Source organism: Parasteatoda tepidariorum, chromosome 9 (genome assembly GCF_982258835.1).
Source record: "Parasteatoda tepidariorum strain Cologne lab strain chromosome 9, Ptep-v5.0, whole genome shotgun sequence".
Lineage (NCBI taxonomy): Eukaryota > Metazoa > Arthropoda > Arachnida > Araneae > Theridiidae > Parasteatoda > Parasteatoda tepidariorum.
Window position 1 is genome coordinate 35,051,947 of NC_141763.1, and position 288,358 is coordinate 35,340,304.

General features: G+C 30.5%; 7 protein-coding genes across 14 annotated transcripts; 3 read left to right on the forward strand and 4 right to left on the reverse strand.

Annotated features, from left to right (window-relative positions):
* Positions 1-5,317: 5,317 nt before the first annotated feature.
* Positions 5,318-36,154, reverse strand: Ubr1 (Ubr1 ubiquitin ligase). Of its 3 annotated transcripts, none has more exons than XM_016069703.5 (12): positions 35,772-36,154; positions 35,372-35,471; positions 30,207-30,643; positions 27,195-27,315; positions 25,851-26,075; positions 24,414-24,678; positions 18,726-21,261; positions 17,154-17,380; positions 13,150-13,349; positions 9,664-10,478; positions 7,068-7,432; positions 5,318-5,963 (listed from the first exon to the last, which is right to left on the reverse strand). In XM_016069703.5, exons 3-12 carry the CDS (start codon positions 30,614-30,616, stop codon positions 5,770-5,772), a joined length of 5,358 nt encoding a protein of 1,785 aa, XP_015925189.1. In that variant the 5' UTR covers positions 30,617-30,643; positions 35,372-35,471; positions 35,772-36,154; the 3' UTR covers positions 5,318-5,769. The 3 variants fall into 3 exon arrangements, with proteins under 3 accessions (XP_015925189.1, XP_015925190.1, XP_071042505.1); XM_016069704.5 differs by having other exon boundaries at positions 35,372-35,439; positions 35,772-36,025; XM_071186404.2 differs by having other exon boundaries at positions 35,579-36,013.
* Positions 36,155-43,756: 7,602 nt separating this feature from the next.
* LOC107453044 (uncharacterized) lies at positions 43,757-72,334 on the reverse strand. Of its 6 annotated transcripts, none has more exons than XM_016069708.3 (18): positions 72,212-72,334; positions 70,897-71,088; positions 68,777-69,202; positions 66,879-67,056; positions 65,537-65,652; positions 63,805-63,861; positions 62,162-62,332; positions 61,075-61,271; positions 60,232-60,526; positions 57,790-58,659; positions 55,395-55,462; positions 54,487-54,615; positions 52,770-52,936; positions 51,863-51,982; positions 50,928-51,096; positions 49,171-49,309; positions 46,042-46,244; positions 43,757-44,420 (listed from the first exon to the last, which is right to left on the reverse strand). In XM_016069708.3, the coding sequence occupies exons 2-18, from the start codon at positions 71,084-71,086 to the stop codon at positions 44,274-44,276; spliced, it is 3,642 nt and encodes a 1,213-aa protein (XP_015925194.1). In that variant the 5' UTR covers positions 71,087-71,088; positions 72,212-72,334; the 3' UTR covers positions 43,757-44,273. The 6 variants fall into 6 exon arrangements, with proteins under 6 accessions (XP_015925194.1, XP_015925195.1, XP_087007666.1 ...); XM_016069709.4 differs by having other exon boundaries at positions 72,184-72,304; XM_087151540.1 differs by having other exon boundaries at positions 72,166-72,220.
* A 13,482-nt stretch (positions 72,335-85,816) lies between these two features.
* Positions 85,817-191,281, forward strand: LOC107453034 (protein O-mannosyl-transferase Tmtc3). Its single transcript, XM_016069693.3, has 21 exons — positions 85,817-86,065; positions 102,700-102,879; positions 104,512-104,648; positions 105,867-105,948; positions 108,691-108,790; positions 110,819-110,934; positions 113,338-113,486; positions 119,659-119,911; positions 134,031-134,173; positions 135,280-135,363; positions 141,001-141,138; positions 142,490-142,583; positions 143,374-143,508; positions 156,914-156,996; positions 157,076-157,148; positions 158,251-158,337; positions 159,755-159,828; positions 162,437-162,557; positions 179,348-179,449; positions 187,873-187,956; positions 190,388-191,281. The coding sequence occupies exons 1-21, from the start codon at positions 85,949-85,951 to the stop codon at positions 190,655-190,657; spliced, it is 2,622 nt and encodes an 873-aa protein (XP_015925179.1). The 5' UTR covers positions 85,817-85,948; the 3' UTR covers positions 190,658-191,281.
* A 24,162-nt stretch (positions 191,282-215,443) lies between these two features.
* Positions 215,444-216,430, reverse strand: LOC122270737 (ATP-dependent DNA helicase PIF1-like). Its single transcript, XM_043049243.2, has one exon. The coding sequence runs from the start codon at positions 216,428-216,430 to the stop codon at positions 215,444-215,446; it is 987 nt and encodes a 328-aa protein (XP_042905177.2).
* A 969-nt stretch (positions 216,431-217,399) lies between these two features.
* On the reverse strand, positions 217,400-219,402 carry LOC139426870 (uncharacterized). The gene is made up of 4 exons (XM_071186985.1): positions 219,217-219,402; positions 218,830-219,106; positions 218,629-218,752; positions 217,400-217,922 (listed from the first exon to the last, which is right to left on the reverse strand). The coding sequence occupies exons 1-4, from the start codon at positions 219,400-219,402 to the stop codon at positions 217,400-217,402; spliced, it is 1,110 nt and encodes a 369-aa protein (XP_071043086.1).
* Positions 219,403-244,680: 25,278 nt separating this feature from the next.
* LOC122270738 (ATP-dependent DNA helicase PIF1) lies at positions 244,681-245,130 on the forward strand. Its single transcript, XM_043049244.2, has one exon. The coding sequence runs from the start codon at positions 244,681-244,683 to the stop codon at positions 245,128-245,130; it is 450 nt and encodes a 149-aa protein (XP_042905178.2).
* Positions 245,131-277,106: 31,976 nt separating this feature from the next.
* On the forward strand, positions 277,107-277,997 carry LOC107453038 (speckle-type POZ protein B). Its single transcript, XM_016069698.4, has one exon. It carries the CDS (start codon positions 277,107-277,109, stop codon positions 277,995-277,997), a length of 891 nt encoding a protein of 296 aa, XP_015925184.2.
* The last annotated feature ends 10,361 nt before the right edge of the window (positions 277,998-288,358 follow it).

The following is a 288,358-nucleotide window of genomic DNA, read 5'->3' on the forward strand; positions in this document are numbered from 1 at the left end:
ACTATTTTTATACCAGTCTTGTGCCAATCCAAATGAATTTCTTATGTTACCTTTGTTATTTTTTTTATTAGTCTCATGTATTTTTTTTTCTATTATTACAGTGTTCAACAATATATGATGTCTTATGGTGAGCAAAATAATTTATGATTGTAATATCCCCCCCTTTTTTTTCTTGATTTCTATTTTAAATTTATTGTATTAGCTTTGTCGCCTGAACAGGATTTTCCTCATGGCGACGAATAAATATTCTTTGTATTTATGTGTTTGTTTTTGTTCCCAATAAAGTTTGTTTTCGATTTAAAAAAAAAGAAAAGTATATTTTGATTTTCATATCAATATTTATTGATATAAAATCATAAGTTTGTCGCATTTAGAGCATATATTACCTCGCGGTTAAACTGTATTTTAAATATCTAAAATGGCAATTTTTAACCTTTATTTCACTAAAGGTATGCAAAGTAATTTGCTGGCAAAAAAACATACTTCAATTATACCCATTAATTAAATGCAGTGCTTTTAAAACTTATTAAATTTGTAGTTTGTGTACTATCAAAACTTGTTCTACCCAGAATAACTTAAAATATTTTTTATTTATGTTTTCAGATCTAAATTAATTTACTCTTCATTAGATATCTAATTGACAGTCTCCCTATCTTTAACATTCACTAGCAAGTTGAGCTTAAAAAATATACTAATATAAAAATATATAAATAACTGGAAATTATTTTCAGAGTTGAAACTTTAATTATTTTATAACAGAGTTGAAACTTTAAGCATTAAAATATCAGATTTTAAGAAACCATTTAATGAATGATGGGAAACTTTCATATCGTTTGGGATGAATTTAAATAATAACTAGTAAATGAGCTGTTCATTTTAAAGTGGTATCCATATTTTTAAATCTTTTCCTTTTTTGTTAATTTTTATGTATCAAGTTTAGTCATGTCTTTTATTATAAAAATGTAGCAACTCCAATAATTTAATTCAAGTCCCGTAGAAAGTAGCGCTGTCTGAATACTTATAAATAAATTTATTTATATATATATAAATTTATATATTCTAGGTATAAATTTTCAAAAAACTCGATTCAAAATTTAGACAAAGAGTATTTCCTTGTTAATACAGCATTGTATAATTTTTATATCCCTGTATACTTTCGTAATAAAGGACAAAAGAATTCAGATTTCTATATAACACAGGAATTATAAAAGTAATGGCTTCTTTTGTAACATTTCTTTCATTAAAAAACGTGTAACAATGTTAAGCGGAAATTTCTCAAACAAATCTGTTGCTTAGCAACCACGTTATCTCTCTATTCTAAAAAAAAGTTTTTGCAGTTAATTTTGTCCCCTGAAAAACTTTTTAACTACGTGATGAAAATCTAAGATTAAGGAATCAATTCATTCAGAATCTTTCAGGGAAGACATTTAGGGCATTCAAATCTTTTACATAATTTTAAATTTTTATTTATTTTAGTTTTAAAGCACGATTTTGCAGTTAATAATGAAGAATAACCGCCGTTCACAACAGCCAATCACATGTCTGAAAACGGCAAGCTTAAAAAAGCGATTTACAAGTCTGAATTTTCTTTTTCAGAGATGCAACCAATCACAAAATAGTTAGAATTTCATTCTTCAGTTTTACAACATCTCAACTTATTTCGTATTGATATATTGATTAATCTGATTATTTGTTTTCTAAAACGTTAATTCGTAAGTTTAATCTGGTTTTAAATCTTAATTCGATTTGTTTATTTACAAGTAATGCCTAAAAAGAAAAGACCTAACATTACTAAAAAGTACATTAAAATATTTATTAAAGATGATCCTGTCATTAACAATATTGTATATAGAGAAATATTCTAACATATATATATAATGTCAAATTTATAAATGTATTTAGCGTAAAGAAAATGCTATTGGTGCATTGTTTATTTTAATTCCGCAAAATTAATGTTTTCATTTATAGTTATTTTGCTGAATATTATTAAAATATTTTTTTAAAAATTACCCTGTTCTTAACAATATTGCTTATTGAAAAATATTATAGTGTTTGCATATATATATATATATATATATATATATATATATATATTGAATTAAATGTGTTAAAAATATATTCATTTCTTTGGGACAAAGTCTGTATTATTGTGATTATAATTTTTTTTAAACAAGTTTCATATTAAGATTATATCTGCACATTGATGTTAATTTCTGACAATTTTGGCTCATTTAGAGAACAAATAGGACATAGAAGGAACGGTAGTCAACGAAAAAAAGTGACATTGATATTGACACACTGCTTATTCTGCATTTAAGAAAATTAATTCTTTTCGATGATAACAGTTAATATTCAGTTTAATATTGAAATATATGAAATCAAAGCATTCTTGGTTTTGCGAAGCAAACCAAGCAAGAATTGCGAAGCAATTCTCCGGGGGTTGGCGAGCGTCAGCGAGCAGGGGGCGGAGCCCTCTAGTTACTGAAAATATAATAACAAGTGAAATCAAAGAATTTCATCAAACTCTTTGCAGTTGTTGATCAATGGAGAAAAAATATTAAAGTAGACCTGGACAGTGAATTTCTTTGAAAAAAAGAAGTCTCTTTGCACATTGCAGGAAGTTCACTTGTTAATGGAGGAGTCTATTCAGTAATTATTTAATGAGTAAGGGAAGATAACTTTTTTTTAAAATGTGTTTACAAACTGAGAAAAAATACCTTTATGCCTGGTTAAATAAATAAATGAAACTGACCCTGATGTTTTAAATGCAAATATTTAGTACAATTTTAAAGTGTTACCTTGTAGGTTGTTCCTTGTTATGTGTGTCATCACCATGTGCATTTTTATAGTAACTGAGAAAAACTTGTTTTAACCCTCTAAGAGTTAGTCCTGGCTTCTTCGGAACTTACAGATGCAGGGTTTCCTGCATCCAAAAACTGGTTTCGCCATATTATTGAATGGGAAAATAATGCATAGCAGGAACATTTCTATACAATTTTACCCAGGGGCTCAAAGTTGGGAGTTAAATTCTACAAGCTTTATATTATATATGTTATGACTTAACCTTATTACAGTATACTTGTTTAACTCATAGATGGACATGATTGGTAATAAATATATCTTCAGGTGACATATTTTATTTATGACTTAAACGTAGTGTTTAAAAAAAATGATTTTGAAAATTTAAATTGTCAACAGTAATAAACAGTTCTGAAACCTTTAAACCCAAAAAGTGATTTCATGTTAACTTTCAGAGGAGTTAAGTTTTCAAGTTTTTTTTTACCATTCTTATTATACATATTAAGTAAAGATAATTAGTGGTCACCACTCATAGCTATAGAAATTGTATACTCTTTAACAAATTTATATTTAAACGTAAAATAATAAGTCCAAAAACTAGTGTTTCATTATAAAATATTAAGCTTATTTTGTCTCTAAATTAACATTTTTATTTTTAACTTCTGACTCATAACCATAGCCAAGGGCATAACTAAATGTCCTAAAAAAAGGAAAGTTGTTAGGTTTTTCAATTTTCGACAATTGCACTAAAAAGAAATCCTTAAAAACATCCATACTTTTAGATCATTATTTAATAAGTTAACTATTTCTAATTTAAAACATATTTTACTGTCCAGACTTCTGTATTTTCATAAATCTTTCCCAAAGGTAAAAGAAACAAAAAGTTTGATTTAATTATATGCTTCGTGCAGTTAGCTTTCAAAATGGGAGGAAAAACCAGGTCCTAACATATTATAATATATACAGTCGAACCCCGCTATAGTGAACCTGGGATATAGTGAACACTCGGATGTAGTGAACTTTTTTAGCGGTCCCGTCCGTATTCCTATTTAAATAATGTTATTTTTAACGCTTATAGTGAACAGCTTAGAACTTAGAAACTCGGTTATAGTGGACTCAAATTTCATTTCTTTAAATATCTTTTTCAGTCCCCCATCTTTAAACTTGTAGGTGTTGGGACTGAAAATGAATGCATTCCTATAAAGTGTGTCATATTACTCTCCTTTATGCTTATCACTTTTAACTATACTGTAATAAATGTCAAACAGATCACTTATCTTATACTCCCCCCTCCCTGACAAGCCTCGCTTTCTCTCTTTTCCCCAAGCTTGCTCTACAACTAGTTAAATTGGCCACCTGCTGAATTTTTGGAATTTTCTTATCTGTTCAAACCATATTCTTTACAAATCACCCCTTGACAATCAAAAAGGGGATCAATTTAACTCATTCTACAGCTGCTCTCTTCATATTCTTACATTATCTATTTGAGACAAGATTTTTATTTCAAAAGCAGTGAAAATGGCAAATTCTCTAAAGAGAAAAGCGTTTTCGATAGACGACAAAGTTAAAATTGTAAAGCGTATTAATGATGGAACCAATCAATCAACACTGTGTAAGGAATTTTCCTTGTCAAAATCTACAGTTTCAAACATTTAGAAAAATCGAAGTGCAATTCTTGCGGCATACGACAAAAACATGGTTTCATCGAAAAAACTGCGTGGAGCTGAAAGAGAAAACGTAGAAGATGCTTTGTTAATATGGTTCGAAATCTTGTTCAAAATGTAAAAATCTTGCATTCTTTGCACATTGTAGGTAAGAAAATTGATGAACTCAATTTAAAATCAAATTGTGTTCAATCAAAAATCACAAATTTTTTTCATAAAAAGTGAAAATAAAACTAATATTTAGCGACGTAATTACTTTTTCCATCAATTTTTGCTTTATTATCTGTTAATTAGTTAATAATTTTTTAAATAACTTATGCAAAATTGCAAAGCCAATTTTCAATCATTCAACTGTCTTATGCAAAAAATATTCAAAAAATTTGGATATAGTGAACCATCGGTTATAGTGGACACATTACTGAGTCCACAGACGGTTCACTATAGCGGGGTTCGACTGTATATATTTTCTAATTAATTTTTGATGAAAACTAAAGCAGAGAAACACTTGCTTAAACTCATGCTTGTTATATCACAGGATCACAAACTAGAAAAAAACCTTACTTTTTTTAAATATTAAAAGTAGTTTAGAAAATAATTTATGAATAATTTCTAGATTTATTATTACTTGTAAACTTACGTATTTATAAGTATTCAAAATAAACAGCAAAATTATACTAAAGTTCAAAGGAAGATCAAAAATTTCAAAATCGTAATAGAAGATATAACAAACTGTTATAAACTTCCTAGAGATGTTCCAAAAATCTATTAATAGCCAAAATGAAAAATATTCCTGGAAATATATTCATTCTTTATTTAGATATTTTTGATTTACAACAAATAAATTTCCACCATAATTGAGCCTTTGATTGCATTTTATTAAGATCTAAATACATCAACAAAATAATGCAAAAAAAGGTGCTGTAGTAGATTCTGTACATCAGAGTAATAAAAACATTTTCAGTCCATTAAAACACTCAGGTTGCAAACTCAAAAAGCAACTAGGTCATTACTGCTTCATTTAGAAGAGCTAAATAAATATATTTTTATCTAGATATTTTGCTTTTTTTTAAGTAACAGTTTTAATAAATATATTAAATTTCTATAGCCTAAATTATGAAAAGATCGAACAGGAGATAAAAAAAAAAGGAAATAAAACAGTGTAAAATATATATTTAAAAAAATCATAATTAAGGAAATAATTTTTCCAAATAAAAATGAACAAATGAAGGGTGTATCTTTTCACAAGGCAGAAAATAATAATAAATAAATGTTTATATATATATATATATTTTTAATTAGAATCATGTCACAGTAATTGCCAGTTAGGTAAAGTTGTTGATTGTTCCATACTGTGAGATACTCTTTCTGGAATATTATGGCTTAGCCACAGTTCATGAAGCTCTTCATAGCGTTCTTGACATAAATGAAGAGGATTTCCTCTTAAAAGACCTTGATCTGTTTCTCCATATTCATCCACATAAGGTGGTGGAGCAAAACAACCTGAAATAAAATTCAGTGTTTATGTATGAATAAAAACATTCTAAAAGAATTAAAATTCATTAGGGGGCTATCCACAAATTATGCTATACTTAGAAAGGTTCTTGAGATTGTGATAGGGGGAGGATGAGTAACAAGAAAAGTAAGAACACACATTTTGGTTAAAACAAAAACAGAAAATGAGCAGACTAAAAAAAATTTTTTTTTCAGGTGTCGTTTATTTATTAATTTTTTTTAAATTCTTTTTTCTTCTGATGATTTTGTTTTGTATTCTCATTGGTATTATTATGCATTGAAAAACATTGGTGTTGATAAAGGTTTAAATTAACAGTTAAGGAAATCTTCTTGGACATTTACTCTTTTCAAAAATGATAATATGAATCATTTTTACAAAATTTGTTATTGTTGTATAACCTTATATCATTAAAAATATAAACCACTAATGGGCTGTGCCCCCTGCTCGCTAACGCTCGCCAACCCCCGAAAATTGCTACGCAATCTTATATGGTTTGCTTCGCTCGCTACTAACCTAGGTACATTGCAAATGCACAAAATTCTAAGAATTCAAAACAATCATTCAAATCCATATAACAACTTTTTTTTTTACAAAAAAATTGCATCTTTTTAGTAAATACTAAGTCATTAAAATAAATTTGAATTCAAATAAATGACATGTAATTCTTTAAGCCTATTAGAAATGTGCTATAGTATAAAATAATCATAATTAGGATCTGTACAGTAATAATTTTTTTTCTCCCTATCGTTTAAAGTTCTTTATTTTATATTCATAAAGTCAATAAAATTCGAAAACACTTTTAAAAACTTTACATAATCATGATAAAAACAACTAGCTTCTGATAAATATTGCAGAAAAAATTGTAAAAACCATGCATTTTTTAAAAATTTATGACGACAATCGACATGGCAAAGAAAAAATCTCTTTTTGAAAGGTAGAAAATTAAGCACTTTTTACAAACCCCGAATAAAAAAAGCACCTTTAAAGGCTTTTAAAAACAGTAAATCAAAAATAAGCACCTTTAAGCACTTTTTAAAAATGCTATGCACCATGCGTTCGAAATATTATAACCAAAAATCAAAATAACTCACCTTTATTCTTATCAGACAGCAGAAGAATCTTGCAATCTCTTATTCTGAGAAAAATACCAACACCAGATCCACAGATAAAAGCATGATCAGTGCAAGAACCAACGAGAGCCCCATTTAGCTCTACTTGGCAGCAGTAACTTTGAGAGCATAAAACTTTTCCACATACGAGGCACATTGTGGGATTTCTACTGTCATCACCTTCGGAGCTCGGACATGTAAAGTGAGATACACTATTGATAAGATCACTATAATCAGGCGGGAGAGGAATCAATCGGTTGATTGATAGTGGATGGCGCACTAAACTGTGCGTTTCTGATTGCTCTGTATTCATCAGCAGATGTAATGTTCTTGGATGCCTAGCCCAACTAAAATGATGTTGATGAAATAATTATTAAAATTAAATAAAACACGTTTATAAAATTACAGAAAGTATACATTAAAAGGGAATTAAAATAAAAAAAAATGAACCATAATAGATTAGCAGAAAGCTTTTTGCTGATATCTGGTGATCCTATAATCGTACTAATACATAATTTAAAAATGTTCATGTCTATTAAATTACAGTTACAGTGAATTAACAGAGTAGGACCCATAATAGATCAGCAGAAAGCTTTTTCCAGATATTTAGATTCTCATGATAATTGTAAGAGAAAATCTAAAAAGAGCAAAACATTTTTTGACGATATTTCCCAAGAATAAAAGAACTCTTTGAAGGCTTCTTATCACAAAATATAAAATAAAAAAATTTATATGTAATCTATATTTTAAAATTTGTTTGTTAATCATCACTTTTTGCCGAAAATTTATCCCATGTGTTCATAATATTTATTACTCAGAAAAGCTGTATTATCTCTAAATATTAAAGTTATTTTAAGCAGGTTCAAAATTTCAGATTACTTTTGAACCTGCTGTTGTTGAACTGAATTTGTTTATTAAAGGTTTCACTCAAGTTCAATTTAATTTCATATTACTCTTTTTCTTTTTAAATTTAAAATCAATATTTTAAAGTAATCTAATTTATATAAATTCATAATTATGATTACAATTATTTCTGATTAATTTTCTAACCAATTAATTATATATTTGTTAATAAACATAAATTTAATGTAAAATTATTCAAAACTCAAAATTTAAATTTTATTAGGTAAAAAGATTATATACAATACTTAAATTTTATATAAACCTACTTGGATAGGTCAGGTAAATTTTCCTTCATTTTAAAAATAAAACTTGTAGTGTTGACCAAATTTTAAGAAATCCTTTACATTAACAATATCAATACTTTTTTCAATAGTTTAGGATTTTCAGTTTTTTAAAAAGAACTGATAAAAATTTTGCCACTGGCTTGTAAAATTTTCCAATTTTTGCTTCCATCTAGACCAGGGGTTTCATACTTACATGAGGCCAGGGGCCACAATTAACAACACAAATCAAATGGCGGGCCGCAATTTAATCAAAATTTTATGTAGGACTCTTTCATATTTGAAGGAACATTAAATATTACTGTCAGATTTTTACCAAGTTGTACAAAACAAAAGTATTGAATTACAAATTAAAATAAGGAGTGGATTTTTAAAAAGACTTAATTGCTACTAATAATATTTTGAAAAATATTAAATAATAAACATTTGGGCTACAATAACTTTAATGTGCACCTATGTATTAACAATTAATGTGCAACAGATATCTAATTGTTAAGATATAAAACTTTAAAAAGGTTGGTATTAAAACTTACATAGTACCACACAAAATGTTCAATGAGAAAATTGAGGTTTGTCTGCTGCAACCACCAGAGAATATATATTTACATTTAAAATTTACAAATGTGTGTGTAAATATTTTTGTCCAAAATGAGTGGTTTCAAAAAGTTAAATCGGAGAATTTCTTCAAGAAAATTTCTGATGCACACACGCTGAATTATATTCACAAAATACAAAAAAATGAAATAAAAAAGAGCAACATACACGATTATTTTTGTATCTGAATAAATATTTTCTTGGATGCAAAACCCTAGAAATAAATTTTTTTGCAACATTGATATGTTAAATTTAACAGAAAGGAAGAAATTGGTTTAGATTAACGAGAAAAGTATTTTAAAACCATATAGATTTTTTACGAAAATTGTCCGCAAAAAAATGACAACAAATATATTTTAGTTCACGGGCCACAAAAAATGGCTTCGCGGGCCGCCAGTTGGAAACCCCTGATCAACAATGATTTAACAATAATTAAATGAAAATATATTTGTATTGTGTTACTCAAAAACAGAAATCCAATCTTTTAAAGGAAAGTTAATGAATCTAAAATCCATATCAACTTTGAACTGTTAGTCTCTACAATATTTTCCTACATTAAATATTTAAAATAGCTTCAAAAGAAATAAAAAATGATATGTTTGTGTAATATGAATATCTTTAGAAGATAAATTTATACAAAATTCTTATTAGTATTAGACTATCAGCCTTAAAATAATTTTTTAAAATTTGTGAGGAACAGACAAAAAATAGCAAAATAATATCAGCATAAGAATAATTAACAAAGTCGAAGGAAAAATGGAAAAATTCAAAAATAAATATTTGCAAAGAATTTATCATACCTTAATGCTAAATGCTTCAATGAAGTTGATGCTAAAAGTTCATCTAGAGTGGGTGGCAAACCTAAATAAGTGCATATGTTTTCAAATTCCTTGTCGTTCACTTCTTGAAGAGACATAGGAGGGGGAGTATCCGTCAGAACGTGAAAGAATATTGCCGCACATCTCAGAAATGGAAGAGAGCCCGTCTTTAAGCAGTGAACTATTGTGTGACCAGATGGTGCAGGAATCCACTGGTCAAAGCCAGCAGCTGTCCTCACTTCCTCATAGAAAAGCAGAGCGGTAACATTCTCTCCATGAAGCCTTGGTATTCTATCAGGTCCACAATCAGTTTCCATCTTTTCTTCTTCGTGAAAAGGGTACGTTAAAAGCACTTGCACAAAGTGAAAAATTAATAACAAATGCAACAAGTACTTATCAAGAGTGGTACCAAGGGGATGAAGAACTGTTCTTTTGTCAGCATTGTCTTTTTCGAAAAGTATTGGCATAGAATGAACGAGGAATAGCAGAACTGAAAATGCATCCAAGTCTAAAGAACACTGCGGACTTGAGAGATAATGTTCGCCTAAGACTAGATATCGCAGGATTCTTATGCAGTTTGATCGAATAACATTGTGATCAAATATTCGCAAACTAGCGCCACAAAATCGAATTATTCCATCCAAACAGAGGGCATTTCTTGAAGAGTGTGCCCCAAAGAGTGCTTTCTTCTTATCGCGCAAGAGCCATTCCATGGCATGAATGGTGTAAGCACATGATGCCCATGACATAGTAGGTATTCTGACATCAGCAGTATTAATATTCACATTTAAACCAACCTGAAACAGAGAAAAATAAAATCTAGAAGTCACACTATTTTATTAGCATATTTATAACTGAAAAATTTCTCAAGAATTTTTAAAAATGACAACCTTACATATCATAACAATCTTAAAAGTAAGGTATCCTAATTCTTACAAAAAATAAAAAAAATCTTTATATATTTTTAACAATATATTATTTTAAAGATTGGACATTATAAAGTTGCCATTTAAATCAATGCATTTTTGAAGATGTGTGACAGTTTATGTATACCCAAGTCATACCAGTTTGCAATGAACCTTATTTTTTTTTTCTTCTTTAGTCAGAGTTGAACCCCCTTCAGCAAAATATTCATTTAACCTTTGAAAAGATGGTAATAACTAAGTCCTAAAGATGGATCATGCATAGGTGTGTGATGATATGCCATTAAAACAATTGCAGAAAATAATGGCTAATTTGATTGATGAATTAAAAAATATTCTATGTTATCACAAAAACAGGGGGGGGGGGACTAATACATTATTAACATACAAAAACTGACAAAACATGTACAAAAATACATTGACTGAAGAGCCAATTATGTAAAAAATGAAATTACTTAAATGTCTAACCTTTAAAAGGATATGGTATAGAAAATAAAAAGATTTTAATTTCAGATTTAAAAAATAAATAAAATAGCAGACCTTACTTTTGAGATTGCTCTAACACAAATGGCTTAGTTCAAATCATTCATTACTAAATACTAGACAACAAAATTTGTAGATAAAAATCAACAATAGATGCATCAGTATAACCCTCTACTAAACACAAGCTTCGTAAATAGACAACAACAAAAAGAATCAGGACATTTTTTGGAATAGTGTACACATTTACCATACTACTTTTAAAAATGGAAACAACTAAATTGCTCTACTTTAGAGTATTAAAAGCAAATTTCACCGCAAAAGAATAGTGAAATATAATTTTTTTAAAAATTTCATAATTCCTTTGTTTAAAACAGAAGTCTTAAGAGTTTCAAGAAAAATTATATCTTATATCTATTACTTTTTGGAAATCTGTATTTGGTACTCTTAGAAAATGGAAAATTTTCTAACAAACACAAAAATCAGCAACAAAGAGCTAAAATCAGGGCAAATAAAGACAAAATATTTTTTTATCAGGAATGTCAGAGCAATTGACATATAAATCCAACAAACTTAAAGCTAATTTTCAAAACATGAAAGTCTTTAATGCTTTAAAAATTTGCTAAAGTAAACTTCATACATGAGATTCCTTAAAAAATACAATTTGATAATTTGAAATATTGAATACTTTATAAATACTAATTTCTTCAGAGCTTTCAAGTGACTACAAGACTAAAATTAGCTTTCCTTAATTTCAATTTTTTCTTCTTTTTTTAATAATTATTAATTAAATGTAAAAGAAATCAAAAAGGATTTCTTGACCTTTAAAGTAAAAATTAATACAGAATTCAGTTTTAAAATCTTATTTTATAATATGGTTTTTAATATAATTTCAAGAATTAGGAAAAAGACGAGATTTATAGAATAGAAAAATAGAAGAAAGGATAATAATAACTCTTGGTAGTGGTGAATATTGAATGCTTATCTACTGAATAAAGTTAAAGTATATTAAAACACTCTTGCAACAGTGAGTTAACAGATATGGGGTCATGAAGTTTGAGGCTTCATAATTCTGAAACCAACAGTATGGATTTAAAGTGCTCCCTCCCATGCCAGATCATGGAAAAGCTAGTACCAATCAACCTGAAACTACATGGGTTTCAAGCAGGACCAGCAACAGATTTCCAGTTTTAAACAATATCACAGTGCCTTAACCAGTGTACCAGCATGGCTATGTACAGTAAAGGTATAATGTTTTGACATTTCAAAAAAATAATAATAAATAACTATGAACTATGCATTGTGATTCATAAAATTTTTTTTTTATTCATAATATTTGTAAACAACAAAAATTTATGTTTAGGCAGCAACTAAGGCTACTGACTATGATAAGATCAATCTGAAGTAATTCAGATTTTTTTGTGAACAAATCAAACAACTGATGTACAATAGTTAAATCACACATTACATTTATGTGCAATTATTTCAAAACAGTTTGCTTAATAACATATAAAAATGAATCCTTGCAGCACGAAGTTCAAAATATTACTTTAAAAAAAACTATGATAGAATCATGCTGAAATCATAGGTATCTAAAATTTTAGGGACAGAGAAATAATCAAAAGATAAATTAATGATTTAATGTTCACAATGGAAAATAGCACAAAAAACTCAAGCAAAAAAAAAAAAACATTTTATACAATAAATTTGTATTGCATTGAGCAATTCAACAAATTTAGCATTGCATTGAGCAATTCAACTCAACTTTCTAACAGTCAAAACATAAAATAAAATATGAAGTAAGATATTTAAACATAACCTTCCGCCATTTATTGCATTTGGGAAAATTCTTGATTTTTTTTTAATAAGTCTTCTAGTGGAACAATTCCTAATTTCAGCACATATATTTTATAAATGCAAAGAAAAAAGTTCAGCTGATGTTAGATCCCCTATCTTGTACCCTGAGGGTAAGGAATTGGACATTTTTTTTAAATACTATAATAACAATGAATATTAAAATATCTTATTTAAATTATATGTTGAAATATAATTTTTTTATACTTACAGTATAAATAGCTTCAGAAAACAATTTCATCATGTCAACTAAATTTTGAGAAAATGATGGGGCTAAGTCATTTGCCGGGTTTACTTGAAACAAGGAAAACAAAACCTTGAATTTCTCATGATTAGGTTCACCAACTCCTTTCAAAGCATTATCAACTGTAGAGGCTTTGTAAGAAAATGATGAATGCATTGCTGAATCTTCTAAAAAATACATAACAGACATTAACATGTTTTACTTATCTTTTCAATAACAAATCACAAATACAAAAAAAAAAAACAAAAAAAAAAAAACAATATTCTATGGCAATGGGCATTCAGAGGTAGATAGGTTCAAACTTAACATTTAAAAAAATACTAGTTGAAATTGTAAACTCATTAGGAGTTTCAATTAATATTTGAATGAGGGCCGGGATAGCCTGGTCGGTAGGGCGCTGGGCCCATATCCAAGAGGTCGTGGGTTCGATCCTCGCCGGCCGAAGACTCCCCGTGTAGTAAATGGTGGCTGATGCATGTTAAATCTGTCGAGTCTCAAAGTCCTCCATGTTCCCACAACAAATCAATACCTCTGGGGGTACTGATCCAGGAGTTTCCATGTCTTCTGGATTGGTTCAAAATTACAAGGCTACGGTTGATTGAATGTAGAGTTTAATGGCACAAAATCCAAATGTGGACATGCTGCGCCAAACAATATGTTTATACATGTCAAAAATGAAGTGCATACTTATTTTCCTAAATATAATTAAAAATTGATAAAATCATATACAAACAATCAACGGTAGTATTGGAATAAAATCACGTCAAAGTTAAAACACAGTAAAATAGTATAAAGGTAAGAATATCCTTCTAAAAATGAATAAATTCATGAACAGAATAAACTTATATACAATTTAAAATGCCAATAGCACGTAAAAATGCAAAAATGTTCGGATGATGAGAGTCACCTAACAAATCTCCCATAGATAAAATAGAACTGCCAAAAAAGGCAAGACGATGTCTGTTAAAATACGGGCATGTGATTAAAATATGGTGAATCGAAAGTAAAACATCACAAGTGTTGCATTGAGGAGGTGGTTCACCAAACAACAAATGTAGATGGGTCAGTCTGGTGTGTCCGATTCGCAGACGGGTAAGCTTAACATCTGCACTACGTAGTCGCAACACAGGGAAGGGTTCCAAATTTGACTTATGAGCGTGCAACTTATTATTCACTTGGTTATCCCACTGCTGCTGCCATAAAGATTTTATATACTTTTTAATATGTATTTTTACATCTGAGAATGGTATAGATAAATTTAAAGTAGTAGTAGCAGATCGCGCTGCTGTATCGGCTAAATCATTGCCAGGGATTCCAACGTGACTTGGAACCCAGCAAAATAAAATATCGAAACCATTTTTATGAAGATTAAATAGCAAATGCTGTATAAAACACAAAATGGGATGAGTTTCATTGTCAAAATGGTTGAGTTGGCGCAACACGCTCATACTATCTGAGTAAACGCAGTATTTTCGATTCAAACTAGCTGAAATAAGCCTTAATGCCAACAGAATTGCAACTGCCTCAGCGGTGAATACGGAACACATAGTTGGTATTTTATAACTGTAGGTGTCGTCAGCAATAACAATACCACAGCCTACATAGCCAGGACATTTTGAGCCATCTGTGAAAACCGGAACATGTTGACGATATTGATGACGATGAGCTTTGTATAGTTGCTGAAAAATGATAGGCGCAACATGAGATTTACTATGTACATCGAATGGAGAATGAAAATGATATTGTGAAACGTTCCAAGGTGGAATAAGCGAGTGATCGACACATTGTGTTGTTGAGTCACAGATATTGAATGATTGGTTGAGCGAGCACATGCGAGCATTAAAAGGGCGAACATGTGAGGGTCGAGCATCATAAATCCGCTCTAAACTTACTGGAAGTGTTTCACGTTTAAGAGGGTGTGATGTGGATGAGACTACGTGAAAATAATATGTTAGACTGAGCTGCATGCGTCTCAAATCTAGAGGCAATTGGTGACACACAGCATACAGGCTTTCAACTGGAGAAGTACGAAATGCGCCGCTACATATACGCAAGGCAGTATGATGCACTGTATCCAACCTTTTAAGGTGAGAAGCTGAGGCAGTGCCATATACTGCACAAGCATAATCAATACGCGCTAGAATAAGTGCCTGATATATGCGTAGTAATGCGATACGATCTGCACCCCAATGCGTATTTGAAATGACGCGTAACATGTTCATAGTCTTCTCACAACGTTTTCGCAACTGTTTAATATGAGGGCCAAATGTCAACTTCTTGTCGAAAATCACTCCCAAAAATTTTGTTTCCTCAACAATGGGTATAGCTGCATTATTAATGTAAATGGTAGGATTGTTATGTAGTCTGCGTAGCCGACAGAAATGCATGCATGAACTTTTGGAGGGGGAAATTGTATGCCCGTTCTCATCACACCATTTGATGGTTTTATTCACGGCAAGATACAAGGCTACGGAGTTGAACGTTAGTAGTCGTAAACCCTTGAAATTGGGTCGGCTGTTCAACGACGGTTATAAATTAAAAATATTCGAATGAGGAAGAAAAAAAAATTTGATCAAACTCTGAGGAATCAATAGTAATGAGGGTAGGTGAAAAAAAAAGTTTGATTGAACAAAATTTGGATATCTAATAATCATCTTTAAACACCATAAACATCAATAGTCAAAGCAATTTCAATATATGACTCTGAATAATGGTACTTTAAAAAATCAGGCATCAAAATTAGTGGTTTATTAAAATAACTGTCTTAATTTTTTTTAAAAATATTTTGGCCTGTTGAAATAAGAGATGAAACAATATTAGAAGAAGTAAATCTAACTACAATAGAAGATGAAATAAATATGAGAAGGTAGAAATAGATAGGACATATACTAAGAATGCGAAGTGTGCATGATTCTTTTTCTTTGGGCCATGATGGCAAGAGAAAAAGGGGAAGAACTTAAATTACATAGCAGAAACAAATGAAGGTGGATTTTGAAAGAACAAAATTAAAAGGATTAGAGGAATGCAGATCCCAAGCCAAAATACCCCAAAAAGATATACTTCTTATTAACTTCATTTGTTTCGTAATTAAAGTAGAAAAAAAAGGCAAGATTTTTCGAAAACTTGAGCACAAGAGTTCATTTTCAAGGTAACAGCACGAAAAACAGGTTAAGAGAAATAAGAAAAGACATTTGCTAGCCTAAAAGAGGAAAGGAAATTAATGGAGAAACAAAACAAGAAAATCATTGTAGACAAGAATATAGCAGTGGTTGAAGGAGGCGAATCAGAGCGGGACATTTAATTTGTCTCGCTGGTTTTCCTAATTTCGTTCTCTGTTAATCTTCTTAAATTCATGGACAATTGTGCTTTTTCCTGTTTTTAACCGGTTTTCTGAAGTTTTCATTAAAAAGACAAAAACAGATAAACTTTTATTAACCCTTTGACGCAGATGACACACTGGTGTCCCCTTTATAAATTTTTTAAATACTCTAATTACGAGTAAAAATATATTTTCTCTTTTTTTTTTAATGAGAAAAACATTTTAATAGTTACTACTTAAAAGAAATCTATTAGATTATCAGAATTATATTTGTATTAAAATATAAAATCCTGAAAAGTAGTAATTTGAATAAAAAAAAAAGTTCATTTATATTCAAAATTTTTTTAAGTTGATCTTGTAAATTAAAAAATTTCAAAGATGAATAACTGTATCCATTAAATCTAAGTAAATGCAAATTTTAAAAAATATTGTTTAGAAGCTATTGTGTTAGGAAGATCTTATCTTTAATGTAGAGAAAGACCAGTGTTTCATGTTGTATTTCATAACCATAAACTATTAAAATACTCAATATAACATTTGTCATTTATTTTTACTTAAATTAATACAAAACAATAAAGAAAGCATGAAAAATATGTCAAGCAAATATTCTACGTTAAAGGGTTAACAAGCACTACTTAATATTAAAAATTACCATCACTAGGCATATCTTCTTCCTTATCAAGCTGAAAGCTTTCAGCAGCTTTTTTAACAGCACTCAGCCACTCATCCATGGATATATCAATATTTTCAGTTGTTATTGTTGAAGGGATCAATGTAGACAAAGGTGGAATGAGAGGTATAACAGTATTGCTCAAACGTTCACATAAAGGACACAAGAACTCTTTCTTTTCAACATCAAAACTAGTATGCCGCCCAAATCTGAAAGACACAATTAAAGTCCATAAAAATTCTTAAATAAATGACTGCTGACATTTTCATCATTTAAAATTTATTCAATCAGCTGTCCTACAGTTAACTGATTGTTAGAAACGGTTCCTGTTGAATCACCAAAGTCAAGCATTGCTAACAGAGTTCAGTGAGAGGGTGGATGACCACCTTGCTAAGGAACCAAAGGTGTGTATCAGTTCTTATTGAACTGTTCTACTGCAAAATGTTCAATTTTGCTTGCAGGCTGTCCGCTACCAAAGTGGGAGAACCATCTCTTTTGCATTAAATCAAAATTATGATGTCATATTTTCAGAGACGCTTTTCAGACCATCGCCAATAGCTCATTGCACAGCCCCAGTGTGACACAAATAACGTGTTTAACTTTTCATTCTCAAATTTATCCTTATGTAATGTAAATTACATTTTATATATCAGTATAATCATATTTAGTCTGTTTCATAAAAACTAAAATGAATATAACTAATTTATTTTGAAATAATTCTTTTTAAAAAAAAATAAACTAAAATAAGATGATAAAAGCCATAAAACCTAGTAACCTACTGTGCAGTGAAATTAACTTATCTTACAACAGCTAATGAAGTTCCTCAAGTATATCATCTAGCAGATGAGAATGATGTGGTTTTCAGATGCAAATGATAAAAGACCACTACACTGAACTGTCTTAAAGTATCCTTTTAGCTAAATAATAAAATATATTTGATAGTGCTCAGTTATGTACATTTTCTTAAATAGACTAACCATTGACTTTTTTAAAAACTAACTTGATCAAGAAAATTTAACCTTTAATCATAGTTTGAGCTAACATTAGGTTACTTTTCCAAACAATTGGGTTTTGTTTCTTTTCTCAATAATTCAAGAAAAGCATAACAGAAACCCTGAATTGTGTAAGGAAAATTTCACACATTCGTCCATTTAACTCAACAGTTAAATGATAAAGATAATCATAAAAAATGATGCACCTTACAATCTAAAGAATAGGCTTTATAAGTGATAACAGTTACCAAAAATACAATAACATCTATTAATAAATAAAAGGACTTTCAACATTTAACAACTAACTTTAAAATATGATTATTACATTTTTTCTCCAATAACAAAAAAGTTTTAAACTTAATTAAAAGAATTAAAAAAAACTATCAAAATAGAAAACAGCATCAATCAAATAAATTATCAGTACATACATAATTTACTGTAAAAAAATAAATATTAACTTTAAATTAATTATGAACACAGAAAATTAGCTTTATACTTATTTTCACAATACATCATTAACAAATTCAAAACAGAATTAGAAAAAGTAATAAATCATTATTACCGAGCAGGACGCCTCTGTTCTTTTTGGACCACAGAATCAAAGAACTTTTGCCAGCAATCACTGTGCATCACATGACCACAAGTACTTGAGTGCACTGACCAGAATAAATCAGCAGGCAGAAGCAGAGGATCATAATTTCTAGGATCTCTCATTTTATGTTTGCGATTCTTGGACAAAATTGAAGATTTCTGAACAAATGCAGATAATACTAAAGACCTTCCAGCACAAGTGAGTTCTTGATCCTCTCTACATAAAATACAAGTATATACACCTGAAGCAGAAGATCTCCACCTGGAATCTTTGTAAAAGCATACAGGATCTTCTGATAGCTCATTATAAATATCCATTTCAGACTTTGATAAATTAGAGTCCTCGAGTAAAGTTTCTTTGAACATATCAGCATGTTCTTTTATGAAGTTTTTCTGCATAGCAGACATTTGAGCCATAATACGAGTTCTCCTAGCAGCAGCCATTTCAGTCTTGCGTTTCCTATCACGAGCAGTATTTTTACTAGTACTGGCAGATGCTTCAGCCATTTCAAGCTCATTTGCTTTATCGTTGTTTTGAATATGAAGGCTTTCAACATACTTAAATTTGGTGATAACCCACGCCAAGAGATCTTTTAAAGATTCTCCACATATATCTATTCGAGGACATTTGGAACACTCTTCTAGTAGGCTTACGAAACTTCGTTTGTTAGCCTTGGAAGTGAAACAAAAGAAAGAATTCTCAGAATCTAACTTTGTCACACGTTCTTCTTCGTGAAGAGCAACCCCAATGAGATGAAGTACTTTTTCTAACTGTGTTTCAGAAAATGCAGCAGAATGTAAGTTCAAAGTCCTTTTCAACACTAATTCCATCATGTGCAACATAACATCACATTGAAGTATATTGGATATTATAGCAAAACGTGGGTGAAATTCAGGTGGAACAGGTGGTGGACAGCATATTTCTTCACACAGCTGCTTTTTCCTTTTCACCTGAACTTCTTCAGCCTTAGATTGTTCTTCTCTGGTGTAATGATAGTAGAAGGGGTTGAAACATTTAAAGTAATCAGGTTTCAGCTCATATTTTCCCACTCCAGACCCTTGTGGCATTTTAAAAGTGGCAACTTCATTAATGACAGTTTCGAAGCTAACATCGTGAGTGGGGTCTCTAGGGAGCAATTTGTACAGCTGACTGTGAGGCATAGGTTCTATACAAAGAAGTTGTATTATTTCCTTCTTTATTTTTTCGGATTCCGATATTTTGCCGAGATTGGGAGTAAAGCGTTCGGAAACAATAATCAGAACCAGACTTAAGAACTCTTCTGCAACTGTCAAAACTTGTCGAATATTATCTTCCTCAGGTTTGCGACTTGTGCCATCATACATTTCGGATGCCCAGTTCAGCAATCCATATTTATAAACTAGATGTATAAGAAATTCATTGCTTTCAATCATGGATGCCACAATTTGAAGCATGAGCACATCTCGATCATACATTTCTTCCCTCAATCTCACATTATGATAAAAATATACTTGATTTAAAAGGGAATATCCATTTCTCCTCCACATCCCAGCACGGAACTGAGCAAGCATAACTAAAGTCCTTAGAGGAAGTTCCATTAATTGCTCTGGACTACAACGCTCCACTCCTTCCATCAGAAACTGCGGCCCTTCATAGGAGAGGTTATATTGATCCAAATGCAACAGAAGTCCAGCTAAATATCGAACTAAAGGTAAATGGATAGAAACAGCATTAGAAGAAACATCATATTCAATGCAGGAAGCAGAATGGTTTGCTAATTCTACTCCAATGAAAACAGGTTTGGGTTGTGACGTTTCAAAGTGTTTAATATTAGCTCTAATTGTTTTTACAAACACAGAGTAATCTGAGGTGCACCATCTTAACAATGCTGTAACAATAGAGGCAATTTTAAGTTGAAGATTAATTCCAGTTTCCCACTCTGCCTCAAACTCAACATGTTGTCCAACTTGGCGGACAACAGCGTCCATGTCTTGCATCATTTCCAATAGTTTGAAAAAAGCATGCATTCCGTTTATGAAGTTCTTACGTAACTGGTCATTCCATTGAGGTGGTGGTACAGACACTAAATATCCAAGATCATGGAGCATATATTGAGCTCTCCTGAAATTGCTGTTGTTGAGGTTTCGTTGGAAATGAAGTTTACCCTGTCCATTGACATGTCTCTTCTCGCACTCTAACAGAAATGCTTTTAGAACAACAGATATAGCATTTTCTTCTTGAATTAAAGAATGAGCTAATGTGGGTACTGTAAATATTTGAACTGATAAGGAAGACACTGATATAGAGTGATCATGATCATCAGAAATAAACTCTTGTAAAATTGTTGGATACACGGAAACAAAACTTTTTGCAAAAGCTTTCTTGCAGGTTAAGTCCATCAACATTCCTGTTATAAATAGCTGATGCCACTGATTTCTAGCATTTTTCCACAACTGAGTATCAACAAGCATTATATTTTCCAATAATCCATCTTCCATTATTCCATTAGTAAATACATGGGAAAAACCTGAAATATATATAAAAAAGAAATGTAGAAATATGAGATCAATGAATAAGAAAAAAAAAAGAGTACCAAATAAAATAATTTTCATAAATTCTTTACCTATGCAAAAAAACTAACAGAAGCAATTGGCAACTCATTAAGTTAACTAAATTTGCTAAAGTTTTTGTAATGAATTTCAGATGACAGTTAAAACCGTACAGGACTGCGATTACATACATGTGATCACAACATTCTCCCATCATACCTGACAGTATCATATATGAATCGAGCCTTTCTGACATTAGCAATCCAAGCTCACACAGACACGATTTTAATTCACTACTATCACAGTAAACCTCGTATTAATACACAAAGTTCTTTTTAGTAAGTATTAACTCTGACAATGCAGACACGGGAAAGCAATCTCCTTCCGCTAGTTCTGAAGAGGTTAAGATGCGATCAAAAAATTTAAAAGCTTCCTATAATTATATCAAAAGATTTCGACATTTCTTAAAACACATATTTAAGTCAAATTGATATTACCATATAATGTAAATCAGAATCGAAAAATAGTCATTACGTATATCGTAACTAAAATCATATTTACGAGAACATAATCAACAAACTAATAACTAAAAAATGGTGAGTTCACTCGTCCCATCAACTTCATTGAGTTTTAGGTCCATTTTTAAATGTAGGATCCAAATAAGGCATTAGAGGAATTCAGTTAAACTTTAGAAATAAATTTTAAAAAGCATTAATTTAAAAAAAAAAGATATAAAAAAATAAGATTGAAAGTAAAACACAAGAAATAATTAGATTTCGGTAAATAATAATTCAGAAGGTCAATAATTATTGCATGAAAGCTATCTTCTTATTACTTTTAGATTACTTGGAGTAAAGAAAAGAAAAATAAAGTAGAAAAATTTTCTATTGCAGTTATCACATAATGTCATTCAATAAATTTCGAACAAGTTGCAACAAGAGAAAGAAAAAAAAAAGATTGACTAACAGCTTTTGCAGAATGAACCCATACTTCCTTCTGCATTTTGATACTTTTATGTAACATTGATTTTGCTTTTTTTTATGTTATTTATGCTTATTCATATACAACACAAAGTCAACCCCTTCTTCACTTGGACCCAACTTATCATTTTATTCATCTTCTAACTTAACAGAATGTTATAGGCTAAATTTAATACAGGTTCGAAGAATGTAGTGGATTTATTAAATATTTCCCTTCCATTGGGGTTGGTGTTGTATCCTCTATTGAATCATATTTCATGGTGTGCTTGAATAGTTTTTGTTATTTCTATGGCATCCCTTCCGTATTGCCTTTCTATTTGAACAGCAAAATTAATTTTTTCCCTTCGACTATTATTTATAGGTAAGTATTGTTTATAGTACTAACAAAAGATAATTTATTTTGTAACTATACTTATATTCTTTGAATTTTTAAAAAAAACATATACTGCTTACAGTTTCCGGAAAATAACAATTGGTTAAAAATTAATTTAAAAAATTTCAAATATTTCAGTTTGATAAATGTTAGCATTACACAATTCAAACTTAGTGCAAGAACAATCTTGTTTATAGCTTCAAACTATTAGAAACCATACTGTACTTTTTTTTCAAAATTAATAAATGAAAAAGTACAATACATAAGTAACTTTAAATATTCTTTTACAACATTCCTGTTCTAAGGTATTTGACGAGGATAAAATACACAATGTTTTACAGAATAATATTGCGACAGTCTTTATTTTTTTTGTAGTTCCATTTATATTAGTCATAGAATATATTGTCTGCATAAACAATAAGAAACAGTATCTGATACCATACTGCTTTCTGATTCATTTAACAATTCGATTAAATATAAAATTTTGAATTAGTTCTGCTTTCTTCCGGAACCATTTACACACACACACACACATATATATATATATATATCACATAGGATTAAGTGCATTATTGCGTGCATTGGCAATATGAAAATATAATCACAGTAAATATAGGTTTACAAATATACAGGAAAATACAATTATGGAAAGTACATGATTTTAATAATCATAATTCTTGTGGTACTGGAGTTTAACTATTTCTGGATAAACAGGAGAGAATTAAATAGGGTATTTCAAATATTTGAAAAATGCTAAGTATAAAAATAATGAAAATCAGTTAGGCTTCAGTTTATGTGTTACATGTATTTATTTCAAAAACTCAAGTATGTTTCTGGGGAAAGTTTAAAAAATTGGAAAAATCCTATAATTTTCTGAGTAAGAAACAGTTTAGATTCCAACATCTTCTACCTAATGTCTAAAATACAGCCCAAAACGATGTTAAGATCTTAGCGATATCTACATGTTGTTGATTTTTAAATTAGATTTATTGACAATTATAATAGAAACCAATTAAATCAGTTTTTTAAAGTCATAAAATTAAAGCATAAGCAGGACACTGCCACAAAAGTCTACTGTGGGTCAAAGAGATAAGTTAAAGTTCTACAGTTTTGTGACAAATGGCATGTTGTGGTCAGCATTGCATCCAAATCATCTTTTATTTTCCAGAAAAGCTAGTACTTATTGATCTGAAAGGCTCAAGCCACCCCTGAGGGTTTAACATCCAACTTTGATCAAGGAGGCAACATGACTTGAAGTCATAAAATTATTATATCACAATTCAGTGTTTTACACAACTGCAGTTAATTAAGCATTTGTGGGGAAAACTATATAATTACAGAAAAAATAAAAGTTTAACCACTAAAACTACTATTTTTAAAAACTTTTTGTGTAAGATGATATCAGTTTTTCTTTTATGTGACAGAAAATAGTATTAGAAAATACTATTACAGAAATATATATTAAAATTCTAAAAAATTTAAAGGATATTCAATAACAAAACTTACACATTTAAGAAAAATTGAATGAACTGAAAAAATCGTTTAATGAGTATAAAATTCACTAATTATGCAGTAGAAATTGTTAAAGCAGCAAAGAAATGTTTTAAAAATATCTTAAAAATATTGTATGTTATAAAAAAAAAAAGATACAGATTAACTATATATAGAGCGAAAATATTTTGTGAACACATGAAAAATGATCAAACAATAAAAATAAAAGTAAAATAATTAAAATTTCAACAAAAACAAAGATAATGACAAACATTCTAAAAAATACCTCTGTTCAAGGACAATATTTTCTGCAGCCATGTCAGCAACTTTATAGCAAATGCTTGATGTGCAATAACTTCAGTGTGGATAACTAATACTTTGAGTTTACTACCAGTTCTTGAAGTGACTCTCTCAATAAAATGCCTGACTGAATTACAATTAGTAAATGATGAACATCTAACAATACTTCGACCTTCACGATCAATGGTGGTTGCATAGTCTATTGCTTCTTTTTTAGTGCAACTGATTGCCTTTACTAAGGTCTCAATAACCTACATAATACAAAGAAAAACAATTAAAATTCACATTTAACAAACAAACTTTTTCAACTTCACAGATATGCCCTTCCATATCACAGACCATGCTTTACAAACATTTGAGGGACTTTTACTTGAAAATTTAATGAAATATATAGATTCACACTTACATTTGTAGGAAATTGCTTGAAAAATTTTTTTTAAATAAAATTTAAAAGAACTCATATTTTTACATTTTTCTCAATTTTTAAACAGTGTTTGACAGATTTTCCTCAAATTTTGGACTTAATTATTTAAAATTGAATACATTAAATTACAGACTTGTACATTTATTAGATTGCTAATAAATTAAATAATGAAAAATTATAAAAGAATAATTTTTTGATGATAATTTTTTATTATGATTATTATTTTTTATTATGAAAACTAAACTCAGAGGCGCAACAGCCCATAGAGGGCAAAGGCCTACTGTGCCCATCTCAGTTTTCTTGACCTTGGGGTGCCGGAGCAGATGTTCTGGTTAGGTGGTCAGCCGAACGCGAAACCCCCAGTGTTTAGTTCCCATGCTTGCTTGGTACTCATTTATTGACCCACTGAAGGGATGAAAGGATGAGTCAACCTTGCCCGGCCTGAGGATCGAACCCAGGCACAGGAGAGCAAAGCGCTACCACTCAGCCACCGGGTGTCATTTTTTAAATTTTTATTATGATTAACTTATTATCTTTAAAATTTTACAATTGCATGCATAACATTTTTGATTAGTTTTTAAGGTATAGTGAAATATGCAGAATGTTAATACGGGGCTCAAACTTTCGACCATTTTTTTGTCTAAACTATTGGAAAAATATTTTCCAGATGTGAGCTACCCTCCATGTTTTGAGAGTTAAGAATCAAAATTAATCAGCCCCATTATACAAAAATCTGATCATTAGATCTAACAAAAATTATTCAGGATGCTTTTTTCTTTCACATATCAAATATAATCAATTTTCGTAAACTAAAATGAATTCCATTCTAAACATGGTAATTTAAACTATAACCAACCTGTATACGAAAAAGATTCATTCAAGCATCTCAGAAAATAAATCAGAAACATAAAATATAAAAAACTACAACAAACAAATCGGAAAAAAAATACTATTTACTACAACAGGAATAAAAATACAAATATTAAAATCTATTATTACCTGTTCATATGTGTGTGTTTCATCATTAAAAAGAACAGTGCAATATGTATCTGGCACTTCAGAGTCTTGTGCTTGGTGACTAGGATCCTGGAGATCTACAGGTAAATTAATAGCATGCTCCCATGTTAGCATAGTATGGCAATAGTTTAGGACAACACTTAAAACAAATCTTAATCTTTCAACTAAATCAGCAGGCAACTTATCCAGTGGACTGGCACCTTCGGGCTAGGAGAAATAAAATTAATTAATAAAAATAGTCATAATTTAAATGTATTATTTTTCATAATTCTTTTGCCTTCTAGAAAATAATCTAGAAAGCTGGAAATAGCTCTTCAGTAAGAACCATTTATAAAGTGGTCCTCTTAATATAATGACTCCTACCCTTCATAAATAATTTTATTTGCTATTTCATTGAAGTTTTGACACCCATTAGGACATCAGAATTCAAACATACATTTCAATACTACATAGTCTAAAATTAAATTTTCATTTCCAAAAAATTTAATTTGAAATAAAAAAATTTAATTATTTTTTAAATTAAAAAAAAAGGTTTATATGAAAAAGAATCACATGACAGCAAAAAGTTCTGAAAACATAGAAAAAATATAAAAACAAAAATCCTTCTGCAAATAAAACAATTTCACACCTCCATTATATAATATTAATCTATTGTTAAAATAAAATAAAATTCATGTTATATACAAGGATGAATTTTTTGGCCAATTATTAAGATATATTTTCAACATAATTACAACTATTATAAATATCAAATAAACTGATTATATGATGATTTCATATGCTTTATGGTAAAACCACAGTTAAAAAAATTATGCTTCCCTGTTACAAGCCATTAACAACTTATAATTTATCCACAACCATGCTTGAAAATGTGAACTCTAGTTAATTCATAAGTTTATTAAATTTCAAATTTGTAACTGTGATATTTTACATATATTAATAATTACAGTTAAAATTTCATAATTTTATGATTTAGCAATTAATGTAATTGTGTTTTTCAATGTTGAAAATTTTAGCTAGTAATCAACATTAGTTATTATAACGTTTATTTCTTTTCCTACTAAAATTTCAGTGTGCTTCATATCGAGAAATTTGGATACACAACTTATAGTTTTTGGTTTGCCTAGAGTCTCTAAAACCTTAGCATGACCCTGAATTAATCAGAAAATATTGAATAGATTGGAATTACATCCAACTTAAAATTTAAATTATATTCAAATAATCTTCATCAACGATAATTACTATGGTAAGATCATTTGCAAAAAATAATATGAAATCATACTAGATCACAATCTCAAATAACTGGCATAAAAGAAATTAATTAACCTGAGATTTTGCATGGTGGAAATTACAGTAACTATAATATTTCCAGGCTTCTTCATCTCCACAGTCACAAAGACCACCACCTCCACTGGTGCTCATTTTATACCGATGATTTCTATGTTCACTAAAAAGCAAAATCACAATAAATATTTTCCATAGCACTTTTAACAATATTTACAAAATAATTTATGTTACTGTTACGCAAGTTAAAATATGTTTGCAAGATTTAAACCAATTTTCTACCATCAGTCCAATGAGAGCTAATGTCTACTTTTTGTTTTAATCTTTAAAAATTTTATTAAATTTTTTAATATGAAACTTAAAATAGTTAATTAAGCGGCAGTTCTCACATTTCGATAATTTATTTCTCACAAATATTTGTAGAAACTACTGATTTTTATTGAGAAAAATTTTAAATAAAAAATAAGAGTTGCTAAAATTAATAGAAAAAATTATAACTAAAGTAGATAATACAAGTATAATGTACTAAAAAATAAATAAATAAAAATGTTTGATAACAAGGTTACCTAATATTTTAATCATATGCTTAACTTTTAAATGGTAACATACATTTTAAAATCACTGACAGTTTTTCTAAACATATTTCCCACATATCCACCTTATTATTAAATAAAATTTGAATAAGAATTGAATAAAAAATTAAAATAAATTTTTTGGTGTTACATCTTACACAAGATACAAATGAGAAAGAAAAAGTTTATTCACCTCAAGAAGAAAGAAGAATTCACCTCATGTTTTACAATGATACAAATTTTAAGATAAAACAATGGTATTTAAGATAAATAAATTTCTTAGAATGTCATATTATAATAGAACTAACAAAAATTTCTGAAAATTACTGCAGAATAATAGGCACAGGATAGATACTATGTGCTGCTTTCTTTAATCACTAATTTTTTAGCAATAAAAATTGGTTATAAGAAAGAAAAATGGGCTTAAAAATATTAGGGCTATTTCACCATTTACGAATAACACATTTACAGACTTTAAAAGCACATAACTCAGAAAGAAAAACTTGATAAATTTTAATAAAATAACTCTTGGTGTCATTTATACCTGCACCAATTACTGGTAACTTTCATTAGTCTTAAAAAAATTTTAAAAATTAAAAACATCTATAACAGTTTAATTTTTAACTCAAAATTTAAGTTTCAGAAATTAAATAAAATTTGGATAAAAGTAAATTTGACCAAGAGTGATTTTAGTAAAAATTATTAGAACTGATGATTTCTTATAAACTGAGAACATGCTTTTGAAGTCTGCAAACATGACATTGGTAAATGTCATGTTTGCTCTATAGTGGTTTTCAATCATTTAATTCAATACATTTCTTTAACTTAAAATTTCTTAACTAAGCTTAAAAACGGTTAAAAAATTAAACACAAATATACATATACAGGGCATCTGCTACATTTCAGATTTTCAAATTCATGATTTTCCATGACTAATTCCAAGAATTTTTAATGACTTAACAAAGTTACTATTTTCTTAGACAAAAACACAACGATAAATTAAAAAAAGCATTAAAACATTCATTGAAATGATAGGTATAACCAAAACTGTTATACTCTGCATCTTCATATTTATAGATTTTAAATTTAAAAAACAGAGTAAAGAAAGATTTGAAGCAATAAAATAGCTATAAAAAAAATACAAAACCCAAAAAAAAAATTTCTCTGCAGAATTACATTCTAAAGATACTTTTTCTCGTTCATCGGAAAGAAAAGAAATACTCCTGATGTTTCTGTTCTCATTTTGGAATAAATAAATACGCCAATGACTGGCTTGCTTCAGGTAGAATTTTAAATTGATAAAATAAAAATAATAAAAAAATTCTGAAATCAAAAAGATATTCACTCTAGAAATAATGTTTTTTCGTTCATTTTTTTTTAAAGAACACCATAATTTTTAAAGAACACAATAAAAACATTTTATACTTTAATCAAATATAACTGTGAGTGGGGATTTTGCTACAAATTCAGATATTCAGAACACCATGAAATTGGGAGATTCCACTTTAAAAAGTAGATTTTTCAGCTACCTAAATCCATGACTTTTCATAATTTTTTTTTAAAAAAATAGTTTAAATCGTGATATTTCATGACAAATTTTGTTCAATACCGAAATCCATGACTTTCCAGGTATGCATATACCCTGTATATATGCACACAGTCTGTTCAGACATTTTGTGAAAGGTCCTGATTTTGTAAAATTGTGAAAAAATTACTCGTAATTTGTGAATATAAAATAAACGTTAAGTCACATTCTTTCAACCAGGTTCCTGCTTTTGTGAATTTGTGTAAATAGGGACCGATTATGGAAAAAAAACTTTTTCAAGGAGTTTTAAAATCGTAAATAGATACAAGATTATGCTCAACACCGTACAATTACAGTAATAATAAATTAAATCTTAAATAAACAGCAATTGCTGCTACTAAATTAGAGATGCAACATACAAATATATGGTATTTAGCCTATACAGCTGAAGGCAGAATATTCATTTCAGATCAATAATGGAAACAAAATCACTCACATTTTTAATAACTTTAATTGATATTTTTTAAATAACACAACTTAGTTATGTATCACTTCTAATGTGTTACACATTAAGTAAACTTAAACAATTCTTAAATTTATAATATTTTTTTTTTTAAAAATTGACATAATTTTTATTTACATAATATTTTATCGGTTAATTTTATGTTATCAATTAATTATCATTTATTTATTTACAAAAAAAAATTATCATTGAATATCAATAAGAATGTACACACGATGTTTGTCCGATTAAAAGATAAATTATTTTGTGAAGGGTTCGTTTTTAAGTTAAAATATTTTGAAAAGGGTCCATTTTTACGAAAAGATATTTTGTGAAGGGTCCGGACCCAGATTTCATCTAGACAGACCCCTGATATAATTAAACACAAATAGACATATATGTACATCATTGTCAAAAATATTTTTTAAGAATAATACCATTAGAAATAAATGTACCTATTTTTAAAGCACACTATGCATAGAACACAGGTGGGGTCCAATCCACACTCTCTGCATGAATAAGTTGGCTCCCCAGACTTAAAAACTTTACCGCACAGAGATGGAGTGTCATTCAACAGTTTCAGCTGTTCAAAAACTGAAGAAACATTTTCATCACCACAAATGAATTGTTCAAGAGGTCCAAAGAGTTCTTCTTCCTCAAGGGCTGATTTTCTTAAAACTTCTTGAGAATCAACTATTTCTTCATCTGGAGAGTGGCTATAGATAATGGGCACTTTTTTGGCCCAGTGCTGTTTAAAGTCTAAGCTACATAATGTTTTAGATTCAAACTTTTTGCTCCACTCGTATATCAGGTCATTACCGAATGATCGAGCTCGTGGAATCACAGTAGTGTCCAAGTCAGTCATTTTTTCTTTATTATAAAAAATAGACACCTAAAGTCAAAAGTCAAACATTTCAATACATATACAACAATCATACGGGAAGATTTTGCAGTACATGAAAAAATTTTGTAAAATCAAAATAAATAAATTAATTAATTGAATTGTAGTTTTCTTAAGAGGAAAACTCTTGTACAGGATGTGTAAAAGTTGACAGCTATATAAAAAATTTATAATCACTTATTCATTACTTGGAAATTTTGAACAACTAAATTGCACAAACATGAGAATAGAGCACAAATTTAAAAGGTAAGTAAAAAAAAAAAGTATGGTTGTCACAGCATCTTGATCTCTTCACTGCTATTTATACAAAATTTTCTGCATATGAAATTGAATTTTAAAAAAAATGGTAATAATCCATCATCAATATTAATTAATCTAAATAACTTTTGTTCTGAATTTTGCTAAGGTGCTTCACTTCCTTCTGATGCAAATCATATACATTTTACCTATTAGAGGATGAAACATTCATTCAACCAAAGCTTGACACCAAATTTTCCATCTAAATGGAACTAAACTAAACTCATTAGTGTGACAGCCCATGAAGGGCTAAGACCTACCGTGCCCATCCCAGTTTTCTTGACCTGAAGCTCTGAGGTGCAGAAGCAGAAGTTCCAGTTGGATGGTCCCCTGCATTCAGTCCCCTAAACCCTCAGTGTTTAGTCCCCAAGCATGCATGGCAGGGTTCGTGATTTTTTTGATTTTTTTAAAAAAAATCAAAAAAATCGGATTATTTTGATTTAAATCGGATTTTTTTGATTTAAATCAGATTTTTTTGATTTTTATTCAAATACACTATAAGAGCTTTAATTTATGATTAAAAAAACTTTATAAATGTTTAATCAAAATTAAATTAATATTAAAACTATATTATAACAATATTTTAGAAGCTCTAACTTACTAAAATAATTTTTCATTATAATGCATAGCGACCATTTTGATACCAAGGCATGATTGAAATTAAAAAACAAGATAAAATAGATAATTTAAAGAATACTACTTTAACTAGTAACACAAAGTTTCAATTAGCACTTTAATTAGCAATTTTAATTTAAAATTGTGATCTCTTTTTTTTTCTCATGATTTATAAAATGGCAAAATAACTAAACTAGTAACTTCGTTTACTAAAATAGACTTTGAAAGGGAAGAATGACACTATATCAGGAAAAAATATCTGAACTCAGCTTTTTTTTTCTTTCTATTTTTGGCATATTAAGGTAATTTCTTTTTAATATAACCTCAAGCTTTAGAAATATAGAAATTTCCATCAATAAACTATAATGTAGATTTGAATTCCATGCTTTTTTAATCAAAAGGTAGAATTTTAAGTAACATTTGCTTTTTTTCTTTTGAAAAAAAATCATTTTTATTTACTTTCTACAGCTATGCAAGTCTATATTAAGACAGCATTAAATATTTACTTTAATCTGTATTTTCAACGTTAAGAATCAAAAAATTTTGAAACATGTAATTTTAAATGTGTTTAACACACACCAAGAAAGAAAGTAATTTCGTTTACTAAAATTAATTAATGCAGCAATTTATTTAAAATAAATTTTAAAACTAAGAAAAGAAAATAATAAAAAAATCAATAATTTAAAGCACTGTTTTTTAACTTTTAAAATAAATATAATATATATATATAAAAATCAGTTGATTTAAATCAATGATTTTTTTAAAAAAATCATTTGATTTTAATCATGATTTAAATCAAGCTGATTTAAATCAACGAACCCTGATGCATGGTACTCATTTTATTAACCCAATGCAGGAATGAAACCCCAGACTTGTGATAAAGTATGCAAAGCATTACCACCCAGCTACCAGGCCTTATTTAAATGAAAGATAACAAAATAGAATCAGAAACACGTATGTTATAAAGAAAAATCACATTTTTGTTAGAAATCTTTTTTTAGAATAATATAAAAGCAAAGATTTTCAGTACGTGTACCTTTCCAAATATAACTTATTTTGCAGGAAAATATTATAAATGTATGTTTAATATGATTTAGAAGAAAAAAAAATTATAATTTTTTTAAATATATAAAAATTTAGTTTTTATAGCATTCATTTATTTTTCTGAAATTTGAGATAACCTAACAATATTTTTTTAAACCGAGCAATTATATAAAATTTACATTCAACAAATCAAGAGAATCTAGCATTTTTAAGCGAGAAGGTCAGTTGTTAAAGATTGCAAATATTGGTAACGTTTAAACTACATAAGGAACAACAACTCTGTTGGCGTTCTGTATTAAAATCATGGTGAAATACACTGAAGTTACAACCACAGCACTTAAGGATCTATTGCTATATTGCTATTTCTGATTTGCCAATGCTCATCAGTGCGAAGCAAGGTTTTTTGCAATGGCAGCAACTAAATTGAAACAACGGAATAAACTGGATATAAGCAACACACTTCAGGTGCCATTGTCTCCTATTACTTCCAGAAAGAACTGTCTGATTTCAAAGAAATAAGCTCAATTTAGCGTTCTAGTGAGTTGAAATAATAAATCACTTTAAATTCATTTTGGATGTAAATGTATTTTATTTTGAAATCATATTTCAATACAATTAAACTAAAATTATTAAATCAAAAATATAAAGAATTAACACGCTTCTCCTCGGAGAGGCGTGGTAAATCATCAAACATTCACAGGTCCATTGAAAAGGTTGGGGAGCACTGCCTTTGACCATTGCGACCTTAATAAATTCCTATTTTTTTAAATAAAAAAAAATTATAGTACAGTGAAACCTCTCGGGAGTGACCAATCTCTGTTCCACAAGAAAATGGTCGTTAAGGAGGTTGATCAGTCTTAGAGGTTACCTACATTGATTTCAAAATGAAAGGTGAAAAATTTTCTCAAAAGATCACTGGTCACTGGAAAAGGATTTGATAGTCTCTCTTAAGTGTTTTATTCAACTCAAAGTCTATGGAAAAAATTCATGTGCCACCCAAAAGTGGTCGTAAATAGAGGAGGTCGCTACGTAGAAGTGGTCTTTAGGTTTCACTGTATTTCATAATTGTTTCCCGTGTTAAATCAGAGAAAAAGAGGAAATATTACTGTTTAAAAAGTACCAAACAAAAGGCCAGTGGCGTACGCAGAATTTTTTCAAGGTGGGTGTTCATAATTTTCTGAAGCTACTAAAAGAAATTCGAGTACGTAATAAAGCACTATTATTTCCCTAATTTAGACAGCTAGACAGTTTTGACTTTTTATTTCGACAACATTGTTTAGTTAAATTTTGATTTGATTTTTTAGAACATAATGTAATATCTTCTCGCATGTAATATCTTCTGAAAAAAGTCCAATGTCATATGGGTGGGAAGTAACACTTTGAGGGCCACTTTCACATTCATCAGATTTTGTTATGCTAGAAACGTTTTCTTCAACAGAAGTATCACATTTCTGTACAACAGTAAAACTTGCATTGTACTCCGTTCCCCCTTTTATATAATTTTTCACCGCATCTCCATAATTCTCGAATTGTCTCAAAGACGACAGAACGTCTAAGATTCCAGAATCATCGCGTAAAGACCTCGCAAATGACAGCCAGTCTCGAAAACTATCGCGACTGGCAGAACAGAAAGGAACCAGTCCATAACAGTATCACGTGAATTTGGTTTCAAAAGTACAACTCTATTATAGTAAATGTTTTTTTCAGTATTCTGAGAAATACCGTGAGAAAAAAAGGTAGGCATAAGGCAAATAAAAATATATAGTCTGAAATAATACCCGCATAATTTCTACTAAAGTTTTATTTTTGCCATTTTGTCTGAGCTCAAGGGGGGTGTTCAAACCCCTAAACCCCTCCCTTTCGTACGCCACTGCAAAAGGCTATATTTTTACTTGTTAAACCAAGAATCTTACTTAATACTCGATCGTTAAATGTAGGTTCTACTATTGGAGTATAAGCTAACTATACTAGATGTTCTTATATCGAGAATTTGAAGAATTTTTTGACAAATCAAGAAAAAAAAGTCTGAAAAGTTTGCAGTAATACATAAGGTCAACAATGTGACAAGAATTACTTTTCAAAAGTATAAAGTTATTCCAACACTAGATGTAAGTACCTACACTTATCAAATACAAGTTTAATTACTGAAAAATAATAAATCAAAGATTCTTATAATTTAGGCCAAGTATCAAAAAATTATAAAAACAAATATTGATTTAACTCTCAAATCAGGACATAAATCGACCATTAAAGAGCATGAATTTTAAAAACACTAAAATACATGCTATTAATAAAAATTTTTAGGTTTATAGCTAAATTCAAAATGTTTCATAAAAATAATTGAAGTATTAAAACTTGATCTTTTAATAAAATAAAACTGATTGTTAGATAAAGGTTGTAATATGAATAAGAGATGTAAATATCAGAAACTATAACATAAAGTGCTAATATTAATAAAATATAAGAGATTGTTTTAAAATTCAATGAAGAAAGAAAAAAATGTAGCAGTACTTTGGGATAACAAAAGTAAATGTATGAGCTAATTCAAGTATATAAATGAGTCAATGATGTTATTACATAATTATTATTTTTTCTCAAAGTTTTACAACTGATTCATTGAATTTCAGCCATATTTTGATTAATGATAGTTTTGTTTAAAGCTAAATAAATTACTTATTTAAAAAAGCCAACAATATAGTAGTACTCCTTTTAATAAGAATATTATATAATGTCATAAAAAATAATGAATTAGTGTATACTCACCCATTAGCTTAAATTTTTGTCCAATAGCTTACGTTCAGAACCCACTTGAACTTTGCGGATATTATTCACTAATTAGCAGAATAATAATGTATCAACAAATCTAGCAAAAAAGAATTTTTACAATACTTAGAAACCATAAATTATTACAATCACAAAATTTTAAACAGCAAGACCGATTGCAAATATTTAATAACTAATTATAGGTACCTATAAAATATTTAAATAATCTTGAATTATTTCCTTAATAGGTAGAATTAAGTAAAAATACAAACTTATTCGCCAAACTATTAATGATAAGGGAAACTAAATACATTTAATGTACAACAATTAATGTTTCACATAGCCTATTAAAACATCAACATATGATTTGAAGCAGAAATACAGTAAGCGAACTAGATACCTGAAAGTAGGATTTAAAAGGATCGCAATACTGAGACGTATCTACTATTTTTCAATCGTGGGAAAACTTAAAGACAACACATGTTGAAATTTTATAAAATTAACAAAAGCTTTTCATTATATCACAATAACGCAGTAAATAGTCATTTTGTTATGTCTAAATATAACTTCTTTCTTTTCGATTGTGAAGAAAAAGCATCAGAGGAACAGTAGACATGTAGTGACGTCAGTTCATTTCAACGCAATGAGAGCATTGACTGACTTAAAAAAAATAATAGTATTACGCAATTAAAAACCTTTTTTTTGACTAAAATATCATCAAATATTGTATTAAATTTAGAACAAAGCAGAGTCAAGAAAACTTAGAAAACTTTTCAAATTATCAAAGTAAGCAAAATTATAATAAAAAATCCGGAAAATATGCAGGAATTTATTCTTTATTTAAAGTGGTAAAAAATGAAAGATAGGTTTTAATAGTTGATCATTGACTTAATTCTTTTATTTATTTGTGTTTTTTTTTACTTCAACTTGCCAGTGATAACCTTGGAATAATTTTCAGAATGATACGATGTTGACGCACATGCGCAACCAACCCATCACTGCAAATTAGCGAATCATGATTTTTTTGCACATCTCAGACGAAAACAAACATGCAGATTTTTGAATGAATTGAGAAAAATAATTTACTGTTTTATCTAACAGTAAACTATTTTTCTGTAGCTGAATATGCTCTTTTTTAAGATCAAAAAGTTTCTTGATAAACTCCTCCCTCGATCCCCTCACACACTCAGAAGAAGATCATCATTTCATCAGTTTCGACACCCAGTGTGAAAATTGTAATAGAGTTTAAATTTTAGTTTAAAAAGCCCAAGCTTTTTTCTAGAATCTTAAACGTTAAAATATAATTTAGGGCGAAAAGTTCGCATCTTATTCAAAATCCCCAAGAGATTCCGCCAATGATGATCGCACGCCCATTCCAGATGCTCGACACTGAGCTACAGTACCTTATTTGTACCTTTGCTAATTTTGAAAAACTTGACAATTTCAAATAACCTTGATAAAAGAAATCTTGATAAAAGAAATGTATCAAAATTAGCTTATATATTTTGTACAATTTTTAAATTTCTTTTCTGCTAATGACACCAAATTAAGGAAATTGGCTCATTAATAGGAAAGATAAAAATATTATTTACATTTGAGCCACTATCTGTAGTTACACCATTTTGCTAAATTGACTTAAATTTCAAATTTGCCCCTATAATCATAGTTTTGGTACAAGTTTGATAAAATTATTTTAGTCCCATCTCAACAAGAACTTTTTTCATAACTTTAACTCAACAAGCACTTTTTTCATAACTTTAACTCAACAAGTACTTTTTTTCCCAACAAAAGAGCAATTCCACTTTAAAAATTCTTGTCGTGCATTTGAGAAGAATGCCCCTTTTATTGACCACATATCTATCATACCCCTTATTTCCTTAAATTACAACCTACTATTAAAATTAACATTCACTGTTATTAATGACGTCAAAAGGCATTGTATTTTAATTTATTTTCTTCTCACAAAAACTACTACGATTCGGGAATTTGTTGTTCAAACATTTTTGTTCTAGAAATCTTTGTCTTTCATAAAGTACAGGGTTACGAAATTTTGTCTAAAATCAGAAGACGAAAACAATCTATTCTATATAAATATTTTAAATCAAAATTGCTATCCATTATTAACAGTGGCGTACATGTACTTAGGTGCCTGTAAAATTTCTAAATGTCCTATTAGCACAAATATTTTAAAATTACAATATGAGAAAAGAACACAATGAAGAGACATTCAGGCATTTATAATAATTCATTTTGCTTTAATTTATATTATTTTATAATGAATTAATAAAAAATTAATAATTGCGATGGAATGGCGGAATTTGGAATTAGAAAGTGTGGGATAAACTGACTTTAATTCAATTATAAATGCTTAAGTTTTAATCAACCATCCTTTTATTGTGGACTCCGACATCTGAGGGGCCCATAAAAGGAAGAAATGTGTATGTACATCGTATATACTTACCTAGTTGAGAGGAAATTTGTCTTGATAATACTTGGTGGCTCCGGGAAAGAGTGTTCGCCTTCCAATCAGGTGAACCGGGTTCGAATCCTAGTGATGGATGGTCGATACAAATTCCGCACGTGGCTCGCACCTACCACAGTGCTGTATATCTTCAGTAGTAGACGCATCGTGGATTAGAGTCTTTTTGCCGGCAGGTTAATAATGAGAGATTTCTGTGGTTTTCCACACCATGTAACGCAAATGCGGGTGAATTTAATCAAAAAGTCCTCAATGAAGGCAAAATTTCCCCCGCTACTTCATCCAGGAGTTCCCTTGTCTTCTGGATTGGGTTAAAACTTACAAGGCTACGAAGTTGAACGTCAGTAGTCGTAAACCCAAAATTGGGTGAGCTGTTCAACGACTGTTATAAAATAAAATAACCTCCGAAAACAAAGCTAAAAAAGTCACTTGAATTAACTATGAAATGGACTCAAATATGGAACATCAAAAGCGATTACTATAATTCGAAATTTAAACATAATAATTATTACGTATTAAAAATATTGGGATTTTTGAAACTCTGAAAATTCGCGGCGATAACCACACAAAAAAAAGCGATCGAAAAACTACATTGATTAGCACCACATTATCTTAAATGAGCAAATTAAATTTCCGATTTTTTCTATTTATCTCCCCCCTAAAACGTTATAATAGTTCTTTTTATGTTCAGGTGCAAACACGGCCGCACATCAATTGCTGGAGGACTGCAAGTTGTCCACTCCTATCATATAGTGAATTATTTTTGGATCATGCCTTCCCCCCCCCAGCGGGTATGGAACTTTTAATGATTTTTTTGGCGGAAATTAGAGAAAAAATGAATAAATTTTATAAGCAATTGTAAGTATAGTATTATCAAAGAACGACTATTAATTATTTAAAAAAATATTTAATGGTTGAAATTTTATTAAGTATTTTAAAAACAATATTTAATTGGTGTATGAAGCATGAAATGTATTCATCGTGTCAGTGGCCCCCATCCCCCCCAAGCTCTTGGGCGCATCCATCCCCCCCTAAAAAAATTTGTTAACTTCCCCCTTCCATGTTAGCTTGTTCGAAATAGTGCTACTTTGCTTGCGTTGCCAGTTGCTTCTTTTATTTATGTACTTAAAAAAAATTTTCTCTTCTAAATTCCCCCCCCCCCCCAAACTATTTGTTTTATTTAGTGTAAAAATGCCCCCCCCCCCAAGCTTTAAGTGGGCGCATCGTGCGCCCACCCTTCCCCCTGATGGGTTCCCCTGCATCGTATCGTTTTATCAATACTCCTCCTAAACTTGGGTTTCATGTCAGAAAAAAAAAAATTACAGGTCTGGTCTGGAGTGGTATCTGCTCTAGTTCATAGTTTGGAAATGAATAAGCTGATTTCCATAAACTGGAAATATGTTTTCCAGTTCTTTAGGGAACTCCATTTTAGTATTGAATGAAACTAGTTTTTGTGGAGGATTTTTTGATGGAACTCGTTTTTGCGTTACATGGATAGGAAAACCACGAAAGCCTACTATGGTTAGCCTGACGGCAAGATGATTCTAACCCACTTTCCGTTTACAACTCAAGATATTACACGTCAGCACTGTAGTCAGTGCGAGCCGTATCAACCAGCCACTGCTGGGATTAGAGTCTTGGTCACCTCATTATGAGCCGCCGGCATTAACAGTAGTTATTAACTACAAAAAAAAAAAAATTAGTTTTTCCTACTACTGGTTTGAGTTAATATTAGTAAAGCGAACATGAAACTGAATTTCGCTCACACAACCACTTGTTCATTAGAGGGATTTGGATTTAAATGCATGGGGAGTTTCTTTATCTCCGCTATCTCAAATTGAAGAATTTTTCTTTGAATGGTGATGCCATGTTGTTAAAAACTCAGAGTTGTTAACACAACTGTTGTTCTTTTTGCGATGCAAATTTTTGTATATCTAATTTAATCTCCCTCTTAAAATCTGAAATTAATGCTCTCCATTTTTATTACTTGTTAACCGAAATTAGGTAGACACACAAAATTTTATAACACAAAACTTACTCGCAGCACTAAATATTCGATCGCCAATGGTGTACAAGCGAGTGGAAATTTTGAACCCTAATCAAGAAACAGAACAAGAAAACTATTTCTTTTGAACCAAACAATAGTTATGGGTGTTTTTGCACAGTTCTAGCGACAACAACCATTAATATTCTTTTAAAATTGCTTTATATATATTAAAAAAAAATATATATACACAAGTCTTACCTTAGTTATTTCCATTTTCTTCTTTTCGATCTGTAATTCAGATATATTGAACTAATTTCTCTTTTTGAATAGCTTGATAAATTTCATAACTCATATATTTTTGAATTATGAAAAATTCACCAAATTAATATTATTCTTTTAAAATCTAATAATATTTCATTTTGATGTGAGGAATTATTAAATTAGGTATTTGGTGAAAATAACTAAAATTAAAAACCAGTTCCTACGGAAGAAAAAGGTCCTCTTCAATCAAAAATGAATTATTATAAACAATCTCTGGTTATAGCTAGAGCTAGTTTGGTTAAAAATAAAAAAAATTAGGTAAAAGGTTAACTTTGACAAGTCACCAAACACAAATTTTATTACTTAACGGAGCAAGGAAATTCAACTATTTATTTATTTGAAAAATCTATAAAATAGAAAACTTTTTAAAAAAAAGTTGGTGGAGTTCTAATGATTTCTCGCTTGTGCCCGGCTAATTTCAAATTTAAATTGCGGATTTGATTAATATGCCGTATGAAAGCATAAGATATAAAAAAGGTTCTTTTGCAATTAAATTTATATATCATGTAACATTCAGTGTTGTCAGATACAGATAATTAAGTATGGTTAATTAAGATAAAAAAAGGTAGGAAGTTAATTTTACTTTCCCCTCCAGAATGAAAAAAAAAAAAACTCTTGTTTTTATTTGAACTTCCTAATTTATGTTGAGATTTAGGTTTATAAGATACATACAAGCATTAAAAGAGAGAGAAGAACTCATAGGAAAAAAGAATTAAAAGATGTTTTTATATGCAGCAAATTTTTAAATGTTTTAAATGCAGCAATGTTTTTGCTTAAATGCTGCTTAACTAGGTCAAAAGTGCCAAATTTAATATTGTAGGGGAAAAAAATTACAGAATATTTTATACTTTTAATAAGAGGACTGACTCGTTACTAACAGTAAGGATTTGAAAAAATGTTCAATTATCTTTCAATAATGGAAGCTTAGTAACAAAGTTACATCTTACTCAAGTTATATAAATATGAAAGACTTCAATAGCAAAATTTATCATATAAAGTCCAGTTTAACTGATTTGTAATTAGTGAATGACCCCTAATAAGAGACCAATAAAATCAGAATCACAAGCATCTGACTATAATCTTAGTTAATATACGGATTAATAAAGATTTAAATCGGTTGGTTTTGATTACATTTTCTAAAGTGCAATAGAAATTTTTTTTTTATCAGAGTAGTAATATTTCAACATTCCCAGAAATAGGAAAAATGATTAAAAAAAAAGGGAGCTGCAGTTCTAAGGAATAATAAGTATCTTAAATTGCATTGTTAAAAAAAGATGCAATGACATTGTATAAAATAATCAAGGTTGTTTTAAAGAAAATCAAACACATTTAAACAAATAACAAAATTAATTTATTCAATATCTTCGTAAATAAAACTATGAAAAAGTATACAAAACTAAAAAAAAATTTTTAGAATAAATAACAAAAACTGTAAAACGCTACATAGAAGAGAAAAATTATTTGATTAACACAACAAGACAATAAGTTAGACAGAAACATGTCAAATTTATAATGTAATGTTCAATATTTATTTACAAAATGAAATGAGATCCACAACAACTCACTAATAATCCACTAAATTGTTGGAAAAATAACAAAGTTCTTTTAACATACAAAAAATAGTTATTAAGCTCTGATAACTTATTTTTAATTAGAAATGATAAAGATACAAATCTTATATTCAGCAGAAAAAGAAGAAACATTATTAAAAACTCAGTTCTATCTATAATGTCTAATTATTTAATTCATAATGTCAGTATAAAAATAATATTACTCAAATGTAACAAATTTATTAAGGCACATATAGAAGTATTTACTTCACAATTAAAACATAAATACTTTCTTACCCCTCTGATTTCAAAATCAGTAATTCTTAAAATTTAAATAGTGACATAGCATGTTTTAATCTGCCACAAGATAACTTTCTGCCAAATTGTCAGATAATACAAATGAAATGCAACCGACTTAATATTGTCACATTTTCAAAAGAAAAAAAAAACTTTTATATAGTGTAGCATTTTTTAAAATTACTTCTATAAGAAACAATTATTTTTAAATATACAGGGTGCAAAAAAATTATAGAATAGGTGTAATATTTGAGTAAAATATAACATAAAAGAATAAAGGCTTCTAAGTTTATTTCTATTCCATAATGTGGAATAGAAATTAACTTAGCTGGCTATTAGAAATTTTTATTTTGCAGACGCTAATTAGAACTGTAACGGGTGGTAGGGAAATTTATAGCAACCTATGACTGCCATTATATGATTACAGGGGTGCCTTCCAATTAAGGATTTGCATATTGTAAAATAAGGAATTATATAGCAAGCCATGAAAGGAAATATCCCATACGGCACAAGACACTTTCCCATAATGGACTGGCAGCAGTTTGTGAGCACTTTAACTAATAGTTTTACTAACTTGAATAATATTAATGTGTTAATTTTATGCTTCCAAATTGTAATTTTTAAAAAATGTATTTACCTAAGCAAAAGAAATGCCTGCAGTTTAATTAATTACTTAACCAACTTGAAAAGCTCAGCAAGTGCCCTACTTTGGCATGTGATGTCCCCAAGTTGTAACCAACACATTTACAATATGAAAACATATAAACATATATATAAAAGTATATATATATATATATATAAGTATATATTATACACAGGGTGATTATAAAATAATTTTGCCGACATATAACCTCCTGGAGAGCATACCATTAGAGTGAATGAAATAAAAATTTGCAAACATGCACTATGATCTATGCAATCAAGAGTGGTAAAAAATTGCGTAGCTTTTACGGTAATAGTTACAAAATTTTGAAGTTTTCAAATGGCAACACACATTTTTTTATTGAAACAACCATTCATTTTTTTTATAGTAATTCTGGTATTAAAAACCTAAACTGGAGTTAAAACAATATTTTGAGCACAAGAAATTGTAACACTATGCTTTTTCCAAGACAAATTTTTTATCACACTCTCTTCTCGTTAGTGGTCACAAAAATGGCGACACTGGGCAAAAGCCTTGTGTCACAATTTTTTGTGCTAAAAGTATCCTTTCAACTTTTTTACTACAAGGATTATATTTCAATAAAAAAAATGTGTGATGCCTTATGAAAATTTCTAAATTATATCACTGTAACTGGAACTGTGTTAGACAATAATTTAATATCATTCTTGAGTGCATCGATCATAATACTTAGGCACAAAATTTTATTCCTTTCACTCAAACAGTATGCTCTTTAGAGGGTCACATGAAGGCAACATTATTTTATAATCACTCCGTATATGTATATACCTACACAGGATATAACAACCCTCCTTAATATATATATATTTCGGATCACAAACTAATATTTGTGTGAGTAAAAACACTTTTAAAGTTTGACAAATCATTATTAAGATCAGGTGAAGAGTGAGTTAGGGATAAAAAAAGAACCAGTTTATCATGAGACTATAACACATTCGCCTTTTGCTAGAAATTACCTATAAGTATTATTTTAAAAGAAGCTGCCCTTAAATTATTTTAATTCTTCCTTTACTTTTATTAAATATAAGTATGATTAATCATAGTTGGAAAATGTTTTTTTTTATTACAAAACTTTTTTGAAGGATTCTAAAAATATCTATGACAGATGATCATAACAGAACATACTGCATGAGTGTGTCAGCTATTTTTTAAAAAAAGAACAATTACATTTTGCAGTGACAGCAGTCACGAGAAAAAATTGAATAATCAAAGAATACATAAATTTGCATATTACTTATAATAGCATACTTAAAATATTTTACTACTCATATTGCTTATAACACAAATACTAAAATATTTTGAGCAATAATTAAGTTTAATGTATGATTAATTATCAATTATAGAATAATATATTGACCTGAAAAAGCTAATTAATACAATTTATAAAGTAAACATTAAAATAGAACTGAATATTTAGGTAGGTGGTCAGCATAGTCAAAATATTTAAAAATTATTGTGTCTAGAATACTGATAATGTGGACAGTTACAGTAGTAGTCACACCAGGATTTCAATTTTTAACTGATAATACAAAATTGGGTTTTCAGTCATATATGAATCTTGAATACTGTATTAAATCCACTGAACATTATGTACACACTTCTGTTTCAATCTCACCCAAGAAAATAGCTGCTTCATTACTAGTGTTATTAACAGATGCTAAGACATCAAGGTAATCAGGCAACTCCTTCTTTGTGTAAGAAAATTTTTTCCCATTCTCTGAAACAAGTGTTACCTGAAATAAAATTTATTTTTGTTTGTTCCAATTAATAGTTGAATTAAAACAACAAACTAGAAAGAATATATATAGGTGGAAAATTTTTATTATAAATTAAATGAGAACTGAAAAATTGGTTACAAAGCAGAAATAAATAAATAAAATAAAATAAAAAACATTTCAGGGGAAAAGAAAACATTCTTTACGTCTCTGTAAATTCATTCGCGTAACTCGATTAAAATCTTTAGAAAATAATCTAAGCAAATAGCTCTGTTTTAAATATTATAAAGCATGAAATGTTCAAAAATATAAAAGAACATTTGAAAGACTTGAGGAAATATAATAACTCATCTTTTCAAATTGTTCAAGAGAACAATTTTTGCAAAAAATACCACTCTATCTATAGAGGCTTTTGTATGTAGTGCTGTTATTAAGAGGAAATTGAAATTCAAGAAACTTGCAAAGCACTTACCCAGAAAAAATTCTAAAGTAAAATTTAATGAATACATGTTACTTTTGGAAAAAGGGTGGCTTATCATTTAATAGTCTTCAGTGGTATATTTATCCTAAAATAAATTATTGAAAACTAATAATGAAAAATTTGAGTGAAAAGTTGAATGACATCTAAAATCTTGAAATATAATCATAATTAATTTAATAAAAAATATATTAGAGACTCAGTCATTGAAATATTATGGTATTCTACTTGATTTTATAAACTAAAGTATTTGATTAAACAGAACACTGCCTTTTCAATTATACAAACCAAAACTCAATACTTTCAAAAAGTTATTTATGACAGCAATAAATAACAAGCGGGGCCAAAATGGCCTAAGCCAATTTTCTAGTGATAAAATGTAATTTAATTATAAGTAAATTTAAGCCAATTAGCAGTAATTTACAAACTTGTTTAATCTCAGCATTTTTCTTCTCCATAATATTAATTCCATAATTAAAAAATCATGCATGAGTTATAAATGTAGCTATAAAGAATCAAGTTTTTTTCCTAATTCACAAGGTTTTTACAAATTTAAAGCATACAAACAAAATAGTTTTTTTTTACATTTAAGTGATGTTTAAGACAACACAATTAAATATTAATCATAAGTTCTAGTTTATAAGCCATACAGAAATTTTTTTTTTGGGAAATTTTAAATTTAAACGGAGTAAAAAAAAGTTAATGGCATTAAATATTCAGATGCACTGATTTTTCAACATTCAAGAACTTTTTAATTGTTAAGTTAATTGCATTAAAAATAGTAAATAGAGCAATTAGTCTTTAAGAATAAAATTAGGGCTTTTTGAAGATTTTGAAAGAAAAACAAGTCCTTTATTGCAGTGGAAACCAAGTCACTGGCACCTGAAAAAGAGTGGTGCTTTGGGATTAAAAACAAATTATGGTTAAATATTGATACAAACTATTTTTTTTTTGAGCAAGCCATTAAATAATACATGTTTTTAATAATAAAACTTTTTTTTAAACAACTTCTGGCTGTTTAAAATTTTTTTTAAGCTGATGATCACAAATGTGTACCACATAAAAACATTTTCCAATAAATTATTAAACTGTGGCATTTATCCAGAAATGCTAAAACAATGAGTGAACTAAAGCTCTCTACGGCAACAAAATGATACTTACTAGTTTACTAGGATCTTTATCTACGGATAAAAGAGAAATAGCGTCAGAAGACAAAAGATCTGATGTTTCAAATCCATTAATTACTAGCTGTTGTTCTGCTGGAATGTTGCTGTCATCCACATTATTTAGTACAACAGAATCGGTTCTCAATTTGACTTCAGAGGATCCCATTTTTAAAGTGCCAATTTCAGACTGTTCAGGTTCTAAAAAAATAAATCAAAGTTAATAAGTTTGATTACTTTTGGTCATGGAATCATCAAACATGCAACATTTCATTTGACCACTTTTGACGATCAGCCAATGTTACTAGTTTTATGATTCGTTTAAATTTCGTTTTTTTTTTTTTTGTTTGTTCACACCTGTTTTGGTAAATGTGCAGTCTGCCAAAAGGAAGTGGAACAATCGAATGCTGTATCATATCACTTCTTTTTACGTCATAGTTTGCAAATACTTTTACATCGGATGTAATCACAATAGTTTACTTTTCGTCAAATTATAAGTTTAAAAAAAGTTGTCATTCATTCTTCAATACTATTGCTTACTGCTTGCTCCTAACTGTTGATTTCTGTTATCATCTTCCACCCTCCATCGTGTTTATTTTATGTGTTACCCTCTGATGCTCGCTATGTTACTTATGCCCGCTATGGCCTTTATCATTAAAGTAATGCTTGCTTCATTGTAAGAGTGTTTGAGTTTTAAATAATATATAGTTAAGTCAGCTTTCTGTAATGGAACTATGCATACTCCCGGCAGTTAGTGCATTGCCCTGGTCATACTTTATTTTCCTGCTTTTGGATAAAGCATATGGCGAGCTATAAACTCAATCAAGTACAGGCATCACAAACATGTGCACAAATTCTATCAGTTTATAAAAAACATACTAGCAAGTTTTAATTTGTTAGATTGATTTTTGAATATTTTCCTAGAAATCCCTTTGTCTCCTAAAATGCCACCATTCCTTATTTACAAGTAAATTGCGTAGTTATAATTACTTGTGTTTCATGAATTAAATTCTAAAGATTTTTCTTTCAGCAATCAGTGATTTAAAATCACACGAGCTTTTAGAAACAGAGAATAAACAGAGTTTCCAACACTTGAACAACAGTAACATTTCAACTCTTAAGCAGAGCACTTTTTAAAATTAAGTAAAATAAAAATCATTTACTAATAAAAATTAAATATTTTCACTACATTTAGTTAAAAAAAATTTACAGCAGAAGCACATTTGAACAGAACTGATAAATTTAGAAAAAGGAAGAATTATAGTCAGAAAACCAAGGTTATTATATTTAAAATATTAAATAAGAATCAAGTTGTAAGCAGTGGATAACATTTTCTCTTATATCCAGAAATTAAGATTAGTATTTTATTAAGTACATAAACATTTTTTTACTATTTTTTTTGCCAGTGTGGTTTTTTTTAGTTTAAACTTCGTAAAAAGTAGCATTCATAACATTGAAATACAATGGAATAGCTCAACTATAAAAAAAAAAACTATACGTTTTTTAAATATTTGACTTTTATGGCCTGAATAGAATATAAATGAATCTAAAAATATAGCAATATATATATTTTTTCATATATGACAAATGCAATTTTTAAGTTTTGTTAAAATAAGAACTAAAAGATCATTATTTTTATTAATTGTCACTATAATTGTTATCAATTCTTTACAAAAAAAAAACATGAAAAAAATTACAAAAGATTTTCATATTTTAAATTTTTTTTTTCTAAGAAAGCTTTCTAAAAAACAGAACTCAAATAATTTGTCAACTGTTTATTATTTAATGTAATTTAAGATGGAACAAAATATTAGATAAAAAGAAAACAAGTTTTTAATTATCACATGAAAAGACAAAAATAAATTTTTTGAACTCCAAATAATGAAAAAGAAAAGGAAAGGAGGTTCTTTTCTGAAAGCCCATGTACAGAACATGTCCAAGATGCACATGTTCTGTGCATCTTTCTCCGTTTTAGCACTTCAAGTTTAGAAGGGAAAAAGAAATGACAGTTTTCAAAAATTTTTTTTCAAACATTAAAATTATTATTTTGAAAAAACATATTGAAATTTGCAGAGCAAACAACTTGTTCAGCCAATTGGGCAGTTTCAAAATTTTGCATAGAAGCTCTGCTCAACCAATGATAGTTATTCATAGTTAAAATGCATACTTTAAAATCATGTTTTCAACATGTAAACACAAAATAAGATTGCTGCAAGAATTTAAATTCAGATATCATGAAATTTTCTCTTCTGAGTTGTTCATTAAATTTTGATTAAAAAAGAAATTGTTTGCTTAAAAATGAACGACAAAAATATTGCATTTTTTTGTGGTTCATTTTTAAACAAACAATTTCTGACATTCTGTTAAAAACAATAATCACACAATGAAAAGAGAAAAATTACAAATATAAATTTAAAAAAATTAATAAAGATTAAAAATCGCTTGGATAATAATATCAGAAAAAGGCAATAAATAATTCATAGAAGGATGCTGCAATCAATATTTGGTTATCGATACTATTCACTATTCCCATAAGAATGCTTAGACACCAATCAAAAATCAGGTAAAGGAGTTAAAACTAAATCAAAAATGTGTATTATAATTGAGAACAAAACTGTTGTCAAATTTTTGACAGTTGATTTGAGAAAGCATATGGGGTAATTATTTTCATTAGATGTGAGATAAAAAAGTATTTGAGTTCGAAGCATGAAGACATTTTCCCTAACCTAAGAAAAAATATATAACACTGTATCCTGAATTCTCTCTGATTTTGACCACTATTGATGGAGAGTGTCGGAACAATTTTGAACATAATTATGAATTCATATTTTTATTTTAAGTGTTTACACAGTTAAAAGGTAATAAATGGATGGTAAAATTAAAAATTATCTTTAAGTAAAAATATAAATAATATTTATACATTTTTAAATTCTGAAAATTTTAATTAGATATTTCTTTGCCTTTCCACAGAAATTCAACCGAATGACAAAATTTTTAGTATGATGTTTTTTAACAATTTATCATAAATTGCTGCTATACTTATAAAAACAAATTTTAAGTTTCTGATAACTATCTAAATTAATAAGAAGAATAAATATACTTCACTACATGTACATGAGTAACTAACCTTCCAATATGTTTAGTGGAATGTTTTCTAATAAAGTTACATAAGCATGCTTTTGAGCATCTGTTGAAATAACAACTTCTTTTGTGGCGAGTTCTTGATCAACATTACATATTTGGCACGAACCATTACTTTTATGGGTCTGAAAATAAAATTCAAAAAATTAGTAATGACTGACAAGGAATACTTGTAGCAAGGACAAAGGAATTTTAAACTAGGTAAGGAATATAAAAATTATGTAATTTATTAAACTACTATAAAAAAATAATAACAAATAAAAAAATTTTTAGGCTTTTAAGTTACTTATATGTACAACTTTTTGAAGTCTTAATCCTTCCTTCTAAATATTATAGAAATAAATTATTGAAAATTTAGAGAACTGTTTAAAATGTTTATCTTCAAATTTTAAAAATTCAATAAAAATGGAAAATTTTCTATTTGATTTAGACCCTGTAATTAAACAACAAACATACACACTTAAGGAAATTTAAAATGCGTTAATAGGGTTTGAATTTCAATTTTTATTTCAATGGATTAGACATTAACAATGAAAATCTCCATTAATAAACCAAGTTTATAAAATTTTTTATATCAGTTCTGCAAAAAATGGTAAAAGTTTTAATGAAATTTTTTTTAGTACTTCATATTGATTCTATTTCACGATTTTTCAGTTTACCATGATACATATTTTAGTTATAAGTGCAGAATTCATTAATTATTTAAATGATGATACTTTTAGGATTCTGGCTAAAACTATATCAAAGAGAGAGAGAGAACAATACTATGACATATGATACTGCAATAACTGATTGTCAAAAAATAATATGAATAAGTAATTATTTCAGAGTTATTTTTTAAAAGTCTATAAGGGAATAGCCCTTGCAATAAACAAAAAGAACTCCAAAAACTGATACAATGGCTTAAACTCTAGATTTTGGAATGAAAACAAATTGTAAATTGTTAACAGGACACTTTTTTTTCTTCTTTCTAATGCCACTTGAAAGTAAAATAAAGATTAAAGGTTAATGGCAATATATTTGAAAAAAAAAAAAAAATTAAGAATGCCATACCTTGGGAGAAAATTTTCATCACAAATTCTGTTTTACCTCCATAATTGATTTAAAATTTAAAGAATGGAAAAAGTGAGTTCAGGCAAACTAAGAGAAAGCCATAAAGCTTCAATAGCTGAAAACCAAAATTTTAAAAAATCAAACTGCAAACAAATTATTGGGAGAGGATTTCCTCTTTGCATAATCCAAAGTTACATTCTCATAATTTATTTTCATTTAAAAAATTTCTTTTTAGTATTTAAAACTTCATGGCTTACCTTAGATTTGCCTGAACTCAATTTTTCTATACTATAAATTTTTAATTACTTATCACGGTGAAAAAGAATTTGAGATAAAAAAATTCTTCCTTGGTAGAGCATCATCTTAAAAGTAGCAATTACAAGGATTTGGAAATTTGGCAAGGACCATTGCTCCAATTATTTTTCCAAATTTGATTGGAGAAGGAGAAACAGTAGACAAGTAACAAATTTATACCAACAGCTACATAATTCTGAATAATTTGGCATAAATTACTTTTTTGAAAACAATTAACCGTAAAATTGATTTGAAAACTGTTGAACATTTTTGATCTAATGTATAATGATTTTGCTTTTCATTGGCTTTCTAACTTTCTTACTTTTTGAGAACCAGTTTTAAACAAAAAAGAAATTTATTGCACCGTGTATGATAAATTGAAAACCAGATACATACTTCGAGAATTTCTTTACTACTGAACACTAAACCACAGTTGGGACAAGCATGATCTGAGCTAGAAGAGCTTAAGCCAGTGTGCCTCCTCTCAATGTGCTTTCGTATGTCAGTGAACGTGTAGCCGTAGAAATCACAAATGCCACATTTATAATCTCTTTGCTTGTAGTGCCTGGTGAAATGAAACAAAGAATACAAAATCAATACTAAAACATTTCCAAAGTAAAAAGATCATTTTTTAAGGATTTGTAAAATATTTAAAAATCTTTTTTGTTTTTTTATGGATAGAGATAATAAAAGGATTTCCAAATGAGAGATGCATTTAAATTTTAAACTTAAATATAATGTTATAATGAGATTTTAATGTATGAAAATCTCAATACATAATGACACATGTTCAATTTGCTGAAACATGTTATTGTCTATTCAGAATATACCCTGATAAGATAATTTAGAGTGTTTTTTTTTTTTTTTTTTCCTTTTTGTTTGGAATAGTATTGAAAGAAGTCTCAGAAAATCTCCTTTGCTTTAAAATCATAGAAGAAATCTTACGACTTAATTTTTCTGATCAAAATGGAAGCAGGACAAAATCTAAAACCAAATTTTTATTTAAACCTAAACTAAAGTCAATTTTTGTATTATACATGTCAAAATGTATTATGCATGCCAGTCAAAGATATTGGTAATTTCTTATGAAGGTATTAAAATCAACCTGGCTCATACCTTATCTTATCCCCAGAGAGTGTACTTTAAGTGAAATTATAAATCAATATGAGTAACTAATCATTGAAAATCATTAAAAACATTTGGTTAGGGTTTATTTGAACAAGAGCAAACAATGTCTATGTTGTAACAGTCAAGAAATACAAATTTTCGTTATCTTTCTTTAAAGTAGTAAATATTATCTTTAATTTTCAAAAGGTAGAATAAAATATTACCTTTTTAAATGCAATTCAATGTTTTTTGTATGACGAAAAATTTTTCCACACAAATGACATTTGTGTTTTGGAGTTTCATGAACTAAAAGATGCTTTGTAATATCAGATCTTTCACATCCTCTAGAAACAAAATATATAAATACATTTATGAAGAATAAAACAATAAAAGTCTGCAAAAGTTTAATAGTAGAACAGGCACTATTTGTAATAAACTAATATATCATAATTAATTATATCAAAAAACACCTATGGTATTATCAAAATTTTTATATTCAGTAAAAGCTTAATTATCAAAAGTATGTAGGACTAGACGACCTACAACAGTAAATAAAAATATTAAAATTAAAGAGGATACTTAATTTTTAATAAGAACACAACATAACAATATCCAATTTAATTTTTAATAAGAACACAACATAACAATAACTATTGGAAATAGATTTTTTTTTATTATGATCTACAATGCTTTAAGATACTTGTCATTATCAATTTACAGCCTAAAATATAAAATTAACTCACAAAATTTTCTCATAACATAATATATTATTTAAATTCCTACTATCAAAACGATATTAATATTTAGCACTCAAATAATTTACTCATAATCATTTACATTTAACTTAAAAATATTCATAAATTCCTAGCCTTTACATAAGAGCTGTTTAAATATTTTAAAACCATACATACAGTTTCTTTTTAAAATTTTAATTGACTTAGATTCATTGAGTCAAGTGTATTTCTAATCTGTAACTATTTTCTGTTAAATTGTTGTAAATTTTTTTTTTTAATTTCAAAAACTGTGTAAGAGTAAAACTAATGTTTCTAGTTTTAAAAAGTTTTTGAAAGTTATTAAGATTTACATTCAATAAAATAAATGAATAATAAAAAATACTATTATAATAAATACCTATATTCACAAAAGGAGCATTTGTAGGGTCTATCAGGTTCATGAATTCTAAGATGTCTTTTAAGATGAGCTTTCCGTGTGAATTTTTTGTTACAAATCTCGCAGGTATACATCGTTTCTGCTGGTAAGTGCACCATTTTAATATGCATTTTTAAAATGTAATGGTCCTAAAAAAAGAAAGGAATAAAATTCTTTAATGTAATGAATTTAATGTTAGATAAGTTATTAATAAAACCAAAACATTAAATTATGAACTTTTCAATGCTGAAAAGAAGCATATCAATTGAAATAAATGGGGCAAATAGTTGGGAAAAAATATCAAAATATTAACAAAGAAATATAAGTAAAACATATTCTAGTCAAATATTAGTCTTTCAATCTAAACTCTTTATAACTATCAAAGTTAGTAGAAAAAAATAAAACAAAATAAATCCTCACATATATTTAAAAAATTAAACTAGTAACAAAAATAGGGTTTAATACTAAACTGATCAAAATAACTTGAAAATACTAAATTGCTTGTTGGCTTATTCTCTTTACACCCTTATTTATTATCTGCCCCGTTAATTTACAAATTAAAATATTTTTTCTCTAAGAAAGATATTTTTACAAGCTCTACCGAAAGTTTTTTCAAACCTATTTTGTTTAAATGAACACAGACTAGACAACAAAATGGATACAAAGATCAAAATATAAGAGATTGACAAAAGATAACTAACAAAAATCAAACAACAAAACTATGCATGTATAAAAATAAATATTTTTTATTCATAAACGATGAATTTTATTTGTTGAAAGCTAATTTAAATTAATGTGTCTTTTATGTTCTTAGAAAGTACAACAACACCAGGTGTTTGGGATGTTATCGATAGAATATGGCAAGGGCAACCATACATTTGTACTGATATAAGAGTGATACAGACTCTAGCTTAATAGCACTTGTGCAAAAATTCCCCAATAAATCACAATGTTGCTCAGGGAAAGAAAGAAAGGTTAATGTTAATGTGAGAAAAACTATGCAAAACCTCTTTATTTTAATAACGATATTTTTATACTACTGTGTCTACAATAGAAAACATTTTAATAATATATAATTTCATATGTCCATTCTTCAATAGTCAATTCTCAGTAAGGGACACTATTTAAAAATGAAATTATTAAAATCAACATTTCAAATGCATGTTTTTTTTTTTAAATCAGTGATTTAAAGTAACTTAAATGCGATTCCGAAAATTTTCGTTTTAAGAGAGTATTTCAATGGTGAGAGCATAAGTAAAGAAACATGATAAGAATAATAATATAAGTTTTTTTTAAAAAAATGTACATTATTTAAACTGATAACTAACCCATCTAAAAAAAGGCAATTTCTTTAAGTAATACAAATATAACAAAAAGCAGATAATATACATATCTTTTTCTGTATCTTGATTTTGTATTTACATTGCAAAATAAGAATAATTACTAATTAAAAAAATCAATTAAAAGCACTTTTATTATATTTTGAATATTTTTATTTATTTGAACATGTATTGTAACTAACTATTTCTTATGTAAGCTTTTAATAAAAAATAAAGTATGCTTTGGGGTGTACATTTAAGTCCGTATAGTTCAAAATACCACTCTCTGTCTCTTATACATGGGTTTCTATTAGGGGAAAGAAGGTACTAGAATTCAAACAATTTAGAATTGCTAATGTATTTTAATTTAAAAAAATTACCTTGTAACGCTTTCCACATAATTTGCATACACAGCCAGCATTCATATGCCTTAAAGCATGCCTTTTTACAACATAACTATGTTCAGCCATATAGTTGCATTCATTGCAGATACATTTAGGATGATCAGACTAGAAAAAATTAACCAATTTATGTTATCTAAACACACACAAAAAGTTTTACATATATTTTTCAAACCCCTCTATTGCTTAGAATCAATGATTGTAACACAGCAGGATGTGCCACAACACAAAAGACTATAACACAAAAATATAATATATTAATTAATATAAGTAATAATCAGTAATTCAGTGTTATGTCCCTAAGCTAGAAAGAAAAAGAAAAAAAACAATCTTGCCACAGATGACATAAGTTTGATGTGATGCAAAAAAGAGAGTTTTGAGAATAACTTTGACAAGTGTGGTGGTGACTGATTCTGCTATTACTCTTTTTTTAGTTTTTTTATCTGAAAAATTTTGAAGTAGAAATCAAATGATGTAGAATGGTTTTTGTTTATTTTTCTTGTATATTACATACAATTGCAACCCTCCCAACAACTCTAAAATGCATTTGCAACCCCATGTTCTAATGCTATTTTTCATTTATTTATTAGTTTTGAATGTCTATATTCTTTCATTTTCATTATTCTTGTCTTGGATTCTGTGGTCTGCGGAGATCAAGATTCAGACAAAAAGTAAGAGTTTATTGACATTAAACAGAGAAATTTTAAAAAAAACGCCATCTGGTGGTATTAAAAAGAAAAAGACTTCATAGCTATCCTTCCCTGGAAATGACAACAGATTCAAAGGCTCAGTAAAAAAACTTTTCTATTGCTGCAAAAATAAATTAAATGAAAAATCCTGAGCATTTGCTAATTTTTCAGAAACAATCTAAAATTGATATTACATACTTTAAAGTGTGAAATGAGTTCGTCCTCAGTGCTGAAAATCTTGCGACATATCTTGCACTTTTTGTGAACTGCAATTGAAACAATTTTTTTAAAAATTTAAACAAAATTTAAGAATAAGTTCTTTTAGACAGCACAATTTTTAATTATTATAATGTTATTTTATTAATGAATTCATAAGTAAAGAAATTTTACAAAGATTTAGCAAAAATGTTTTTATAAGAATTTTATACTTACATTTAAATATAAAAAACTTATCTAATACAAAATTAATAATTTAATATAAGCAAAAATGAATAGATTCATATTACAGTGCAAAAAAGGACCACCCTGAATAACTTTTGATCTAATGATCAGATCTTCATGTTCTAGGACTCAATCATAATTGTTCAAGAGGGTAATCTCAAATATGCTAATTAAGAGCAGATGATATTTTAAGTTACAAAAGACACAATTACAAACTTTTTTTGAATGAACATGCCTTTTTTAAAAGATAGATTCAGATCTCTGATCCCCAAAATATAGGGGGGTAGCCGTAATCTGGAAAAATAGTTTGATCTAGAGATGACCCAAAGTTTTGACCCCTTTATGTTAATTTCATTTTCTGCGTTTTGTCATATCTCGAGAAATGTAAAAATTTTTGCACACTATTATAAAATTTGTTAAGCAAAAAATAATATTCAGAAAAATTTATTTTTATTAGTTTATTTAATAACGGCCAGAAAATGGTTGGATTGCTCTCCTAACAAAACTATGGGGACCATATTCCCCAGATTGTGGCTATTCCCTATATTTTGGGGGTAAGAAATTCGAATCTGTCAAAAAACAGTATGTTTATTCGGAGATAATACATTTTTGTGTTTGATTCATTAACATAAAATATTATCTCCACTAATCAATTTGCATATTTGAGGTCACCTCTTTGAACTATTGAGTACTAGAATATAAAGACCCGATCATTAGATCAAAAGTATTTCTTAGTGGTCCGTTTATTTCTTTGCACACTGTACTTAAGTATATTTATCAGTAGTGGAGCAAAGAATCTAACACTAACAAAGATTCAAACACTCCTTCTTTTGCTTGAGCATTAACAAAGGAACTAGTATATGTAAAAAACCAAAATGATCCTCTGTTATATGAAACTTTTTACTTGTAATTACTGTTTTGTTTTACTCCCAATACAAAGGTAACTCTACCTATTTGGATACAGATTTATTTAATATGAAGCAATACTTCCAGGTTATAGCAACATTGATTTTAATAACTTAAAGATGGAAACTGAAATAGTCAAGATATAATTATTTTAAAGTAGAAAAAAAATCACAATTATATCAATGTCTCAATGAAAGTAAAAATGAATTATGTAAATAATGTTAATAACTGTAATACGCAACTGCTTTTCCCCCCCACATATTTTTGTTTTATAAACATTCCATGTGCAAAAATGCTTAATTTAATGTTTTAAAATGAAATTGATTTTTTAGATTTTGTATGAGTACTTATAGTTTTGCCTCCTTTTTTATAATTACATAAATATTGAATAATTCATAATGTAGTAATTGAAAACACTCTCATTTTATTAGTTTTATAATGTAGCTTTGTGGTACACTCTTAAATATTCTTTAGAACACCTAGACAAATTAGAGATAATTATGATTTCATTTTCTTTCATATTGTATACAAAAATAAAAATATTTTATTAACATTTAATTTATGTAATTTCATATAAACTACATTAATATAGGCTAATTACTATTTCCAGTTTATTTTTAAATAGTTTTTCTAAGTGATATACACTTAAATGCTATAAAAACAAATGTGCCATAAATAAAACATCTATTTCCTTAAAACTTATTTGAATCACTTAAGTTGAATGCAACAATCTTTTTTTTTTCCTAAAAAAGAATAATTTATTTGTGTAAAATAAAATTTTATATAACTTTCATATACATTTCTATCATAAAATACATTGATTTTCAAAGTCAATTCTCCGTGTAATTAATTTTCTGTATTTTAAATAAATTAAAATTATTTAGTTATAGTTGAAAGTGCTCATTTTATAGTTTTGTGTCAGACACACGAAGAACAAAAGATTCGACGACTGTTCATTAAAGACACTGATTTTCAGTGTTAATTCTCTGAATTTAAAATAAATTAAAAATTTTTAGTTTAAATAGAAAGTGCTTATATTATGATTTTGTGTCTGACATTCACAGAACAGAACCAGAGACTTGTTTCAAAATTTTGCTGGCATAATAATAATATTTCAAACACAACAAAGCAACACAATTTTCCAAAAGTATACTTTTTTAAGTAACTGAAGATAATTAAATAAGTCTTAATGTTAAAAAAAAAAAAAAGGAAAGCAAACAGTTAAAGAATACTAAATAAGTATTACCTTCATCTTGAGTAATTGAAATTATTTCCTGATCTTTTTCTTCCTCTGTTACAGGAATAACAGTGGCGGTAGAGGATTGCGTAACCAATGTCGAAGCAGATTTTTCAGTTATTGTAGATACTTTAAAAATTGTTGATAAATCATCTAATGGTAGGATTTGTTCCAAATGTTGCATTTTAGAATCAACACTACTTCTGGTTAAAGTAAGCTCAGTAGCACTAGAAGTTAAGTTTTCAGAAATTGGCGGGGTTTTTGTTTGAAAGAGAAAGTCATGGTCATGTTCAATACTACTAATTATAGCATGTTTACGAGATATCTCATCACTGTGTATGTTGTGGTGAAAGTTAGATTCTGCAGTATCATGATTTGAATAATCATGCCCTTGAACACTTACAATTAAGTTCGTATCTGTGTCAGGTAGTTTTGTTATGTTTGACACAGTAAAAGGGGTATCTTTTTTTTCTGTAACAGAATGAGATGAAATTGAGACAAAAGGTTGCGTTGAGTCAAGACATATATCTTCTTGATCTGGAATTGAATTAACAGCTTGAGTTTTAAAATTAGGCACTGTATCTTCAGATGTTTCAACATTTTGTAAAAGAAATTGTAAGTTTACTTTGTCTTTTAAAAAATCTCCATCTAAAAGAAAGTCTTTGGTAAAATGTTCAGGTGTAAGATTGCTAACAAGATCTTGTTCTGGCTTTTGATTGACACATAATTCAGGAAGACTAGTAAGAATGGAAGAGTTATTTGTCAACGATAAAGTTGTGGGAATGTTAGTAGAGAAGGTATTATCAGAGCGACCAGCATCAATATTTGGAAAGTGTTTCTTAAGTAGGTTTTCAGGTATGAAACTATCTGACTTGTTATCTGAAATTACAAAACAAGAATATTTGTTGACAATACAGGCATTACAATGAAACTGATGGGTAAAAATTATTTTACAAAACTATATCAAATTCAAACTGAAAATACATTTATAAAAAATGTTAATTATAAATGCACATTGACATGTTATGAATAAAAATAAACTTATTGTAATGAATTGATTTCTTGAAACTCTAAAAATTCTAGTGAAATTTTAAAATTAAAATATTAGTTGACAATACATTATTGAGTGTAACTGAATGAATTTACAGTAATTACGTTTTTAAAACTTGTATAATTTTCGATGAGAATATATGTTACTTAAATATTCACCATGAACACATTAACACAAGATTAGAAATTGAATTAAGTACAGTAAAGCGCCGATTATCCGAACTGCTCGGGACCGAACGTGGCTTGGATAATTGGAAAGTTTTTAAAATTTAGTTTAAATTATTATTATTTATGAACTAACTTACCTACACACATTTTCCAGTCTTAGGACTGGCAGTACTATCTGAAATAGCTCAAGCGTGTTTAAAGTTATTTTTTCAATTTTTAAAAATTTTTTATCTATTATTTTTTTTACTTTTTTTTCATTTCGAATTTTTTTTAATTATATTTCAGCTCTTTATAAATATTTTGTCAATTACTGATTTTACCACAGTTTTCTCCATTTTCCATTGCAAAAGAAATCCAGCAAAGACTTTTGTTTCAAAGAAGATGCTCTTTTTTGAGCAGCCATATCCTTTATTCTTTTTAAATAAATCAACTGAACTGGATCAACATTTTAACGTTCTAGCCACATCATTGCAATATCTAATGAATTGCATGCTTCTATATGAGAAGGTCCACTATCTTGAACTTGATCACCTACTTCTTCCTCTTCATTTGTGGAGTTCTGATTTGCATTCAAAATTTCAGCAACAATTTCATCATCATTTAAAATCCTGGGTTGTTTTCAGTGTCTTGACGTCAGTCTTCTTTATCTTCTGATCTATACCCTGGCATCTTTTCATCCGGAAGATCTACTGGTTCAGAAAGTTCAGTTTCATTTTTTTTTCTGTTAAGAATTTTATTTCAAGATTTTCTAAGCGTCGATGTTTCTACTAAATTCCAGGCATCCGCAATCATCACGCAGCATTCTTTTAAATCAATAGCTTTGATTGAGTCTCGAAAATCCCCCTCATTTTGTTCATCCGATAATAACATTTTCCTTAAAAGTTGCTTTCTATAACGTTTTAAGGTTCAAATGATTTTCTTAAGGTTGTAAATTAAATATGGTCTTCAGATGTAGTGGATAATATTTATTTTTCTAAGTTTAGAAAAATCGTCGATAAGATAAAAAGTATTTTCAACTTTAAAAAAAAAAATTAAAAAAAAAACGAATTCGGACATAGTTTGGATAGTTGGACGTTCGGATAATAAGGGTTCGGATAACTGTACTGTACTGTAGTTTATTCATCGGCTCTACTGTAGTTTATTCATAAAATAATTCTACTTCCAATCATTATTAAATATATGAAGAAAATTATCATTAAAACAGGATAGCATAAAACAATAAGTTAAAATTACCATTTATGGCATCTTGACTTATGATTCGCGAATGATCCGAAGAACATACGATCGTTTCCTCGATCTGAGACATGACATTTGAGCAGGAGTTGTGCTCCTGTTCACTACTGAGCCTTTCTTCAATTGACTGATCAGCAGATGAAAAATTTGTAGTACTTCCAACTGAATGATCTTGAACAACTGGTTCAGGTGTATTTTCAGAAGTGGATATACCTTCTCCATTCAAAAGAAGGTTTGAGTTACCACTTTTAGAGTTTGCTGACTCATTTAGAGTTGCCATTAAGTTGTTATTGGCCTGAAAGTTAAAAATTTTCAAGAACAAATAAATAAATAAAATAGGTTGTTGTAAACATACTTGTTAACACGGGGGAAAAAATCCAGTTGATTTTTTGAAATATTTCACATTTTCTGCAAACTAATAAGTGAAATATAAATATTTTTAGACACAGGGGTCAATAAAATAGAAAAACAATATAACGCCAGTAACTAAAAATTTAAATTGGCTATAAAATGTTTTAATAATATTTTTGAATTGATAATTATGAACAGAAATAGATATTTAATACATTTTAGATTGCACAAACTAATTAAAATAAGAGGCTTACAGAATTATTTATCAAAAGTACTTTATATAATCACTCATACAAGCAGTGATTTGAGTGAAAAAAATTTAGTTTGATAAGGATTTTAGCCAGAAACTTATCCAATTTCAGAACTTTTTAAAATATACAAAAACTAGGGGAATTTTCCATTAAGCTAGAAGAAACTGACAAAATACAATAATCTTTTTGAATAAGGAAATCCAAAAATAAATTATTTAAATTCATAAAACAATTAGTTTACCATACTGAGTCCTGTGTTCAATCTGTTGGCAATGCTTTGAGCCACATCTTGTAAGCTAACACCAGCAGGAATACTAGACAAAGGAACTTGCATCATTAAGGTCTGACCATCTGCAGTTTGAACTAAAAAGGCTTGAGTCGGTTCCTTTTCCAAAATCTGTTTTCTAGGTCTCCCCCTAGGACGTTTATTGAGTGAAGCTAAGCAAAAAAACCAATTAAGAATCATAAGCCTGGTGAATAGTTAAAAAGTTAAAATATGATTGTTATAAGCACAGTAATAATATGCAATGAAAAATTAAATAGTAAGAATGAAGGTTAGTGTAACTGACAAGATTGCTTTAATGCATAATAAGTCTTAAGAGAAAAGAATTTGAAATTTTTAATAGCTATCCTTTAATACACTCAAATAGGTTGAGTTTATTAAAAATAAGCTAAAACTATAAAGTTATGATTATCAGAAATGAAATAAAAAATATAATGAATATTTATTATTATTTCAAAATGTTTTATCAATTTCATTTTTTGTTATTTCAATTTACATCTTAGAATTTATGAAACTCAAATTTCATCAAGTTTATAATTAATCCAATTTTTATTGAGTTTAAAATATTTCTTTTTATTAATGTAATATGGAAGTAAATAATTTTTTAGATATGAGTACTTTTGGTCAAGTTTAAAGGTAGAAAGAACTCCGGTGGAAGCACTTATGTACTAGATAAGATGACTGTACATACTATATTTGTAATAGTTAAGGAAAGAAAGTAAAATTTTACAGAAAGGGAAACAAAAATGATCAAAATTTTGGCAAAATACTTCTTTCAAAATTTGCATTTACAAAAAGGGCAGTTAGAATGATATGAATAACTTTAAAATTCCAAAAGATTATACAACTATAAAGCCACCATTTAAAGCCTGCAAATTGCTTTTATTTTACTACATTACATGCTAATTGGCAGTTACTTTTAATTTATTACACAAATATACCTAAATAAATACTTTAAAATTATTCATAAAACATATGATAGATAAAGAAGGAAAATATGAGATAAAAATAATCATATGCTTCAGTTATATATATATTTACTCACTTTCTCTCATATCGTTAAAAATAGTAGATGAAGTGTGCTGGGGGGTAAGTTTTCGTGGCCTCCCTGGACCTTTAGGTCTTCTTCGGCGAAATTGTAATTGAGTATCATCATACAAATTAGAATCTTCAACATCACTACCTAGCTCTTGTTTAAGATTACCAGTTTCATAATCTATGAATAGTTAAAATAAGTATGCAAACGTAAAAAAATTACATATGCCAGGCTGAATGATTTGTATGCATCTTGATAATTTTAAAAATACTGTTATAAAAATATGCAATTTATAAAGCCTGTTGAACTTTAAATTTATAAACATTTCATTCACTATGTATACTTTACGATTTACATATGCAAAATATTAAACTGTAGTGTTTAAGGCATAACATGTTCTTTATTCTTACATAAACTTGTAACAATTTATTGAAACAAAAACTTGCAAAATAAATAAAAGCCAAATAAAAATTTTAAAAAAGTATTGTTGACTGATCTTCAGTGATCAAATGTATCTCCCTTAAATGCTAATTATGAAGCATCATTAAATTTACAATAAAAGTTTAAACTGTTATTGAACCTGCACAATAATATAAAATATAGATATAAAATATATAACAGTTTGTTTATCGACTTGAACTCTTCACTTTCAACAATTCATTTCTGACTAACTTTTAGGGCATGGTTCCAGTGTTTTGTTGTCCATGCGAGAAAAAAAATTTCATTCAGTAATTTGTAAACATGTAGGTACATTAAATGCTTATCTTTATGATTGCAGCTTCGCTTGATATTTAAGTTCTTTGTTGCCAACATGGAAAAAAAAATCATAGTTTTTTTCCTCCTCTTTTTTTTTTTTTTTAAAATTTGTGCATAAGTGTTTTATGCAATAAGATGTTAAAGTGCAAGGGAAGAAGAAAACTATTCATAAATTTTATTTTTCTGAAAAAATAATTGACTATCACTGTTTTTCTTGATACTTCAAAAAATAAAAAATTTATAAATAAAAAAAAACTTTAAATTTCAATTTGAAAATAAAAAGACTACATTATTAATAAGTGACAGATGATTCTGTTACTTTTTAATAATGTAGTCACTGATAAAATTTAAAAACAAATGAAAAATACATGGAAGAAAAATCTTATTTTATAGCCATACCTAAATAGAAACAATAGGCGTAAATGGTTAAAAAAAAAATAAAGTAGAAAAACAAGATGCAATGAATGGAAACTAATTAATTAGATTTTTTCAAAGATTAAAATAATGTGACATTCTTTAGACTAAAATTATTGCTAAATTACAAGATTCAACAGAATTATAGATGATATTTTTTATTTATTTTTTAATTAAGTAAAAGGAAAGGTATGTTTTAGTGACTTTCAATTTCACAAAACACAAATCCTAGTTTGAACAGTTAAATTATAATTATCTCAATTAAACAATGAATTGAAAAATTAAAGCCCATCAACGGCTATGGAGGTTAAAGCTATACAATTTCAAGATGTAAGATGGTGAAAATATGGTCGATATTGGCTGCTTTTCAATCAATAAATATATGCTACTACAAATATATACTTCTAAAAATATATACTATTTATTGCATAAATATAACAGCTATTAAAAGTTGCTTAAATTTGGAAGAATTTAGAAATTACCTCTCAAAACTCTAGCTTTCTTTCTTTTTCTTGAACTTCTACGTACCAATGAACCATCTATAAAAATTTCCTCTTTTAAAATAAACATTAAAAGATGCAATAAAATAGAGCTTTCCTAACAAGACTTCTCATCAGATTCCTTTCTCACTTCTTTCAAAAAGAATTTTAAAAAATGTTAAGTAAATGTCATGAAAGATGTTAAAATACATTTATATTATGATTGTAAAATTGTAACTTAGAAAAAATGTAGTACTTTATCTTAAAATAGTGAAATTAAGTAAAATATATCTTTAGGGAGGATCAAATTTTAAAATAAAAAAACAAATTCATACATAAACGGCTAACCCTGCAAATCTAGATAGGTTAAAAAAATCTGTTTATTTTCCTAGTTCTGCAAATAGGACAAGTAACTATTTTAAAATTATGTCTAGGATTACAAATGTTGCAAGAAAAGTTGTACTGAAATCAATAAATCATTATGTAAATATTCAGTCCAACTGCAAAATTAATACTAATCCCCATTAACCCAGTTATAATGTTTGTTTTTGACACTTTAAATGGCGAAAGTATATATTTATAGTTACATGGATTTTTTTTAAACTTACAAACACAAGTGTAGAATTAAAAGTGAAATTTCAAAAAGTGAAATTTTAAAAAAATACCTAATATTTTTTAGAGTTATTAAGAAGAATCTAAAAATTATTTATGAATTAAAAAATACAAACAAATTTATGATAAATTTTTTTTTCATAACAATATTTGATCAATTTTCAGTTAAGAGTACACTATACCAGGGGAGAAACTCTTCATCCTGTTCTTTTTTCCTTTTTCAAAATATCAGAAAATGCAAAATAATTGCATTTTTCTGAAATTCCAAAAAAAAAAAAAAAAAAAAAAAAAAACTGATTGAAGTAGGATTATAATACAGTGGAGAAGTAATCTTACCATAATTTGTATTCTGAAAAAAAAGAAGAAAAAAAAAACATTTAGCTTTTAAAGCTTTGTGGTTTAAGATTGGTTTATTTGAATTCACTTTTTTCTTAATTTATATTTTTAAATTACCAATAGAAATAAAGTAAAATTTGACTTGAATGGTTTCATCTGCCATATAACATCTTTTAATTGCTAACTGAGAATCTCCCAAGTAAATATATATTTTATAATATTCTTAAAACTTTTCCCACAACATAAAATACATATAATGCAACATTAGATAATCATAGCTTTTCATTAATAGAATAGAGTTAAATTTTCAGAGCAACAAATCTATGAACAACTTATTAAAAATAGTCAAAACCTATAAAGACTCACAGCACTAAGCATTATATTTTTATACAAATTAAAAATCCACAAAAGCAAATCATATATAGTACATCACATAAAGGCTATGTGGATTTTTAATCCACATAAAAATATTTTTCTCAACCTAGGACTTTTGCAAGTAATTAGATATATTCGAAATTTAAACATACTGATTCCTTCCTTTAAAGGCCTATTTTCAGAATTACATTTTTATTGTGGATTAAAAATCCATTTAGAAACATATTTAGTGACTGATTTACAGCAACATAAATACAGATTTGATTTAAAATTTACATTGGTACAGTTAATGTCAAATTTATTAACTTACATGATTTTTTAAAAGTTATGTGCTATTTTAATAATTATTACACAATCAAAATAATTTAAATAATTATTTTGTAAACAAAAATACAATTATGAATGTACTAACCATCATTTACTACTTCCAGAAGACCTTTTTCTTGTTCTTCATCAGAAGCTTCTGCAGCAGGTACACATTCACTACTCAAACTAGCATTTTTATCGTTTTGGTCAGTTGATATTTTTCTGTAATAAAGCACAGAAATGACTAATAAATGAAACATGAATTGAATATTTTGATTTATACTATACTTCCCAGAATGATACATGATATTAGGTCTGAATGTAGTATGATATTTGGTTAAATACAACTAAATTTATTATATCGCAGGAAATATTGCTAGAATTTTCTGATGATACTTATATCTCCTTCCGTAAGAATTTTAAGCAATTTTTGCTTTCAACTTTTTGCAATTACATAAGAGCTAAAGAATAAAATTCCTTTCAATATATTAATATCATCAGTCATTGAAGTTGCTTTTATAACATATAAAAAAATAAATAAAATAAATAATTCAATACCCTTTTTAACTCCTTATCCTATCCTATAAAATTATGAACTAAGTCCTATGATACAATAGTTTAAAAACTTGTGCTGTACTTTAAAATAGGTTTGTGGTTTGCCACATGCTTGCTAACTGTGAAGAGAATGGGCTGGAGGCTGGCATAATTTTGAGTAAATCAAACACTCACAATGTTTCAAACATGATTTGAAAGATATATACAACACAGTGCATAAAACCATGACAGACATCAAAAGGTAACACATAAACGTAACATGATGATACGTGAAAAATAAGAAAATTCACTTGGGAAACAAACAAATATTAGCACATAAGTACAGGTGACAATCTATTTAAACTAAACATAATTTACATAAAGTTGATGCCAACAGATCTTGGCAAAAAGTAAACTATTATGACTATATCTGATTTGAAAATACATTCAAATCTCTAACCCCATTCCCTAGTGGCAACTGAGCCTTCACCCAAACAGGTGTAAATAAAAACCTAAAATGTTAACAAAACGTAAGAACTCTGACTTGTAATGTCCATAAATTAGAGAAATTGAGGTCAATCAACAAAAATTTACATATTGGTGAAATAAATAAATAAAAAGTTACCAGTTGGCTAAGAGAAATTCAATACCAAAGTAAGCAAAAATCTTACAGGCTGAAATAAAATCGACTAGAGTTGCGGAATGAAACAAATAAATTTATTCATTTAATTAAGCCATTATTTAAAAAGTCACTAATGAGAATAAAGTAATGAGATAAATATATTTCTTACAGTAAAATAGATAGAATCAATATTTTAACATTAATGGACAATAGTTTCAAATTTCTAAACACAAGAGAAAAATTCAGTTTTCCCCAGTCCATAGTAAAAAAGCAAGTTTCTAAAAAGCACTACCTTTTTGGTCTTCCACGTTTGCGATGAGATTTATCTGGGTCTTTAACTGGATAGGCTATGACTTGCCCAGTCTCAGGGTCTTGTTGAAGCACACACTTTTGACCATTCACTTTAATCAAAGAATTCTGAGATAGTTGAATAGGTTTAGAGACATCTATAACAACAACATCTCCAGCACCTATATGTTTTTCAAAAACATTAATATAAAAGCTAATTCTAGAAAAAAGAGAAAAATAAATATGTACCTACTTATCTAATCATATTTTATACGGCATTAAAATGATACAGATTTAATATGAAGAAAATTATCTGGTAAAGAGATAAATTAAGTCTGAAAATTTTTACAAAAATGAATTTACTATTACTTCTATTTTTATGTCAATTGCAGTAGAAAAAAATATTAAAATGCTTCAGTAACTAAGATTTAATTGATTAATTACCAAACTCAATGTAAATTACATAATTACATTTTAGGATGATGCAATAAATACATTAACTGCAGCATTGCATCATTGTCGCAAGTTATATCACCATCATTAAACAGTCCATCTATACAGAATAGCATGATGCATTTGCAGGAACATCAAAGTTTACTTTTGAACCCTTGTAATTTTGAATTCAACTCAGAAGACTAATGAACACCTTGATCAAGTAGGACAAGCTAGCATTGGAAAAACTTGAATCATAGGATATTTGCAAAATTCAAAAAACATTTTATAACAATGCTTTTAAATTACAATATATAGATTTTTATAAGGTTGAATAAACCACAATTGTTTTTCCCCTTTTATCCTTTGATAGTTACGTGTCATTTATTTATTTTCTATTTATTCTGCATTTATTTCCCTCTGACAGTTGCAGGTTACTTATTTATTTTTTATTGATTCAGCATCTAATATATCCATGTTACCAGCATAGTTTAAAATGTGCCATTTTACAGCATTTTACAGAATGTTGGAAACTAGCCAACAAAGTATGAAATTATTAGGTATTTTACAATGTCAAATGACAAACTGGAGCCATGACTCAGGGGGTAGAGCGTTCGCCTTCCAATGAGGTGAACTGGGTTCGAATCCCAGCGATGGCTGGTCGATACAAATTCCGCATCCGGCTTGTCCCAACCACAGTGTTGATGCAAAATATCCTCAGTGATAGACGGATCATGGGTTAGAGACCCCTAGCTGCCAGGCTAACAGTGGGAGGTTTTGGTGGTTTTCCTATCCAAGTAACGCAAATGAGGGTCAGTTCCTTCAAAGAGTCCTCCACAAAGGCAAATTTCTTCCAATACTTGATCATTGTCTTCTGAATTGGGATAAAATTACAAATCTACAGAGTTGAACATTAGTGGTCGTAAACCCAAAAAATTGGGTCGGATGTGCAATGATGATTATAAAATCTCAAAGTGGCGCAGCATAAAATAAAACAAGCAATCTATTAAAATAAAGATGATTCTTACATTGCCAGTAACAAACATAATATATTTATTAAAGCTGCCTTCATTAATCAGCAGTTAATTAACGTAAATATGGATCTGTTTGGCTAATGGAAGAGTATCAGAGTGTACCAGGAAAAAAAAAAGAAAACAGAATACTGTAAATATACCCTTCAATAGATTTTAGTTCTTAACAGCAAAACTATAAAAATATAATGGGAAAAAACCAAGAAATATTTTAAAGATTCCTCTTTTACGCATAAAATAAAATATTGATAACTAAAATTAATAAATATTAAAAATGAAAAAATTAATGAAAAATAAGCAATAATTATTAATAAATAAAAAAATAGCCATACTATGTATACTATATCTACTTCATACTATATATAACATATCTATAACATAAAAAAAAAAAAAATTACAATAAAGATATTTGCCTCAATCACAAAATTTAAAAGCATACCTTCTGTTGGTTTTGGATTATGCGACTTAGCTTGCTCAGTTTCTAAACCAGCATTGATCAGATGAGAAGGATTGTTTTGCATAATTCCTAAAGAGTTAGGTTCTACAATGTCAATCATTGACTGCAGCTCTTTTACTTGAGCATCATTTAAATCTTTGGAAGTAGACACAGGTTCTTCAGTATCATTTAAAAAACTCAGATCAATGTCAGACATATTTCCTTCAGAACAAATACCTTCTTGAGTTCCACATTGATTGGAATTAACTAATAGGTTAGGTAAAGAGGAATTTTGCTCATCTAAGAGTGCAGCTGAGAAAGAGGATAAACTGGAAACAGCTGTTGAACTAGTAGAAGTGACCATAGTAGTATTTATTGTTGGGGGAACAGTGAGTAGCGGTGCCTCAGACAGTATTTGCAAAACAGTCCCTGTAACAAAAATATAATATGTAGAAATTGTGCTTAACATTTGATAACACATGTATATTTAATTACTATATGTTTTAATGTACAAAATTTGTAATTTTATTTTAATAGTATGATTAAAATAGTGGAACTAAAGAATTCTTTTAAATTATTTCATTAATTTTAAAATATTATCGCTTTTGCTCTTACTATTCCACAAATGCTTAAAAATGTAAGAAGTGGTAGAAAGTTATTATATTTGAATTTATTTAGTCTATTTAATTATTCATTTGTAACTATGATCATATCATACATTGAAAATTATAAATATTTAACGAAAAAATATTCATTGCATTCACTTTTAAGAATAAACTAAAAGAAACATACTAGAAAAAGTTGCTTAATCTTCTCTAACAGATTCTTGCTTTTTATAAGTCACCATTTTTTATAGTTTTAGGCACTCATGGGATACCTTCTGCTTGAAATTTTGTAGAATAAAAAATATAAGATAAATAATATTTAATAAGATTATGATTTTAAAAAAAATCTTAGGTTTTTTTTTTGCTTTATTAAATTAAACTAATGATCTAAAAAAGTAAAAGAAAAAAGAGATTAAAATCATTGAAACTATGATAAGAACAAAATATAATTTCAGACAAATACTTTTTATAAAAATAAATTTTAAATTTAAACCGTAAATAAAGAATATAAAAATACCTATAGAAATTCAGTGATGTAAACAAAGAATGAAAGGCTAGGAATTAATAAGAAGAAAAGAAAGTGCTAACTGCTTACTGGGAAAGACAAGTTTTAAAATTCGTATAAAATAATTTAATTCATATCTCATTAGTTTCATTTATATTTTTAATACAAAATAAATAAATTAAATGTTAGTTAAGAGCTCAAAAATTCAAAATCAACAAACTACTTCTACAACTGTCTCCATTAAATATGAACTTATGAATTCAAAAAATAATATGCTCTTATTATTAAAACAGTGATGAAACATTAAAGATAGAAAAAAATATGGAAAAACTGTCTACATGCACTAAACATAACTTTATCAAATAGTATTTTTTAAATAAAGGAGTAAAACTAATTTTTTTGCTTTAACTTTTTTTTTTTTTTTGAAGAAAGAAAAATATGAGAGAAGAGATAGGGAGAAAGAGGTACTCTGGACAAACTACCCTTATACAGTAGGGAACCGATTATCCGGAACGGTTGGGACCATCATTATTCCGGATAACTGATTTTTCCGGTTTTCTGAATCGCTACAAAAAGCCGTTTTCTTTCTTATTGTTGAACTCTACTAAAAAAATAAATAATAATATTTGGAAATAATCTTAAACAGAAGAAAAAACGATGAAGTAATACAATAATGATTATTTCCAAATTGATGGCAAGGTAAACATCTTTCAAAAAGGAATGAAAAATCCTACAATCTTATTAGGAAAAAAATTTTTTTTTTTTAAAAATGGCTGAAAATTTATCGAATTTTGTTCCGGTTTTTTGGTTTTCCGGTCTTTTGATTTCCGGATAATGGGTTCTGTACTGTATTATGTAACCTAAAATTATGTAAAAGTACATAAAATGAAAATAAATTAAAAAGAAAAATCCAGCAGGTAAATGACGCTGACTATTACAACATCATAGAGAAATGTCTTATCTAAATAATTAATGAATTACAAATTATGTATTTAACATTTGAATTAAGATACCTTCAGGATAATTGTTAGCTATCTCAGCAGGTAAAGCTGCGTATAAGCATGGAGCTCCAATTGCCATGTTTGTTCCAATGAACAAAGTATTGTCTAGTTGAGACACAGCTGTCAAGGTATCAGATGTCAGAGTTTCACTGATATTGAGATAGTTAGAGTTGAGCAAATCACTTTTTTCATTTTCAGTCATGGCTGCAAGAAAAATAATTAAAAATATAAAAAATACAGTAGTTCAAGTTATGGATTCAGAGTTTCACTAATATTGAGGCAATTAGACTTGAGTGAATCCCTCTTTTTTTAAAAAAAAATTACATTCATGGTCGTAAGAAAGCAATAAAAAATAATTCAGACAATTTTAAAACATAAGATCACCAAGAAAGTAAATTAGGAGAAAAGGAGATAGCAGAAAATGAGGAGAGATAATAAAAGAAATTTTTTTAAGTGAAATTTAAGAAATAAATTTATTTGAATATATATTCTTGAATACCAACACAAAACACAATAATGAGTTATGCTAACTCGTGATTTTTTTTTTACGCCCACATCTTATTTTATCTTATTTTTCGCTGTATTATAAGTTTATTTTTACGAACTTTTTTAATTAACGTAAAATTATTATGAAGTAAAAGTATGCTTTTAATAAAGGATGCAAACAACAATAGCATTGTTTATTGTTACTTAAAAAAATCTGGAAAAAAAACCCTGTTGTGCAAGATGAGAAAGCGTTTAATTTATAAACACACTTTATAAATAAATAATAAGTCGTAACAGCTATCAAAATATAAGCAATAACTTAACTTTGATATTTCAGTTTAAAAATTTGTACTAAAAAACAGCTAAGTTTGAGTTATTTTTTAAGGTTTATCATAATTAATAAGCAATATTAAAACTTACATAGTAGACACAATTGTAAATTAAAAACATGAGAACTGGCATGAATTTATAACAATTTTATACAACATTATAAGAAAAGTTTAAAATTATTAGAAGCTTAAATCCAAATATTTCAATTTAATAATGATACACAATCTTTTTAATCGTAAAATCTCACTTTTTTACCCTGTACAGTTAAATTAATTAAATAGTTCTACGGAAAACACCATAAGCGCTTTACTGAATTTCAAAACTCATGTGTTTGTTTATGTTTACTTTCGAATGATGGCTGCCATGATATAGCAGCTCCGCGCAACATGTATTTAATTTTTAAAGTTAATGTTTGGAAGCAATTCGACTTTTAAAAGATCTTAAATAATTTTATTAATTATTTACTTATTTAAATAAATTTACTTTTTCGCTAAATGATCAAATTACACACCATATACAGGAAAATTAAACTTTTATAGTTTCTTCGGGATAATTCTGATAAAGAACAGGCCGGAAGTTTAGTACTGCCCTCTGCTTAACAAGCGGATATCGAAAATAAGTATAATAGCTGCGCAGTGGAAGCCAGCTGATCTGCTTTCACGAAAGAGCCATTCACACTGCAGTGTCTCAACATAAAATAAGACGTTAGTTCTATGAATTTATTTCAAACTAATAAACAAACATCAGAAATAACAAAACATCATAGATCGTGCTGAACTGGATCAGAATCTCAAGCAGAACCACAAAGTTCGAGACAATTTTTTAATAGATCTGCTCTGAACTCTGCTTTGCTAAACTATGATTGCTGCGTTAAGTGCTGATGACACTAGGCAACCAAGTGGAGGCAACTAGTTAAGAAACCGGTTTTTGGTTTCTCGTTTGTGATCACACGTTACAACCTTCGCTTGTTCAACCAAGTCCAATACCAGAACGGCACTGGTATTGGATTATTATAGTATATAACAGTCTAATACCAGAACTTTTATTTTTCAATAAAGTTTATTGCTAAAAGCTCTTTTAATTATCATAGAAGCGATTATTGGCGATGTACTTGAAGTAGGTGTTGATCTGATAGTTGAGGTTCTGAAAGAAGAACTAGAACAGAAAAAAGGTGATTGAAAAGCAAAATAATTTCTTTCGTTTGCTTTCAAAATTTCATTAGTACTCGGAAATATCTGTCAAAGAAATATCTATCAAAATCTGTCAAAATTAGTTTAAAAAGCTTAGCGTTCAAGCTATATAATTTTAAATTTTCAAATATTTAAACATTTGTAATTAATAATATGCTAGTTTTTTTTTCATTCACTTTCAAAATTCAATAATAATTTGTAACTTTTAATATCTCCACAGAGGAAATTAGTTTATAGGGAATTAGTTTATTCGCATAATCTTTGCTATTTATGTCCCAAAGAAAGAGCTATTATGTTTTTGAAAAATTTCAAAAAAAAAAAAAAAAAAAAAAAAAAGAACTAGAATTCCATTTAAAATAGTCATAGTTAGAAGATTAAGCGAAGTTTAAATTTAAAAGATAAAAATTCAGGATGCGTCAGAATCAGCAAATGTATTTTGTTTACTAAATGGTTGCTAGTTAAGGTTGAAAGTATTCGGAAACTACTATATGACACGTTTCAACTAATCTGGTTGCTCCACTAAAGTTGAAAGGTTTGAACTTCAGTTGCTAGTTGAAAGCAGGATGAAAGCAACCGGGCAACCATCACGTTTCAACTTCACCGAAACCGTTAGTTGCTTTCAACTAGGTTGCCTCGTGTCATATAGCCTTTACACACTAATTCTTTCCTTCCAGAGATTTTTCTTTACAGATAAATTCTGCCAGAAACTTTAAAACAACTAAAAACACATAAACATAAACTTTGGCTGTTAAAATCTAAATAGACTTAAATATAGCTTTTCCTTATAGGTATAAGGTAAAATTCAAACAAGAAATAAAACTAACGTAAAATATCTAAGAACAATATATCTAAATAAAATGGCTCAAACTATCAGCATTGTGATGCTTAGCTCTTGGTTTATCAACAAACATCAAAGTTCAAATGCTGTAACTATAAGGGTCATCGCAAGAGACAGGGATTTATTGCATTTTGTTTAAGCCATACCAAAGGACTATGATCAATTTAGAATGTAAATTTGTGAGGTCCATTAATGTAACATTTTAACTTCGTGACAACAAATGTTATTGCCCAGCATTCCTTTTCTACCGTACTTGAATTTTTTACTTAAATAGAGGAAGGGGTAATTTTCGTCTTTATCACTAATTTGTGACAAAACTACACCCATTCCAAGGTTTGAACCATCACACAGTACTATAAGAGGTTTATCGAGAAATAAGGACTGTACACAGGGTCGTACTAGGCATACTAGGCATGTGCCTAGGGCCTACGAAATTCAGGGATCTACGAAAAACTTGGGAGAAAAAAATTTGTTGACAAAAATAATTTAGCTTTAAAAACAACAAGTGTATTTTGCACAAAATTATGAAGATACAAATAAAAATATAATATTTTACGGTAATAAATTATTTTGCAGAATCTTATGATCTAATATATTACTTTTTTGCGATTTTTGGATTCAACGAAATCTTGTATTATGCTGTAGAATTCCAAACTACGCAAAATGTCGGATTCAATAGACTTAAGTGCGAGCGATGCCAAACGATCTTGATTCATTGTTGAAAGCAAATAATTTTTTATCAATTTTAATCTGGAGAAAGATCTTTCTCCTTCTGCATTTGATCCAAGAATCAACAAATATATTCTTAATGCAATGTGAACGTTAGGAAAAGTATTCACAAGTTTATCTTTAATTTGAGCCTTCGATATTTCTTGTGCAGATTTATGTTCATACAAATTTGAAAATAGTAAAAATTCATCTACAAGGTTTTCCTCTAAATTGGATGAGTAAATTTTCACCAAATTTTGCGCTTTTAGTTTAATCTCAGATTCTGACAAATTTTTGTGAACAAGAAAACCGAAATTATCGTACAAATCACTGTAAGCTTTACGCCTTTTAGTCATTTCAGAAATTAATACATCTAAAATGGCGTAATACGTTTCCATACGAAGAAAATTTCAGCTTATATTTTGAAAAGAAGGGAGGAGTGGGGGAAGGAGGGGAGGGCCCATAAACGGCTGTGCCTAGGGCCTACGAAAGGTATAATCCGGTTCTGACTGTACAATATTGGATTCCCAGATAATTTAAGATTTAAGAATATGAAAGTCCTTTGACACTCGTTACTCCAAACAATAGATTCTTTCTCAGATCTTCCAGTAAATAAATCTGTAATCAGGTTTGAGATTTAAGAAAAATTCTGGAATGCATTTAATGGTAATATCCCGCAAGTCCCAAAAAAGCTTTTATTTCACTCTTAGTTTTTGGTACCGAAAAGTCTTTAACAGCTTTCACCTTGAGTTCTCATGGGCTTCTTTGACCTCCGCAAATCTGATGTTCTAAGTATATAAAATTTTACGTAGAATTGCGCGAATTTACACTTGGATGAACTTTAAATTGGCATTATGATTTTTTCTTCAGCACGGCTTTGAGGTGAGTAAAATGATCATCCCAAGTGTTTGAGAAAATAGCGATATCATCTAGGTAAGGAAGGCCCGCACAGCCTTTGCATATTTCTGCCATTTGTTTGCAAAAATAGGGTGCGTTCTTTACTCCAAAAGCCATTCTTAGAGGTCTAAACGAACCAAAACTTACAAACAAATGCGATATATCTTTGAGCTCTTTTACTCAAGAGTATTTGCCAATAACTTCTAGCTATATCAATTAAGCTTACATGCTTAGCTTTGAACACTTTGTTCAACTCTTTCTTCACTGTTTGGCAATGGGATGTATTGGCTTCGGGTAATTTTATTCAAACGTCGATAATCATCTATACATGGCCTAGGATCTTTTCTCGGAGCTTCAACTAATATTAATGGTGAAGCAAAATCTGATTCACCTTCTCCGATTATTTCAGCATTCAGCATTTTTTTCTACTTCCTTTTTTTAATATTTTAGTTGGGCGATATGGTCTAGTATATATAGGTTTTTCGCATTCTAATTTTCTCAAATTCAACTGAATGAGTACAGCCAGGTTCATTTGAAAAGGAATCGATGTGTTTTTCAAGCAAAAGATTTCAATTTGTCTTTTTAGCGATCGTTCAGCCGAGCTTCATCTTCACTCTCCTGAAGTAATTTTTTAACTTTTTCTTGATTTTCCAATGTTAGTGAGTTTAACTTATATGCATCCAGCTTGTTTTTTTTTCTGGTGATCATTCCAGTTGGGGTTTTCGGCTAATTTAGAATAGGAATTCAACTCCTTCCTCGACAAAATGATCTCTAACATCATTTGGTACATGGCCTTTCATTTACTCAGTGACCATTAAATTTTTAAAACCTTCAAATGTGCTAATTTTTAGTTAAGTCAATTCGCTAAAATAAAAATGTAATTCTTGAGCAAAATTTCCCCAAGACTTTTCAGGGGACTTAAAATACAAATAAAAATTTGTTTAAGTTTGCAGTTCTTGTACAAAATCATAATTATTGGCATCTTCTCCCCAGCAGATCATAAAAAAGTCGTAAATTTAAATTTCTCAGGAACTATCCAACCAATTTCGTTCAAATTTTGTATTTACCATGTGAAATTAGACACTTTAAAATGATGCGAAAAATTGTATTTCTTACATTTCAATTTTTTTGTTTAATATACCAAATAAAATAATAAGAAATTATAAATATTTTTTGAAGTTTATTTTTTGCATCGAATTATCTTAGGATAAACGAATATTATAATTGTGCACAAATTTTTTTTTCCAATTCGCTTAAAAAGTTCTCGAGATATGGCGAATTACGTAAAAAGTAAAAATAGCATTAAGGAGTTTAAAGTTTTGACTGCTCTCCTGACCGAAGTATTAGGAATATATTTCCCAGATTGCGGCTACATCCTATATTTTGGGGGTCAGAAATCCAAATCAGTCGAAAAAAAGTATTCAGAGAAAGTACTTTTTTGTGTCTGATTTCGTAATTTAAAATAGCGTATGCACTAATTAATTAGCATATTCGAGATCATCTCTCGAACGATTAAGATTGAATCCTAGAACGTGAAGATCATTAGTTTAAAAGTTATTCAGGTCTGTCCATTTTTTTTGACGCATTGTACATCCAGTACAAAGAGAAATTTACGGACTCACCACTTTGCAACTGCTTAAAATTTTACTTTGGACCAGTGACATTTAAAAACACCCTCTAACTAGTTCTCCCTCATCCATAAAAAAAATTAAAAAAAAAATTAAATAATAAATAAATAAATTATGTGGTTGCCTGCGAGATCAAATATTTCATACTTGGTGAACAAGGAAAAAATCGAAACAAAGACGATCGCTGCTGAATGGAGATGACACTAGTCAACCCAGTTGAATCAAATGTTTTGATTAAAGTTGGAAGAATCAGTATTTGAGAATGCCAGTTAGAATGGGGAATAATTTCAATATAATAGAAAAAAAACTTTTTATGATTATTACCATTACATTTTCCCAAAAACATGAAGAAAGAAGTAAAAAAAATAAAATTGTAGGTGCAAGGAAAGAAAAAAGAAACTAAATGCAGAAAATTTAAGTTTTCATAATACAAAATTAGTTTTATTTACACAAAAAAATAAGTCAGATTAAAAAACTACTTCCTAATTTTTTTATTCAAAATTTGTCACAAGCAGTAGTTACATTTAAAAACTAGTAATACTAAAAACTTTGTTTCACTAAAATCATAGCATTTAGTTGCAATGATTGATCGATATGAATGTAATTTTTAAAAAGAGTATAGCTAGAATCGGCTATTAACTTCAATAAAAATTAGACAACGTAACTTTGAAATATAATCGATATTTTCTTGAAATATCAATACTTCCTTAAAGTTTCTAACAGTCTTCGAAAAAGTATAGATTTTAAAGTACTATTGATTCATCGTTTGGTACCGATACTTTCTTATGAAAGTATTCAAATTTCTCAAAATATTACATTGTAAGTAAATTTAACCGTGTCTACATTAGCTTTACATTTATTAGTTCTTTACAACATTTGAAATAGGAGGGGCTGGATGAGATTACCCATTAATTTTGGCTTTCGAAGACTAATAAAAATTATTTAAAAAATTTATTTTACATATAACTTCAAATTTCTCTTATCCTAAGGAAATTTTAAAATTTAAAAAAAATCCAAAATTTATATTTAAGGTTTTTAAGGTTTAAAGCAAAATATAAATATCTGAAAATATAATGTAATAAAATATGTTAAGCCATATAAATTTATTTATTAAAAGATGTATTATTGTAAAAACATTCTTAAAAAGTTATAAGCCACGTGCATAATAAATATTTATTGCATCATTTTCAAATCTTAGTTTTAAGCTAATTTAGCTTCATTACCAACTAGCATAGCTTTATTATCATAGCTTTTATTATCAACTTTTGTTATTCTTTCTAGTAAAAGCAAAGCAAAATTACAAGTATAACAAGAATTGTACTCGGACAAGAAATGCACTCGGCAATACAATCATGCAATTCTGTATACCGGTCAACCATACAATTCTATATACCGGTCAACCATACAATTCTGTAAGACGCTGCATCAACAGTTTATACATAGTATTTTTCTAAATTAAAAAAGAAATGTTATCTAACAATATATGTCCAGTGTATTTTGTAATCCCAGTTCCAATGCAAGCTTTTAGAATTCTAGTCATAAAAGAAAACAAAAAAAAAAAAATTTTATATGAGAGAACGCTAAATTAATATTTAAGTGATTAAAACTAAAAATTTGTCAAGAAATCTGACGATTCCTTAACATTTTCCGGCTCTGTGTTGCTAGTCTAGTAACACTAATTCAAAAAATATTATTGTACAAATAACTAAAAATGTAAAACTATTTTCTTATGAACGTCCAGTGTTTTCGGTAAACACTTTTTTTTTTTAAACAGGAGGTAGCTCAAGTATGTTTCTTTACTCAGAATTCACATTCTATTATCACAGTTGTTAATATGCTGCCTGTTTAAAATTTTCAATCGAAATTTTCTGCTCCTAAAAGGATTAACTATGAAAGCGATATTAAAAATTTCAAAACCCGTTTGATTTCTGAAGGAAACCGAGAGGAAGTGAAAAGTGACTATTAGAAACATCACTTTCAAGTTTCATTCAGTAATCAAACTATTTTTGTTGTTCTTAATGTTCGCCTATTACTATGATTTTTCATATTTTGATAAGTATTTTTATTTTTACTCTCTCTTACATATTAATTTTGAAATCCTAAATGTGTAATTTTTTTTACCTTTATATTGACAAAAACTCTCATAATATATATTAAGGGTGTTGAATCGGGTCACCACATATATTGTGATATTTTACCAGAGAGTTTAACCCTACATACCTAAACATTCGTTTAATAGACAAGCATTCGTCTCAATTGATTCCAAAAATAAACGATGATGAAACGAGACAAACTCTAGCTTATAACTCACAAGCAATTAAATAATAAATAAATGAAATGCATGTACCTACTTTTAAAACCTCCATCAATATTTAGTTCAGCATTATAATAAATTGAAGCATTCATTATTTTTCCATATATCTCATTACTTAACTTCGAAAAAGTTCTCATACAAATTACCTTTTCCAGGCATCAACATTCTGACGGCTAACATTGGCTCATTTGGAACTATTATCATTTTCCCCACAGCTTGTACTGAGATTATGAACATTGGCTTTTCTTTGTTAACGTGAACGATTTCTGTTGTTGCGAATCTGGGGAAATTTTTTTTCATGCTTTTATTCCTTAAAGTTTACTCATTTTTTATAGATTAATGGTTTACTTATTTTACAATGATTCAAATTTTGTTCTTTATTACAAAAACATTGAATTTTTTTAATAATTGTTTACATCAAGTGATAGAAAAATTGTTTGCTCTATCTGAATTGCATAAAAAAGTGTCACTCTACGTCCGATAAGACTGCAGAGGAATATGACAAGCAAGTAATTACTGTGAACAAGTGACTAACTTAATGTTGATATGCAAGCAAAACGGGACATTTTCTCAATCGAGAAAGTATAATTTTGCTTCACGACACACTCAGAAGTTACCGCAAAAGTCAAAAATAGAATACTCCATTTCACACAACTTAATCAATTTAAATTTTATATACATGATGACCAAAAAGCTCTCATGCAACTTTTGAAGCACGTTAAAGAATTATATAAGCGTTACTGTTCTTTTCTGACAATTTAATGTAAGGTTTTAACATATAAGGTTTCAACATTTGTTTTAACATATAAGCTATTGCTAGCTTATATGTTAAACAACTTATAATTTTTCTTTAGCTTGGTTGAATTAATAAATTTAGAGAAATTGTGATAAATCTATTCATCAAAGGAGAGCAGAGCCGAGGAAAATTTTCAGAGGCTTAAAATAAGTGGAAAGAGATTTCATTTACAGAAATAATAGATGGTATAATGAGATGTTCTCAGTCGATGACAGAAGATCTAACAGATTGCGGTTTGTTCTGTGAGACTGTGAGAGGGGTTGGGGAAAGGATGCGACAAAATAGACGAAGATCTTCTAGAAAGCTTACCCGTGAGCTTAAAATATCGAGGGAACCATTGTTAAACATTCTAAGAAAGGACCTTAGGGGCAAAGCTTATAGGAAGAGCAATATTCACGGATTTCCAGAGTCTGTTGAAATGAAAAGAAATCAAAAGGTGGAAGAAACTCTTGCATGGCATGCTTTCGATGAGTTTGCCTAATTAACCAGAAACTATTTGTTTTACTGCAAAATCTAAACCCCCGAAATGATAGAATAGGGTCAATTTTTATTGATGACATCCCTGAGAACCAGCATTATGTCTCACGTTATCCAAATGCTTTGTCTGTGATGGTTTGGGGGGGGGATTTCAAAAAGCGGCAAATAACCGTCAGTTTCCATTGAAAAGGGAGCAAAAATCAATGCCCAATATTATAAAACTGATGTTTTGGGGGGAAGTTTACTCCCAAGTGCCCTGAGTATGTATGGGGTAGAATATATCTGCTTTCAACAAGATGGTTCTCCTTCACAAACTGCATATGTGGCTAGCGAGTGGTGCATCAAACATTTAGCTGACTTTTGTCGAAGGATGAATGGCCTTTCGTCTTCCCTGATTTGGTACCACTTGATTATTTTGTTTGGTCATATATGCTCGCTCAACTTAATGATTATAAAATCATCAATCTGAGCAAATTCAAAAATGTAGTTTAGAGATATGGCAGGAAATGTCGATAGAAGTCGCACGTGATGGATTTGAAAAGAGACTTGAGTTTGCTAAGTAAAATACCATATTATACCAACGCATTTATTGTAAAGATACTTAATGATTTTTTCTTTAATTTAATGAAAAAAGTTTTTGCATAATTCATTTTGTATTATTGTAATTAAAATTTGAAAGTATATGAAAACTTATTTATTATCGTGTATATATTCTATTCGAAAATTTTTTAATTAAGTTCAAGACATCCCGTTAATATTTTTTAAAGAAAACCACACTGAATTTATTTTGTGTATTCTATATTCTGGTTTTTTTTTTTGAATCACTACAATAGATCATAATGATACCGAATTACTTGTTATATATATATCTGTTACGGTGAATGACCGAAATCGGTGGTTGTTGACTTTCACCGGTGAATGTTGACAATCATATAGTCGCTTTGGTGAATGTCCGAAATATTTATTATATTCGATTTGATATGAATTTATTCGTGAATATAATTACATTTATTCGATATTTTAATACTTACTGACGATAGATCAGAAGAAACATAAGTGTTTGGAGTATCGGGCCATACATTTACATTTGACCGGTATACATTTGCTCTGTATACCCTTCACTGATGTTTTTTTTAAGGTTAAGCGCTACTGCCCTGTATACATTTGCCCGGTATACCCTACACTGATGTTTTTTTAGAGGGAAGTGCCACTGCCCGGTATACCCTACACTGATGTTTTTTTAAGGTTAAGTGCCACTGTCCTGTATACATTTGCCCGATATTCCAAACACTGATGTTTCTTCTAATCTATCGTCAGTAAGTATTAAAATATAGAATAAATATAAATATATCAAATAAATACAATAATATCAACGAATAAATAAATATAAAATTGGATATAACAAATATTTCGGACATTCACCGTAACATATATATATATATATATATATATATATATATATATATATATATATATATATATATATATATATATATATATATATATATATATATATATATATATATATATATATATATATATATATATATATATATATATATATATATAATAAACAGGTGTTGAGACACATTGACAGCTCGAAGGTGCAACTTAATTCTTTCAAAATATAATTCAATTATTCACTAAAATAAATAATATAATTTCCAAAATATCAATTAAAAATGAAACATTCGTGTCTGAGAAAATAGACTTTAAGCAACGAATAATCATTTCGTTAAAATGTTCTGTGACAATATGAAAAATCGATTCGTAATTAGTTATAACTTTTTAAAGTATCCCCATTACTATTTCTGGACCAATTCATCCATCATTCAGAAAATCGTTTGCTGCAGAAACAGCTCGCTCGTTTTCATGTCGTTTGCGTCTTCACTTGCACCACTCACATATCGTTCTCTCAATAATATTAATGCCATCTGTAACAGCACATCATGAGTTTTGAGAGACACTCAATATTGAAGCCGGCATAATTCTTCTGTTAAATGATGGCTTTCGAATAGAATTTCTAACCATTTAACACCTCAACTCTAGATGGAACTTTGAACGAGGTATCGTTTGTCAAAACGTCGATATAATTATGTACGTGCAACAAATGATTAAGGTGAATTGGAAAACCATTGCTTTGGAAGCTTCAAATTGTTCCGCTTTGGCTAGTAAATCGTCAGGAGGTTGGAGAAGAGTTTTCAAAATAGTTCTTTTGTTCGAATAATGATATTATTCGAGAATAATTTCAGTTCGTTAATAATTTGGTCTGGTAAAATGATTGGTGCCTTGTTCCCCTAGAGAGAACGAAAGTAAGGGGTGATAATAGGACTCTTGATATAAATGCATTAGTAATGGTTGCTTTCTATTTTAATGGAACGATATTTTACTATGTTCTTTTATTTTTGGTCGAGCGAAAATTACTAATATTGTATAAGTTGACTGTATCCCATATGTTCTGGCGAAAAGTATGCGCTCGGGTGACGACATTTAAAATTTAAGTAAGGTATTGTATTTTCATTAAAAATGAGGGTAATTATTTTAAAGAAAACATTTTCGCCAGATTTTGAATAAAAATATATCAAATTTAAGTCTCGAAAAACTGGTCGTTTTTTTCCCTTCCGGCAAATTAAATGGAAAATTTGATAATATTTTAATATGACATTTTTTATTCTATTCAGAGAACTAAGACCTCCAGTGTATCATTACAGTCCCTCATTTTCGTCTCACTGATATTGAATCGCTCTGTGAATTAATATAATGTTTTAAATTAGTTAAGTGGTTCTTTCATAGTTCGAAAACTTTTGTCTCACAAGAAGTTGTCGAATCGTAAAATGTGCCTTAGAAATAAATTAGAATGGTTTTGCATTTAAAAATGAACGAAAGTAAATGGGAAATTGGGCATCATACTTATTACAGAGTTAGATTAAGTAAAATGATTCATAGAATCTCAAAAAACTGCTTGTTTCTGTAGCGTAGATATGCTAGCTTTAAGCTTATAAAAACAAAATTGAAAATTGTTTAGTACTAGTTTTAACATTAGGAATAAAAAAAAATCAGTCTGTCAGTTATAAACATGATGAAATACAATTTTTCATTTTAATGCTACTTATCATCCTTATCATCGGTACAACAGTACGGAGTTTGTTTTAGCTATCTCCAGAACGTTTCTCCAAGCAGTTCTCTTTTTTGTCAATTCTTACCGTGTTTCTATAAAACTAAATATAGCAATATCAACGGTAGTAAAATTTTAAAAAAAGTTAATTATATGCTTATTGTCAACTAATCGGAATGATTGTTATAAATTTGACTATACAGACTTTGACAGATTGTTAACATACTGTTTTAATAGGTTTGTCATATTCTTTCTATGATTAAATTTGGCGATTTTTTAAAATTGAAAATAACTCATGTTCAATATACAGTTAAACTTCTATTTAACGAACTTCCATTTTGCGAATTTCTCTATTTTGTAATTTTTTTCGAGGAACCAAGAACATTTTGGAAATTCCTTCGCAAAATAACTTCCAAATAGCGAAGTGAATTTTCTATTTAACGAACTTTCCTTTGAGGTCCACTTTCCTTATTTCCCCAAATATTTCAGAACATTTCAAGTTTGTAAACGCATTTTATGGAAGAAATGACCTTAAATTGATTTTCGACCTTAAATCGAATTTAGAGAAGGCAGTAAAAATCCTTTCCCTTTTTGTTTTCATTTTAAACGAAAAACTCAAACAAAATTAACGGATTTTATCAGTAGCAATTAAACTTAATAACGCATGAGGTAATGTATGTTTAAAATTACTTTTATAATAAATGTAGCCATAATTTTATACATAAATTAAGCTTTTTATGCTTGAAAATATGCGTAGCATGATAGTGTAACACTGTATAATGTTTTGCTCTATTCTTGCTTTCCATGCAGATTTCTTTTATAGTTAAGATTTAATTAATAAATAGTAGATAGTCCACTAGACGAATTTGTATCAATTGCTATTTTAATTTATGTCTAGTGTCTATGAATTTAAAAACCTGTTTTATGTTATTTAAGTATTTCATAAGGTGATTTTTTTATCTAACGAATTTTCCATATAACGAACTCATTATAGGGATTTAGCGACTTCGTTAAATAGAGGTCATACTGTACTTAATTAAAATATAACATATTTTCTAAATAATTGTCAAATATAAATCAATACTCACAAGCTACACTTTTTATAGGTTTTTCAGATACGTGTACAACAGTTACCAGAGAACTTAAACTACAATTACTATCCGTATCATAACCAAATGGACTATAAAAGTAATAAGAAGGTAGCAAAATGAGACAGTAGCTTTTAGTTTTGGAAAGTACTAATAGTGAAATAAGCAAAAAAATAGTTCGTAATAAAGTTTTAAATCATAAGAAAAAAGCTTTTCCTCAAGAACGTACTAAGAAATCGTGTTAACAATGCACATAAAACTAAAATAAAAAAATCAATATTCGTTTATCATGCGTTATAAGAAATTAGTAGAAGGGAAAAAAAAAGATGAAAATTTTTAAATCCGCAAAATTAATTATCGAATATTTATGAATGAGGAATCAAATTGTGATGACGTTTACCGTAGTTTTCAAATGCTGTAACAAGTAATAATTTCACAAAAAGTAATAATTTCACATAAAGTAATTATTTCACAAACAGTAATAATTTCACAATAACAGCAAATAAAAATAGTTTTTACTTTTAGTATTTTTAGAGTTAATTTCACGTCGATTAACATTACTGTACATAATAACATAAAAAAAATGTGACTTTTAGAAACAGGATGAAGAAATTATTTTCAATCAAATTCAATGTTAATATAATTACGTTAACATTAATTAATTTCAGAATAAAGCTAATAAAGGTATTTTTTACTTTCAGCATTCTTAGAATGAGATATATTAATATTTATAACATCGTAAATTGATATTTAAAACATCATTAATAATATTATCATTAATAACATTAAAAAAATTGACTTTTGGAAACAGGATGAAAAAATTATTTTCTATCAAATTCAATGCAGATTAAAGTAAAATTACTTTAACAGGTATAAATTTCATAATAACAGCAAATAAACGTAGTTTTTACTTTTAAGAACGTTTCATTTCATTAAAAAATATTTGATTCATGTTTAAAGTTAGGAAATGTTGGACTTTTACATTTAATTATTAAAATTTACTTTTCGATTGGCTAGATGGCGCAGTATTCGCTATTGTATTGATAAGCTCACCACGTGCTCGGCAGAAAAACAAACTTCTCATAAGTGAGCGAGACTCCTCTTGGATTACACAGACTGAGTTGTGCTCTAGGATTTTCTTATATTCGAATTGTTAGCAGTCTTTTTTAATTATTTAAAATAAAATCAGATAATAAAATGCACTATTTGACAACAAGTATTTATAACATGGCCGAGAGTTTTAAGCAATTTACATCGAATACAAGGAATTATAGAAACAATAAGGAGAAATCGTGTATAGAAAAACAGAAAAAGGTAATTTCTAATTTTTTTAACCTATCAATAAAAATTGCTTTAAATAACAATTTTTATGGTAATGGTTGCTTTTTACAAATATGCGTCAATATTCAATCAATTTTATTTAAAAATTATTAAATTTTAATAATTTGTCACGAAGTGATGCAGATCAACGAAATCTTTTTTCAACCCATATTATTCCAACATTTGTTATGAATAATAGCAATTGACTCCCAAACAAAATATAAGGTTGAAAATTTGCTCCACACTTTAACCTCTACTTATCTAATTAATTTTTAATAAAACATCCTGTTTATGTAATTAATTTTTGAAAAGTGTTTTTTTTATTTTTGACGATTTTATTGATCGACGGCTATTTTTTGAATTTAATCTAAAAAAGTAACATTAAGTCTATAAAAACTAAAAATCTTCTTTTCAAATTTAAATAATTTCATTCTGTTAGATGTCGAAATCTTTTTTTTTCTTTCAGGAAAACGTCAATAGCAGAATACTTTTACTACAAATGTAATATATTTGGGTAAGTTTAGGTACAGTTGGCTTAATAAAGCCTTGGGTATGTTTAGGTACAGTTGGCTTAATAAAGCCTTGGGTATGTTTAGGTACAGTTGGCTTAATAAAGCCTTGGGTACGTTTAGGAACAAGTTTTAGTTCAGAAGAAGTTTTAGAGAGCAGAAATGATTAAACTTTCTCTAACACTATCACGTCTGAATCTTGTTAGAGGAACTAGGTTATTATCTTACAATGTAGCTTCAAGCCTGAATGCATAATGCAATACATGTCAACTTTTACTTTTCGACAATGATTTTTTCTAGAGGAAGTAATATTAAAATTGAATTAGTCATATGCAGAAATATATTTCTTTAGTTTGGAAAGGTTTAAACACACATACAATGATGCTCATACATTCATTTATATATATATAGAACTTTTTAATATGTAGTGGTGGACCAAATTATTTAAAATTAAATTTATAAATCCAAGAAATCGCCCAATTTAAGGGCTGAAAACGTAAAAGGGGGAAAAACTGGTATTAAAACCATTTCATTAAAGCTAGTTTTAGTGAGGAGAAATAAAAGCTATTATTATAATACCCAGTAACGTGGCCCGGGTTGAAATCCCAGAGATAGATCGTTGATACGAATTCCGCACCCGGCTCGCACCAACCACAGTGCGGAAGTTAAATATCATCGGTGATAGACGGATCAAGTGTTAGAGGGCCTTTGTCGTCAGGATAACTGTGGGAGGTTTTCATGGTTTTCCTCTCCATCTAACGCAAATGCGGGTTAGTCCTCCATGAAACCGAATTTCTCTCAATACTTGATCACGGAGTTCCCTTGTTTTCTGCGTTAGGTTCACAATTACCAGGTTATGGAGTTGAACATAAGTAGTAGTAAACTCAAAAATTGGGTCGGCTGTTCAATTGTGGTAATAGATAATAAAATAAAATATTACTACAATAAATTAAACTATTTATCACTATTTATCCTTTCTTAGATTGATTTGAAAAGAATTTACTCAAAGTGAGATTATCCGAATTGGCGAAATTTTACTTCATCTCGGTAAAATGTATTATTACCTGTATTATTACCTTCTATCCACCACTCCCTACGTACCAGATAAGTGGGGATACTTAGGGAGGGAAAATTGTTCCTTGTGCTATTCTCTTTCACAGACTTACTTGGTTACTATTAAAAAAACCTCGATTATTAATAATAACAGATTAATTACATTGTCCGTATTATCTAAATATTATTATTTCTTCTTTTCACTGAAACAGTTAAGGGATTTGGTCAAATCACTTACTTTAGGCTTATCCCCCCTTAGAGTTGTTATTTTAACATCTTCTGTGAATTGATCATCTACCTTAAGAATTTGTTCGAATCTATCATATTTTGCATAGAGCTCAAATGTTAGAGGGTATACATATGTACCATGTATAAACTATTGGGGCAATATTTCCAAAATGGTGGTGACCCATATATCGTGAATCCGATGAAATCCGAATACATCGAAAAAAGTGCATGTTTAGTAAAAGTGCGACTTTGGGTTTGATTTGGTAGAACTTCAAATATCGCCTGCTCTGATTAACAAATTTCATTATGAAATGCACACATTTTAAATTTTCAACTCAAACTTTATGTTATTAACCAGTTAAGCGTGGAATTTAATTTTAGAAATCCTCCCAGGGTGTTATTTATTTATTTATACAACATACATTTGCAGGCTTGTGTGTTCAATTAAACCTTATAAACTTTTGCCATGAAGAAGGACAGATAGCCTAATACTGAAAAGGATAGCACGAAGATACACCCAGGGTAACAGCGGGATTCAAACCCGCTACGTCCATGCTACACACAGCGTTTGACGGACGATACCGCTCAGCCCTATCCACAGGGTGCTGAATTAAAATTTAGCTATGGCGTGTATGCACGTCGAATGCAGCACAAACTATCGTATTATAAATTTTGCGAAAACTTAATAAGATATTTTAACAGTTATAACGTAAGTATGGGGCTATTTTTTTACCCAAGGCAAAGTAAATAGTTGAGAGTAGTTTATAGTTGCAGTTCATTTACGTCGCACTAGAGCTGCACAATGGGCTATTGGCGACTATCTGGGAAACATCCCTGAGGATGATCCATAGACCTGCCAACACAATTTTGATCCTCTGCAGAGGGGATGGCAGTACCGCTTCAGTAGCACGACGACCTGCGCGCGAAGTCGAGCACTTTACGGTATAACAGTTTAGAGAGGACCAATAACGGATACCGCACACTCTTGGACACGTCGCAGACTGCTCCAAATGATCATCCAGGCCGGGATAGGCTGGTTGGTAGGGCACTGGAACCATGTCCAAGAGTTTGTGGGTTCGATCCCCGCCGGCCGAAGACTCCCCGTGTAGTAAATGGTGACTGATGCACGTTAAATCTATCGAGTCGCAAAATCCTCCATGTTCCCATAACAAATCAAAGCCTCTGGGGGAACTGATCCAGGAGTTTCCTTGTCTTCTGGATTTGTTCAAAATTACAAGGATACGGAGTTGAACATTAGTAACCATAAACCCTAAAATTGGGTCGGCTGTTCAACGACGGTTATAAATTAAAATTGAAAAACATGGTCACACACCCACTCACTGACCGCAGCTAGTGATGCTTGACTTCGGTGATCTGCTGGAAACCGTGTCTTAACGATCAGTCCACTGCGGGACGAGAGTAGTTTATAATTTAAATTATATTAAACTTCTTTGACTTTTCACAAAAGCCGGTTATTAATGATATGGTTTTGTTATTAATTTTTCTCCTTTTCCCTGATATTCAGTTTTACTTTGGATGCTTAAAAAGCGTGAGATTTTGCATAAAATGCTTTTGATTTTTTGTACTCAATTCAAGAATGTCTAGGACGTGCTGATTTGTCCTTGCTAATTGTGTACGCGATTTCAACGCAACTATTTGCGTTAATCAACTCTCGTATACCAAATAATATTGTCATTCTTTTTTATTTAAACTTCAAGTTTTAAAAGTCAATCTCACTATTTTGTTTTACATGACGGGTATACAAGTCAAACTAACTTAACAAGTTAAGAAGATTCCGGAATAGATAAAAGCTTAAATGTATACTTCAAGTTACCTAAATATTACATTGCATTTAAAACAGAATTTTTTCTATTGTTTCTTCAACTTCGGAACTTTACATTATTGAATTTGGGAGTTAAATTCGTATTATATATAGGGGAGAGTGGGGTCAATTGTAACATTTTTTGCTTAACTATTTTTAACTAACAAAAAATCCAATATATTATTAGTATTAATTGACAGACGAGTAAAGAAGACTATCCTCTACTAGAAAAAAAAATAAATACCTTATTTTAAATGTTATTATATTAGTGATTAAAAATTTTTGACAATCGCGCACTTGTTACAATTGTCCCCACTTACGGGGTCAATTGTAACAGTTCATAAATTCAACTAAAACATAGTTAATTATACATATTATCATAGTTGTGATATATTTTTTTATTGATCAAAATAGTAGTGATATTTTAGGAGTAAAAATAATAATGAGCAGAAACCTAAAGGGTTAAACTTTTAACTTTAAGGGGTTAAAAATTTTAATTTATGCTGTGAAAGGTGACAAATGAAATAATGCACATGCAACATAATATAAATGATATAGGAAACTATTGGTGGTTCTTAAAGAGTTAAGTAATGGTTTGTAAACATAAGATTATTTATTTTCAGATGTTACAGTCGTCCCTTTACTTATTGTTACAATCGTCCCCAAGTCGCCATTTCAGCTTCATTTGTTAAAAACAATGCTTTTTAATTAACAAAACTAGTCTTTTTTTTCTTAAAATGTTAATTAAGGTGTCCACTTACATATTCGGTTAATAATTTTTATTTGTTTAAACAAAATTACTATGTTACAATATAATATTCTAACACCAAAAAAAGCACTTACGTAGCGTGAAAATATCTTTTGTGGTATAACTCTTTCAAAAGTACATAAAAATGGTTGCCAGCAGGTGTGTACATGTAGATTTATTAAATACACCTTGTGCGCCACGTAGGAACCGAATCTAGAACTCGACACTCGAAATATTTGCTCTGTTACAATCGTACCCTGTTACAATTGACCCCACTCTCCCCTATGCTTTAAAAAATATAGAGTTTACGCTTTCAACCCAAAAAATTTAAATTTACGCTCAGTCTGAAAGAAGTAGATAATTTTCAGTTAGTTTAGACACTTTTTTGTTAAGTATGTGAATACGACGTCAAATTTTTAATAAAATTGAATTTCGTAAGCATTTTCCTTATTCATACTACCAAGCAGATGCTATTTAAAATACTATCCTACGTATAAAAAAAAGAATTAGAAAAATTTTAATATATTCTATTACTATATTCTATTAATTATTCTATTAATATATTCTATCCTTTACTACTATATTCTATTTTAATATATTCTATTAATATATTCTATCACTGATTAAATTAAAGAATCCACGATTGGGGCCTCCCTTGCCTGAGAGGTCTCGCCATTCCGTCAAACGCTGTGTAGATTGGAGGTAGCGGATTCGTATCCCACCATAACTCTGAATGTAGGTTTGTGATGTTCTTCTCAAACCTATTTTTTTAAACTTGTCAAAGCCATAACATGTTATGAGTACATAGCTTTGTGATGGGACAAAGAAAAAAATAAGAATCTCTTCTAAGAACCTTTTCTTAGAACAACACACATTTGCCTGAGCTGACTATTTTTAAAAAGGATAAAAGGACAATTATTTTAAATTTCAGAATCACACACGTTTGCCATAAAAATTAGCGCAATTAGAAAGCGTTGTCAGGATATAACGAAAAGTGATTAAAAAATCAAAGTAAAACGATCATTTATTGCAAGAAAAAAAAAAGAATGGAGGTTTTAGAACCCTCTGAAACCACCTCTGAATGCAAGATACGATATGCACAGTTGCTGTGACGCATAGTTGTTTTATGAATATCTCCGAATCGACTGAACTCGTAGAATGTCTAACGTACCGCCCCAAGTGGTCCCAGATGTGCACGCTCGGTGTCAAATTTGGGGATCCAGCAGGCCAGGGAAAGGTGGTAATGAGGCGGACGCATTCCTGTGACACCCATGATGTGCGTGGTCAATTACTGTCTTACTAAAAACAGGCTCTTGGGGTAGCTTGCCATGAGAGGCAACACATGCGGCTGAAGGATTTAAGATTATATAGCTGAGCTCTCATGACGCCGAGAATCATTATTAGGCATGACCGTGTGTCAGATGTGAGGGAATCCCGTACCATCTCACCAGCTATAAAAGCGGTGTGATTCTGTACAGAGTAGGCTGGATTAATTTCCGCCCACCCGCTGTAGTGGTGTCGTTCTTGACGAGATTGGATTGCAACCGAATGGAACCAAGTCGTTTTCAGTGAAAATTCCAGATTTAATTTGGGCAGTGATGACCATCGTGTATGAGTATAATATCCCCGTAGTGAATGCCGCGATCATGACTACACTGTATAACAGCACACTGTAGGTTTTGATGGTATGGGTTGTCATAGCATATGACACTTGATCACCCCTAATATTGATCCATGGCAACATGACAGACCAGTGGAAAGTTCGTGACATTCTTCAACTACATTTTTGCTACTTCTGGCGAACTTCCGGGAGCCATTTTTCAACAAACAATGCGCGATCACACACATCAAGGGTGTCGCAGGAATGCCTTCTCAGCATTACCACCTTTTTCTGGTCTGCTGGCCCTGAATTGACTCTAAACGTGCATATCTGGGACCACTTGGGACGGCAAGTTGGGCAGTCTTCAAATTTAGTCGATCCAGCGGTATTTTCACAGCACATGTGGAACGATATGCTGCAGAACATAAGAACAATGATCATAAATAAAGTTCAGATCAAAGTCCAGATACTCATAAAATTTGTTTAGATATAACTAAAGCAGTGTTTAGACATGGTCAATTGTATGTTATTCTATCGAGGGTGAAATCTTTCAATTCTATCAGTGTTGTTTCATTAAATGCCCAAATCAACAGTTGTGTTTTCAAAAAAATTTTATTTGAATTTTAAAATGGCCATTTTTAATGCTGCTTAAGTTGAAGTTCATGGCTCATTAACTAAAAGTATTGTTTCAATTGCACAACACTACTTAAATTTTCACCTACTTTATTACTATGCTACATTCGAGGACTTGAAGCTGTTGTTCGAAAATTTCAGGATGTGTACATAGAAAAATTAAAATTTAGAGGGTAATAAATCCTGCAAAAAAATTTGAATTGTTAACATGGAATTCAACGCAAAGTTTTATTCGAACTACCAAATACTAGTTTAGTTTTAACTTTTTTTATGACCATACTAATTTCTCTTACTCTTTTTTTTTTGGTTTTCTTACATTTTACAACTTAATGGTAAATTAAAAGACCTATAGCTGTTGTGCTCATGAACACTGAAATTTAGATTTGTGTGCTTAAAAATATGTAAACTGTTTGAAGTTTCAAATTAGTACTAAAATGTATATGTTTAAAATTTTGTATAGAGAAACCATCTGTAAATTTAGAGTTTTCTGCCGATAAACGTTTTATAAACTATTCATTCTAAACTGTAGTCTTTAAAATAGTATATAATGCTAGCCGGAAGTAACGTACCTAATCTAAAGGGAACTGCGAAAGCAGTTCCGGGAATTGGAGAGCATAGACGTTCTAGGGGGAGTTTCCTAATAAATAAATTTAAAAAAAAACGCAATCACTTTCTTAAGCAAATAATTTATTCATGTTATGTTATTTTTCGGCTAAAATTCTTGAAAAGCAGACCAATTTGAATACAAATACGTACATTAAAAAAGAATCAATATCTGAAAAGAACACCTGCATCAGTAAAAAATAGTCCTTTAAAATAAAAGTCTAAACAACTAACCGAAACAAACAAATCACATTTGGGTTGGAATCAAATGCTTCGGAAACTCAATGAAGTGAAATAAAATCGAAGAACGGGAAAAAGCTCCACTATTCTATTCCTATCCATCAATCCACTTAAGTTGCATACGAAAAACCTTTTCATGCTTCAGATAAGAAAATAAAAAATATGTTTTCTCTGCCAAGACCCGCATTGACCATTTTGAAAAAAAACCCCTCCCTTTTTTTCTATTCCAACTGACAGAAAGAAAATGCAAATGGAGTAGATACTTGACGGATTCCTTAACTCTATATTTATGTCCATCTCCCTGGATCCGGGGCCTGGGAACGGGAAAAAGGCGGAGAAACGATCCGGAAAATTGGAATGCCTTCCGTTTACAGTCAGTGAGAAGCAAATAATAGAAAATCCTTCTGGAACGGTCAGAAAGAAGAAATTAAAGGTGGAAAAAAAAAGTTTTGGAAGATTTCTTTTCCTCTTTCTTTATTTTATTCATAATACTGGATTTAAGGAATTTGTCCAAAACGTAACACCTCTTAAACATAGACACCATTTATCACATAGTTATCATTACCGTAATTGTTAACATTATACAGAGTTATTCATAATTCCCTCCACCTGTAAACGCCATTTTTCTTTACTACAACTGGCTTCAGTGGTACATGTTACTGCCATCTACCGGCAACTGCTTAAATTAAAACTTGAATACTTTCGGAATAATTTCATATGTTCTTTTTTGCCATTTTCGTCTTCATTTTTTTACTATAAAGCTTCGAAACCCCGAAGGGAATTATGAATAACCCTGTATAATCCTCCTTATCGTAAAATAAGAAATAATTAAATTAATAAAATAGTAAAATAATAAAAATAGCAAAATAATAAAAATAATAAATAAGAATTCAGTAAATATTTTTGTGTATGAGGGGGCAACATCATGGAAACTGAATTCCTTATAGTAAGCTGGTTTGTCCAACGAAATAATTAACCTAACTCGTAATGATAAAAAAAAAAAAAATGCCTTTTAATAAAATGGTAATAGAGTACATTGATTTACGTTAACACCTCATTCCAATTAAATAGGAAAAGCAAATTTTGATTTAGATTTTCGGAAACAAACAGTCATCAGAGTAATGGGAAGTACTAAATGATTCGAGCTGTTTACAAGGGTTTGAAACAATTTCAGATATGGAAGTTAACGATTCGCAAAGTATGATAAACGGATTGTTCAATTTTTTGAGAGGATTAGGGGCTTCTAATTCAAATAATTTAGAAAGTGTTGAAAAATTTGAAACGATACATACGGACACATCGTTTTCATACCTCTAAACATTCGAGGTTTTTACGAAATAGTTTTTTCAATGGCAGTAGACTAAAGCAGAAATTTTAAAAACCTATTGAGTTTTTATTACTTTCATCAGAACTTAATATCACTACTTTATGTCAGCCATATCTTTTATGTTTATACATACAAAAATATATTTATATGACGATAAAATATACAAAAATATATAAATAATTTATATGAAGTGATGGACAAAATTCCTTTAATTTATTAAAGTATCAATACATTACTTTTGAGACATCTGATACTGCCGAAATTCTTAAACAGTTAAAGGGTATTAGTATTAAATATTCTTTCTTGCATTTTTTTTTTTTTTTTGAATTTACAATTTTTAAAAAAATTCATTTTCTCACATAAATTCTATATTTTCCTCTTGTATGTTATTCGGAACTTCATTCTATTTATTTTTCTTCCTATAATATTTTAGGTTTAGAAATAATGTTTTCAGTTTATTCATTCATTTTTTTTAACACCATCATTGAATAACATGCTCCCTAAATGTACCTAAAACGAACATTTTCTGAACGAAATGTTAAAAAAAAAGGATATTAAAGGTGTTAGTTAAACTGCGATAAACTATAACTTTTTTTTAACAGCAGACGTGACTTCTTTTAAAGTAATATATCATCCTAGTCGACGTTAAAAGTTTTTGACAGGATAACGCCAGACTAAATCGTGCCATTAGTCTCACTAAACTAAATTTAGCTAAATCCCTGTTTCTTTTCTTTTTCTGAAAAGATTTATCTTTTTTTTTATATTTACTAAGATAGTGAAAAATAATCAAACGTTCTTTCCTATTTTTTCGTAAATGTTTCGAACAAGTTTTTTAGAGATTAAATATCCTTAATAAATCCTAGTATTACATCTAACTCCATTTGAGATTATGGACTAATGCATAGCTTCCAACATTTACGCTTTCCGGTAAATATATTTTCTAATGGTATCAAACATAAATGGATCTAATGGTATCAAAGCTGAGAAATTTTGAAAAGAAACACTATTTTTTTTTTAAATTTGCCAGTTCTTTTGGGCAGTATTATTTTATCATTTGGCTTTTTATGTAAACATTGAAATGTGTGATGATTTAAAAATCTTTTCACCTTTTCTAAAGCCGTAGGAAGTATTTTTATCATCAATTTTTGTAACTCATAGTAACAGGGGACCCCATCAAGGGGGAAGGTGGGCCCACGATGTGCCCACTTAAAGCTTGGGGGGGGGGAATTTTTACACTAAATAAAACGAATAGTTTGGGGGGGGGAATTTAGACGAGAGATTTTTTTTTTAAGTACATAAATAGAAGAAGCATTGTCATATTATGAGTAGAATGCAAGCAAAGTAGCACTATTTCGAACAAGGTAACATGGAAGGGGGAAGTTAGCAATTTTTTTTTTGGGGGGGGGGGGTGGATGAATGCGCCCAAGAGCTTAGGGGGGATGGGGGCGACTGCATAGTAAACTGTTAACCACTTTTAATTTGGATTTCATTTGTTTATAACTTCAGCTCTGATGAAGTAGATTTGAATAAAATTAATGAACATATTCAAGTGTTAGAAAATGTATAATAAGGTATAATATTTAGCATTTATAAAGTTTATTTCTCAAACAAAATAAAATAAAAGCCATTAAGTTTTCCACTTTTTTATAGCATTTTATGGGTGACAGTAAACATACTTGCCATCAAAGGAAAAGGCATTGAAATATAAATTAATTTTATCTTATAAACTAAATGACTTTTATTTTTATTTCTAATTAAAAGTATTTAAATTTATTCTTTATGCAAATAAATGGCCCTTTCGTAGGTAAATAAATTTATTAAGCTAAGAATAAAATATTATTGCATAACCTTTGCCAGCAGTTGTAAAATTTCTTTGGAGTTGTAGTCGTAAATACCGTTGCAATTTGAGGAGGTGGGCTAATAGCGTATTTCAAAATATTTATATAAGTGCAGAACTATTCGACATGATGAGCAAATTTTTCTGCGCATTAATGCATGATTAAAATTTAACTTGTTCATTAAAAAAAATATTCAAAAAGATAATTTAAAAAATCCATTTAGCTCTTTCCCATTCAGAAAAAAATCCATTTAGCCCATTCCCATTTAGTAAAAAAAAAAAAAAAAAAAAAAAAAAAAAATTTAGCCCTTTTGTATGCAAAATTCTACTTACGAGAATTTTTATTTTAACAAGATTATATGTTGAAAGGAAATTATTGGATTTTTTTTTAATTAATAAGCTTAAAAGGTTGAAAAATTCTAAAACTAAATTATAAATTTACTCTATACTTTTTTTTGCTATAAACAAATAAAATGTATCTATAAAATATGTTTCGTAAGACTCAAAATTGTACCGGTAAAGCCGCCCACTACTTTCTTCTTACTATTCTTTCACTACTTCTTTCTATTTTTCTGTAACTAATTTTTCAAACCGTTGATCCTTTTGGGATCGGCCAGACTTCCTAATTTAGACTTTTCATGCCATTTGCCGTTAGGCATATAACTCTCTACTTTTCCATGCTTTCTGGTGTATGGTCTTTACCAACCTATTAAAAAGTACCTTATCATTGGCGTATGATTCTAGGTCTTCTTTTTCCGGTCATTAGGAAACCAGGAAAGCAAAACTTTTGCTAATATCTCTCCTGGCATCCTCAACACTTGACCTGTTCGTCACCACCTTCTCTTGCTAATAAATAGGGCACTCGGTAGAAGAACAGTGATAATAGGTGATAATAGGATTTCAGGGCCGACAATTTTAAAATAAGTGATCATTTCAGGGCCGACAATTTTAACATAGGTGATTATTTCGGTAGACGGAAAAAAAGGTCCCTGAAAAAAAGGTACGGAAAAAAAGGTCCCTGGAAAAAAAGGTACGGAAAAAAAGGTCCCTGGAAAAAAAGGTCCCGGAAAAAAAGGTCCCGGTAAAAAAGGTACCTTCACAGGGAAAATCTGTAGGGATATTTCCCCTCTCGCTTTCTGGGCAGCATGAATGCTTCTCGCTGTTTGAATGAATATTCTTTTTATCTGTAATAATTCAGATTAGATCATTGAGGTAAGGAGAAGGGTAAGGCTGTATTACGCTTGGTTATGGGCTGGTTGTATTACGCTTTTTTTTAAAAATTTTATTTCATTTATTTATTCTTCTTTGATTATTTTTTAAAGCGGGAAGATACTATTTAAATTTTTCAATAATGTTTTACTTTTTTTTGTTAATTTTTTTAAGTGAAAAATGTGTTATTTTCTATTTTAAACTATATTTTGTGAAGAAGTTGCTAATGTAAGGCTTAAAGTAGCCAATCGGGGAAGTTTGGAGAATTTATGTGTTGGATGTTTATTCGTGATTGGAGGTAAAAGTATTGGTCCTTTTTAATTAGTTAAAAACGCGCGACACGAAAAAAAAAAAACATGCACGGAACAGCAAAATGCTCTTCAATGCATTTCAAATATTTTCCCCTACAGAATTTTCCCTACACAGGTACCTTTTTTACCGGGGACCTTTTTTCCGTACCTTTTTTTCTGGGACCTTTTTTTCCAGGTACCTTTTTTTCCGGGACCTTTTTTTCCGTACCTTTTTTTCCGGTACCTTTTTTTCCTAGAACCATTATTTCAGGACCGACAATTTTAAAATAGGTAATCATTTCAGGGCCGACAACTTTCGGAAAAATAAAGTAATGGCAGTAAAAAAGAAATTCTAATCATTACTTTATTGCGAAATTGGTAATGACTGACCATAACGCAGGATCTGACTGGCTGTAGACATACTGAGGCCACAGCTACACTCCTTGAAGATGGATCCTGGGACCATTTAAATTAAAAAACGTATTGAAAAATTTCATATAGTCTTAAAGTATATTTTACTGTAGCTTATTTCGGTCTTATTATTATATTTTAATCGAATATTATTATAGAACTTTATATAATGAATCAGACTGCAGAAATGGAAACACATCACGATTTCAGTTGAAATAGAGAACAATTTCTCTTGCTAGTGCAAATGCACTGTTTGTATTAACAGCTTGGGCCTGTTCCTGCTCAGATGTTTAAGACTAAGTGGGTCACTTAAAAATTGCCGAAGAAATATTTCAACGCAGAGTCGTGGCACTTGAATCTTGTATTTTCGAATTATAGAAAAAACTTGCACACTTGTTATGTGTTTTATAGATTACAGCTGACTGTTATGGACTAGTAAAAGTAACTCTATAACTTGTTATAGGTTTAATTTTTTAGAATATCTCACTAACTGGGTCAATTGAAACAAAAATTAAACAAATGAAACATAAATTTTTTAACTTGTTAAGGAAAGCAAAAAGTTTTTAATAAATTTTGTAAATCAAGCCACATAAAGTAAACAATAAAATTTTTTTTTTTTTACATTTTCGCAATTTCAAAAATATTTAATTTTTTAAGAGCTCCTTATTCAAGTGCTGCTCTGGGCACTGTGTCACGAAAAACCTCTCGCAAAGAGTTTTATCCAGAAATGGGAGAGAAAAAAAAAACTGGCTGTAAAACCAATTTATTTCAAGCTTGTTTTCGGGGAAAGTAAAATGTCCGTGACAGCCGATAATCGATAAATATTGTAAATGTAATTAATCGATAAATGTTAAAAATATAATTAACCAATAATCGAAAAAAGTCATGTTATGCAAGTCATGTTATGCAAGAATTTTTTTAAAAAGCAATTTTACTTTTTTTCTGAAATTGATTTTGTAAAAACGTGGTTTTCTCAACATAATAATCGAAAGTTACGGAGAAAGGGTGTTAATAGAGAGCTTTTGCGTTACGTAACGGTTTTCAGCTAATTAAGCTTTACAGCGCATGCGCGAAAATTAACGCAAAAAAATAACGCGTGCCTTTAAATACAGCTTTTGCCTTACTCTAGGCAAAACCTTTACGTTAACGCTATTTTTCAAAAGCCGCACATTTTAATGTGTTGATTGCGCTTTGTGCCGTTGGTTTGCGTTTCCAAAAGCTTTTATTGCGTTTTTTTTTTTTCATTTTTCTTTGTTTTCATTATTTTTTACTTTCATTATACTTTTTAAAATTTGAATAATTTGTAGTAATTGGCGATGTATGATGGTACAAAAAAGGGGTAAATAGAAGAAGTGCTTATGATAAAATTGCCTCAGTTTCGTCAAGAAATATACTTTATAAAGACGCGAAATAGGCCAGCGTGGATTTTCTTAAATATAAAAGAAATTTTTTTAAGACAATACAATTTTACTTTAAATACAGTCCGTTTTTTCTTATTTTGATATTTTACTATTTTCCTGATTTGTGAAAATTATTAGAATGAAAAGTAAGCAATGTATGGTTGCATGAAAAATTGCTTATTAATGTGTAGTGTGCTAAAAACATTTTGCTTTATTTATCAGCTAGTTTTATAATAATTTTTCATAACCCATCTTCTCTGTTAGCAAATGTATTTTATTAACTCAATTAATTTACAACAAGCTTCTGAAATTAACAAAAAATAATTGAGAATTTATTCTTTAAAAATCGTTATTGATACTAAAAAATATACATTTGGAGTTAGGACAAAATAACATGAAATAATCAGGAGTCATATGATGTTTTAAGGAAAAGATGTACTGGCTGGAAGTTCATAAATATAGTAAATACAACGAATGTAATTCCAAAATGTATTAGGTCTCCGTTTAACAATTTTTTCTGCTTAACCAAAGGCAGCACAACAAACTGCATATTTCAAGATTTTTGTGTTTAAATTCCCGCATCGCTTTTCTTCCTATAAATGACAAGGCGAAACGGAAAGTAGAAAATTTTTCTCTTGATGCGGCCTCCAAACACATTGTTTCTTTGTCAGGACAAAAATTATAGTGATGTACGCGCCCTATTTACATTTCTCCTCTATGATGTGAAACGAAATTAAAAGTCATCACAACCATTAGCCTGTTGAAACTTAAAAGTGTTTGTAATTATCACCTCTTCATTATTTTCCACAATTAAATAGGTTTTGATATTTTTAATCACGTATTTTTCGCAAAGAATCGTCTTAATTTGAAAACATAATATTTTTTCATAAATGTTAACATGCGATCATGAACATGCATATTCTTGTTGCTTCATTTCTTTGAAAAATTCTTAAAATACACATTAACTGTGGTCACAAGAATGCCAACTGCCATCTTTTGCTCTTTCCAAAAAGGATTCTCCGAAGTGGTAATAAAATATAAATCAAAAAATCAATTACAGATAATTGCATTTTTATATCAATTGCTATAGCTTTAACACACCAACGTATGAATTTCAACCATTCTCATACATGTTTAATCAATTCATCTGTAATAATTGTTAAAATCTATATTATATAAAACGCTAATACGCATGTATCAATAAAATCGATGATATTTCTTTTCTCGCGTTGGCAACAGTTTTCATTTTTAATTTATGGGCTTCGGCGCGCAAAAGCACGTACTGAGCATCATATGGCTAATCTATATTATATTAAACGCTAATACGCATGTATCAATAAAATCGATGATATTTCTTTTCTCGCGTTGGCAACAGTTTTCATTTTTAATTTATGGGCTTCGGCGCGCAAAAGCACGTACTGAGCATCATATGGCTAATCTATATTATATCAAACGCTAATATGTTTTAATTGATAGGCTTCGGCGCGCAAGAGCACGTAGTGAGCATCATATGTCTAATCGGGTGAATTCTCACCGAATTATCAAAAAAATTCTCACAAAATAATCTTCATCGAAGCCGATGCTTTACACCCGGCTTTCAGTACTATTTCATATTGTTTTACAACACATGGTTAATACGTTTTAATTGATAGGCTTCGGTACGCAAGAGCACGTAGTGAGCATCATATGTCTAATCGGGTGAATTCTCACCGAATTATCAAAAAAAATTCTCACAAAATAATCTTCATCGAAGCCGATGCTTTACATCCGGCTTTCAGTACTATTTCATATTGTTTTACAACACATGGTTTTAGCCCTCTGGTGGGAAAGACTTTGAAACAAAACTTACAACAGTTACTTTTCGCAACAACTGAAATTTAGAATAGTGTGATTAAGAAAAATATGTGAACTGTTTGCAATTTCAAATTAATATTGAAATGCACAGGTTTAGAATTTTCTACAGTGAAAAGTTTTCGGAACTTCAGTGTTCAAAAAAGTATACAAAAGCTAGACGTTAAGAACGTATCCAAGGAGCGAGCAAAGCGAGCATCGGCCGAAATGAACTGTGAAAGCAGTTCTGGGGGTTGGCGAGCGCGAGCGAGCAGGGGGCGAAGCCTCCTAGTTAAATTTAATTTAAATAAATTTTTAATTAAACTTTTAAATCTAAGTATAAAATAAGAAAGAAAAAGCTTTACTTTTACTACTCCACTTTCTGCGAGAGATTTTATACACTGGTAAAGAATTTAAGACTAGAGATTGCTGAAGTTTGATTAATTTTTCGAACACTATAGAAGCCTTAACTCTAAATAATTGTACCTAAATGGCCTTTCATGTGGCATGTTTGAATTAAGTGGAGGGCGAAATCGGTTTAAATAAAATTTATCAACCCGATATTCATACATAAAAAAAAACAAAAATTTAGTTGAAAAAAAAGAAACACTGTATGTTCATTCACTTTGAATGGAGACCTAAAACAAAACTTTTGATTTCCTTTGTTTGTTGCTTCTGGCAAATATTATCCGACGAAGTGGCAAGTGTCGAAAGGCAGATATACTACATTAAATACGCTTACATTAAAGCAAGGAATACCTAAATAATCGTTTCATCAAACAGAAGCAATAATTTTTACTGCTAGGTCACCTTTATCCTTTATGCCCCATCAACAAACTAGTATAAGACGGTTGATCCAATTAACGGTGATTTCTTTTTTCTTTGCAGATAGCTGTTCTTGGATATGCTTTGTTGTATGCTGGAGCGTGTCTATGTTACTTAGGAGCTCTGGAGTGTGGATTTGTTTTTGATGATATATCAGCCATCCGAGAAAACAGAGATCTAAGACCAACAAGTCCATGGTCAAATCTTTTGCAAAATGATTTTTGGGGAACACCCATGCAAAAAGTATGTTTTTAACACCGAAGACTATATAGGATATGTAGATATGATACTAATTGTAGCTGTAAATTAATCTTAAAACTTATTTTCGTTGTTTAAAAATATTAGTCTATGATATCTTTCCTCCGACCTAACCTTTTCACTACTGAAGTAAAACAGAATGTAGTAAAAAATATTTTACAGTTATAAAAGTATGTAAGTCATAATAAGATAAACAAAAGATGATTTATACCGTCAGGGGGAAATAATTTTGTGGACATCGGGTTTTAACTAAGTAAAAGAATATATATATTTGAAATGCCAAATTGCACCAAAAATTGGAACAAAAATGCATATGGTCGCATTAATGCATATATTATGGTCTATTTAAATGCAATAATAAATTAATATAATAATTATTTCGATAAAAATTACTAAGAAAAAATGTTTTATCTAAGTGCAATGCAATACAGGATTAAATTTCAGTTTCAAAACCTCTTTAATTATGCAAATCACGTTAATTTAATAATTGCTGAAAAGAATCTAATATTAATATTAAAAAATATTTATTTCCTGGGGGTAAAATTTCAAAGTTAAGGAAAAAAAAACACAAAACTTTAAATGTTTTAAATATATGCATGTACTTTAATAAAAAACAATAAATTAAAATAAGCAAAAAATATTACTAAATAGCTGTAAAATTAAATACTCATCATAATACTATGAGAATTTACTTGATGAGTTTACTTATGAGTTGAACTTAGCGTCATTTTTCAAAAATTACTTTTGTTTATGGGGAATTCTGCACATACAGCTTACATTTTCTGTATACATTGGAATCCACAGAAAGCTCAAACATCCACGAATGTTTCAGTGAGAATAAAATTATAAAGTATCTTATAACGTGTGTTTAGAAGGCAAGAAGCGATAGTCCACCTATATGTGGACCGAGGTAATAAAGATATTACAAATTTTCTCATTCAATGAAAAATATACCATATGCCTTATTGTAAGCATAACTAATATTCAAAGTACGATTCTCTATGTTTGACTTAATAATAATCTTCTATTTCGATGCATAAATAATTTAACATTATTTATAAAACGCCGCTGTTTCCCATTTTTTTTTTCACTGAAAGTAAAATAGTTTGCTGTCCTAGTGTGGAAGCTAACTCGTAAATTCAATGTTAAGAGAAAAACCGAACTATTTACTTTGCATATGAATAAGGATTTTAGGTAACAAGAATGTCAACTTGCTCAATTCTGTTGAGAAATTTTTCCCGAAATCTCAAAAATTAGTAATTTGCTTAGTAAATTTGAATTTCTTAGCAGCATTTATATTTTAAAGCGGAAATCTGATTTTTAAAGTTAAATCTTAAATTATTTTACCGAATATTGTAAAATAATTATTCTAACATCCGTATACAAAATACATTAATTATGCTTAAGTTTTAGAAAATTCTTAATGCCGAAAGTAATGTCATGGTACCACGTTGAAAAATCTTCATGCGCATGCATATATTTGTCTTTACTTAATCAACTAGATTTGACTTAAACTTTACGAAATTTATTTATTACTTTTCTACTACTTTATAAATTATGAGAGAAGCAAGACGTTTCTGTAAATGGCTATATATATATAATTTTTTTTATATTTAGGAACAAAGTCATAAATCTTACAGGCCAGTGTGTGTACTCACCTACCGTCTAAATTACTTAATTCATGGACTTCAGCCACTTGGATATCATTTAGTTAATATTGCTTTACATGCCCTGGTTTGTTTATTATACAAAAGGTAGGTATATACTTCTTTCAGTTGTGGTTCAGGAATTGTTATTCAATCATTATTATCGAAATTACAAAATCAAAATTGCAATTAAGTGTCAAAATTACTTTGAAATTACGTATACTGTGAAAACAGTCTAAGATAAGTTCGATTAGAGGATGAAGCACTGAGCGATTATTGTTTCATCGGCTAATTTTCAGTGGATAAGGTCGTTACTAGCTGCAATTTAATAGATCTCGGTGGATAATTGCTTCATCCACCGTGATCTGCAAAATTTAAAGACTTGGCAAACTGAATAAATGTTGTATAATTGAATAAAAGAATAAAAGAAACACCGGATTTTTTTAAAAGGCATTTAGAGCCTCTTTCCATTAAGCTGACCATAAATAAAGGTTAGTTTGGAATATTTTATATCTAGATTTCTATACTGTAGCAAAACTTATTAACTATTTTATAGTATACTATGAAATATGTATTTCACTTATTTTCAGTTTGGCCTCAAGAACACATTATATGATGCATAAAGGGAGAATAATATACATTTTATTCAATATATATATATATATATATATATATATATATATATATATATATATATATATATATATATATATATATATATATATATATATATATATATATATATATATATATATATATGTATATATATATATATATATTTTAGGGTTGAATTAAAAATATTAGTTAAATCGAGATGCAGCGTCATTCAGCATAAGCAGTAGCGTCGGTTTTCGTTGATGCTTTTTTTTTTTTTTAAATTTAAAATTTGTATCTCCTACAGAGTAATTTATGAATCAACATTGAATTTAAAATATAGCTGCGAATTATTATGTAACTTAATAAGTATAATTAAAACAAGAATATAGTTCAGTTTGTTTACTTATAAGAACAGATTGCTTTTAACTTCTCATTTCTACTCAGTTTATAGCTCTGTTTCTATTAGCTCCGCGTTGCCAACATGATAAAAGAAATTTCATTCATTGTCTTACATCATACGTACTTTGTTATAGTTTTATATAAAATAGAATGAAAGACGATAAATTTTCTTAGCTATTTTTTATAATAAAATTTGTTTTATGCGCAAACTGGTTCACTTTTTAAGTAATCTAAGCAAACTAACTTTCAAAAACAGCATGGGGACTTCTGTTGTTGGAGGCGGGGATAAATACATTATTTTGTTTTCATTTTGTTTTGTTCTTTTTCTAGAACCTGTGAACTTTTTGTGTCAGATGAAACTGCGTTTCTTGCTGCATTCCTTTTTGCTGTTCATCCATTGCACACTGAAGCGGTGAGCTTAAATTTAAATAATTCAGATAGTAGTTTATTTGAAATACTTTATTAAGAAAGAAAAAAAAAGTTGAGAAGTTAATTAGGAGTTCGAAAGAAAACGGAGTGTTTATTAACTGGAACCCCAAATGACGAAAAACTAAAGAATGAATAAGTGTTCATTTACTGGGATTTTTCCACGTTAATGAAAAGAAAAATTGCAATTTTCCTGTACCTTTAGTCATATTATGCATCAAAATTCAGATAGAAATACAAGAAAAAAAAAAGAAGAAAAAAACTAACGAGTGACGGAACAGGCATGTTCCTTCACTGGAAATAGATTTTCCGGCGAATGCGGTCTTTAACACTTTGAGTGCCATAGGGGTCACCGGTGACCGGCACTGAGTTTTTTCGTAGTGCCATGGGGGTCACCGACGAACCAAGATTATTAGAAACACATTATTCGAGTAAAATTTTTAATTTTTTACATTATTATCGTTATTAAGATGGTTTGAAGAAATTAATGCAATCGAACACACAAAAGTAGTTTTATTTATATACACAGAGATGCCTACTTGCTCCGGAAAGCTAATAAATATTTTCAAGTGGTAGTTTATTAATTGTGATTCTTGGTTTAATAAATTCAATTTAGTAGATTTTTATCCACCACTGTTACTAAACAATTCGTAGGCTTATATAATTCATCACTTTAACCGCGCCATGTAAAATTAGCGTGGCATTCAACGTGTTAACGTAACTGTGAAACGAAGAGGAAAAATCCATTCAAAGACAGTCATCTTGGTGAAAAATGAGTAAAGCTTTTAACTTCCACTGATAACTCATATTCACTAATAACTTAGCGCAATGCAGAGATAATTTCTAAAGGCAAGGCATCCTCTACCGAGGTTAACATTCGAGAGTGGTTTAAAGAATTTAGAGGAACCTTGAAGACGAAAATAGCTCTGACATTCTTTTAGAAAGTGATCACATCAGCAATGCGGGCGAAGCAGGAGTTGAATGCTGTCCTAAAATTGAAAAAATCTTAGGCCTTAAAAAAGTATAAGGATTCATATTCTATTGTTCCTGGGAAGGAAAAAGAAAAAACAACAGTTTTGGCCAACTTTTTAGCCAGTGGAAAAAAAGTACCTCCAATGGTAGTTTTTGCTTACAGAAGAATTCCTCGAGATATTGCGGAATCAGTTCTTGCTGAATATTTCATTGGAATAAATGATTCAGAATGAATGATCGCACGAACCTTTTACGAATATATTGTAAACTGCTTCTATCCATGGCTAATTGAAAATGCTATCAAATTTTATATTTTGCTTCTGCTAGGGCATAAATCTTATATAAATTTAAAACTGAGTAAGTTTTGTTCATCAAAACAAATTCTCTTGTTTAGATTTCTTCCTAATGCTACGAATGTACTTATGCCTTGTGATATAGGTGTATTTCGAGCTTTGAAGGCTATATGGAAATTTTCTTGGAAACGAAAGGTTTTAAGACAATATGTTGAGGGATTTTTACACCCATTTTTAGATAAGCTTTTGATACATCAATTAATGAAATTAAAATTTAAAATGCTTTTAAGAAATTGGTATTTGATGGTGAAAACGTTGACTTTGACAAATGCATGCAGAACAGGTAGAAGGAGTTAACGAGTAAGAAAACTCATTAACAAAAACATACTTCAAGAGTAACGATGCACAATTTTTTCAGAGGCTTGAGAATGAAATCCCTCCAGATATGTTTGAAATTTTTAACGTAACATTAACTGATGAGTCTGATCTTCCAAGCTACCAATAGCCTGTACTTTTTTCAATATGGAAGAAGTATGTATTTCAAAAAGAATACTTTGTTAAGACAAACTTTGGCACTGAAGTTGAAACAACTAACATTGATGAATATATCTTGAAAATTGATTTTGAGAAGGTGCTTTTGAGGTATTGTTAGTTGAAAAAGCAAATGATTCTTTAAGTAATCAAGGTCAGAAAATGTTAAGTACTACTGAAGACCCACTAGATATAAGTCAACGAGAGATGAATTTTCGTCAAACGACAGAAATGGTACAGGAAAATTTTGGCCAAATATTGGGAAAAAAGAGAAAGGTCAAATCAAAATAAAAAGAAATAAATTACTTTCTGCATTAACTTCAGAAAAATGGCAAAGTTTTAAAGAGACTGAAAGAGCTGAAAAAAATTAAAGCAAGAAAGTATATTGAATAGGAAGAAAGAAAAAATTCTTAAAAAGAAAAAAAAAACTTCATGAAATAAGGGGGAAAAGAGTAAACAAAAAAGTAATAAAATAATAATAATAAAAAAAATCATCGGTTAACATAATAGAAAATATTCATGATTCAGAATCGGCTATCAAATTGTGAGAAAGAAAAAAGAAAAACATTGCTTTATTTTATTCAGTGTTCAATCCCACTTTACTTTCCATTTAATGACTGAAAAAAAATGTAAAATTTTTACTTTAATTGTGGTTATATGTTATAATTCTAAAAAAGTCTTCTTTTTAGATATTGGTGTAGCTTATGAATTCATAAAGAGTATTTTTTAGTAATGAATTCATAAAGAGCATAACATTTAAAAAGTCACAAATTAAGTGTTCATTAACTGGAAAAATTAGTGTTCATTCATTGGTAAAAACTGTTTCTTCACTAGAACATCTTACTACTTATTATTTATTTAATGGTTTTCATTCTTTTATTTACAAACATATTTAATGGTTTTCATTCTTTTCGTTTTGTTAATTCTTTCAGGTGACGGGAGTTGTTGGCCGAGCAGAAATTTTGTCTTCTTTATTTTATTTATTGTCCTTTTTAAGCTACACCACAGCTGCTACGAAACGGTTCACGACAGGTAAATAATCTAATCAGATTCTTACTGCTTCTTAAATTCCAAAATGTTGCCCATCAATAAATTATACAATTCTCTGATTTCAATAATGACATTAATAGTCACAAAATGACATACACATACAATCAAATATTTGAGATTCTTGCAAAATATTTTTTTCCTGTGACATTTTTAAAACAATCAGAATTCTCATAAAATCTCACCAGAATGTCCTTAACCTACGTAGCTTTTTATTGTTTACATTTATAGGTGAACAGAATTCTTTCAATTCATTAAAACATAAATTCATTACTTTTGTAACCACTAGGAAAAATATTATCCGGAATTAAGGAAATTCCGTTACAGTTGGAGTGAATACATGCTTACAGCGGTTGGATAGAGATGTTAAAACACTTTGTAAACAATCTTTTTTCAGAAGCTAATGTTTCGAAAGATTTTCATAGCGAAACAGTTGGCAAAATTTTAAAGATTACACTTGAAGCTTCTAGAAATGATGTCCTGATGCGAAATTTACTTCAACCAAAGTGAAAAAGAAAATTTCTTTTCTTTTCATCACCACTACTATTAAAAAAAACATTCTAATATGAATATTGCAATAACCATGAACATTAACGTTAAGTACAGTTGTAAATAATATTCAGTGCTCATTTCATATTATTACTGGATTCTTTTCCCATGTATTATACTTGACAAGCAATACTAGTTTAGTGCGCTCAAGATCATAATTCTTAAATTAGGAGCTTGCTCCAACCCATTTACTCTTAATATATGTCTTACTACTATTTTATGTTTCTTAGCATATGTACAACAGATCAAAATGAATCAGTTGGTGGCAATTCGGGCCAAATACTGAGATTTAACGAATATCAAGCATGAACATTAACGCTAATCTTTCGATTTTCTTCGTTCGTTGCCTCTGGCAAATATTATCCGATGAAGTGGCAAGTGCCGCATTAAATACGCTTACATTAATGCATTACATAAACAGTTTTACTTCTTAGATTATGATATATAACACGTATAAACTCGCCCCGTTAGTTAATTTGTAAATACTAATTTTTCGATCATGTAAATATTTATTTTATTCGGACTTCTCGTATTCGTACCTGCATTATTATCATTTATTATTCGGATTCCTTTTTTTATATACATACCTTTCATTTTATTGTACTGTTCACTTGTAACTCTCAATCGCATACTTTCGTTTCCTTTGACAAATATTTTTAGATGAAGAGTCAGGTGACGCAAGACAGGTACCTCACTCTATATACTCACATTAAAGTATCATTGAAATGTTTTAAAATAGTTGTTATTAAAGCTAAATAAAAAAAGTTAATTATTTTTCCTCATTTGGTCGAGCAAAATTATGTACGTGCAAAATTGGCATAATAATTACTAAAAGTTCAAATTCTGATCTTTCAGAATGTTTCAACATTTTTGCCATGTTAAATCTTCCAAAACATTTGCTGCGAAAGGAAATAAATGTTTGCATACTGAAGTGTTTTGATATTTTTGTTTAACCTTTGTTTATCATGTGTAAATAAGGTGTACGGAAGGGATTTGTTAATTTTGATTCTGCTGAATTCGTTTTTTCGTTAACAAAGTGTTAAATATTTTCTTTTTTTTAATTTTATTTTTTTATTCAAGTGTCAACTAAGTTAGTGTCAGTGTCTAGTGACGAGAGTCTAAGTTAGTGTTAGTGTCTAGTGAAGTTAGTGTCAACTAACTTCATTCTCACTTTGAGAGCATGAAATTTTCCCTGTTTGGACCACTGCTAGAGGGTAATTAAAAGTATAATATGCTACCTACAGGATGTTTCAATATTCTTTGTAGTATTTGGAGCTTGTCAGGAAATGTCATATCCGTAATACACCGTATCTCGAAATTCGCGATTGACAGATGGGCCGTCATTTTTTAGTCCTCCATTAATATTAAATATAATTATTGCTTTTCAAATAATAATAATACTAAATTATACTATTGCTATTTTTAATGGGTATTGATGTAATATTATTCCAATTTTGTCATTAGAATGGTTTTCCTTTGGATGTTGTTTGTGTTTGGTGACGCTGGCTACTTTCTCCAAAGAACAAGGAATAACTGTGATTGGATTATGCTGTGTATACGATTTTATCATCTTACACAAGGTTAGTAAAATTTGAATATTCAAGTTTCAAAAATGCCAGAATCTTTGACATATTCTTCTTCTCAAATAAATCTGAATTATTATTCAAATTATTCTTAAGTGCTTCTTGTGGAACTTTCTTTCTAACCATAACTGTCTGTCTTTTTTCTCCCCTATGCCCTCTCGTCATGCAGGCATCAGTAGGGTAGATTTGTTTGCCATTGTTTCAGGAGCACCATATTAGGTGAGCCAACAATGCTCCCACGGTAAGGACAGATAGTACAGAGAATGAAAGAGCATCCATGCTTTGTCCGGAATTCGAACTCAGGACCTTTCTGATGTGAGGTCAGCTCCCTGACTGACTGTTCACAGTCAAAAATGCATATTTTAAAAGTCTAATTAATTCGTGTCAACTGCTAATTGAGTTATAAAATTGATTATTGAGGAAGAAACACCTATTTTCAAAGTATGGACGGTAGTCAGCTAAAACTTTTAAATTTCATCAATTGTTGGACTCAGATGGGCCGATGTAATAACGAATCACACTTTTTCAAAAAGTAAAACTTCTACATCAAACTATAACTTAATATTGCTTCCAGATATGTATTTTACAAGCATAAAAATTTTTCACTAGATGACAGCACAATACACAATAATATATTATGTTATGGTATCATGGCATTTTTCATCAAAAGCCCACTCCTGAATAATTTGAAAAACGAGCTATTGCTTGACACTTTAATTCATTCGTGCAAATTTTCTACTACTTTCAAATCGTGTGCAAATATTTTGAGGATAATTAAATAACAGCAACTCCATAATTTTTTTTAGAAAAAATAGAATTTTTGCAGAAAAAAGTAATTAGTAATAACTTAATATAGGAACTAAAAATTAAAATACAATGTTCATAAAAATAGAAAACAAATGTTATATTCTGTAATCTGTACATTTAAACGTCTATTCTCTAACAAGCGTTTTTAATGGAATAATATTTCTATGAATGGTTTTAATGTATTTAATTCAAAAAAATTTTTTTGTTTGTCATTCGAAGCAACGAAGTTCGATTTTCAATGAAGTCATTAAAAACTTGAAAAAAGACAGGAGATACAAAATATAAAAAAACATAAAAAGATACATTTAAAAAAATAAATGTAAAAAAAATAAATCATAGAAATAAATATAAAAAAATAAATATAAAAAATAAATATAAATAAATAAATATAAAAATAAATATAAATAAATAAATATAAAAATAAATATAAAATAAAATTAAAATAAGATAAATGAAATATTATATTTCTCCTTTCTTTATCATCGGCTTTGAATTACCTATCCTTTTTACAGATTTACGGCTATCGAAGTTCAAAGCCGTAGCCTTATACTTTTACACCCAATCAAGAAGAAAAAGGATTTCTTGGATCAAGCATCAGGACAAACCTTCTTCAGGACTTTTTGATGTTATTAACCATCATTTGCGTTAAATGAAGAGAAAAGCCACGTATTAGTTAATCTCTATCAGTAAACATATCAGTCTTGACCAGTATCCGTCTAATACTGGAAATATTTTTTATCAGCATTGTGTTAAGTACGATCCCGGAGAATTAAACAAATTGACCAGCTGTCGTCAAAATCCCTAACTGGTTTTTATGTAACAGTTTAAAAATTTTCCATTTTAACAAATAACAAAAGTACGATGTCTTTTGCTTTAATCAGAAAAATTTATTTCATGTTATAGTGGAGAAGATATTTGGACTGAAGCGTGTGATTAATAGGATGCAATTTTGATTAAGTAATAGTAAATTTTTAAAATATATATTTTTACAATTAAGTACATTTCATAATATATATTTTTCCTTTTTTTGCTAACTAACAGAAAAGTTCTGCTAATGAAACAGTTTGCTAAATCGAATAAAAATGCATACTTTTTTTTAAGCAAACGTAAAATAAAATCATCATTACGCTTTAAAAAAAAAAAGAACAAATTACGTATGCTATTTCTTTCAAAACATTTTTGAGAAATAAATTACAAAGAGCGCATATCTTAAACAGAATGGCTTTTCTGATATTGGAGTACAAAAAGAATATTAAATTGCTAAACATATCAGCGTTTTAAAACATTCCCTCATTTTGTATTAGTTGAATATAATAGTCTAGACTTAATTAAATTCCTCACCAAATTTTACTCTTTAAAACTGAGAAAACGTCATTAACTTTTGCTCGCCTAAGTTGAGGAACACGCATCCTAACTTAATACGTTATTGGACAAAGAAAATAAATTTTCTCACGGATAGTTTTATAACACGATTCCATTTTATTTTCTCTTCAATCACGCCAACGAGTTCTCTTTATTACATTAACTTAACAGCTCTGAGTAAAAGCCACGTTATTAAAGGAAACTCACACATTACTATTTTATTTTAAACAGGTAAGATTGCCTGACATTGGACATCTAATGTCCGGGAAAGGACAGTTAAAGGAAGTTTGGCGCCGAACTGGATTCTTGGCGACCTGGGCATTGTTCCTGTTGGTCATCCGGCTGAAAGTGATGGGAGTACAATTGCCCGTATTCACTAAGTGAGTGTTTAACTTGTAAGTTTATGTAGGTTAGTGTTATATTGATTTAAAGAGAGGCGAATAGGGTAGAAGAATTTTATGTGTGAATAATTAGCTTGGTCTTCGACATAAAATTTATTCGCTCAATATGTTACAGAATCTTAATAATTTTAAACTATTTGTTGGCTTGTAAAAGTAGGGCTAAAAGTAAACAGAAATTTTTTTTGTATACCATGAAAATGTTTTGAATCAAAAGTTTGGCGTCGACATAAATTTATTCGTTCAATATGCAAACAAGGTCTGGATAATTTTAAACTACAGTACAGAACCCGTTATCCGGAATACCAAAAAACCGGAACGAAATTCGATAAATTTTTCCGCCATTTTAAAAAAAAAAATTTTTTTTTCCTCATAAGATTTCAGGATTTTTCTTTCTTTTTTGAAAGATGTTTACCTTACCATCATTTTGGAAATAAACATTAGTGTAATACTTCATCGTTTTTTCTTATTTTTAAGATTATTTCCAAATAAATTTTTTTTTTTAGTTGGGTTTAACAATGAAAAAAACGGCTTTTTGTAGCGATTGAGAAAACCGGAAAAATCAGTTATCCGGAATAGCGATGGTCCCGATTGTTCCGAATAATCGGTTCCCTACTTATTTAATAACTAGTCTTAAACAATCGGGCCAAAAGTCGACATAAATTTATCTTATACATTTTCAAAATATTTTGAAATTTTATTTGGAGTAAATAATTTGTTCATGAAAAAGATGTTGATCCCACTTTTTAAAAAATAATTTCTAGAACTATACGAACTGTAATATATGCCTAACTACATTTTTTTAATACACAATAATGGAAAGTGAAGAATTAGCGGGCAAAATTGGCAGCTGTGTTAACAGGGGCGGATCTATTTAAGGGCTTTTTGGGCTGCAGCCCAGGGCCCCGTGGATAGAAAGGGCCCCAGTCCCCACTGGAAACAATAGGTGATATTTCGAATTACAAAAAATATCTAATATTAAAAATATCTATATATATATTATAAGGTTGGCAACCCTGAGATCAATCAACCCATGCATGTGCTCGTCTATCGAACGGAACGGGGAATTACTTGTCGCTTGTTTTTGGTCAGTGTATTTTTTCGCGTCTATTATGGGGGACGACGTCAAAGTGACAAACTTGTTTAGTTTACTAATAACTGTCTTGACTACCAGAAACCCTCTGATCCCACTGAAAACTATATTGGTATTCAGCAAGAGGACAGTAATACCGAGGCGGAAAGAAATTTAGAGAATTTTAAGTTTGAGTTTGAGAAATATTTTGACGTGGGCTTGTGGTTACTAAATAATGATGGGACGTCATTATTTAGGGAATTACTAAATAATGATTTTACGTTATTTAGTAAAATCATTATTTAGTACGGGGGACGTGGGAATTACTAAATAATGATTTTATTAATGACATACTCTCACATGAAATGACTGACTTTCATAATAAAAAACCGAAAAATATATATTCAGCTTCAATAAAGAAATACAAAGAACAAAACAGAAAAATTTTCAAACAGGTATTTCATTAAGAAAATGAAAAATGGTCAATCACTGGAAAGATCTTGGTTATGTTATTCAACCAGGGTTGGTAGTGTTTTTTGTTTGACTTGCAAACTTTTTTCTAAAATTCCTTCTCAATACACAACCGGATTTTCTGATTGGAAAAAAACATAGGAACTTGTTTAGAAAATCATGAAAATTCTAATGAACATAAGAAATCAATAGTGTGGTTGACACGTGAAAGCAACAAGTTATTTGTGAAGGCAACAAGTAAATTATATCATTAAAAGACTTCGTGAACAACATAAGGTACCAATCAGATCGGAAGCTAAAGGAATACGAAGAGAAAGCTAAAAAATTAAGTACTAGTGTGGGAATAGACTACAATGACATAAACAAGAGACGCATTACTCCAAAATTTTCAGATAAGTCTACAGATAAATTCTCAGTATACGGCGCAGAAAAATTTGAAAGAGACGCGCTAAACGTTGTGCTGGATAAGCTGATAATGGATTTAAATAAAAGGAGCCAAGTCTATGAGATGTATAGAAAGAAATTCAAATTTTTAATGGATTTCCAAGACAAAAATATGGAAAGCATAGATCTGTAAAGTGTACGTAATATTGTTGATTATTATCCAGATGACGTAGACGAGCATTTAGTGAATGAGTGCATTCAGTTAAAATCTTATTTACTTCAGTCTAAGCCAGAGTCTTACACCTCTTGTAATGAAATTTTTATGCAAATTTATGAAAAGAAATTAGTTGAAGATTTCCCAAATTACTACTTTGCTACACTATCTTAAAGATTTTTTTAAATTTGCCAATCACTAGCTGTGAAGCTGAGCGCTCTTTCTCCAGGATGTCATATATAGAAAACAAATATAGGACAACAATGTCGAACCATCGACTAAATCATTTATCAGTTCTTTCCATAAATTGTGATTTAACGAAGGACTTACAATGTGATGAGCAAATAAAGGAATTTGTAGCACCAAAATGCAGAAAGGTTGCTTTATAATTTATATAACATAACTACACATAACCTGTCAATTTCTTTTGCAATAATGTTGTACAGTTAATGTTTGTATAGACAAATGAAAATAAGAAAAATAAATGAAATTATTTTATTGTCCTATTTTTTTATATATACTTATCTACATCACTATAGAAAACAGTTTTTTGACAAAATGGCTATTAGGAGAGCCCCAAAGTAGTTCCAGCCCAGGGCCCCACAAATTCACGATCCGCCCATGTGTGTTAACAAGTATAGTGTTTAAATTTTCTTCCAAGTAGTTTGTGAAAACTTTCACTTCGTTATGCACAAACTATCCTATAACACTTCGTGGCGTAACTACCACTATAAATATTAAATACCAAATCACTAGTATATAAGACATGTTAAGAAATTGTCTTGAGGTTTCCATTTGATTGACAAAGGTTGACAGAGTCGATAATAAATCCCCTCAACTCTTTCCAAAAATAGCGAAGCTTTTTTTATATATATTATAGATAGATTTTTAACCTTAAATGATGTTGTTATGAGAGATAAAGAATAGTGTTGCAGTAACTCGCTTTGCACCGATTACCTCAGGATAAGACCTTTAAAATTTTAGCAAAATTATCATAAATTATGGAAGATTTAGACTTCACATACATATCAGTCATTTAAATATTTAGCTAAAAAGCGTTATAGTTAGCAGCCTTTTTATTGTACTTGGATATTTATAATTTAAGCGATAAACAAAAATAAAGGTAGATAAACTAATTCAAATTTGCTTTTTAAAGTATAAGTTATAGTTCGTTCACCACGAGTCCACCTCCTCGGACGCAGAGTTCATTTCAGTGCGGGAGTAAGAAGAGAAACATCTCTGCGCTTGAAAATGAGACAACCCTTATTGCAAACAGTGAATTCTTTTACTTCGCTTTATCATCTGCTATTATACTGTTCGTTACTCTACCTAATTAAATATATTTTAAAACTGCTATTTTCCAGCAAAATGTCTCAAATAGGGCAAACTATTCACCGAAAAGAGAGAAATATCATCAAATTTATGAAATATTTAATGTTAAAAAAATACACAGGAAGATTTCGAAATAAATATTTTTGTCATACGATCGAGGTTGAACAATGTTGCTATTTGGTAATAGCAACTTTGTTCAGGTTGTTCACATCCTTCTCCCAAAAATAGCGAAATAGTATCGTCGGACACCAAGTGATGAAGCCGGAGCAAAGTGCCAACTCCTGGTGAACGAACTATATTTACTCTCTTCAGCCGTTATGGTAAGTTCAACATTGCCCATCACTACTTGGATCGGGGTTCGTCCCGATTCATTAGTACCCCATGCTAAACACGAGATGTCTAATCGAGCTGCACTTTCTTTAATCGTGTCTTAAGTAGTTCAGGATTCAATCACAACCTAAACTAAAATGTAGACGATGTACACGATTGTGCACAATGCGCTGGTTCATTGAATACTAGAAGTTTAACAAACAATACTTTATTTAACAATTGTATATAATCAAACCAAAATCATTGCACTATTGCAATGGTAGCCACGACTGGCTCAAACAAGAGTTCAAGAGCAACTGACTAGTTCGAAACAATTACAACAGATGGCGCTTCGCTTAAGACCAAACAGACGACACGTTATTTTAAATGTATTATTTTAAATTATTGAAATTAATTTTATTTCCAGTTAAGTCGTTTATAGCATAGATTTGTAAAACTCTGAAAAAGGAAGGAAAAAAAATTGGGAAAAAAATAGTCTTTTGTAGAACTTTTCCTCCCATGCAATTATTAAAAAAAAAACACTTTAGATTTATCTTTTAGAAACACGAGCTCTAAGCTCTTGTTAGAATCAAATGACAAATTAGATCGAAAAGAAATTAACTTTGACTCTCGTTTTTCAAAAATGAAAAATGATAACGGGAAAAGAAATTAAAAGTCAAGAAAGTGGAAAATGAATCTTGTTAATTAATTTCCACGAAAAATCAAATTAGTATTTTAAATTCAGACATCTACAATTTTATTTATAATTAAAGAGCTTAAATTAGTTTAAGGTTAATGAATGTAGAAAAACATCATTTCTAGTATTTTTATGCTAACGTTTCTAGATTTCGTAAAAATAAGTATTAAATAAAGATTTCAACAGTCTCAAAATTTACGCTGGATTTGAGTTAAATAGAAAATTAATTAATTTAGTGTTTATAACCGAAAAAAAAATAGTTTGGTAGCTGATAGTTTAGAGTTAGTAACAGTACACTAGAGACCAATACATTTTTGTTGGTGAACAATATTTGAAAAGTCCTATTACAGCATAACACATTTCTTGGACGTCCTTTCGATGTTCAGAATTGGGCCCCTAGATCAGTAATTTTTCTCGGCTTCGGAACCTGTACCCGGGTAATGTTATAATCGGCTAAGTGATCTACAATACTGGAATGTGCTTTAGCAATTGAAATTGCTGGTTAGAGGGCTGAAGGAACTTGCTTGCTTACCGGATCATTCCCGACAAAAAGCGGGTGCTTTACTTCGACTGCTTTGCCTTTGCTAGAATCTTCATAAGGCTGTGGTAACCCAATGGTTAAAGAATCGGTGTCTAGCCTGCATGAGCCGGGTTTCGATCCTTGACTCCGATAAGATCCCTCGAGTACATGCGATACACGTGTTTGTAACATCTGTGCTATTGTGTCCCGTGGTCGGTAGCTGAACAGTTCAAGAGTATAGGGATCAGAAGTAAATTTTCTTTCCCTTTAGATCTATGTCTAAACTTAGGAAGTGGCCTCACGAATGATTGGTGCTGCCATCAATCCGTGGAGTTCTGAGCTAAGACGTACTTTCCCCCTTGTGGTGCTCTTTTGTCAAACGAAAAACGCACTTAATTTGCAGAGGCCAATGTCTGGCAACCTTGGCTTGTCCGAATGTTATCAGAAAGAGATTGTCATAAAATTGGAATTTTTGCTAATGTTTTTTACGTTCCATGCAACCCATGAACCATATTCTTCAATGTTAAGCACTTCAGGGCTAAAGATTAGCCGATGGTGTCGCCCTAGAAAACTCCATATTCAATGACTTTGTTAATTTCATATTGTTGTCGATAGTTGCTTTAATTTACCTCTCTGCATTGTATTCTCTTATCTTTTGTATTTCCTTACAATTGAAAATAATTATTAAAAAAACTAGCAGGTTCTTACATTAAGACCTTTGATTGCGTTAGAGAAACAGCATAGTGCTTAAATATAAGTTTCGATTTTTCAGTGTAGTTCTTTCAAATAAATTATTAAGGTCTGTATGGTTTATTAAGGTTCATTTGTCGTAGTGTAGCTTTGGAATATTTTCTTATTATCCTCTTTTTAGAATATCTGAGATTTTTTTTTCAAAAAAATTAAAATTGATTTTTCCTGAAAACTAAACATTCTTTTAAGCCAAAATATGTATTTAAATTTAAAAAACTATCTTTAAATCGAAAATCTTTCTTATGTTTAATTAAAGGTGCTTACAGAGAAAAATATTCACGCAATTTAAATGTAAACGTACTACTTACTGTATGCATCAACTGCAACGTACTACATTGTGGGTGATGATTTAAAAATCTTAAAATAATAACTTTTTTTTAAACTACAATAAAAGTTTTATTTCAGATTTGACAACCCGGCAGCAGCTTCAGAGACACCCACAAGACAACTGACTTTTAATTATTTGGTGGCTCTTAACGGATGGCTACTCCTTAATCCCAACGACCTTTGCTGTGACTGGACAATGGGCAGTGTACCTCTCCTCAGATCGTGGATAGATCCCCGAAATGCTGCGACTCTAGCACTATATGGGATATTAATCGCTGCCTTATGGAACAGCCTATGGGTGGATGACAGTCGTTCCAGAATACTTCTCATGGTAAATTGTTTTGTCATGAAAAATTTAACAAAAAATAATTACTACTTATGCAGGGAGCTACAAAATGGCGAGGTCTAAATAAAAGAGATTATAAGAACAAAAATATATTATATGATTATATTTTATTTTATAACCGTCGTTAGCCTAATTTTGGATTTACGATTACTAATAACAAGCTTAACCCCGTCCCGCCTCCGAAAGGGGGCATCCGGGGACACTCCAAAAGTTCAAAGTGCGCACAACAGTTCAATTACATAAGCAATCATATTTAAAATTTTCAAATTAGAGTTTTAACAAATAGGTAGAATATTAAAAATGAAAACCAGAAAACAGTGCTACTTAGAAATAAACTATATGAAAGCAAACATAACAAAGAAAATAAACAGTAACAATGAGAAGAGATATTGATGCCGCATCTTCAGTAGGGGTGCAAAGTTAATAACAGGAAACATTCACATGGTGAAATATAGGATGCTTGTAACTCAGAATATAATTACAGCTGGCACAAGGTATCAAATTCCAGGAATTTTTTTTAAAAACAAAAAAAGGCATATATGCATACTCTAGGAACACAAGTGATTAAAATTTTCAAAATGAAGAATCATAGGGGCAGAGATTGACAGAAGCATGAAATTAAAGCGCAAAAAACATTTTATGAGAAAATTCAAGTAAAAATCAAATCATAACAGGTAATCAAAAAGCCGTGATTTAAAGTGTATCTTTCCTAACAATAGGCAGCAAGAGGCCATCAGGATTCAGGGAGGTGCCTTGTTACTAAACAATTTTCTTATTATTTCCTCAATTCCCTTTTTTATTTTAGGGTTTAACCAATGCTGCTTTATAAACTCATAGGTTGTTTTTGAATGAAAAAATTTCTCTGTAATGTGCTTTAAATTTGTACAATGGATTAATATATGTTCCCAATCCTCAACAAGCTGAAAGGTACGGCACAGCTGAGCTTCCCCAAAAACCTGGCCTGATGTTGTCCATGACAGCCGTGATTAGTTAGGAATTGATTTAAAAAGAAATTCTCCATGATTTTCCTCGTTTGAACTTTCGGGAGGAGCTCGAATGTGTGCCTTCCCTTTGTAAAGCTGTCACTTCATCTCACCTGCCATTCCATCAATTTTTCGCGTTCCAAAGTTTTTCTAGCAGTCCGCCTGCTAGGATCTTCAAACAAGTTTACGACTACTAATGTTCAACTCCATATCCTTGTAATTTTGAATCTAATTCAGAAAACAAGGGAACTCCTGGATTAAGTATTGGGAGAAATTTGCCCTCGTGAAGGACTTTTTGATGGAACTAACCAACATTTGCGTTACATGGAGAGAAAAACCACGAAAGTCTCCTACGGTTAGCCTCACGGCAAGGGGACTCTAACCTATTATCCGTCTACCACTGAGGATATTTCACGTCAGCATTGTGGTTGGTGCAAGCCGGATGCGGATTCGTATCGACTAGCCATCGCCGGAATTCGAACCCGGTTCACCTCATTGGAAGGCGAATGCTCCGGAGTGTGGAGTTATTACAATTTCACAATTTTTTTATAAGCTAGGAGGCTCTGACCCTGTTTGTTTCTCTCGCCAACCCTCGCGGTTATTTCTCATTCATTATTGAAGATCAAGAGGGAAGAACGGTCAATGCCAGTTTTATACAAAAATTACGATAAGATTTCCGTTTGCTGCATTTTGAAGAGTATTAAATCTAAGCAAACCAATAATATGGAAACAAGTTATTACACAGTGAAGAGGAAGATGGGCCTTTCTGCAGAAAAACAGTTTCTGTCCGTACGCAAATTCGTTTTTTCTCACAATCTTGGACATAAGCCATTCTTTCCCTTAGATCTTCTTCAAAGTTTTTTTTTCCTTGAAACTCGATAAAAAATAATTTTGTTCGTTTATAAAATATAGAATTGTTAGAATTTTATCTCAGCTTATTTTAGTACTATATTAATAGTAACGAAATAAAAGGATAGTTAGATTTGAAAAATAATCAAATGCACTTGGAAAAAAAATTTAATTTAGGAAAGCGAGACACAAAAAGAAATAATAGAACGGAAGTAATTTTATTTGTTATTGTATATATTCTTATATCACATAACAATTCGCACAGAAAACAGTTCTTTTTCCTCTTCAGTCTTTTTTATAATTTCAATATTAATATAAAGATTTATACCTTGCAACATTTAACCTTTCTCTTATTTTTGATTTCATTAAAAATCATATAGTCCGCTTGGTATCACGTAAAATTCCTCTTCAGATCTATATCGATCACGAGAAAAATCTAGAAAAATAAATCTTCCTGCAACAGTGGATAAATAGTTACTATTTAAAGACATAAAAGTGCAAAATAAAACCCATTAGAAATTACAACAATTTTCGAAAAAATAAAACTTTATCGAAAAAAAAAACTCTTGTTAAGTTAAAAATTCAAAATAGTCTCGTCAGTAAGTCAAATTTCAGCTATGTAGTTGCATTTTAGCAAACAGATACATCGACCAAAATGGTGTTTTTTACAAGTTTATAAATAACTTAAGAACTGATTAATGATTATATTTTATTTTTCATTTCAACCCCTTGTACATTTTTCTACACACCTTCGTAATTTAAACTTTCAAAGTATTATAGATTTTGAGCATTTGCTGCAAAGTAAAAAAAAAAAGTGAGAAGAATTCGCAAAAAAACCCACTAAAAACTGCAATAACTTAAGAAAAAATTGGAATTAAAAAAACAAACAAACTAGTGTTAGAGGTTCATAAACAAATATGGCCTTTTCAGTACGCCAAATTCAAACTATGCTGTTGCATTTTTGTGGCCTATAGTGCTCCGGATCGAATATTAATTTTTTTCGAACTAAGAAATACATGGTAATTTTTTGTTTTTCCTAAATGTTCGTCACCCAAATGTGTTCGTCCCTAAGTCTTATAATTTTTTGCGTAGCAAAACAAAATGTTATATTTAGTTGAACACCCGAAACAGCGGCGACGGTGGCCTTTACGATTTTTTAATATAGATCGATATGAATAAAACTATTTTCATGTATCTAAATTTGGTAATAAAATATATTGGATTCATAGATATATATATATGTTGACAAATATTTATTTGACAAAGACATTAATTAAGTTCATGCGTCATATGTGAGATAAAATAGAATTATCCCACATTATCTTTTACTTTTATGAAAAAAGTGGTAGCATGGATGCTACAGGAAACTAAAAATATTAGAAGTAGTAATAGAAACTGAATTCGTTTTTATGTATTTAATTATTCAGTCGTAATTTTAAATGGCTAACATTACAAATTATTCATATTTGAAGCGAAAGCATTATCTTTATTTGCTTTCAATAATAAAGTGAAACAAATATGTTTATAAAAGTTGCTCAAATCACTAGTAATTGATTTTTGCCTTATATAAGCCACCACTTTTTGCATTTTTGGTCGCCCGTGGCATCTCTTTTCTCATCAAATGGAAACAGATTTAATTCGTTACAATAATTTGAGAGAGGCTTGCTTTCACTATGAGACTCTTTCGAACCTTTGCGTTTTCTAATATATTTCAATATATAAATGAGTCTTAATTCGTAGGAATTGTTAAAATTTACCAATTATTTGATAGAAATATATCCCTTATATGATATACCTAATAAAAAATATTATATATTTATTTTTATCCTGATATTTTGTGTTCAGAATATCCCATTTTTGACAAATAAAATTGCGCATTTTAAAATAATTAATTTTAGTATTTCAACTCAGATCCAATAATAAACAATTGTATTATTTATATATTATGGCAGTCAGAGCTATCTCATTTCTGTAAAATAGATCCTCAAAATAAAACTCTTGTGTGACTATTTTTTTTCTTTTTGAGACTATTATATTTAATAGATGCAAGGCTCAAAAGAATTAAACAACGTCATTAATGTCGAAGTTTTTTTTAGATGAACAACCCGAGCATTAAAACTACACTTTTAATCGATGAAACTCAACCCCTGATTAACAATTAAGGGTTAATGTCTTGTATGAACAAGAAGGTAGCTTAGTTGCTGACAGGGTTCTAGCTTAGTGTATAATCTGTCAAATTTTCCCTTCTCACGGAATCACATCGTTGAAAGATTTAAATTAATGAACCAGACTTTAATGAACCATGACCGGATGTTGAAAACTTTAATCGGGCAATGATGATATATAACACGCGTCCTATGTGCTCACCGGATATCATCTACGTACTAGAGTAGACAAAATTAATGGTAGGAAAAGTGATTAAAATTCATAGGTCAATTCCAGGTTTTCTTGGTTATGCACTTATTCATTAATTTTATACTTCATGAGGAAGTTAATGCTAAAATATGAGAGGGTAGTTTCAAATGAAAGCACTCCACGACTGTTATTTATTTTGGTATTCACGTAAGCATTCACGCTTGCTTCAGTTTGGTTTTATTGCTGCAATTTAGAAAGATTTAAGTAGTTCTATTTATGAAAAGGAAACTTCCGTTAGAATATTATAAAATTCATTTTGAAGAAAAATGTGCTTTTAATTAGTTATTTTATGTATTAAGAAAGTTTTGTTGAATGTTTTGATGTTTTTATTGCTGCTAAAGATGAAGGTTTAAATACTTAGAGATTAATGACAAGATTTGAACTTTATTTATTGTATGTTATTTATTGCATATCATTATGAATCGAATAGAGCCTATTGCAAGTAGTTCACTTTTGCTTAGTACTGAATTGTAAGAGGGTTTACGTGGGTTTAAAATTTTTAAAACAGTGACGAACAAGAGACAAATATTGATATATCAATACATTCGTGATTTCCACAATATACTACTTAGCAGAAAGATTTTATCTGAGTTAGAAATCTGCACATTCCCCCATTATATGTTTCGAAAAATCCGATGAATCAGTTAACACGTTGAACGCCACGCTAATTTTACATAACTTAGCCGTCAGGCCACACGATAAATAATTACAAACTAAATTTGCAAATATAGACAGATCTTGCTAGTTTATAAAAAGATTTTGCGTGAGATAACTGAAAAAAGTGGTGAATTATATATGCCTATGAATTGTTTAAAAATAGTGGTGGATAGAAATCTACTAAATTGAATTTTTTAAACCAAGAACCGCAATAATTAAATAAATTTTGAATAAATTTTCTGCAATTCCATAAAAGAGCGGAGATGCCAACTTGCTCCGGACAGCAACTTTATATTTTAAAGTGGTAGTTTATCAATTGCGATTCTTGGTTTAATAAATTCAATTTAGTAGATTTTTATTCACCACTATTTCTAAATAATTCGTAGGCTTATATAAATCGCCTCTTTATAATACTTATGTCATGCTCAAAGATGCCAACTGCTCCGGACACGCCAAAATAATTAAAAAAACGGTAAATAACTACAAAGTAAATTTTGCAAATATTTGACTATTTTTGCTTGCTTTTTAAAAGGTGTAGCATGACATAAATACTATAAAGTGGTGAATTATAGAACCCAACGAATTATCTAGAAATAGTGGTGATTAAAAATCTACTAAATTGAATTTATTAAACCAAGAATCACAATTGTTAAACTACCACTTTAAAATATATGTTTACTGTCCGGAGCAAGTTGGCATCTGTGCATGCTATATCTTTTAAAAAGCAAGCAAAAATAGTCAAACATTTGCAAAATTTACTTAGTAGTTATTTACCGTTTTTTTAAGTATTTTGGCGTGTCCGGAGCAGTTGGCATCTCTGAAAGAGCGTAATTTTTATAGTTCTATATCATGTTATACGCTGTCAGTCAGCTGTTTTTCGCGGCCATGGAAAGTCCAGTCAGTCACCGATGGTTGATGCGGCGCTCAACGTGTTAATGCCGCTTCGCGGTAGCGCTTTGAGATTTGAGCTATGTTCTAATGAATCCTTGTAGACATGATTAGTTAAAAAACGAAATGGTGTCTACTAATGTGATAACAAAAAAACGCACATAACTACCACATGGTGCAACAACCGGGGCATTTTGATAATGTTTAATTTTAGGAAATAAGTTGGAAAGTTTTAACTTTAATAGACACATTTCTTTTAACCGTTAGCCTGTCTGTCTCAAATTTTGTAATAACGAGAAAAGAGCTTTTTAGAAAAAGTAGTAGTAGTATTTTTTGGATATTTTAATACATTTCGCAACCGATTCGGTTCAGAAGTATCACAATTTTATGAATCGAATATAGATATTATTATAGATAAGTTGGGTAACTCACTCGTTTTTGTTTAGTTTAATCCTTTGGGTACATTTGACGAGTGAGACTCGTCATGCATTTATTATCAATAAATAAAAAGTGGTGGCTAAAGTATTTTGCTGTCAGTTTATTTCAGAAAGAAATAATGGATTGATAACTACCACAACTTATAAATGACAAAGCATTTAGTGAAGGTGTCAGATTATATTTGGTAACTATTTAACAAAAAAAAAACTTTTTTAATCAAAAACTTACTACCAGGTATTCATTTTGGTTGTTTCCTCTTTATTCAGAATTTAAATAAATCGGATCCAAAGGGTTAATCCAAGATAAACACTGAACACTGAAATAATTTGAGTTAACAATCCTTATCCTTTGGAGAAAAAAACGTGTTAATTGCTGCCATTCCTTCCTGCTTTTCCCAAAGATTTTCTTTATATTTAATGTGATAGTAAGATTTGATTCTTCTCTTTAACTATTGGTCTTATAAATTTAGTACAACATTAACAAACATTTTGTTGTTGTTGCCTTGTCCATAGTGCGAGGAAAATTAAATTTGTCCAAAAGTATCCAAAACAGATTTGGCCACATCAATAATCTCTATGGAATAGAGGAGTTGCTGCGGGGGATCAGATGGATCCTGAAGAGCTTCGCCAGTATGACTGGGCAATCAAAGACATGGTCGGGAACAAACATTTTACACAAATTAATTAAGCATATATATTAATACATAGTGATATTCCACGTTGCTTAAGCTCTATCATAATATAAAAATATTTCTGCCTGTAATTTGTTTGTTACATTACTACCACTTGCCAAAATCGTCATCGAAGAGAATGAAAGTTGGCAGGTATAGTTCGTTCACTAGGAGTTGGCACTTGGCTCCACCCTTATCATGTTGTATCCGACGATACTATTTCCCTATTTTTGGGAGAAGGAGGACAGGAGGAGGTGGAACATGAAGTGATCAGGAAGATGATAATTATGATGATGATAATACCTCAAGAAACATTACAGCAGGCTGGGATCAATGTGATTCATATTCTTCAAACTGGGAAAATTCAGAATCGGCAGTTCCAAGAAACAGAAATAACGGTGCATGGAATAATCAGAAGAGGTCAGGAAAATCTGATAGCCATAAAACAAATAAAGGTTCTGTGCAGACAAGTTCTGGAATTTGGAGTCATTAAAACACTGGTAAAAAACTAGTAAGAAACCAATAGAAACTTCAAGAAATCGGATGAAAAATTTGCGCCATGGCAGGCTGATAAGAATCATATTAACAACCGGTTACTGCGGTATGCCTACGGTGAAAATTATCACTATGGAGATTTTCAGGGCAAAAAGAAAGACATTGAAGTTGTTGATTTATGTTCCAACAGTGACACTGAATATGAACCAAACACTATGCAAACATGTTCAGAAACTGTCAATGTTCAAAAATGTGTGAGGTTACTTCTACTACTATTTGGAATATTCAAGAGAGTGAGGCACAAGGAGGTAGCAATTTTACAGTTGAGCAATTTTACAAGGAGGTAGCAATTTTACAAAGAGTTTTGAGGGAAACCTAGAAATTGTCAATGTTCAAGATGATAAGAAAAGTGGCAATACATATGAACAGGGGTCAGACAAAAATATGGAAACACTTCTATACTAAATTTATGTAAACGATCTTTCTTTTAGTAACAAATGTTTTGGAAGATTTTGCATGTTAAAACTGTTGGCGCATGCTTGAAGCTTTTAGGAATGATGTCCTTTTTAATCATGCTAAATTTGGTTTGACCAAAATGCATAGGAACTTAAAAGCATTTTTTCTTTTTTCAGAACCACTATAACTAAAAAAAAGCATTCTAATATAAATATTGCGTTCCTCTAGCATGATTTCAAAATTGCTGGTATTAAAGCTATTAATTCCTCTCTTTATTTCAAGCAAATTTTGCACGGGTAAAAATTACACATTTCTAAAAGCTTCAAGCATGGTCTTACAAATTATGTCAGCAGTCTTATAAAAACATTTGCTGCTAAAAGAAAACCTGTTAACATGAAATTAGTATAAAAATGTTTGCATATTTTTGGCCAAGCTCTTTTATGTATTTAAACGAAGTGAATATTTCTTTCCGGTACCTTCGGGTTAAGTCTAGGTTAAAAAAAAAACATAGTTATTATAGCATGGAACGTACAGTAAAAGTTCGTTATAATGGCCATTCACAATAGCAGATGGAATTGTCGTTATATTTGCGGAATACTCTGGAGATTGCTCACGTATTTTGCCTTATTAACATAAAAGATTAAGATTGAAAGAAGAAAATAGGGAGAAATGATGTTCGTTTTCCGTCTTCTGCATGGATACAAGACCCAATGAAAAATCTTCCTCCGTTTCATCCTTTTTCATATAACTTTGATATTTTGAACAGCAGAAAAATTTATTTCCCTCAAAAATGTTTTGTCGCTATAACGGAAAACTAGTAATTTTTAAATTCTTATAAAACACAATTTTTGTTTCTTTAATATTAGCTTTTTGATGGTGATTTGGAAATCTGTCGCAATAGCGGACTTCTTGTAATGTTATATCGAGCTTTTCTTTCTTTATTTAAATAAAATGGGATCCTGGGCCGCGAGGCGACCCCTATCCCATTCATCATTAAATTACATACAGTAAGGTAAAAAACATTGATTTGGCAAACATTGTGGTAGCCATAAAAAAAATCAAGCCGTTTGCTTGTGAAATAATAAAACAATGAAAAAATTCAATATGACAAATTGGCGTTTTTTCATAACACTAGAAATATTGATGGTAGACTTAAATTAAAAATGAAGATAAAACATGATTTGATATGTACAATAATTGATTTTTGAAAAATGAAAGACATAATTGATGAATATAGATAAATCATACCTTGATACATGATAAAATAACATATTTGGAGAAAATGCAGTAAATATATTTTATCAGAGAAATATTGCTCTTTAAATACAATAGAATTTGCAAAAGAATTTAACGTGCATAAGTTAATAAATATGTATGCATAAACTGGCTATATTATCAGAAAATAAATCTTTATGTAATTTAATTTAACGTAAATAAAAGTCTGCAATGAAAAGTTCGGTGAATTTAACTTTAGAGTCTTGAAAATAAAAATAGAACTCACTGGGATTGAGATGTTTCCCCATATCGAGCTTTTACTACATATTATTTATTAATATATTACCTTGTTTCTGGAAAAAATGGCATTAAAGAATTTATTGCGCTACACTTTTTACTTCATTGAAAAAAGAAACCTTTATTTATAATTAAGTTTATACACATTATTTATAAGTAATACTTTTAGAATCACGTTGGCCGAAATGCAGAACTTAATTTTCGTTGAGACTACTATTATTTTATGGATGTCAAATTTATGAAATAATTAAATATTCTCATATCTGATAACGGCCAAATTGTGTTGTTGATTAACGGGAAGGGTTGGCGATTTTGAAAGCACTGGAAACTGCCAAAGCTGTCTTGAATTCAACCAGCTGTTACCATTCCGCGAAGATTTCATATACGATAAAATAGATTCCCGCCCCTCATAGAGAGGAGTTCTAATATTCATCTCATTTATCATTGCGTTTGCGGAATAATTCAAGACTGCGAATTATCGCGTCACTTGAGTTTTGAATAATCTATTATCTTTAATTGTTAATGGAAAGTAATTATGCGAAAACATTAGAAGGATTTCTTAACTATAGCTTACAGATTTGAAAGTCTTTTGAAAATTAAATATAAGTATTGCAATAAATTTGAAAGAAAATAAGTGGGCAGTTTTGTGAAACAGCTACTTAAACATTGTCCGACAAGTGCTCTTTTTGTTATTATTTGGTGAGATTGCTATTTCAGTACTTGGTAACTATGTTAATATTTAAACTATTTATTAGTATTGGTAGCCAAAATTCATCTACGTCTTACTCATTAAATTAATATATTTTAATGCATGATTATTTTTAGCTCTGTAAAAAATAGTAATTGGTACGGAAATTTCGTAAAAAGGAAAAAATACGTAAAAATAGCAGTCAGGAAACATACGAATTTCCTTATTTCTTGGAATTTCTTTTCTTAACCCTTTAATGGGCTATTTATTTGTAGTAAAGGTAAATTAAAGTATTTTTGGTGTTGAAACTGATATAAGAATAGTAATTGGTATAAGAAAAAAAGAACTCATTTAGCTTATAAAAAATTAATCTAAATTTTAATGCCATTTTTTTTTGTATATTTGCCACGACCTATTAGGGACCTATTGACTTTTATTTTTCGTTATAATATAAATTTTATAAATGCTACAAACTTCAAAAGGAATTACGTATTTTATAAGTTTTCTTAAACTATCAAATGGTTACTAATTTTATTCAAGCGCACTTCCAGAAAGCTGAAGTTATTAACGAATGGAAACCTAAATTAAAAGAGTTAAAGTTTGTAATGGACTTTAAAAATTGGTGGTAAGTATATTTACCACGGCCTTAGAAAGGGTTAAAACCTAAACATAACATTAATCGCAGATTATAATTGATATGTTGAATAAGATTTAAATTTGATTGGAAAGAACTGCACCAAATTTCAATAACGTGTTAGGTCAAATTTCGACTATAAAGTCAAATAAAATGTAATTTTTATTATTTACTTTTTTTTGCAGTGGAATAAAGTGGAATATTTATCCTTTTATTATTGTTTAACTTTTTTTATTTAATTATTTAACTTTTATTTAATATTTATAAAACACAAAATTCGGATATATTAGACTTAAATGTCATTCCTTAAATAGATTAGTTCACATTTACCCGCGTTTGGTAATCCACAAATTTGTTTTATGTCCTCGCTGGCGAATTAATCTCCTCTCAACAATTCATAATAATTTATAATAGGATCTTTTCCATGTGACAAGACTAATGCATCATGGGAGTTGAACATTTTCAAATCTTTCCGTTCGCAATAATCCCCTGCCACTGACAAGCTATTTGGATTTGTTTCCATCAGAGCTCTTAAAAGTACAGAAATTAGAAGTGTTTCTGTCATAATCGCTGGAAGCGTATCCGCTCACTAGAGTAATAAGACTAATAATTTTAGCATTCACGATGCCATTCTCTTAACTGTAATCGCCCCAAGTGCTTGACATTTGAAATATTTCGCAAAATATCCAGATACATAATTGTGTTAATCTGTACCTGCATCTTCAACTTCTTTTTTTTTAAACCTCCCTCGTGAATGGATTGATTAAATCAATCCTGCACTTTGCCTGTCGATATTGAGTAATATATTAATTGTTTTATCGTAAGATGCAGTTGCTTTGGGGGTAAATATATTTGTTATTTACATTTATTCAAAACTTTTATAGAAATTGGAAAGGAAATAAGCAATAATGCCTGTGTAAAGCGACATTTCCTACATATTAATTCCTAAGCATGAATGTCCTGCAGTGGATTGATCGTAAAGACACGGTAAGCAGTAGAATACCGAAGTCAAGCATCACTGACTGCGGATAGTAAGTGGGTGGGTAACGACTTTGATCAGCCTGCGTAGGGACCGAGAGTGTGCGGTATCGGTCTTCGTTAAACTGTTCTACCGTAAAGTGCTTGTCTTCGTGCGCTCGTCTTCGGGCTAAAAACAAGAAGAAGAAAAAAAATTTAGCACGCTTTTGGGGGGAGTTAAAAATCAATGACTTCAAAAGCTTGTAATATAGATCAATTAACCCCTTGGGGACGATTGATTCAGAAAAGCATTCGTACAAAATCAGAATCAAGTTGTAATTAAATAAAAAACGATAACTTAAATGTAGTCGTTGCTAATTTGACAGACTTACTTTGCTTTTACTTTAATTATTGCGAATTTATTCATATATATATAATCGATGTTAATTCAAAGTATATAACTAAATGGTTTTATTTTGAACAAAGCAATGGTGAATTAAATAAATCAAACAATTATAACTCCGCGCACAAATAAACTGCTAAAGAAATATTTTGATTACCAGTTTTATCTTTTTACCCTGATTGATACGGTTTTATGTTGACACGTATTTGTGACAGTCGGCGCGAAAGGGTTAATGCATCAATGATATTTTACTTTTCTCGAAAACAAGTTAAAAATCATATGGTCTTACTACCAGTTTTTTTCCTTTCTGGATTAAGTTCCCTGAGAGTTTTTCTCGATACGGTCTACTACAGTTAGTGATGCATCTCTCTCTATGATACAGAAAAAGTAAAAACTTCGCTTAACACGTTCACGCCGGGGTGACCCACCGGTGGGTCACGCTAGATTTTCTCATCTTGGCGGCGAACCGGAGTAAAAACTGGTAACAAATAAATTTCATTTTTTAGTTTTCTTCAGGAATAATAAAAATCCGCAACTACCAATTGTTTTTAACGGATGCAATTTTTATATTGAATTGCTTCGCCATGATAAACAGAGATGCCAACTGCTCCGGACACGCCAACATAATCTAAAAAACGATAAGTAACTACAAAGTAAATTTTGCAATTATTTGACCCGATTTTGTTTCTCTTTAAAACGTACAGCATGACTTAAATGCAAAAAAGTGGTGAATTATATAAGCCTGCAAATATTTTAGAAATGATGGTAGATAAAAATCTACCAAATTGAATTTATTAAACCAAGAATCACAATTAATTAACTACCACTTTAAAATACATATTTGCTGTCCGGAGCAAGTTGGCATCTCTGGATAAATCTCCTTACAGTGAATTGTTATTGTTGAGAATAGATTAACTCCTCCCGAATATTATCTAATATTGAAATAGTTCTTCTACCAGTATTTTCTCTTTTCCCGGTGTGAACGTGTTAATATATATTGTGGCAAAATGCTTCTTTTCTAACGTATTTGCATTCCAACAATCTTTACCCCAACAAAGTGAGAAAGCCATGATGAATGGGAAAAATGCCTCAAAGTGATGCCGTAGTGCCCAGTTTCAGGAACTCGTTACGGTAAATCAATAAGCACAAATGGGTTAAGTAGCCTTTTCAGCTGCTTCTTGTTTTATATTCATATCAATGACTTTATTATTAATCTCCAAAAAATCATATGAGCATGTTCATAGTTAGACAAAGGCAAGAAACAGAAGAAAATTCATAACCTAAAGAAAGCTCATGAGAAAACAACAAACGAAGCACTAAGAGTACGAACACTTAGGTCCTTGGACAGCAACATGTTTATTAATGCTCTCAAAACAATTTATGAATTCTTCTGTTTCTAACACTTAAATATCGACTTTATATATACATAAAGAATGCAGCTCTTAGAATATCATATCATATTAAGTGGTGATGCTGGATAATAATTATTGCTGAATTTTAGTGACCGCATTAGATATGTGACTTGAAAATGTAGAGAACAAAATTCCGTATATGAAAAGGCTAGCAGGAGACAAATTGAGTTGCAATTAATGCACTCTACATAGAACTTATAGCACCTATGTAAAACCATTAATTAAATATGGAAGTGATATACTTATCTCAGTACTTAAGTTTAACATGAATTTCTCGGTAAAGCTCAAAACACAAACCCCACAAACTGTTGAAACAATTCTGATTTTAACCACACAGAAATATATCAGAACTAGATAGAGCACAATATTTAAACTAAATAAATGTAGTGATAGTTAAAAGTATATTACCTAAAATTAATTATCCGTTTGAACCTTACTTTTTATACTGAAATGATACAAAAAGTGGCATAATAATGTTAAACTAAGAGTCTATTTTCTACTGCCAGCCACTATTTCAGGTGCGATTAAAAGTACGATTTAGGCAACTCTCCTCCATGGCTTTGTATTCAAATGAAAAATTTTGCTAAAATAATGAATTAGTATAATAGAAACGATGCTAAAAATTTATAATTAATTTTTCTTTTCAGGGCCTGTCTATGAGTATTTTTCCATTTCTCCCTGCATCCAATCTTTTCTTTCCTGTAGGATTTGTAGTTGCAGAGCGAGTACTTTATGCACCTAGTATGGGTTTCTGTCTTTTAGTTGCACAAGGCACCAGTCTTCTATCTACGTAAGTTGATATAAATAATTTTCTGTTTATTTATTTTTATTATTGGTCCGATTAACTAACAATAAAGCTTTCGCAAACACATCCTATAGATATTTTTGAAATAATTTCTCTTTTTTTACTGTTTTTACAGTTTTGAAAAAATCGAAACTAAGAAGTGAAATGTATTTTGTAACATTTGTATAATCTGCACAACATTTTGATAATTCCAAATATGTAGGTGCAAAATCTCAAGTTTTAAATACAGTTAAGGTCAATGTAGAGAATGGTGAGAATTAAATAATAAAATAAAAAATAATTGTGCATTTTTTTGTAACAATATTGACAGATTTTTTTCCAAATAAATGTTGAATATTGAAGACCGTATAAACACTTTATTTTGCACATTGCATTTAAGTATTGTTTGAAAATTATTAATTTTTAATAAACAACATAAAAAAATGGTAAGAATTTCCAACTACGTTAGTTGGGAAGTTTCTTGCTTTACAGGGTGCGTAGCGTTTTTGAAAAGTGCTTAAAGGTGCTTATTTTTGATTAACGTTTTTTAAAAGTCCATAAATGTGCTTTTTTATTCGGGAATAGTAAAAAGTGTTTAATTTTATTTTGCCGCATTGATTGTCGTTCTAAATTACAAAAAATGCACGATTTTCACAATTTTCTCCGTAATATTTATCAGAAACTAGTGATTTTATCGATTTTATGTTTATAAATTAAGAACTTTAAACGGTAGAAAAAAATAATTTTTATTACTGCGCAGATTCTAAATAAAAAATTTTTTCTTTTGGAAAGTGATTAAAAGTATTTTTAGAGTGCTCAAAAAGTACTTTAAAAGATGCTTATTTTTTGTTGAAAAATCTGACTACGCACCCTGCATTATTTAACACATAAATTTTACGAAATCCAAACAGATAATATAAAATCTAAATTATATATTTTTAAAATATAGATTTTTTGCGTCCTCATCTTGCCAGAAAGTAGTTAAAAGTAGAGACATTAAATCTAATGCCTTTCCAGTGAGAAATCTATTCTGTAATGGCAGTATAAGTTATTGATTCCAAGTAAAGTCAAGTTCAAATTAAATCAAAATTTGAATTTAGTTTCTTTTATAGACGTCGTCCTGGTCTGATCTGGACCAGTTTGATTCTATTGCTGTGCATCCATGCAGCCAAGACTGTTCGTCGAAACGCCGACTGGTAAGTGGTTTAGAATGTGTCTGTATTGTGTTTTTAAAGTATGTTCAATGCACAAAATTGAGTTGAGTAATAAAACTATGTACAATTTATAAATATATAGTTACTTTAGACCTGGAATTCTCTAACTGTTCGGTGTCGGAACCCCCATAACTGAAACAAGCGTGAGGGAGAACCAGTCTTCACTTGTACTGTAAGACAGTTTTAGACCATTAACTTTAAGGCATTCAACTATGAGAAAATATTAAATAAGTAACAAATATAAAAATATACTAGGAGGCTCCGCCCCCTGCTCGCTAACGCTCGCCAACCCCCGAGAATTGCTACGCAATCCTATGTGGTTCACGCCGTGAACCATGGCTCGCTGCGTTCGCTCGCCAATAAACACAATGTTCTAACACAAAGACATAATATATTATCATCAAAGACATAGTATTTTATCATCAAAGACATAGTATTGTACTTATGTAGAAGAATTCTACCAATGTTCTTATTGGCTTTTAAAAAAGTATATTTGCTGTTTAGATTGTACATGGTGAAAAAATCAAAACATTAGCTAAATAAGAAACATATTAGCAAAATAAATTATCAAATATTGCTTCACTAATATTCTGCATTTTAAAGCGTGAAAATTCAATGCGTAAATAAACGCGAAATATAAAAAAATTCAATGCATTCAATACAAACACTTAAACGTTTTTTAGACGTTTAGGTAGCTCCCAGTAGAAAAATATCAATTCAACAGCGGCCTTTTAAAGCATTCTCACTTCAATTAATTAATTAATTCCTAATTGAGTTTAAATTAAATATTGTCATGTTTTTAGTGCATGAATCTGAATTGAACAACCTGATAATGCTCACTCTGGTTATTGTTATCTCACTACGTGCTCTTGCGCGCCGAATCCAATCAATTAAAAATGAAAACTGTTGCCAGCGCGAGAAAAGAAATATCATCGGTTTTATTGATACATACATACATACGTACGTATTAGCGTTTTATATAATATAGATTACAATAATAAAAATAAATTCAATTGTTTGGGTTGATTCAAACACTAAGTCTGTTCATTAAGTGTAGCCACTTGGAAAGTCGCTATTGAGAAAAACCACTTACTTTTAACAGCGAACATGCGAGCTCTAAATATCAATGGGAAGGGTGTGCCTTGTTATTTTTAATTATGCCTGTTATTTTTTATTATCTTGACGAAATTGTCGACACTGCAGGACGAAGCACTTCTTCAAAGTTTTTTTAGATTTGATTGACACTTTGATTGTGGTTAAAGACGAAAATGTAATCTCATACATAGGCGTTGTGTAAATGCAGTTATGAAAATATTTGGTAATTCTCCAATTATTATAATATATTAAAGAAACATCAAAATCTTTCCTTGCTGCAGATTCTGCATATCCAATCGGAGCTGCGACATTATAGTTTAAGAAACTCTACTTTAGACAATAATACTCGTACTAAATAAATATGTTGGATTTCAAATTTAGTAGATTTTTTTAAATTTAAATGGCTTTAACTTTTAAAGCAAATTGTAATATTTAAACGTTTTTCGTAATATCATACGAGTAACGCAGGACTGTACGAGTAACGCGTATCACAGAAAAGAAAAAACACCTGTAATAAAACTCTTTTATTTCTTGCTTGTTTTCGGAAGGAATATGTGTCCGTGAGCATCAAGATTTATTAACAGTTATTTTCTCTTGTAGGAAACATACTCGTGTATACGTTATAACCTTTAATAAGTCTAGGTAGCTAACAAGGTAGCAGTTATTTATTTCTCGCGATAACAAGCTAGATTTGGAATTGTTACTACCATCAGCTTTTACCCTTTACAATGACACAAACAGTCCTTTTAATGTGTATTAGAATTTGATAACAAATCATATTCGTATAATTTTCATAGGCTCATAAATAAATTTGCGATTAAATAAACAAATTCTAATAAAAAGGAGTTACGAGTTTTAACCAACAATTTGGGTAGTTTACTTAAAATTTTTATCTATACAATACGTCAAAATTAATTTTTATGCGCATGTTAAATTTAAGGTTTATAACCATCTTGAAATAAAGTTATGCTAAAATTAACCTTTATAAACATGTTAAAATTATACTTTTATAAAATAATTGGAATTACTGTTATCTAAAACATTTATGCACATCATGCAGCTTGTGGGTGACAGTCTTGAAGTATGCCAAAAGCTTTAGCTGATAGAGAATCTCAAAATTATAATATTTTTTATTGACCTGCTAAGGAGCGTAAATGCAGCATTTTCGTGTAAAAATTAAAATAAAATAGTAAATTAATTAAAAATTGGTTGAACTTAAAATGAATTATTTTAACATTTAGGTAATTTAAGAACAATATCTAATTACAAGAATAATCTTTATATTAAATGTAGGATAATTTAGCATATAGGTTAAGTTAACCCTTTCCACTCGAGAGGTGACTGTCAGTCGCCACTGTCACCTGTAAATTACCCACCACTCTAATTGTGAAATTTTTACATCTTATTGTTTAATTATATTTACGTATTGTTTTATTTAGAATCTTTCGAAATGTTAGTGATTGCGTCCATTTTTTCAACTGATAAAAGGACTTCGACTGCAAAGGGTTAACATGTTAAAATTAACCTTTAATAACATGCTAAAATATATATTTATGTATTGAAATTACTGTTAATGCAATATAAAATATTTTATACACAAAAATATGCAGCTTATAGGTGACAGTCTTGAAGTATGTCAAAAGAGTTTGCTGATGGAGAAACTCAAAATTATAAAAAAAAATTTATTAACCTGCTAATTTTTTTATTGTCCTGTAAATTCCTGTATGTCCTGCAAGATTTTTTGTAGTGACTAACGTACTTAAAGAGGATATTTTCTTTCATTGACTATCACCTTTAATTTAAGGGGAAAAAATGCAATTGCCTGATTTTAGTTCCATATTCAGATATTTAAATTGAAATATATTATAATGGAAGTCTTTCGAAATAAATTCTGAGAAGAAAATAATTATAACACTTTTTTTAATAACTATAATAAAATAATTTTAACAATCTATTTTTTTCAAGAAAAAAAAACTTGTTCTCTATATGCACGTATGCCACGTGTGATTAAAAATGTAAAACGTGTTAGAAATCAAATTCATTTTTATATGGAAGACTGAAAAAAATGTTACAGAAAAAGCTGTCAGATTTAAAATCTTTAAATTAAAATTCGACTTTTAAAAGTCACCACTTGATGCATTTTTAGTCGCCCGTAGCAACCCTGCAAATGAGAACATTTGCACTAAATGAGTAAGGAACGTTAGTTAAAATTAAACTTTATTTTTTTTTAAATTTATTTTTTCGGATACAAATGGCAACTCGACTAAAAGGTTTAATTTATGATCTTAAATTACCTTCAATTAGAAGAAAATTTTTATTACGAACAATTTATACTAAAACGCGAAAGATTTTTTTCATTACCTTCATTAATCTGTTTTCTTTTTTTTTAAATTCGTGGAAAAGAAAATCCATTAGACGTGAAAATCGAAAGTGAACATTCAAAGCTTTCATTAATTGTGTTCCGTAGCATCACATCGATATATCATATTTATAAAAAGTGACGAAATATTTGAATAACATAAAATATTAATTCAATATAAATTGAAAAATCGTTCATAATATTAAATTTCATAAAACATTGATATTCTACTAAATCGCGATACTTAAAATTTTCATTTCAGACCTCGATTCTTATTCCTTTTTTTTTTCTCTAAAGAAAAATAATTAAAACTGAGGGACTCCATTCATTTCGTTCCCCAACCTCGCAGAATTAATTTCGACGTTACTTTCGAAGTTCGTTTTAAATGCAATTTTGAGAAGGAAAAGGAAAAATCGTTATTGCTACTTTATTGAATAAGGGCTTTAAGTTTTAGAATATTGTAATTCTTGCTGAATTAGAGCGGTTATTTTACATTGCAATTACAGAGATATTTTTATTGCAATTTTATTTTATAACCCGGCGTTGAACAGCCGACCCAAACCTGAGTTTACAACTATCAATATTCAACTCCGGTGCCTTATAATTTTGAACCCAAACCAGAAGATAAAGGAACTTCTTGATCAAACATTGGGACAAACTAACCTTCGTGGAGGACTTTTTGATGGAACTAACCCGCATTTGCGTTACATGAATAAAAAAACTACGAAAGCCTCCCCTGATTAACCCGAAGGCAAGGGGATTGCAATCCATGATTCGCTTATCACTGAGGATAATTTACGTCAGCACTGTGGTCAGTGCGACCCGGGAGCAGAATTCGTATTAACCAGCCACCTCTGGGATTCAAACCTCGGTCACATCAATGGAAAGCGAACAGTCTATTTCCTGAGCCACCGCAACTCTTATGTAGCAGTTACAGGACGTTGGATGCTTGTATATTCTACTTAAGCTTTTTATAAATGGCTGAGTGGTAACGCTACCGCCCCACAGTTCCGAGGCTCTAACCTCGGACCGGGTACTTAATTTACAATCCAGCTGCTTTTAACGACTTGCTCTCACTTACGGAGTCTTTCCGCTTGGTCCCAATTGTAATGCAAGTTATTATTTTGCTAAAAATTTATTGCCTGAATTTAAGAAGGTCGAACAATTTTAAAGAAAAATTTATTTAAGAAAATTCTAAACTGGAGAACGGTTCGGTAAAGGGTGCTGGATTAGAAAATCACGAGCAGCTAGGTTGAGTTAGCCTTTCATTCCATCAGTGGGTTGTTAAAAAGAGTACCAAGCATGCTTGAGGACTGAACACTTTGGGTTCCGCGTCCGGCTGACCACCCAACTGGAAAATCTGCACCTGCTCTCCAGAATCCAAGCTCAAGAAAATTGAGATGGGCACAGTAGATCTTGGCCCTCCATGGGTTAAGTTAAGTTTTGTATAAATGGTCTTTTATAGAAGTTATGTTTTGTGTTAATTTAGAAATGAAATTAAAAAATTATGATTATACATTCCGTGAAAATTTTATTTATATCCAATTTATATATAATTCATTCAATTTATATAAATTATGATTTAACTTATATTCATTACAATGATACTTAGAAACTACACTTAAATCAAATAATTCATGACTTTTCCTACATAAATGTCATTTTTGGAGACAATAGTTTTAAATCCTTTATTCTGACATAAACTCGTAAAATGTATTAAGACCGAAAGAAAAGTTTAAAACAATGAAAAATATGGCCTATTTTTGTTTATAAAACACCTCTCTCTCCCTCTCTCCAGTATTTACTATGACTGCTCACTCGCTTGATATTTCAGTCTTCATTTCTTTGTTACCAAGACGAAGAGATATTTTATTGGTTTGAAGGCATTGTATCTATCAATCTACGTACGTACATAGCCATTAATGTTTTACATGATATAGATGTGATATTCTTCATAAGACAGTGAGTATACTTTTTGGTAGGTATGAAAGTCAATGAGGCGATTAAGATAATAATGCTAATACTTGAAATAAATATGCTGTTACTTGAAAATTCCCGTTATTTAATAATGATATATTGTGATATTTAAATGTTTTTTGCCTATCTTTATTGCCGTTTTTTCTTTTTGAAAATTAAAGTTATTTTAAATGACGTTTGTTTTTTAGGAAAAGCGAGTATGCCTTGTTTTTGTCTGGCATAAAAGTTAATCAGAGAAATGCAAAACTCTACAATAACGTTGGACATTGTTTGGAGACTCAAGGAAAATATTCTGAAGCTCTAAATTACTTTCATACAGCAATTAGGTATATTTTTGCATCAATACCATATACATTTTCAAACACAAAATAGTTTCTGTAAACTTTTATGAAAATTCGTGATGTGGTTCATTTAATTATCTCGTGTAAAAATGGTTTCAATCTATACGAAACTTAAAATGCTTTCAACTTATACATGACAATTTCATGTAACTAAAAATTTATACACTCAAACTTACGAATTTTTGAAGAAAGTTCTACAAAAATGATCGATTACACTCAGGAATGAATTTATGCAAATCTTACCTAATTCAGGTGTGTGTATTTAAAATGTTAAACTAGTTTTGTTCGGAGAGCTACGGATTTTTTCCAAAACGATATTTTCAGTTTATTTTACTTTTTATATGAATATACAAGTTTTATAAAAAAAAACGTATAGGTTTATATACATACATATACACTTGTCTGTTCTTTTGAAAAAAATTCCTCAGACCAAAAACATATGACCTTAATGTATCATGCATCATGATGCGATGCATCATGAACTGATGCATCGCCTTCTTTCTACCACTCCCTACGTAGCAGAGAAGAGGAGACACTTGATATTCACTCTAGCGAATTTCACAAATCCTGTTATATTATTAAATTGCATAAAAACTGCAGGTTGCAGAGAGAAATCGATTGCAGATTTAAAATCAGAGACGTGGAAATTCTAAGGTCTGTTCAAAAATCTCATGCAACAGAGAAAAGAACTGTTAACTGTTCTATAAGAACTGTTTCAGGTGTTGAAAACTTCAAGAAAATTTTAGATTTTTCATGATAAGTAGGTTTTCAGCGTTCTGAGTCTACGTTTGGCCAGCTAAACAATAATGGGGAACAATACCTCATCTGAAAAGAGTTTAACATGTCATCTTTCACTTTTTCCGAAGTTACATTTCCAAGTGGTAATGAAATGAGTTATAATTGTCGGCAGATAATTTCGGTTGTACAATCTTGTTTATTTTCATATATCTTAATTTATTTTCTAATCTTACCATTACTTGCTCGCTTGATATGTTACTATCTTTATCTTTGCAAAGAAGAATGTTTCGAAAAATAAATATGCTTTTTTTTTTAGAATTTGAGCAAAGGAGTAAGCAATTTGAAAGAAAAAAAAAACACTTTTGTTATATCTTTTATATTTATGTTTTAGTTTGTTGATAAATTAACATCATTATTAAATGTGCAAACATTAAGTTCAGTATTTTAGTTGGTATAAAAGCTTTGTAAAAAACATAACAAAAATCTATTACTTTTTGGCACTGATCCTAAAAAATGGGTAACGTATTGTAAACTATTCCTTTGCATCGTATAACTTTCAAGTGTTTGTAATACTTAATAAATTTAGCATTTTTTCCAGAGTAGAGCCAGACGATATAGGAGCCCACATAAATGTAGGCAGGACTCACAATCATCTAGGAATGTATGAAGAGGCAGAAAAAGCTTTTAGAAAGGTAATAAAGGGCTCTTACTTATTTTATTCATTATATCTCAGAGATTAAATTAAATCTTATGTTTTCAATTCTTGAAAAAAGTTACTTGTTATAATAGTTATTAAAACTTAAAATAATAGTTCAAATGTAAAATTTAAGGGATTTCAGTTATGCAAAATTCAATTGGGAACTACTGAAATTCTGTCAAAAACAAAAATGGGTTTACTGTTATTATCATGACTAATTCGTAACTTTTACTCATATTAAACTCGTTTAAAGAGCATAATCAAAAATATAACGTAATTTATAAAGCAAATTTAAATTAAGACATATACTTTTACGATATTATTTTAGAAAAATGTTTTTGAATAGATTTTCTCTCGAATGACAACCTGTTCCTAGTTATCATAGGATTTTTAAGGGTCTTCAAAAACTTAAGAAATGATACCAAAACAAACTGGGATAAACATATTTAATCATATTTGTAATCTGAACAATATATCTTGTTGCAAAAATCAGTTTAAAATATTATGAAATTTTTTTTAAAAAAAGATGTTTTATTTAAAATGTGAAAGCTAATAAAAATCCGTTCTTAGTTCTATGTTATAATATTGAATCTCATTCTGCTTTTCTTTGTTAGATGATTTTTTATATAAAGACTGCTAAGGTGTCAATTCTTATGCTCGTGTGTAAATGAAACATTTATTTGCCTCTATTTATCTATTTTTGTATAACTTTTAAAACAAATTTTGAAATAAATTTCACTTTATATATTAGATCCTTAACTTATTGATAACTATTCTAATGGTAGGCAAAAGACCTACTGCCTAAACCACCTTTTGGAGAAGGATATGAAGCTCGAGTTGCTCCAAGCCATTTGAATGTGTTTTTGAATTTGGCAAATCTGATATCGAGAGATGGTACAAGACTCGAGGAAGCAGACGATGTAAGTGTAAAGATACTACTAACAAAATTGCACGGAATTCAGTAATTGTTCACTAATATTTAACATCTAAGCAAATTCTTCAATTGATCACTAAAGTGGGACAATTTTATTTTGTATTTTAATAGATTGTTTTATTTCAAATTATGCTCCCTTCTTATAACTATTTTTACAGCCTTCGATTAATTTGAACAATTAGAATTGCTCAAATCAATCGAATGATATAAAAGATTAAATTGATTTGTAATTTCCTTTATCAGTTTTTTTTTCTTCATTTAGTTAGCCTTTTTGTATTAAAAATGTCTGTTTCTTAAAACTTGCTGCAAAAATAAAGCATAAATTTAATAATAATAATATTGAGTTAAGTGAAAAGTCATAGTTTTTTTGTTTCCTTTTTCTTTTGAAACGTATGGCAGTAGTACAGTTTCTGATTAGTTGAAGCATTTGTAATCGTAGTTTTTGCGTTATTGGTACCTTATAGTTTAAACTTCATTGTAAAGAACAAATTGAGATATTTTTCTGAGTTTTCACAGCATGTTGAACATGTAAGAAATACGAGTTCATTTTCGCCACATTTTACTTCCGTAAAGGGAAAAAACGCGTGTCAAGTTTGTAAACAATTATTTAAAAATTTACGGTGATGATGACAAAAAAAAAAACGCCAAAGCCAAAACTGTTTCAAGAAATTCTACGCTTGTGATTTTGATTTGAAAGATGTTCCTCGATCGATCAGGAAGGCCTATCAGGATTAATGATGACAAAATAAAGACATTTATCCAGTCAAACACACGTCACACGGCACGAGACATTTCAGTGACATTGGAATTCAGTCAGAAAAAGTCTTAACATCTATTTAAAGTTAGATACATAAGCAAGCTCGAAATTTTGGCTTCTCATGAACTCAAAGAAGTTCATTTGATGGCACGGATAAAGTCATGAAACTCGATCCTTTTTTTAAACGAATGATAATAGGTGACTACAAGTGGATTAATTACAACAATGTGGTGCGCAAACAGTTTTGGTCGTGAGGTGCCATCAACGATTTCTAAACCAGAACTTCATCAGAGGAATTTTATGCTTTCAGAGTGGTGTCATTGGAAGAGTGTGGTTCTTATTTGAGCTCCAACCAAGGAACGGGATAATCAATTCAATGTGTACTGTTGGCAAAACTGTTAGAATGAAGCTGTCATCCAGAAATATCCTGAGCTCATCAATCGTAAATGAGTAGTATTCCATCACGACAACGCGAGCTCCAATAACATCTTTGGTTTTTGGATGGGATGTGGTGCTCCACTCATTTTACTCATTTGTCAGACTTCTTCAGATGAGGCAGTAAATCAGCACCTTCTTCAGATTTTTGCAAATAAAGGCAGGTCCTTCTATGAATGAGGAATTACTCTCCTAACGATGGCAAAAGGGCATCGATCGAAAGAAAACATCATTGCTTAATCTTTAAATAAATATATGACTTTGGAAAATTAAGAAAAAAACAAAACACATTGACTTTTTACTCAACTCAATAGTATAATAATAATAATTAAGTAATTTAATTTAATAAATATAAATTTTTGTAATTTTATAATAATTTATTATTGTAAAATTAATTATTCATAAAAATTATTCATTATTTGTTAATGTTATTAATTAATTAACTATTAATAATTTTAATAGCTAATTTGAAGTAGTTAATATTTTATTAATAAACTAAGATATAAAATTTTTATAAACGTGTTTCACACTCTTAAAATCTTGTAAATTTCATTCTTCTTCTACGTTGGGTCTATTACAATATTACAGCTTTGGTAGCATTCCAATTGTGAAAGGTAGGTTGCTTTAAATTAGATATTGATTATGTTTAAATGTATAACTTATTCACTCTGTAATTTTATTTTATTTTCGAGTATAGACAGACGTTAAGCAAAATAAAACACGATAAGGTTTTTTACCCTGGGTTTATCATAATAAATAAATATTTTAAAAAAGATGTTTTATTCAGTTATCGCGAAAGTCGAATTTACTCGTGGTCTTTCCTGATCTCTAGCATCTCTAAATATGAAATTTTTTTAAAATAATGTCATATCATGTAACTATTTTTAGCATTTTTTAAAATTTATTATTTATAATGAGTTTTGGTGGTTCAGGGGATAGAGCGTTCGCCTTTCAATGAGGTGGACCGGGTTCGAATCCCTGCGATGGCTGGTTAACACGAATTCAGCATCTAACTCGCAAAGACCACAGTGTTGTTTTAAAATATCCTCAGTGGTAGACGAATCATGGGTTAGAGTCCCCTTGCCGTCTGGCTAACCGTGAGAGGTTTTCCTCTCCATATCACCCAAAGGCAGATTAATTCCGTTAAAAAGTCCTTCACGAAGACAACATTTCTTCCAATACTTGATCTAGGAGTTCCCTTGTCTTCTAGATTGGGTTCAAAATTACAAGGCTACGGCAATGAACATTGAAAGTCGTTAAAATTGGGTAGGTTGTTCAACGACGGTTATAAAATAATTTATACTGTTTAAAAAACAAAATTTAGTTTTCATCTGACGTATCGTTTAAGGAAAATCTACCCAAATCGTTTTAAAATAGCTGAATTTAAGGCATTACTAAGATGCAAAACAAGAAAATGTTCTTTATTTTGGAAGAGGAACGTGTAAATGGCTTTTTCCATTCATGCATATTATAATCTCATTAGTGAATAAATCGAAAAGTCGTAAAAAACCTCTACATAAAAGTAAAAAACAAATTACATTCTCGTTTTCTGATACATCTTTTCAAAGATTATCACCAAGGAAAGGTAGATTTAATCTTTTGGAGACAAATATGCTCTGATTCTTTTTCAATTTTTATTCGTGAAGTAAAGTAATTGATGTCACTAAGGCGTGTCGAAATGCGATAAAATCCCCTGTCACTCTAAAGTTTTTTTTTTCCAACAAAAAACTCCAGAACTGTATCTTTGTCGCTTGATTTTAATTTTCCTTTTGATTCATTGGACAATTCTTTAATGTGTATATTTTTTTGGTATGAGGCCAGCGTTGATTGGTTGAACCATTTTAAGTCAATTTTTAGGCATGGTTATACAATACATCTGATTTTTGCGTGCATATATATATAGTATATACAGTGGCGTATGCAAGGGAGGGGTTTAAACACCCCCCTTGAGCTCAGACAAAATGGCAACAAAAAAAATTTTAGTAGAAATTATGCGAGCTATTATTTTTTAAGACTATGTATTTTTATTAACCTTATGCCTACTTTTTTTTCTCACGGTATTTCTCAGAATACTGAAAAAACATTTACTATAATAGGGTTGTACTTTTGAAACCAAATTCACGTGATACTGTCATGGAGTGGTTCCTTTCTGTCCTGCCAGTATAGTTTTCGAGACTGGCTGTCATTCGCGAGGTCTTTACGCGATGATTCTGGAATCCTAGACGTTCTGTCGTCTTTGAGACAATTCGAGAATTTTGGAGACGCGGTAAAAAATTATATAAAAGGGGGAACGGAGTACAGTGGAGTTAGTTAGTCAGACAAAGAGTTATCTCTGCCGCTTGTCTTTCGGAGCTTGTCGCTAAATCGGTTTTGTTTTGTCTTAACAAAAAGTTCATTCAATCGCCGAACCCGTCGTCGCCAGTATTTCGACAACTGAAGAAATTAGTAACAATACCAGAGATACTGTGCTCGTTGAAGTTATTCATTCCAGCTCGAAACTTTGAGATCGTAGCAAAGCGGATATTTCTGTGCCAATATATACATATATTTGCTGTTCTTGGATCTTTAGGATTTAACAATTTTTAACACAAGAATTTAGCAATTTTTAATTATTTTGAGAAAAAATCACGATCTGAAATTAGTGAGGTGACAGCATCTAACACCAATATAAGTTTTTCTGTTGTACAGAAATGTGATACTTCAGTTGAAGAAAATGTTTCTAGCATAACAAAATCTGATGAATGTGAAAGTGGCCCTCAAAGTGTTACTTTCCACGCATATGACATTAAACTTTTTCAGAAAATATCACATTATGTTCTTAAACTTAAAAAATCAAATCAAAATTTAACTAAACAATGTTGTCTAAATAAAAAGTCAAAATTGTCTAGCTGTCTAAATTAGGGAAATAATAGTGCTTTATAAGAGATTCGAATTTCTTTTAGTAGTTTCAGAAAATTATGAACACCCCCCTTGAAAAAATTCTGCGTACGCCACTGTATATATATATATCAAAGTCCACTAGTGAATTGTGGTTTTCGTCGTAATAACTACGAGCGCTGTGGAAATTTTTTAAAATATCTTGGAGTAGAGGGGCTAATTTTTTCTTAGAATATAATCCTTCAATTCTTCCTCAGCTATATATAAAAGAGCATTATTGGCTTCTTTTCTTCGAGTAGAGTAATTAATATTTCCGATTATATCAGGCACATTTTTGGGCTTAAAAGATCATTCTAGGGATTGGAAAAATAACGTTAAGTTTTCAGCTTTGGCAGGAACGGGGGCAGTGTTGTAATGTTTTCATTTTATGCATTCAATTTCCCAAATCTTGAAGCGCAATTGGTTCATGTGCTACACTAAGTTGAGATCCTTCCCTATCTTTGCTAAGCTCTAAATTGTAACTCAGCATTTGTTGAGTCAAATCTTTGTCCAGTTTGGTAATTTTTAATTTCTCTAATTCTAACTACAACCGTTTTTGTTTCGATTCTTCCTCCGCTGCCAGTTTCCTTTTATTAATAATACAGTTTAACATTTCTAAAACAAACTTAGAATCATTTTCATATGCATCGGGATTTTCTATCAAATTTTTAATTTCTATTACAGTTACATTTTTCGACGTTTCAATATTCAGTTCAGAAGCAAGTTTTAAAAGATCTTTCCTTTTTGCTTCATGCATTTTTAAAATAAAATGTCCGAACTGATTTGTAGAAAGTAACCCAAGGATCAAGAATATTCAACTAGCCACACGCAGATATCATAGTATATTGCTTTAAGCTAAAGTTGTATTCACAATGTTTTTCACATTTTGAACCAGATGACTGCTGCCCTTCTCGACAAACATTTAGTGCCCTTCTCGGCATAACCACAGAAGAATTAATAAAGATTTTGGTGTGTTTATAGTTAATACGGATCATTCAAGACACCTTTTTAGTAACATAAATTTAATATTACAAACGAGATATTTTTTTTTATTTCCAATGAGCTCTGCACAAGTGCGCACACATGAGCAGACCTAGTGCGTTCTCCAGAAGTGGTATCCACTCTTTCAGGACCACCACAATGGGTGAGATACAGTTGGCCTTGTTAATTTGGACGTCTAGTTTCTGCCACACTAGATGGCAGCACCGAGACTCTTATTTGGATGCTAAAGTGATGCACTAGGAATTTTAATTTTGCCGGAAATGCCAAGAGCCAATGAGGCACTCCAGGGATCTTTTACATGCCACATAATCATACGACATGGCCGCTGAGGATTTTCTGCATCCCGAAAATCCGGTGTCTGGGCCGGGGATCGAACCCGCAGACTTGGGCTCAGAAGACCGACGACAAACCAACTGCGCCACCACAAATGTAATATTACCATCCCTAATTAGTTGCTGCATTTAGGTCGAAAATTTTGTCCCAACTTAGATGCAACATTTCAAGTAGATGGAGTCATAAATAACTTCCGTTGCAGTTTAGTTGATTAACATCAGTTAAATTATGCTATTAAGGAATTCGAGATTCATTAGTTAATAGTTTTATGGTATTACTAATGGAATAGTCCTTAAAAATTGGTACTGATTTGAACTGAACCTTGGATTTTTGAAACATCTGCTACTGAGAAATGCTTGAAGAGAGAATGCTTGGTAAGTAAATGTTGTTGATTGATAACACAGCACCCTGAAATCTAAAAAAAAAATATTCAAACAAAATAATTAATAATCAGTTCAAAAATATTCAAATGTAGCAACTAATTTGGGACGGAGGGAGCACGTTATATCCCATACAAAACCTAGCACCTCAATAAATAAATAAATAAAAAACGCTTAACATGCTTTTATAATGAGTGATGATTTTGTTTAATGTTTATAAAAAATTAACCTGATAGACAATATTGTTTATTTTCCTAAATTTTTCGTTTTGAAAAATTTCACTCAAATTAAAAGCTTAGATAAAAATTGAATTTTTTATCAAAGATAAGATAAAGATTAAATAAAAATTAAATAAGATTAGATAAAAATTGAACTTTTTAGCAAAGATAGTCTTTTTTTAACATATAATGTTTAAGTTGCATGTCAGTGCATGAAAGTAAATCATCATAAAATAACATGCCCATTGTGATTAATCTATGGTAGGACTAATTATACCCTATGGTTCTCAGAAACACAGAAACTATTTTTCCTACATTTTTATGAGAACTGTTGACGTTATTACTTAAAATAGCTCTTATAATTATCGATGTATTCTACCTGAAAAGGCGATCTAGATATTTTAGAGAGTAGATATGTCAATTATTATGATTGAGTAGCTACGTTGGCTTTCATATAAATGTCATTGGCTCCTTGCTAAGAATATTAGACAGAAAACATTGCCTATTATACGAAAATAATTTTTATGATATTAATGCATAACTTTCGTTTATTTGTTATTAGCCGTTGATCGAATTTGTGTAGGTTTTTCTCATTAATATTCTTACAAAATTAAAATTTACATAGTTCAATAACATAAACAAGTGGAGTTTATCCACGCCAAAAATGGAAAAAGTGATGATTATTTTATGATGAAATGTTGTGATAATTCAAACTTAAGTAAAGAGCTTATTTTTAAAATTTGTAGTCGCTCGGACATAGATCTAGATATACTATCTAACCCTATCTAAATATGGTTTGGTAGTTAAGAATATGTTATTAACTCGAAACGAATAATAATTAGCTAGTTTCATTACCTTATTTTACGTATTTTAGCACAGCTTGCATCATTGCAATCATATTCTTATGATAATTCCAATTGACTTCATAAAATTATTTAAGTTCAAATTAGTGCAGATTTATATCAATAATATTCTTATGAAATTATGAACTATCATCATTCCATAAGTTAAATTAAAATTAGTTGAATTTCTGTACATTTTTGACAACAACAGAAGATGTTCTTAGGAAATTCACTATAAGTCTTATTCAATATATTTAAATCATTAATAAATGTTAAACATTAATAATATTAAATTATTTATCCGGAAATATCAAATATGTATCAATGTAAATAATTTTGAAATTTGCAAAAAAGCAATATGATTGAATTATTGGTAATTAGAAATTTAGATATTTTAATTTATTTCTGATATTGGACTTGGAATATTAGTTTTATGGATCTGAAACTACAACTGGAAATAAAAGTGTTTATAAAGGTTTTCTAATCATCAATGTAAATACGGAAACTAAATTACAATTATAGGAATACCTCACAAGAAATGCAGAATTTCCTTATTAGATATTTAAAGCAAGCTGAAGAGAAAAGTTTTTCGAAAAAAAAGCTAATATTAATATTTCTGGAGTATGTAAGCTATCCAATGAAAAATCGATTGGCAATTTAAGCTGGCGTCATCGATCAAAATTCTATATCACAGCAGGTGCTGAAACAGTTGACTTAGAAATTTTCTTCCATCAATGCCCATATTTCATCATTTGAGGAATTTGCGAAACGGTAATTACCTATTCCATTTATAGTTTGCCAATAACCCGATTCCAAAAAAGGAATATTGCGATCCATCAAGTCTTTCGCTCAAAGCAAGATTTGTTTTGCCAAAGAGGACGTTAGGAATTTTGGAAGAAGTAAAAATGCGACGTCCGATAAAACTTCTGAAGTTAAACATAACTCCCCTTTATATTCTGAAAACATTATTTGAGGGTAAAGAGAAGAAGAAAAAAATCACTATTTCGAATTACAGCTTGAAGCAGACCTCCCCAGCTGCTTTTTTCTTGTCTATGAAACTGATTAAATTGCAGTAATCAATGAAAAAAGGCAGATCATTTCTAACTTAATCATTCTTAAAATTATCACGCGTTAATGAATAATATCCAACTCTTTTAAATCAGATTTCGGCTGTGACCTCAAGCGGTGGTTGTAGGGTTCTGTTAAAAGAAATGGTAATGAAATTATGATATGTTTTGTCAGTTGAGTGAAATATATTTTGACTACAGTGATGTGATTTTTCGAAAATTTTACTTAGTGTGGACAAAATTTTTTTTAAATTCGTAATAAATGTTTCGTGACGGTGTTAGAAATTTAAAAGGTTTTAACTTCTCTTTTATTTTAGGAATTATGTTGATCAGTGTTAACGTTTAGGCATATTTCTTTTAATTTTCAAATATATTTTTAACAAATACAAATGTATTAATTTACAAACATACCTTCATAAATATACCCTTTAATTTTACAAATCAATTATAACACAATGTTTCTTTAGTCTATTCCCCACCACTTTTATATTTTTCTTTGTTGTATATATATAGATATATGATTCTTGCCATTTGTATGTATCCAACTGCGATTTATATTACCACCCCCCCCCCTGCTTTTGAGCTTAGGCTCACCATTTAAATTTTATTCACTGCGACGAATGAGTTAGGGCCCCTTCGGGGCCGACACTTAGGTAAAGACTTGACATAGGCATAGGCCATTTGTATGCTAGCAAAATTTCAATAAAAATATACATCGACTTATTGGGAATTTTGAATGTATATGCTCTCTAACTACTGTGGAATTTCCGTAGTTTAAAATTACTTTTCTATACTATACCTTTTCCTTGTGATAGGAAAGGTAATTTCAAATGATATTAATCGCCACTATACATAAAAACAGGAATGAAAAAAATTTAGATTAAAGGATGGCAATTGCATATTCGCTTGCAACATTCAAAACCAGATTTAGCCGTTCAATACCTTCTTCGAGGGAGGAAGACAAAATAATTATGCCATCTAAATATGGTAAAACTATACCCTCATTGATAAAAATTCGGAAAATGGTGTTAATGAATATTTGAAATACGGCGGGAGAGTTGCAGAGTACAAAGGGAACCTTAAGAAATTGATATTGATCTTCATGTGTCACAAATGAAGTGTATTTTCTACTATCTTTATTAACATCGATAGGTAGAAATCCGTTCTTAAGATCAATTGTACTGAAAATTTTCGAGCCTTGTAATCTATGTAAAATGTCTTCAACTAATGGGAAGGAAAATCTGTCTTTCACAATCAGTTTATTTAATTTTCTGTTATCTATACACACACGAGGAGATAAGTCTTTTTTCTCAACGATTACAACGGGGCTACATTGGTCTGAACTAAGCACCACTATCCCTTGCTTCAACCATTCAGCGGATTGAGCTTCGACAGTTTTTTTTTTTTTTTTTTTTTCAGAAAACGGCGATCTACGTGGCTGAAGAAATATCGGTTCCTGATCCTTAACTAAAATATTTATTTCCACATTTGTTGCCTTAAGTTTATTTGGCACATAATCTAAAACTATTTGTTGTAACTTATTTTTTAAATCATTAGAAACACTAGGATCTATGTTAATATCAATCTCATTAGATGTAGTAAGATCGATTTGTAAAATAGACAAATGGTTTACTTCAGTGTTTCCCAAAGTGTGGTACGCGTACCCCCAGGGGTACGGGAACAGTTTAGTGGGGTTACGAGTTTTTATACGAAATATCTTGCAACAAACGAGAATTTCAAAAACTTTTCTTTAAAAACAAAGCTAGCCATGGAAATTTACGATTACGTATTTTTCTATTGGCTATTTTTTGCAGAGTTAACATTCACTAATTAGTGGTGTCAACAGCCAGTTGTGATTTTTAAATGGCAATTCGGGCAAATTTTTTATAGTAAGAAATACATTCATTTTTTTATTAGTGGTACACAGCATTACGAAAAATTTAGAAATGGTACACAAAACTCATAAGTTTGGGAAACACTGGTTTACTTCATCAAAACACTGATTGAACACTATTGTGATATCCTTTTCATTGATAAGTGTTTCACCCTGCGTTAAAACATTAACCCTTTCGCGCCGACTGTCACAAATACGTGCAAGCATATAACCGTATCAATCAGGGCAAAAAGATAAAACTGGTAATCAAAGTAGTTTTTTGGTAGTTTATTTGTGGGCGGGGTTATAATTGTTTGATTTCTTTAATTCACCATTACTTAGTTTAAAATAAAACTATTTAGTTATACTTTGAAGTAACAATGATTATATATATGATTAAACTAGCAATAACTAAAGTAAAAGCAAAGTAAGTCTATCAAATTAGCAATGTCTGCATTTAAGTTACCGTTTTTTATTTATTTATATTCAGATGCTAAATTGAAAAAAATTATTAAGGGGCCCAGAGACTCTGTATACAAACTGCTTATATTTTTTAATTTTACTGTAATTTCACGATGAATGGGATATGGGTCTTCTGCGCGGCCCAGGTGCCCAGCTTTTGTTAAATAAAGTAAGTAAGGGGACCAAGTAAGGCAGTTTGAGACATCATGTTAATTAGGGGTCAGTTAAGTGTATACTTACTTGTCCATGAGCCATAGCACCAACAACTATAACAATAGGTTCATCTGGAGGAACTAGATCACGAGGGTGAACAATTTTCTCTGAGGAAAAAGATTCTGATTTTGTACGATGCTTTTATGAATCACCCGTCCCCAAGGGGTTAAGGCTTATAATAGCATCACATCATTTTCTACAATACACATTTCAGCAGAACATTGGAAATCATCAATTTCAATATTTTCTTTGAAATTACCTAACAGAGTAACTATTGATTTACCAAATCCGTTTAGAGTAGAATTGACTGGAAATAGTTCTTTGGAATTTAATTTTTTAATACAGATTTTCTGATTAAAGTGGCTTGACGTCCAGTATCAATCAAAGTTTTCACAGTTAAGTTATCAATTATTACCATTTTATATAGTTTTGTTTTTACACTAACATTTAAAGTAGAAACTTTTGTTTTTGTATTTCATTTTGGACATTTAGAAGCTTTGCTTAAACGCTTCACATTTAAAACACTTTAAGCCCTTATCTTTATGTGTGCAATATTTTTAAATATGATTTCTTAAACCACAATTGTAACAAACCTTATTATTAAAAGTTTCAGCAACTGCATTATATCTTATTTTTTTCATTATTATATTCATATTTATTTTTATTCAAATTTGTAACCATTTTTTTTACATTAAACTTATCGTATTCTATTTTTATTCTATCATAAAAATTATATTTACTATCAAAGTCATGTTTTGTTTTGATTTTATCGAAAGTACTTTTACTCTTTGCAGAATCACTTTTTATTATTTCATAAACTTAAAGTTTTTCTTTAAATTCAGACAAAATTTTGAAGCCGTACAAAACAGTTTTGTTTTCCTGTTTATCGTTAATAACCTTAATTACATAACGCATAAAAGCAGCAGCATCTATTTTTCCAAAATTACATAACTCTTTCATCTTTAAATAATATCTTGAGCGGATTCAGCATCCGTCATTTTACGTTTACTCAAAAGATCACGAAGAAAAAATTCATCAATCAAAGATTCTTTTAATTTTTGCCATGAATTTATTTCTGGTACATTTCTGACAAATGAAGAGGCGTTACAACCAAGAGATCTTTTCGCTAAAAGGAAATTTTGTAAATCAGATAAATTAAATAATATTTTGAAAATATTTGATCCAATAAACAATATTTTCCTGCGATTCTGCATTGAACTTTGAAATAGTACTTTCGATATCAGAATAATTAATAGCAGCAGTTTGAAATTCATAATTTCTGCAAGAATTATTTTTATCACTTATACAAGAATCAAGATTTTTATTTTCAATATTACACTTCGTTGAAAAATCACTTTCATTCTTTTTATTTATCATATTCTGATTAATTTCGTTTTCTCCTTTGTGATTTATTTCTTCTTTTGACTCAGAGCTAGATGCGTTGTCGTCGTTCTCAAGTTCTGCGAGTTGGTTTAAATCCATTAACAAGGTCAAAATATTCTTAGCTACTTCTGTTTTATTACCTTCTAATGAAACATTGATCATGTTAGAAACATATATAATTTCGTTAAGTGTGATTTTTTTCCCAATATCTTTTAACTTATTTTTAAATTCTTTGCTTTCAAATGAGAAATCAAAACCATTAACATTTCTTAGTCGTTTTTGATTAGAACTATCACCTTTTGCATCAAATATGAATTTATGCAGAAGTTTTACTTTATCTGTTTTGTAATTCCACAATACAATGCTTAGTTCTTTAACACTTACTCAGGTGTAATGAAAATGGAAATAATAGAGAAAATACATGCAACTATTTACATATTTAAAAAATAGAGATTGCCAAAAAACTGTCTGCGACAAAGAAAATGTTATGTAAGGGATAGATGGATCGGCAACTACCTTCTCTGTGACTCTGTTATAGTTGATGACCCAGTCGTCCTGGTAATACCACTCGTTTCTGAGTTGTTCTTTCCGTTTGCTGTGGTCATTAGATTACTCTCACTTTTTGGTACTTTTTTTGTAGACCACTGGTAGCCCTGGATGCGTTTGCTCTTAATTAGTTAACAGGGTGCGTGGCCAAATTATTCTACAAAAAATAAGCACTTTTCAAGAACTCAAAAAATATTTTTAAGCACTTTTAAAAAAATATCATATTTAGGCAGAGTTAGAAAGTTTTGACAATTGACGGCTTTATCTTGCTTTAACGATCATGTCAAAAAAAAGAATTAAAAATTTAAAAAAACATAATGGCATTGTTTTTGACAACTGTCAAAAATCATGAAATTTTGAATCATGTGAAACGAATGGCGCTATTGACTGACAATAGGCCGAAATAGATTGGGATTAAATTAATTGAGAAAACATTGAATAGAACAATGAAAACAGTGTCTTTTTGCGCAATTCGTAGCGAAAATCAACATGGTTAAGGAAAAATATTTTCTAATAGGGAAAATTAAGCACTTTTTAAAAACACCCAATGAAAAAAGGGCTTTTAAAAAACGAAAGGCCTTAAGGGCTTTTAAAAAGCGAAAATAAGCTCCTTTAAGCACTTTTTAAAAACGCTGCGCACCCTGGTACTACGAGAAAACGTTGAATAGAACACTGAAAACAGAGTCTTTTTGCATAATTCGTAGCGAAAATCAACATGGTAAAGGAAAAATCTCATTTTCAAAAAGGGAAAATTAAGCACTTTTTGAAAAAAACCGAATGAAAAAAGCACATTTAATGGCTTTTAAAAAGCGAAAATAAGCACCTTTAAGCACTTTTTAAAAACGCTACGCACCCTGGTATTTATTACTACCTTCAGTTTTAAAGAAATCGTATTTAACGAAACTCACTGTGTCTTGAGAGACTATCCAATACTTAAGTTTGACCCATTCATATTTCGTTTCAGCTTTATCAAGAAGCTATTCGTATGAGATCAGATTACATAGAAGCTTATATCAATCGAGGTGACATTTTAATTCGCATGAATAGGTAAATATTTTGTTAATTTTTTTTAAAAATGTTTCGTTTTGGAATATTAGAGAGTTAAACTTTTGTTTTCTCTTTACAGAACTCAAGAGGCACAAAATGTGTATGAAAAAGCCCTACACCTTGATGAAGACAATGCCGACATTCACTATAATGTAAGTAATACTTATAAATATGGTAACAAATAAAATAACAGAGAAACTTAAAAATAATGAAACGCAATATACTAGCTCCACATCTATAGAAACAGACTTTCTGTTGTGGGCTGTCATCGTAGAAAGGGCCAAATATATAATACTAAAAGAAAGATTGTTTACATACAGTTAGTATAGAAGTGTTTCCGTAGTTTTGTACAGCTCCTGTATTTTTAGGTGTCCGACTACTTTTGACCAGATATTCTGATGGATACGAATGTCTGTTGCTGAGTCCTTCTCTTTGCTTACAAATTAAAAAAAGTACCTCTTTTTTATTTCTTTGATCAAAGTGCACAAGAAAATACAAGAGTTTTAGGGTTAAATGTGTTAATGAGAAACAAAGTACTTATTCTAATATGCTTTCTGTTGTTTCCAATTATAACTGAAATAATTGATTAAGCATCTATTAACCTTATATTAAATCTGCGTCACGTTGATTCTCCAAGAGGGTGTTTTACTTAAAAACGATTTTTTATTGTTTTTCTAGATAAATCTGTTGACGATCTTTAAAAGTATGTGAGAGTATAAAAACTAGTTTTCTATGTAGAGCAATCTTTCCATTCCCTCACTTTCAGTTTTTTTTTTAATTGATTTTTCACTTAGTCGATGAATTTGGAGCACCTAGTACTAGAGCAAATATTTTAATATTAGTTGGAGAACTCTTTCAGGAAATATGATATAAGTTTTATTTTTAGAACCAAACTACACTTCTCATTTTGAGTTTAACTGCATTCGCACTCACCATGATAATATTGTTTTGCATGAAATACTTCTTACATTATTCTTGTATTACCCAGAGACTAATACAGTGCTAACAGAGTTCCTAATCCAAACGGTTATCTACTCCTTCCTCTAAATTTAAAAAATAATCAGAGTTGGGAGGCGGGAATTAGCAAGGATAATGTACTTTTATTTTAATAATTTAGATTTAAAAGAATTTTGTATACCACTGTTCTGTTTTAGTTCGCAACTATTGTAAAGAGTAATTCGCAACAGCTTAAAATAGTTTGGAATCTCTGGTATTAACTTCTGTGAAACTTATTTTCAGTCTTCTTTGTTTTAGTTAGGAGTGGTGCTTTTAGAACAAAGGAAAACAGACATGGCTCTTTTATCGTTCAATAAGGCTTTAAAAATCAACCCCAGGCATGAGGTAAGAATAACTAACAAAATATTTATTGTCAAAAGAGATTAATGTCATATCCTCAGATTTAAGTCTAGTTTCCTTTCACATTTGCTTCTTAGCATTGCTTTTCAAGAAAACCACGGTTTCGATAGATAACTTTAAATCCGTTGCGTCTATACTTCGTGACACGGGACAAAAGTACATTTATTTGAATAATAACTTTGTTATAAATTTTTTAACAACTAAGAGGCTCCGCTCACCAAAACTTGTGATTGCTTCATATTCACCATTCTTCTTTTATTAAAAACCGATATTTTCCAAAAAAAACGAAGAAAATTTGGTTAATAAATGTATATAATTGCTAAAATTTTATGTAAGAACAATATGCTAATTGTAAGAAAATGAACGATTACCTGAATACTAGAAAAAAATTTAAACTTAGGAATGCAGATTGTTCGACTCAATAAGAAGGTTCAAATAAGAAGCTATTTTCTCGTAAACGAGTCTTATATCCTTATAACTACTCAAAGAGGAAACGGTTTTGTCTTTTGTGAATTAAGTTTTTCATATTTTTAAGAATTTCAATATGTATATTAAGATTTATATCTAAGAATATCTAATCGCTCTCTCTTCTTGTTTTTTTACTTTTGACATTAACTCAAGCAGGAACTTATAAAATAAAGGTGTCGAGCGAAATCAAATCTTTTTGCAACAAAAGATTGATACTTTATAGTTTAAAGCAAAAAAGTGAAAAAAAAGCTTCTCGAAATTGCACTTAAAATTGCAATAACTCAGAGCTAAATTCCTCATAGCTGCCAACCCAGGAGCTCAATTTATAACACTGGTAGCGAAGTAACAATTCAATAATAATTTTTTTTTCAATTGCAAGCATCACATCTAGCTTATCAGGGTTTTTATATACAGCTTTGATATATTCTTAAAGATAAAACTATTTTAAATAATAAGTCTTAAATAATAAAATATGAGGCTGAAACCATACTAAACATGCCTCTGTAATGGGAAACAGAAAATTATTCTAAGAAGATAGGTTTATTAAATTTAAGTTATATTCAAATAAAGTAAATTTATTAAAGGTGAGTTAGTTAATATAAGTAAAATTCCTTGTTTGTTGTTTGAGTTTTTAGAGTTTGTAAAAGAAGTGGTAATACATTTTTCAAGATGCTGATAAAAAATGTATAGGTCTTAATTTCATTGTAATTTTAGAAATTTAGATTGGCAGTTTTTACATCTAAATTTATTTTTCTAACTTTTTCAATATCTGTTGTTTGTTGCAAAGTTGTTAAATTATTCCGATTACTTAAACGGTTTCTACCAATTCTCATTTTTTTTCTTAATGGAATTCCGTAATTGCATTCCCTAATAAAATTTTTCGTAACTGTACTATAGTTTTATAAAATGAATACATTTTTGGTTATGTTTATAGCAAGCATTACTAAATTCGGCCATTTTGATACAAGAGACTGGAGGTCCTAACATGAGAAAAACAGCATATCACAGGTAAGGAGATGTAACTTATTTTGTTGGGTAACCACGGGCCCTAAAAGTTTAATAGTGTCATTAAATCCAGTATACTTTTTTTAAGAAACCACTTTAAATTTATAACAAGACGGAATTTTCTTACTTTTTTAACCCTTTGCACTCGAGAGGTGACTGTCAGTCACCAATGTCAACTGTATTACTTTAATTGTGAAATTTTTTTCAACTTAATGTTTAGTTACCACTTCATTCATTGATCTCCGGATATAATACGGTAAGTTTGTAAAAAATCTTTCATAACGTTAGTGGTGGCGTCCATTTTTTTTATAACTGATGAAAGAACTTCGAGTGCAAAGGGTTAATATAACAAGTATTATCTCCTGTTAGTTAACACTTTTTGAAACTTTCAAGGCCCGCGAGAGCTCATTTGTTTGATATCCTCAACGAATTAGTAAAAATCTAACTTTCTGGTAATGAAATTCAGAAAAAGGTATATCAATGGGACCAGGTTTCGTTGCCGTCCTGATATCCCTAATTTTCCTGATGGAAAATTATTTGGTCCGATTTTTAGCTTTCTGTTCTCTACCGATTCATGTGTGTAATATACCTGACCTACGAATGCAAATGCGCACTGTAAAATGATTGCTTAGAATAATCAAAAGATTTGAATTTCCAATCCAATACCTTTTTATTTAAATTAATAATGCCTTTGGAAATCGCGAATTCAAATTAACTATCTTAGGAAGGATCGCGAACTTTGGATGTCCACTATTTATATATGCATCGATCAGGCTTATAAACTTACACCAGACACATCATAGTTTCAGATTTTTTGATTCAGATTCAATCAAAGATAAAGGCAATGGTACAAAATATCACGTAACTTTAAAATTGGATTTTTGTGTTTATAATGAAATATTCTAATATTTTAGATCACATAAAATTTTATTCTAACATTTTGCTTTTTTGCAAAAACGTCATGCTTCGTATCAATGTTTTTAATGTTTGAAAATTCTGTGATTTGTAGATTTTACTCGTTAGCATTGAAATTTAAAAAGTAAGAAATAAATAAGGTAAGGGAAATAAATAAAAATGTTGTCGAATTTGAATCAGAGAACCACAATTAAACTTCATTTTCTTTTCGTAAATTGATAAATAGTATCAATTAGCGAAACAAATAAATCGTATTATTTTTCACCGAAAAACCTCAATGATACTACCTGCTCCGGATTCTGCAGAAGATTTTTTAAAGTGATAGAGAATCGGAAAGTACTCCTGAAGCATTAGGGCTATTTTTGCCAATTTTTTTAAATTCTCATCGCTTTGTAGAAAAAACTAGGTGTTAAATTTTGAATTTGAAATGTGTAATGGTGACAATAATTTTAAATCAGTTTTAGTAAGTACAAAGATTTAAACATCGAAACATAAGTTTTGTTCCATTAGTGAAATCTTGCCCACATATGAAATGCATACCTGCCAACTTTTATTCATTTGGCGTAAAATTTGATTTCTATATTTAAAGTGGTTGTAAAATGTATGTTTTCTATATATTCCTTGCATTTATAAGCTTAATTTATTGTCTTTTTGACCACCATTATTTTTTAAAAAATTACGCATATAAACTAGTATGTTATAGTACTGTGTTAGTCCTCCTAATGCCATTAGTACCAGTCGCCCTAGGGCACAATATCAGATTAAGAGGTCAGGTGCCCGCTAACGCGGGCAGGCACCTTAACAAACCCAGATCGTCGTCGTCTGTGTTAGTCCACATAAACTTATTTAAAATACAGAGTATGTTTCTGCCTAAAATTGTAATTCAGATTCCATTTTACTACCACTGAGGAAATTCATCCTCGAAAGGATTAAAAGTTAACAGGCATAGAAATGTAAGCTATAATCTTTAAAATTTATATTATTTTGTGTCATTTAAAAAATACAGTTTCATTTTTCAATAACAATGAAATTGGAAGCACAAGTATTTCAATATTAGGATTTATTTTACAGAAACGAGATAATTATAATTTATTATTGGTATAAATATTTATATTTAGATCTGAAATCAAAGCAACAGTGCTTAACATATCTTAAGTGGTAGGTAACAGAAAGAAATATTTAATTAGGTATAGTAAATATATAATTATTACGTATTATTTCCACTTACATAACTGCTAACTCTTCCGGCTTTCGTGTAAGATTTTATTTTCCTATTTAAAGTGGCAGCGAAACTCATGTTATTCCATTAAACTTTTTGAATTATAATTATAAGTATAAATGAGTTTGACCACCACTATATATAAACAATTACAACAAATATATAAAAGCATAATAGTGAATACTACAGTGTAATTCAACCCAGTCAAAACGTAAGTGTATTTTTATTAGAAAAATTATTTATCGGTAATTGTTTAATTACCACTTGGAAAATCTATTCCCAGAAAGAATGAATGTTGGCAATTGACTTATATAGAGCCTGATATTAACGAGTTAGATTGGATTTTTGAAACTCAGTACTATCCAAACTAAGCATTTCTTTTTTTAAAATGCGTTTAAAACATTTTCTTTTTTAGTTAAATTTTATATTCTTTTTTACGTCTTTTATGTTTTACATGATAAAAATTTTCTTTTTCAGATTGAAGGCTCTTTTGAAAACGAAAGAAGTGAATGAACGAGTTTATTTTCATTTAGGAATGTTAGCAATGGATGATAAAAATTTTACTCTTGCTGAAAAATGGTTTCGCCGTGCTGTCGAGGTAAAAAAAAATAATACAAAACTGTAACTAACCGTAGGAAGAAAATAAACTGTTATAGAACCTTTTCAAACTTAATTTCGGTAACAGTAATAGAACTACGGCAATCACGAATTAATAAAAGTTTAAACACATATTTGCTTGCAAAAAATTTACGCGTAAATATAAACAGAGATGCCAACTACTTCACATTCGTATTAATATTTTAAAAAAAAACTGTAGAAAACTACGAACTAAAAAATTGATTTTTGGTTATTTTTGTTAGCTTTTTATAAGGTTCACCACAGCTTAATTGTCTTTACATGGGAACTACCCTGTCAGAGCGGTCTCGCTGTTCCGCCAAACACTATATAGGGTTAAAATAGCTGGTTCGAATCTCTCCGTAACCCTAAATGTATCCTAGTGATATCCTTCTCTAACCTGTACTTTGACATAGTTGTATAAGTCGTATTTTGTAATAAGCACGCAAGTATAGGGTTAAAATAGCTGGTTCGAATCTCGCCGTAACCCTAAATGTATCCTAGTGATATCCTTCTCTAACCTGTACTTTGACATAGTTGTATAAGTCGTATTTTGTAATAAGCACGCAAGTATAGGGTTAAAATAGCTGGTTCGAATCTCACCGTAACCCTAAATGTATCCTAGTGATATCCTTCTCTAACTTGTACTATCGGTTTGACATAGTTGTATAAGCCTTTATATGTATGCAGCTCCGGACACGCCAAAATCATTAAAAAAGCGGTAAAGAGCTACAAAGTAAATTTTGCAAGTATTTGACTATTTTTGCTTGCTTTTTAAATGGTACAGCATAACATTACTCTTAATGAGTGGTGAATTATATAAGCTTACGAATTATTTAGAAATAATGGTGGATAAAAATTTACTAAATTGAATTTATTGAACCAAGAATCGCAATTGATAAACTACCACTCTAAAATATATATTTGCTGTCCGGAGCAATTTGGCATCTCTGTGTATATGTAACATTAAATTCATCGTTAAAAAAATTGAAATTCCTTCCTGCGCTTTCACGATATTGATATTTCTATCGCTATTAAAATTTTCTTAAAACAAAGGAGACCTTGTATGTTTTTTTCAACTTTAAAATTTAATCGCTTTTTTCATGTGGATAAAAACTTCTTCAGAAAGAGATGTTTTAAAACAGAAACACGTACACGTGCGCTCGAGTTGTTGGGCGAATGAATAAATGCTCTTTTTGCTTCCCTAAGTAAATCGGAAATAAGAAAAAAAGTTTCTGTCTTCTTTTCTTGAGCTAAAGGTTATTTATCTTCACTCCTTATTTTACTTGATTTTTTGTTTTCGGCCTCTTCGCCTTCTGCGTTGCTGTTTAGTTGCGATGAAGAAGTTTCAAATGGACAACGAATGTTACTTTCGGAAAACACAACCAGGTTCTGCTTCTATCGAAATTTAAAATAATGGCTATTTGGCTGGAGAACACGGACGATGTGATGATTTTTTTTGTAGATAAAACAATCCTATCCTGCTTTACTTTGGTTGTAGTAAACGTTCATTCGCAAAACGTGATGCCCATTTTTCAACTATCTCTATGGGATGAATATTTGTTTCTTCTAGTTATAACTCAATAAAAGCTGTAGAAATATAATTTGAGTAAAAACACATTTTTTTCATTTCATACTAGACATTGATAAATGGCTTAAAAAAAAAAGAATAAATACTACATTCAAAACAAATAGCTATTTTTAAACAATTAATATTCATTAAATTGCATCAATCATAAGAAGACATCAATATCCATCATAACATAAATATTTTATTTCAATTTTGAATAACGTATATTTAACATTTGTAATTTAAATATCTTTAGACTGGAAAATATCCTCTTAATTTAGGCTTATGTACTACTTTTTCATGGATATGGAAATGACATAGCTTGCTCCTCGAGGAAACGAAATGGCATTTTACCCATTCACCAAGAATACATAAAGAACATTGGCATGTAGGTCGTTAAAAAATGGCTGCAAAAGTATGTAAATAGTTAGATGGAATAGATAACTCGCTGTTAGTAATATTATTTCATTTCCAACTTATTTTTGGGAAGAATAAGTTAGAAATTGTCATCTATGACAATGAGGTTTTATTGAGTCATAAAAAACATATTTTACACTTGGTTGGTTGGTGTCGTATCCTCTATTGAATCATATTTCATGGTGTGCTTGAATAGTTTTTGTTATTTCTATGGCACTAAAAGAATACAAATCCTCTTCTGTGGGGTAGTTTAAGAGGTGAAGGCCTGCAGCGACTGCAGGGCAGTTAAAAACATGATATGGTGTCAGTTCCACATTAAGACAGTTGCCACAGTTTTGATATTTTCTAGTCTTATCTGTAGAAATTTTCATGTTTTTATGATGTTTTGTTCTTAGTCTGAGGAGAGTAGTGGCTGTCTTCCTATCGATGTCAAGATTAGTTATTTGATCGTTTTACACTTGAAATCTCTTATAGACGTAACGTTCTTAACACGTTGAGCACCACGTCAGCCATCGGTGGCTGACACTGGACTTTCCATTTAGGCCGCGTTAACCACCGGTGGCTGACACTGAAATTACATTTAGGCCGCTTCAACCACCGGTGGCTAACCCTGAAATTACATTTAGGCTGCGTCAACCACCGGTGCCTGACACTGAAATTGCATTTCTGCCACCGCAATTTCAAAAATTTTTAGGAGAATTAATTAATTTAAATTATTTAAATAAATTTTTATCTTTGAATCTTATCTGCAGAATTACTTAATAGATTTTTGAGTATATTATAGATTGATGTAATTTAAAAAAATAATGGCTATAATACAACAATGGAAACTATTATCGGTGTCAGAAGATATGAAAGAGTAACAGAGATGCTAACTGTTGCTCTGTTAGCATAAGATATTGGGAAGTGGCAAAGAATAGAAAATAAAAAAAATGCACAAATTGTTTTATTTCGCCAATACTTTTTTAATTGCTCACCCTGAAAAATTACGAACTAAACTCTCAAGTTATGTGAGTTCTTGAAAAATTTAAATGTAATGGTGGGCAACATTGCTTTAAATCAAATTTACAAACCAAAAATTCAACATAATTTTTTTTACCACAAGTAAAATTGTTTCCATAAAGTGGAACAAGTTGGCATCTCTGACAGCAGTCACAGAATCAAACAAGTAAAGGGGATTATAAGGAGATTTGGCCACGAAATCTGTTGTAGCGATGGCCAATTTTTGCCAGACTACAGCGCTACCTATAATTATTTTCATTATTGAAACACTGGATGGCAACTTCTTTAGTTTTTCTTCTCTGGTGTGTAGTACGAAAAGTTATGTATATAGTTTTTCTCCGTGTTTTTAATACGTCAATTTTTATTTATTTAGAAGTAAATGAGAGAGGAAGTAAGCTATTTTATCCTTACCCTTCATTGGAGACAACCGGATTCCACCGTTTTGGAAACCGGATCCAAATATATGGTTTCTGCAGTTGGAAGCACAATTCCGAAACGCTTCAATAACTGTTGATCAAACAAAATATGATTATGTCCTAAGCACCATCGAAGCCGAAATATTATCACAAGTGTCGGATATAATGACGAATTCACCTCAATACGGACAATACACTGCAATTAAAGACTGGCCAATCGCTTTGTTCGTAGATACGGAAACTCAAAGGCTGTTAACCGCAGTCGAATTGGGTAATAAAAAACTTCCTCAGCTATTATGTGAAATGAAAAATTTGGAGACTGATAAAGTAACTGAACCGTTTCTTAGAACACTTTGGCTAAGGACAAGGATTGCCCTTAGAAATAAGAAGCATTTTATCAATCAGTAAAGATGATTTAATAAAATTGGCGACAATGGCCGATAAAATGTGGGAAATAAAATCAACACCGTTACAGAGCGCTGCTATTGTTTGTCAGAATAATAACAATGTCATAGTTAAACTACAGGAGAAAGTTTCTGAACTATCACTTCAAATCAACGAATTTAAAAAAGGCAGTACTATAATCAGCCACGATATAGATTCCGCTCTAGTGGTAATTATTGTAATAGACTCAGTAATTCAAACACAGTATATGTCATTATCATTCTAAGTTTGGCGACAAAGCTTTGCGATGCGATAAACCTTGCGATTAGCATAACAAGATCGAGCGTCAAACAAAGGGTGGAACTCTGTCGTCTTTTTATTCGGAACAAAAGAACCGCCACCCATTTTTTAATCGACACAGAAGTGGAGATTTCGATGATATCCACATTACCTCAAGAAAAAAAATATGTTGACAAACTAGAGCTGTTTGCTGCAAACGGAACCAAAATTAAAACTTATAGACGAAAGTTATTAATACTAGATTTGAGAGTGAGACGAGCATTTCATTGGCTTTTTGTTAGCAGATGTTTATAAACCATTAATAGGTATTGACTTTTTGTCTCATTTTCACCTTTTGGTTGACAGTAAAAATGGCAAATTGATGGCACAACATCCCTATCCTGTATTGGTATGCCTTGTTATCGTGTTGATAACCTAACATTAAATGCAGTACAAAATCAAAACGAAGATATTCTTTAACGATTTTCTGATCTATTACGATCAACATTTGTAAATAACAAAATTAAGAGTCGCAACATTGAGTCATAACAAAACTAAGAGTTACAATTTCATAGAATGGAGTTCTTGTTACCGCAAGAGCTAGAAGATTTTCACTAAAAAATTAAAAGCAACAAAAGAGGAATTTAACTTCATGTTGCAACAAGGTCGTTGTAAACCTTCAAAAAGTAGTTGGGTTAGCTCTCTACACCTCACCTTAAAGAAATCATGCGACTTGAATCCTGTGGAGATAATAGGGCCTTTAACAAAACCGCTATTCTTAACCATTTTTCACTGACTGGTTCTATTCTACACGGGAAAAGAAAATTTCGATAGACTTAGTTCGAGCGTATCAACAAATTCCAGAGCCCGATGCCGAAATTCCAAAACATCAATTATTATCCCTTTCGGGTTGTTTGAATTTCCTTTCATGATTTTTGGTTTACGTAACATAGCTTAAACCTTTCAACGATTCATGAATATGGTCTTATCAGGGTTAGAGTTTGCATTCTGCTATGTAGACAAATTGATTGCCTCCTCAAATGACAAAACGCACCGGCGAACACTAAAAGATAGTTTTTAAAAGATTAAATGTGATTACGGCTTATGCATCAATAATGAAAAATGTGTTTTTAGATCATCAGAAATTATTTGAGATACTAAGTGCACTTGAGCCTACATCGACCCCTAGTCTTCGCAAGATTTTAGGAATAATTAATTTTTATCACTGCTTCTTTCCAAATTGCGCTAAGCTGCAACAACTATTAACATCATTACCTAATGGGAGTAGCAAAAACTGCAAAATACCTTTAATTGTGAATGCATTTAGAAACCTTAAAAACGCCCTTTGTAATGCTACTATGCTATTTCACCCATTAGTAACGCTGCTGTATCCTTCAGATGTGACGCTTTTGTTACTGCAATAGGGAGAAATACTTCCATCCAACTTCTTTTCAGTATATGATCGGGAACTTTTGTCTATTAACACTGCAATGAAGCATTCAAGTACATTTTAGAAGGAAGAACTTTCATAATTTATAGGGTCCACAAATTTATCACTTTTGCTTTCCAGATAAATTTAGAGAAAGCCTCCCCTAGACAAGCAAGACAACCGAATTATATTGCTTGATAATATTCAATCCAACCCAATATCCAATTTTCGACAAATATTCAATATATTGCAGGAGAGGAAAATGTTGTAATAGGCGCTGTTTTTAGAATCTTCATAATTTCGATGATTGATGATCCAAACATACCAGAATTTCAAAATTATGAACCATATTGAAAAATAACCCAAGACTAAAGATGGTTAAAATTCCCATTCCAGACACCGGGGAATCTATTTATTGTGATGTGCTACCAACAGTAACCGCCCATACATTCCTTCAAAATTTAGTCGACAAATATATTCATCTATCCATTACCTATCACACCCAGGGATTAGATGCACTAGGAAACTCAACACGAAAAGATTCATATGGCCGAATATCAATAACGACTTCCAGCTGTTGTCGAAAGCGTGTTTATCATGTCAACAATCTAAAATACATAAACATATACAGTCAGCACTAGGAGAATTCGAAATTCCTCAATATAGATTCAAGCACTTAAACATCGATGTAATTAGATATCTTTTAACTATCATTGAGTCGCTATACACGAAGGATTGAAGCTGTTCCATTCGAAGATAAATCTGCAGAATCAATACCCAAGGCTTTTTATTTCCAACTAGTTTTCAAGTTTGGAATTCCAACTCGCATAACTTCCGACCAAAGTCGAAAATTTTTTAAAGCCAGCTATTTCGCGCGAAGTAAAAATATTTAGGATTTCTTACCAACACTATAACAGCCTATCATTCCCAAGCAAATGGATTGATCAAGAGACAACACAGAACAAAGAGAAGGACTCAGATGCCGTCTTCAAATCAGACGAACTCTTCCGAATTTTACGGAAGATTTTATTTTCATATTTAAAGTGGTAGTAAATATAAACTATTTTTTCTTTTATGAACTTAATTTTTAGATGATTTTGATCACCACTATTCTTACAAAAATTAAGCACATATATTAGTATGCGTTACTATCATGGTTTTTTCAAATGCAACGTATTTGTTTGCTTAAAATTGAAGTTTTAATTCCATTTTAATACCACTGGGAAAAACGATAATGGAAGGGATTAAAAGTTATCAGAATCAAAATCCTGACTGGAAGCACTGCCTCTCGTTCTTCTGGGGATAAGGGCAGCCATCAAAGAAGTCTTGGGTTGCTCATCTGCAGAGCTAGTATACGGAACTGCCGTGTCATTACCAGGAGAATTCTTTTCAACAATTCCTGATATAACACAGTCTGAATTTTCTCAAACCTTGCAGAGAATTATATGGAAGATTATTATATACCATGAGAATTATATACCATGATTTCTACAATAACCCACGGAGTTTTCTTTTCAAAACAACTTTCAAATTGTTCACACTTATTCCTTTACGACAACAATTCTTCACTACAACCTGTCTATCTTGGACCGTATTCCATAAAATCCAGAAAAGATAATTACTTCGATATTGAAATTCAGGGGGAAATAAAAATAGTTTCGATCGGCATGTTAAAACCATGCTTTCAACTGGAAGATAGTGATATCTCCAACCAAAAACCGACAAGAGAGAACTTCGAGAGAATCGTTACTACTAGGAAGGAGAGTGTGTAGCGGTGGCCAATATTTGCCAGGCTGCAGAGCTACCCATAATTAATTTTATTATTTTATAGTTGAAACACTGGATGACAACGCTGTAAAATTCAAAGATGAGCTCTCGATTAAAACAATAAAAAAATTAATTTGATACATTAGGCTTACAACTGCCTTCATTCAATTCTTAAATCAATCTATTGTATTTACATTATAAAACGCCATGTAGTGGCTCGGAATTACATTTTCATAATTAAGTTGCCATCTAGTGGCTAATAATTTTGTCAGATTTTTGTCTGCAATCCTGCAATCTCCCCCCCCCCCAAATGAACTTAAAAGTTCATTTAACTTCAATTCAAATTAACAATTAATTATCAATTCAAATTAACAATACCAAACATAAAATACAATGAAAATTAACTTCAAATTGAAAAATTATATTTAACGACACTTTCTCGAATTATTAAAATTTCCTACTTTATGAATTTTAATACAGTTTAACGAAAACATTTTACCAAATATGTGTTATTAATATGCGAAAGAAAAGAAAAAAACATTAAGTAATTTCTAAATTATACAGCAACTGCAATGGACGACGGATAACTCCACGGGGGTTTTTATGTCACAGGCTCTTATTTGTTCATCACGTCCTGGATATACCTCTTTTACCTTACCTAATTGCCAGACTTGTCTCGGTTCCACCTGAAAGACCAATATCATTAATTTTTATGTTACAACCATTTGCAGGAGAAATCATATTATTTGGACGCAGTTCGAATAAATATTGCTGTTTCCAGAAATGTTCAATTAAAGTTTGTTGATATTTTAGTCTATTTCGAAGATCAGTTTTTTCAGGATCACTGTTCTTTGAAGTGGTAAGGACCCACAAGGAAATGAGCAGGAGTCAATGGAGTAGGTTCCAAAGCATCATCATATTATGAGTAGGTCAAAGGTCGAGAATTGAGTATTGCTTCAATCTCGACTAGGACTGTTGACAACTCTTCATATGTAAGCGAGGCTTTCCCTAATATCTTCTTTAAAGATGATTTTACGCTTCTTACCATTCGTCCCCAAAATCCCCCCCCCAGCAGACGGCAAGGGGAACAATGTATTTCCATTCGATCTTTTGAGATCCAAAATATCCATGTAATTCTGATTTCTTGTTTAATCATCGTTGCAATTCTTTATCGGCCCTTTTAAATGTAGCAGCATTATCGGAATAAACAGTTCTGCAAAGTCCTCTTCGGCCAATAAATCTCTTGAAAGCCAATATGAAAGTTTGAGTTCGTAAATCGGATACAAGTTCCAAATGACTTTTTCGAACTGAAGCACAGGTAAATAAACAAATGCAGGCCTTTTAGGAAGAACCAAGTTCTTTGATAAACAGGGGTCCGGCAAAGTCTATTGTACCAGTAACATCAAATACTGCACACATGTTCATTCTATCAGTAGGAAGTGGAGCAATTTTTTCCAGAAATGCTTTAACTATGTATCTTTTGCAAATTAGACAATTATTCAATATTTTTTTCGTTAATTTTCAAGCCTTTTCGATCTTAACTGTGTTAAAGTAGCCGTTAATTCACACTGAGCAACTCTTTCGTGACACGACATCACAATAAGAACAGAAAATTCACTATTGTGTGGCAATAAAATTGGATGTTTTTCATCTTCTGTTATTTCCGCTAATTATAAGTGTCCCCCCAACTCTAATTACACCATTTTCGTCCAGAAAAGGATCAAAACATTTTATCCGGGAATCATTGCTTAATTCTTTACCTCTCACGAGTGCAATCTTTTCTGGGCTGAAAGTCGTTTCTTGAACACGACGTATCCAGAAGGTTTCTGCTTTAGAAATTTCAAAAGGAATTCAAAGGCTCAGTGCACTTAGTTTTTATTTTTAGATTGTGTACAAATCGTCTTATCCATGCTGTTACTCTAATGGTTTTATTTAGAGTCCCAAACAGTTTTAAATCAAAGAGATTTTCCTCAGCAGTAGTTAAGAGAGAAACGTAAGATTTACGGGTTTTTAAATTAAGAGTACTGTTATCACTATCATGAACAATATGTGGAGCTTGAGGGGTCAGTCCACCATAAATTACTGGTAATCAGTTCTGATAACTTTTTTTCTTCTGGTAATGATGTCTGCTGGGTTTGTTTGACCAGGACAATGATGCCAAATTCCTGTGTCAGTCAAATATTGAATTTCTCGCATTCTGTTGGCAACATAAGGCTTCCACCTAGAAGACGAATCCTTAATCCAAGAGAGTGCAACGCTTGTACGGGTTTGATATGGGACATTAATCTAGCACCTATTAAAGCAGCAGTTATTTCAAGCCTGGAAATTGTCAATTTCTTTAGAGGTGCTAATCTGCCTTTAGATAAAAGAAACTTTACACTGATGTCATTATTGGTGTCTGTAAACCGTAAATAGATGACGGCTCCATAGGCAATTTCACTACTGTCAGTGAAACAATGAATTTGGATGGATTTCATATCTTCGATCAAGGTTGAATCAAAATAACATCTTGGAATTTGGAGACTATTGACTAAAGGTAATTCTTCACACGAGATCTCCCATTGGCGAGCTGTATCGACCGGTAACTCCTCATCCCAGTGTATTCCTTTTCCCCAAAGTTTTTCTTATGACTGTGAACCACTGGCTCATGTGTATCCTCACAAATTTTCAAAGCAACTTTGCTTGAGTAACAGAGAGTCTTTCATGTTAACAACTCATTTAGAGTTGAACCTGCTATACAATAAGTGTCGTTTTCTACGGCAATAATACTTTTAACTGATGCTTGCTGTCTTGAAGTGCTTGGCTCACACTTTGGATCACCTGCGGATTTTGTAGACTATTCTTGACCTGTTTTCTAGCAATTTGCTTTTGACAAAATGTTATCAAATAAATAATAATCCGAGTCTGCAGAATAATCGGAACTTTTGACATCGGGTTTATGAACTGAGAATCGCAACTCATCTTCATTGCAATTTTACTCGTAGTTTGGAGGCCAGTTTGTTTTTAGCCAGATTTAAGCCTTTCTTGGGAAAATACATTTTCCAGCGCATTTAAGATGCGCTTCACTATTCATAGGGAGTCGACTTGGTAAAAAAAGCATAACGCATGGCTAGTAATTTATTAATAAGTTGTATAACATTGAGTGAAGATAGAATCACACCAGTTTGAATTGGCATCTTTGAAATATGTCTATAGCCGAAGACAAAAACGACAGCTTTCTATCTTTGTTTCGGAGTTTAATTGCACTTTTTCTTGTTCTGGTAGTCATTAAGTGAATCCATTAGCTTAAGAGACTTATAAATCATGCCGTTGTTAGTGCAGTTGATATTTGTTGTATGTGTACAGATTTTTCAAGGGTAGAGCAACAGTTTTGATGGATATTAACTGCGCAGCAATAAATGAGCCTTTCTAAATGGTGTGAAGATCTCAAAACAGACTATGCGTACACTTCATCAATCCACGATTGCTTGATGCATCCTAAAGACACGTACCACAAAGGTAAGTCATTTTCCAAGCAAATGTCTTTGGGAAGACTAAAGTATATCGCAAAAATGAACTTTTAATGTTTTTGAAAACGGGAGGAACATCTGGCAGACAGCAAATTTCTTCCCCATATATGTTGAAAGTTATGGACCTATTTGTCCCAGTTAAGAGATACCAGCAGCCTTCCACATATGTTATATTTGAAGACCCCATATCAGAAACAGATGCTCAACTTTTAAACTAATACTTTTAACAACTTTTACCACTTGGTGTACATGGTTTAATATTTTCCTACAAGTAAATGTTGAACGGTCAGTTAACTCACGTGCGACGTCTTCCTTACTTGGGGATTTCAGGCCTCAAATCATTACTACCATATAATGGTGCGCATTGACTTTGTTTCCCAGAGTCGATTGCCAAAGCAACTCTTTCTTGGCTACATCAAATGATGGGATGCGATTCTCATCTCATGAATGGAAATACAGCAATATTTGCCTAAATCACTCATTGCACAACCATTGGCTTGAAGCAAGTTAATAATATTGCAAAATCAACTTAAGATTCCAAAATCATGTATGCCTCGAATCCTTTGACTCAAAGTGCTATAAGCAGGATAAGCAGAATTTCTTAAATACTCGTAACCATGCTTTACCAAAGCAAATCGTAGTTTTAAGCCCTTAATTAAGTTTTCTTCAGACCAATTACCTATAGTAAGAGGATTCTCTGCTAAGACTACTATTTGTTGGCGTGTAAGAAAAAGAGTACATTTTCTTTTCAAAGTGGTTAATTGTGATTGCAACTCTTGGTTTTGGATTTTCAGGGTAACGAAAATTTCTTAAATACTCGTAACCATGCTTTACAAAAACAAATCGTAGTTTTAAGCCCTTAATTAAGTTTTCTTCAGACCAATTACCTATAGTAAGAGGATTCACTGCTAAGACTACTATTTGTTGGCGTGTAAGAAAACAATACATTTTCTTTAATATGTTAATTGTGATTTCAACTCTTGGTTTTTTATTTTCAAATTTAAATTTTCTTCAATCAAACTCTAAGGACCATCAAAAATTTGAACTTCGGTTTCACCCTATATAATGAAACGAAAATATATTATGAGAAAACATCTACTTTTATAAAATGTTTCATATTTGTAGAATATACTGAAATATTTCATGAATGCTGGTAATAAATGGAAAAAAATTAAAAATGTTTTACTTATTTCTCTAAAATGGGTTTAGTATTTTTGATTATGAGCCAAATAACAAACAGAATTTTATTTAAACAAACTACGCAAACGAAGATGAATTAGTAAATATATGCTTGCATATGAATGAACTTCCATAAATTTACTTACTTTATTTAAAAACAGCTGGGCACCTGGGCCGCGCAGCGGCCCCTATCCCATTCATCATGAAACTACAAAAATGAGTTAAAAACATTTTGAATATAAGCAGTCGTTGTGGTAGCTTTACAATAATATTACCATGATTAGAGAAAATACAAACTTGAACAGAGATATTTACAGTAATTGCCATGAAAAAATGTACAGAAAATATAACCTTGATTAGAAAAAATTACAACTTGAACAGAGATATTTACATTAATTGCCATAAATATGTACAGAAAATTGAATATGAGCATGAATAAATGATGATTATATATATACAAAAGTCGTGATTCATAGGCGTGAAGGTTTTACATAAATTTTGTCAAGCCCTAGTGGCGCCATCTAGTATGATCAACTTTAATTTGAAAGGGCAGTATGCAGTATTTATTTTAATAATCTGTATGGAAAATTAGAGTTCTGAATAATAATAAGAGTTCAAATAGAAGTTCAAATCAAGTCAAAAAAGATGTTACTGTGCAAGAGTGGCTTCCCCCATAATCCTCTGAAGCACTTCTTGATTTTTTAAAAGTTCTTGCAATTCTTTAATTATTGTAACCAATCTTTGAGCAAGTCCTGTAGTTGGTGGTGGTATGGCACGTGTTCCCCTCCTGCGGGGACGGGCTCTGCACCCCGTGTAGTTGGCTGTATGAGAGTCTCCGCAGTTACTGCACTTAGGTGGTGTACAGTGATACACGAAAGTCAGCATACACCTTTCAAAATTAACAGAAACTTATTTATTTCAAATATTTACCTAAGAATTGAATTCAATTTAGCTTAAATTGATTAGAAATAAAAAATTGATGAGCAAAAACAGTAGTTTTTTTAATCATTAGACATAAAATAATATAAAATATTGGAGAATCAGTCATTTCGCAAGTCACGAAAGTGAACATACAGGAAATTCTACGTTTGAAATTTCCATATTTTAATATTTAGTTGGTCCACCTTTTGAATTTAAAACAGCTCTCATACGATTAGGCATTGAATAGACCAGTCCTTCGGTTACAGTGCGGGGGATTTTTTGCCATTCTTCAAGCAATGCCTTTTTAAGATGGTCTTTGCTTTTAATTTGCCTTTTTCTGATACTTCTGTCTAGTTCATCCCATAAATTTTCGATAGGATTCAGGTCGGGGCTTTGAGGAGGGGAGTGCAGTTGTTTTGGAGTGTTGTACAACAGCCATTCCTTGACAACACCAGCTGTGTGCTTTGGATCCTGATCTTGTTGGAATATCCAGTCATTTCCTATGCCTAATTTTCTCACTGATTGCTTCAAATTGTTTTTCAATATATTCAAATAGACAAAACGATCCATAGTAGTTTCTATAAAGACTAAATTGCCAACACCTGAAGCTGAAAAACAGCCCCAAACCATCACTGAACCTCCGCCATGTTTTACTGTAGGAATCAGATTCTTCAATTCTAACTCTGTTCCAGGTTGTCGCCAAACTTTTTGCTTACCATCCCAGCCAAAAATGTTAAATTTAGATTCGTCTGTAAAAATAACTTTGCTCCAGTAATCGAAATTATCGTTTTCATGAAGATGCGCAAATGCTAATCTTTTGTCTCTATTGACTTTACTAATGAGAGGTTTTTTACGAGGAATTCTGCTATTATATCCTTCTTCTCTCAAGGCTCTTCTAACACATTCTGGATTTACATCAGTTTCTTTAACCTTTTCAAGATGTTTGGCTATGTCTACTGCAGTAGTTTTCGGATTATTACGAATTGTTCGAATGATTTCTCTTTTATCTCTACCGTTCAATTTTGGTGGTCTACCAGTACGAGGTAAGTTTTCCGTAGTTTTTGTCAAATTATATTTCTTTATTATTCCTTGCACTGTAGCTCTACTTCTACCAATAATTTCACTTATTTGATTGAGTGATTTTGCTTCATTTTTCAATTTAATAACCAGTTCTCTGATTTCTAATGATGTTTCAGTTCTTTTAGTTGCCATTTTAAAATTAATGAAATAAATTTCATTCAAAAATCTCCTCTAAAGCTTATATAAAACAAGGCACAATTCTTACAAATATATTAAGAGAGTAAAAAGATGGCCAAATACCTGCAAAAATCTATTTAAATCCAACTGTATGCTCACTTTTGTGAGTTTGAAAAACACATATTTTTAACTTAATCTGAAAATGATTATGATAATCTTAAAATGTTTGATGTCTATTAGACACATAATAATTCAAATGCATACTGGTAGCTATACGAATGATAAAAAGAAATTTATTTGCATTTTATTTCAAAAAATGGGAAAATTTGCAAGTGTATGCTGACTTTCGTGTATCACTGTATTTTCATCTTTTTGGCACTCGTATGATCGGTGTTTGGTGGCGCACTTAACACATCTTGATGGTGAATTACATGATCTTTGACTGTGTCCAAATTCTTGGCAGTTGTAACACTGGATTTTATTTTGCCCGCCTCGGAACCTTTCAATACTGACCGGGATACTTTGTATATTGGTGATAGAGAAAATTTGTCGATTAACATCTGTTTCTGTGAGAATTGTGAAAAAAAGTGGGAGGAGCCTGTAGGTCCCGCCCACTTTTCTCTTAAACTGAATTATCTTTTGCGTTATGATGTCTGACTTTGCCAGTTCCTGGGAGATATGATCAGTATAGAATCCAACTGGAAGACCACGAATAAGAACTTTTATATGCTTAATTGGTTGAACTTTTGCTGTAGTTGTGGGTGGATCTACAGTTGAACTGGAATCCTCCTTGGGTGGAGCTAAGTCAGTATCAGATATAGATTCAGATGGTTGTAAGGAGGTGGCGGTATCTATCGGTGAAAAATGTTTACTATTTGTGGTCATGATTAGATTTGCTTCAGCTTTTTTGACATTATTTTTCTTCTTCTTCAAAGGGGGTTCTGCAATATTTTTGGTTGAGCTTTCTGAACCTCCGGTTGACTCATTCCCCGTCTGCTCCAAAAGTTGGCCGCCTTCATAAGTTTCCATATCAATGACATCAATTGGTGTTGTCGGTATTTCGGGCCTATTTGGCACAGGCATGAGAGACTGCTCCAAATGATTTAGTTTCTCAAGTAGTTCTTTATTTTTCATTTCATCTTCTTTAATTCTCCTTCCCATGTCTGCTAACTTTTCAGCCATTTTGGTTTCAAAATCCGAGCATTCCTCATCCGTCGTTGAACCACGTGCACGTCTTTCGGTCAGCCGCTTTCCGCCACGTCCGTGTTGGTGATACGTAGCCATTGTTGCGTGATTGCGAATATTAACTTCAGCAGTGATGTTAACGTAAATTGAAAGCTACTATATCGGGCAGAATCATTTAACTTAACTTGCATCTACTTATACTCTTAAGTTAATTCAGAATTAGAAAAACATACATGATTGCAAGAGTATGAAATAGATATTACTCACTCAAAAGACACCAATGAAAATCCGAAAGTTCTACGACCTCCTCGCGTCTCGATCAAAAAACGGGCACCTATATAGTAGTCGTATCTCAGCATCCGCATGAAAATCGAACTTCCATAAATATTATTCCACAAATTTTCTGTATTTTCATAAAATATTTTTCCAGTGGTGGTAAAAATAGTGAACTAATATTTTAATGAATTAGAATTAAAAAATAAACTTTTTCAACCACTTATAAATATTTTAACAGAAAATTAAAGGTCAGATAGATTAAAGGCCATGCTTCCAAGTCCTTATCGAGTTCTGAGAATTCTATTTCGTTTTTTTTTTTTAAATTTCAGCTTTAGTTGGCTGTTACTTCTAAATGTATTTCGCTCTAAACTCAAATGTTGACGGGTTACATAATAAGTACAATATATATACATTGATACATTTGGTAATTATTAAAACTGCACCAATAACAAGCAATTTTAATACCTATACCTTTGAGTGGCGAAGAAATAATTTGATAGTGGTAAATTTTGATTATCATGAGTGGGCCACAAGCAATAGCATCATGCCAATAGATACATTTTATCTTTATTCTGATCGGACGAACTACAAAAAACATGTTTTGCTTACTTTAATAAAGTAAAGCCACCGTAAAAGGGAACAAATAATATTTAAAAAAATTGAAATTATTTTAACTATATTAACTGAAGAACTTAGTGCAAGAACCAGATAAGTGACATTTTCAGAACGAAAAGAAGTTGTATCCTAATTATTTTATTACCAATTTATTAGAAGGCGGGAGCTAATAATTACTTGCTTTATTTTATTTACCACTGCCTAATTTGAAATATAAATCATGCAAGCACACTAAAAATTGATGTGATTAGTTATGTTAACATTTAAGTAAAAGTAAAAACATTTCTATTGCATTTAAACATACCAACCACTTTTTGTCATTTTCTTTGATTCATTAATTACTCAAAAAATTTCACTTACCTGGTTCTCCCATCAAGCTCTTTAATTGTGTCGGTACATTCGTTTTAGTTTTGAACATGATTTCGTTGTGTTTCTCAGTATTGGTTTATTGATTCTATTCACCCCATGCGAAGAGCGAGAATTCAGCTAGTATTGATATAAAAATTTTGAAAGTGGATGTATAAAAATTAATAATGCTAAAGATAATTTTTTTCAAACATTTTATCACATTTTTATGCGAATGTTTTTCTATTCTAATTTTTTTCTTTTCTTTTTAATATTTTTTAGCTCCGAGGTGATTTCCGAAGTGCCCTTTTTAATCTTGCACTTTTGTTATCTGAAGCTAAGCGGCCTACAGAAGCACTTCCGTTTCTTCAACAATTACGGCAGGTAAAATTATTATGTGATCAACTGAGATTATTTTTAATATTTTAAAAAAATACTATCTAAAGAATGAAAGTTCAGATGTGGCTATACTGCGCCGAATTCTAAGTAAAAATTAATAATAATACGTTTTTTGATGAGAAAATTAAACGAATATTAGGAACTGCACCTAACGCGAAAATGAAAGGAAAATCATAATGAGTTGAGTTGAGAATAGAGTTTAATGGCACAAGAGCCGGAATCGATTAAACTGCGCCAAACGTACTTGGTGACGTGTAGGGCTCGCTAACTTGGGTTGCCAAATCAGAAAATTTTGATAATACAATAGGCTACCTGGTTTATTTAAATGCAATTTTTATTGTTAGTTAATAGAAAACAAAATTTAGGATAAATATAAATAAAACTACCTCCTCAAATGCACATGGCTGCCCATCCATAATAGAGAAGCGTCCCCAGTGACGTAAGAGGTTTGGATTGTTAAGAGGACGTTATATGACGCGAAAAACCCTTCACGGCATATGTCTTTCACCTCTGTAAGTAATTTAACCCTTTGACGCAGAATTTTAATTAAACACATGTTTGATACTTTTTCATTATTTTTATATTAATTAGTGAGTCCAAATTAGTGAAAAATATTCTATTTATCGTCTCAATAATTTATGGTTACGGAATGCAGCATGAAACACAGGTATCTTTTTTTGCGTTACTTGCAAGACTCATTTCCGAACAATATTTGTTTGCACTTATTTAAAGTCACTTAGATAGATCTAAGAGGAACATTTATTTAACTTTGAAATTTCCTTAATTTACAAAATCAATTATTGATACATTTTTTGAATATTAATGAAAAAAAAATTCAAACTGCTTTTCGGATATTATATTTTAGTACAAATAGAATTCCAATTATCTAAGAGATATTTTAAGTAACAATTAGACTGTTTTATTATTGATAAATACCAAAATACATTTTAGCTTGTAATTAGAGCGCTGGAAAAAAAAATATATTAGGGAAACCAGTGTCCCATCTGCGTTAAAGTGTTAAATACCGAAAAAAGCAAGTTCATGTTAGGTTTGTCTAAGGTATTGAGTTTCATATGTTGAATGGAAAAATTCGAAATGTCAAAATGCAAACAAATTATGAGATGATTATGCTGTGGAGAGGTTCTCCAATAATTTGAAATAATTGTATTTTTTAACATTTGAATTAATTGTATTTTTTTGAATAATAAGTATTTTTTAACGGTTGTTTAACGTATTTTTTTAACGTTAACGTTTATTCTAGGTTTACCTGAACTCATTTATTTCTCTAAACTTTAAATTACTTAGAAAGTTGAAAGAGTTGTTAGTCGTAAAGATTTTCAGGCTGTTTTTCGAAAGCTTTGTCGTCACATAAAAAGATGCTTTTTTTAAATTTTATTTTATAACCGTCGTTGAACAGCCAACCCAATTTTGATTTTCGACTACTAATGTTCAACTCCGTAACCTTGAAATTTTGAACACAATCCAGAAGACTAGAGAATTCCTGGATCAAGTATTGGGAGAAATTTGCATTCGCGGAGGACTTTTTGATGGAGCTAACCCGCATTTGCGTTACATGGTGAATAAAACCTTCTATGGTAAGCCTGGCGGCAAGGGGACTCTAACCCATGATCTGTCTACCACTGAGGATATTTTACGTCGTCACTGTGGTCGGTGTAAGCCGGGTGCGGAATTCGTATCGACCAGCTATAGCTGAGATTCCAACCCGGTTCACCTAATTGGAAGGCGAACGTTCTCTCCTCTGAGCCACTACGGCTTAACGATGCTCTTTTGCGAATATGTTATTTTCCTAACTACTGCGAGTTTGCAACAATTACTCATGATTGTTAACTCAAGTTCAGCCTAAATCCAGCGTTCACTTTACTATTTCGGAAAATGGTGCAAAACGTTAATACGGGGACAATAAGCCACAATTTTGTGCTGCAATTTTTTAATGTTTAAAAACTGACCCCGCTACTGGAAAATTAGCAAAAAATGAGAATAAGACAATGATTTTGATCATCTTTATCAAAGTGGGAAAATGTCGCGTAATTAGCGATTTTTTTAAAAAAAAGTTAAATAATTTTGAAAATATTTATGTTATTTCTCTAAACTATGTCTATCGCTCTAAAGCCTATACGATTCTTCACGGTAAGGTGGTATGTATAGTTTAAAATTATGGTTTTGCTTTAAGTGTAAGACACTTAATCTAGGGCTTTTTTTATTTTCCTTGGCCAAAGAGCTTCGGAAAACTGTATTAAGTAAAACTCAATCCTGATGATGTAACCTCTGTGTTGAATTATCTATTTATCGAACAATAAAGATTTTTAAGTTCAGTACTATATGCTATTTCAAACCGACGACAGTTTAACTTTATGAATGGAACAATAGGTGATGCCACCGAAAATGAATCTTTGCCATTTTATTCCATTTTATTTCAAAGTAAAGCGCTTTGAAACTATTTTTCAAAAAATATAAATTAAAGAAATGCTGATTTTGTGTCGTTAATATTTAAAAAATACTCTCTAATGTTTTTATCGGAGAGAATAAAAAAAAATTTTTTTTTTTTTTAAAGTAAGCGTTTTTGTTTAAATTTGGAAGCTGTCCAGTGACTGTTTACATTATATCTAATGATTAATGTTCGGCTTCATAATTACATCGCCGTGAAAAAGTATGTTCAGACAATTAAAATGAAATTCAGCAAATTTGAAAATTGGGCCAAATATTGTCTACGTTTCCAAGAAAAATAAATAGATAAAAAACTACCAAAAAGCCATTTTCCTGTGGACGAATGAATTTAATGTTTCTTTGAAGTCACTATTATTTCTATTTTTTCCCCCAATTTAAAAAAAAAGTTTTAAAAAACAAATTTTGTTTAAAAAAAATCATTTTGCGTTGTATACAGATTTTCAATCCGCCTAAAAATCTATAATTCAGTATTTTTTTAATATTATTACTGTCAATAAAAATTTATTTAAAAAGATGGAAATTTTGTGTTTTTAAGTTAACATCTTCTTGTATTCTTCTACTTTTTATACCTTATATAAATCTCTTTGCCGTCTGGCCAACCATGGAAGGTTTTCGTGATTTTCCTTTCTATGTAACGCAAACACAGATTAGTTTCACCAAATAGTCTTCCGCTGAGGCTAGCTTGTTCGATTGATCGAAGAGTTCCCTGGGCTGGGTTCGAAATTACAAGGCTAAGTAATTGCGAGTTTCTAAAAAGAAATAGTTTAAATTTTAAATAAAGTGTAAATTTCTCAAACAGCGAAGAATTGTACCAATATAGAATTAATCTTAAAAGCTTAGAAAATATAAAAAAAATAGTGCATGGAGTCCCTCCACGCAGAAGAAGTTAAACTTCGCAACCTGCGACGTTAATTGTAGAAGAATCAGCAGTCGTAGAAGTTCTATTCAACGACTCTTTTTCCTGCTCCGCTCGCTTCCGTGCTCTGTAATAACGGTAATATTGTGCATTTTTCCCTCGTGGACCTCTTGAACCAGTGGAAGTGCTTGTGGTTGCCTCATCGTCTCGCCCTGGAAGATGTATTTGTATTAATAATGTATGTGAATACGTCATAATGTAATTTCAAAAGAGAAAACCTAACAATTAATTGATATTCACAAGAGACGTACCTTGACATAACCTTAAATCCGTCGCATTGTTTTCACTCATTTTTTACAATTGTTATCCACTAAATTTGAAAATAAAAAATACTATCCTATTAAATTATATGTGTTTCAAAACAAACTAAAAAAATATTTATAGAAAAACAATACTTTTATTATTTTTATGCTAGTGAGAACCAAAACAATATGGAAATGAATGAAGGAAAACTGGATCCTACCATGTGATTTCCTGGCCAATAAAAATGTAGCGTTAAACGTTTAACGCAACCTTGTTGGAAGTCGCATAAGAAGTATAACTTCAAAAATCGATGTCTTCAGGAAATATAAGAAGTAGTAATGTGATGACAATTATAAAGATAGGTCTAAATGTAGTACACTTGCGAAATATAATTTGAGCATTTTTGTTATTAATGTTAATATCCTTGGTGGCAATGCGTTTAAAGTTATGATCAATAAAATTAAAGAAAATTTCACAAATATAATACATTCATTATTGCTGCGTTGTTTATTTAAGCTGGAGCAAAAATCATTATAATTAAGAATCCTACATCTAAAAGTAGTTTCAGATTTAAATCATCACAAAATTTTTTATTTTATTTTAGTAGTTTAGTTTAATGTGTTCGTTTCCTTCAGAAATTACCTTTTAACTTCACCTTCAAATAAACTGATTCCGGATAATTTAATACCTCCAGAGCTTTTATTTGTGATTAAACAGAATTTAAATGGTATTTTTTTTTCACTTGCATATTCATTTACGACTTGTAACATGCATAGTTTTTGCTTCATTTTTTTAATGTTTTAAATATATAAGTAAATAGGTTTATTACAGAGCTCCCTATTTGCGACAAGAATTTAATTTGTTTCAAACTTATTAAGTAATTTTATCCTTCTTCCAATTTAGTCCCACGGTGGAAAAGTCAAAATACACGGTTCCTAGTATATCACCAGAGATGCCAACTTGCTCCAGACAGCAAATACATATTTTAAAGTGGTAGTTTATCAATTGTGATTCTTGGTTTAATAAAATCAACTTAGTAGATTTTTATTCACCTCTATTTTTAAATAATTCGTAGGCTTATATAATTCACCACTTTATAGTAAATATGTCATGCGATACATTTTAAAAGGCAAGCAAAAATAGTCAAATATTTGCAAAATTTACTTTGTAGTTATTTACCGTTTTTTTAAATTTATTTTGGCGTGTGTGGAGCAGTTGGTATCTCTGATATAATCATTGGTTGCAATCAATGAATGGTTGGGTGATCACTTTGATTAGAATGCGAAGGGACCAAGGGTGTGCGGTATTGGTTCTCTTAAACTGTTTAACCGTCCTCGACTTCGCCCTCAAGTCTTCGAGCTACCAAGGGGGAAGAGCTATCCCCACTGCAAGGGATCAAAATTGTTATTGCATGTCTTCAGATCATTCTCAGCGAAGTTTCCCTGACCGTTGCTTATAGCCCATTTTGCAGCGCTAGTGCAACGTTAGCGAAATCCTATTCCAATTTAATTTTAAAAAATGCGTTTTGTGTCACAACATAACTACTATCTTATATTTATCTGTAACAAAAACAGACCGTAATACAAGGTTTAATTATGTTTTACTTTAAACGAAGACGTAACTTTTGTAAATATTATCGAGATATTAGCAATTTTACATGCAGAAAAATTCGAAGCCTTATTTTACGTTAATAGAATTTAAAATAAATTTATTTAACATAATATTGAAAAAAAAGATTGATAACAAGTGTTGTTTTAATCTTAGCGCTTTCCTTAAATCTTTTAAATGTTTCGAACGCCTTTTTTAAGTGCACACATATTGTAGGGTAAAATAAAGAACAACATCATCTATTTCAGACGATTTAATAGGATTCGCTCGAAGTTCTGAATTGCTATTATTTTTTTTTTCTAGCTTATGCAGAGTACACAAAAGAAGTAAGTAAAGTGAGTTTAAAATGAAACGAGAGAATATTTAGTATCTTATTTATTTTTAACGGAGAGAAGAAGTTTAAATAGCATTTAGTCACGTAATTTGTCGCTTGAAATTTACTTATATTTTACGAGACTCAATAATCGATAACTTACTTAAGTTTCTCTCGGTGATTATTTTACTTTGTGACATGTTGTTAGAATATGTCAGATAAAAGCAAGCTTTTGTTCGTAGTTCATTTTATTTCTTCTGGTCCCTTTTTATATAAAAAACATATTATAATTTAAGAAAGAGTGAACAATTAATGTGAATTTTTTTTATATAAATTTGCCATAAGTTTTACTAATAATTGCTTTGAACTACTAATTATTGATGTAGTATTTAATTTATTAAAACTTGACTGTTTGTCTTCATTTTAAATGATACATTAGCTAATTTTAATGTTTACTTTTTAATAGTCTTTTTTTCAAAAAATAGATGTTTCTGTCCATATTAGCCTAGCATGACCATTTCTTCAAAACACTAAGAAACTGGTAGTAAAATTAAGAACATTCTTTACCTTTCTACTAGAGAATATCTGCCAGAGATTTTTGTTCTCAGACTATTAAATTGAGAAAGTAAAGCTATGAATTTTCAAATATCTGAATAGAACTTTTACTACTAGTTTGTTTTATTTTTTAATTTTTTGAGGATATTAGTCAGCTTACACTAGCCTCATATTAGGCCGCTAAAATAGTCCAGTCGTAGAGCTAGTGTAGACAAGTCATTAAACCAATTATTTAGTTTATTGTTTCTTAAAAAAAAGCAAACTAAATCAAAATATAACTATTTTTAAATAACTCATGTAAATATTATTTTAATTAATGATAAAGCTTAATATACACATTCAATGTAATGTGGTTATTGAGGAACCAGCCTTGTGGCACTTACGTCCTAATAAGAATTTCGAAAAATCTTATTTTACAATCTGTAAAAATTTAAAAAAATTCTAAATGTGATCAATATTTTAATTAAAAAAATCTTTGAAAATGTGTAAGAGCATCAAGTTTTTAAATTTGTTGTTTTACCAGAAATAATTGTAATTAATAAATACATTAAAGAAATTTTTTTAAATAAATTAAATATCTTACAAAAATAATATAATTTAGTAAACAAATACCCTAATAAGTAATTTGTTAGCACATTATTAACTCTTTGACGCAGAATTTTTATTAAAATATTTTTCACTCTTTTTCATTATTTTCTTATTTCAAAATAAGTAAAAACATTATATTAGCATTTACATAATTTATGGCTATGAGATGCAGCATGAAACACCGGTATCTTTTTCTGCTGTAAAAGCAAATTTTCCAATCACGGCTCACTTCCAAAAAATTTTTCAAATTTGCACTTATTTAAATCATCATTAAAATTTTAACAAATACGAAAGAAATAACGAAAGTACAAATGTACTTTCGATCATCTATCAGTTTAGTCACTATTAGACTATTTTTTATAATTAAAAAAATACCAAAATATATTTTTGCTAATAATTAAGAGTGTCAAAAAGGGACATCTGCATCAAAGGTGTTTCTCTAGAAAAATCTAATACTGCTAACGAAAGTGAGACTAACCTCGATATTTAATACATTTGTGAAAACTATGTACTATTTTGTAAACCAATTATATCCGTATGTGTTCTTAGTTCTACTAGACGTCTTAACCCTTTAACGGGCCCTTTATTTCTAGTAAAGGTAAATAAGAATATTTTTGGAATTAAAATTGTTTTAAGAACAGTAATTGATATAAAACAAAACAACTCATTTAGTTCATAAAAATGCCATTTTTTTGGTGGTAAATATATTTAACATGACCTATTAGGAACTTAACTGACTTTTATTTTTATTTATTCATAAAATAAATTCCTTAAATGCTACAAACTTCAAAAGGAATTATGTATTTTATAACTTTTATACGTTTTTTAAAAGCGGCAAATGGTTACCAATTTTATTCAAACTCACTTCAAGAAAGCTGAAGTTATTGAAAAATGGAAACCCAAATTAAAATTGGTAAAACGTGGTGGTAAGTATACTTACCACGGCCTTTAAAGGGGTTAACGTTAGGTACCTTAAAAGAAAGAAACTCCAGCTAGCATGCGCGTGAATTTACTTCCACTATTGAATTTTTCCCAAAACCTGGGAACCTTAATAATATTGATCTCTGTGCCCCCCGTACAATCATTTATGCTTCTAAGTTCATTAACTGTTATTTATAGAAAACATAAAAAACGACAATAAAAACATGTAAAAAGCAGATTCATTCATTTCATAAAATCTGCTATTGTTAAAACTAATGAATAAAAATAGCCTTGAGTTGCAATTAATCAAGAAGTTATTTTTATGTCATAAGAACCTCTGTATTTTATTTAGCATTTTCTCTTGTATCTACATTTTAAAGTGTAACACAGTTTAACCAATCTACTAAAATTTGCAGAGAATTTTTGAGAACTAGATTCCATTTGTCTATACTAGTCCAATATCTAAATAAACTCCTCTCTTTCATTTTAGATTTCAAATTGAGTACGATTTAGAAATTACAATAAATGTAAAATTTTATTTGTAAAAGTAAAATATTTTTATTACTTTTTTATTTGCACAGTAATATTATTAATTAAGTGTATATTGAGTTTAATTATTGTTAATGCTGAACAAACGTAATTTATAATAGAAAATCCTTCATTTATTTATTTTCAATATTGTTTAGTTGTTATTAGTTTTAGAGGATGTGAAAAATGTGAAGTAACTACTTATAAGCAGTTTAATAAGGACAATTTGTTTTTATGACACTAAAGTTATTGTGATAAATTATATTTTAGCATCATCCTGATCACATAAAAGGTCTCATTTTGTTGGGTGACATCTTCATAAACACTGTCAAGGACTTAGACTCAGCGCAAGAGGTATGTTAACCCTTTTTGTTTTCATCCCGTGAGCTATAAAATTTAAGAGATTTCGAACGAAAGCCAATAAAATCGTATGTACATGCGGAATTTATAACTTGATCGATTTTTAAGTTCCTGTTGACTGTGTTTGCAAAAGTATTCATGGAATGAGGCTGTGACTGGAGATAAGACTTTATTACTTTTAACTCGTTGATTTGTGATTTGTTTTTATTTATTTATGTTACACGTTGCCCAAAATAAGATATAAGGATTGTAATTAAGTATAAATAATGAAGAGAAAATGCAACAGTTAAAAGAAACTTAAATAAAGAATTTAGTCATTTTGTTAACTATATTTGAAGGGCTTCCACAAATGGAGTGATCAACCACATTTTTCCAAGGGTGAACTTTACGATTAAATTATTTTTTAATATTGTTTCTGCATAGGAACAATATAATATCACTGTGCATAAAAATATTCTCTAATCGTGATATTTATATCAATGTAACTAAATCCTTTAAAAATATTATTAACGCTTCACTAAAACATTTGTAAATGTAGCTTATTATTTTATTACACCTAGTCTTTTATTTAATTACACATTTTTCTTTAAAGATTGTCCATTTTGTGAAATTGAGCTAAAATCATTCGAATCAAGTTTCATGTGGCAATCTGGTTGCGAAGTTTTTCGTTTCACCTTTCTCATTATTTATTCCATAGAATTTTCATATTATTTTCGTTTTTTTTTCTTCAATTAAATATTAATTTGCGACTCCTAATGTGTTCATAATTTCTAACAAAGATTTATAAAAATGCCTATAAGATTAGTAATTATGGAATATCTAATGTATTTATAGAGTCATATGAATTTAGAACAAGGATTTTATATACTATAAAACTTGTTATTCCTTAAAAAAAAAAACTTTAGTTTTGCAATTCTCAAGAATAAATAGTTTAAGATTATACAAACAACCGAAGTAAATAAGCCAACTAATATTGCCGAATGAATTAACCCTAAATTAATCATTAAGAATGAAACAGGAGTCTGAATAAGTTTCTTAAATCTTCTAATTTTCTAGACGATTTCTTATTTTTTTTTTAAAAGTTGCTGCATATCAGTAGTCTCAAATGAATATATTTAACAAAATATATTCATTTGGTTGGCCCACGAAACAAAATATATTTATATATATATATTGTGAATGTCCGAAAAATTCTTTTGTGAAGATTCAGTTTGGTTTCACTCATGTTCCGTATGCTGAAAAGTTTAGTTTTCCTCAGTTAGCATGAAAGTTAAAGCCTCCATTTATATACTACTTTATCTATGTAATCAAGTTTTTCGTCACTCAATCTAATGAGTTGCAAAACTTACATCTGTTATTTGTACTACATCTGTTATTTGTACTACTTGGGGGGGGGGGCATTTGGTTCCTTCCCTCTATCAATTCTCTCACAAAGTACAGCTTTTATGAAAGTTTACTTCCCCATTTCGTTGTTAATATTTTTAGTGTAAATTTTAAATATCTGTATACGGCCCCAGGCGGGTATGTTTTATCACCTTCTATACGTGATTTCTAATATAAGTCAATAAATAATAAATTAACCTCACCCATCGTTGCCGGATGATTCTTTTAGTTGGATTCGGACATCCGGCATCGGGTAATACATAAACTTCTTTAATAGGCTCTGGGTAGTTACCGGAATATAAAATTTTGTCCGAGTATTCGGCGCTTGCTTAGAATTAGTCGATGAAGCACTAAATCGGTTCAGATGCTGACTTGGAGATACAGTAGTTCGGACCTGCAAAGTGCTGTTAAATTTAGGAAGAAAATGGGCCATAAGACAGAGTTGTAAAGTTCAATAAAAAAAAAGTTTGGTGCTGTGCAATTGAAATAAATCAACCATACATAGAAATATTACATTGAACTTTACCAAATAAAGTAAATAAAACTAAAATCAGTTTGTATCGATCAGATATTTTTAAAATTCCTACTCATTTACCTTGGAAATATTATTAGTTCAAGCATAGCATCAAAAATTAATACGTAATTTCGCTAAATTAGATTAGGCCTTCACAATTGCTTGTTCAAAAGCAAATCTAACTGAATACGAAACACATAGGTTTCTACATGGATAGTATGCAGTTAAGTTTTTAAATTTGCATAACACTAATATACAGGACTAAATATATTGTACACAACACTAAACATATGTACCGAGAAAGCTAAAACTTTTATTTCTAAAGATTCAAATATTTTTAATTTTTTATCCTATAATTTTAAAACTTTTTTTGGTTAAGAATATTAAAGTTTAAAATTCTTTTCATACTTGAAAAATAGTTTTAAAAACATCACTTTGTTTGACAGCAATAAGATAACAATTTTAAATAATACTTTAATAGTAGTGTGAAATTAAATTTTATGCCTATAATCGTTTTTTTCCATACAGTGCTATGAAAGCATATTGACCCAAGAGCCAATGAATGTGCAAGCTCTGCATAATTTGTGCGTCGTTTATGTTGAACGTGGTCAAATGGATGAAGCAGAAGAATGTCTGGAGAAGGCAGCGGCTATAGCACCGAACGAACAGTACGTTACACAGCACCTCAGTATTGTACGATCAAGGCGGCATCAGTTAATAGAGAGAAAAAACCAAAATAAAGAGAAATCGTCAGTTAAAAGGGACAGTAACGATTTTCTACTTAATTTACCGACTTAAGCAGAATTTTCTTTACTAGGAAATAAAGATTTCATGCCAAATATTATTGCTGCGTTTTGCTAGAAAAATAATAAGTGAGATGTAATGTGTGTTTTTGTCCTTTCGTGTGATAGATACGTGTTCTTGAGAATGTTTTTCGAGACTTAATGATTAAAATCTGGAGAGGATAGTGACTATCGACTTGGTATCGAAGAGACAGGTGCATTACATTAAAATTATGCTAAATATGCATTGTGGTTGTTTCTAAAGCTACAATGGTGACATATGACATGAGAGTAGATTGACACAAAGAGATGCGTGTTAGGAAAATGCCAAGAATTGTACAAGATTTTGTAAAATAAAATAAAGCAATAAATATATTAAAATTTCTCTATATAACCGACTGCTGGTACGAAATAGTTTAGTCGTGCTTTGAACGTGCAATAATTAAAAAAGCTAATAAAAACTTTCAGAAAAATCGATACAATATTGAACTATGCCCAGTACCTTGAAACATTATACGGTTCAAATCCTGCAACTGTAAGAAGTTAAATTTCTAGAGACTGTAAAAAAGAAAGAAAAAAATGTTTTAATGTCGGAAACTTCCTGTAAACGCTAAAATAAAAATACTTTTGACTATTGAAATATTTGTTATTATTTAATACTTTTACTGAAACCTAGTAAAGTAAAGCATTCCCGCAATAGCCCGTTGCTGGCAAGGGAGATTAAGGCTCCAAAATTTCATGACCAACTGCATGTTTGTAGCAATGTGGCCCCAGTTATTCACGATGACAGTTCAGTGCCTTAACTAAATCCTAGAAGAAGTTATTAAAGATTACTTGCCTTCATATGAAATGCCACTGTGGTATATTCGCTCTCTTCCAAATCCCAGGGCTATACAAAATTATTTTAGACTTGGTTCACCTAAATTAAAATCTCTTTAACCTGATGTTTCTTAAAAGTTTTTTTACTAAACGAATGTTTTTAAAACTTATAACACTTTTATTAGCAGCAATATCTATCTTAATCTGTAGTTCTTTTTTTCACAACTTACAAACAATGCGGTATTTTAATATTTAAAATGGTAGTAAAATTTATGTTTTGGATATTTCATTCGTTTATTGACACAAATTAATTTTGACAACCATAAGATGTAATTAAAATCTATTATGCATTGTTGACATGGTAACCATTGGATATAATTTTTTGATGTTAATGAAATTTAAAAATTTTCTGCTTAAAATTCTCATCATAGTTTCATGACCACAAAGAAGGAATATTACTCAAAGGGTTGTGCAAATGTTGACAACAATGCGAATGCTGTTGAAGAGGTTAGTATTGCTTTCAACGATATCAAAGCGGGTAAGGTTTGGTATCGACAGGAGACTCCTCTCAATTGCCTGGCAATATAGAGAATTTGATATTTTTTGTGAACAGTAAAGTTTTTTTCTTTCCAATGCCCTACCTATAGAATGACCTAGGTCATACAGGCATCTGAAGGGCAGATTTGTTGACCACTCTTTCAGGGGCACCCTATTAGGTGGGCCAACGTTGCTCCCAAGGTAAGGACAGATGGTACAGAGAAAGAAAGAACATCCATGCCTTGCCCGGGATTTGAACCCAGAACCTTTCTGATGAAAGGACAGTTCCCTGACCGATACACAGGCCTGTCAGCTGTGAACAGTAAATTGTTTGACAAAATCGTATGAGACGACAGAAGAATACTTTATGTTAACCTCATACCTTGATCATCAAGAGGAATTTTTGACAAAAGAGCCTTTATTTGATGGATTTATCATCCTTTTGTTTTTGTTCTTCTAGTGAATATATTTCGGTGGTATTGTTATGGATAGTTTATTCTTCTCAAGAGAGGTTAAATATGAAACGTATCTACCACCAGTACTTTTTCTTCTCTGAAAATTAGCAGCTCTAAGATGGCATCCCTCGTCCGTAAGAGTTCTCTCATACAGAATAATTACATTCAAAAGTATATGTTTTGATTATCAGTTCCAGGACATTTTCGAGGCTGACGGAAAAGGAGAAAAATTGTTGGTAAAATCTTTTCATTTATAGCTGATTATCGTGAAGAGTACAATGAGCTCTCGCTTTTCTCAATTATAAACTAACTATCCACCACTATTTACTTTCCTCGAATATAAAAACAGTCCTAAATATAGGGTATTACAGTTATAAATTTTTGGTTTTTCGATGATTTTCGTACCAATTTTTGCTTTTTTTCATCTTGGTATATATATGCTTTAAACCCTAGACATTATATTATTTAAATTCCAAATAAATGCTCAGAAGTCACATTTGTTCGTCATCCGGAAAAATGGGGGAAAATACTCTAACCCTTTAAAGACCTGATTCAATTTCAAAGTTACAATATTTTCTTGAATAAATAGCTCAAAACGGAAAAGTGCTAAAAGTTTTATTTTGTTGTGAGCATTATTCTACGAGATAAAAAGATATGCCAGCTCACTAGAATACTTTAATAAATTTTGGATAGGAATTATACATTTGTAATGGTTATTTTTAACATTTAAATGGTAGCTTTTAGAGAATTTTTTTAAAACTCAAATTGAACTTGTTTTAAAATAAAAATACTACCACTATTTTTACCACTAGATTAATGTCTAACCTGCATAAACTATCCACCAGTATTGGCTGAATCTTAAAGGGATTAGGCAAACAGTTAGCACTATTTAATGATACCACACTTTCTGTAAACAAAACTGAAGGCAAAACGCATGCTACAGCATTGAAACTTCAAAATCTCCTGTTTAGATTCAAGTTGGAGTTGAGAGTGAAAAGGCTCTCTCTATCCGTCCGTGATAAGACCATTGCTAACATACGCTGGGCCTGCCTGATGCAACTATATCACCTACTCTGTTTAAAAAAATTACAAAATAAGATTCCATGAAAATTAACTAAAGACACCGCGAAGTGAGCACAATACATGCGGTAAGCTAATGTTCAGATTTTCTTACCCACTGACGGTTCTGCACGTAAAAAGTGACAATTTAACCTGCTGTCTTCTCCGCATAGCAAAAACGGCTTTTTTTTGTTTGTTATTAGAAAGGAAAATAGAATATTAGGTAGAATCATTCTTCCAATTTTGCCCCTTCGCTAAACCGCCAGTGGGTTAAGCTATAGACAACAAGTAATTGGTAGATTTTGCAAGTATTATTCCATTATTTGCAAGTATATATTCAAAATATATTTTCAGTTTTATTAATCAATGGACTATCAGCCAGTGGCAGTTTGACACAGATTGGGCTAGTTATCAAACAGTATCACTCTGTTACCGGCTAAATAGGGTGCTCGTAAACACAGAGCATCGTGTGGATATCTGCTAAATTCGGCACTCGTAACGAAACAGTTAAATTCTAACTTCTTTTCCAAGACTTAACAGTGCAGTGAAGCAAAGTTTAAAGATAGCTTCCAATTTGAAATGTTACCAGAAGACTTCAGTATACAAACCGCAGAATCCTATAGTGATGCATCACTCTTCAAGATATATAAAAAGTCATAACTTAGCTTATGTTTGTTTATCGAGCCAAAATGCCTCTTTTTTACTACGACTAGATCGCTAAAAGTCCAGGATGAATAGGAAAAGTTATAACATTTTGTAAGACTTATATCCTAGTCCTAGTGTTTTGATTTTATTGGGCACCTGGGTAGCGAAGCGACCTTATCCCATTCATCTAGAATTTTAACACTGTTTTGGTTGAGCATTGAGGTAAGCAGGAAGTGGAGTTGCTTTTATGAATGTTTCAAGCACTTTGCTTCAATAACTAAAAAGGAATCAAAAAATAAAATGAGCAGCTTGCTCTATAGTTGTGTTTGTTAGATTTTGCAGTTGTTCAGAATTGTATCAGCATGAGGAAACGTTATTTTCAGAAAGGTTGATGAAATTATTTGTTTTGATAGTTATGATATGAGGCGTCGGAGGTGAAATGTGCAGCTATTGGTCTGTAGTTTTTATCTTTGATATAATTTTCAAATTCAAAGATTTCATTAAAATTTGCTGTTTTACATTCTATGGCTTTATCAAAAAAATCTGCGTTTAGCTTGTATATATGCTGTGATAGAGTTGATATTTTGAGGTCTGTATGTATAGCGGTATTCCGGATGAACCATCTTGCACAAGTTATTTTTCCAAGGATCTTGTTTTGGTATTGGTTTAATTTCTTCAGTAGATGTTGAGGTATCGTTGTCCAGGTTGGTGAGGCATAGATAAGTATTGGGCGGATCATTGCTGTATATAGTAGCTTCTTCAGTTTAAGTGACATATTCTGATTATATATTAATGGTTGTAAGGCTATTATTGCTGCATTTGCTATATCTATTGTGCTTTTGATATGATCATTCCAGGTGAGTTTTCTATTGATTATAAGGCCAAGATAATTTGCTTTTTTAACTATTGGTATTGGTATATTGAACATTTTTGGTTGAAGTTGTGGAAGTATTTTAATTCTTCTTTTTTGTATAATTAATATTTGTGATTTTCCAGCGTTTACTGCAGTTTTCCATTTTAAGCACCAGTCTTCTATTTCATACATATGGTCCTGTAGTTTTTGAAGAGCATGATTTGGGTTTTTTGGATTTAATAATAATACCGGTGTCATCTGCGTAATAGGCTGTTATATACAGCTTTGTTTATAGGAAGTAAGACTTATATAAGCTGCAAATCAGTAAAGTGATATTTTTTTTCTTCAAAACAAAGTGAAAGTTTAAACCTAAATAATTTGTTAGTTTTAGATATAAATTAACTACCCTTTTCTTAAATTTATAGTACAAGAACTAACAGCTATCATGCGATTTTATCGAAGCGTTGTAAAAGTATATCCTCGGACAACTTAAAAAGAAAATAGACTTACGCATTAGTCAAATTAAGCATGGAAAAAAATTGATTTTTGTGCTGTTTGTTGTCGCTCCAGATATTAATAAACGAAATACATAAACATCACTTCTGTTCTTCAGATATAAGTATTTTTTTAAAGGTGGACACTTGGAACTATTGTCCATTGGCCACAGAAAGTGCCAGAACTGCTAACTCTCTTTTCGTTACCCAGCGGGCACCTCGCCACGGCGGTGGAGCAGCGTCGCCCACGTCACACTACCACAATCCATTTATAGGGCGAGTCACATTCACACACAAAGGAGAAAGGACATAGAACACAAACAGAGAGAAAGAAACATCCATGCTTTGCCCGGGATTCGAACCCAGAACCTTTCTGATGAAAGGACAGTTTCCTGCCCCCTACACAGGCTCGTCGACTCTTCAGATATATGTATTAAAGTTAAAGTATAATAACGTTATTTAAAAGACTATGAAAACTGAGTAAAATTAGTTAAAATCTTATTACTTAACGCTATAGAGGCGAATAGGAACACTTCAACAAATTATTGATCGTAAGATAATGCCTATTGTACCTTTCGTTTTAATTATTGATTATGAATTTTTTTTCCTAGTTTGCTGCACTTAAAATTTATAGTAAATGTTTATTTTAAAAGGCCAGAATTGAATATGCATGATGTTTAAAATATTGTTTCGACATTTTTTTTTTTGTCATCATGATAAAAATAAAATATTCCTTATATTCATTTTAATTGACAGCATCACTTTACTGAGCACGCCGATACTGAGCACCTGGTCAGGGAACTGTCTTTGCATCGGAAAGATTCCGGGTTCGAATCCCGGGCAAGGCATGGATGTTTCATTCTCTGTAGTATGTGTTCTTACTGTGGGAGCAACGTTGACCCACCTGATATGGTGCCAATCAAAGAGTGGCCAACAAATCTGCCCTGTAAAATGCCGTAAATTAACGAAATGTTAACACAGCTGGGTATTGAAAGTAAAAACTTTACTGAGCACTATTTTCTGGAAAAAAAGACAAACTTTATAGGTCGAAAAAGTTCGGAAGAAGTAACAAATTTTATTGTAAATTGAAGTTCAGATGAAGTACAATAAACTTGGCAGTAAAATGAGTCGAACGGAAAATAGCGGAGTTTCTAGTGACATAAAAAATGATGGAACTACATGAAAAAGTTTTTCACTAACTTGTTTTCTTCTTAATTCCACAAACAATAGTCAATAAGCAACAATGGAAAATCACTTTCTTGGCATGGAACGCTAAGGCGCGGAGAGAAAGAAAATTAGAGAAAATGAAAAACTTGAAACAACAGCTTTCATACATTAAGGAAGATTTTTTTTTTACGAATCAATAATTAAAATATACAAAAAAGAAAATAGGCATTGTAACGTATCAAGCTATATTCAGAAGCAATTATTAAAAAAACGTTTATCTCACACCACAACAAATACAATAACAAATATAAAGTACCCGTAACGGGATAGTTAAATCTTATATAAAATAAAGTTGAAAAAGTACCCGTAACGGGATAGTTAAATCTTATATAAAATAAAGTTGAAAGAGTGACCGTAACGGGATATATGAAAACTCACCCGTAACGGGATAGATAAAATATTATAAATCAAACTAGATAAAGTGCCCGTAACGGGATATATGAAAACTCAAATTTCACAACAACTCTCTGTTGTTCTAAAAAGGTCTTCCAATTTTATCGTCTGCTTTTATTTTATTGTTTATCTCTTTATGTGTTTATTTTATTTTATTTATGCTTTTGCTAGCCCGTTATTTTTTTAATATTTTTAGACTTTATAGCATCTTGCCACTTTTCTCATAAACTATCGTGAGGCTCTTGCGTCTTTTCTTAATTGCGCGGCAGTATACCGCCTAAAAATATAAAAAATTTTGAACAATTCGTTTAAAAATTGTTTAAATATAAACCAAACTTATGCTCATTAAAACCGCTTTAAAGACACCTTTTTCCTTATTATTTCAAAATGTGTAAGCTACACAGGAAAATTTTTAAGAGAAGTTCTGAAATGAGGAAGATACCCAACAAGGTATTAACTTTAGTTGCGAGCAATTATTGTACATATTTGTACCAACAAGATCAAACTTTTAACAAGTGTATCTATTTTAAGTTCAGAAGTTTTTGTATTTTTTATGCAACCATCAGTCTATTTATTCCGTTTTCCTCAAAACGGAAAGATGTTACAGTAAATTAATAAAATTTACATTAATTCAGAAGGACTTCATTTAATAAGTCACCGTTGCATAAAGATGATCGTTTTTACTCAGGTTTTTGGGGGTAAGTGTTAATATTTTTCCATTGTGGCCCTTTTTTCACGTCCCTACAAGAAGGTACGTTTTTGCTTTGCTCGCTTGAAATATTTATATTGGAGACTATCACTAAATATTCAAAAGTAATACACTTTGTTTGGAGTTCTTCCATTTATAAATCAGCAGCAATTATAATATATGCAGTTCTTTGATAGCATATTTTACTAGCATTCCTTTATCACAAACTATAAAAGTACTAGCACCTTTACTTTATCCCAAATCACATTTATTAGTCATTATCAAAATGGGGATTTTTACAGATTATTCTTAAGTCAATATTCTCAGAGGCCCATAACCAAGAACCCTTATTTCTGATCTTTAAAATGCAAAAACAAAAAGTTTAAAATATCTCATGCCAATTTCCGCAAATGGATTTTGAAATTGCCCGTGACGTCAGTTCCTCTGATAACCGTTCCTTAATCGATTAAATCAAATCACCTTCAAATCAAAATGAATCAAGGTAATTATTCTTCTTTTCCATTACTTAAATGATGATTTTAAAATTTAATAGCCGTAGCTTCGTTCGCTATTCCTAATGGATAGCAATTTTGAGGAGAATAAATAGCTACTCTTTCGGTTCCGCCCCTGATGGCTATTTCGCGTGACTTTATTTTTAAGTTCAGCCAATCACTGCTATGAGTTTTCCTGCTTTTAAATTTTGAACCAAAATTTGTTTCTTTTTTTAGTTAAAGAAGGATTTGTTTATTCCAAAGAGGTGATGCAAACAAAGCATTTTGAAGAAACAATAAACGTGTGTACAATCGAAAATAGTCCAATAACGCCTTTAAAATCACATTAATGCTTGATTGTTGTAGAAAAAATTTAAATATTTACGATTCCAACAAGCTCATGATTTTTAAAAAGTTCTAAATTTCGTATCATGCTAAATTTTGATAGTAAATACATTTGTACAATGATGTATCTATAAAATATAAAAAATTCGTTGTAACTTATGCGTTGCCAATAAATATTCTGCAGTGCAATAGAAAGATCACTGCAAGTGACAAACTCAAAATTGAGACTTTTATACATTTAGAATTTTCGTTAAAAATCAGATTTTTTGAAATTCTATTTTAGGGTCACTTTTTTTGAAATCTATCATGAAGTACTTACATTATTTTCTAAATTGACTGGCAGTATACACTTAACGTGATATACGAAACCACTTGTGTTCAAAATTTTTAAACGTTATTATTTAATGTTTTAACATCATCCTCAAAATTTAAACCAAATTTTAAAATGGAATTTATAATTTTTAAGAAATTTCCCTTTGCAAACATCTAATTACCATTTAAATAAAATGTCTTGAGTTTTCATTCTTCAGACAATAAGTATGTTCGAATTTCGAGACTTTTTAATTTGTGTTCCACACACCAAGGACAAAAAGACGAGTATAACAATACACATCCTATTGAACACTGATGCTGAAATCTGAGATGCTTTCATTCACAAATAAATAAATTAATTAAAAATTAATCGAATTTTTTTTTCAATTTTTAAGAATAATCCAATACATATTGTACGTAGATAGGAGTGAGATAAACATAGCATTAACATAGACCTGTTGTGACTGTTTGCAATACATTCTTGGTTAAATTGAAAAGCATCTAAGCAAAAATTTTCGTTACATAGTCAATGCAGTTATCTAATAATTTATAATTAACATTAAATTATAAAAAACACTCAAAGACTAAATTAATCAATCAGATATTAGCTCTTGCCCGCTGAGTTACCAACGTGAAAGTACTTCAGTTTCAATTTTAGCTCGTTGAATGCCACGCTAATTTTACATGGCTTGCTCGTCTGGCCACACGGTAAATAACTGCAAACTAAAATTGCAAATATTAGACAGATTTTACTAGTCTTTAAAAGGTTAGCATGACATATATGAAATAAGTGGTGATTCTTATAAACCTACGAATTGTTTAGAAATAGCGGTGAATAAAAATCTACTAAATTGAATTTATTAAACCAAGAATCGCAATTAATAAACTACCACTTGAAAATATTTATTCGCTGTTCGGAGCAAGTTGGCATCTCTGTGTATATAAATAAAACTACTTTTGTGTGTTCTATATTGCCTTAATTTCTTCAAACCATTTGAGTAAAGATAATAATATAAGAAAATTTAAAATTTACTCGAATTATGTGTTTCTAATAATCTTGGCTTCGTCGGACACCGGTGACCCCCGTGGCGCTACGAACAAACTCAGTGTCGGTCACCGGTGACCGCCATGGCATTCAGCGTGTTAACTATTTTCAAGAGATGTCCGCGATATTGTCCAAGTTCTCTACGTATTGAATTTCAATAATTTAAAATCTGTCCGGCAGCCATTAAATCACACGAACTACCATAAGTATGAGTTCGGGATAATTCGCCATGGTAGGCAGTAGAAGTATTAAAAAAATTTTACACCTCTGTCATGAGATTAACTAGAAAACTTATCCCAATGCCCCATTACATGCTGTACTACTTCCTCACGCACCACACGAGCTATATTATGAGTATCGCAAGATTTATCTATGGTATTACTCGAAAAAGGCAAGCTTCGTCACCAATAAATACTGTGACAGTATGCGGCACCATAGTACCGTTTGTGTTTAAAATTTCTATAGCAACTTCAGAAATTATCGAAAATAAATCTAAATAATTACTTCGTAACTAAGTTTCGATTTCTGTAAAAGTACGAAATTATGCTAAATAAATATACTTAACATGTAACTAATGAATCAACACTATTTAAACTATTTTAGGTTACCTAAAAAATGAATTTAAATATTTGCCTAACGTATAACTAATTAATTATTTAACATTCCAGAAATTACTACATAAGACCATAACGAAATGAGTTTAAACAATAGTATTATAATTAATTATTTAACACTGCTTAAAATTTTAAGACCCAACAGAATGAATTATAACAGATGATTATAATATTACCAATTTAGATAGAGAAGTAATCGTGTTTTTGGTGCCAAATATAAATATAGATAATTTTAAAATGTTGTAAATATAATTATTTTGCTGGCATTTAATTTCATATCTAAAATTTCGTCAATGTTACGCTGCTGTTATTTAACACGTAGTGCCTCTTGTCTAGGTTTAAATTATTATCCAATAAAGTATTTAGAGGTAAATAATTATGATGAAGACTATTTGAGACGAAGCTAAAGACGTCCATCAAAACAGTAGTTGAATTTTAATCATATCTGGTTGAATCAGCCATTTGAGACGTCCCTTATATCCCATAATCTATCACTACTTAGTAATTTAGGCATTTCGGACTGTATGCGCATGATCATTTATGCTAATCTAGGATAAGATTACCAGGGCTTCTATTGGCCCTCCAAAATAATTAATTTGGTAGCAAAATGTTTATCTTTAGCTGTGCATCTTGATTTCCAAAATCACCACAACAATTCAACATCTATTCATTGAATATTATTTAAATTTAAGTGGTTGATAAATCATACAAATTTCTAGTTGCTTTGATAAATAGTTAACTACCACTTGAATAATTGTTGAGGAACCACTTATAATCCTTAGGCAGGAGTGGGTGAATCTAATTGTTATAAATAAATCAAATTTTCTTTTTTTCTAACTACAGGAAATTTTGAAGAAAAGCGTATTGCTTTTTTGTAATTTTAGTAAACTTGTAGAATACACTAAGCCATTGTGCTTAAAAAATACGCAAAAAATATATGTGATCGCTACTTAAATTTAATGCAATGGTAAATATAGGCTTAAATTTAAGGGTGCTGCAATAACATAGCTACAAATTCTTCCGGAAGAATTATGCTTTTCATTTGAATTTATGGATATAGTTAATTTTTTTCAAATTATAAATTGAGCATACTTATAAATGTATGATACTCTAGACAGCTAACTATTACGATTTTTGGAAAATACTTTGTAAAGTGGTAGACTATAAAAAACTAAGGCTTTCAGAATTTTTGGTAATTTTTCAATCATTTTAAGCGCTTGACCACGAAAGAGCTACACTGAAGTGGCACTTCATATGAAGTTTTGAAGCATTTACATATAATGGTGAGGAAAGTAAATTTTTTGAAGCATTTACATAGAATGGTGTGGAAATTAAATTTAAATCGTATTTACAGAATAAAGAATTATACTTTAAAACATAAACTTAGCTACCTCTGGCAGTCCTGGATAACTCGTCAACATTTAGCGTTTAACCTTTTGCGGAACAACCATTTTCGATAGAAAGTTTTAGTCAGGCGGAACATTAGCATGTGCAACATTAGTCATAACTGGAGCCCGGATTTTGATGACCTAAAAAATCTGAATTAATGCCCTTAAAAAGTGCAAAAAATGCCCTTACAAACTGCAAAAAATGCCCTTAAAATGCGAAAATTGCGCTAAAAATGCCTTATGACATGACTTAAATAGAAGTAAAAATATTGAACTAAAACACTGTTTTACTCTTTAAAATTAATATGAATAGTTTCAAAAAATATAAAGCAATGCAATACTTGTTCTACGTTCATTAAAGTTTGAAAAATATGTTTTATATCCTAAAATAAAAAAAAGGAAAATATATTGACTCCAAAACATTTTCATTTTGTATAGAAACTTAAATGAATATAACAACTTTCATCTCATAATATTACTAAATATCAGAATTACAGTGGATTATTAAATTTTTATTTTAATATTTTGAAATGTAAACGAGCGTCTCTTGTCTGAAAGCAAATTTTTATACCAGGAGAAGCTTCTTTCAACGTCTACTGATGTTATTGGTGCGTACTTGAAAAGGACGGTCACACTTACTGACAATTCTTCCTCAATTTGAAAAGATGTTGCTTCACCTTTTAATATCCTAGAGATTTTCTTCATTGTTTGGAAGCCGGTGTAATGATAAAAAATAATAAAAATTAACAAAAAATTTAAAAAATGCTTCAAAATGCAAAATACGCCCCAAAATTTAAAGAAAATGCCCTATAAATCTCAAGAAATGCTCTAAAGGACAAAAAATGTCCAAAAATGCAAATGTCATCAAAATCCGGGCCTTAGTCATAACACTTTAACAGGGATGCCAACTGTTCCGTTTTTTGCAAATGTTTTATTAAATTGGTAACGAAGTAAATAGTATAGAGAATAAGGATAATCACGTCTAATCTTTAAATTTGTCACCAAAGTTGCAATTGATATGACACTTTGATTTTTTGATATGTGGTGGTAAAAAACTTTTTAAAATAAAAAATAATAAACTAAAAATACTAGAAAATATTTTTTGTAAAGCAGAACAAGTTGGCATCACTGCTTCAAGTGAAACGACATACTTTGGCTCTTTTTTCGTTTAAAGAATAGTGGTTGCTAAACGTTTAAAAGCAGTTCATTTTACATTTCTAGTGATTGAAATGTGTTGAGTTAGTGTTGTCAGACTGGATATATTTCACCAGAGAGGGTTAAACTTTGACAGAATGTAAAACTATTTGTAATCCAATTGTCTTTTCGCTACCACTTTTGAAAAATTATTCTCTAAAAGGACAGACGTCGAATGTTTGCTGTATGAACTTAATGGAAATGTGTGTATTTGTATAATTTAATTTTATTTAGCTTGACTTCTATTGTGATAAATGCTTGAAATTACTAAACAATAACAAACATTTCAAACTACAAAATAAAAGTAAATATTTTAAGTTACCACATTTCAGTGCATATTTTAAGCTAATCACAGTCAAACTAAAATTAAATACATTTATATAAATTAATTTCGTAGGACATTTATATCAATATTTGAAGCAGATTCATAAGTCTTTATCTCCATAACAGAATTTCATTAGCTAAATTATCTATTTTTCAGTTGTTCTAGATATAAATTAGCTTAAAACAATTACCCTCAACTGAATAAATTTAGAATTGCCAATGAATTGGGAAATGGTTACTAAAATTAATAGTTTATCAGAGATCAAGAAACTAGGCGTTAATTTTTAGCTAGAATAATTACGTCTAGATATAGTTAAATTTTCCATCTGTGGTACACTAAGCAATCAGTAAAATAAACCATTATTGTAATAAATTTTCATTAATGTCTTCCCGAACGTTGAATATATATTTTCGTAATTACAGATTAATGACTTCAAACAAATTTAACATGTGAATTACATAGCGATGTTTCCTAATTTATTCCTTCATTAAACGTTCGTAAAACTCAGTAAAAAGTAAGAAAGCAACTAAGTAAAAGCCAACATTGCATTTTTTAAAAAGCTAAATCAGTTTATGTAATTTTATTGAAAATTATTGCATGATTATGATTCCAGACAATAGAGTACCAGAAATGAAGTCCAAAAAAGAAAAGTTTTGCAGGAGAGCCGAAAAATAACCTGATACATAGGGCGTCTGGTACTTTTAGTGGTATCATTTATCTCTTTCGGATTCGTAGCTTACATATTAACCTAACTTCCTTATTTTTATTATTTAAATATCTATTAATGTTATGGTTTTTTTTATCATAAATTGTACACTATTTTTATCATTAATTTTATAGTGTTAGATTTATCATACGTGATGAAAATGCCGGGCGTCTTATCACTGAGCGCTGGATGGCACTTAAAAAGTTCACCTCCTTGCCACATTCAACCAGCGCTATATTTTGACAAATCTTTGAACTTATAACATTGAATTTTTTTTTTTGGCGTTCTCCACTCTTAATGACCTTTTTCCGCAAAAAAAAAAAAAAAAAAAAAAAAAAAATCGATTTTTTTTTTTTCTTCTTCCGAATCGATTTTTATTTCTAATCCTCAATTTTGAGCCGCGATAGCTCAGAGGATAGAGCGTTAGCCTTCCAATGAGACGAACCCGGTTCGAATCCCAGGCGATACGAATTCCGCATCCGGCTTGCACCGACCACAGTACTGACGTGAAATATCCTCAGTGGTAGACGGATCATGGGTGCGGGTTGGAAACCACACTGACGTGAAATATCCTCAGTGGTAGACGGATCATGGGTTAGAGTCCCCTTGCCATCAGGCTAACCGCGGGAGGTTCTCGTGGTCTTCCTCTCCATGTAACGCAAATGCGGGTTAAAAACGCCGCGATAGCTCAGGGGATAGAGCGTTAGCTTTCCATTGAGGCAAACCGGGTTCGAATCCCAGTCGATACGAATTCCGCATCCGGCTTGCACCAACCACAGTGCTGGCGTAAAATATCCTCAGTGGCAGACGGATCATGGGTTAGAGTCCCCTTGCCGTCAGGCTAACTGTGAGAGGTTCTCGTGGACTTCCTCTCCATGTAACGCAAATGCGGGTTAAGTCCATCAAAAAGTCCTCCACGAAGGCAAATTTCTCCCAATACTCGATCCAGGAGTTCTTTGTCTTCTGGATTGGGTTCAAAATTACAAGGCTACGGAGTTGAACATTAGTAGTCGTAAACCCATAAAATTGGGTCGACTGTTCAACGACGGTTATAAAATAAAAATAAAATGATCATCAATTTTAAAGCTTTTATATCAATGTGGTTGACGTTATATGATTTAGCTCACATTTGAAAATCTCTTATTTTGGGACCATTATTATTAAAGCAAGAAAAATCTTTTAAAATAACAACTAATTAACTTTACAGTAGATATTCAAAATAAAATCACACAAATTCCTTTAAATTATATCTCAAATTAAAAACAGAATTGATAATAAATTTTTGTCCATTAGTAAATTATTGGAAAATTTAATTAAGTGGAAAGCAAAGAATATTCAGAAAATAAAAACTAGAAAATATTTACGCTATCTTTTAAATGAAAAAAATTAAAACAAATCAACTGCCAATAGAGGATAGTTTTGTTAAAACTTTTATCGCATTTTTTTCCATCAGATAATTTATTTAATTTAAAAAATGACATTTCAAAGCTACCTTATCAAATCTTTCATTAAAGTAGCCGACAGATCTTCCATCTACCTTATAAAGCCTTTATATGGAAAGCAATTAAACTTGCTTTTTTTTCCTTCTGTATACTTATGAAATAAAGAATGAAATCTTAGAAGTTTGTGGCGTTCATTATTTCTTTTTCGTTTATTCTGTAAAAAATAAAATCATATTTACACTTGTGATGACAGAAATTTTCTCCTCCTATTTTTTTTTCCATTGTAAGAGATTTAAACAAATTATAGTTATGTTTGCTGTAATTAACTTTTTTTTGTCTTTTTTCCTCAGTGTCAAAATTATTACAAAGATATATAGTTTTTTTTTATTAGTTTAATTTATTTAGATAAAATATAAAATGTTTGAAATATTTCAGATATTTAAAATGACTACATGTATATTATGTACATGTATATTTTGTATACATGTTACTACATGTATACAAAAGTTCACATGAAAAGCCATTTTGTTCCAGTTCTCTCGCGCTGGAGCTTTTAAAACATTCGAAAATATTACCTAAAGTTCTGAAAGCTTTAGCTTTTAACTTACTACCAATGTATAAAATATTTTACGAAAAACATTATAGTTGACAGCCCTGGTAACCATAACAACAACAAAATTTTAACAGTTATAATATCTATATACGACTCTTTTTTCCCCCCGAGAAAAAATGATAGATTGTTTGTGATTGAGAATAATATAAGCATACTTGTTTGCTCGTCCCAAAAAACAGCTATAAATGAAATTATTTTATGAACAGTTTTTTTCCTTCTCTTTTTCGTCCTATTTTCAACCTTGGTTATATGAAATACATATATGACTTAGGTTATATATCGCCTTGCCTGCAAATATGAAAAACGTTATTATGCGGAAGCACCATTTTAAATTTGCGGAAGCGTATTTCATCCATGCTAAGAATTCGGTGTTTTTTTTTTAAAAAATGATCTTTGATTTTAAATCGCGTGGGCAATTTTTAAATTTTTTAATACATAAAAATGTTAAAGAAATCGTTTTTTTCTTTCATACTTTAATTCTTTTCCTAGTATAAGTAACCTGCATTTTCAAACCAGTATTATACAAAACTTTTAACTACTACGAAATTTTCGTTGTTTATGAAAATATTTTTCATTTTGGAAGCAAAGGTAGTGCATTATTATTTTAATAAATTAGAATAAAATAATTTTGCTCACCAGTACACGTAAATAATTTAAACTTACATAAAAAAGATCAAATAATAACTTTTTAGAAATTCTATTCGATTTAAAAATTTCTGCTTTCATGTACTACAATAGGAAAAAAATATTTTTCACAAATGAGTATATACTCAATAATGAGTATATACTCAATTATGTGAAATTGAATGAGCTCAATTTTGTCAGCTAAAGATCGTTTCATACCAAGTTAGTTAATGATCTTCTTCTCATTGGCACGACAGCCCTGGACGGGCCTTGGCCTTCTCAACAAGCCTATACCAAGACATTCTTCGCTTAGCCGGTTCTCCATTTTATTATCTTTAAAACTTGTAGGTCCTTTTCAAGGCAGTCTAAAAATCTTAGGTTTGGTTGTCCTCTTTTTCTTGTACCTGTTGGCCTGGCACTGAAAACTTTTTTGATTGTCCTGCTATCCACCATTCTTATAATGTGGCCTGCCCATTTAATCCTTTGAATTTTGATAAATTTAATGACATCAGGTTCTTTATATGCTTTGTAAAGTTCCGTATTTGATCTTCTAAACCAGGTACCGTTTTTACTTATTCCACCAAAAATGCTTCGCAGTATTTTTTTCTCAAATCTAGCTATCATATTTTAATCTCCATGGGTCATTGTCCAGGTCTCACATGCGCATGTAAGCACTGATCGTATAAGACATTTATAGAGTAGCACTTTTGTTTTTCTTTTTATTAGGCTTGACTTAAGATATTTTCTTAGACCATAAAAACACTTATTGGCCATCGTGATTCTCGAGTATATTTCCTGTGTAGTGTCGTTTTTGTTGTTACTCTTAGACCCCAAATAGGTGAAGCTATCAACGGCTTCGAATTTGTATGCTCCAATTAGTTAATGATCAATATTTTGTTTTAATAAAAATGTTTTAATAAAATGTCACAAAACAATGATTTATTAAATGTTGTTAATATTAGTTAATGCAAATGTTGTAATTATTTTGGACATCTTGAATTTTTCAGAAAAAGTATTATTTTTATGCAGAAGTATTATAAAAATATTAGAATATTTTAAAAGTATAATTTTAAACAAGTAGTTGTTAACGATATTGTAAGATGACTAATTAGTTCAAGTTAGTGAAAGATTATTAAGTTGTACCATCAAGCAAATTAAATTAAGCTACAAGGATTCATTCGTTTTATTAGATTAGTTTAAGTAATAAATCAACGAGAATTTTCTGAATAAATAATTAACTTCCAATTTATTTAATTTATGCAGTTATTTTTCTTCTATGTTAATTATAAATTCTCTTCGTATTCTAGTATCATAAAATGAATATTAAAGCTACCTACGATTTTTTAAAATGTATTTTCATGTTATACATATTAAATGAACAGCGATAATTAAATTCGACTGTTACATTTGGAATGTAACATTTTTAATATAATTTTTTAAATAAGCTGAAGTTATTCGTTTTTCTCCAAGTTAAATTTTTTAATACCTAAAATAAGTTTTAAAAAAAAAACATTTCTACTTCTAAATTGAAATGAAAATAAATTGAAACAGTATAAAAAATATGTCGTTTAATGTTGCTAATACTTTAGGATCAATTATAGTGATTTTACTGATATGTAAAACATATTAGTAGTTCCAAAAGTATCCAACTTCTTTTATCACTTGTCGTACATTTTCTTTTATTATTTTAATAAGAATAACTAAGTTTTGAAATATAAATAAAATTTATAGATTTTTTCATTGTAATCCAAATAGCAACTCGTCCACAAATAATAGAAAGAGAAAAAAATCGACTTCATACGTTTAATTTAAGAGGATAAGCTCACGTTTATTAATTTAAGAGATACAGATCATACATTTAATTTAAGAATCTAAGTCACCTACTTCTTTTGTTTCGAAAAAAACAGTGAGTTTTAACTGCAAATAAAAATGCTATAAATACTTATATAATAGTGTGATAGAATTATTTTGTTTCTGAAAAATAAAGGCTAGTGATTATACCCTTGAGTTACCACTTTTTGCTCTTTCGTCTTTTGAATATATCTATCTATCTATCTATCTATCTATCTATATATATATATATATATATATATATATATATATATATATATATATATATATATATATATATATATATATATATATATATATTCTTGCATTCAGAACCTAATACGGCAATTCTGAAAAACATTGAGCCATTAAGCACTATTTGCACTTGCACTAACTGTAATAGCCGAATGATCTAAAATTTGGGCCTTTTTTCTAATAACAATTGTATCAATCTTAATTTCATTTAAATAATTAACTTCTTGGTTACCAGAATTCTTAGCAATTATCCAGATTAAATTATCACAAACATTAATTTAAAAATATGTTTACAATAACTACGCAATGCTTATTTAAAATGCGATCATTAGTTTTAAGAAAGAATAGGACATAGCATTCGCCTCCCAACGAGGTGTCCCGGGTTCGAATCCCAACAATGGTTGGTGGATACGAATTGCGCACCCGGCTCGCACCGACCACAGTGCTGTTGTAAAATATCCTCAGTGGTTTAAGGATTATGGGATAGAGTTCCCTTGCCGTCAGGCTGACCGTGGAAGGTTTTCACGATTTTCTCTCCATGTAACGAAAATGTGTGTTAGTTCCATCAAGAAGTCCTAAACGAAGACTAATGTCTCCCAATATTTGATTCACAAGTTCCCTTGTGTTCTGAATTGGGTTCAAAATTAAAAGGCTACGAAGTTGAACATTGGTATTGGGAACTGATTTGGGTCGTAAACTCAAAAATTGGGTCAGCTGTACAACAACGGTTATAAAATAAAATAAAATACAGTAGCTTAGGGAGACTTTATAATGTTTAAACTGTTGGCAGATTGAGGAAGATTATGAAAAAATATTTCAAACAGCACTATTTGTATCCACTAATTACAGCAATCGGATGATTTTTAAAAGTAGCTTTTTTTTTAATAACAACAATTATACAAACATTAGTTTTATTTAAAATAAACCACCTTCTTTATCACCAGATTTCCTGATTTACTATTTTAAATTAAATTTGCACAATGAGCAATTGAAATGAAGAAATTTTGAAACTGCTGTTAGTAATAAAAATTCTACATACAATAGTACATTGGTAATTCTGTTGTTGTTGCTGCTTATCCTCATAGATCCGACATTAGTCAGATCAACTCTATAAAGTTGTTGACAGCCAGAAAGTCGATGGCAAGAAGGGGATCGGAAGTTAAGTCCGCCCTGGATAGTCCGACACAATCAAGTATATGCTTCGGCGAGGCTGGATGGACACAGCATTTTTTTCAAGTCAGGTAAATTTTTGTTCCACGTTCGAATGTTTGACGTTTCAGGTGACCAGTTGAGAATCTGGCCAAGGCAGTCAGGGAGTTTCGATCGCAATTGATTCCCAGAAGGCTGGCAGGAGATGTTGAGGTGTACCACTGGTGCGTAAGTGGAGTTTGCCAGATTGATTTTTGTCTATATTTTTCATTGGAGTAAAGTTCCTGATAAGTGATGACCTGGTGGACACATCTTCCTCACTGCCCTCCTCGGCCAGTCTATCTGCTATCTCGTTGTTGTGCACATGTGATGGAATCCATTAGAGTTACTAATTCTGCATCGTATCTACTACATCTAATTAGTTAGTTCTTTTGTATGGTGACAAATCACAGCAATTTTAAAAGTTTTTTTTTTAAATTTAAGAGTCATAAATTTTTTTTTGCCTTGGCTGCTGCACGGAGAAAAAAAATTCTGTATCTATCAAATTGACATGACAATGTGAACATTATTTTATCAATTCTTTGTACAATTTGCTTTTAAAATAAGTCTAATCCAATTCTAATATATGAATGGGGATATTTTACCCTTTGTGTTATAGGACATAAGTAAGTTAATTTTCTCTTTCCTCTTTTTGCTTCAACGACAAAGCAAGAAAAATCAAGCCCTGAGAGTCAAAAGAAAAAAAAGGCTGGGAAAAAACACATAGTGTATTATGAATAAAAAAGAACATAATTAACAGAAGTTGGGATTTTTCCAAGATAACTTTTTCAGTTGAACTTTATCTTAGAAATCTGGAACGGTTCTTGTTAGACAAAAACTTAGAGCATCATCAATTTGTCTAATGTAGTTCGTCTACAATAAACATATTTTAATATATAAATCTCGCAAAAAACCATTTTGAGTTGAGGAAGATTTTTAGAAAGAAAAATCATTTATAAAAACTATCTGTGATGTTTTTTTTTTATATATATTTATTCCTGATTGTTCTTTTACTTTCTGACTTACAAAAAAATATGATTTTTCTTTTTCAAAATACTGGGTTCTGGATATAAAGGAGAGAAAATTCGGAAGAAAAAAATATGCGTGCTTTTTACTAAAAAGGCTCTCTTGAATAATTTGAAACGGTGACTTATAATTAAATTGGTCCAAGTCCTTCACATGTAAATATTTTTAACTTGTTATTAAATACGAATATTAAATAAAATTTATAAATTCACATATTAAACTTTTATATAAGTATTAAAATAATTATACACAAAAAAAAATTCTTTAAAAAACGTAATTATTATGCACAACTGTTGTTTCATTTTGGATTGACAAATATTCTTATATAATAATACTCTTACATACCTGCCAACTCTCCCGGATTTTGCGGGAGATTTTATTTTCATATTTAAAGTGGTAGTAAATATATACTATTTTTTCTTTTATAAATTTAATTTTTAAATGATTTTGATCACCACTATTCTTACAAAAATTAAGCTTATATATTAATATGCGTTACTATCATGGTTGTCAACTTAATTTGCTTCAAATACAACGTATTTGTTTGCTTAAAATTGAAGTTTTAATTCCATTTTAATACCACTGGGAAAAATGATAATGGAAGGGATTAAAAGTTGGCAAGTCTGCTCTTAAGATCAAATAGTTTAACACGTTCACGCCGGGGTGACCCACCGGTGGGTCACGCTAGATTGTCTCATCTTGGCATCGCACCGGAGTAAAAACTGGTAACAATAAATTTCATTTTTTAGTTTTTTTCCGGGAATAGTAAAAATTTCCATAACTACAAATTGTTTTTAACGGATGAAATTTTTATATTGAATTGCTTCTTCGCCGTGATAAAATTAATAACAGTGAATTGTTATTATTGAGAATAGATTAACTCCTCCCGAATATTATCTAATATTGAAATAGTTCTTCTACCAGTATTTTCACTTTTCCCGGCGTGAACGTGTTAATGCAAACATATAAACTGCTGTTTGTAGAAAATGCAACACCATGAAAGAATCATCAGAATCAAATGAAATTTAATGCAGAAACGACTTGTACTGATACAAATAAATGATGAAATTTTCAAAACAAAAGAAACAAATTAAGCGTCCGAAATCAGTATTTGGTGCAGCCACCACGCGCTGCAATAAGTGCTGCTATACGACGTGGCATGGAGTCAAACAGATGTTGAATATCTGCTTGAGGAAGAGAATTCCATATCGCTTGTATGCGCAACCAAAGTTCGTCTTTGGAAACTGCAGGACGCGGATCACGAGTGAGACGCCGACCAACCATATCCCACACGTGCTCAATAGGCGACATATCCGGCGAATAAGCAGGCCAAGGAAGAAGTTGCATGCGTTGTGCTGAACAGAAGTCTCTAACAGTCCGCGCAACATGTGGGCGTGCATTATCCTGCTGAAAGATAGCTCCAGGGATGCCTTGAAGGAAAGGAACGACTTCGGGCTGTAGCACTTCACGGACGTATCTGTTGCTATTGAGATTACCCTCAATTCGTATCAAATTGGATCGTCCATGATACGAAATCGCACCCCAGACCATAACTCCGGGTGTTCGACCACTATGTCGTTCAATAATACACTCAGGAAGGCAGCGTTGACCGGCATAACGTCTAACACGAACACGGCCATCATGGGTCCACAAATTGAAGCGTGATTCATCTGAAAAGACAACTTGGTGCCAATCAGCTCGCCAGTCTCTGTGCTCAAGAGCCCACTGCCGACGCAGCCGTCGATGATCCGCCGTGAGGGGAATCCTGTATAATGGCACCCTTGCACGCAATCCACGGCGCAGCAGACGACGACGAATTGACGAAGCCGACAATTGTACACCTGTAGCAGTAGACCAATGTGCTGCCAGCTGCCTGGAGGAAGCTGTGCGATCATTCACCGCCATGCGGAGCAGGTGTCGATCATCGCGCTCTGACGTCACCTTCTGTCGTCCAGTGCCTGTTTTTCGAGTTGTTCGGTGCTCGTCGGTCCACTGCTTCCAAACTCGCATCACTGTGGAACTGTTCCGCTGCATACGAGCTGCTATTGCGCGATAGGAAAATCCTCCTTCTCGAAGGCCGATTATCCTCCCTCGTTCAAACTCCGTAAGTTGCTTGAATTTCTTATTCTTCCGTCGTGGAGGCATACTCAGGTCTCACTAAACGTTTGCCACTAACAAATAATCATAGACTATTTTCAACGTCCCGCTACAGCACTTTATTTATACGCTTTCAGCATCAATTCAGAGGGCGCTGCGCGCGCCACGCACGCGCGATGGCTCTGAAACTTTATTAATTTGCATAATATCCTATAATTGACATTTGCTGCGAATTTCATTTGATTCTGATGATTCCTTCATGGTGTTGCATTTTCTACAAACAGCAGTTTACATAAAATTGCACTACTAGAGATGCTACTAGAACTAGATGCTGCAATTGAACTACTAGAGATGCCAACATGTAAGAAAATATTTTCTAGTGGTAATGAAATTCAAGTTATTTTCAATTTATTACTTTTCATATCAAGGAATGTTTTCCCCACTTCATATCAAAAACTCGGAGTATCATGCGAAATGTAACCTTATTGCAGTTATCTAGAGGTGGCACGTTTAAAGAGTAGTCGTTATTATCCTTATTCTACAAGTTTTACTATTTACAGGGGAGCATTGAAATTTTGAACCCGATCCAGAAGACAAGGAAACTCCTAAGTATTGGGAGAAATTTGTCTCCGTGGAGGATTTTTTGTTGGAACTAACCCGCATTTGCTTTACATTAAAACCTCCCACAGTTTACCTGATGGCAAGGGATGGATGATAAATCTACCACTGATTGATCCACAAGATATTTTTACGTCAGCACTGTGGTTGGTGAAAGCCGGATGCAGAATTCGTATCGACTAGCCATTGCTAGATAACGAATTCGGGTCATTTCATTGGGATTCGAAGGCTCTATCCACTGAGCCACCATGACCCAATGCAACATGTTAACAACAGAAAAATATCAATAAAAACTGCAACGAAAACCTTATCCGAAGCGAGGAAAAAAGCGAAAATTAAAGGAAAGTTCTCCTAGTGAATAATCGTTCTACTACAAATTTTTTTTTTAGCCACCACAATTTCGGGAAAAAAATATTATCGTAACTTTCTACGTTAAGCATAGTACACCTCTAATAACAACATGAGCTTTTGACTTTATGACTTACTAATTATATGATTTCCCAGAATCGATCGATCGAATGTTGGTGCTTTGCGCCAAATACCCACGATATCCAGCATCCAGGGCATCTAATATTAATAATAATTTTTTTATCCTGTTTCTCATCTATTAGGACAAATTAGTAGACATAATTTGCACTAGGCTTCTATTCATTCATTTGCACTAGGCTCCTAGGCTTGCACTAGCCTGCCTATTCACAAAACCTCAACCTCAAAACATAAACTCATTTCGAAAGACAATGACTGAAATATCGGCATTTCGGAGGCCAACGAAGTAAAGCGAGATCATTGATTCCAATTCCGTGAACACCAATTTCAGCGGTTAGTAACAACATCATTAATTTATACTCATACAAATCAGTGTATTGTTAAGGAAATTTTTTTATGCATCTATCTGAAGATATAGCTTGTCAAAGAACATCCAAATAAACATCGTTCGGGAACAACCCTGAATAAATTTAAACGGTACTGAAACAGTAGCTTCTGGGAAAGGGAAGATTTTTTTTGTTTGTTTGTTGAAAAACGGCTAACTGCAAACATGCCTACAACTTAAACAGAACAGATACTAGTAAATAAACAACTCCGTACACATCATTTAATTGATATTATAAGTAATTCAAACTGAACCAATCTCTGGGCAACTCATGTTAGGAACAAATTTGTTACTGAAACAGACGATGTCCTGTACACTCGTCTTTAATTGGAAAATTTCAAATTTTTTTTTGAATAAGCTGTAACAATCTGGATTGTTTTGATGCAAATTTTTATTAAAAAGTTATCATATTATCTAACGTCATTACATATATCTTATCACAATTCGACCAATCGATAGCGTGTGAGTATGTGTATACTATCAGCGAAGTTAAATGTAGAGGTTGTTTTAAATCAAAACTTAAACTTATTTTAATTAAAGGTAAAAAAGTGAAAACTTAAACTATTTTATAACAGATATATTTTTTCAATTAATAAAAACTTAAGTTATCGTAATGCCATTAGATGTACAATATTTTTGGTTAATCCTTCAGGAGCATACACAAACAAATTCGAGGGTTTTCCAACTCTGGAACACGCAACATATAATTGACCGTGAGAAAAGCACGGGTTTTCTAAATCTAAGCACACAAATTGTCATTGTTTGACTTTGTGACTTATTAATAGTCATAGCAAATGCTAAGCGGATTGGAAATTGCAAACGTTTGAATGGTATAGGCGAATCTGAAGGAATTATTGGGATCCGCGGTAGAAGTACAACTTTACCTTGAAATTTTCCACTTAAAATAGTGGCTTCCAAAATGTTACCCATGATTTTTTTTATGACCAGTCGCGTGCCATTACACAATTTCGGAGCATTCAAATTTCTAAGCAAAATTATAGGTGAACCAATCTTCAATCGCAAATTATGGGGTGGCATTCCAGGTAAATCCAGTGAATTTAAAAACTCGGCAGGATAGTTGACAACTTCATCAGGATCAACAACAGTGTCAATCGATTTGAATGTAATTTCACTACCAGGCAATGATTGTTGTACTTTAAAATTGATTGCGTCAATATCTAAATTTTTTGCGGCTAAAATAGCTCGCTCACGTAGCCATGCATGATTAGTATAATTATGTGGCAAATCTGGAAAGATACTTTTTATTAACTCCTCTTTGGTAGTCACCATGTTGCAAAAATTCTGTGGGAGTCGAATATATTGTGTATCTTCATACAATTGAATTTTACCATTGCCAATGTCTAACAGTTGTTCAGAGAATCTTGACGCTAATGGATCATTTTGAAGTTGAACACGCATATTAAGAGTAAGGCATAATTTACTGACACTTCGCCACAGATAAGATTCTTTCAAACATGCGTTTATTTCGTTCGCATATGTCGCACGTGGAATGACGGGTAATGTTTGTCTGAAATCACCTGACAGCAACAGTAGAGCAGCACCAAAAAGCCGAGTATTATCTTTGATATCTTTTAGGGACCTGTCGAGAGCTTCAAGCGAATGCTTGTGGGCCATTGTACATTCATCCCAGATAATTTTACATTTTCTCAAAACTTCAGTCATGCCTGAATGCTTCTTTATGTTTCACATTGCTTCGGGATTGGTATGAATATTCAAAGGTAATTTAAGTGCTGAATGCGCTGTCCGTCCACCATCAAGTAAGGTTGCTGCAATGCCTGATGAAGTAATTGCCAATGCAATATGATTTTGAGATCGAATGCGCGCAAGTATTAGTGAGCTGAGGAATGTTTTACCAGTGCTACCTGGTGCGTCCAGAAAAAAAATCCACCTTGTGCTGTAATTGACACGTTAATTTGATCATATATATTTCGTTGCTCAGCAGTAAGCAATCGTTCATTGTTAGCAACAAAAGTAGCCAGAGAAGTCATATCGAACTGGTGTTCACGTTGAACGTCGCTGTTGATGATATCTGCTGCTTGGTGGATTGGCGCTAGCATGCCAAAATTTATGAGCGGCATGTTCGAAATAAGAATACAAATATCCTCAATCATTATTAATGCCTCGTTATATATTTCTGTGGAGAATTCAATACTGAGATTTTGATTAGTAATTCTAATCCGATGCAAAATATCCTCACTCATTTAGTCTTTATATTTATTCCACAGAGCAGATTCTTCAGGCGGAAAACACGTTGTCAATATTATTGAAAATAATTGACGAATTTGCTGTGGAGATGAGCTCAGTGCTGCATCTGCAAGTGCGAGGTCCCAATAGTTATCATCCTCCAATAAATGTAACTCACGACACGCATCAAAGAAAGTGCTGTATAAAGTACCGTTGACTTTTCGCAAGCATTGGAAGGATGTCGGTCCAGGAACGTTAACCAATAACAAACGCAGAAAAAAGCATTCGCGTTGCTTAGGATGAACTGTATATAATCGTCCTGAAGTATTTGTCATAACTATGTCGGCAAATCCTGGGACTGGAGTGCCTCGTTTCCGTGGTTTCCAACTTTTTGATTGTTTATTCCATGTAAAAAAATTTAGGAACATCAGTATACATTAATGTCTTTACAAATTCACCAACAATATCTTGTCGATTACAAAGGTTGAAAAATTCAGTAAGAGTTGTTTTTGGAGCTGTTAAAGCTTGTTGTAGTGCATTCTGTTCTGTGAAATAAACACGCTGTCCATTTTCAAGATGCGCAGCCAAATGTACAACAGCAGGATCCCTTTCATGTATAGGAAATGTAAAAATTCGCCAAATAGCTTCATTACTGCTTATGTATCGTCCCATTTGATAATGTGTTATTTCGTCATTCTTATTTACATTTTGAACAGCAAATATAGCTTTATCACTGCCCTTATGAACGTACTTACAAATGTACTTGATAGACTTCACCGAACTGCATAACTCAACGTTTATGTATGCTTTATAGGTTTTGCACAGTAATGGTGAGTATGGAACCACCCAGCGATTATCGATGTCAACTCTTACACCGTTTGATAGACGCAATTCATATGATTGACCGCCATTGTCTACATCTCTACGACGTTAAGATGGATAACCATCGATATTGGTGATAGTGTCAGTTTGACATGGTTTAGGAAAACGTTTCATACATTTTCCATTATCCATACATGGTGACATCATGTTGAGAGAACCACATGGACCATGGATCATATTAGTAGTCACAATGTCAAACAATTCTTGATCATCATTCGGATTTGGAATTTCCGCTGAAATAATTGTGTCAATTTCTTCTGGGCGTACTTGGTCCACCAACCAAATCAAAATATGCGCATGAGGTAAACCTCGTTTTTGCCATTCAACAGAATAAAGTCAACATCGTGTTTCACCAAATACCAAGTGATGCGTAATCAATTTCATCAGAGATTTCAATTTTTGTTTGAACACACGTGCAATGATATCATGGCGATGCATCGATGTTTGACCTGATAACAGTAAATTTTTAATTTCATCCCAGTTTGGATTACACGTAAATGTGATAAAAAGATCTGGTCGGCCGTATGCGCGTACGTAAGTCAATGTCTTGAATATATTCTTGCATATGATGCGGACTACCAATGTATGGTGATGGAAGAATATATGCGGTACCGATGTTGTTGATATCATTCGTTGCATCTACGTTACCGATTATGGCGTCACGCAAATGAATGTACTCCTCAGAACGAAGTTTCGCTTTATTAAATTTTATATAACGCAATCTCTCACTTTCGATTTTTACACACATATCAACAATGTACTGATGAAATAGCCGTCTGCATCGGAGAATTTTATTATCATCATTTTCACGAATCATCAACCGGTATGCGTAGAAATTCATCGCACTAACTTTCTTGATTAGTTCTTCACCTGTAAATAAAACTATTTATAATATAAACAGGAATAATTGGTTCAAAAAAAATTATAATATAATCTATAAGTTGTGCCTGTTGTTGGATTCCTTTGTTTAATATTTAAATGATATCCATCTTCTCCTTCCCAAAATATCAACGCATATTGAAGTGCGTCGTAAGAACGATGATTGTCTTGAATTCTTTGTATTGTATTATCTCTGCGTTGTATGCGAATATCTCGACGTTCACATGGGTCACCAGCCATAACAACTGCAACTTCATTAACAGTTGGAACATTATATGTGCCTGTGTGCTCTCCATAGGGCACTTTGTCTGCTTTAATAACTTGGCGTAGTTGTCGTTTTGCAGTCTGTTGGAAAGAGTCTTGAACAATCGTATCAATTGGTTATGGTTTTTCAAGAACGTTTCCAAAATGTCCACAATTTCTCGTTCCCCCATCTACTCTATATGGTTGTATACGCATCGTGTATGAGTTTGTTGCTCCTCATCGCCCATAAAGTAAATTTGTAAGAATTTTGGATCGACATTAGGCATTAGAAGCAATGAACCAATTTGGTGGTACACTTGACCTTGAATCTTAAATGTAGATTCAAAATTACGACCATCCTCATTATGAACAATTTTTGTTGCTCCAAATGATGTCATTTGAAAGCAAGAATTGACGAATTACGAATTTTCCGCAAAAACAATTTCGATTGAGATGCGGTTCCAGCTAATAATGTTTTCAAAGGTTCCGGTGGTGGATTTAATGGTGGAAGTGAAATTTTTCCAGATGCGCATCATAAACCAGCTAATTCACCTTTGTATTTTAAAGCATGACAATATGGACGCTCATTGTCCATACTACCGATTAAGATTAATGCATGTGACGAATAGTCTATTTCAGGGTCATATTCAAACGCAAGACGATTAAGTGATGCTCGTATCAATGCTCGATTATCTTGCATTCGCCGTTGGTTACGTTCTCTGTTTTCGTTGGTCTCTCGTTGTCTTAATGCATTTGCACGAAGACGTTGATTGCGTTGCTCTGAATTTTCATTTTCACGTGAAGATGCAACTTGATTTCTTGAATTCACATTACCCGTCAAGTGTTCTTCAACTGTTCTATTCAATCAACGATCATGGACCAATTGTGCGTTTCGAGTACGTCGACCAATATTTCTTGCTCTTCCACGAAGACGTGGCATTTCTTTGTAAAACAAAATACTGTAAAATAGTACATTGTAATAAATTGAAATTTATTATAGGTTTTTTTTCAATACTTTTAAAGATAGATTATTTGTCTGTAGATGGCACCACTACGGTAAAGTTTAAATTCAATCATAATATTTTTTTTTAGAAATTTTGAATTAGTCGTTTAAAAAGGGATTTTTGGGGTGAAATCTATGTAACTAAATTTATTAATATTTATTGAGGATGGTATTATAACTTGTATAGGGTATTGGTGGATTTATGACGGTTTTTCTCAGGGACCTTTTTTTTTGGTTCTGACGTCCGCCGGATGCGGGATAACTCTGGACGTGGTAAACAGGTCAGTCTAGATTCTTTCGCCTTGTTGAAGGGAGGATAAAAGAGAAGCGATGAATGTGGCTGGGTAGCAGTTGCAGTACCAGTAGTAAGCAGTTAACCAGAGCAGTATCCTGGGGATACGGAGTTTGTCCGCTGAAGGAGTGGTTCGTGACAGTATCTCGGAGATGGTGGATCGTAACCTTAGGGAAAGCTAAACTGAAGTCTCTAGCGGGAAGGACTACCGAGATTAGCCAAAAGCCGATATCCTCGAGACGATGGGCCAAGTCCGAGGGAATCTATGCTGGACGTCCGGTGTCCCCCTTCTACATGCCTAAGCCTCTTGAAATTAGAATAGCTGGAGAAATTTCGAGATCCTAGCCGAGGAGTTTGTCCATGAGTTCATCTACCATTCCGGTGGGCGATTCCAGAGGGCAAACAGTAAATTCCTTAGGGTACTTATAAAACTTAAAATTTTATTTAGTTAGCATTTTAGAGGAATCATTTACCGTAAATTCTGAACTGTTATGTTGTGTTTTTTTTTTGTGTAGGAGAACAATCAGTATTTAAGTGTAATTTATAGATATCATAAACCAAGTCTGTGTTTTTAGAAATGTTAAATGCAGTTCTTATTTTTTAAATGTCTTTTTTTGAACTGTAGAAATTGAAGGTTATGCTTGAGTGTTTTAAGGTTGCATTTTTGTTTTAATTAATGTATAAATGTTTGTTCCCATGTTAGCATTTGGAAATGTGTGAAATTATGTTTTTTGAAGATTTAGAGGTGCAATAAAAATGAGTTTTAAATGTTAAAAGTAGATATTTGTCTACTAAATAACCTGGGTAACCGTTACTAAATTTAAATTTTGAGATCACAGCCAAAGGGGTAACGGTACAAATTGGTGCCGTGACCAGGATAGGCAAATTTTATAGAAAGGGCCTAAATTGGTGCTGCAATCTTTTGCATTTCCAGATGCTAACATTTGACTTTTTATGTGTTTTAAAGTTGTATAATATTTGAGTGTATTTATATATTTCCAGTTTTTGAGGTGGACAAAAACAAGTTCGGATATATTCAATTAATAGTGTATTTGTGAAATTTGAGTTATAACCGAATATGTGTCCTAAAGATAAGCTTTCGCCCCGGGATGGTCAAACGGGTGTGTTTATGCTAGGCAATTTTTCCCTTTGAACGTTGCAAGTACTCCGGCACTATTAACATATGGTAGGGAATTAACTTTACCTCTGGAATTTTTCAAGAACCATAAACCTTTCTCGTATGCGGAAGCTGAGGACTTTGCCAAAGATTTACTTGGTAAATTGCATAGTACTTATGCATCAGCGAGGGAAAATCTAGAATATTCTGCGGAAAATAGAAAAGCTCGTAGAGACAAAAACGTCAAACAATATAATTTCCAAGCAGGGGATGAATTATACTGGTTCAATCCTGTGTTAAAGAAAAACCAGTGCAAGAAATTTGCTAAATTTAATCAGGGCCATTTCAGGGTGATTGAAGTCGTATCTCCGGTCACTTTGAAAATCCAACATACAAAAAATATTGGTTATACTAGGGTTGTTCATGTGGAGAATGTGGCAAAGGCGGAGCAAAGATTGGAAATTTTGCGATCCAGAGATAGTGGGTTCGGTGACCAAATCAGTGGCAGTGTAGATAGAGAAAGAGTAGAGACGCCTGCTCCAGGAAATCTACTATATGAGACAGGTAAATTCGTGCCTTTTCCGCAACCTCGTTATAACTTAAGACAACGAGTAAATGGACGGGTCATAAGAAATAAGAATTTGTAAGAGGGGGGTGCAACTAAATTTTTCTTGTTTTAAATTGGGTTATAAATGTTTTGGGGTGGAATGTCAAATGTTCTCCAAATATGGAGGAGGAGTTTATATCTGGCGGTGTATATTTTGGTTACATAAGCCGGAATGTAGTAGGTCGGTGGAGACTGTTTATTGTTTTCAGGTGGACCACGGTCCTTTTATGTACATAAGTGTGAAGTGTAGGTCTCCACTGGCATTTGTAATGATGTATGTAATCAGTCAAAACTGGGTTTGTCCCATTTTTGTTTTTTTTTAATGTTATTTTGAAAATGTAGATTATGAATGTTTCGATGTTTAAAATTTGAAAGCTGAAGATTGATAACGTTGCTGTACAATCTTTTCCTGACCCCCTATGGGCCGCTGGAAAAGGTATTGCGAAGTGTAAATCTGAGTTATAATGTTTTTTAAAGTTAAGTGTAGTTTAAACAACTTTGGCGCATATTTGATTCCTCTTTTCTGTTTCCTTGCAAGGTGCACATTGTTAGGGTCAGATTTGATTTTAGTGATAAAGATCTAAAAGTAGGTTTAAAGCCGCGTGGTGCTTTTAGAGATTTTGAACTTTAAGTAGGAATTATTTATAAACAGCTTAAAAGAAAAGGAAAAACGGAATTTTTTGTGTAAGACCAGTACTTTAGTTTTCTTGATAAGGTTCCAGTTCATTTTAACCAACAGTGCTATAATGTTTCAAAAAATTAAAAGTATTTAAATTTTTTTTCGGTGAGGCGATGGTATTGTAATAAATTGAAATTTATTATAGGTTTTTTTTCAATACTTTTAAAGATAGATTATTTGTCTGTAGATGGCACCACTACGGTAAAGTTTAAATTCAATCATAATATTTTTTTTTAGAAATTTTGAATTAGTCGTTTAAAAAGGGATTTTTGGGGTGAAATCTATGTAACTAAATTTATTAATATTTATTGAGGATGGTATTATAACTTGTATAGGGTATTGGTGGATTTATGACGGTTTTTCTCAGGGACCTTTTTTTTTGGTTCTGACGTCCGCCGGATGCGGGATAACTCTGGACGTGGTAAACAGGTCAGTCTAGATTCTTTCGCCTTGTTGAAGGGAGGATAAAAGAGAAGCGATGAATGTGGCTGGGTAGCAGTTGCAGTACCAGTAGTAAGCAGTTAACCAGAGCAGTATCCTGGGGATACGGAGTTTGTCCGCTGAAGGAGTGGTTCGTGACAGTATCTCGGAGATGGTGGATCGTAACCTTAGGGAAAGCTAAACTGAAATCTCTAGCGGGAAGGACTACCGAGATTAGCCAAAAGCCGATATCCTCGAGACGATGGGCCAAGTCCGAGGGAATCTATGCTGGACGTCCGGTGTCCCCCTTCTACATGCCTAAGCCTCTTGAAATTAGAATAGCTGGAGAAATTTCGAGATCCTAGCCGAGGAGTTTGTCCATGAGTTCATCTACCATTCCGGTGGGCGGTTCCAGAGGGCAAACAGTAAATTCCTTAGGGTACTTATAAAACTTTAAATTTTATTTAGTTAGCATTTTAGAGGAATCATTTACCGTAAATTCTGAACTGTTATGTTGTGTTTTTTTTTGTGTAGGAGAACAATCAGTATTTAAGTGTAATTTATAGATATCATAAACCAAGTCTGTGTTTTTAGAAATGTTAAATGCAGTTCTTATTTTTTAAATGTCTTTTTTTGAACTGTAGAAATTGAAGGTTATGCTTGAGTGTTTTAAGGTTGCATTTTTGTTTTAATTAATGTATAAATGTTTGTTCCCATGTTAGCATTTGGAAATGTGTGAAATTATGTTTTTTGAAGATTTAGAGGTGCAATAAAAATGAGTTTTAAATGTTAAAAGTTTTCTGTAATTCATTAGATATTTGTCTACTAAATAACCTGGGTAACCGTTACTAAATTTAAATTTTGAGATCACAGCCAAAGGGGTAACGGTACAACATAAAAAATATGATTAATTTATTGAAAATGATATTTTAATTAAGTAACAGGACTGAAAAGATTTATTGTACCAAATTTCAGATAAAAAATTTGTAATTTTATTTTTTTGCTTTTTTTAATTTAATATTTCAAATAAGAAATTTTAAATAAAAACAATTGAAAAGTTTTATATGAAATCAATTAGCTTCGCAAATAAATTTATAGGTTAGAGTGGTTGTTAACCAACGCACGTATAAATTCGATCTAAAATTATGCAAAATACTCACTTCAATTTCGCACTGAATCTACAAAATGTGTAGTTTTTTACATTTTTAAAATGCACACTTCAAACACAATAGTAACACGAAATTACAAATTCTATTCAACGACTCTTTTTCCTGCTCCCTATTAAATTATATGTGTATCAAAACAAACTAAAAAAATATTTACAGAAAAACAAAAGTTTTATGACTTTTATTATTTTTATGCTAGTGAGAACCAAAACAATATGGAAATGAATGAGGGAAAACTGGATCCTACCACGTGATTTCCCGGCCAATAAAAATGTAGCGTTAAACGTTTAACGCTTTCTTGTTGGAAGTCGCATAAGAAGTATAACTTTTAAGAAGTAGAATTTTTCCCACTCAATAAAAAATTAATTAAAAAAAGAATTGAAATTGGACCGAATTGTGAATCTAAACCATTCTCGAATCCTTCTGAAGGTGCACAGAAAATTTCATTTAAATTGGTCCAGCCGTTTAGGAGGAGTTCAGTGACAAACACACGCACAGAAGAAAGATATATATATATATATATATATATATATATATATATATATATATATATATATATATATATATATATATATATATATATATATATATATATATATCCACTCCACAAAGGAGGGGGGTGGACAAAACTCTGGATGGTTCCGGCAGATCTTTTATGGAATAAGTTATTCAGCAAGAGACATGCGAAAACCATCGGTCTCGAATTAAATACTTATAGAAATTGAGTAAAAAGGCTCAGTCTTGTAACCTTATGCATTAATGAAAATCATTTAATGCTTCCTAATATGGAAATGAAAGAGGGTCAACATTCTAAAAATAACTCCTCCTTTAAAATATAAATCTAATTATAATTCAATGGTATGTTTTCAGCCTTGAAGTCCCAAAATAGAATTTCTACACCTATTCTTTACCAAAGACATTTAATGAAAACGAAAGAGTTTTAATGTTGTTATTAATACAAAAGTATTTATAATTTTTGTATTACATTCCCCCCCCCCCAAAAAAAAAAAAATTTGGTAAGCAAAATAAAAAAATTTGAATACTTTAAATTTATAAAATTTAGGTTGGTATGACTGTTCCTTTTCCCTACTACAAATATTTTTTTTTCAATTATATGTTAGACAAAAATATAAAAAGCATGTTAATGCAATTTAACAGTAAGAAAAATGAAGCATATTTATATAACTAATCTACTAAAATTTTCAAAAAATTTTTTCACACAAAAATATACAAAATTTTTATGCAAATGAACTGGACAACATGTGTCATTTATTCAGAATTGAAGATTCTGTGTGGTTAAAAGGGGTTATTTACTTGATGAAAATCTGTATTCCCCGTTAAAATGGAGGAAAACAGAATTTCATGAAGCAGAGGGAAATTGAGAGATCCAGATTGGACATATACAAAAATAGTTTATTATATTTTTCTCGCCTTGTTGAGAAAAAAAAAGTACAACTTTCATCGCCCTCACATCCAAATGATGCTGAGGTAAACATCTCCAAACGCGATTCGGATCTCCCAAAAAATAGGGTTTACTTCTTCCTTTGAAGAAAGTTAAAAAAAAAACATTTCTTTTCTTTTGGACACTATTCATGATTTAATTTCAACATTTGTGGGTTGTGGTATTTCCTAAACTTTGATACATGAACTATTTCTAAATTTTGTTGACTTAAATTTTTTTTTTTGTAATTAGCTTCTTGGTCATTTTTTTTCTTCCTATTTTTCCTTTTCTTTTTGTTACCCTTTACATTATTTTTTCAATGTTTACTTTTACTGAAACATGTGTAACTCTTATTTTTTCGATGTTTACTTTTACTGAAACATCTTACTTTTATTTTTTCGATGCTTACTTTTACTGAAACATCTTTAACTTTTATTTTTTTCACCATTTTTAACCTTAACATTTTGAGAATTCTGCTGTCTAATGTGCAAAGATAAGTTGTCACTTTCAGAATTAGCAGAGATGATCAGTCTCTTACCAAATTGAGTAACAACTGGCCCGACACAATCAATAAACAAACAAAAATCTTTGCAAGTTTGCAGCCCTACTAAAGCATATATATATATGGTAAATCAGTATCAAGTATAAAAAACTTAGTTGAGTTAGCAGTTTAGCCTATCGTAATAAAGGGAAACTCAAAAATTTTGCTAAGTGTTAAATGTCCTTTTGTTTGGGTAACATTTAAGTTTTCACTTTTTTTTATATTTTTTTTTAATAGGAATAATTTAGTTTTGACCAAGTCCAAAAAAGTAAAAGAATTACAAATTTCTTTTAAGTCCACATTTTCTATTCTGTTCTCAGTTTTTTTTTTCTCGTCGATATTAACCTGATGATGTATGCATCCATTACCAAGATCTATCTTCGAATCATTTGAACTTTTTGGACATTTACTTCAACCACATTTATTTCCTTCAAAAACATTTTAAATGCACTATAAATACAATATTATATTATAATTTTTTTTAAAAAAAAAAGCAAGGTAAACATACGAAAAGCAATTCAACCATTAAATATATTCGATTGATTAAATTTCATAATAAAAGGTTTAGAGCACGACTCGTATCTAATGTCAATAAAAGCAACCTTCTCTCCAACGTCGACCTTCATCAATTTCGTTGAAGAGAAAAAGAAACATTTTAATGGCATTTTCATCTTAACCCTAAACACTATAGTAAAACAAAAATATAAATTCAACTAATCAATAAATCATAGAAACTGTAACACATAAAACAATAAATATGAAAATAATTTTTCTAAACATTTCTTATGTCAATCAAAAACAATCAATTCACTGAAAATAAAAATTTCTCAAGAAGAAAAAAAAATTTCAACAGTAAATACGATAAATGTATAAAAAATAATTGTCTCAATTAAAACATCAAGTAAGAGAAAAAAAAGTTTAAAATCATAATCTATGATTTTTGTTATTTACATGAGTGCTTTTTTAATTTTTTTTTTAATTTAATCAATAAAAATTCAAGAAATTGTCTTAGGAGAAATGCAAAAAAAAATTACCACAAAAAGGATACGTGAGAAAGGTCGATCTTGAAAACCACAACATCAGATGAAATTTGTTTAATAATTTCTTCCTTAAGAGGAATCATATTTCTCCTTGAATGAGGCGAGGTGAGAACAATTTATTGACAATAAAATCCAGAGCAGCTCTGGGAGAAAGGCATAACAAAACTTTCCGGACGGAAGGGATGGGGTTTCAAATCAAAAACTTTTTAATGTCTATCAGGACATTAAATGGATGGACAAGGGACATGGACAATGCAGATTTTCTTTTTTATCCAAGAGGGATGAATAATATTGAATTTCAGCTCTCTAGTTGTATCCATCGCCTTCAGAACGTAGACATAACATGCAGCATAGACATATGGAAAATCGATGATCGTTGAGTTCCACTGGGCGTAGGTATCATTTAAATAAACGAAAAGTTTGATGATCGAAGAATTTATTTTTTGTAGAAGATACTGGATGAATAATTAATTACCATGTGTTGCAGCAGAATTTGACTTGATAAATTTTCAACTGTCCATGCGAATGGGATATTCGATATTTTTGATGTATTTTTTACCCCGGTGGGTGATGGGATGAGGTTTCCCGAAGTCACAGCCCGTCTCCGCTAAGCTTAGATTCTGAGAGAGAAATGCGCAAGTTTCCTCCTCAAGCAACTATCCTGTCGTCTTATAATAACAGGGCTACATCCCTGTTATCATTGTTGTATTCAGCTTTAATAATGCAGTCATAAGCCATAATACGTTATCAAAAGGTTTATTTAAAGGTCGGCTGGTGGCTATAACATTTCACATCCACACTCCACAAGGGAGGGGTGTGGACAAAACTCCGGATGGTTCCGGCAGATCTTTTATGGAATACGTTATTCAGCAAGAGACATGCGAAAACCATCGGTCTCGCATTAAATACTTATAGAAATTGAGTAAAAAGGCTCAGTCTTGTAACCTTACGCATTGATGAAAATCATTTAATGCTTCCTAATATAGAAGTGAAAGAGGCACAAGATTTTAAAAATAACTCCTCCTTTGAAATATAAATCTAATTATAATACAATGGTATGTTTTCAGCCTTGAAGTCCCAAAATAGAATTTCTACACCTATTCTTTACCAAAGACATTTAATGAAAACGAAAGAGTTTTAATGCTGTTATTAATACAAAAATATTTATAATTTTTGTATTATATATATATATATATATATATATATATATATATATATATATATACCATAAACTATTTTGATAAAAAAATATATTGTTTCATCTTAACATCGTTTTTCTTTTGTAAGTAAAATTTGTATGTTTGTAACTTTACAAATTAAAAATGTGACCATTCAGAAAAATTTAAAATTACCAGTAACAATTAATGTAAGTTAAAAATACTAAAACTGACTTTTTTAATTTTAAAATAAACTTGAACTCTGCAACAATGACGTTTCCTTTTCCCTTCCAAAAATAGCAATTAAATAAAATTTCTCTCTCATTACATTTTTGTTTTAAAAAAAAGATTAAATTGTTCCGCGTCCGTAATCTTCGTTTGCATCGTGTTAAAATCCCCGGAAAAAACAAATACCAAGCACAAAAGTATTTATAATTATTTTGATTTTAAAAAAAAATTGTTTCTTTGTTGGTTCAAAACCATGTCTTCCCGAGTACAATTAAAAGGAAAACCATCTTCCTTTCTATTCCTACTTTCTTTTATTTCCCTTCTATTATGTATAATTTAAAACTTTAGCTGATTAAATCGCAATATTTTAAAGCCCCGAGAAATGGTAAGTGAAGTTAATTGCAGTCCTTAATTAAGTTTAAAGAAAGCCAAGGTTTAAAATTAACCTCGCTAATAGTAGTAGTAAATTCATCATTATAATGAAGAACGCTGATGTTTTTTTTTAAAAAATAACTATTTGAAAATTAAGAAAAAGGGGAAAAAGAGGTACAATATAGTTTAATTAATAGTCTTCAAATAGATTTTTATTCTATTGCAGAGTTCCAAGAATCTATTTACATCGCGTTAATATTTTTATAGAAAATCATTTCAAATTAATATAAAAACGAGCTGCAATAAATTATGATTCAAACATTTTTAGCAACTTATAAGTTAAACTATTATTAAATGTGGGCACATTTCTTTGAAACATACTTAATTAGAACAATTAAATTCAAAAAAGTTATAATTCCCTTTGTTGTAAGAGTGCAGTTTTATTTTACGAAAACAATTCTAAACTGTAAATAGGTAGGTAAAACTCTCCAAAAAACAAGTATAATATAAACAGTTAAGGTAATGTAATAATATAGGAATTACATATATATACTGATGAAATAAATTAAGAGAATTTGCATATTTTATCGAATTTCATGAAAAGAACTGAACTGCACGAAGACCACTGCTTCTAGACAAAAATGCAAATCTTGTATATCAAATACGTAAGCGTACACGTGTGTGTAGGCGGGGCCAGTGGAGAAACAGGCTTTATAAGTGCGCGTAAGTTGAGACGCATTTCGTTCGCTAGCACACCTAGGCGAATTTCTCGGTGTTATTTTGCAGCAATAGGTAAAATTCAAATTATAACAGTAAAAATGAGTAACCACCAACGTTTAGATGATGGAATGAGGTAGCGAATTGTGGGGAGGTTAGAAGCAGGCCAGTTTCAGGTCTAGATATGTAGAGAGTTCAATTTAACGTCAGGCGTCGTAAGCAACTCATGAAAACAGTTCCAGGAGGGCGGCCGCACACCTCTCCATGTCTTTGAAAGAGGCTCTGTGACTGGTGTGAGGTTTTGGAGCCTTATGTTCGTTCAGTTCCTGGGTTCATTTTAATGGACAGTAACGCGGGGCCACATAGAGCTCTTCTGGTTGATGAATTTCCAGAGAGTGAGGATATTCGTTGAATGGATTGGCCAGCCAGATGTCCAGACCTCAACTCTATAGAGCATGTCTGGTATGCTCTGGGGAGGACAATTGCTACTCGCTACCCCCTCCGAGAACCATCTAGGGAATGAAAACAGTGTTCCTGAAATGATAAATTGCCTTTTTTCAAGTATGAAATCACGCTGCAAGGCTTGTATATCTGTAACAGGGGACCATACCCCCTGTTAACCCATATTTTTGTTTATTATGCAATCGCTGTTTCATACCTTCCGACTCCATCGAGTGTTACGCACGATCATGAGTATGTATTACAATTGTTGGATGTTTATTTGTTTTGTATTGTATCAATGTGTTGGCGCCTTTCTCGGCTTTGGCTTCGTTTATCTTTTTAATTTGGCGAAAAGAAGAGCTCTTGTTGTTTTTTATTCTGATATAGTCGAACGTCTTCAAATGGCGTCATTCATCGTTTCATTAATATATAGTTATCGTTTGTTCCTAATCATTAGTAATACAGTTCATTCGACCCACTCAACATGTTCCTGTCTACCCGGAGTTCAAACCTGATCTAATTCGAAAATATTAATTTTGATCAACTTTCGTTTTCGTTTCGTCATAGCTTCGTTTTGGAACTCATATTTCGATTTATAAAAATGACTGATACTTCTAACACTGAGGATCAATATGAAAAAAGATAAACGAAGCCAAAGCCGAGAAAGGCGCCAACAGTATGTATAGACATATCCAGAGATGCCAACTTGCACCGGACAGCAGATATACATTTTAAAGTGGTAGTTCATCAATTGTGATTCTTGGTTTAATAAATTTAATTTAGTAGATTTTTATCCGCCACTACTTCTAAATGATTCGTAGGGTTGTATAATTCACCACTTTATAGTACTTATGTCATGCTAAACCTTTTAAAAAGCAAGCAAAAATAGTCAAATATTTGCAAAATTTACTTTGTAGTTATTTACCGTTTTTTTTTTAAATAATTATTTTGGCGTGTCCGGAGCAGTTGGCATCTCTGCATATCCAATTTTATTAAAATCGGTCCATTAGTTCTAGAAATAATCGACCAAGTATACAAATTCTCTTAACTTCTTTCACCAGTGTATTTAAAGAAGATAAGCTGGTTTTGTTTGACTTATTGGAGACCTTTATGAACTTGTAACATAAAATTTTAAACATATAGTTGGAATTAGCAGGCATGTTGGTTTTGACATTGTTTGAAGAGGTCACTGGCGTCAATGCTTAACCTACAACAACGTAGAAATGATTACAAGACGTTCTGGAAGATGCTGGATAGGTTTTTGATATCTGCCAAAAGTACGACAATACATGCCATCGCAGGAAAAAGTATCATGGATTGAAGTTCGTACATTATTTAACTAAATAGATTTTTCGTAATAATATATAAGTTACATTATTACATAAAACCTTGATATCAATAATTGTTTGTGAATCATATTGTTGTTTTATTAATAAAATTTCATTATTTTAATTTATAAAATAAAATTATAAAATAGAGATACGATTTTAAGCTAGAGATATCAAATATTAATGATCATTTAAAATATAAAATTAACCAAATTTTACTACATTATATTTAATTGTATAAGAAACCAAATATTTTTTATAAAATAAAGAGCGTTAAAACTAACTATTTTTGCTATTAATTCTCCAGAATGTTTAAGAGTTATGACATTTTAATTTTTACACTAAACGTTTTCAATATTTTAGAAATTTATTGCATTCTTAACTTCAGAAGAAAAAATATCTTTTTTTCTTTTATGTTCTCAAAATTACTCGTTGAACACAGGTTCTTTTCTTTAGTAGAGTGATTCATTCACCCAATAAATTGCTGATCGTCAGTACATCATTCTATGTTTTCCTGGAGGGCAGAACATTTTACGTTTTCTCGTATCTCTTTTATTCGCGTGGCTTAAACCATTTTATTTCTGTTTTTGTCGTCGTCGTTCAGTTTTAATATCTTGAAACGTATCTACCGTCAATGATAATTAATGGCTGTACATTTAAAAGAAGAAATAAATGCAAGACAAAAGTATTTTTGCTCATTTCTTGTGCCTCATTTAAAACAGCTTATTGCTCTGAAAAGATCCATTAACTTGTTTGGCAACAGTTACAAAATGTTGCATGTTATCTATTTATTTTGTTATTTTTAAATAGTACTTTTCAGGCGTCTTTCAGAGATTTATACAAACCTTTTACGTGGAGCCACGGTAGCTCAGGGGGTAGAACGTTCGTCTACCAATGAGGGGTGGATCAGGTTCGAATCCCAGCAGTAGCTTGTTGATACGGCTGGTCAACGCCAATTATTTTTAAAAAAACTGATTACGTGATGAAAGTTGCGTATTTATTTTTTCTCATGAATGCGGCTTCTTGAAGTTATGTAAAGAGTCCATTCTTACAACATCTGACTTACCGTTAGGCACGTCGGGATAGCCTGGTCGGTAGGGCGCTGGGCCCATGTCCGAGAGTTCGTGGGTTCGAACCCCACCGGCCGAACACTCCCCGTGTAGTAAAGTGACTGATGCACGTTAAATCTGTCGAGTCGCAAAAGTCCTCCATGTTCCCATAACAAATCAAAACCTCTGGGGATACTGGATTGGAGATCGATCGTTCTCTGATTCAGGTCAAAATTACGATCTGTGGATAAATGAATGGATGCATGAATGGGTCCGCCCTATAAACGGGTGCGACGTATGGTGTGGCAGATGTCGAATTCTTGGCCATAGATGGCGCCACTGGAAAACAAGAACAATCGCACCCCCTCTGCCTAAACAGGCATACGTCAACAACCTTTAGGCACGTATGAATGTTTAGGAACTACATGTAAGAACAAAAATTTATTTAGTGATTGAAAATGTAGGTTAATACAAGTACGAATTCAATTTTGCAAGATACCACTTTGCGTTTAGAGATTTTTATACTTTTTATTCATAAAGTAGTACTTGTTATTCAAATCTTTATGCCAGGCGTGTCCACTTGCCTCGTTCCCCTTGAATGCGCTATAGCGTAGTGCAGAGGGGAGGGAGGATCACTGACAGTAGGATCACGTACTGTAATCGATACGCTTTGACAGAGTGGGAAAACCGCGAGCTGCACGTGTCGACTTTGGATAGGCCCGCTTCATGCAATGGCGTTCTAACACGTTCTAACACGTTGTTCAGTTGATTTATTTCGCGCCCTAAATTCATGAAATAAATATCGAATAGAAGAGAGTTATTGGAAAAGCTAAAGAACATGGGTGAAGAGTGTTCCGATATCGAATCAGATGCAACAAATTGAGAACTATCATCTGATGATGAATCGGATTATATTCAAAGTGAGACATCTGATGCTGAAGATAGCAATGAAGAGATGATCACCAACGATGAAAATGAAAGTGTCATCAATGTGTCCAGGAAAAGGTGTAGGGTGCTAAGTAGTTCAGACTCTGATGAGGAAACTGAAAACACCTTTCAAGAGACCGAAACAGCTGCCGATGGTACTGTGTGGTTAAAATTTGACGAAGGTGGTACTCCTGGAAGGTTACCACCTACTTGTGTTTTCATGGGTGCGGAAGGGCCAACAGGCTACGCAAAAAGTAACATTATGGCGGATAATCTTGTGAGTTTCTCGTTGATAATAGGTAACTGCATTATCGAACATATAAAAAAACTACACAGGAGAAGAAGGCTGCCGAATTTTAGGGTACGATTGGACAACAACATTACCAGAAATACGTGCATTTTGCTCGTGGAGCCTACGATGCAAAAATTTAAAGATGAGTTATTTATGGTCTGCAAAGTGGGGTCTCGAACTTTTTAGAAGATAAGTTCAAGCAAATCCTACGATTTATTCGTTTTGATAAAAGAACCGAAAGAAGTAGACACCCCCAAGCACCCAAACAAATAAATTTGCCTTGGTTTCTGAAATATGGAACAAGTTCATTGAAAATAGTCAAGCTTGCTATCAACCAGAGCAAAATATAACAGTTGACAAGCAATTATTTCCGACAATAGCTAGGTGCAAGTTTATACAGTATATGCCTAATAAACCCAACAAATTTGGCATCAAATTCTGGTTTGCATCAGATGTTAGTAGCAAGTACGTTTTGAATGGTTTTCCTTTCTTGGGGAAAATGAACAACGACCATCGTCAATGCTTCTCAGTGAACACGTTGTTCGTTCTGAAACTTGTCGAGCCATATACAAGCTGTGGAAGGAATATCACGACCGATAACTTTTTCACTAGCATGTCACTCGCGACGAAATTATTGGCCAAAAAAACAACACTAGTTGGAACTATTAGAGGAAATAAAAGACAACTACCCACAGCAGCCAAACAAATTAGCAGAACAGCTCTCCACCGATTGCAGAGCAGCAATACAGAAAAATTAATCAGAACATAAGGACCCAAAGATCAAAACTGCAACATCATCAAATACAACATATTCTAACAAATGAAAAATTCGTCAAGCACGACTTTGCCACAATAACAAAACAAGTAATATATGTGAAAAATGTCAAAAACATGTTTGCGGAAGATGTACACATAAAAAGATTTCCACTTACATTTGCTTAAAATGTACAAATAATCAATAAATTATATATTTTTCCAAGTGAAGTAAATTTTTCTTTATTGTTAACACTTATAAGTAACTTGTTGTATGACTGTAAATAATATAAAAAATATCAAAAATTAATTTTAAACAAATTTCTTTACACAATAGTTATTCTTTCACAATGCAGTCATTTTGATTGCTTTGGGGCAATATAGGTATATACTTACTAAGTTTCAGTCGTTTTAGTGTTAAAAAGTTAAATTCGTGATACTATTTTGAAACTATAGGGGCAATTTCATTATTATTTTGAAATAAGCCCTGTAGTTGTGAGATATGCAAAAATCTCTAATTGTGTTTATTTACGTAATTAAATACTCAAAAATAAATTTAATTACGCTAGGGAACAAATTTTTCGTTGCATTAGTACGAGTAACTGATCGTACCTAATTCGGAAGCGGGGATTTTAAATCTGAAATTAGTTTTGTTCGGAAAGCTTTTTTGTAATTTATTGAAAAACTAGAATATTGTTTGGTTTATTATCCTAGCGATTGATTGAAATTAAATGAACGAAACTAAACAATCGAAATTAAACGAACGAATAAATTATGCTTCATTTGATAATTTTCAAGTTTCATTAGAATTTCGCCTACATAATCCCACACTGTTCGAAAAAAGATATTAATTTTTAACAGTTTACCGTAAATACTCTTATTACATTCATTTACTAATTGATATTCTATTTACGCTACAACAAAAAAAAGCGAAGTTAGAAACTGTTTGCTAAAAGCAGTACTTTCTAGAAAAATCCCTCAAATTTCCTGACGTATTGCTTTCAATTAAAGTATCTTACTAGTGAAAAATATCTAGAAAATATTTTAAGCGATATAAACATTAAATAAAATTAACTTAGCCTGGAAAAGTTACATAACTGTATTTAAACAACTTTCAAAAACCATAAGGCAAACCCTTCAAGTTAAGCGATGAATAGTGCGCAAAATGTTCAATCATTTTATTTTTTTCAATAAAGCACCTCGCAAATTTTCTAAATTTGGGTGAATTTTTCCCCATCGCTAATTCATCTTCTAATTTATAGCATGTTTGATCAGTTTCGTTCGTAATTAGCCTCCCCGAGAAACGATGAATGTTGATAAGATTAACTGAAGTTCATTTAGTGAGTTTTTTTCCTCCGTTTAGCTTCATGAGTTCTCGGTTTAATTAAATTTAACGAGATGTAGTTGGTCGTTAAAAGGCAAAACAACATCAAAGAAAGAAAGCTAGGGAAAATGGTTCTATTGCTTCATTGGATAAGTTTAATTGGTTCTATGGAGGGGTATATTGATTGTTTTGTTTCTCCTAGAGCTTTTTGTACTATTGTTAAAATACTTTTTTCTCTCTCATCCTAAAGTTAAAATGATCTTGCAATAGAATTTGGACTTGTAAGGGCTTTTTAGATTTTCGAAGAAGCAAAGTAACTATTTTAATTGATTTCGTTTGAAGATAAAAAGAATTTAAACATGCTAAGATCTCCTTGAAAGTAAATGCGAGTTTGCGAACATATTTTTTCTTCCATTTATAAAAGTGCCACTTAAGTTATAAAATATTTTGAGCGCAAAAAACCAATAAAACCGTTTTTATATATATGAAAAAAAGGCTTTTGAGGAAATACAAATAATAAATTTTTTACAAATAAAATATCTTTAAAATAATGATTTTTTACTTATGAAATATCTTACAAATGTTTTTTTCTTTTCAAAATTTAACATTAGTTATAATTGTGATATTACTCAGGCGCAGAGATGCCAACTTGCTCCGGACAGCAAATAAATATTTTTAAGTGGTAGTTTATCAATTGTGATTCTTGGGTAGTTTATCAATTGTGATTCTTGGTTTAATAAATTCAATTTAGTAGATTTTTATCCACCACTATTTCTAAATAATTCACCACTTTATAGTACTTTTGTCTACCTCTATGCTCAACAAAAACAGTGTTTAATTCCAGATGAATGAGATAGGGGTCGCTTCGCGGCCCAAGTGCCCAATAAAATCAAATCACACACTTCGCATATAAGTTCTTTGGTATGAGCTTTCACCTCTATGCAATATTTGGTCAAATATTTGCAAAATTTACTTTGTAGTTATTTACCATTTTTTAAAAAAATATTTTGGTGTGTCCGGAGCAGTTGGCATCTCTGCAGACGTGTTTATACATAGAGGTGTTGAATAATAATTTCAGGGCAGCATTTGTTTTCAAAATTTTGCTTGGTTGTGACAACAATTGTTTAAAAAGTTCTAAATTGTGCCAACATTTCTACCATGTAAAATCTTCCAAATCATTTTCTTATTAAAAAAAGAGTGTTTGCATCGAGAGAGTGTAGAAATTTTTACTTGTAAGTGTGAAATTTAAATTTATTTTGTTAGAAAATGCTGCTAAAACTAGAAAAACGGAACACCTTTTGATTTTTGGAAAGACAATAAATAGTAATAGCAAAATGATTGATAACTACGATATCATCTTGTTGTTTGAGCTCAAAAGTGAAAACACAGTCGAAAGAAAACAGTCGTGCTGTTATACAACAGTCGTACAATTTTATTCTACAATATTTTTCTTACAATTTTTTAAAAAGTGAAATTCTGGTATACTTTGGTCTAGGTGCTTTTTATTGTTGTTGCAATTGTGTTGAAGAACTCCAAAATAATTTTGAAAATAAACTACTAGAAAAATTAATTACATTTAGGGGGAGGGATTTCATACACTGATGAAAGATTTCCAAGCAAAAAAATTTTTTATCTCTATCAACGGTCAATGCAGGTATTTGTTTTAAATGTTTGCAGTCTGCTTCTGCGGCGCCATCACTCAAACATTAAAAATTTTTATACCTTAATTATTAATAATCGCATGGTTTTGAAAATTACATAAAAATACTGTATTAAGTACAGTAAATGATTTTGTGCGTATATTAGTTCAAATAGCATTTTATTGAACTCGGAGTTCAAAGGGTTAACAATAGCAAAAATAAAAAAAAGAAAATCTATGCGTTGTGGGTACTTGAGCCGTGTTGACTCGCGTTCGCCTTCCAATGAGGTGAACCGGGTTCGAATCCCAGCGAGGGCTGGTCGATACGAATTCCGCACCCGGCTCAGATCAAGCATAATGCTGCCGTTAAAAATATTATCAGTGGTAGACGGATCATGGGTTAGAGTCCCCTTGCCATCAGGCTAACCGTGGGTGGCTTTCCTCTCCATTTAACGCAAATGCGTGTTAGTTCCATCAAAAAATCTTCCACGAAGGCAAATTTCTCTCCATACTTGATTCAGGAATTCCCTTGTCTTCTGGATTGGGTTCAAAATGACAAGGCTACGGAGTTGAACTTTTGCAGTCGTAAACCTTAAATATGGTCGGCTGTTCAACGACAGTTATAAAATAAAATAAAATGTGGGTACTTAGGTAGAACGATTTTTTTAATAATTGTAAGGTACAATTATTAATTACCGTTACAACTACTAAAAAGATCGTTCCACCTAAGTACCCACATTGCACAACAAGCGAAGCTTATCTTTAAATCTTTTTACTGAGCAACATTGAATAGCAGTACCACTCTCTACTTGCAATACATTATCATCACTTACTTTTTTGAAAAGTTTGTGTGGTAATTTCATATCATAGTTTCTACTCATCATAATTGTTTAATTTGTTTCAACAATAACGCAGTTATTATAATGTTAAAATTATATCAATTAAAATCAAAAGTTTAATCCTTACATCATACAGCTATGTGTTATTTTTCAAATCTTAGTTTAACCTCAGTACTCACATGAGAAATCAAACTTACTATTTAATTGAGTTTTATTAATATGCAACGCGCAAGATTATAACAGCAATGTCTTCCTTAACATATTTGAAACTATTTTCGCATTTGTTGTGCACGTTTATACCAAAAATCGATGCAAAATCTTTGATGTTAAACTTCGAATTCGCTGTGTGAATCATTTTTATAGAGGGGAAATTTTCCCTAACGCATGTAAATGTTTAGGAAAGAACATTTTTTTGCTCCTGTGAACTAGTAACAACAACATCAGCAGGAGATTCATAGTTTTATGTGCGATTTTCTTTGGACGTAACTTCTACAGATAAGATGAATCGATTGCAGAAACTTAAAAAATGATAGGCGAGGAGCATTTGAATCTGGACCATAAAACAACACAAAAGTAACAAATGGATGCCCAAAATAAAACAGGAACAGCAGGAAAAGAAGGGCGACAGAATGATGGATTTTCGGACACGGTGACAGTTAGTATTTCTGCTTGCTCAGAGCAATCCATCGAAAGCTTTACTTTTGTATAGCACTTTAGGTAAAGTGTCCACCCTAAGAAAAATGGCGTTAAAATTTATTTCGCTAAGATCAATTTATAGAAAAGCTTGCATGTTTTCCCTATATTTGTATTAAAAAAAGGAGATTTATTCTAGTATGAGGGAGTAGTATGATATTTAACAGATATTTCACTTCTGTAATAAAATATTTTCTAAAAATTTAATATCTCACTGGAACGCATTTTTTTAACCATTATTCTATTGCTTACTACGGTGATTTTTTTAAAATATAGAATTTATTTACAGTAATTTTTTAAAAAAAGGTTTAATAAGTTTATTAATTTAGATCCTCTAAGATCACTACTAATTAATCTGTAAGGATCCGCTACAGTTAGTGCTGGTTGACAAAAGGATTTAATTCAGTTTAGAACAGGGTTTTCAAACTTACATGAGGCCGGGGGCAGCAATTAAAAACACTTTATCAAAATTTTATATAGGACTCTTTTATGTTTGAATGAACATTAAATATTACTGTCAGATTTTTATCAGGTAGTACAAAACAAAAGTATTGAATTACAAATTAAAATAAGAAGTAGATTTTTACAAATATTTAATTCTAATTAAAAAAAATTCTGGATACAATAACTTTAATTGTTCACCTATTTATTAAACAATTAATGTGCAACAGATACCAAATTGTTAAGATATAAAACTTAAAAGTATTTAAAACCCATACAGATTTTTTACGAAATCATCATCATAGTTGGCCAGACAGCCAAATGTGAGCCAATGTCTTCCTCTGAAGATTTCTCCATGACGACTTCCGATTTACCTTTGATCTCCAATTATTTTCATTAATTGCGAGAAAATCAGACTCCACTGAGTCAGCCCTTCTTAACCGCGACCTTTCCTGCTTTCTATTTTTTACGAAAATTATCACCGAAAAAATGACAACTAATATATTTTAGTTCGCGGGACACAAAAAAAGGTTTAGCGGGCCGCCAGTTGGTAACCACTGGTTTAGAAGAACGAGACTCGCTAAGGAACGAAATTGGTGAGTGAAATTTTAAAACAGCGGGTGAAAAAGAGAGAATTTTTTTGACTCTGTACTATAGAAAAAGTGTGCTAAATAAATTTCGGTCATGATCTCCTCTAAATCATAAAAGATTTTTTTGATTTATAAAATCAAATATTAATTTATCAAGTTTATAATATTCATCTTGTTTCGTCTTCAATTATCCAGCTTTCAACATAATCAATAGTAATCAGCCGCTCCGTCACCGTTTTGTCACGCACTCAATATGACCTTATATATTCAAATAATAGTTAGATAATTACGAAAAAGCTAATGAATATTTCTTTGTTTTAACTAACACTTCCGTTTAAAACTAGTGTGGGGTAGAAATGAACATTAGTTCTTGAAAAAAATTACATGTTGGGGAGATTTCTTCCGTTTAAAACTAGTGTGGGGTAGAAATGAACATTAGTTCTTGAAAAAAATTACATGTTAGGGAGATTTTTTCCGTTTAAAACTAGTGTGGGGTAGAAATGAACATTAGTTCTTGAAAAAAAATTACATGTTGGGGAGATTTCTTCTGTTTAAAACTAGTGTGGGGTAGAAATGAACATTAGTTCTTGAAAAAAATTACATGTTGGGGAGATTTCGAATAAATTATATCATTATTTGTTTCAATTTCACTTGTATATTTTAGATTTTTAAAGACCGTGTTTATATGTTGTGGTGTGTAACATCAAAATTATTATCAATAAAGGAAAGTGATCGAGCAGTACACACACACACATAAAATATCTCCTTGAATATAACTTTTTCTCTAATGTTCGGATCTTTACGTAGCAATTTAACAATTTTAATGATTCGAAGAATGGTCTTCAAATGTGCTATTAATAAGCATTAATTAAAATACTAACTCTGGCACAAATACGTTCTCTGTTGGAATAAACGTACCTTTTTAACGTGTTTTAATCTAAGTTCTATACATTGTTATCTTTACAAATATTAAGTGTTGAAAGAAACATTTCGAGTAAAGCATTATATTATGGAACTAACGACCTTTAGATAACATTTAAAATTATCTTATACATTATAAAAACTTTAACAGTAACCAATAAACCTTTAATAGTAAGTTTAATAGTAAAAACTTTAATAGTAAGCTGAATGCACAGCACAGCTGTATTTAAATATTCCAATTCTTCAAAATCTCCTCCAATCCTAACACCTTAATTAGTTGTAAACAATATATTAACCAAATTATACAATATATTAACCAAACTATACAATATATTAACCAAATTTATTTTATCAGTCTAGCTGCTGCCCGCGCGGAATTATTTCGATTTTAACTATTTTCAAGTCAATGCTATGTATTGAATTTTTAGTAATAATTTGAAATCAGTTCAGCAGCCATCAAATCACACGAATCACCTTAAATATGAGTTCGGATTATTTCAGCATAGTAGGCAACAGAAGCATATTTCCATAAAAAATTCATCATAATAAATATAAAAAAAATTCACCATAGTGCTGTACTACTTCCTTCCGCACCTCTCGAGCCTTACCTTGTGTATCGTGTGTGATATTGTTCAAAAACGGGAATGTACGTCATTAATTGGTATGATAGTTTGGTGAGAATCGGTTGCTTGTATTATATTCTGCATTTTTAATTAAGTCCGAAGATAATGAAAAAGGAGAAATGCGAAATTTAAACATTACTTTAATAAAAATTTAACAACAAAATTAAAAACACCCAAGATTAATCGAGCACGTAAAAACTGAAGAAAAGACGTAAAGCAAATCACGAAAAGAGAAAAGAACAAAGTTTTACGATGGTACATCACATTTCATTTCTTGAAGTTCAGTTCATTAAGGAGATTACAAAAATACATTGAGGGTACTTTGAAGTTTTCAGGTTCGCCACAGCATGAACTTCGCTACTTGAATCAAGTGCGCTGATTACACCACAATAGTATGCAGCACCATAGCACCGTTTATGGTTAAAAATTCTACTGCCATTTTTGAAAATTATCAAAAAAATAGTAACTAACTTTATCTTTATCTTATATTATAATACGAGGAATGGTTGCCAAGTCGAAAATCGCCCCAGAATTAATAAACTCCGGTAAACTTGGGGGTCTGGGGTTTTTGGCCACGAGGAATCGATTGGCGCCGGTTTTGAAGCGCTACGGTCGAGCAGTTCGGAGTTACAGAACCGAAGTCGAAAATCGCCCCAGAATTAATAAACTCCGGTAAACTTGGGGGTCTGGGGTTTTTGGCCACGAGGAATCGATTGGCGCCGGTTTTGAAGCGCTACGGTCGAGCAGTTCGGAGTTACAGAACCGGAGTTATAATACGAGGAATGGTTGCCAAGTCGAAAATCGCCCCAGAATTAATAAACTCCGGTAAACTTGGGGGTCTGGGGTTTTTGGCCACGAGGAATCGATTGAAGCGCTTCGGTCGAGCAGTTCGGAGTTACAGATAGGATATTTTCAAACTTTATTAGTTCGCCATAATGGCTATAGATGGCAGCACTTAAATTTTCTTTGTCTATTGCCTAATAAGTTTCAAGCGGTAACGTGCTGCCATCTATAGCCAATATGGCGAACTAATAAAGTTTGATGACCACACGATTATTTTTAAATCACAAAATTAAGGTAAAACAAATATAAAAGAAAAAAATAAGGATAACTTTGATATTTTTACTAAATTTTCTTTTGAAAAAGTACGATTCTAATTCCACTGCTTTTTATTAAGGGAAATTTGTTAATGAAATTTTGAATTTAGCGCTCGTTCGTTAACTAAAAAGATTCGTTCTTTTTGATTCGTTCAAAATTCCAATATCCAAATATTCGAATTTCCAAAAAAGCATTTAAGGAACTGATTTCGATTTCAAATCACCGTCAACAAAGTCCGACATTTCAACATTCATCAGATTTCAAGCTACATTTTCAACATGCAGAACGCACCTCTACATGAAATTCCTCAAGGAGCCGGAATTTTGGAACAACAAGCGATCAACTCAATTCTACCCGCAAATGGACAACTAGAAGATACCGTCATTGTCAGAATGCTTCTCCCTTACGCCGAACAAGCTTACCCAACCGTCAAAGTTGCCGTACTTCACCCTGAATTTGTCGCACCCTTCTACGTTACAACAGCGGATGGCGCTTATGAAGGAATGGCTCTTCTCAACGATATCAGCGACCAGAACAAGGCTTCCAACTATCTATACGGCGTACTACTCATTCCCATTCACAAGAGAGCTCAAATGGATAGAGGCGAACACTGGATGCTAGGAATTTACGAAGCAAGCTATGGAGAACGTCAACTATTAGTCTGCGATCCAGTCGACAACCCGCTGCCCATCGATGCTGTTTTGAGAAAAATAATGCGACACGTTTTGAATACCGTTGTTACGAATGAAAAGCTGAAAGGATGCATCGTGAAACCTCGCAACGCTTACAACCACCAAGATGACGCGTCTTTCTGCGGAGTTTACATCGTCTTTTATGCTCGACAATACCTCTCTCATCGACGCCTTTTCCTGGACAAGAATTTTCAAGAAGCGGATGAACGGAAGCAAATTTGCGAATTCGTTGTGAACAGTGACCAATTGAACATGTCGGGACCATCTGAAGCCGCATCTTTCACATCTTCGACCAATATGCACGCTTTGAATATCCAAGACCCGATGATAACGCCGTTGCGCCCGACAAGAGCAGTCAAGCAGCGTAGCAAGGAACGAATCTCGGATATATTGATGGAACTTAATGCATCTCAACGAGAAAAATACCGCGATTATGAAAGACGCAGACGAAAAAACGAAACAATGAAGGGCCACAACATTCGCCTAGAGCAGTGGTCGGCAAACTTATTAGCTAAAGAGCCAAATATGAACATTACAGCAATTTTTAAAAAAATTGGGAGCCAAATCTGCTTCTTTCGTCAGCTTTTATTACACTAAATAAGTAGTACACTAAATAAAACTAAATTTCATACTTAATAAGTATTTATTAATGCGAACAATGTGCTTGCATCTCCTTGGAAAGTTTGAGTAAGTCAGGTTTGTATGTTGTTGTTCTTAATTTTAGGCATGGATCCAAGTTCTCATCAATAGGACGACTTCTCAGTTTACTCTTGATAATGTTCATGCTTGAAAAAGATTGTTATCATATATATGTAGAACCGAAAAGGGAAAGAACAGCAAACGCGAGCTTTTTCAGCTAATCGAAAGACTCAGGAATACTATTCCAAGCGTTGAAAATGATCATGTTTTCCTTCTCCAGGTCATTCAAAGCAGACCACTTGTGTTGTGAACTAACATCACATTTTTTCTCCTCCAATATTTCCAATTCAACACAAAGACGTTCGAATTTAGAGCCCCATATCTTCTTGTTTTTTAAATCCAGCAATTGTATTTCAACTTTTTAAGTTTTTTTTTTAAAATGAAAATATTATTGCGCCCTCCGTGGATATTTGTGCCAAAGCCGCACTTAAGGAGCCAAAGAGCCACATGCGGCTCTGGAGCCGCACTTTGCCGACCACTGGCCTAGAGGAACAACGCCGCCGTAATGAAAGACTCCGTAGAGCTGATAATACGAGGAACATTGAACATGCGCGTTGATCCCGAAGAAGAAGAATTCGCGAAATACCTGCTAAAGCTCGGCGACGGGGAACTCGAAGTGAATGAACTCGGCGAAATAGAAGTCTCAGAAGAAATTCGCTCTGGTGGTAACCTCATCGATGAAATCTTCGGACCATGCCTCAGAAGTGGGAACGACGAAGCAATGAAGAATCGCGCTATTCTTGCACCATTGAACGACGATAAGGACAAGATCAACGAGCAGATTATCGCTATGCTTCCAGGTGAAGAGAAGACATACACAAGTTTTGACTCGGTAAAGGATCAACATGAAGGGGGAATTCAATTCGCGCCTGAATTCCTGAACTCGATCAACATCGCCAACTTGCCTCCACACAATCTGAAGCTCAAGAAGAACGCCATCATCATGCTTCTCCGAAACTTGGACGTCTCTGAAGGAATGTGCAACGGAACACGATAGATTGTCACCGAACTTTGCAACAACATCATCAAGGCTAAGATCATCACCGGTGAACACGCAGGCCGACAAGTACACCTTCCAAGGATCACGCTCGACTCCAGCAAATCACAGCTTGGCGCAACTATGCAACGGCACCAATTCCCAGTTACTCCAGCATTCGCCATTACGATACACAAGTCACAAGGCCAAACATTCGAATTCGTCGGCGTGCTTCTCCTCACGACGGTCTTCGTGCACGGAATGCTCTACGTCGCGTTTTCAAGAGTCAAGCGTCAAAGTGCGTTGAAGGTCCTGCTGCCTCCTGAGAATCCAACCCACACCCGAAACGTCGTATGGAAGGAAGTCCTGAACAAGAGAAACTCACCAGCCGCACCTGCCTCTCCGACAAGAAACTACCTGGACAACATGGAAGACTTCGCAATCGGTCACCCGCTGGTATAACATAAAATCATAGAAGTCTGACTCCGTTTTCCATTGTTGTCGGCGCATTTTTATTGGCCAGAAAATCACGTGGTAGGATCCAGTTTTCCCTCATTCATTTCCATATTGTTTTGGTTGTCATCAGCACAAAATTTTCAATAGTCGTAAAGGTATTGTTTTTCTTTAAATATTTTTGTATCCCTAATTTAAACTTATTTTCCAGTACTGCTATTATTAACGAGAGTATTAAATTATGGTTGTGAACTCATCAGATTTGTTTGAACAATACAATGCTATAAGAATATAAATGTTATTTCAAAAAATTATTACTTCGAAAAATCACTTCCGTTCACCAAGAGATCTAATATTTGGGTAAAGTAATATTTGAGAGTAATATTTGGACGTGGGAAGTAGAGGCACAAGAGTAAGTAAACAGAATTCCTTTTAGTACATATATGTTAAGTGAATAATTTTAACTTTAATAGAAAAATTGTTTTCTGCCAAGAAAAGACAATTATTGCGAAGCAATATTGCAAAGCGGGGTTGGTGAGCTGCAGCGAACAGGGGGCTTAGCCCCCTAGTATTTCTATAAAAATACAAAGTTATTCTAAATAAATACTTAACATGTAATTAACTATTCAACGCCATTTAATACAGCCTAACAGAATTATTCTAAACAATGTAACTAATCTTTTAACACTTCATCAGGCAACCTAACAAAATGAATAATAACTATAGTGTTGGCAATAGATAGAGAAACACCCGAGTTTATGTTGTCACAAAAGAGAAATATATACATAATTAAGTAAAAGTATTGGAATTCCAAAAATATAACGATACAAAGTTGATTAAAGCTTAAACATACTGTGTTAGATCTTGAATATTAAAACATGATTAAAATGAAATTTATCGCATTTTCAATGTTTCCTTTTCGGAAAGTTTCTCATCTGGTAAAACGACGTTGCAACGTGAGATTCCTTTGAAATTTAAATGAACTACAGAAGGATGTAATTTCAACTTCTTACATGCTTTAAAGCATGAACAGAAAATCATATTCAACCAGAAAATCTGGAGCAGGTGGTTCTGTAGTCGTTACCGGAATTGACATATTGTTTTTCATAACACAGCCCATTTCTTGAGATTCAAATAATTAATAACGTAGGTCTGATGTGATGGTTATGATACAGGAAGTAAAGGTTGTTCTCTCCTCAAAGCAAATTCAAATTTGCTTCTTTACTTTTCCTTACTGATTTCGTGAAGCGCATAAATCGATAATTTTCTTTGCCGATGTTTCATTTCGAGTAAAAACGAAGTATAACTTTTTCATAATCCTTTTAAATTTCCTGACTCAAGGGGTAAAATTTGTAAGACGAGTCATGGTTAACCAATCTTTCCCTCACAAAATATAGTTGGATTAAAATTCGTTTCTGAAGTAATGAAGACTGTTTCAAATATCGGAGCGGTCTACAAATATTGCTCCCAAAGAACCACCAAAAGTTTCAAAATTTATTCCTTATTTTTGAAAATTTATCATTAACTTGTCTTGATCACCACAAAGAATTGAAAACTTATTATATATAAAGAAGTCTGATGCATGCTAGATTGTTATTATCTAAATTGAAATGTTTCCGAAATTACGAAAACTTCAAATCACTTTGATGAATAGTTAGTCACCACTTGGATATTTTTGCGGATCTTTGAAAGCCCTGAGACAGCCATACCTTCCAACTACAATGGAATTTTCGTAGTTTCAGGAAAAATTATAATTGTATTAGCAAAGGTAAGATAGCAATATTTTGATAAATTAAAAATGAAAGAATTTTGTCTAACACTGCATGAAAGTAATTTAAACAGATATATTAAAGGTCAGATAAGTAATTATTAAAACATTCAACTATTTCTATTTGTTTTAAAAAAAAATTTTTCGTTAGCTCACTACCACTGTATAAAGTATTTCACAGAAACTTGAAATGTTGAAGAGTATGTAAACAGGTATATTATTTGTTTTAAATATTTCAATTAAATATCAAGGTAATTAAAGAAATCAACTTGTTCAACCTCAATAATTTGTTTTCATTATCGAGGAATTTCTATTGATTCACGGTAGCAATCATGGTTTTATCAAAGATAACATGAACTGGAACTGCTTTAAAACCTTGCCAAAAATGCTCATACTCTTCTGTTTTATGAGTAATAGCAGAGATGCCAACTTGCTTCGGACAGCAAATATATATTTTAAAGTGGTAGTCTATCAATTGGGATTCATGGTTTAATAAATTCAATTTAATAGATTTTTATCCATCACTATTTCTAAATAATTCGTAGGCTAATATAATTCACCACTTTATAGTACTTATGTCATGCTATACCTTTTAAAAAGCAAGCAAAAACAGTCAAATATTTGCAAAATTTACTTTGTAGTTATTTACCGTTTTTTTTAAATTATTCTGACGTGTCCGGAGCAGTTGGCATCTCTGTAGTAGTATAATTGCCCAAAACCAGGACAGAAATGTGACCATATCTTTTCAGAACATTCCTGTCACTAATTACTATGAAAATATCGTTTTGAGGCCGCATCATGAGATGGAATTAAAAAAAATTCTATCAACGACATGATGTGCACTCATAATACTAAGATGAAAGTTTTTAAGTTACAAGCTGTTGAACAAGCATAAAATGTTTCATTTGTCTCAAACCTGTTTCGTCTAAAACAGCCCTTCAGCCAGTTCAACATTTCAAACATTCCCAGCTCTCGTTAACGGATCTTCTCATAGTTAATCCACTGAAACAACAGCAATCATTTAATATTTACAATGTACCACTACGTGACTATTTACTACTAGCAGAGGAAGAACCGAGAATATTTTTAAAAGTGAAAATAATTTAAACTTTTTATGCATCATTGAATAAACAATGTCCGGTTTATCGTAACAGTTTATAACTTTTTAATCAATTATAATCTCTATTGCAATCAACTCTATCAATCTAATATTAGGAAAAGGGTTCGGCAAAACCAATTTTAATCTAGATATTTCAAACCAACAATTAAACATGTGGGAAAAATAATATATTTGAAATATTAATAACTTTGAAATCTGAATACAATAGCTACGGATCACTTAATCTGGCTATTGATGCTAGCTGAACCTACAATTTACAAGCACAGGACCAGACAAGTAAATGTTTATATTCGCATATGGTTTTTTACCCATATCTATTTGATTGTCTAAATTTTTTTAAAAACAAAACAACTTTTGCAGCAAATTTCATCTAAGGGTCTGTGTGCTTAAATAACGTGTTAAATTTAATTTTAAAAAAATTGTGTGCTTACTAGATGTAACTAATAAAAAAAATACTTGGATTAATAACATTAACATAAGGTATAGTTCGCTTACCAGGAGTTGGCACTTGGCTCCGCCTTCATCACGTGGTATCCGATGATTTTTGCTGCAATACTTTTAATTAGCTAGAGTAACGAAAGGTATAATAGCAGATGATAAAGAGAAGTAAGTGACTTAAAAAGAATTCACTGTTTGCGATTGGCGCGCATTAAGGGTTGTCTCAATTTCAAGCGCAGAGACGTTTCTCCTCTTACTCCCTCACTGAAATGAACTCTTCGTCAGAGAAAGTGGAGCCAAGTGCCAACTCCAGGAGAACCAACTATAGTCAATTGTCATTTCTTTAGGCAAAGGAATGAAGCTGGAACTAAATTTAAATGTGATGAAAAATTTAATCATATCAAGGTAATAACATAGGGGGAAAAAAATTTTGTTGTTGTTTTCTATTGCATAAGATTTTTGAAATGATAGATACTTTTGCGTCGCTGATTTCAAATGTGCAATCGGTTTTTCTCTACAAATTACAATTTTTATGCAATTTATTACTAACGTTTTCCGAACCAGGATTTTATAAAATTCACTCGATTGAAAAGTAAGCATCCCCACCTTTCTATTACGTAGGGAGTGGTAGGAAGAAGGCGATAATATATATAAGTTTTTGATTCTATACGTTAAGGTTATATGTCTTTTTTTTGTCTTAAGTGTTATTTTCAAAAGAGCTGACATGTGTATATGCATTTCAATCTATACGTTCTTTGCAAACTTTTACATTTATTAAAAAAATAAACTTAACAAAAAATATCATTTATAAAAATTGTAGCTTTCAGAACAAAACTAATTTTAGATTTAAAATCCCCTCACCCGAATTAGGTAAGATCAAGTATTTGTATAAATACAGAAAAAAAATTATTTCTCAGTGTAATCCATAACAATTTTTTTGTTTAACTTTAAAATAAATTGTCTACAATTTTTTATTAGAAACTGTGCCCACAAGCAGTGTCAATCATATTTTGTCATAAATCAAAACAGGAAAAAAAATTAAAATTCGCCTTTTTCTATCATAGAGTTTTATAACTTACTCAGTTTTTGCGTTTAGAAATCTCTTAGACCGAATGAAATGATCTGCTGATTGTTTACATTTTTCAAAGTAAAGAATGGTTGATTAACCCTTTGGGGATGGGTGATTCAGAAAAGCATTCGTTCAGTATCAGGATGTAATTAAATAAAAAACGGTAACTTAAATGTAGTTGTTGCTAATTTGACAGACTTACTTTGCTTTTACTTTAATTATTGTTAGTTTAATAATATATATAATCAATGTTTATTCAAAGTATAACTAAATAGTTTTATTTTGAACAAAGTAATGGTGAATTAAATAAATCAAACAATTATAACTCCGCCCACAAATAAACTGCTGAAGAACTACTTTGGTTACCAGTTTTATCTTTTTACCCTGGTTGATACGGTTTTATGCTGGCACGTATTTATGACAGTCGGCGCGAAAGGGTTCAAGGTCGTCGAATCAACAAAAAAAAAATTACAATTTGTTGTTAGAAATAAGTAGAACAGTTCTTATCCCTCCATCCCTAAAAGGGTTAAACCAATATTTGCTCCTAAACCTTTTCTCGATATTTTTAACACAATATCTAGATGAGTGTCCCGAAAATATTCTCCGGGCTGAAAGTTTATACATATCAAGACGGAAAAGGACAAAAATGATTTAAAGAAAATAATTTCTTATAGCTTGCTTTGGGGGAAATTAAAATACCAGGACTTTCAAAACTGCTTTGAGACAGTTGAGTTAGTATGCATTCTCAGAGCAACAATCGCGATGAAAAAAGTAAATTTGGTTGCCAAATTATTTCTTTAGCAGTTAACCCTTTATAAAGCCGTGGTAAGTGTACTTACCACCAATTTTTAAAGTTCATGTTAACTTTTCTACCACTTTAATTTAGGTTTTCTTCAAATGCGTTTGAATAAAATTGGCAACTATTTTTTTGGTGTAAAAAAAAGTATAAAAGTTATAAAATGCATAATTCTTTCTAACGTTTGTAGCAAATTTTATATAAAATTTATTTTATAAATAAAGAAAAATAAGAATCAATAAGTTCCTAATAGGTCATGGTAAATATACTTATCACAAAAGAAAAAGAAATGGAATTAAAATTTAAATTCATTTTTTATACGCCAAATGCTTTTCTTATATCATTAACTATTCTTATATGAATTTCAATTCCAAAAATTCTTTATTTTACCTTTACTAGAAATAAATGGCCCACTTAAGGGTTAATTCGGAGGCGGTATAATCATAATTTGATTTATTTAATTCACCACTATTTAGCTCAAAATCAAAATTATATATTACTTTAAACTTTAGCTCTCTATGCCTTTCAGTTTTTTTCAGAATGAATTAGAAAAGGGCCTCAGATGCCCAGTTTCAAAACAGTGATGATGACAGCGACTCGGCACTAGTGTAAACTACCAAGACAACCAGGTTTCTACACTAACAGAGGTACACAATTTAATTGCTATTAAATATTTATTGGCTTATTTGTAAAATATAATTTTGTAAATTTATTTACCTTGTATTTATAAACAATTTACTTCTTCAATTTTTGTAAATAATTCTATTTATACTTTCATGTTTTAATTCAGTAATTACCATGGCACAGTGCCATCTTCTTTCTAAAATCTCTGGTTTGCCATTTTTGTTCCATTATGTAGCTAGTTTTTAACAGATATTCATCAACACAGGATGAATGGGAAAAGAGGCAATTCCGGTCTCAGATGGCCAGTTATACATACCAGACCAGATTAGATATGTTCGAAATTAAGTAGGAGCAAGTCTATCAAATTAACATTTTAAGCTACCGCTTTTTTTTTTTCTTTTTTTTTTTTTTATCCTGATTTTATCCTAATGCATGTATGACTCACTCGTCCTGAAGAGGTTAACAGCTATATAAACTGTAATGACAGAAGCCATGGGATACCTATTAATATCTTGTCTGAATTCCTCTAGTTCTAAGTGCTCAATAGATGAATACTCGATGTAGCATGGACTCAAGAATGAATATTCAGCCATGCAGTCTCAATAGATATCCATGATTGCGAAAGTGTTGAGGGTGCAGGATTTTGCACACGAACTGACCTCTCGATTATATCCCATGAATATTCGGGAGATCTAGGTGGCCAAATAATTCGCTGGAATTGTCTACAATGTTTTTCAAACCAGTCTCGAACAATTAAGATCCGATAACATGCCACAGTGCCATCCACAAAGATTCGAAGTTCATAAATAGTTGCAAGTGGCCTCCGAGTCACTTAACATTCAAGCCGAGTAACTGAACACCATTTCAAGCCAATGCTCCATAACCATTTCAAGCCAATGCTCAAGCATTGGACCATAAGACCCAGTCCATGCCATGAAAAAGCAGCCCATCCTGTTACGGAGCCACCAGATCGCAATGTTCCTTGTTGATAACTTTGGTCTTATGGCCAATATAATGTCCTTGGTAGGAAGTTATGGTATTCTCGGAAATTAAGGCGGAATTAGGTATTCTCGGCATACTTTTTGTTTTTTCTTCTAGATGTAGGAATGATGTGTTGTGAATTCTCGTCTTGCTGTCATTATTACATCAGAAACAGTCTCAGGTGAATAAATTGAACACAAATTCAAGTCCTGTCAGTGCACTACCCACATATACATTTTGTACGCCATATTACTACCATCTGTATATTTGCATATTGCTATCCCATGACTTTTGTCACCTCAGTGTATATCATACTGTTTTTTTCCTAGCCAAGGAAATGCAAATAGTGTTGAATAGTGAACAGTAAAAGTTTATCTTACTGCTTCATGGCAAACCAAAAAAATAAAATGGTTTTACTACCAGTTATTTTTTCGTCTTACTTTCATGTTTGAATATTCATAGTCTATTAAACCAGCTTAAGATTTTAACATGCATGACTTGATAGTTCATGTCAACTCAGTGTAGACAAATCGGTTGGTGGCGCTTCGGGCGCCAAATACCGAGTTCTCCCAAAGCATAGATAGCATGATAGTCAATTAATTTCCAAGTTGAGAAAATTATATGCTCTAAAAATAATTTCAACTCAAAAGAAACAAATAGAATATGCTGCATTTCCCGTCATATGGTTATTTTTTTTTCTTTATAATAACGGATCAAAAATAAAATATAGTTTGTTGTTTCGTACTTCACTGCACAAACGATTTGGAGTGCCGCGGGGGTTCATTTTATTCCAAAGAACTCCAGTCAAATAAGGAAGAAAAAAAAAAGACTCGAAGGAAAGTTTTTGAATGACGTTGAATAAAAAGTAGTAGTTGGCAGAGTTCAGGATTTGCCAACAAAAACGAACAGAAACTCTCATCTTTGAAACCTGGAAAGATTTCAACTTTGGTGAGACAAAACATTAAAAAAGTGTAATTTTTTTATAAAAATTACACGAATGCACTAAAAAAGTTACAATGTTTTTTATGATTCGTTTTGCCGAAACATATCTGTAACTTGAATGATGATAAAATTTTTAGATCGCGAATTTTTTTTCCCAGTTGGAGATGATGTCTGAAATTTATTATCTGAAACAAACTATTTTATTAATAAAACTATCTTTTAATAACGTCAAAATTAATTTTCAATTCATTTTATTGACGCCCTTAGGCCTTTTATTATTGGACATTTTTTATTTTAATTTGATATCATCGATTCGATTAGAACTTTTTAAAGTAATAAGTTTACTGTAAAAAATTACAATATTCATCCACGATCATTTGGAAATGTCTAAAATTAATTATCTGAAACAAACTATTTTATTATTAAAACTATCTTTTAATAACGTCAAAATTAATTTTCAATTCATTTTATTAACGCCCTTAGGCTTTTTATTATTGGACATATTTTTTTAAAAATTTGATATCATCGATTCGATTAGAACTTTTTAAAGTAATAAGTTTACTGTAAAAAATTACAATATTCATCCACGATCATTTGGAAATGTCTAAAATTAATTATCTGAAACAAACTATTTTATTATTAAAACTATCTTTTAATAACGTCAAAATTAATTTTCAATTCATTTTATTGACGCCCTTAGGCCTTTTATTATTGGACATATTTTTTTAAAAATTTGATATCATCGATTCGATTAGAACTTTTTAAAGTAATAAGTTTACTGTAAAAAATTACAATATTCATCCACGATCATTTGGAAATGTCTAAAATTAATTATCTGAAACAAACTATTTTATTATTAAAACTATCTTTTAATAACGTCAAAATTAATTTTCAATTCATTTTATTGACGCCCTTAGGCCTTTTATTATTGGACATATTTTTTTAAAAATTTGATATCATCGATTCGATTAGAACTTTTTAAAGTAATAAGTTTACTGTAAAAAATTACAATATTCATCCACGATCATTTGGAAATGTCTAAAATTAATTATCTGAAACAAACTATTTTATTATTAAAACTATCTTTTAATAACGTCAAAATTAATTTTCAATTCATTTTATTGACGCCCTTAGGTCTTTTATTATTGGACATATTTTTTTAAAAATTTGATATCATCGATTCGATTAGAACTTTTTAAAGTAATAAGTTTACTGTAAAAAATTACAATATTCATCCACGATCATTTGGAAATGTCTAAAATTAATTATCTGAAACAAACTATTTTATTATTAAAACTATCTTTTAATAACGTCAAAATTAATTTTCAATTCATTTTATTGACGCCCTTAGGCCTTTTATTATTGGACATATTTTTTTAAAAATTTGATATCATCGATTCGATTAGAACTTTTTAAAGTAATAAGTTTACTGTAAAAAATTACAATATTCATCCACGATCATTTGGAAATGTCTAAAATTAATTATCTGAAACAAACTATTTTATTATTAAAACTATCTTTTAATAACGTCAAAATTAATTTTCAATTCATTTTATTGACGCCCTTAGGTCTTTTATTATTGGACATATTTTTTTAAAAATTTGATGTCATCGATTCGATTAGAACTTTTTAAAGTAATAAGTTTACTGTAAAAAATTACAATATTCATCCACGATCATTTGGAAATGTCTAAAATTAATTATCTGAAACAAACTATTTTATTATTAAAACTATCTTTTAATAACGTCAAAATTAATTTTCAATTCATTTTATTGACGCCCTTAGGCCTTTTATTATTGGACATATTTTTTTAAAAATTTGATATCATCGATTCGATTAGAACTTTTTAAAGTAATAAGTTTACTGTAAAAAATTACAATATTCATCCACGATCATTTGGAAATGTCTAAAATTAATTATCTGAAACAAACTATTTTATTATTAAAACTATCTTTTAATAACGTCAAAATTAATTTTCAATTCATTTTATTGACGCCCTTAGGCCTTTTATTATTGGACATATTTTTTTAAAAATTTGATATCATCGATTCGATTAGAACTTTTTAAAGTAATAAGTTTACTGTAAAAAATTACAATATTCATCCACGATCATTTGGAAATGTCTAAAATTAATTATCTGAAACAAACTATTTTATTATTAAAACTATCTTTTAATAACGTCAAAATTAATTTTCAGTTCATTTTATTGACGCCCTTAGGCCTTTTATTATTGGACATATTTTTTTAAAAATTTGATATCATCGATTCGATTAGAACTTTTTAAAGTAATAAGTTTACTGTAAAAAATTACAATATTCATTATAACTCGTTTTGTCACAACTTAAATAAGGATAATAACTCGTTTTGTCACACTTTATCTACAACTTGAATAATGATAATATGTTTAGATCATGTATATTTTTTTCCAGTTTGGAAATGTCTAAAATTAATTATCTAAAGCAAACTATTTTATTATTAAAGCAAACTTTATAATGATAAACTTCAATAATTAATTTTCATTTTTTTATTGACGCCCTTAGTCTATGGTGTTTATTATTGTAATTTTGATTCCAACCTAGAAGACAAAGGAACTATTTGATCATGTGTTGTAGAAAACTAGCCTTCATGAAGGACTTTTTGTTATATAGAGAGGAAAACTTACCACGTTTAACTCCGATGGTAAGGGAATTCTAATTCAGGTTCGGTTCTACCACTAATACTGTGGTTGGTGCGCAACTGCGAGCGGCATATCAACCAACCACCGCTGAAGTTCGAAGCTGGGTCATCTCATAGTGAGGCGAATGCTATTACCTGAGCCATTGCGGCTCCATGACATTTTGAAGTAAATTCTGGATTTTCATAAATTTCCGCCTTAATATGAAATTAATGAAATTTACATTTAATTATGCCTTAAAATGAAACTTACATTCCATATATATAAATCAAACTTTTTGCCTGGGTTAGAGACTCCTTGATTAATAAATAAGAATAAGAGATTACAAATTTAGATCACACTCAACTTTGCATCAAACTGAAAGGAACGAAATTTCAAAAATGTTTAAAAAAGTGTTAGACATAAAAAGTAATAATTTCTTTTTATATTACCATTATGAGCAACACATTTTTGTCAAGGTTGTTTAAATACTATATTACTGAGCAAATATGAATTTTAAACATAAATATTAAACTTCAGTGTCGGTATAAAAAAAGCAAGGAAGTAAAATTACTTACAATTTTCTTTCATAACTTTAACATAATTTTAAATGAATTCTGACTGATGATAAAATATTGATACATTTTATTTAAGAAAATAAATTTTTTTTATAGAATTATCTTCGTAATTAATTTATACAAATATGAGAGCATTTTTTTTCCAGTTACTATTTACCAAAGTAACCAATTTAATAACTTTCTTCGAATTATTTATGTATTGAAAAATATATTTTTATATCTCGCTGATAAAGTTTTCGTCTTGACATAATTTATCGCATTTCATTTAAAGAAAATCTTATTACGTTGGTTTATTAAAAACGTTCACTGATTTGTGAACCCATAAAATTTTTTCCCCAAAATTCTTTGAGATAAAAAGGAATTCGATTAAAGATAGGAAGTAGTAAATTAATTTTAAATAAAATAGCGAGGGCATTTTTTTTTATTTATTATTGCGGTTGCAATTTTCGCCTTCATTGAAAATGATACAGATATGCCATAGATTCTCAAATTTAATTAATTTGAGAACTGTCGTAGGTTTTTTACTTGATTGGAAATTATGCAACTAAATAAAGTGGCAAAACACTTTTAAAAAAAGGGCATAGTTTTTTTGCTTTCGAGAACTTTTTGTGAATTCTGAATGTTGGAGGGGCGTGATGTTTACTAATTCAGTAATTCCGAGGTGAAATTATGATAATATTTCTATCAAAAATTTATAGAGTATTTTATCACCTTTTCAATTTTTATGCAAGTACTTGTTGATAAGTGATTACGAAATGTGCGTTAAAAAAGAAAGAGATAATTATATTGCAATATAGATGGTAGAAAATAAAACTGATGCGGTAAAAATTTATTGTGAGTAAATATGAGAGAAATATCACAAAATATTATCCTCCTTTAACGTTATCTTTAATTGAAATTCATAGCGCGTGTTTGAAATTTTTTCAACACATCGCAGTGTCACTGAAGACTAAAGAAAATAAGATTAACGTTAATGTAAGACAATTTTTCATTGAGTTTTCTTAAGTATCACGCTGAACTTTATTTTTACTCCTTCTCCCATTTGTAAGAAAATTTTCATTCACTTTAAATAGTGTTAAAGTTAAAGGGAATCGTAACGCTTTGCGAAATCACTCTAAACTCGATGCAAAATCTCTGTATTCATTGTAAGGAAAAAAATGTTAATGTTTTAATTCGAAGTTTAACATAGGTTTGATGCACTTTTGATATGTCAGCCACGGGGTCAGCGGTGACTGGCGAAGCCAAGATTACTCGAAACACATAATTCGAGTAAATTTTAAATCTTTTTAATATTATTATCGTTACTAAAATGGTTTGAAGAAATGAATGCAATATAGAACACACAAAAATAGTTTTATTTATTTACACAGAGATGCCAACTTGCTCCGGACAGCGAATAAATATTTTCAAGTGGTAGTTTATTAATTGTGATTCTTGGTTTAATAAGTTCAATTTAGTAGATTTTTATCCACCACTATTTCTAAACAATTCGTAGGCTTATATAATTCACCACTTTTCTCGAATATGTCATGCTAAACCCTTTAAAAAGTTATCAAAATATATCCAGTATTTGTAAATTTAGTTTGAAGTTATTTACCGTGTAAAATTAGAGTGGCATTCAACGTGCTAACAAAAGAAAATGGCTGATAAAATACACTGCGGAAAACCAAAATTCTCACTAGATGAATAGTTTTTTATGATTTTTAAAAAAAGGAAAAGTGTGTAATCGAATTGAGATTATTATTTTTTTTTCTCATTTCATTTAACTTGCTTAACTGACAAAAACTTACAGAAAAATTTAAATTCAGTAAAAAAAAAAGGTTTTAATCCTTCCAAAATAAAAAGTTTTTCAACATACAAATATATTCCATTTCGTGAGAAAAAAAATCAAGTACTTAGCGTTCATATTCCTCTTTTGCATCGAACTAAAATCTCCGTAACATTCTGTCCGGAATAAAACAGATCCCAAACACAAAAGCATTTATAACTATTTCAACGAAACAATTAATCCTTTGTTAGTCCTGAACTATATCTCCTTTAGGCGTCCTATAGACGAACAATCAGCAGGAAGCCCGTCTTTCTTTCAATTCGTACTTTCTTCATTTACCCCCTATTAAGTAAAACTTTAGAACGTCAGAAGATAAAATCGAAGTACTTTCAAATCTCTAAAAATGAGACGAGCAGTTAATTGTAGGTCTTAATTAGGTTGAAAGAAATTCAAGGATTGAAATTAACCTCGCTAATAGGGACAGCAAATTTGTCTTTAAAATGAAGAATGGGGATTTTTTTTAAAGTTACTGATTAAAATACTTCAAAGGAAAAAATATGAGCGATACGTTTTAATTAAAGTATTTTCAGTCGAATTTAAAACTACGCTTTAGGAAAGGTTTTTTAGCACAAAAGCACATTAAGGTCCAAGGTATTGATAAAGTAACCAAAAATAGTATCTGCAAAAAATTAAGAAACTGATTTATTCAATTTTGTACCAAGTATATTTAAATTGGATTGACTATAAGCTTAGCAGTTTTTAATGGCGTTGTTCTAAAAATTACATTACTTTATTTTTCATAGTATTACAATTCATACATAATAATTTTTAGTTTAAATATTACGATTTATATTTTTACTTTCTGAAAAAAGCACGTGTTAAAAATAGAAATTAAAATTTTCAATAGAAAAGTGTAGTGTTCCACCAAGGTAATGCGAGACCTCTTACATGTTTGGTGACATACCAAAAGCTTGCGCACCTTGGATGAGATGCCATATTCTTCCATAGTACCATTCTACCACACATACCATATTCTTCAAATCTGGCAACTTCTGGTTATTATTTATTTCAGTGTCTGCAAAACCTTTATTTCAAAAACCTTTACTTCAAATGAGGAAGACAAAAATCTCTTAGGTCAGTTTTTTGCCAGCAAACAACAAAAATTTTATGAGAGCGAAATCGAACTACTGCCAGAATGATGGCAAAAAGGTACTGGACCAGAAAGGATAATATATAATTCAGTGAAATATTTATTCGCTAGAAAATCGTATTTCCTTTTCATAAGAAAAACGAAATTACTTTCCGAACAACCCAATAAAATCAGTTATCTAAACAATTTAAAATTGCCTTATTTGTTACTTCGCTACTAGATATTGTGGATAGTTAATCTTCTAGGTTGGCATATGTGATATATGAACATTTACTTACCAATTTTTGCAGAATATATATCCCAATAGTAGAAATGGAAGTTTTTTAAAATGAGCATTATTTATTTTTTTAAATATCATTTTATTTATTTATTTGGGGGGGGGGCTGAAAGAAAGATGTAAATTAAATTATTATGAACGATATGAATTATTGGTCTGAATACTTATTTTTAATAATTGATGAAATAAATTTTATGGGCTTTTTAAAAAGTAATTTTATTGAAATGACTAGTTATAAATAATTGTCAATTATATTACAATTTAAGGAGCAGATTATTAATTGCTGGATTTCTGATTGCCGGATTTCTGCCGATAAAACCATAGATTTAAATCTCATAGACTTAACTAGAATTTCATTTGAACTTTTCTATACTTAGAACTCATAAAACTTCTCTGTTTCTCCTGATTTTTTCCTTTCCTTGTTTCAAAGAAAAATCAGTCTTAATTTATCAGTTACTCCCTGATGCTTGGTAAAAAGTTATCCAGGAGTAATTATCCGGAAATTCAGAAAAAATTCGAAAGCTAATATCTCAGAGAAACGAAGCATTGCATATTTCAAGGGGAAAAGAGGAACAACGAAAGTTATAATTAATTGCGAAGGCACTTCATTATTAAAAGCAGGAAGGGGGTTAAATATATATAAAAAAAAACACTGACGTAGGGGTGAGGACGCTAGTAAAGACGAACGGAATATTTCTGTCGTTTATCCTTGTAAATGTTTTTGTAAAGTTTGGCAAACTGACAAAATTGTGTAGCATGTTCATCATGCATATGCACTGGTAAGACAATAGCAAATCGTTTAGCAGCAATTTTTTAAGTAGCAATTAAAAAAAAAAAAAACAACTTTTTTATATTAGCAAAAGTAACTTCTTAATTTAGATTTCATTAAAAAACAACGTTTTAAAATCACAATTTATTAAAAACCCAATACGCGTTTCGATGTTAATATAATACATCTTCATCAGTGGAGAAAAAGACAGGAATGGTAAAAACAGAGTTATTAAATTCCGACAAAGGTTACGTCAGACTAAAAGAGATGAATATACAGTTAAAAGAGCCACAAAAAATAATAATGATAATGATTTCCAAATACTAGACAAATATGGTTGGTTCTAATGCCACTTGCCATACTAGCAAGCCTGCTTGGTGAAACCGAGCAGATTTAAGGCAGAGGGTGCGCTTCTTGTTTTTCTGTGGCGCCATCTATGTCCAAGAAATCGACTTCTGCCACATCATGCGTCACACCTGTTTATAAGGATGACCCATTCATATATCCATTCATTCATCCACAGATCGTGATTTTAGCCTGAATACAAACATGGTACAGAAGTAATGTCATTAACAATAAGTTTTATTTTTGTTGATGTAGTAAGGCTCCCAAAAATCCAGGTCAACTGCAAAAATACATGATATAAGGTAAAGCAAAAAATCGAACCTATATCCTTCTGTCCAGCAATGATTAGAGATGGATGAACTGTAGAGTTCTTGGTTGTTGGCGTTGTCAACAACCAGTGTGTTAACAATGGAACAAACATCAAGAATTCTATGAAATGGGCTTTCATAGGGTATCAACACGCAAGACTCTTTCCTTTACATTAAAAGATAAAGTAACAAAAATAGAATGTGATATGACTGACCATAAAATGTATTTTTAGAATCTTTGTCAAAAATGAAGTGTAAAAAAAGAATATACATCAGTGATCGCACATTATTATGTAAACATTGAAAAAGTAAACCGCTTGGGAGATTTAATGATTCACTATTGAGGAAGTCGGAACTGAAAACGAAACCTGTTTGTCTGATGTCCATCATTCGTCATTTCTATGTAGTAACGTTTTCAAAAATGAGAAAGAAAAAACTCAAATATTAAAGTCACGTTACTTTTCACTTTTCTTCGTAAAAAAAATAAGTTAAATTTTTTTTATGTTTCTCTAAATTACCTGGTGGACACAAATTCCTTCCTTTCACGGAAGAAAAAAGTTCCAAGTAATTTATCCGCCCAATAAATTTTCTATCGGCCATACCTCATCCCATATTTCCTCAGATCCCAGAATTTTTTTTCTTCCTTTTTCTCCCCATCTCTTTTATTCCAAGGTCTGATAGTCATTTTTCAAATTTTTTTTCCATCGTCGTTCTATTTTAATACCTTACCGTCAATGGTAATTAATGGTTCTTCATTTCAGAGGGGAATAATTTTTGCGAAGAAGCACAAAACAAAAGTATTTTTCTCATTTCTTCATTTATATGTGCTTCATTTAAGATCATTTGCTATGCAGAAAAGATCCATTACCTCGTTTAAAAACAGTATGTTTTAACGTAAGTGGAAGCAAACTTTTTTTGGAACATGCATAAAAAAGTTGTTTTTTCAAGTGTCTTTCGAGAAAATTCATAAATCTTTCAAGTAATAAAATTGGAGTATTAATGTTTTCCCATGGATGAGCCTTAATGAAGTTGTTTTACCTGGAAACTTATGTTAAGTAGAAGAGAAATGCTTTTTACGAACATAAATAAATTTTAGTCATCGAAAGTACAACGTAAAGTCAATTTATTCGTAACTAGTATGAGTGTTAGAGTGAAAAAAATAAGCCTTTCGGAAGAAAAAAGGATGCTATCTTCGATGTTTCAGACTTAAGGCAATTAATTATGCGAGAAAAAAAGCTTTTAAAGCAAGCTGTTTAATTTTTAACTTTCAACTAAATCGTTTTTTTTTGTTGTTTATTATTTTAAGACAATTTGTGAGCTTTGGCTAAACTTTTTTCTATTTACAGTTTACTCCAAACAAATTTTAGCAAGGAGATAAATTTAAGAAGCAAAATTTAGTAATAGCATCGTTAACTATAAAAGTTTGAATGAATTTTAATGTAAGCAAGATTACATGTATACAAAAATAGATCAATTAACTACGTAGTTTAAAAACAATATGTTATTACATAAATCGAAGTCATTTTTTTTAGGTTGCATGAAAAGTTTTTTTATACTTCAATTATAAATGTCGTACGGGAAAATTCATGAATCTTTCCCGTAATAAAAGTAAAGAATTAATGTTTTCCCATTGGATGAACGCCAATATGAAGTTGTTCTTTCTGGAAAATTTGGTACGCTGAAAAAAAACTTGATTTTTGTTAGCATAAGTAAATGTTTGACATGAAAAGTACAACGTAATGTCAGTTTATTCGTACTTAAAATTAGTTTATTCCTAAGTGTGTTGAATGAAGTTGTTCTTCGTAGAAACTTCGGTACATTGAAAAAAAATGCTTTTTGCTCGCATAAATAAACGTTAGTCATGAAAAGTACAACGTAATGTCAGTTTATTCGGTACGTAAGTCAGTTTATTCGTACTTAAAATTAGTTTATTCCTAAGTGTGTTGAATGAAGTTGTTTTACTAGGAAACTTCGGTACATTGAAAAAAAAATATGATTTTTGCTAGCATAAATAAATGTTAGTCATGAAAAGTACAAAGAAATGTCAGTTTACTCGGTACGTAAGTCAGTTTATTCGTACGTAAAATTAGATTATTTATAAGTGTGTTGAATTTAGTTGGCATACATGGAAACTTCGCCACATTGAAAAAAAAATGCTTCTTGCTAGCATAAATAAATGTTAGTCATGAAGAGTACAACGTAATGTCAGTTTACTCGGTACGTAAGTCAGTTAATTCGTACGTAAAATTAGTTTATTTATAAGTGTGTTGAATGAAGTTGGCCTACATGGAAACTTCGGCACATTGAAAAAAAAATGCTTTTTGCTAGCATAAATAAATGTTAGTCATGAAAAGTACAACGTAATGTCAGTTTACTCGGTACGTAAGTCAGTTTATTCGCCGTAAAATTAGTTTATTTATAAGTGTGTTGAATGAAGTTGTTCTTCATAGAAACTTCGGTACATTGAAAAACAATGCTTTTTCCTCGCATAAATAAATGTTAGTCTTGAAAAGTAAAAAAGTCAGTTTATTTGTACGTAAAATTAGCTTATTCGTAAGTGTGTTGAATGAAGTTGTTCTTCATAGAAACTTCGGTACATTGAAAAACAATGCTTTTTCCTCGCATAAATAAATGTTAGTCTTAAAAAGTAAAAAAGTCAGTTAATTTGTACGTAAAATTAGCTTATTCGTAAGTGTGTTGAATGAAGTTGTTCTTCATAGAAACTTCGGTACATTGAAAAACAATGCTTTTTCCTCGCATAAATAAATGTTAGTCTTGAAAAGTAAAAAAGTCAGTTTATTTGTACGTAAAATTAGCTTATTCGTAAGTGTGTTGAATGAAGTTGTTCTTCATAGAAACTTCGGTACATTGAAAAACAATGCTTTTTCCTCGCATAAATAAATGTTAGTCTTGAAAAGTAAAAAAGTCAGTTTATTTGTACGTAAAATTAGCTTATTCGTAAGTGTGTTGAATGAAGTTGTTCTTCATAGAAACTTCGGTACATTGAAAAACAATGCTTTTTCCTCGCATAAATAAATGTTAGTCTTGAAAAGTAAAAAAGTCAGTTTATTTGTACGTAAAATTAGCTTATTCGTAAGTGTGTTGAATGAAGTTGTTCTTCATAGAAACTTCGGTACATTGAAAAACAATGCTTTTTCCTCGCATAAATAAATGTTAGTCTTGAAAAGTAAAAAAGTCAGTTTATTTGTACGTAAAATTAGCTTATTCGTAAGTGTGTTGAATGAAGTTGTTCTTCATAGAAACTTCGGTACATTGAAAAACAATGCTTTTTCCTCGCATAAATAAATGTTAGTCATGAAAAGTACAAAGTAAAATCAGTTTATTCGGTACGTAAGTCAGTTTATTCGTAAGTAAGATTAGTTTATTCGTAAGTGTGAATATGTTAGGATGAAAAATATGTTTTCCAAAAAAAAAGAAAAGTTATCTTCGATGGTATCGAGACCAATGGATGGCAAACTGTGGGTTACCAGCCGCACAAGGGTTTGGTTGCTGGTGAGGATCTCGAATTTCTATTGCATGTGTGCGAGATTAGTGTCAAACTAGAGTCTGCTGACCACTGGTCAAAGCAAAAAATCCTCTAGTCGAAAGAAACCTCTAGAGCTGGTTTTTTTTCATTTCAAACTAAATATTTTCTTGCATTCTTTGATTTTCTTTCTTTCTTTACATATTCTAGAAAAAGAAGAAAATTTTAAATAACTAGTATTAGTAGTATGATGAACTATAAAAGTTTAAAAGCTGCTTTTTTCTTTTATTCCTGGCTAATGAACTCATCTTAATGCACTTGAGGTTGGTTCCATCAACGCTTTTTCGAATTTTAGGTTACCCCCAAATTTTTATCAAGTAATCAAATTAGTTTTGATGTTTTCAGATCTGGCTGTCTCAGTTATAAGTTTAATAAGATTAGGCAAATTTCGACATTGTCTTTGATTGTTCCTCCCTTAAATAATAAGTTTTGGGACCTCTATTGTGTATATTTATGAACTTTATTTTTGACAAGGATTCTTAAAAACATATATATTTCAGGTTGTGCTTGCTTAACATGCTGAATATAGAATACTGCCGAGTTTGATCGAAAGTAGAAGAGTTAACGTAAATCTGTTTACTATCTTGCTTGTTCAGTGTCGGAAAAAAAGTCTTATTTAATTGAATAAATCATTTTATGATTGATTTATTGGCATACAAAAAAAAAAAAATTCAGCTCGTTCGTTTTTTTTCCCAATAAATTAATCCAGTTATAAAATGAACAACTGCTCATGGTGCTTTTTCTCTGTTATTTCAAAGTTTGTTAAAAATCATATGAAATTAGAGAGCCTTTAAAATGTTAATCCCTTCGTTAATATAAAGTTCGTTAAACATAGCTAAATTTAAATTTTGAAAAATAAATTTTTAAGATTTTAATATTGTATTTCTTATTCTATTGAAGAATTTTTAAATTTAAACAAATCAAGCAAATAAACCAAATTTCATTAAATTGCACACACATATAGTAAACTGCTGAAATATAGTACACAAACATACGTGAAAACGCTAAAATAGTAACCCACTACGCGTTTATTCATCATTTTTAAAATGTATAGTCAATGTTTTAATGTATCTGATTCGAAAAGTTTTAATATCGGAAAGTTATAAGTAAAATAAACAACAAATAAAATAAACCTTGATTCGGAAAATTTCTTATTTTTGAGTAAATATATCTAGATAATGATAAATGAAGCTCACAATACTAACCATTTATTTAACAAAGCCCCCCTCGAATTCGTTGAATTCCTCGAATCTCCCAATTTTCCATTCTTATTTTAATTTATAGCATGTTAGATCAGATTTCTTCGCAATTAGCTTTCTCGAAAAACGCTAAATGTTTCTAAAGCTCACTGAAGTTCATTTATAGTGTTTTTTTTTCACTTCCATTTAACTCCATGGTTTCTCGGTTTAATTAAATTTAACGAGATTTAGTTGGTGCACGTTTAAGTGCAAAACAACATCAGATAAAAGTAGAGGCTTGGCAAAATGGTTCTAAATGCTTCTTTGAATAAGCTGAATACGTTTTATAGTAGAGAGTATAGATTGTTTTGTTTCGCCTAGTGGTTTTTTCTGTGTTTTCTTGTTCCTATCATTTTCTCCCTCAGAATCAACACATTTCGGCGAATAATTAATTTAATTGTACTAAAAAGTTAGCCAAAGGTCCTTTTAAAACAACTGTTCTTTTTTCAAAATGGTAATTCTTAGTAACCCCACTAATTCATTATTGATATTTATTAATAATAAAAATATTTATATATTTGGATCTGTATATATATATATATATATATATATATATATATATATATATATATATATATATATATATATATATATATATATATCTTGCAATTTTTTACATCTTCGCGATTTTTGTTAACTGTTTTATTATTGTACTTTTAAACCTAAACCGCGTTTTAATTCACGCCGGTAAGTTTGATTTCCTTTTACATTTTTCTTTTATTTCATGATTTTTTACAACATAAGGTTTTTTGCGATATCGACACCACATATAAAGAATAATTTTTATCTTAGGATAATTATTCTTTATTCAGAAATATCGCATTTATAGCAATAGATGTGTCTTGACAACGACTATTGGCTTTTACCATTCTTGTTTCTCTACCATTTAGTTTTTTATTTTATTCATGTTAATTTGTGTATATATATATATATATATATATATATATATATATATATATATATATATATATATATATATATATATATATATATATATATATATATATATATATATATATATATATATATAATCTTGTAACTTGTATCGATTACTTTGACTGTTATTTAAAAAAATTCATAAAATTTCATGAACTTTGTTTAAATATTTATGAAAATGTGGACATTTTTGTAACAAACAAATTTCATACTTTTTTGCATTAACTTTAAAAATAAACAATAAAATTAAGCAAAACATTGAGAGCATTTTAAAATTAATTACTAAATTATTGTTTTAAGTAATTTTTTAAGTAGTTTTTGTGCTTTTTAAAATCGAGCTCAATATGAGTTTTTCCACAAATTTCATTTTGTATTGTGAAATAAGACTTGTTTAAAATGACACCGACATTATGGGGGATCATCCCCGTAAAAATATTTTCTTTCACTATTTATTTTTTCAAATTCTATCACAATTTGATGTACGTACGATTATTGTAAGGTATTATGATTTGTTATTAAATTTTGGCTTATGATAGGAAATTTTTGAAAAATCTCTTACCGTTTTGAGCTTTTTTTTTTTCAAAAAAAAAGAGTATAAAAACTTTAGATAATTCAAATTAGAATTTTTTTCATTAATTGCCATATACAATTCACTAAAAATTAGATTTTTATTTTTTACATGCGTAGCAGGAAAGAATTTCTTTAAATACTCATATCTTGCATGGTTTTTAATTTTTTTCTCTTTCAAATTTTAAAACAAAATTTTGTTCAATTTATTTTACAATTTATTTATTTATTTTACAATTTAATTACAATTTGTTCAATTTATTTTGCTCCAATTTTTTTTAAAAATTTTATTGAATATTTTTTAAGTTATAGCGAAAAACCGTAACATAAAACAAATTAGTAATTTATAAAAATGTCCATATCTCTATAAATATCTGAGCTAGGCTTACAAAATTTTAAGCATTAATTGCAAATAAAATCCAAAATGAACGATGCAAGTTAGAAGTTTAATGCTTAATTTTTAAGTAAAAAATATATCAAGTAAAAACCAGAAATAAAATATAAAGAAAATACAGAACAAAACAGAATCTATAAAGCGAGTAGCAAGTTCAAATGAACTTACACGTACCGGAATCCATCAAGAATAATTTAAAACTAGTGGGCTGCGCCCCCTGCTCGCTAACGCTCGCCAACCCCAGAAAATTGCTACTTTTTTACGAAAACTTTTTTTTAAAAAAAAATTACATCTTTTTAGTAAATACTAAATCATTAAAATAAATTTGAATTCAAATAAATGAAATGTAATTCGTTAAACCTATTAGAAATGTGCTATAGCAGGGGTGACGAACCTTTATACACCAACGTGCCATTTTCTCTAAAAAATTGCTTAATGAGGTCATAGACGTGCCGTCAAATAATTTTGACTTCGTGATTATTGGGAAAATAATAATACTAAATACTATCAACTCAAAACTCTTTATTTACATTGAAAAAACAATACATTTTGCAATGTCTCAGTTATACAAGTAATTCAACTTAAAGTAACATCAATGTGACTTCTGTTGTTGCAGATTAGATGACCAATAACTTATATTAGGTTCTAAGATGTTATTTTAAGTAGGACTGTTGATTTTTTTTGCTAGTTATTTCTTGTTAGCTTGTTTTTTGCGCTTATTAATTGTTTTTTAGCATTAATTTTTAATTTTTTTTTAATAATTGTTTAATATTTTGTTTGTTTTTTGTGAATTTTAACTTAATTGTTACACATGCTTCATAGCGTAATAACATTTGTGTAATAACAATTCATAGTGTAACAACAATTGTGATCGGTGGAGTGCCCAAAATATTGTGTCGCGTGCCATTGGGTCGCCATCCCTGTGCTATAGTATAAAATCTTAAGATAAAATTTCTAAAACTGATATCTCTTTAAAAAGTTTAAAATTTTGGCTACAATTAATCATCAAATAAATTCGTAATATATAAATTAGTGAAAAAAAGCGCTTTCGACAAAATACTAAAATAGAGATCTATCGACAAAGACTACTCACTTCTGCCTAGCTTAATCGTGTGAGATTGCCGCAGCTGATAAGGTGAAGATATTTTCATAATAAGATTTGCCAGATTACAAAATATGAAAACAGAAGCGCAAATGGAGTGAGAAGCGTAAATAGAGGGATCATTTAACGTGCGTTCTTACTTCAGTACTGAAGCGCGTTTAATTTTTTAATTACCAAGGATTGGCCCAAAAATGGATGTGCGCAAGGTAATAATATTATGCTGGATAATTCAAAGTATATAATTAATAAGGTTGATATTTAATAATACAATATGAATGATTTTTGAAAATATAAGTCTGTTTTTTGTTCGATATTTTTTTTACTTAATATGTTCTATTTTTGTTTCAATTCTTTTAGTGCTCCTCACACTATTGTATTGACATATTTTGCTTCTATATTGATATACAAAATTAGAAGGCACTCTTTTATATATATATTATACTTTTTAAAAATATTTTATTTTAATAATTTTTCTTCTTCTCTTTTCGTCAATCTTTATTATTTTCCATGTTTTCAGACTCCATGTTATTATATTTTTATTTAAAAAATATTCTTACTAAACATTTATTTAACTTAGTTCCATTGCTTAAACCGTTTGATATAAATAATCAAATTATAACTTCAAAAAGATTACGCATAACTATTATCGCAGAAAACTTTGTCTGCCTTATGTGTACCTGCTTTATGTATAAAAATAATTCTAGTTTTTCTTTTCATTTTATTCAAGAAGAATGCAGTAAATGTTACTTGAAAAAAATATTTAAGCAACTTATGAAGAATTTTTATCTTTGTGTTTAGAAGATGGGCACCTATTAAAAGTCCACAGAAAAGTTTATACCAGCGTATATTTTTTTTAAATGCTCTTCTACTTCCTTTAATTCTAAAGTGATGTTATCATAAAAGAAGAGAAAAAATTATCTTTTTATAAAAAGATACGGATTGGCATTTTTCTTTGATGTTCTTAATACTCAGTTAACTTAAAAAAAAAAAAAAAAACTATAAGTATGACGGTGGAGCAAAAAAGGGGTGGTTTGAAGCTTTTTTACGGCCTACAATTGTTATTATTTTACGTCACATTCCATTAATAATACAACATATAAATTTTTTATACTTTTTGAAGAATTTTTTTTGATGTTTAAAATTATTCCATGATATCGAAGTTAACTGAACATTCTTCGTGGAAATATATTGATGGAGGATGTGATTTCTTTTAATTCACAAATTGTAGAAATGCAGATGTATCTTTAAAAAAAAAATATTTTTTGTCCTATTAAAAACAGATAAATTGAATTTTTTTCCACTAAGAAATTTGCAAAGTAGACTTTTGTTATAATAACGGAACTATTCCATGATATCTAAGTTAACTGAACATTCGTCGTTGAAATATATTGATGGAGGATGTGATTTCTTTTAATTCACAAATTGTAGAAATGTAGATGTATCTTTAAACAAAACAAAAATTTTTTTGTCTGATTAAAAACAGATAAATTGAATTTTTTTAAACTAAGAAACTTGCAGAGTAGACGTTTGTTATAATAACGGAACTATTTTTTCCACTAAGAAACTTGCAGAGTAGACGTTTGTTATAATAACGGAACTATTTTTTCCACTAAGAAACTTGCAGAGTAGAAGTTGTTATAATAACGGAACTATTTTTTCCGCTAAGAAACTTGCAGAGTAGACGTTGTTATAATAACGTAACTATTTCTTCCACTAGGAAACTTGCAGAGTAGACGTTTGTTATAATAACGGAACTTTGATTTTTCTTTTTAACAAAATTTGTTGCTAACTTTAAAAAATATTCTCTTAATTTAAACATTAATGTTGTACCAACACTTTTAATAATAATGCTGTTTGCTTCATTGCAACATAAAAAGTCATATGTTAATGAGTTAAAATAGTAACTTAAGATTGTATCGTGTTGTTAGCCAGAAAAATGTCTATGTCTGACGAATAAAACTTTTGTGATTGACTAAAAAACGAATTTAACTTTTATCCGTTTGAACAACCAACATCAAATTTTAAGGAAATAGACTGAAAATCGCTTTTATTAAATCAAGATATTGTTATGTGACGAACACGACAGTATAGGTAATTTCATTCAAAATTTTTCAATAGGTAATTTCAAAAAAAAATTTTTTTTTTTAAACTTTAAGAAAAGTAATTCTTGTTGCAGAGAGAGGAGTTTAAGGGACCGTTCAAATATAACGTAAGTCACAAAACCCTACCCGGCTTACGTAAGAATGTCACAACCCAGTTTTGATTTAATTTTCACTTTTACTGTAACCATCTAATTTTGGGATTACATTGAAATAAAATATATATATTACATAGCATTAAATAAAATTTAGATTTTCAATTCATTTTTTTTTTTTAATTTTAAGAAGAATATTCTTTAGGATTTTTTTTCCATCTGTGGTCAAAACTCTTCACCTCTGAAACAAGTTTTTTTTTATAATTTTTCTTTCTCTAAATGTAACATTTATACCAAATTTGAAATTTGTCCAACAATATCACTTTTTTTTATTGGTGGAGTTGGGTTTTAGGACCACCGGATGGAGAAAAAAGTGCTTACACAGGCCCGTAAAGTCCGAGTTTATAAAAAGAGTACGTATATGTAGATGTACGCACATGCGTATATGTACGTAAGAGAGTATGATAAAGAGTACGTAAATGTGTATACGTGCTCTAAAGAGTACGTATATGTACTAATACGAGATGCAATACGAATTGAGATCACATCAGTGTGATCTTGGACCGTTAGAGTCAGAAAGACTCGCTTCATACATAGTACCGTGAGTCGTGCGATCACGCAAATATGATCATGGTTTTTAAAAGGGTAAAGGAAGTTAAACCTCCTCAGGTTTTCCCTGAAGTGAGTTAATTACCCTGCTCATGTACCTCTTTAATCTTTTCGTTCATCGTTTATTTTTTCTTTCGTTTTAGACTTTGTTTTAAAAGACGCTATACCACGGGAAAAATCTTTCAAGGCTAATTCTCTTTCACCTCTGTTAGTAATTTAAAAACCTAAGCTCAGAAAAAGTGAGCTCAGATATAGATAAGATCAGCTCAGATATAGACAGATAGCTCAGATAAGCTATGAAGTTTCATACTCTAAAAGAAGGTTTGTTCGAAATATCGAAATGCAAAGCAATTTTAGAGAAGATTATTCATAGTTTGTCTATATAAAGAACTCCCCTAACCATTCGCCTGGAATAGTGACGGGACTATGGTTACGAGGTTTAAGTATTTCAAGTTGGGTCATTATTTAATACAGGTTTTGGTTCCGTTCGGAGAGAGAATAGGAATCAGGGGAGAAAGAAACTTCCCTCTTTGAAATGCGCTATTTCTTGTTCCCATAGCAGCCGGCAGCCTCAGACATCGTGGCTAGGAGAGTTCTTTCAATAGACAAACTATAGGATTGTGTTGAGGGAAAGTTTACCTCTCATATTTTATTATCATTTCGAATATATTTTTTCAACATTTAAAACTTCGTGGTTTACTCTAGGCGTGTCAGAATTCATTTTTCTCTGAACTTAAAATTTTAATACATAAATGAAAATGAAACAGAAGTTGCAATGAAAAGTTTCTCCCGCGGTATAGCGTCCTCCTAACACTGCGTCGATTTCCTTTGAATCGCGATAACACTGTGGTTAAGGCACTAAGCTGCCTTTGGGAAGAACTGAGGCTCAACCCCCTGTAGTGACTGGAACTCAATCCAGTTTCAGATCGAAAGATACCAGCTTGCTAGGAAGGCAATTATGACTTCATTACCGCTATTATGACGTTCGTCTCGAAAAAGTGAAGCCTTAAACTCCATGGCCAACAGCTGGCTGTAAAAGGAAAATTTTACTTTTTTTTCCTTCTTTGCCATTTACGTAACAACAATTACGTTACTGTGTTGACTTATGTATTCTACATTCTTTACATTAAATCTATTCTTTGTAGTGAATCATACTCATTGAGGCAGCATAAAATCTAGTATTGATGTTATTATAGAAAACTGATTATAACTCATCTAATTATTTTAGAAATAAACTAATGGAGTTTCCAAGAAAGATTTAAAAAAACATTTAACGGAACAAAATAAAACAGTCACAAACATAGGAAAATCTAGTTCATTTCTTCATTAAACATATTTTTTCAATAATAAAAAACTTTTTTGGTGTTAATCTATTTACCAATTAATTGATGAATGTTTTGTTCATTTTACTAGCAAAACATGTGTCATAATCGAAGACCTCTTGGCTCAAAGTCAGAAAAAAGCGAGACCTTTTTTTTTAAATCTTAAAGTTACTGCGAAGTCAGTAATTCTTCGGTAAGGAACTTTTTTTTTCATTATTGATGACGGTATTTTTTCCCCAGAAAAAACTGCAAGTAAAATGAAATTTCCTCCAATAGTTGTGAACTATATTGATAAAACCCCGCCGATATATTGATGCTTTGAAAGCCCCAAAAATCTCTCACCATTTTTAAAGAAGTTCAAGAAATATTCAAAATGAATAAAATATGAGGGAGACAAAGCTACCAATCGATTTTAAGTTTTATGAAAAAAAACTTTTGACTCTAGTTTTCCAATTTGTATTGAATTCCTATTTGTTGTTCACAAACGTATTTATGATCTGTTTATCTATAATGATTGATTTAAAAGTGTTGTTTTGAAGTTAAAAATTCGAGTTTAACTCACATTTTTTTTTCTAGTTGACACCTAGTTTAGTTGATGGCTAACTTTTAAAGTTTTTTTCTTCAGAAAACAATTTTTCTGTATTAGAATCGAAACGATATTAGTACGGATTCTTTTCGACGATCTTATTCCATTATAAAATAACTGAAAATATTTAAAAAAAATTTAAGCATAATATTTGCAGCATTATAGTTATTAATCATTTTGTTAGGTAGTCTTAAGTAATAATTCAAGTAGTGTTGAATATTTAGTTATATGTAAAGTATTTAGAAAAATTTTGTTTTTTTTATCGAAACAAATACTTAGCCACGAAGTAATTTATTAGATTTATTTTTTATCCTTTCTAAAATGGCTGTACAAATTTTAAACTTAAACGGTGCTCCAAATTCCAATCAAATTAAATAAAACCAACGCCAAAAATATGCGAAATCTAATAAACTATTAAATAAATGACATACAATCAAGGGCTAAAGCTTAACTTTTGTAATCTGAGAAAAGAATTCATAGAACACAAAAACTGAGCTTTTGTGCACAGGTACAAAAACACTAAACAGTGTGACGATGATTTTACAATGAAGAGACAACAGTGTGACAATGAAGAGGCCAAATTTGTCTTAAATCTGAGACTTATTACGGGCTTTTTAAAAAAACAATGAAGTTCTCAATATTTTGAACAAATATTAACCGGTTAACGCCCAGCGTCATATATATAGGACAGTTCCATTTTTCAAAGACATTCATTGTGGTGGGAAACTTTTTTCAGCATTTTCATTTATCTGGGTGAATTAAAAGATTCTCAGATACCACAATGATTTAGTTATTTCTGATTAGATCTAGAATTATAAGGAGAAAGTACTTTTTGATCTATCAAAGACTTTTTGAATGCCCTAACAGTTAAAAAACCAATTAATTTCGATAATATATTAAACCACCTTTTCCATAAAACCACTTCTTGTATCATTTCCATATATAAATTCGGGACAAAACAGGTTAATCAGGTGATCTATCTTTCATGCTTTGGACACCGAAAAGGAAATCACTCTCAATTATAATCTGGAATGCAAGTGGAATTTAAAAAAAAAAGAAAAAGAGCATGAAGCATTGAAGTGACGGAAATTACAGACGAGGAGTTACTCTACTTGCCAAAAACAGCCTGTGTACATCCTAGTATAACAAATCTAATGATAACGAATACGAACAAATTTCAACTTTACTCAACCTTTTTCATTCCGAATACTTAATGCTGTTCGAACTTACATAAGCACTAAATCATTTAAAATACTGCGGAAACTAATAATTGATGACACGGAGTACCTAGCCTATAAGGCCACCACCGTAAATGGCGAATTAAATATTGAATCAAAGGCATATGTTATTAAATTAGTTAGATTAATAGTTAGTAATTAATTAAAATGAAGGAAATGAGAACACCCAGATCGAGGACAGCACAAACAGCTGACAAAAAAAATGGTAAATTAGCGGGTTAGGGAATTAATAGAATAATTTTTTTTATTATTATTTAAATAATTACTAATAAAATCAACTTATTGGTTGATACCGCCAGAAATCAAACTTCTTATTAACACGTTGAAAACCATGAGGTTCACCGGTGAAGCCAACATTATTAGAAACACATAATTCGTAATAAGTAAATTTAACATAATAAGTAAATTTTTATATTATTATCGTTACTAAAATGGTTTGAAGAAATAAATGCAGTATAGAACACACAAAAATAGTTTTATTCTTATACACAAAGATGCCAACTTGCTCTCCGGACAGCGAATAAATATTTTCAAGCGGTAGCTTATCAATTGTGATTCTCGGTTTAATAAATTCAATTTAGTAGATTTTTATCCACCACTATTTATAAAAAATTCTTTTCAGATATGTCATGCTAAACTTTTTAAAAAACTAGCAAAATCTGTCAAATTTGCAAATATAGTTTGCAGTTACTTACCGTTTGGCCAGACAGGCAAGCCATGTAAAATTAGCATGGCATTCAACGTGTTAAAGAAGGAAATCGATGCATTCACGTGATCCTGAATACAAAACAGAAATGTTCATTCTGAACGAGCAAATCTACAAAAGGTCCTGGATTACCTAGATTAATGAGTAACTTCACTCTTTTCCCCACGACTATTCCGCTCCTCGCCAATCACACCGGTAAACAGTCGCCATATTGGTGACTGTATTGAACAGCGTAGTATCATTGAGCCAGATCTGTTATTTCGATTTTTTTTTAAAAAGCTTTGTTTCATATTTTTAATCTAATAATGTCCTGTCATTGCTCATTTGGGTGTTCTAATAAGTCAAATGTAAGCTTTAAATTGTATCTTTTACCTGTTGGTGATCGCAATAAAAAACGACGGAAGTATATCTGCGTAGAATTGACAGAGATGAATAGAATCCAAGCGAAAACAGCAGATTACGTGGGGTAAGTTTGAAATGAATTAATTAATGATTTTGTTTATCAATTATGTAGAGCAAATATGTTTCACTTTCACTTGAAAGAAATGAAAATAAATGACAAATATTGTTTTCGATTTAAATAATTTTTTCTTTAGAAATCTTTAAAAATAGATTTTAATAGCATTTAAATATATTAATGTTTTTGTTACCAGTAAACTGGAGTAACATTTTTTTTTGTAATGTCAAGAATTATTTATTAAAATAAAATATTTATCACATAATATTATAAATACTCAACTAATATACCTCAATCGTTGTTAAATTCGTTGTAAAATCGTTGTAAATATTAAATAGCTTTAACTCTTATTTTTGTAATACCGATAAGATAATGATAAGATGATATAAGTAACTAAAAACAAAATAATAGCATTTAGAAAAAATTTAAAATTCGTCCAAAAATATTAATGCTGTCTGAATTATTGGTTTTATTTTTATAACTTGTTTTATATTAAAATTCATAAACAAATTTTTATTTAATTTAGTATTTTAAAAATTTGAATAGCAATACCGTACATCTTCTCTTTAAACTGTTAATATCGTTACTTGAAGGAGAAGATGATAACTTTTGGAATAAATATTTCTTCTACATAAATGAAAATAATAGAAAGATCGGATGCAAATTTAATGCAGGTTTAGGTTTCTATATAAATAATGCACAAAAGAACAGATTATTAAAGATAAAAAAAAATTAAGCGATATGTTTAAAAAAAATATTTGTAGACATCTTGACATTTATCTTGTATAAAAGATAAGTTTGATAAGTTTTCAAGAAGAAGTTACTTATCAACTAATTTGTCATGCAATTCTGTTGTTGTTATCGATTCAAATAAGCATTGTTAAGGTCAGGGAAATAAAGTGTCTCCTTAAAACAAAAGCGATGTATTTTTTCTTCATAATAATCATAGCATTTGTATGCATAGCATTTGTACGTAAAGTTCGGGCAAAGAAAAATTGTTCACAAACTGAAATAGATGGAAAAAATATACTTATGTGGTCAAGTGATAGTAAAAAAAATAAGGAAATGTCAAAAAGTTTTAAAAATTCAACGAATTTCAAGGAAATTATTGGACAAGTGTTTAATATCACATGGGAAATGATTGTAACTTTCAAATCTTCAAGGGACAGCAACCGCGCTCCTTGTTGGACATTATGTTTGAAAAAGAATCAGAGTAATTGCAATGTAGCAGTGACCATCAAGCTTATTTCAAGGAACAGAGTAAAAAGTTATTATTTAACTTATGACACCAAGGAAGATTCTAAATTTATTCTTAACCAGAATACCTTAGAATTGGATGATTACAATTTGGAGTTGTTCTTCATTTTCAAGAGCACCTCAACGCCTGAAAAAAATCTAGCAAAAATATTTCCCATTGTTAAACTGCAAAACTTATCCACCAGTTTTCAAGCTATGCTTGAAAAAGAATACATGACCGACGTCGTCTTGAAATGTGATTCTTTTACTTTGAAAGCTCACAAAAGTATTCTAAGTATCCAATCTCCAGTTTTTGAAGCCATGTTCACAAGTCCCATACTTAAGAATAAACAGGATACAGCTGTTGTTGAAGATGTGGATCCATCCGTTTTGCAAGCCATGGTCAGTTTCATGTATTCCGGTCAAGTGAAAGTAGGGTCCGAATCTATTATTTACGATCTTCTGCACGCGGCAGAAAAATATCGAATCGATGCTTTGAAGGAAGGGTGTATTGAGTACTTGCAGCACATTTTATCTCCTGAAAATGCCGTCAAAATTCTCGAAGTGTCTAATGTGTTTGACCAACAACTGAAGTCTCATTGTTTGGATTACATTAAAAATGAATTTAAAAGTGTGAAATCTACAAAAGATTGGAAAGATCTTAAACAGAAAAATCGCATTTTGGCATTAGAGGTATATTCTTTTTGTGAAAGTGACTAAACATGCATACTTATTTTATAAAAAAAAAAATTTAAAAATAGGTAAATAGGTAACATTTTGTTTTATCATGACAACTTATTCAATTAAACTGTATAGTAAATATTTTTGATTTTATTTTGTATTTTAAATAATTTTTGTAGTCTTATTATGATCGGAAAAATTTTATAGTAAAAGGAAAAATATTTCTATGTAGTTAAACAATAAAATGCTTTGTTTTTAAATGTATCCTGACCAATACTATTTAAAAATATTGTAGTTGATAGGTTATTTTTTTTTTATCATGGCTTATAAAAAACTCATTTTTAAAATTGGCGTTTCATTTCTAATATTCCTTTCTTGATTCTTTCATCTTTTATTGAAGTAATCGCAACTAGGCCTTTTTATATGAACAGTGAGCCGAAATGTGCTACATTTTTAGTTACGAAATCAGATACAAAAAAGTACTTTCTCTGAATAAACATGCCTTTTTTTTGTTGAAGGATTCGGATTTTTGCCACCCAAAATATAGTATAATTTTTTTGACCATCATGCTTTTGAATTCTGCTGAAAGAATCTTATATTTTCAGGAAAAATATCTTAACGCAAAATTTTATTTTAAAAAAAAGCTTAGAAAACTTCAAAATGAATTAAAACAATGAATTATTGACAACAATCAAATCAGTAAACAATAAAGAATTCGATGCTATTTTGCATAAATGGCATATTCAAAAAAGAGGCGAAGGAGTAACGCTATATGTGTGTAAATTATTTCTCAAAATAATAATAATAATCTTTATACTCATTTGACAAAACGAAATTTATTAAGTTTCATAAATATTATATAGCACTATGATTGGGGGACTCAATTCTTAGAGTTAATTGATAATGGCAGAATAAAAAAAAAGATGGTACATCTGTAATGCGTATATTTTGATTATTCAAATTAGATATGGTCCCAATTTTTTTTGCATAATTGAGGTTTTACTGTTCTTGTATATTTAAGAACTGTCAATTTTTTAAAAATATGTTCGGAAAAAAATATAGTACTGGTAACACAAATATCTCGTTTTTTACTTTATTTTGGAAAAAAAAACTATTAGTGACTATTATTACATACTAACAGTTAAAACACATACAAGGGTGTAGGCAATTTATCTTTTAGCTGCGAATGTTTTGGAATGGCAAGTTTCTTTCCGCAATTTGAAAGATCATGATTGAAGCTTTTTAAAATAATGTTTTATTTACCCATGCAAAATTTAGATTGACCGAAATTAAGAGAGAAATTTAATAACCTCTTTTTAGCTTTAATAATAAAAACTTTAATATTAAAAACTTTGAAATTCAGTCTGAAGGATTGCAATATTTATTTTAGAATGCTCTTTTAATTATAGTGGTATTGAAAAAAGAAATAAGCTTTTATCTTACGCTTATTTTAGTGGATGCAAATTTTGCACGGGTATAAGAACCCTTTTTCTAAAAGCTTCAAGCATGTTTTGCCATGTAAAATCTTCCAAAACATTTGCTGATAAATGAAATATTGCTTACATAGAGAATGTATTGAATACAATGTTTATTGATGTTATGTTTAATGAATGTTGTTTACATAGAGATGATATAAGAAATGTTGTTGACGTATTGTTATCGAATTGTTTTCACATTTTTGTCCAATCCCAGTAGATTTACGTGTTAAAATTCACAATCATTTAAACATAATTATAACTATTAATAATAGTAATTATAGAAAGTTTACCTCTTCTAAAAAATAAAAATTAGATAAAATGAAATGCACTTAACCATAACTTACTGTGCTAGCTGGTACAATAACTGGACCATTCTGGTCCACTTATTGTACCAGTGGTAAGCAAAAAATTAATACCAATATTTTACCTTTTTTCGGAAGTTTGCAGCTCTAGTGTGTTTTTATACTTTTTGTAAGCTGCGTCTCAAAGCTGCTCGAATTTTCCACTCTCCACATTTTTAACCTCTCCGCTACCATGGTTTCTGCAAACCTTGCTTTTTCCTCCTCGTAAATATATTCCAACTTAAGTGAATAACTCCAGCAAACTGAAGCGGAAAGATACTACTCGAACTTAAACTTCATTTGATTAAAAAGGTATGAAAAAGGAAAAAGTCGACAGGTTTCGGGCGCTCAAAATAGGAGCTCATTCTCGAGATTTTCAAGACGTGAGTGAAGAAAACTAAGGAGTTTTGAGACAGGAAATGCTAGGTTATCAACGAAAAAAGAGAAAATAAATAAAGGTAGAGAAAAAAACGTAGTAACCGAAGAAGGCAAATCAGGGCAGATTACATTTACACTCGCTATGCAGAGTTGGGGAGAAAACTTATGTCGTTGACAAGTAAATCAGCATTATTATGAATGAAACAAGCTTCCATAGCATCAAGATAATCTGATGTCAGCAACATGGGAGTAAAGAATTTTGGCATCTAAATTGAATTTATTTCCAAAACTCCAACAATGTCCCGGCTGATTTATCGAATTTTTGATGACGAACATATCTATCGTGTTCCTTTAATATCAATTTAATGTGCGTCAGGTTTGTCCACTGCAGTCATAGTCGCTATGGCACAATATGTGGCCTACTACGACATTTTTATTTCATTATAAATGAATTTCATTTAACATTATAAATTAATTAATAGTTGAATAATTAACAATTGATTATATAATTGGTGATTTCCTTAGTTTAGTTTTATTTCCAAGTCAGTTTGAGAATTCTTAGGTCATTATATATTGTTTTTATGAGTAAATGTTTTATGTTGTCAGCAAAAAAATGTTTCTCTTTAGAACGGAAAAGTCAAAAAATATAATTTTACAAGCTTTAAAAAAATATATAAGAAATTATTTTATCTGCTCACATTTGGTAATAAGATAAAATATTAATTGTTATACATCATACATATTAATTGTTTATACATCATATAATTGTTTATACAATTGTTTATACACACATGCGAGACAAAACTGTCAAATTGCCCATGACGCAAATATATGTAAAATCCAAATTAATATTTTTATTAAAAATATTTATTGCAAGCACAAAAAATTTTTCATTATATTCATCATTAACTTACTAGAATTACACTAAAAAAGGTTATTTATTTAAATATATTAAATGTATTTAAATTTTTTTGTTTTTATTTCAAGTAATTATTTAAACACTTTCAAAAAATTGATAAGCTGAAGCTCTAATAACTCATACATAAGCCAGGAGATTATCAGTAGCACGTGAAATTTATGGAAACTAACTCACTAGACTTACAAAAAATTCTTTTCAATGCACAACACTTTTGGCAACAAATTGCAACAGCACACCTATCAATAACACTGTCATAAAAGTCATTGCTTTCGCAACAAAAAAATGTAGCACTTTTATTTATATCCACTATAACAATTCCCAGAGAAAAAATATATTGAAAATAACACACTCGAAATAAAGAAGGAATGCCAAATTTGTTCAAATGGAAAAGAAATATTCATTTTGCGTCTTATTTCGACGCCTCTTCGGCAACTCAAATTTGTAATAAAAAAAAGGACGTCAAAAAAACAAAATTATATCACGTCCACTTGAATATTCAACCGCATATATCATGGACGCCAATTCAGCGCCAAGTTTAGAATCACTAACTGCTGAAACAGAACTACAGAATAAAACGTGCATATCGATATATGCGCAGGAATATTAATGGTTACAGCTGGGAGTTTTACAGTATAAAAATGGCGAGATTCTGTTGCACAGATTTGTTTCAAATTTACGGAAGCGTTAAAAAATGGCGGGAAAAAAAATATCGTCTGATTTATTGATGCGATAGATAGGAAATTTCTTTTGAACTTATTCTGAAAATGGATTACGTGAAAAAGTTTGCAATACCTGAGCTATTTTATTGTGTTGCTTTTTCTTACCGAAGATGAGGCAAAAGCGATGTTGCTTTATTCTCTTTTTCCCATAAATTTTATTGAATAAATTTCGCGTGTCTAAGAAATATATCATGCTAGGGAAGTATATAAATTTAGATATTTCTCCTCATTTTTCAAAGGGAAAATAGTTTCAAAACTTATTTTTATGTGTTGTTTTATAATCGTGTAAACAATTTTGGAGTTAAAGATAAATTTAACCCACTTCTGCCCACCGCATTTTCAAAAGGTTGGTTCCTTTTTTTTTTCAAAATTTAAATAGGTAGCACATGCATTTCACTATTAGGTTCTGTTTGAAAATTTTGAGAAGGCCGACCAGGTGGCCGTGTGGTTAGCGTGTCTGACTGCGGAGCCATTGGCCGCGGGTTCGAATCCTGCACAGGGCATGGATGTTTCTTTCTCTCTCTGTGTTCTATGTCCTTTGCCTCTTTGCGTGAATGTGACCCACCCTATAAACGGGTTTGTGGTTGTGTGACGTGGGCGACGCTGCTCCACCGCGCAGCTTCGCCACAGGTGCCCACTGGGTAACGAGAAGAGAGTAGCAGTTCTGTGGCCAATGGGACAAACCCCAAGTGCCCACCATTAAAAAAAATTTTTTTTTGCGAATAATTTTTGGTTCAATTAAACTAAATAATGCACAGTGGAGAATAGGAAGCAATAGTTTTTTTTCCCGATGCCTACCTGGGGAATGACCTTTCGTCAATACAGGCATCTGAAGGACAGATTTGTTGGCCACTCTTTCATTAGCACCATATTAGGTGGACCAACGTTGCTCCCACAGTAAGGACAGATAGTACAGAGAACGAAAGAATATCCATGTCTTGTACGGGATTTGAACCCAGAACCTTTCTGATGCAAGGTCAGTTCCCTGACCCTTACACAGTCCGGTCGGCTAAGAATCAATAGTGAACTTGACCATTTAATCAGAAGGAAAAAAATCGATTTATTAAATCCAGAAGTTTGGCACGGTAGGGACACATTGAAAGATCAAAGGATAATAGAAATCTAAGAAAACTTAAAAAATGGAAACGTTTGAGCTTGAAACCAAGAGGAAAATCAAAAAAGTGATGGCTGGACCACCAAAGATCTAACCACCTTGAAGCTAAAAAACTGGAAGTTGGAAGCCACAAATGGACAAGTTTGGAACAAAATTGCTCGGCAGGCCAAGACTCCCAGTGGGCCTTAATACTGTATAAGTAAGTAAGTTATCTCTGTTTACCAAATTATATTTATATTTAAATGGAGTCAAAGCACCATTCTTTTTTAATGCTAAATGGTAGGTAATATACACAAATATGCATTAAAACTTAATTTACATGGTGGATGTTTGTATACCGAACACTTTTTGTAGCTGAGCATTAATGGTTAAAAGAACATGTAAAATCATATGATATCAAGAAGAAATAGTTAATTTCTGAGAGGGAAAATAGTTAGTCTAGTTTAATTGTGAAACATAATTTTTATGTGGTATGATTGTATGAATATTTTTGAAGTTAAATGCAGGTTCAAAAGTATATAGGAAATTAGATTATATTTCTTCCGAAATTAAATTTTAAACATACTATTATTTTTCCAAATTTGAAAGCTCATTAACTATTCAATCGATTACGTTCATATTTTGCCTTTTAAAATTACATCTTTAATTGTGCACCTTGCAATTCGAAATTTTTTTACTATTTTTAAATAAAATACCAAAAAATGATAAATATTAATTAAAAATTATTTTTTACACGGAATTATCTTTGGATAAACGAATTTTATAATTGCGTGAATTTTTTTTTTGATTCGTTTAAAAAGCATATGAGATATGCAGAAAATAAAATTAAGGTGTCGAACCTTTCAACTATTTTCTTGCCTAAACTCCGTAGTCATATAATTTTGAACCCAATCCGGGAGACAAGGGAACTGTTGGATTAAGTATTGGGAGAAATTTGCTTTCTTGGAGGACTTTTTGATGGATAAAACCAGCATTTGCGTTACATGAAGGGGACAACCACGAAAACCTCCCACGGTTAGCCCGAATGCAAAGGGATTCTAACCTCTGATTCGTCTTCCACTGACAATATCTTAAGTCAGCACTGTGGTCGGTGCGAGCCGGATGCTGAATTCGTATCTACCAGCCATCGCTGGAATTCGAACCCGGTTCACCTCATTGGCAGGCAAACGCTATTTCCCCTGATCGAAAATTATTAGGAGTTCTGTTTTTTCTCCTTCTTTGCGCACTGTACAATGAAACATTTTGGGATTTTTCAATGAAATACTCAATCGTTTAGCGCAAGGAAAAATCGAAGGATTGATTGGCAATTGTGGGTGTTTTTGATCGGAACGAACAGTTCAATTCAGTGAAAATATTTTTTTAATTTAAGGAAAGACGAAAAAGGTAAGAAAGTAATGTTTAGAAGGAAAAAAGGAGAAAATATAAAGAAAACGATGTTTCAATTTAAGGTAGGTAGGTACTTTATTTACGCCGCACTAGAGCTTCTCAATGGGCTATTGGCGACGGTCTGGGTTCCTCCCTGAAGATGCCATTGTAATTTTGATCCTCTGCGGGGATGGCTCCTGTGTATGGTAGCCCGACGACCTGCACGCGAAGTCGAGCACTTTACGGAAGAAAAGTTTAACGAGGACCGATACCGCGCACCGTCGGTCCCTACGCAGGCTGATCAAAGTGGTCACCCACCCGCTTACTGACAGCTGCCAGTGATGCTTCACTTCGGTGTTCCACTAGTAACAGTGTCGATTACGATCAATCAGTTACGATGTCAGCTACGATCAATCCACTGCGGGACTTAAATTTAAGGAAAATAATTTTCCAATTTAATATCTGAATACTGTTTTATGCTGTATGTTTTTGATTTGTATAAAGATTTTACCATAAGAAGACGAGAAAGTACTTTTCTTCATTAATCTAATTTAAAATGATGTTTTTTTTCTTTTAGATTTTCCATTTTCTAAATCAGTTTCATTATTGCATTTAAATTATGTTGCTTTTCGTATGATAATTAAATGTCAATTATATGATTTTTCAAATTTATTGACTCTACATGCAATTGATCTTATTTAGGAAATAATAATTAAATATTATATTCGGAAACTAAATCTGTGTTAACACAATTCATTTTGGGATATTTTAATTGAATAACTTTTAATTTTTATGTAACTGTCTGTAGGTTAGAGAGCAAAGCGAGAAGGAGATGGAGCTTTTTTGTATGATATAAAAATACTCGAATTTTAGTATTTATCAATTAATAAAACTCGGTTTTTTCTAATAAAAAAATATCAGTATTTTCCGTAAAAAACGTATTAAATGGCTGTGTTATGACGAACTTTTTTTTCTAACTTTTTTAATATGATGCTCCATTAAAAGAAACTTCGTTTTTCTGTTTGACAACATTTTCAAAAAGGTTTAACGAATTCTGACATTTTTTCTTTACGAGTCAATTTTAAAGATTTTGGAATTTATTTCGTGATTCTGAAATTTACAGAACTGTCATTGGAAAATATTTTGGAATTACGAAAAATAACCAAAAAAGGAGTTTTGTTGGTTGAGGAAAAAAAAAATTGCTAGAAGATGATCCCGCAAAATGATGGATCATTTTTAATGAAAAGTCAAACTCCAGTTAACCCATTAGCTTTACTGTCAAACCGTTATGAAGTTTGACAAGCGATATGAATTTTAGAAAAAAATACTGTTAAGTCCACAAGTTTTCACAAATCTGAAGGTTTTCGAAAGCTAATTTATTTTTCGATTTTATTTCATGACTGAAATTCTTAAGATGGCATGCAATTTCACTGTGAGATTTTTTTTAAACAGATTTATGTTATATTAGAAGAAAAACAACAATTTCTAGCACTTTATTCAAGAGCATCTCTTTTTCGAAACACACAATTTAACGTTTGAGTCCATTCCGGCTGTTGAAACTGAATTTAGTGTAATTAAATAATTATTCTAATTATATAGTAATCTAGTTCTAATTATATAGTAATCTAATTCTAATTATATAATAATTATTCTAATATTGTAATTAATAATTATTAATCTCTTGACATATCATTAAACACAAAAGTAATGTGTCTAGAAATACTATTTATTTCACGCCTAAATAATTAAAAATACGGACTAGGAATTAAATTTTGCAAATATTTGACTATTTTTGCTTGCTTTTTAAAAGGTATAGCATGACATAACTATTATAAAAAGAGGTGAATTATATAAGCCTACGAATTATTTAGAAATAGTGGTGGATGAAAATCGACTAAATTGAATTTATTAAACCAGGAATCACAATTTATTAACTACCACTTTGAAATATTTATTTGCTGTCCGGTGCAAGCTGGCATCTCTGTGTTGAAGACGTCTGATTATTGTTTTGACATATGACGTCTTCGTATATCAAGGGGCTAATATTAATCACGGCATTCTTTTCCAATGTATGATGATTATTACGATTGATTTAATTTAATGCAAAGATATTGAAAAAGCAACTTAATTTTGCGAAACGTCAAAAACTCTGAACTGATATCAAGTATCCCTCCAAAGCGTAACAGTTTCCAGTGATTATTTGAAATGTAAATCAACTGACTTACGTTTAATAATTATTTTTAATGAGGTTACAAAATCCCGGCATTCTTTTCCAATGTATGATGAATATTATGATTGATTTAATTTAATGCAATGATATTGAGAAAAATAACTTAATTTTGCGAAACGTCAAAAAACTCTGAACTGATATACCCTCCAAAGCGTAACAGTTTCCAGTGATTATTTGAAATGTAAATCAACTGACTTACGTTTAATAATTATTTTTAATGAGGTTACAGAATCCCGGCATTCTTTTCCAATGTATGATGAATATTATGATTGATTTAATTTAATGCAATGATATTGAGAAAAATAACTTAATTTTGCGAAACGTCAAAAAACTCTGAACTGATATCAAGTACCACTCCAACGCGTAACAGTTTCCAGCGATTATTTGAAATGTAAATCAACTGAAACGCCGATCACGGATATCAAATTTTATATATGCGTTTCGTGTGATATGCAAAAAGCTTTTCCTTGGCATATCTTGAAGCAGAGTAGGAAAATGAAACTGTCAAGAAACTTGCACCGTCTGTTACATATTTTTCTTTAGTTCGCGAAAGAAGAACCGATATGCCACACTTCTAGCTCAACAAGACAGCAGTTCTCGAAAGATGCTGATCACATATGGGATAACCCCAATTCGAAATAGGAATTCTTTCAGAAATATTGATAAAGATTGAGTGACAATAGATATCTGAAAATGTAGATAGCAGAAATACAGAGATAGCATACAAAGTTTCATATCGTTTTCAATGTTTTTCCTTACTAAAAATACATTATATGATTTCTTCCTCGTATGAATATTATTTTGTGTGGATTGCAAAACAATACCTTATTTTATAAAATATAGATTGTTATAAATTTTACTGGTTCGATATTGGAATGTTATAATTTAAAGGATGGCCGAAACTAAAAATAGTGAGCAATAACCCTTAAAAATAAAAAAACATAGAAGAAAACACACTAGAAATCAAGATGTCTTTGTAATGATTTTTCACATACCTGTTGCAGGTGGGAGACGTCACACAATTTGGCTTAGCTGCAATAATTTAAAGAAAAACACAAGGAAAAGTCCAGAGTTCATTTTTTTTGTTGTAGTTTATTACTGCAGATCACTTCTTATCAATAAAATCGTTGGGGCATCAGAATCACAAGTATGTCCAGTTAGGGGTCACAAGGCATATTTTTCAACATTGATCATCTTTTCATCTCCTAGTAGCATCAGTGGCGGCTGGCAGTTGTCGCAGTCGACACATAAACATTTCGCTTCTGGAAGGGCGATCCAAAAAATTACGATGGTGAAGGTTGATTTTCGTTCTTGTCGAAAAAAACCGCATCCTTGGGGAGTCGGCGGGCAGGTATTACGCCATTAAAAAGGGAGTGAAGTTCCTTCCCTCAAAAAGAGAGAAAACCGAAGCAAAATAAACGCTCAGTACGCGAGCGAGGTGACTGAGAAAAATCAAAGTATCGAATAATCACTTAAATGTTCATGGCGAGGAAACAAAAACAAAACAATCACAGCCCGCAGAGGGGAACCACAGAGGGTCGGAGAAATATGACCGCCATACATTTAAAACAAAAACAAAACTCCGTCTCTCCAAAGAGAGGAGGGGGTGAAAATGAAAAACCCCTGTTAAGGGATCGTAAGATGGTGTTGACAACTAAATTTCGAATGTGTCCGCTCCCAGAAAATGGGCGGTATTTAAAGAAATAGCTAGAAGTGGAAGTTAAACTTCCTAAAAAGCCAAAAAAATCGAGCTTAAGGAGCGAACTGAACTGAGTTAACTAATTCCTTAAATTTAAGCATAATTAAATACTAACGGCGACCGTACCGTAACCACAAACATGTGTTGACATCAAAGG

Bases quoted from the DNA above. Each gene is read 5' to 3' on its own strand.
- Ubr1 (XM_016069703.5), bottom strand. From the start codon at position 30,616: ATGACTGACTTGGACACTACTGTGATTCCACGAGCTCGATCATTCGGT. The intron at 27,316-30,206 runs GTACATTTATTT...TTTGCTTTTTAG, and splicing joins ATAGTGTGCTTTAAAAATAG to TGAACATAGAAATCATCGGT. The intron at 21,262-24,413 runs GTATTTTTTAGA...TATATATTTCAG, and splicing joins AATATTGTCCTTGAACAGAG to GTTTTTCCCATGTATTTACT.
- LOC107453044 (XM_016069708.3), bottom strand. From the start codon at position 71,086: ATGACTGAAAATGAAAAAAGTGATTTGCTCAACTCTAACTATCTCAAT. The intron at 69,203-70,896 runs GTATCTTAATTC...TTTTTGTTACAG, and splicing joins AGCTAACAATTATCCTGAAG to GGACTGTTTTGCAAATACTG. The intron at 44,421-46,041 runs GTAAGTATCATT...ATTTTATTTCAG, and splicing joins ATAAAGATCCTAGTAAACTA to GTAACACTTGTTTCAGAGAA.
- LOC107453034 (XM_016069693.3), top strand. From the start codon at position 85,949: ATGCACTATTTGACAACAAGTATTTATAACATGGCCGAGAGTTTTAAG. The intron at 104,649-105,866 runs GTAGGTATATAC...TTCTTTTTCTAG, and splicing joins GTTTGTTTATTATACAAAAG to AACCTGTGAACTTTTTGTGT. The intron at 119,912-134,030 runs GTAAATTGTTTT...TTTTCTTTTCAG, and splicing joins GTTCCAGAATACTTCTCATG to GGCCTGTCTATGAGTATTTT.
- LOC122270737 (XM_043049243.2), bottom strand. From the start codon at position 216,430: ATGGCCCACAAGCATTCGCTTGAAGCTCTCGACAGGTCCCTAAAAGAT.
- LOC139426870 (XM_071186985.1), bottom strand. From the start codon at position 219,402: ATGACATCATTTGGAGCAACAAAAATTGTTCATAATGAGGATGGTCGT. The intron at 219,107-219,216 runs GTATACAACCAT...TCTTTCCAACAG, and splicing joins AACAAACTCATACACGATGC to ACTGCAAAACGACAACTACG. The intron at 217,923-218,628 runs GTGTGTAAAAAT...TTAACGTCGTAG, and splicing joins CATCAGTACATTGTTGATAT to AGATGTAGACAATGGCGGTC.
- LOC122270738 (XM_043049244.2), top strand. From the start codon at position 244,681: ATGCGCGTTGATCCCGAAGAAGAAGAATTCGCGAAATACCTGCTAAAG.
- LOC107453038 (XM_016069698.4), top strand. From the start codon at position 277,107: ATGTCAAAAAGTTTTAAAAATTCAACGAATTTCAAGGAAATTATTGGA.